The sequence below is a fragment of the Delphinapterus leucas genome, unplaced genomic scaffold, assembly GCF_059928025.1.
Source record: "Delphinapterus leucas isolate spDelLeu-1000000601 "Yukka" unplaced genomic scaffold, BTC_Dleu_Yukka2 spDelLeu_asBTCV2_sq40, whole genome shotgun sequence".
Taxonomy (NCBI): Eukaryota; Metazoa; Chordata; class Mammalia; order Artiodactyla; family Monodontidae; genus Delphinapterus; species Delphinapterus leucas.
In genome coordinates, this window is record NW_028322249.1 from 2983437 (window position 1) to 3271794 (window position 288358).

Here is a 288358-nt window from a genome sequence, read left to right on the forward strand (position 1 = left end):
GCCGAGTGCCTTAAGGCTTCAGGGTCTCAGTGTTCTCATCTGTAGCATGGGCTTAACAGGACCCAGCCTCCGTGGCGGTTACAAGGATGCACTGTGTTAATGCTTCTAGACTCTACAGAGTAGAACACTTAGCACAGTTTGGAGCATCGTTCATTGTTGCACAGATGTTACCTGGTCTGTTGAATGACTTTGCCTGGTACACACCAAAGCGATTAGGAAATGGATATATCCCAGCTTCATTTCCTTTCCATTCAAACAGGGCTCAGGAAAAAAAAAATTTTTTTCAATAGGTGTATCATATATAGTGGAAAGAGCACCGGTGTCAAGGCAGCTTAGGGTTTGAATTCCAGGGCTTATGCTCTCTGTGGCCTGGACAGGTTTCTTTTGCACTACAATCCCCACACTTGTAAAATGACATTAAAAACCACTCTTTCTGTGGGTTCTTAGAATTAATTAAGCAGGTTATGTGTGTAAAGTATCCTGGCACTTGAATGAGTTGTCAGAACCAAGGGCTGCTGGAGACGATGCTTCTGCCCTAGGTAATCTTCCCTTCTACTGGGCAGCAAGTAAACACAAGCACAGGAGTCAGTGGTCTGGAAGAAGTGAGTTCTGCTGCTACAGAGCACAGAATCTCTTTTTTCTTTAATTTAATTTTTAGTCTATATTGGAGGATAGTTGATTTACAATATTGTGTTAGTTTCAGGTGTACAGTAAAGTGATTCAGTTATACATATATCCATTCCTTTTCAGATTCTTTTCCCGTACAGTTTGTTACAGGATATGGAGTAGAGGTCCCTGTGCTATGCAGTAGGTCCTTGTTGATTATTTTATATATAGTCATGTGTATATGTTAATGCCAAACTCCTAATGTATCCCTCCCCGCCATCTTTCCCCTTTGCAGAGCACAGAAACTTGGAAGGGAAAGTTCAGGGTAGGATTCTTGGAGGAAGTGCCATCCTTTCTAAGGATATATAGAAGCTCCTGGGGTGGCAGGAGAAAGCAGTGTGTGTTGAAGTTTGAGAAATGTAAGAAAATATGGCAAAACTAATGTACAGGACTGGAACTCAGGGTTTGGGAAAGAAATGAGAGTTGATACTGAAAACTTAGTGGGGCCCAACAGAAAGGCGCCCTGTTTGTCCTGTCAGAAGTTTGGATGTTTATCCTGAAGGCTGCGGGAAACACCAAAGAACAGTGAAATGGAATTCTGGTTTAGAGGCTCACTTGGACCTCCATGTGGAAGGCAGTTGATTGGGTGCAGGGTGAATTGTAATCTAAGGGTCCCACTTAAGTTATAAAAGGTGGGACCGGGTTTTGCAGATCTGAGAGAGAATGGGTGAGGCCTGGTGACCAGTTAGAGGCTCACTTGGACCTCCATGTGGAAGGCAGTTGATTGGGTGCAGGGTGAATTGTAATCTAAGGGTCCCACTTAAGTTATAAAAGGTGGGACCGGGTTTTGCAGATCTGAGAGAGAATGGGTGAGGCCTGGTGACCAGTTAGAAAAGGGAGGGCAGCAAGCGTGGGTGACAGTTTACAGCTGCATCTTTTTGAGAGACACAGAGCACAGTAGAAAGGGATTCGGGGTGGCGAGAGGATCTTACTTCATCTTCAGTGCTTTAGAGGGGCCTGGTAGACAGGTCTGGGCCCAAGGTACAGATGTGGGCTTTTGGGAGGACAGGTGTTTGAAGGCATGGTAGAGACTTAGGTTATCCACAAGAATATCCAAAGAATCATAGGTCTGAGAGTTTTTTTAAGTGGGTATATTTGAGGATGTTTATAAGCTGCGAGAAAGTAGCCAACAGAGGAAGGGTGTAAAGATCTAGGAGAGGAAGTGATTGTTCATTTGTTTTTGAAAAGCTGAACACTTATCGTGTGCCTGGCCCGTTTCTAGGATCTGGGGTTCACACCATCTGTTATCTCTTCTGCAAGGACAGTTCAGTTCATCCCCTGGTGAACAGAAGTCAGATTATTCTTTGCATCCCATTCAGGTTTAAGAACTGTTTTGTACCTCTGAAGGGAAGCAAGCTCTATCCTTTGGTCACCTGCTGATGATAATAGCATTGGCTGAGACCTGACCATTTACAACGAAGGCACTTCTGTAGGTAATAAGTTCCAGGAGGGCCCGAACTGAGTATGTCTGTTTCAGCATTTAGCATGGTTTAGCATCTGAGAGGCCGGTACATTATTGGCATATAGTAGACTTAAAAATGAATATTTGTGGATTGTCTGAATGAGTGGATGTGTGTGATTCACATCCTATTTGCAGGTCCTATGCCCTACAATGGATTTTCAGTGTCAGGTTGTGAAAGTATTTATGACGGGGATTGGCATTGTTCCCTATCTAACGGATAAAGATTACACATGAAAGGACTTTACACTGACATCCTAAAAGCCTCATAGGAATTACTTAACAAAAAAATAAAATTGGATTCTGTATAATTTCTAATTTGTAAGCTGGCCAGAACACTGGTATTTCAGCCAGTCCTCTGGTAGTTCCGATGACGTCCCCACGATCACCCATGCATAATCAGAATGGCTTTAGGATCTGGGAGCCAAAATGTTCCTCAGTATTTACGGCTCTGCTAGTCCATTTAAAAAAATGGACTATTGAAAAAATAGCTTCAGACACAATATGGCATTTTATGATTTAGCATGAAATCTGAGAAATATAGAGGTTATCGGAAGCCTGCAATGGTAAAGTTCCCTCTGCTATTGAAGTTATTGTCTTTAAACAAAGATTCTCCATCACTAATGCTATATATATATTTTTTATGATATTCAGGTTAATTTCCAATTCTAAGGAAGTAATTGGTTGGTTGGTATGAGAGATGGTGTGGCTTCCAAAGGTGAAAATCATTATTTTGTTGTAATTTCCGGCTACCTAAGGATGGGAGAGGCCCAGGACACTGCAGTCAGTATATTATGTGGAGCAGGTTATATTGTGGTTTATTTATGAACTTTTACATGTTTATTTTCTTCTTTGCGGTATGCGGGCCTCTCACTGTTGCGGCCTCTCCCGTTGAGGAGCACAGGCTCCGGACGCGCAGGCTCAGCGGCCATGGCTCACGGGCCTAGCCACTCCGCGGCATGTGGGATCTTCCCGGACTGGGGCACGAACCCGTGTCCCCTGCATCGGCAGGCAGACTCTCAACCACTGCGCCACAAGGGAAGCCCACATGTTTATTTTCTATGCAAGTTTGTGTGCTCCTTTTTGAGTTTTGGTAGATAAGTGTTTTGTAACTTTGGAATACTTGGAGTTTTATATATATATATATATATATATATATATATATATATAAAACATATATATATATTTTTTAATGTAGTAGTTAAAGCCGTGGAGAGTGTACTAGTCTACCTCGGTTCAAATTCTGGCTTTACCCTATGACTTCCCTGTGGCTTCCTCTGCTCACCTATTAAAAAGGAGGTTAAGAAGACTGCTGTGGTGAGTTACATACTAAGTGCTGTTTAAGCATTTGCTATAATGATCATGTATACTCGAAGGCAAGGAACTTGCCCCTTGATCGTCTCTGTATTCCTAGTGCTTAAGAATTCCTAGTGCTTTCCTAGTGCATTGTCTTAGGATAGAGATAGCTCAGTATAGTTCTTCTCACTATGAAGGACTGTTACGTTGAAAGTCTTTGCTTGTGTACTAATAATCTATGACATATCTGCTGAGGACAAGGAAAGGAATAGTTTTAAACTGCAATGGATAACAAAAGATTGTATGATGTAATGCCTTTACTATGTAATTATAAAACTAACAAATGATCATGGTAAAAATTTGAAAAACGCCTAGACAAAAGAGAGATCAACAACATTTGGAGTAACTTTCAGAGTGTAGAGTTGTCCGTGAATATTAGTGCTTTCATATTTTCCAGGACTTTAAGTAGACTCTGCTTCTTAAGAGTCTATTCATGATATTTTACTTTAATGATGTTTTCATCATGGGGACACACACACACAGAAATCTGTTTAAAAAAAAAAAGAAAGGCATGTAAATCACTGATGTTTCAGATAGCCACATGAAATAAAGTGAGAAAGGTCAACAAGCTGAAAGAATGTGGAGTAGCATCTCCTTAATTGCTTACATAACTCTGATAATTACCTCTTTGTGGATAAAGTAATTAATGGGGAATCTAATTCAAGAAAAATGTATGAACTTCAAGCCTTCTCAAAGCCAAGTATTTCTTTCCACAAAAGGTTACTTTCCACGGCCATTCTTCCTTATTACCAGACAGGGAAAGAGTATTGTATGGCAAAGGATCTTCCTGAAGGAGGGTGCTTCCCACACTGATTGTCATAAATGACTTTGGAATTACTGTTGCTGTATTACCAGAACCTTAAACTAGGATATTTTTGACAAATGCGGTCCTTAGTTAATTTTTAGAGCTACAAACTGTCAGATGGCTCTGAAATAACAAGTGTCTGGCTGTTCTTCAGGGTGATCACAATATGGTAATGACCTTGAGGTATCACTAAAAAGCAGGAAGGTGTGAGTCTTCCTTTGGTGCCAGAGTGAAATGCGAGTTGGGGTTGGAGTTGGAAAAGAGGCCCACAACCAAGTGATAGAGAAGGAAATGTGAGGTCATTGGTAAAAAACCAGGTTGAAGTTAAGGTGAAGAGGCATGAGGAATTGGGCAACTGTTAACAGTATTACAAAGATCATCAAGAAGCATATCCATGAATGTAGTTTGTATTGCAATCTGCTGAAAAAGAGACAAATATCCTGGCCTGGCCTTCATGGAGATTATATTTTATTGATTCTGATAATAGATTATTGTTGAAAAGGGCCTCCTATAAATTATAACCATGCAAAGGCAGCAAGATAATTTTTTTTCTTTATGTATGTGTTTCTCATTCCTACTCACTTCTCTCTTAGGGGAAGAGAAAATCACACACACAAAAAATGTCAAGTCTCAGCTATTCCTTTTCAAAATAATTTTTTTCCAAATTCCAGTGGAGGCAATAGGTTAACTGTTAAGATTTGTAAGGCTCAAAAAGCTAGATTTTTACAAAGTGTAGCCAAATTTCATTCCATAAATAATAGCTCTGGAAAGAATATGTGGTGATGCAAAGTTGGAAAAAGCTGGTTTTCCTTCCGTGAATGGCTTCACTGTGTTGGGAGAAGAGGCAGAGAAGAAATCAAAGTAATTAAACATGGGGTGAGTTTTCCTGATAGGGGACTCTAGTGCTTTAAAATAGACTAGATAATCCTAGGGATAATCTGAGGGTAGAACAGACCAATGCCTCATTTCCAATCTGGTGCCCTGGAAGAAAACAGTGTATTTCCTTTGAGGTCTTGATAGGTTTTTCTTCTGCTTTGTTTTGGTTTTGGTTCATTTTGTAATCAACCTTATTAAGGTATCATTTACATACAATAAAATGCAGACATTTTTAGTCAACGGTTCAGTGACTTTTAATTAATGTATACATTTGTTTAACTACCACCCCCATAAAGATAGATAACAATTCTAAAACCCTAGAAAGTTTCCTCCTAGGCTTTTGCAAAAGAATCCCCATCTCCCACCCCAAGGCAACCACGGATCTGTTTTTTTATCTTTAGAGATGACTTTTGCCGAGTTTACAATTTCATGTAAGTTGAATAATACAGTAGGTGCCCTTTTGATCTGGCTTCACTTGCTCAGCATATGGTTTTTGAGATTCATTCATGTTGGGATGTTTTAAACCAGGACTTTAGCCTGGGTGGCTGATGTTGTCTGAAGGCACCTATAGGTACATCTGAGTCTCTGGCATTGTCACTGTCTGTTCTTGGCTCAGTATTTTCAACTTTACTAAGAAGCACAAGGTTGAAGTAAGGAAGATCATTGTCAGTATAATGGAGGTGAAGTGGGTTCTGTTATATAATATTCTCAGCAAAAATTGACCTGCTTGGAATCATTGTGTTGATAATCGACAAGGATTCTCTTCCTCCAAAAGCCTCGATACTATATAAAACTTCTAAAGGATGCTGTCCTAGGACCCTTCTTTTAGTTTTCATATTTTGGGAAACATTTCTGGAAAATTCAAATGCTCGCAACCTGAAAGAAGCAATTATTCACCTGAAGGCTAACTCTGCTAAAGTTGAGTTGTCCGACCTTTACATGCTGATAGAACCCAAATAGCCTTGCAAAACAATGCTCTCTTATTGGATATAAGCATATAGATTGTTTAAGATGGACGTGTATATGCAGTAAAGTGAAAAAACAAAGAATCTTTGAGTTTCCCTTGCTGGTTTTTTTTTATTTTTTCATTTAAGTTTCTATAGCGTATGCTAATAGCTCAGGGAAACCTCAGGTTAGTTTTAGGTCCACTCTTTACATAAATGTTGAAGTACTCCATACCCACCTTTTTTCTACCTTCCTTCTTTTCTTCCATCTTTCCTTTCTCACTTCTTATAATCCATTATACTTAATCCTGCATTTGCTGAGGTGGCAATTAGTGTAGGAAAATACTGTGAAATTTTGCTGTTCAGAATGCATGTTGACCAAATTCTATATTGAGAAAAGGTCTGAATTTACCCAGAGTAACCCTTTCTCAGAGACTTTGAATAAAGGCCATAGAAACTGGGCTATATATAATATCCTGACAGGTATGTAGAACTCATAGCAATTGCCCTAAAGAGCTTACCTAGCATAGATGCATATGAATGCATTTAATGATTGTTTTATTGGCAGCAGTGCCAACATACACAGTCTGTTTTGTTTTATATCATTCTCATTACCTGCTGTTTACCACTGTACACATTGCTAATGGCGTGGTTTCTATGGCTTGTGAATTTCACGGCCAAATAATATGTAATTTATTGCACACTTCAGTGTAGAAGATGGAGACTCCATAACTTTTCGTGTGCTCTTTGCCCCTTTGGAATGCATTACACTGAGATCAGGCAAAGTAATAAATTTATTTCAAATGTGCGTGATAGCTAAACATCAATTAGGACTGATGGGCAATATTTCGTCTTCCAGCAACATAACAGTTTTTAAAGACTAAGCCATTGAACGTGGAGCTACTGAACATGGGACTCAGTTCACTGGGATCCTTCTTAGAAAACTAAAGAACAACTTGAATTGGATTTGTGTGGCTTATTCAAGTAGTAACTAATCAGCTACATCTTGGTGAACTTAATTTGTCACAATCGTTTGGTATTTTATTAACTCTCTTCCCCTTCTTCCCCCGACTCTCACGAGAACGGATCATGAGTATCTTAAAACATACTAAGTCGTCTTCCATCCCTGTTAATCTAACTACAAAAGCACACTTTCCTTATCCAATGTAACTTACTGTCTTTTAGAGTAGCAGGGGTTTTAATTCTCTACAAAATTAAAACCAGCAAAGAGAAGCATTTTCAAGGAGCCACCACATTGTAGCGCTTTAGAAAGAAGACTTTAGAATTAAGGGCAACTATATCATTTTATAGCTAAAGCACCTGAGGCCTAAAGTAGGCAGGTCACCATCGAGGTCAGAGAAGGGGGTTGAAGATCAGGTTTCCAGCTGAGAAAGAGTCTAGAGGGACTCAATCTGAGCAGGTCAAAAACTGAAATGAGGCCACGAATGTTCTGGGAAGGCTGGCATCTGGCCTCAAGTGTGGGATTCAGACAGGGAGTGGACCCGGGGGAACTGAGCTTCTGCAGTAGGCAGAGAAGTCCACCTCATCTCCGGAAAGTGCCACTGACATCGGAGTTGAGGGGAAAGAGCAATGAATTCCAGTCCACCTGAGAAAGCAGGCCAGTCTGATTAACTCTGAATTTAGGCTTATTTCAGATACTTCTTGAGAAAGAACTTGGACAAGAGCAAGTCCCACGCAGCCTCTTTTAAATCCATGCCCAGTATTTTCTGGTGGAGCTGCTTAAACCCTCCAAGTGACTCCAGTGTTTTAATTTCACTCTGTATTTAATTCCGACAGTTCTATGATTGATTATTTAATGGGCAAATAAGTAGGGTCACAAAAGAGTGTGAATGTATTTTACAGGATGAGGATGGGTGGAGTGGAGCAGTCTGGAATAGGACACCAATAAAAAAGGATCTTGGTAAAGAAGAACGTCTATTAGAAATGGAGAGGAATTCGCAAGGAAATTAGTGCCTGACACCACGCCCTTCTCTCTGCATGTTTAGAAGCTAGTTTCTAATTTTATTTTCATAGGAGATGTGCCTGTGATGAATTGTCTTTTACCTCCACGCTATTTATCACATGGACATATTGTGAAGTTTGTGTGAGAGAAAGCAAGTATTAGAATTTGTTTTGCAAGGAGCTATAATCACTTCCTGGAACAATATGGGGTAGAAGGAAAAGGAAAGGAAGGTGGAAACAAAGGATAAAGACAGCTAATGACGCTGGAGTCTCTCGCTGGGATTTGTGGTATCTCTTTTTGAAACTAAGTACAGAAAGTCAGAACTTGACTGATTGTTTCTTGATCACGGTTTGTTTTCATTTTTGTTTTTTTTCTTGCTCTCTCATCAGTTACTCCAGCCAGTGCCATGTCATTTTCAGTTTGAGTAAGCATGCCTGCCTTGTTTCCATTTGCATTATTCATGCAAACGTTGATTGAACTGATGACCCCGAGTTATCACGGAAATAAGTGGATAAAACTAAATAAAATCTAACAGCACAAAAGAGTAATAATAAAATATATCAAAAATTAGAATGCATTAACACAAATGGAAGAAGAAAAAGTAGTAAAAGAAATTTAAGATCTCAGCATTGCTTGAGAAGCAGTAAAAGAGCTAATAAGTCATGGTACATGTGTAACTGCTACTTGTGTAAAAGTAACAAGCTAATATAAGGGAAAATGGAATTTGAAGAAATGTCAAAGGAAGAAATAAGAGCAAAAGGAACATAACAAGGTGGGACAAAGAGTAAACAAGGATAAACGGTCTGTAAGAAAATACATTAACTGTAAATACTGAAATTAAAGGACAAGGATTATTGAAACAAACCAAAAACCTAATTCTATGCCACCTACAAGAGACAAGAGTCAGATTGAAATGAAAGGATTCAAAAATTATGTCATAACAACAATAAGTAAAATTGAAGAAGATTTTTTAATGCTAACATAGATTTGAAAGCAAAAAGTATCACTGGCGATAAGGCAGGATAATAAAACCCACTGTTACTTTACAAGGAATATATTATAAGTCTAAACTTCAATGAAATATATGAAGGGAAATTCCAAAAATCTAAGTAGAAATAGAAAAATCTAAATTACCTAGATCAGTAACATAGAACCACAACAACAAATCAGCAGATTATAGAAGATCTGAATACCATCATTAAAAACTTTGGCCTAAATTTACATAAAACACTGCACCAACAATGATGGAATATATATATTATGCAGAAATTTTTAGGTGCACATGGCACATTTATAAAATTGACTATATTCTGGTTATAAAACAAGACTCCGAACAAGCAAGAAATTTAAAACTATATAACCAATATTTTACCAAATAGTTGGATATTAAAAACATACTTCTGATCATTATGTAGGTCAAAGATAAAGTCACAATGGGAATCAGAATTTTATTAATTCAATGATAATGAAAATATGCCATAACAAAACCTGTGGGTTGCAAATAAAGCTGTGGTCACAGAGAAGTTATGTATTCCAATTATACTCTCTAAATGTAAAACGGAAAGGAATAAAGCAACTAGAAGATAACCTATCACCCTGTGGTAGGCAGCTCCTGAACTGTACCTGGTGGGGAAGGCAGGGCAGAACTTCAGGAGGCCAGCTGAGAGCATGGTGAACACCATGTCAGGAGCAGTCTCCAAGAAAGAGAATTTAATGTACAAAGGGATGACTAAAATATATTTAAGAGCTAGCACCCTGACCCCTCTTAAGGATGACTTATGTTGCTGGGGAAAAAATAAGAAGTGCTCGATGTAGAAGGTGAATAGCTTTATAATTCCCAGGAGAATCTTGGTACCAGGACCACACAATGAAGAACTTGGAGTCCCCATGGCTAATCCAGCAGAAAGAAAAGGAGGAACAGAGATGCGAGAGAAAATAAAGGGAAATCTTGGTGCAATTTGGTGCTGCTGCAGGCCCAAGTCCAGGTATGTGCTCTCTATCTCCACATCTTAAATAAAAGCCACCATGCTCCTCAGTCTTTCAGGTACTTAGAATTTCTCTTTAGAACCTGAAAATGGGGTCAGGAGTACAAAATAGAGGCAGGATGTTTGAAATAGTTCTCCATCTGGCAGAGGAGGCCTTGAAGCTGTGAGCCACTCACTGCAAACCAGCAGGACATGAAGGATTCTTGAGCAGATCTGAAGCTACTGGGAGGCCTTTGAGGAGTTAAATCCCATAGTAAATACTGTACCTTCAATGGCCCCTTCTCCCTCTCTGTCCAGTCTTCCTCCACTCCCGTTGATAGTTGATTTTTTTCCCCATAAACACCCCCTCACTGAATACAGAGAAAAAGAAGCAAAGAAATAAAAGCATAAAGCACTCCCCCGTGGGGGCCCAAAGGGGTTAAATGAGCACTCTTTGACTTGTACTTGGTGGTCCCAGAACTTGACTTGGGCTTGGAGACTTCCATGAAAAGGCTGCCTTCCATCTACTGGCTTGGGTTTCTTGGGCTCTCTGCTCCAGGCTAATCCCTTCAACCTGCTTTTTCCATTTCTGCCAATAATACCCCTCTCCAGACCTTCCTAATGCCCTTCTGGGGCGGGAGGAGACTTACCTAGGGCAATGTTTATTTCTAGAGGGAGAGGTGACCACATGACTTCACAGTGGTCATCCCTTTGATTATTCAGTTTCTGTCTAGATTAGTCGTGGGTGTTTGTGCACCCCAGCCTCACCCCCAGGAGGCTTTAGAACACTGTCCTTATCTCAGCACTGAGCCTCTCTCTAGCCTCCTTCCCTCTCTCTCCTTACCCATCTTTACCCACAGACTCGCAGGCTTTCTGCACCTCTGAGGAAGATAAGCACTTCACAGAACCTCTGCTACAGAACCAAACATATTGAAATGACTCTTTACGAAGATACTGAAACAACAGAAAAAGAATACATGATGATTGTTTCTCCTGAGGGTTCAGTTACCTAGGGGGCCTTTAGCAAACTTTGATTGATAAATCTAACCTTTCCTTCCTTGGCAATAGTTGATCACACTGTGAGGAAAACAAGTTAGAGAATGGAAAAATAATATTTGGATTTCAATGAAATAATAAAGATACAGAGACTATCTTTGACTTTTACAAGGTGAGAAGAGAGTTTACATTTTGATTATTTGATGGCAGGAATCCCTTTTAAAACAGGGCCAGTCTGCATGATGCATTTAAAAATCAGCCTTTTCAAATATAGCCATAACCCCCACAAGATTTCTTGATTTCTCTGGGGTCAGATAAACCATCACATTTCACAGTGGTGCCCTGTATATGAAAGTGATAAACATAACCTGGAAGCACGGCAGTGGCTAAAAATATGGAGCTGGAAGCCATTCGTTGAAATTATTTTTTGCTTTTAATTCATAGCATAAAATGCTAATGTCCAAATTCAGGCAGGTTGATCTTACCAACCATCAAGAGCTTCAACCCTGCTAACAGCTAAGTATGCACTTTTAAACCCTACTTTGACTGCTCCAGAAACTTACTGGGTTTCTTTAATGCCTCTGTTACTATTTCCTTTGTGTCATTTTGTTTTTCTTTAAAAACACAGCTGTGTGATCTTGGGGAGGTTACATTATTTCCTTGAGACTTGGTTGCCTTCTCTGTGCATATCTGGGTATAATTTTAGTATTGCTCAATAGAATTTTTGTTGATAATGAAAATATTCTATATCTGTACTATGTAAAGCAGTATTCAATAGCTACATGAAGCTAATAAACATGTTTGAAATATGGCAAATGCAAATGAGGAACTGAATTTTTAATCTTATTTTTAAATTTGTTAAATTTGTTAAATATAAATAATGCCACGTGGCTAGCATCTGTTGACAGTACAGATCTACATAATATTTTAAGGATACTCTCCACTCAAAAACTCTACCATTCATTAACTCAACCTAAATATTTTTGCCCTCTGATAAACAAAAAATAATTTATGCTACCCTTGAAATTATCTGTCAAGGCCTTTATCAGTTTGGGGACATTATATTCTTAAAATTGACTTTGCTTTATGAAACTTTAATAATGTTGGAATTCCCTGCCCTTGGTACCACCTTTGTGATGATGGGAAATATTGCGGATAACCAAGGACCATTTCAAGAGATCATGGAGAGAAACCTCCTTCTGGATTTAATTTCATTATGAGGATGTCAAAATGCTGAATTACTTAAAATAAAACCCATACCGTTGTTATGCTAAGTTATATGCTACATGTAGCTGGAAAAATGTTAAAAAGATTTTTAAAGAACTGCGCATCTATTTTTGAAGCTGATTTGGCTGTTCAAGGCTTGCTAGCACTTTTTCCATCTCAGTACTATTTCACTTAGTAAACAAATGCAGTTGCCATAATTGCTGCATATGTGTCTGTGTTCCCTTCTAGGTTGTATGTTTTTGAAGTTAGAAACTATATTTGTATCACAGTCCCTATGTATAGCACAATATCCATTGCTAATTCAGATTGTGTTTTAAGATATGAGACAAAATATAAGACTTTTATTATAGTCATAAACATCTAGCAAACCAACCAGAAAATAAAAACTAATTTTCAATTGGTTGGCCAAGAACAAAAAAGAGAGGAATACCTAGTGCAAAATCATATCTCTAATATCTACTGTTGGATTTAGACCACACACATGCTAAACTTATTTTAAAATATCTTCTCTTCAAAGATTTGAGGTTGGACCATAAAATATTATATCAGAAGTGAAAATAATTATGTGCTCTGACCAGCGTGGATCACACAAAGTAAGTGTATACAATATATAAAGTAGATAAAATATGAGGTCCTACTGTATAGCACAGGCAACTATATTCAAGACTTTGTAATAACCTGTAAAGGAAAAGGATCTGAAAAAAGAAATATATGTATCTGAATCACTTGTCTGTACACCTGAAACACAACATTGTCAATCAACTATACTTCAAGTAAAACAAAACAAAACAAAGTAAGTGTAAAGGGAAGTATAGTTTTATAAATTCACCTCTGATATCCAATGGCCCAACTGAAAGACAACAGAAAGTACAACTTTCTAGGAGACATGACATGGCCAGCAAACCAGGCCGTTACCCTCGGTAACGGTCATACCTGCCAAAAAATATACAGACTAGCCTGCATTCATGAATACATAGGAATTCTTTATTTATCTGGCATTATTAGGCAATGAGGTATTGTACGTTAAGATAAGTTTTTTTTAAATGACAAATTGAAGAGGAGTTATTTTAACCTTCACTCGGTAATTTTTTTCTAAAATTAAGCAATGTATCCACTGGTGTATCTAATGTTTCCGTGATAACTCGGGGTCATCAGTTCAATCAACGTTTGCATGAATAATGCAAATGGAAACAAGGCAGGCATGCTTACTCAAACTGAAAATGACATGGCACTGGCTGGAGTAACTGATGAGAGAGCAAGAAAAAAAACAAAAATGAAAACAAACCGTGATCAAGAAACAATCAGTCAAGTTCTGACTTTCTGTACTTAGTTTCAAAAAGAGATACCACAAATCCCAGCGAGAGACTCCAGCGTCATTAGCTGTCTTTATCCTTTGTTTCCACCTTCCTTTCCTTTTCCTTCTACCCCATATTGTTCCAGGAAGTGATTATAGCTCCTTGCAAAACAAATTCTAATACTTGCTTTCTCTCACACAAACTTCACAATATGTCCATGTGATAAATAGCGTGGAGGTAAAAGACAATTCATCACAGGCACATATCCTATGAAAATAAAATTAGAAACTAGCTTCTAAACATGCAGAGAGAAGGGCGTGGTGTCAGGCACTAATTTCCTTGCGAATTCCTCTCCATTTCTAATAGACGTTCTTCTTTACCAAGATCCTTTTTTATTGGTGTCCTATTCCAGACTGCTCCACTCCACCCATCCTCATCCTGTAAAATACATTCACACTCTTTTGTGACCCTACTTATTTGCCCATTAAATAATCAATCATAGAACTGTCGGAATTAAATACAGAGTGAAATTAAAACACTGGAGTCACTTGGAGGGTTTAAGCAGCTCCACCAGAAAATACTGGGCATGGATTTAAAAGAGGCTGCGTGGGACTTGCTCTTGTCCAAGTTCTTTCTCAAGAAGTATCTGAAATAAGCCTAAATTCAGAGTTAATCAGACTGGCCTGCTTTCTCAGGTGGACTGGAATTCATTGCTCTTTCCCCTCAACTCCGATGTCAGTGGCACTTTCCGGAGATGAGGTGGACTTCTCTGCCTACTGCAGAAGCTCAGTTCCCCCGGGTCCACTCCCTGTCTGAATCCCACACTTGAGGCCAGATGCCAGCCTTCCCAGAACATTCGTGGCCTCATTTCAGTTTTTGACCTGCTCAGATTGAGTCCCTCTAGACTCTTTCTCAGCTGGAAACCTGATCTTCAACCCCCTTCTCTGACCTCGATGGTGACCTGCCTACTTTAGGCCTCAGGTGCTTTAGCTATAAAATGATATAGTTGCCCTTAATTCTAAAGTCTTCTTTCTAAAGCGCTACAATGTGGTGGCTCCTTGAAAATGCTTCTCTTTGCTGGTTTTAATTTTGTAGAGAATTAAAACCCCTGCTACTCTAAAAGACAGTAAGTTACATTGGATAAGGAAAGTGTGCTTTTGTAGTTAGATTAACAGGGATGGAAGACGACTTAGTATGTTTTAAGATACTCATGATCCGTTCTCGTGAGAGTCGGGGGAAGAAGGGGAAGAGAGTTAATAAAATACCAAACGATTGTGACAAATTAAGTTCACCAAGATGTAGCTGATTAGTTACTACTTGAATAAGCCACACAAATCCAATTCAAGTTGTTCTTTAGTTTTCTAAGAAGGATCCCAGTGAACTGAGTCCCATGTTCAGTAGCTCCACGTTCAATGGCTTAGTCTTTAAAAACTGTTATGTTGCTGGAAGACGAAATATTGCCCATCAGTCCTAATTGATGTTTAGCTATCACGCACATTTGAAATAAATTTATTACTTTGCCTGATCTCAGTGTAATGCATTCCAAAGGGGCAAAGAGCACACGAAAAGTTATGGAGTCTCCATCTTCTACACTGAAGTGTGCAATAAATTACATATTATTTGGCCGTGAAATTCACAAGCCATAGAAACCACGCCATTAGCAATGTGTACAGTGGTAAACAGCAGGTAATGAGAATGATATAAAACAAAACAGACTGTGTATGTTGGCACTGCTGCCAATAAAACAATCATTAAATGCATTCATATGCATCTATGCTAGGTAAGCTCTTTAGGGCAATTGCTATGAGTTCTACATACCTGTCAGGATATTATATATAGCCCAGTTTCTATGGCCTTTATTCAAAGTCTCTGAGAAAGGGTTACTCTGGGTAAATTCAGACCTTTTCTCAATATAGAATTTGGTCAACATGCATTCTGAACAGCAAAATTTCACAGTATTTTCCTACACTAATTGCCACCTCAGCAAATGCAGGATTAAGTATAATGGATTATAAGAAGTGAGAAAGGAAAGATGGAAGAAAAGAAGGAAGGTAGAAAAAAGGTGGGTATGGAGTACTTCAACATTTATGTAAAGAGTGGACCTAAAACTAACCTGAGGTTTCCCTGAGCTATTAGCATACGCTATAGAAACTTAAATGAAAAAATAAAAAAAAACCAGCAAGGGAAACTCAAAGATTCTTTGTTTTTTCACTTTACTGCATATACACGTCCATCTTAAACAATCTATATGCTTATATCCAATAAGAGAGCATTGTTTTGCAAGGCTATTTGGGTTCTATCAGCATGTAAAGGTCGGACAACTCAACTTTAGCAGAGTTAGCCTTCAGGTGAATAATTGCTTCTTTCAGGTTGCGAGCATTTGAATTTTCCAGAAATGTTTCCCAAAATATGAAAACTAAAAGAAGGGTCCTAGGACAGCATCCTTTAGAAGTTTTATATAGTATCGAGGCTTTTGGAGGAAGAGAATCCTTGTCGATTATCAACACAATGATTCCAAGCAGGTCAATTTTTGCTGAGAATATTATATAACAGAACCCACTTCACCTCCATTATACTGACAATGATCTTCCTTACTTCAACCTTGTGCTTCTTAGTAAAGTTGAAAATACTGAGCCAAGAACAGACAGTGACAATGCCAGAGACTCAGATGTACCTATAGGTGCCTTCAGACAACATCAGCCACCCAGGCTAAAGTCCTGGTTTAAAACATCCCAACATGAATGAATCTCAAAAACCATATGCTGAGCAAGTGAAGCCAGATCAAAAGGGCACCTACTGTATTATTCAACTTACATGAAATTGTAAACTCGGCAAAAGTCATCTCTAAAGATAAAAAAACAGATCCGTGGTTGCCTTGGGGTGGGAGATGGGGATTCTTTTGCAAAAGCCTAGGAGGAAACTTTCTAGGGTTTTAGAATTGTTATCTATCTTTATGGGGGTGGTAGTTAAACAAATGTATACATTAATTAAAAGTCACTGAACCGTTGACTAAAAATGTCTGCATTTTATTGTATGTAAATGATACCTTAATAAGGTTGATTACAAAATGAACCAAAACCAAAACAAAGCAGAAGAAAAACCTATCAAGACCTCAAAGGAAATACACTGTTTTCTTCCAGGGCACCAGATTGGAAATGAGGCATTGGTCTGTTCTACCCTCAGATTATCCCTAGGATTATCTAGTCTATTTTAAAGCACTAGAGTCCCCTATCAGGAAAACTCACCCCATGTTTAATTACTTTGATTTCTTCTCTGCCTCTTCTCCCAACACAGTGAAGCCATTCACGGAAGGAAAACCAGCTTTTTCCAACTTTGCATCACCACATATTCTTTCCAGAGCTATTATTTATGGAATGAAATTTGGCTACACTTTGTAAAAATCTAGCTTTTTGAGCCTTACAAATCTTAACAGTTAACCTATTGCCTCCACTGGAATTTGGAAAAAAATTATTTTGAAAAGGAATAGCTGAGACTTGACATTTTTTGTGTGTGTGATTTTCTCTTCCCCTAAGAGAGAAGTGAGTAGGAATGAGAAACACATACATAAAGAAAAAAAATTATCTTGCTGCCTTTGCATGGTTATAATTTATAGGAGGCCCTTTTCAACAATAATCTATTATCAGAATCAATAAAATATAATCTCCATGAAGGCCAGGCCAGGATATTTGTCTCTTTTTCAGCAGATTGCAATACAAACTACATTCATGGATATGCTTCTTGATGATCTTTGTAATACTGTTAACAGTTGCCCAATTCCTCATGCCTCTTCACCTTAACTTCAACCTGGTTTTTTACCAATGACCTCACATTTCCTTCTCTATCACTTGGTTGTGGGCCTCTTTTCCAACTCCAACCCCAACTCGCATTTCACTCTGGCACCAAAGGAAGACTCACACCTTCCTGCTTTTTAGTGATACCTCAAGGTCATTACCATATTGTGATCACCCTGAAGAACAGCCAGACACTTGTTATTTCAGAGCCATCTGACAGTTTGTAGCTCTAAAAATTAACTAAGGACCGCATTTGTCAAAAATATCCTAGTTTAAGGTTCTGGTAATACAGCAACAGTAATTCCAAAGTCATTTATGACAATCAGTGTGGGAAGCACCCTCCTTCAGGAAGATCCTTTGCCATACAATACTCTTTCCCTGTCTGGTAATAAGGAAGAATGGCCGTGGAAAGTAACCTTTTGTGGAAAGAAATACTTGGCTTTGAGAAGGCTTGAAGTTCATACATTTTTCTTGAATTAGATTCCCCATTAATTACTTTATCCACAAAGAGGTAATTATCAGAGTTATGTAAGCAATTAAGGAGATGCTACTCCACATTCTTTCAGCTTGTTGACCTTTCTCACTTTATTTCATGTGGCTATCTGAAACATCAGTGATTTACATGCCTTTCTTTTTTTTTTTTAAACAGATTTCTGTGTGTGTGTGTCCCCATGATGAAAACATCATTAAAGTAAAATATCATGAATAGACTCTTAAGAAGCAGAGTCTACTTAAAGTCCTGGAAAATATGAAAGCACTAATATTCACGGACAACTCTACACTCTGAAAGTTACTCCAAATGTTGTTGATCTCTCTTTTGTCTAGGCGTTTTTCAAATTTTTACCATGATCATTTGTTAGTTTTATAATTACATAGTAAAGGCATTACATCATACAATCTTTTGTTATCCATTGCAGTTTAAAACTATTCCTTTCCTTGTCCTCAGCAGATATGTCATAGATTATTAGTACACAAGCAAAGACTTTCAACGTTAACAGTCCTTCATAGTGAGAAGAACTATACTGAGCTATCTCTATCCTAAGACAATGCACTAGGAAAGCACTAGGAATTCTTAAGCACTAGGAATACAGAGACGATCAAGGGGCAAGTTCCTTGCCTTCGAGTATACATGATCATTATAGCAAATGCTTAAACAGCACTTAGTATGTAACTCACCACAGCAGTCTTCTTAACCTCCTTTTTAATAGGTGAGCAGAGGAAGCCACAGGGAAGTCATAGGGTAAAGCCAGAATTTGAACCGAGGTAGACTAGTACACTCTCCACGGCTTTAACTACTACATTAAAAAATATATATATATGTTTTATATATATATATATATATATATATATATATATATAAAACTCCAAGTATTCCAAAGTTACAAAACACTTATCTACCAAAACTCAAAAAGGAGCACACAAACTTGCATAGAAAATAAACATGTGGGCTTCCCTTGTGGCGCAGTGGTTGAGAGTCTGCCTGCCGATGCAGGGGACACGGGTTCGTGCCCCAGTCCGGGAAGATCCCACATGCCGCGGAGTGGCTAGGCCCGTGAGCCATGGCCGCTGAGCCTGCGCGTCCGGAGCCTGTGCTCCTCAACGGGAGAGGCCGCAACAGTGAGAGGCCCGCATACCGCAAAGAAGAAAATAAACATGTAAAAGTTCATAAATAAACCACAATATAACCTGCTCCACATAATATACTGACTGCAGTGTCCTGGGCCTCTCCCATCCTTAGGTAGCCGGAAATTACAACAAAATAATGATTTTCACCTTTGGAAGCCACACCATCTCTCATACCAACCAACCAATTACTTCCTTAGAATTGGAAATTAACCTGAATATCATAAAAAATATATATATAGCATTAGTGATGGAGAATCTTTGTTTAAAGACAATAACTTCAATAGCAGAGGGAACTTTACCATTGCAGGCTTCCGATAACCTCTATATTTCTCAGATTTCATGCTAAATCATAAAATGCCATATTGTGTCTGAAGCTATTTTTTCAATAGTCCATTTTTTTAAATGGACTAGCAGAGCCGTAAATACTGAGGAACATTTTGGCTCCCAGATCCTAAAGCCATTCTGATTATGCATGGGTGATCGTGGGGACGTCATCGGAACTACCAGAGGACTGGCTGAAATACCAGTGTTCTGGCCAGCTTACAAATTAGAAATTATACAGAATCCAATTTTATTTTTTTGTTAAGTAATTCCTATGAGGCTTTTAGGATGTCAGTGTAAAGTCCTTTCATGTGTAATCTTTATCCGTTAGATAGGGAACAATGCCAATCCCCGTCATAAATACTTTCACAACCTGACACTGAAAATCCATTGTAGGGCATAGGACCTGCAAATAGGATGTGAATCACACACATCCACTCATTCAGACAATCCACAAATATTCATTTTTAAGTCTACTATATGCCAATAATGTACCGGCCTCTCAGATGCTAAACCATGCTAAATGCTGAAACAGACATACTCAGTTCGGGCCCTCCTGGAACTTATTACCTACAGAAGTGCCTTCGTTGTAAATGGTCAGGTCTCAGCCAATGCTATTATCATCAGCAGGTGACCAAAGGATAGAGCTTGCTTCCCTTCAGAGGTACAAAACAGTTCTTAAACCTGAATGGGATGCAAAGAATAATCTGACTTCTGTTCACCAGGGGATGAACTGAACTGTCCTTGCAGAAGAGATAACAGATGGTGTGAACCCCAGATCCTAGAAACGGGCCAGGCACACGATAAGTGTTCAGCTTTTCAAAAACAAATGAACAATCACTTCCTCTCCTAGATCTTTACACCCTTCCTCTGTTGGCTACTTTCTCGCAGCTTATAAACATCCTCAAATATACCCACTTAAAAAAACTCTCAGACCTATGATTCTTTGGATATTCTTGTGGATAACCTAAGTCTCTACCATGCCTTCAAACACCTGTCCTCCCAAAAGCCCACATCTGTACCTTGGGCCCAGACCTGTCTACCAGGCCCCTCTAAAGCACTGAAGATGAAGTAAGATCCTCTCGCCACCCCGAATCCCTTTCTACTGTGCTCTGTGTCTCTCAAAAAGATGCAGCTGTAAACTGTCACCCACGCTTGCTGCCCTCCCTTTTCTAACTGGTCACCAGGCCTCACCCATTCTCTCTCAGATCTGCAAAACCCGGTCCCACCTTTTATAACTTAAGTGGGACCCTTAGATTACAATTCACCCTGCACCCAATCAACTGCCTTCCACATGGAGGTCCAAGTGAGCCTCTAACTGGTCACCAGGCCTCACCCATTCTCTCTCAGATCTGCAAAACCCGGTCCCACCTTTTATAACTTAAGTGGGACCCTTAGATTACAATTCACCCTGCACCCAATCAACTGCCTTCCACATGGAGGTCCAAGTGAGCCTCTAAACCAGAATTCCATTTCACTGTTCTTTGGTGTTTCCCGCAGCCTTCAGGATAAACATCCAAACTTCTGACAGGACAAACAGGGCGCCTTTCTGTTGGGCCCCACTAAGTTTTCAGTATCAACTCTCATTTCTTTCCCAAACCCTGAGTTCCAGTCCTGTACATTAGTTTTGCCATATTTTCTTACATTTCTCAAACTTCAACACACACTGCTTTCTCCTGCCACCCCAGGAGCTTCTACATATCCTTAGAAAGGATGGCACTTCCTCCAAGAATCCTACCCTGAACTTTCCCTTCCAAGTTTCTGTGCTCTGCAAAGGGGAAAGATGGCGGGGAGGGATACATTAGGAGTTTGGCATTAACATATACACATGACTATATATAAAATAATCAACAAGGACCTACTGCATAGCACAGGGACCTCTACTCCATATCCTGTAACAAACTGTACGGGAAAAGAATCTGAAAAGGAATGGATATATGTATAACTGAATCACTTTACTGTACACCTGAAACTAACACAATATTGTAAATCAACTATCCTCCAATATAGACTAAAAATTAAATTAAAGAAAAAAGAGATTCTGTGCTCTGTAGCAGCAGAACTCACTTCTTCCAGACCACTGACTCCTGTGCTTGTGTTTACTTGCTGCCCAGTAGAAGGGAAGATTACCTAGGGCAGAAGCATCGTCTCCAGCAGCCCTTGGTTCTGACAACTCATTCAAGTGCCAGGATACTTTACACACATAACCTGCTTAATTAATTCTAAGAACCCACAGAAAGAGTGGTTTTTAATGTCATTTTACAAGTGTGGGGATTGTAGTGCAAAAGAAACCTGTCCAGGCCACAGAGAGCATAAGCCCTGGAATTCAAACCCTAAGCTGCCTTGACACCGGTGCTCTTTCCACTATATATGATACACCTATTGAAAAAAATTTTTTTTTTCCTGAGCCCTGTTTGAATGGAAAGGAAATGAAGCTGGGATATATCCATTTCCTAATCGCTTTGGTGTGTACCAGGCAAAGTCATTCAACAGACCAGGTAACATCTGTGCAACAATGAACGATGCTCCAAACTGTGCTAAGTGTTCTACTCTGTAGAGTCTAGAAGCATTAACACAGTGCATCCTTGTAACCGCCACGGAGGCTGGGTCCTGTTAAGCCCATGCTACAGATGAGAACACTGAGACCCTGAAGCCTTAAGGCACTCGGCCGGGGTCACCGAGCTGGCAGGAGTCCTAGGCCGCACGCCCCGTCTAGTGCACGCACACCCGGGCACTGGGCACCGGTTCTAGTGCCCACCCTCCACCTTTAACCATTTAAAACCCCGCTTCTCAGCGCCCACACGAGGGCCCCTGGAAGCGGGAAGTACAAACCTGTCTCGACAAGCCGTGGCTGGAAGAAGCTCTGGATACAGATCAGGGGCAGAGGGTGCTCAGGAGCGGCGCCCAGTCTACCCCGCGGAGGCGGTCGGCGTTAAGTCCAGCAGGCCCTCCCTCAGGGAAGCCCGCACGGAGGGCAGAGGCACCGAGTCCTGCAGCGCTCACAGGTCCTCAGAGCGCGAGAAGGAGTCGGCCGCGCTGTCCGGGCGCAGCTTCACCGAGTGTTCATGGCCTGAGCGCGGCCTCGGGGACGCTGGCTGCAGACAGGATGCCCACACCCGCCTGTGGGTCCCGGCTCGCCTCCCGGCCCCTCGGGCGCCCACCGCCCGGCGGCTGCGGCCCGGCGGCTGCGGCCCCGCATCGTGCGCAGGACCGGCGTCGCAGCCAGAAGACATAGGGCCACGGGCCCCAGCTAGGCCGGGCCCTCCATGCCGCGCTCCGGAGCCCACGCGCGGCCTGGTGTTGGCGCGGGCATCAACGCCCTCCCGAGCCGCGGGATTGCGGTTTAAGCCTCCGGGCGGGCCCGTGGGGGCGGGGCTCGAGGACTTCTGCGCGCTCGCCGTGCGTCCGCACGCAGACCCGCCTCCCATGACGACGCGGCTTGAGGAGCAGCACGCAGACCCGCCTCCCATGACGACGCGGCCTGAGTAGCGGTGTCGGCACCTTCGAGGCTACGGCAGCGCGAAAGGTAGGAGGTGTGGAGAATTTGGGGTTTCCAAAAAGCGTTTGCTGACTGATCCAAGCAAAAGTGAGACATGTTTGTATCAGTGCATTTTAAAAGTAAACTCCCGCAAAGTGTCTGTGCTCGCCCCGCCCAGGAGAGAGTGTGAGCTCCGTGAGGGACGCAGGAAAGGCTGAGGGAACGTCTGCCTGTGGTCCCTTACCTGGTGCACGGGTGTGTGAATTTCTGCGGAGAGCTCTTAATTTCTGTCGTTTCTGCTGACTTGACACGGTGGTTGGCAAACGGTGACGTGTTCCGTGCATTCAGGACATGATCGTGGTTACTAATAATCACTTTGTTTTGTACTGACACCTCCACAGAGAATTTACTACTGAATATCCACTTTACAGAAGAGAAACTGAGGCGTAGGAAGTGAAGTGACTGAGTAAGAGGAAGGACTCAGACAATTGGTGTTAGTAAATTAAGCCTGCAAGGAGGCCGTTAGCCTGCGGTGGCTCTAGCGATGCGGCCGCCTACTTAAACCAACCAAAATCTAAGCCTGTCAACGCCTCAGGGTGACGAACAGCGCTGAGGACACCCAGTCACAAACCACCAACTAGGCGTTAAAGCCATAGCAAATCACTCGTTTCCTTGCTTTGCTTCTGCCCTTTTAAAATAAACATCTCTGCAGCTCCTGTGGCTGGAGTGCTCTTCACCTCTTCCGCTTTGTGGTGCGTGAATTGATTCTATTTTTGCGCACATAAAGTGTTAAAATTTTAAATATGCCTCAGTTTGTCTTCTAAGATTGGCCGTAGAGGTTGGATTTGTGTCCAGTTTCTAGAGCAGTGGTCGTCCTCTGGTCAGGCTTTAGGCGTTACGTGTACAACGTTCCTCTTCTACCACCACCTTCTGGATGCCTCCACCCACTACCAGCTCCCACGCATCAGTTCCCCTAGATGTGGTCAGCAATGGCTTTTACATGCAGCGTGCTCACATTATAACATCGCAGACACTCCTCCATCCTCCAGGCAGCGTGTGAAGTGAAACATTACCATTCCTGTTGAAGAGTCTCTGGTGTGACCACTTTCCCAAACACAGCCACTCCCCAGCTGACCCTGGGTAACCACTCCTCTGAACTTGGTCTCCATCACTGGCATGGATGTCTTTCTATGTAGGCTACATTTTTAAGTATTCTTAAACTGCATATCGTATTCTATTTTGTTTTCTCTTGTTACTTGCTTTATTTAGTGTTATCTTTGCTAGGTTCATCCATGCTGACATGTAAAGATCTGTCCAGTTCATGTACTTTCCTCGCTACGTAGGATTCCCACGTAGGGAAATACACTAATTTATATGTGCATTTTCCTGTTGATGGACATTTAAATTGTTTCGAATTTTAAGTATGATTTCTTTTTAAAAAAATTTTATATACTTTTTAAAGGTTACTTTACAGTTATTACAAAATATTGGCTATATTCCCTGTGTTGTACAATACATCCTTGAGCCTGTCGTACACCCAGTAGTTTACATCCCTCACTTCCCCACCCCTGTATTGCCCCCTCCTCCCCCTCCGCACTGGCAACCATTAGTTTGTTCTCTATATCGGTGACTCTCCTTCTTTTTTGTTATATTCATTCAATTGTTGTATGTTTTAGATTCCATATATAGGTGATATCCTACAGTGTTTCAGAGTTCAAAAGACTCTCACGACAGAAGCCAAAAGGTAAGAGCCATTTTACATTGATAAAAAGCATTTTAACTATGTAGAAGCAGGAAATGAAAAGAAAGAACTTTGCATTACATTTAATAAAAGCTTAGGGAGATCTTTGTGGTATATCAGTGAACTTATTTGTGGAAATTTAGCCATGTACATTGTGTTGGAGAGGCACCAAGAGTTCAAGAACTCTCACAATTTGAGTACACAGTTGCCTTACTTGTAGGCGTGGTGGCAGCCATTTACATAACAATGATTTGGAGGATGTTGTGTTAGTCAGCTCTTGCTGTGATAATGCTTTGGAACAAACCGACCCAAAACTCAGTTCCATAAACAAGAATTTACTTTTCTTGGACCTATTGGCTAGCTGCAGTGGCTCTCTTTTAGACCTCTAGATGGCTGGTTTTGCTCCGTGTTTTGGGTCAGTTTGAGGTCTGTAACACACATCTTCCTCTGGAGCCCAACTGTGAGGCCGCAGCTCCCAGGCCCTGTCTTCTCACAAAGTTCACTGAAACATAAGAGGTGAGCCCAACTGCACAAGCCCATTTAAGGCCTCTGCTGCTCATTGAAGGCCATCATGTCTGCTCACACTTCATTGGCCAAAACATGTCACAGATCTAAGCTGTGTTTAGAATATGTGTATTTGTTTAAAGTTGGGTGCCCTCACAGAAGAATATTGCATTTTGGACAGTGTTACCTTAGCATTTTCATTGGCATTTGCAAACGTGATAAACGCCGTGTGCACTTTTCCACCTTTGAGAACTTTCTGAAACTGTGGGACCATTTCTATTGGAAAAGAGGAAGGTACACTTTAGAACTCAACTCTAGTTATGGCATTGTTGGGAGAATTAATGAGATAAGGTCAATACAAGTGAAAGATTTGGGATCACATATTCATCATTAACATTAGCATTCTACAGAACATTCCTGGAGAATTGTGATGCTTGCTTTATGTGATTTCTATCATAAATCATTAGAATTTGACCAAGACACTTCAGTGAAACATACATCATACGGCACATCGCATTTTAGTTTTTCCTACCACTCCACAACTTATCATCAATACTTCACCATAACTCAGAAACAGAAAAAGAAACTGAGTGAGTTCATTGTTAGCAGACGGGCTTCACAAGCAATACTAGTGGAAGTTCTTCAAATGATAGCAGACAGTAACTCAAGCCATAAAAACAAAACAAAGAATGCTGACTAGAGCAGTTGTGTAGGGAATTATAAAAGATACTGTAATTTCAAATTTCTTCTCCTTTCTTCTCTTAACTAATTTAAAAAGTAAGTGCCTAAACAATATGACTATATTTGGATTGTCCTCTATATAACATAAAAAAATATCATATATTTGATGATACGGCACAACGAAGGCAGTGAGAACAAAGCTGTGTTAGATTAAAAATGACAGTAGATCATAAGCTGAATCCGCAGGAAGAAAGGAAGAGAACCAGAAATGGTAAATAGATTAACCCGACAAACTCAAAAATATTTATTTGCTCAACTTCCTTCTCTAAGCTCTTTGAAAAAATAAGCTTGTGAGAAGTAATTATTATAATATGTTAAGTATGTAACATATATAAATGTAATAAAAACAAAAAAGAGGGAAAGGCATACAGCTCTATAAAAGTACAGTTTCTGTTTCTATCTGGAATGAACCTAGTAAAAATCTGAAGAGATTCTGAGATGTATTACATAAGCCCTAGTGCAGCCATTACTCAAACAATGTGGTTAAAAATCATTAAAGGAATTACGTGTTACAGTAGAAAATATCTACTTACTATAAAAGGAAAATGGAGGAACAATAACAAAAAAACAAAAACATGAGACATGTAGAAAACCAAAGGTAAAATGATAGACATAAATAAATCCTACCATATCAATAATAAAAACTAAATGTAAATGAATTAAACAATACAATCAAAAGGCAGATATTGTCGAACTGGGTATTAAAAAATGTTTTCTATAGCAGGCACTGCTTGGATTCAAAAGTCTAATGTGTACAAAGTAAAAGGATGAAAAAATATACATCATGCAAATAGCAACCGTAAGCATTGCTGAAGTGGCTATACTAATACCAGAAAAAATAGACTTTAAAACAAACAAAAAAGTTACTAGATGTGAAAAGGGACCTTTTAGGATAAAGAAAGGGAAGATACAAAAATCTTTAACATATTTGCCCTGAATAAGGTAAAACCAAAGTACATGAAGAAGAAAATACCAAAATCCATGAAGAATTGAAGGAAGAAATAGATAATTGCACAACATTAGGTAGAGGCTTCAGTACTCCACAGTCAATAATGGATAGAACAGTTAGGCAGAAGGTCAACAACGATATAGAAGACTTGGACGAGACTGTGAATTAACAAGACCTAATAAATGTTTACAGAACACTCAGCCAAACAGTAAAATACTCATCCTGCTCAACTACATGTGAAACGTTTTCCAGCATAGATGACATGCTAGGCTGTAAGAGAAGAGATTGAAACCCACATACATTGCTGGTGGGAATGTAAAATGGTGCGGCCATTTTACAAAACAGCTTGAGAGTTCCTGCAAGTGTTAAACATAGAGTTACCCTGTGACCCAGCAGTTCCACTACTAAATATATACCTAAGAGAAATAAAAACTTATGTCTGCACAAAAGCTTGTACGTGAATGTTCATAGAAGCATATTTCTAAAAACAAAAGGTGGAAATAATTCGAATGACAACCGGATAAATGAATAAACAAAATGTGGAATATCCATGCAATAGAATAGCATTCAGCTATAGAAAGGAATGATCTATTGATCCATGTTACAACATGGATGAACCATGAAAGCATTATGTAAAGTAAAAGCAGCCACTCACAAAAGATCACATATTGTACGGTCCCATTTATATGAAATGCCCAGAATAGCAAATCTGTAGAGACAGGAAGTAGATGAGTGGTTGTCTAGGGCTGAGAGGGTTGAGGAGATTGAAGAAAGCTTGTTAATGTGTAATGGGTTTTTTGTGGGGGGGACAGAAATCTAAAATTGGATTGTTGTGATGCTTACACAAGTCTTTTAGTGGTTCCACTGAGAACCACTGAATTGTATACATTAATGTGTTGAAATTATGGTATGTAAATTACATCCCAATAAAGCTGTTAAAATTATGATAATTTTATATTTATAAATTTGAAAATTCATCGAAAATGACAAATTCATTAAAAATGCAAGCTAACAAGACTAACCCAAGAAAGAAAAAATATCTAAAAACCCTATATCTACTGCAAAAGTTGTTTGTATAATTAAGTACCTTTACAGAAAATGATTTCCAGGGATAAATGGCTTTCCAAGTAAATTCTTCCAAATATTTAGGGAAGAAATATTGGTAATCTTACATAAAAATCTTCCAGGAAACAGAAAAGTATATATTGCTCAAAATATTTATAAGGCCAACATAAGCTTCAGATCAAAACTAAAAGGAATATTACAAGAATAGAATCACAGGCCAATTTCTCTTTTGAACATGCATGCAAAATGTGTAAACAGAAGCACAAACTGTATCCATGGTATGTAAAACAATCATATATCACAATCAAAGTAGCTTTATTCTAGTAATGCAAGGTTGGTTTAATGTTCAAACATGAAACTGATCCCAGGAATGAATTAGAGTGGGAAAAAAAGTCATTTAAAACAGAAGTCTTGGGACTTCCCTGGTGGTCCAGTGGTTAGAACTTGGCGTTTTCACTGCTGGGGCCCTGGGGTCCAATTCCCGGTCAGGGAACTAAGATCCTGCAAGCCATGAGGCAGGGCCCCGCCCCAAAAAAAAAGGAAAAAAAGAAGACTTAACCAGGAGAAGCACAAGATCGAATAAACATAACAGATAACACCTTATGAAAAGTAGGTGAAGATTATGGAATATTCTAAAATTTTAAAACAAAAAGAAACATTTAACGATTCAAGAGGATGTGACAAATATTGTACATAGGCAAAAAATAAAATAAAATATACGGATGATGGGAGCCCAGAAATCCAGATGCCCATGTCCTGTCTCTGAAGATTCTCATTCAATGGGTTATGGATTTCCTCTATGTTTAAAAACCTACAGGTGTTATAAAGCAGAAACTAACACACCATTGTAAAGCAATTATACTCCAATAAATATGTTAAAACACAACAAAACAAACCTACAGGTGATTCTGATATGATTCACAGACAATGTAAAGCTTCTGCTTTACAGGAAATAATACCAGATTATTTTGTTATTTTATAGTTATAGTAACAGGTTGTACTATTGACCGGTAAGTCTGATGTCAAAATGCACTCCCCACTAGGGATATAAAAGGAACTAATAGTCTGTACGGCTACTTGGTGGCAGCATGCATGTATTGCAAGGGCAATTATTGTAGGAATCCAAATGAGTGGAACATTTTAGAATTGGAAGACTACATACAGATCATCTAGTCAAGCTTCCAACTATTATAGTTGTGAAAACTAAGGCCCATATAAAAGAAACGATTTCTCTCCAAAGAGCGTTAGTGAAAGAGTATGAAATTAAAGATATCTCTGAACTTTTAATTTAGTGCTGTTTTTATTAATCTCATGTATTAGCTTAAACTTCAGTGTGACAGATTTGGGATTGAATTCTTGCTCAAATTTACTGATTGCGTGCCTTTTAGTAAGTTACTAAAACACTTTTTTTTTAAAAATAGATTTATTTTTGGCTGCGTTGGCTCTTCCTTGCTATGCGCGGGCTTTCTCTAGTTGCGGTGAGCGGGGGCTACTCTTTGTTACGGTGTGCGGGCTTCTCAATGTGGTGGCTTCTCTTTGTTGCTGAGCGCGGGGTCTAGGTGTGTGGGCTTCAGTAGTTGTGGTTCACGGGCTCTAGAGTGCAGGCTCAGTAGTTGTGGCACATGCTCTTAGTTGCTCCGTGGCATGTGGGAGCTCCCCGGACCAGGGCTCAAACCCGCGTCCCCTGCACTGGCAGGCAGATTCTTAACCACTGCGCCACCAGGGAAGCCCTACTAAAACACTTTTAACTTCGCTTTTCACATATGTAAAATGGTGAGCCTTGGCTGATATAGAATATGAGATAACCTAGCACTGTTCTTAACACATACACGTAGTTAACATTTTTTGGCTCTCATCCCTCTTAAACAGCCTCTATCCTCTTAACAATGAAAGTGTGTTTCAGCTAGCAAAGCACCCCAGAGCTGACCACATTCTGGCAAGAGATACAGGATTCTTTTTCTTGCTGGTGGTTCTTTATACCTGATATTTGAACTGCACTGAAACATGAACATCTCTTGTTTATACTGTATTAATGGATTGATGAATTTGATAATTTGATAGATGAATTTTAAAAAGTAATATGCAGGAAAAAAAAAGTAATATGCAGGAATTGAGCTGCCTTACTCTCAAGAAATATAATTCGATAGTGGTGGCTAAAACGATAAACAGTGTTTGGACAGGGAGTCCATATTGGATGTGAACTACCTGTACTCCCATTCGTCTATTAAGAATAAATAGAATCCTTTCAAAATCTGTGTTAAAGGGCAGTTATTTCCTTCTGACTCATTTAAGTTACCTGCAAGAAAAAGACAATCTCCTGAATCCTTGCTTAAAAGGCTTTTAATATAAAGCAGATAATTTTTTGCAACATTTCCCAAACTTTTCATTATCAAATTGGCTGAGGCTTCTCAACGATTATCATTTCACAACAATATCTCCATTTTCACCTTTTTTAAAAGAATTGGCCTCGTAGATGTGCCCTTAAAACAGAGCTTCACTCTCAACTTATTTTAAATTTTGTATTCAAACAGTATGAAGAAAACAGGATCAGGGAATTCAGCCATAAAAGTGAATGGATTACTGATACATGCTACATCATGGATGCAACTAAGTGAAAGAAGTCAGGCACGAAAGGCTCTATATTGTATGGTTCCATATTTATGAAATGTCCAGCAGTGGCAAATCCATACACACGGAAAATATTATACATTAGTGGTTTCCAGGGGTTTGGAAGAGAGGGAAATAGGGAACGACTCCTCAAAATGGGTGTATGTTTCCTCTTGGGGTGATGAAAATGTTTTGTAGTTGGACAGTGGTGATAGTTGCACAACACTGTGACAGTAGTAAATTCCACGGAATGGTACAGTGAATTGTAAAATGATCAAAATGGTGGATTTTGTGTTATGTTCATTTTACTACAATAAAAAGGAGAAGGAATTAGGGAAAGACTTAGAGTTTGGGAAACTAAGGTGAACTGGTCAAGAAAAAGACAGCTCTACTGTTCAGTGTTCTCTCAGCTCTCCCCGTGCATTAATCCTCAGCAAAAAGTAGCCTGAACTTGTCGATGACAGTCATTCAACACAGTCCAGGGAGAAGTAAATAAAATAAAACCCAACTCTTCTTCTTCAGCACATCTGTGAAAGGTTAACTTGCTGCTCAGCCACGTGGACATTCATGAAGACGTTTCACTTTAGGTGTCCTCTACTTCAGTACTTCACTCACAGCTCACTCACACATGTAGGCAACAGCATTCCTTAATTGGATGGAATCTGCAGTGCTGGTTGTGATCGATCTCATGAAAAGAAAAGGGAAGGAGGAAAAAGCCTCCACATTGACTTGGTGGTCTTGACGAAATGGATGCAGAAGACAGCTTGAGTGTCAAACTGGAAACTGTTATTTTCCTTTTCCTTTTCTTTTTATCTTTCCTATCAGGTCTTCTGCCCACTTCCCACCCCCTTCTTTCAAACAGGAAAGACACTAATTAGCTGCTTTTTTGTGTGTTTGGTAAAACGCCTATTGTTTTGCGTTTCTTGCTGTTCGGTGAACATTATTGTTTTTACTGCCAAATGAGCTTCAGTGGTTGATGTAGGGGGTCTCTTGGGAACTTAACTTCTTCCAGTTTAAGTGGAAAAGCTTTTTTGTTTGAATTGGCTTTTACTGGGTGCTTCAAGGTTTGCTCTTGGCTCTTTGAAGGGGGACTGAATAGCACTGTGTTTCCTTTGAGGTTCCAATGAATAAAGGATCCTATGTCCTGGGCACTTTTTGTTGATTTTGCTGTGTGTCCTCTCTAGTAGCCAGATGCAGATTCCAGGAAAATGACATATAAATGAATATAAGTAATCTAATATTTTTACAATTTGCTTTGGCCATACTCCTGGTCTTATTCTACTTGTAGCAGATGGCTTTAAAGAGCATTAGCTCTGTATATATTAAAAATAATATAAATATACCAATATTAAATATTATATTGATGTATAAATGTAATATACTAATATTTATATTAGTGTATAACAATTATGTATTAATATATATTTTTGCCTAGCATATATTATATACAAAATATATGAGTAATGAAATGTATTTCTATGGTTAATATGTTCATAATATTAATATGATATATCCTGTAATATTGATTATAAAACAATTATATCATAATATATAAATATATATTATTATCTGATTTAATACACTATAGTTAATATATTCTATATAACACAATATATAATGTATTAGTATAATTGTATAATATAAATATAATACATATATAAAACTATATATCTTTTAGTTATACATTACACATACGAGTATGTATAGCTATTTATAATTTTATTTACATAGGAATCTGGTCATCATAACAATTGATGTAAAAATATGCAATATTTTCAATCAAATGGGCCTTAACCTCACTACCTACACATAACTACTTTTAAAATCTTGAACCCTGTCTAACTCATGCTTCCATATCTCTCAACCGGCTTTTCTACACATGCACGTAGACACACATTTATACACGGTATACATGTATACTACCAGTTTTCAGTTCAATGTATATAAATATATAATATATAATTATATTCCTGTGTATGTATACAAATATAAATCAAAGGTATGTGTATAGGTAGTATTTCATGTGTTTATATAAATATATCATACGTGTATATAAATACATGACTGTATACATACATACACAGAAATATACTTATTTAAACAAAAGGGACCTAAATAAACATAGCTCTCTAAGAATAAAAAGTTATGTCTCACTGTTTCAATAACAGTTTATAGTTTTCTACTGTATGTGCTTCTATAATTGTTATGAACATTTCCCATTTTTGTTGAATGTTAAGTTGTTTTAATTTTTTGCCTTTTTTTGTTTTTTGTTCGTTTTTTTTTTTTGGTACGTAGGCCTCTCACTGTTGCGGCCTCTCCCGTTGCGGAGCACAGGCTCCGGACGCACAGGCTCAGCGGCCATGGCTCACGGGCCCAGCCGCTCCGCGGCATGTGGGATCTTCCCGGACCGGGGCACGAACCCGTGTCCCCTGCATCGGCAGGCGGACTCTCAACCACTGCGCCACCAGGTAAGCCCAGTTTTTTGCCATTATTAATGAAGTTCTGAAGAATACGGTGGGCAAGATTACTTGAAAAACTCTCCTAAAAGAAATGGGTTAGGTATGCTAGGTTAAATGTACACAACTTATTTTTAAGTGCGTGGTTGATTTTGGAAGTGTGCAGTCGAAATTTCCAGGACCCATGAAGGAAGGGTGGTACATGTGTAAGAGGTATAGCTCTATTAAGAGTGGATTGAAGATCTTGATAGCTTAGAACAGAAGCTGGAAATCCTGTTTTTATGGAGCCAAATGGCAAATATTTTAGGCTTTGTAGACCAAAGAGGCAAAATTGAGGATATTATTTAGGTACTTAGGTAACCATTTAAAATGTTACCAGTTAAAACGTGAAAATTATTCATAGCTCATAGGCCATAAAAAATAGGCAGCTGTCTGGATTTGGAATACAGGCCGTAGTTGAATGACACACCTGGTATAGAGACTTGTTTTTAAATGGCCATGACCACATGGGAGGCAGGAGGTAAGACTCCATCCCTACTAGATGGGAAGTTAGAACTAAACCTATCTATCCCTAGCTTCACCTTTAATGAAAGGGTGTGCCAGGAGAAAAAAATATCTGCTGGCAAAGGGAGACTAAGACCAAATTCTCTTGGCCTCTGCTCTGGGTAGGAAACAGGTAGGAAATCTTGAGAATTCTGAACCGCCGATCTGTGTTCACAGTGTTTGGGTTGCAAATTTATTTGCGGTCTTGCAAACAGAAGCCAAGAAATTAACTTAAAATGCTCCCAAATCGGTGGTATTCCAAACACAAAACTAAACCCTTTCTGGAGAGGTAGACCCTCAACACAGGCCTATGGCGTTCCCACAGATAAAGTTTAGCTAAACGTGAGCTCATGATCTAAATTTACACAATAATGAAGAGATCAGCTACAAGTGGAGAGAATCAGCAAAAACAATCAATACCAGAATTAAATTCCCAAGGCCATCCATCAGATGTTGGAATAATCAGGTGCCAGGCAGAAAATATACATAAAACTAGAACTGAAACAAGGAGCAAGGATGTTTTAAAAGACTGGGTAGGATCTTTCAAACATTTTTAAAGTACATGTCATTGATAAAGCTAAAAACTCGAAGGTCGTGTAATACAGCAGATTAATCGTGGAGAAGAGTGAAATTATGCTGTTTTTTAAAATATGGCAGATCAGATTTCCTGCCTAATTATATAAGTTGATTTATCTTAAAAAATACACAGTATTTTAAAGACTTATTGGCTGTAAAATAAGTTAAGGGTATTTCAAAGGGCTTCTCTGCAAAGAAAGGTGAGAAGTAGCAAAACACAGAAAGTCGAGGGGAATAAATGTCAATATATACATTGCTATAGGGTGAACTAAGCCTTAGGCCAGCAACTATGAGGAGGAGCTGACCCTTAGATACGTACAACTAAGCTGGAACCTTCAAAAAGTTCAACTATTTATAAGTAAAAAGATTTATTAAAATTAATAACCAAGTGTTTTAATTGACATCAGAAGAGTAAAACAATAAACCCTGAGAACATAGAAAAATAGACAATAAAGATATGAGCAGAACTTAATAAAACAGAAAAAAGTATAAAATTGAGGTGATTTAGTAAGTCAAAAGAATATTCTTTGAAAAGATTTAAAAAAACAAACTTTGATTAAGCAAAACAAAAACGTAAGTAAATAATATACAGAAAGAATCAGGACAATGTTATAGCAGAGAGTACAAACAGAGAATATATGAAATGCCAGTAAATTTGAACATTTCTGTAAAGTGGACAATTTCCTAGCTCCTAAAGTTTACCAAAACTGACACAAGAGGAAATTTGTAGCTGGAGTTCTTGCACCAGTAAAGGAATTAAGTCAATAGTTTACAATCTTTCACCAAGAAAATACCAGACCCGGCCAGATCATTTGGGAGGTGAATTCTATCAAACTTCTGTTAAACAGATAACATCAATATTAACAAAGAAAAACTTCTAGAGAGTAGCAAAGGAAGAATGCTCCTTTATTCATCTTATGAAGTCTATATAATCCTAATACTGAAAACAGATTAGGACTGTAAGGAAAAAGAAATTTACAGGTCAAATTTACTTGTAACTATAAAAGGAAAAATTTTTAACTATGATATTAGCTACCCAAGTTCACTAGAGTAAGAAAAAGCATGAGCAAGTTAGGTCATCCAGTGGATGAAAAGGTAGTTTAATGTCAAGAATATATATCAATGGATTGAAATCACCACATTTTATTTCTTTCATCTGTCTCTTTAAAAAATTGGTAAGTACTTATATTGATCTCTCTTGTAGTAGGCACTGTGCCAAGTCACTTACATATTTACTCCTTTAAACCTTCTATCATCCCTGCGGGAAAGTTCTATTTTGCTTCCATTTCTTAGCTAAGACTCTAACCCCCAGGAAAGTAAAGCAACATTTGTAAGTTTTTGTGGATGGTCAGTGACGGGACCAGTACAGGAACATCCAAAGTCTGTGCTTGGAAACAGTGCCCCATGTTGACACTCACATTACAGATGAAAGGAAAGGAACCATGCACTTCCCATATAGATTAAATCTCACATTACAGGTTAAAGGAAAGGAACCATGCACTTACATTATAGATTAATACCCACATAACAGGTTAAAGGAAAAAGAAACATGTGCTTCTCTCAAAAGTTGTAAAGAAGGCATATCCATTTCTAAATATATTTCCCAGTTTCTTTGGCTTGTTTTCTGACCTTTGTAGTGCATTTTGCCATGAGGAAAATTTTAATTCTTTTTTTTTTTAATTCTTATATAATTAAATGTATCCTTTTTTCTTTGTATCTTAGAAAGGTATTCCTCATGAATAATTTATTTCAAGTCTCCCAGGTTTCTGATACTTTTACACTTTCATTATTTTTTAACTTTTAACTCGTTGCTGTATCTAGAATTTACTAATTCTATGATAGCTATATTTTCCCACTTTTGTTGAATAATTTTTGCTGATCCAAAACGTGAATTTTATTTTAATCTCAATTCCCTTACGCTCTTGCATCTAATTTTAAGATGCTTCCTATTCCACTGGTTGTTTTGTCTATCTAAAACAAAATGCTACCTTAAAAATAATGTAATTATAATATAATAAATGTCATTAGTAAACAGAATACAATATATAATAAATAACATAATATACAATAACAAAATACAATTTACCATATAACAAGGTCAAAGGAGAGCAAAACTATACAATCACTTGAAATATCCCCCAAAAGATATTTTATAAAATTCAATATTCATTTGTAATTTAAAAGAAAGAGTAAAATAGGGATTGATGAATGCTTCCAAAATAAGAAGAAATTATATGTCTAAAAGAGAAAGAGGTAAGTGGTAGACTTTAGTAACACTGGCAATAAATGCAGGACAAGATGAGGATGCCTGATATAATGTTAAAGAAAAAGTATTATGTAACATTGTTTTTGCAGCACTGATGAGTTCAGTGAAAAGAGAATCTCATAGAAAAGAGTATCTCGTTCTTCTTAATGTATGTACACTTGTCCATTGCATGAGCATAACAGCTTATTTAACCAATATGTTACTGATCTGCATCTGGAGTTCTAGGTTTTCATGGAATTTTATTATGCACAGTTGTTTCAAACACTAGGACTTCCTCTTATGTTTATATCTTTTGAAAGAAACAATATCTCCACAGATGATTTATCTGTGCTGGCTGCTAGCTGACTTTGGGTACTTCTCAGTTCTTCCCTTTACCTTCCTAGTCAATATGAAAAGGGAAGGCAAGAAGGTCTCCTGTTTAGAGACTGTAAAGATAGGTCTTGGTGATAAAGTCTTGGTGGTAAAGGCTAAAAGTATTAACCCAGAACAAATGTTTTTCCAGCTGTAACTGTGTGTGATTCCCTTGGCTCGATTCCGTAGAGGATGTAAGACAAGACTGTAGAATCTGCCCTCAAAGTGCTTCCAGTGGGATGAGCTAAGTCAAGTATGGTGGCATATCTAATTCAAGACAAAATATAATGTCTCCTTTTCTCTCCTGGCAAAACTTGGTGGAGTGAATGTAGAAGTCACTGTATGCTTTAAATTAAAGCAACACAATAAATCTTGTATTGGAAGGTGCTTATTCTGGTCTCTTTGTGGAGACGAATTGGAAATTGTCTAGAAGAAGGAAAATTAGGTTCACCAAAGTTAAACTCATAAATAATTGAGCATTAATTAAATATCTGTGGTCTGTGTTTCTCTTTGATCATAATTTCTCCCAATTTATAGACCTCTTTGATACCTGATTAATCCTTGTCAAAGATGCAGTTAACAATGATTATTACTGTGTATTAGGTTTTGCCTGGGCCCTGAAGAAACTATGCTAAATCACCAGCTATGCTTGTCACTTGATTTCCTCACAGAGAACAATCAGAACTCCTTGTCTTAAGTGGCTTGGGATGAGAAACTAGTTAGTCTCTTAGATACTGTTAGAGGACCCTACAGAGCCCATTGGTGAAAGTTTGGAAAACACTGGGCTTCTTAAAATTGCTTCTTGTAGTGCTTCAGGAAAGATCACTGAACCAAAAGGATAACGGTGTTTCTTGTTCTGTTGTTAGTGCTCTCCATGGAAACATTGCTGAAGCTTCTGGACTCAATTTCCTTCCCCATGTGTGAATGTCACTGAAAATATCCAACTCCATTCTATCCCCATATAACTTCAGAAACTAAGCAAAATGAAGACTCAAAATTCATTTCAAATAATGAAATGAATATATAACGTAGAATGGAACTGGGAAAATACCTGGTTTAAATTCTGGAAAGTACCAACTCTACAATTCTGGATAAGTTGCTTAATCTTGCTTAGTCTAATTTAATGCCCATCTCACAGGATGTTATGATGATTAATTTAATATCTTTGTATAACATACAGTGTTATGTAATTTCTTCTTGTCTTTCTTGAGTAAATTCATATCCTTAAGCAACTCACTGTAAACAACAGTTACTTGCTTAAATTACTCTTATCTTCTATTATCAGCTGAATTGTGTCCTGCTCAAGTTAATATGTGTAAGTCTTAACCCCCAATGCCTCGTAATATGACTGTATTTGGAGATAAGGCCCTTACATAGGTAATTGAGGTCAAATGAGGTCAAATGGGTGGGCTCTAATCCAATATGACTGGTGTCCTTATAAAAAGAAAATATTAGGACACAGACACGCACAGAGAGAAGACCATGTGAAGACAAAAGGAAAACATGGCATCTACAAACCAAGAAGAGATACTTGAGAAGAAATCAATCCTGCTGACACCTTATCTCAGATTTCTAGCCTCTAGACCTGTGAGTGAGTAAATTTCTGTTGTTTAACCTCCTCAGTCCCTGGTACTTTGTCATGGCAGCTCTAGGAAACTAATACAACTTTTTATGGCCTCCTTGTCTCAAGTTGAAAGTTCAATATTTGGCATCATAGCTAGGAAACAAAAATATCATCTACATTCCTTGTTGTAGTCTTTCTTCCCCATTCTCATTGCTAGTAATTTCCATATTTGGGTCTGTTTTCTGTGCCTTGTAAACAGAGCGTTACGCTCATTTCTGGTCTTACTGCTAATATACAGTAAATGTGCAGATACTGAATAGATTTTGGAGAAGTGCAACATATAGTTGGCACATGTGTGTATGTGTGTGTATTCATATAATTTATACTTTTTCTCTATTTTTTTCCTTTGGTGTGAGCTAAGATTCTCTGCTTTTGTGACGAGTACTCCTGAATACTAATCCCTGAATTTACCAAGGTATTGATCTCCAACTATTATTTTAGAACTATCTATTTCTTCCTTCAATTCTGTCAACGTCTGCTTCACATATTTGGGGGATGTTTGGTACATATATGTTTATAGTTGTTATATCTTCTTGATAGATTGAACTTGTTATCAACATATAGTGGCCTCCTCTTCCTCTTGTGATAGTTTTTGATTTAAAGTTTATTTTGTGTGATATTAACGTAGCCATCCCAGATCTATCTTCCTTCCTTCCTTCCTTCCTTCCTTCCTTTCTTTTTCTCTCTCTCTCTCTTTCTTTCTTTTTGTTACTATTTGCATGGGATATTTTATTCTATGCTTTAACTTTCAACCAACTTGTGTCTCTTGTAATCAAGTGAGTTTTTTGCGGACAGCATGTACTTGGATTATGGTTGTTTTTAAAGTCCATTGGCCAATATGTATATGTTTATTGGAGAGCTTAATCCACTTACTTTTTCAAAAATTACTGATGAGGAAGAACTTAATTCTGTCTGTTTCCTGGTTGTTTTCTGTATGTCTTATGCATTTTTTGCCGCTTATTTACTCCATTACTGACTTCTTCTGTGGTTTGCCGATTTTCTTGTAGTGAACTCTTGATCCCTTTTTCATTTATTTTTGCATATAGTCTATTGATATTTTCTTTGTGGTTATCACGAAGATTACATTTACCCTTCTAAAGTTCAACCAATATCATTTGAATTGAAACCAACTTCAATAGCACACAGAAACTCTGTTCCTCTACAGTTCCATTCCTCCTCTTTACATTATTGTTGTCACAAATTACACCTTTATACTTTGTGAGCCCAATAACATGGACTTATAATTATTTTATGCATTTGTTTTTTCAATCATGTAAGAAATAAAAAGTAGGGTTACAAGCCAGTAGCGCAATACTGGCTTTAGTATCTGCCCATGTATTTATCTTTACTGGAGATTTCTATTTCTTTATACAGCTTCGAGTTGCTGTCTAGTGTCCTTTCATTTCAACCTGAAGGTTCAATTTAGCATTTGTCGTAGGGCAGTGTTAGGAAGTTGTAAAACAAATGCCCTCAGCCTTTGTTCATCTGGGAATGTGTTAATTTCTCCCTAAGTTTTGAAACCATTTTGGCCAAATATAGAATTCTTGGTGGACAGTTTCTTTCTTTCAGCACTTTAAATATGTCTGGCCTCTTGCTTCCGTGGTTTCAGATAGAAAATTAGCTATGAATCTTTTTGAGGATCCCTGCTTTGTAACAAATTTGTGTTTTCTTTCTCCTTTGGGAGAAAAGATTCTTTCTCTGTCTTTTGGCATCTGAGAGTTTGATTATACTGTTTCTTGTTGTGGGGTTCCTTGAGTTTCTCTTAGTCCTGAAATCAGCCAAAGATTTACAGCAACCACACACATACTGAACCAGGGAAGAGGCAATTGGAAAATGGCAGGAAAGCTTTGTGGCATTTTTACTTGCCCTTGCCCCATCCACTGTTAGTGTAGAGATGGTCTTAAAGTGGTGGAGTCTTAATGCAGTGATAGTCTTAAAGTAGCAGCAGACCATTCGTAGTATGGGACCCTCAATCCTGCTTCAGGAGGGAGCAGAAGAGACCGTACTCTCAGATTATTATGTGCATCTGTTCTAACCTGTCTGGGAGCTACCTGAAGGACTGACACAAGATGCTTATCTCTGTCTTAGCTAACCTGGAACACAGTCTGGAAAAGCAGCGGTCATTGCTGAAAATAAAGTGCAAGGTGAGCTAACAAAGCACAGATGGCTGGGGCAGAAGACTGTGCATTGAAATACAATAGACCACATAAGATGCAGGAGCAAAAGTTGGGGGAGATTCTTTGGGAACTTAGAACATACCAAAAGTACACATGTGTCCAGAGAAATTAAGAAAGCCGCATGCATACTCAAGATAAGATGCATGTTCTGAAAACACCAGAGGAGTCTCTAAGCTTTTACCATGGGCTGAGCCCTGAACTCAGTGCAGGTCAGTTAAATGTTGAAGGAGTGATCCAGCAATCTGCACAATGGGGAGAGGTGTGTGGTTTTGAGTGTGCATGTGGATGTGCTTGTGTATATTTGTTTCTGTTTGTCTTAGGTGCAGGAATTCAAGGACATCTCTGTCAAAACATTAGCTAAACATGAACTAAAGGAACAGAGACTTCAGTGCCTACATACGATAAGGAGTCATTGCAAAGCTATTTTGGAAAGTCAAAGTCGTTACAGTCATTGCAAAGCTAGTTTGGAAACGTCCCTAAACAAACAGACTACTACAGCCTTCAACAATCAAAAGCCCAGAAAACCCTGGGAAAGTGGGAGAATCTGATTTCCATAGACACCACATTATAATATTTGAAAGCCAAATGTTCAACCAAAAAACTCACAAGGTATACAAAGACATGGAAAAGTATGGTCCATTTAAGAAAACAAATTAATTGATGAAACCATCCCTAAGGAAGCCCAGACTTTTCTCCATTGCATATTCTTGCCTCCTTTGTCATAGATTCATTGACCATAAGTGCATGGGTTTCTTTCTGGGCTCTCTATTCTGTTCCAGTGATGGATGTTTTTGTGCCGGTACCATACTGTTTTGATTACTGTAGGTTTGTAGCACAGTCTGAAGCCAGGGAGCATGATTCCTCCAGTTGTGTTCTTCTTTCTCAAGATTGTTTTAGCTATTCAGCATCTTTTGTGTTTCCATACAAACTTTAAAATTATTTGTTCTAGGTCTGTGGAAAATGCCCTTGATATGTTGAAACAGACTGCATTGAATCTGTAGATTTCCTTGGGTATGATGGTCATTTTAACAATATTAATTCTTCCAATCCATGACCATGGTATATCTTTCCAGCTGTTTGTGTCATCTTTCATTTCTTTTATGAGTGTCATATAGTTTCCTGGGTACAGGTCTTTTACCTCCTTAGGCAGGTTTATTCTTATGTATTTTATTCATTTTTGTGCGATTGTAAATGGGATTGTTTCCTTAATTTCTCTTTCTGATAGTTCACTGTGAGTGTATAGAAATACAAAATTTATATATAGAAATCTATTGTATCCTGCAAATTTACCAAGTTCATGTTTGAGCTCGAATAGGTTTTTGATGGTGTCTTTCAGATTTTCTATGTATCATGCCATCTGCAAACAGTGACAGTTTTACTTTTTCCTTTCCATTTTGGAGCCCTTTTATTTATTTTTTCTTGTCTGATTGCTGTGGCTAGGACTTCCAAAACTCTGTTCAATAAAAGTGGTGAGAGTGGGCATCCTTGTCTTGTTCCTGGTCTTAGGGGAAATGCTTTCAGCTTTTCACCATTGAGTATGTTAGCTATGGGCTTGTCATATATGGCCTTTATTATGTTGAGGTATGTTCCCTCTATGCCCACTTTCTGGAGAGTTTTTACCAGGAATGGATATTGAATTTTTTCAAAAGCTTTTTCTGCATCTATTGAGGTGATCGTACGGTTTTTAGTCTTCAACTTGTTACTGTGATGATAAGAGACCTAAGACAGCTACAGAGGCTAAGTGACCTTTCCTTCCCTGAATGGGTAGGTATCCTTGTTCTGCCTTCTAATTGAGTTAGCATCTGAGTAAAGAACTGCCAGGTGTCATTTAGTTCACAATACACTGCTGTGGCAATATAGAAATGAATTTGCCTAAGTCATTTGGCTTTTCTCAATTATAGTAAATGAATATACTGAATGAATACTTCAACTTAAGGAAATGTTCTTAAAAATATGTTAATGTAGGCAACTTCAGTGGAGAACTGAAAACAAAACAAAACATTCAGGTAAAGGGTTGAAATAAGAGTACACTCAGTTGTATCCAGTTTCCTCTTGTAAATCTCTCTTTTTAATTTGAGTGGACAGTCACTTGAGAATATCTGACTTGGGGCTAAGGAAATCTAAGCCTTCTTGGCCACACTGTATTCTCTTATGTCATTTAATAAAGACACCAGTTGGGTTGCTGAAAAAAGCGTGGGAAAAATCAATCCCTCACATCCAAAGGGCGGCTCTTGAAAATATGTGGGTTGTTGTAGTTATTTTGCTCTTCTGGCCTCAGAAGTTCTAATCTTAACCTTAACCCCTCATGGAGAGAGACTTTGTAAACCAATTGCCACATTACTCATTATGTGACTGTTGAAAAAGAGAAACCCAGCTCTTTTCCTGTGCTTTCAACCAGTTATCTTCTTCAAAAATCTGTTTGGATTGTTATACCTTAATCTTGCCTGGCAAGGGACTTACGGGAAGGTGCTTATTGTTTGAAAGTTTGGTGCCAGTATCTGCAAAGAAAGAAGAAAGGTGTGTTTATCAAACATCCCAATAGTGAAGGTGTGTGAAAGCAACTTTTGAAAAAGTTAATCTGTCAGAGTTTAGCCGTATTATTACATTTTATTTTATTCATTGAAAATGAATAGTTATCAATGAATCCTTTCTAGATTTTCTAGTTTCCCAAAGTTCCCTGTATTCACATTCTAAGAGGAAAAAATGGTATTTTAAGTCACTGCTCTCCACCTTATATTATTTATAATCACTCCTCGTGACCTCTTCCTTCCAAGAAACGTGATCCTGAGAAGTGTCCTTTGTTTGTCTTTGTGGAATAAGTGATGAGGATGCATCCTGGAGACCTGTGAGATGTTCAACTTGTGGCATAATGAAAGTAGGATGGGGAGTTCTGGAAAGATCTGGAAAGGTGGCTGGTAGAGTGTGGCCAGATGTGGGAGAAGAGAGACGTACAGAGAGAGGGAGAGGAAATTTTCAGAGGGAGAAAATGAAACAAATAATTAAATAAGTTTTGTTGTGTGGTGTGGGATGCAAGCCTCTCTCTCCCCCTTTCCTTCACAATGCCTTTGTTAAAGACTGTGTTTTTCATTAGTTTTACTAAGATAGGATTTGCCGTTTTGTTTGGATACTGAGAATGGACCCATGGAAACAGTTACATTTGGGTTATCTCTGACTGTCTTTAATGAAGAACATAAATATTGGCCACACTATCTATGCACATGCTATCACCATGCCTTTTTTGTTCTCTGTTCATATATCTAAGTCCTCTTCTTTCTTTAAGGTCAATCTCAAATCTCATCTGAAATGTACATTTATTGATAGATTCAACCCATAATGAACTGTCCCTTCTTTGTCCTCCTTAGGCTCTGATTATTTATAAAAACTCATTTTTGAACTTAGAAACTGTCCAATGTGATATATTAGTTATTTCACCAGCATGTGTTATATCCTCAACACAATTATATGCTTTTGTGGGGCTGGGATCATACATTCTGTAATTTTTCTCAGTACTTACACTTACTTTGATAAAAAGCACATTCATTCATCTAAACATCATTTATTGGGTGTTAATTAAATATCTCAACTCAGTAAATATTGTTTGAATGAATGCATGCATGAATGAGGGAGTGTGCAATAGGTAGCCTAATGTACCGCCCAATGTGAGAAAACCAAAACCATAAACACAAAAGCAAGCCAAAAAGTGGACCAGGACTTTCTGTAAAATATCCTGCTTTTTGTTGGATGATGCCATGAAAATCAAGATGCTCCTGAAAGGTCTTAATAGCTGACCAAGAATAGTAAACAATTGAAATTCTCTCAGGCTTCTTCAACCCTATCACTGGACACATTTATACCTCTCAGGAATGATATTAAAAGAAGAGATTAATAAAGCTTTTATAGATGAGTTGATAAATCTCTAAAGATTTAAGTCTTCATTGCCTCCTAGGTTTTCTCTATTTTGGGTTTCCAAAAGATTTCAATAAACCACAGGATAATTAAAAATTAGACATTCTCTTTCTTACCTTGATGTTTTTTGATGGTAAACACCTTTTTATTGTCTCCATAGTGCTGCCCAATTTCCACCAGTACAGTACTTAAGTGAATTTTGCTCTGGATGGTGGGATATATAAGATGTAAACGAATTGTTTGTATATGTTTTAGAATTCTTCAAAAGGGCCTGGCCATGGAAATGCATTGAATATTACTTAAATAACTAAAGTAACTTCCTCAGAATTATTATTCTGTTCTGGTTAGGATACTATCTGCTCTGGTTTGTTAAAATTTCCCTTTAGAGTGGTTTTAATTTTGTTTCTGATAGGGTCCTAGGATTTATTGCCACACCCATCCTGCATCTGTTTTTCTTTGAATTACTCTCCTTGCAGTTTCTGATTCATACAGGGCCTTACAGGTTAGTGACAACCTGGCCATCACAACGCTGGGAAGGACAGGCCTACTTTTCAGAGGTGTTGATGTTTTCTGTACCTGAAGGTTTTCAGGAGATATCAATCTTCCTCACCACCGCCCTTGGCCCTCTTAATGGACTAAGCAGTTCCTCATGAAATTTCTGTAGGATATCTGTACCAACTTCTCAGTATTGTTCCATCCTGAGTCTAAATTCCTGGCCTCAAGGTAATGTTAGATTTCTAGCTCCAGCCCCTATTTACATAAGGCCTATACTAAGGAACGGAACCCACAGACATCAGTCCGCTCTTCTTTCTCTGGATTTAATTTCTCTGTTACTTTCTGAAACATGCAGGTGTTCCTTTCTTTCTTTTAATCTCAGCTAGGTGCTTTTAACTTTTTCAAAATTGACCCAGAATTTACATGTGTCTCCAGTAAGAGTACATTAAATTGAGCTTAGTCTGCTATTCTACTGGCATGTTTGAGATCCAGATAATTTGCTACTTAACTGGATTCAATGACCTGTATATTTCAGGCATCTAAAACTCACCACGTTCCAAATTTCCCTCCTTATAGTTAGTAATTTTCTTGGGAATCTGGATGACATTAAATGGAATAAAGTTAGTGAGTGGCCCAGGAATGCCTGAAAGTTTGTTTGTCAGAGTGGCCAGGGAAAGTGAAGCAAGGAAGAAAAGCAAATGAAAAACAGAATCACATTATTATGGCTGAGTTTACTCCCAGGATTCCATGCAGAGCTCTCTGTAGACCTGGGTTGGGTTATAACTTATGCCAGAGCTCTACGTGGGGCTGACACCATCTCATGCCAAGCTCTCAGTTCTGGGCTCACGTCATCTCTGGTCCACTCTGTGGAGTGGAAACTTTGGAGGAATGGCCAGTGTGTTCCGCGGCATAGGAAAAGGGAAATTGTGAATGTGACTTTCTAAATTGTGGAGGAGCTAACCACTGTAAATGTGCCTTGAACTATGTTGTTTAATTTGACCAGTCAGATCAATGACTTTCCCCTTGAATGAAATGCTGCTACGTATATGAGCAGAAAAACAAAACTGGTATAAGGAAGAGATAGCTAGTGGGAAGCAGCCGCATAGCACAGGGAGATGCGCTCGGTGCTTTGTGACCACCCAGAGGGGTGGGATAGGGAGGGTGGGAGGGAGGGAGATGCAAGAGGGAGGAGATACGGGGACATATGTATAACTGATTTACTTTGTTATAAAGCAGAAACTAACACACCATTGTAAAGCAATTATACTCCAATAAAGATGTTAAAAAAAAAAACTGGTATAAGGAGATGGAGAGACTGGGAGTCTTATTTTCCCACCAATTAACTCTGCCTCTGACCATGACCTTCCCTTTGAGTCTCCTAGACCTTGGGGATGATCGCAGCCCCTTGGGTTGGGTGACGGCAACCCCATCTTCACTAGAACCTCTATAGTTAACTTTGATTTTTCCCACTCCGTCTATCCATCCCATGTATGCAGTCAGACATTTGATCTTGGACTTTTCCTGACAAAATATGCTTGAATATAACCATTTCTTTTCACTCCCACTGCTACTGCTATTGTCACTGCCTTAACTAGGGCTTTATCTTTAAGTTCTTTATATAAATATATAAATATCTATATATAAATATAACATACAAATAAATATTAATTCTGATGATTTTGAAGTCTTTTCTTGATAAAGACTTTTCCTGATAAAGATACACAATATCTTATATAAATATTTTTGTATTATCTGTTCTTTTCTTAGAATTTTAGCCATATGATTCTATCTCTTGGTTTGTCTAGAACTTTTTGATTGAATGCTGGCTATTTTATTTGGCTTTTTTTGTTTTTCTCAGTGGAAACGTTGTTTTGCTTCAAAATATTTTATTCTACCTGGGAGTAGCAAGTCTTCAAATTACAATTTTTTAAATGCTTTCAAATATCAATACTATAGGTGTCACAAAATCTAGAAAAATGACATTTAAAAATTAACTACTGCCAGATGTGTCTCTATAAAACTTTCCCCCACTCTTTTAGCTATATATTCTTTAACTGCCTCCTCATACGACAGTTTATGTATTTTCGAAATAAAATTTTAAGAAATAAACTTTGTAGTTTTTAGACATAGATTTCTTGTAACATGGTTGATTAGAATTTGCTTCTAGTTATTAATAGTTTAGAAAAGTTTATTTCAGCTTCACAATTTATTATTGATAATGTCACATTAATTTTCATTGTTAACTTTGAGAAAACCTCTATGGATTACTTCCTCATAAGTATTTACTATTATAAATGCATTACTGATTTCAGTACTGCTATAGGTTTGTGCATTACAGGGATTCTGATAAAATGCTCACTCACACCATTCCATTACACACATTGTTGATGGCGTATATTCATTTATTTATTTATTTATTTATTTATTTTTGGCTGTGTTGGGTCTTCGTTGCTGTGCGCAGGCTTTCTCTACTTGCAGGGACTGGGGGCCACTCTTCGTTGCGGTGCACAGGCTTCTCATTGCGGTGGCTTCTCTTGTTGCAGAGCACGGGCGCTAGGCACGGAGGCTTCAGTAGTTGTGGCTCGCAGGCTCAATAGTCGTGGCTCACGGGCTCTAGAGCACAGGTTCCGTAGTTGTGGCACACCGGCTTAGTTGCTCCGTGGCATGTGGGATCTTCCCGGACCAGGGCTCGAACCCTTGTCCCCTGCATTGGCAGGTGGCTTCTTAACCACTGCGCCATCAGGGAAGCCCCTGGAGTATATTCTTGACAGAAGAAAATTTCCGTTTTGACTAAGCATTGATGAGAACTGAATCTTTGACTTATCTTTCACATGCCTGATGATTGAAATAATTTTCCACAGAATAGCTTCTTGTTTTGTACTTTTCAGTTGTTTTTTTCTTCTTCAAACGCACATGCTTTGAGAGCTGTGAAGTGCAAGACATGGCTATATTGTAAGGTGGTTTTTGTCCTTATGCTTCTGTGTCTTGTGCTAGGTTAAGTCAGTAGAGTAGTCAGTATGAGTACTGGAAGTTATTCCTGTAATGGGATAGTATATAGTCAATTACATACGGCGGTGTCTGAAAATCACATAATAGCCTCACTTAAAACATCTCCTTAGGGCTTCCCTGGTGGCGCAGTGGTTGAGAGTCCACCTGCCGACGCAGGGGACACGGGTTCGTGTCCCGGTCCGGGAAGATCCCACATGCCGCGGAGCGGCTAGGCCCGTGAGCCATGGCCGCTGAGCCTGTGCGTCCAGAGCCTGTGCTCCACAACGGGAGAGGCCACAACAGTGAGAGGCCCGCGTACCACAGAAAAAAGAAAATCTCCTTAGCCAGATTTCAAAAAAGCCTGTGGCCATTCCAATATGATCCAACATAGCGGAATATGATAGAAGGAAAATTGGCAAAGAAAGAGACACTGGTCTTACCTGATGGAAGTTAAAACATCTCACTTTTGACAATTTTGCAAAAACTTAAAATTCCATGAACTAATTTCTAGGGTTCTTCATAGGACCTAAAAAGGAACCCATAGAGTTGTGGAACAACAATAGAAGCTGCTGTGATGAGAAGCCCGGGCACCGCAACAAGGAGTAGCCCCCGCTCGCCGCAACTAGAGAAAGTCTGCACGCAGCATTGAAGACCCAACGCAGCCAAAATAAAAATAAATAAAGATAAATAGATTTATTTTTTAAAAAGTAATACTCAGGTTTGAGGCATGAGAAATATGATGAGGAGAAATTAGCTAATCCTTTCAGAACTTTTAAAATATCAAACTCAGTCTCTAAGATTTTAGCATTATATACAACGTTGGTTACTTATTAGTGGTTTGGGAAGGCCAATTTAAAATTTTCTGATCTTACTGTATTGAAATACACGGCCCTAATGTTTTCCACATTGACTATATGAATGATGAAGTAAAGTCAATCATGTATTTCCTTTCCAACTGGACAGAAAACAAAAATTTTAAAAGTGTTTGGACTACTGACTTTTGATTTCTTCTAAGGCAAGTGTATAGGTAATTTTTATTCCCTGATTAGGAGAAAAATGGTGGAAGAGGGCAGGGTTAAGAATTAAGATTTCAAGAGCGTGAGAGGTAGATGGCCAACCAGAGTTCCTAAGGTTCGGTGCCTGTAACTGTTGCCGCCACTTAAGCCTGCCAAAGCAGTGGTACGGCTGCTGCCCTCGTATTTGCTACCTCTAGAAACATTCTTGCCAGTAGTGGCAGCAGCGGGACTCAATTACCCCCTTTTCTCACTCTCTCCAGAAGCTCCAGATGGCGTCTTCTGTGGGCAACGTGGCCGACAGCACAGAACCAACGAAACGTATGCTTTCCTTCCAAGGGTTAGCTGAGTTGGCACATCGAGAATATCAGGCAGGAGATTTTGAGGCAGCTGAGAGACACTGCATGCCGCTGTGGAGACAAGAGCCAGACAATACTGGAGTACTTTTATTACTTTCATCTCTACACTTCCAGTGTCGAAGGCTGGACAGATCTGCCCACTTTAGTACTCTGGCAATTAAACAGAACCCTCTTCTGGCAGAAGCCTATTCGAATTTGGGGAATGTGTACAGGGAAAGAGGGCAGTTGCAGGAAGCAATGGAGCATTACCGGCATGCATTGCATCTCAAACCAGATTTCATCGATGGCTATATTAACCTGGCAGCCGCTTTGGTAGCAGCAGGCGACATGCAAGGGGCAGTACAAGCTTACGTCTCTGCTCTTCAGTGCAATCCTGATTTGTACTGTGTTCGCAGTGACCTGGGGAACCTGCTCAAAGCCCTGGGTCGCTTGGAAGGAGCCAAGGCATGTTATTTGAAAGCAGTGGAGACGCAACCGAACTTTGCAGTAGCTTGGAGTAATCTTGGCTGTGTTTTCAATGCACAAGGGGAGATTTGGCTTGCAATTCATCACTTTGAAAAGGCTGTCACCCTTGACCCCAATTTTCTGGATGCTTATATCAATTTAGGAAATGTCTTGAAAGAGGCACGGATTTTTGACAGAGCTGTGGCAGCTTACCTTTGTGCCCTAAGCTTGAGCCCAAATCATGCAGTGGTACGTGCCAACCTGGCTTGTGTATACTATGAGCAAGGCCTGATGGATCTGGCAATAGACACCTACAGGCGAGCTATTGAATTGCAACCACATTTCCCTGATGCTTACTGCAACCTAGCCAACGCTCTGGAAGAGAAGGGCCGTGTTGCCGAAGCAGAAGATTGTTATAATACAGCTCTGCGGCTGTGCCCCACCCATGCAGACTCTCTGAATAACCTAGCCAATATCAAAGGAGACCAGGGAAACATTGAAGAGGCAGTTCGCTTGTATCGTAAAGCATTAGAAGTCTTCCCAGAGTTTGCTGTTGCCCATTCAAATTTAGCAAGTGTATTGGAGCAGCAGGGAAAACTGCAGGAAGCTCTGATGCATTATAAGGAGGCTGTTCGAATCAGTCCTACCTTTGCTGATGCCTACTGTAACATGGGAAACACTCTAAAGAAGATGCAGGATGTTCAGGGAGCCTTGCAGTGTTATACTCGTGCCATTCAGATTAACCCTGCACTTGCGGATGCCCACAGCAATCTGGCTTCCATTCACAAGTATTCAGGGAATATTCCAGAAGCAATTGCTTCTTATCGCACTGCTCTGAAGCTTGAACCTGACTTTCCTGACGCTTATTGTGATTTGGCTCATTGCCTGCAGATTGTGTGTGATTGGACAGACTATGATGAGCGAATGAAGAAGTTGGTCAGCATTGTGGCTGACCAGCTGGAGAAGAATAGGTTGCCTTCTGTGCAGCCTCATCATAGTATGCTCTATCCTCTTTCTCATGGCTTCAGGAAGGCTATTGCTGAGAGCCATGGGAACCTCTGCTTGGATGAGATCAGTGTCCTTCATAAACCACCGTACGAACATCCAAAAGACTTGAAGCTCAGTGATGGTCGACTGCGTGTAGGATACGTGAGTTCTGACTTTGGGAATCATCCTACTTCTCATCTTATGCAGTCTATTCCAGGCACGCACAATCCTGATACATTTGAGGTATTCTGTTATGCCCTGAGCCCAGATGATGGCACAAACTTCCGAGCGAAGGTGATGGCAGAAGCCCATCATTTCATTGATCTTTCTCAGATTCCATGCAACGGGAAAGCAGCTGATCGCATCCATCAAGATGGTATACACATCCTTGTAAATATGAATGGTTATACCAGGGGTGCTCGAAATGAACTCTTTGCTCTCAGGCCAGCTCCTATTCAGGCAATGTGGCTGGGCTACCCTGGGACCAGTGGCGTGCTTTTCATGGATTATATCATCACTGATCAGGAAACTTCACCTGCTGAAGTTGCTGAGCAGTATTCTGAGAAACTGGCTTATATGCCCCATACTTTCTTTATTGGTGATCATGCTAATATGTTCCCTCACCTGAAGAAGAAAGCGGTCATCGATTTTAAGTCCAATGGGCACATTTATGACAATCGGATTGTGCTGAATGGCATCGACCTCAAAGCATTTCTTGATAGTCTCCCAGATGTGCAAATTGTCAAGATGAAATGTCCTGAGGGAGGAGACACCGCAGACAGCAGTAATACAGCTCTTAATATGCCTGTCATTCCTATGAATACTATTGCAGAGGCAGTTATTGAAATGATTAACAGAGGACAAATTCAGATAACAGTTAATGGATTCAGTCTTAGCAATGGACTGGCAACTACCCAGATCAACATTAAGGCTGCCACTGGAGAGGAGGTTCCCCGTACCATTATTGTAACCACACGTTCTCAGTACGGGTTACCGGAAGATGCCATTGTGTACTGTAACTTCAATCAGTTATATAAAATTGACCCATCTACTTTGCAGATGTGGGCAAACATTCTGAAGCGTGTTCCCAATAGTGTACTGTGGCTGTTGCGTTTTCCAGCAGTAGGAGAGCCTAATATTCAACAGTACGCACAAAATATGGGCCTTCCCCAGAACCGTATCATTTTTTCACCTGTTGCTCCTAAAGAGGAACATGTTCGGAGAGGCCAGCTGGCTGATGTCTGCTTGGACACTCCACTCTGTAATGGACACACCACAGGGATGGATGTCCTTTGGTCAGGGACACCCATGGTGACTATGCCAGGAGAGACTCTTGCTTCCCGAGTTGCAGCTTCCCAGCTCACTTGTTTAGGCTGTCTTGAGCTTATTGCTAAAAATAGTCAAGAATATGAAGACATAGCTGTGAAACTGGGAACTGATCTAGAATACCTGAAGAAAATTCGTGGCAAAGTCTGGAAGCAGAGAACATCTAGCCCTCTGTTCAATACCAAACAATACACAGTGGACCTAGAGCGGCTCTATCTACAGATGTGGGAGCATTACGCAGCTGGCAACAAACCTGATCACATGATTAAGCCTGTTGAAGTCACTGAGTCGGCCTAAATAATGACTGTGTGCACAGGAGAATTACCCTGTACCTGAGCCTCAACCTTCTGGGGGAAAGGGAACTACTTTCTCCTTATCCGTACAATACCATGTTGCAGATGGGTGACAGACAATGATAAGAAATAGCACAGCTAGACTTGCTTCCTGCATGATCATGATCGTGATAGGGAGAGACACAAGAGATGGGAAACTGCTGTTCCACAAGGAGTCTCCATAGAATTTTGCAGCATCCAGGTGTCTGGAAGGTCTGGAAGGTAAGTCTGGAAGGTCTGATCTCCCTTGGTCTTCCATGGGATGGATGGTTAGTGTGGAAGGGAGATAGAGATTGCCCAGCCATTTTGTGATTATCGTGGATTGATTGAGTCTTCTGGATTAATATTTTTCTTTATATTTTGGGTATTGGAGCTTTTAAAAATGTTTGGTTTCGTGTATTTTTATTCATGTGAAGTGTATGATTCTCTTGAGATAAGGTTTTAAGCTAAAGTATTCCTTGTTTTAGTTTCTGAACTCTACAGATAAATGGGGACTTTGCTGGTGTAGTCTTTTTATAGGTTTTATAAACCACTTGAGCCTATATCAGTCATTTTAGTTTGTGACATAATGTTTGGAACTATCAGTGCTTTGTTGGTTTATAGATGATGGCTTAAATTCTTTTCCTGGTCCGTTTCCTTCTTCCCTTCCCCCCACTTTAAAAATTCTCCTGTAACTTGGCGAACAAAAAACCAAGACTGATTCAAAACCTCCCAGAGTGTTTCTCTTAAACACATCATCTGATGCCAAATAAAGTTTCTTAGGAGCGATTATTAATTCTGAAGGGCACAGTTGTGGTACTGTCACTGATGATAATAATAATGGGTTTTTGGCCTAGAGTTTTGACCTATTTCACCAGTGTTTTACCGTTGACTGCCCCTCTATGCTGCTTCCAAAAGTGATAGTGTGTGTTAAGATTTTTACTTTCACTTCTAAAGTTTGGTTTTTTTTTTTAGTGAGTCCTGTTCTTCCTTTTTCTTTCAGCAGAAATGAAATCCCAGGTAAGTATAAGTATTCAAATATTTGATCAGTAAGTCACAGTTATCTCCAGTACATTAAATAAGTTTCATCAAAAAACATGTTATAGGTAAAAAGCTCTGAAGGACCAGCTATGTATATGATAATTATGTTTCAGACCTTCTAGGGTATTATATATAATAACTTGTCTTCTGGACATGGTCTTGAAGTCTTTATGGATTCAGCCTCAGTAGTAGCGAACTGCACTGCTACTTGGTTTGGAGTACAAATTAGACTTTAGCCCTCCTGGAGGTTGAGTTGTTGGTATTGAAAACCATAGGAATGAAATTATTGTATTTCAACAAAGGATCGAGGGCTTGAGGCTTAAACAAGGCAACATATGTGCGGGAAGCAGTCAGCCTTGAGAGCAGGTAAGGACATGCCAGGCGTGCGGCCGCTGCTCGAAGGAACTGTCCCTACTTGTTCCCCTCCTTGTTCCATTCCATGGGAGATAAATCACCAGGGCCCAGAGATCAGAAAGAATGTAAAATGAGACAAGCAAAGCTGTCTGCCCCCTGCACATGCAGGTTATTTTTGATGCTTCTGGGTTTATGGGTTTTCTCCCAGGGAAGTTAACCTTGAGCCGAGACAGTTTGTAGATAATATAAACCACCATCTGGCAACCTTCCGATTTCTAGTCTATATAATCTGCAACTGTAGCATAATAAAATTTGCCTTGCAACCATCAGTTGTCTTGGTCCTTCTGACCCCATCCGTCGGTGCTACTTCAGTTCCTTACCCCTTCCCTTCTGACCCTGGGCGGTGAGATCCTCTTTCTCCGGCTGGTCCGCGACAAGTGGCACTCGAACAGGGACCTGAAGCGTGAAGGCAATTAAAAGAAAAAGAAAGTGCAGGTAAGAGAACACTTATGCAAAATATGTGTGGCCACCAGTAAAAGTGAGACTAATAGAGGCATAAGACAATAATCAGAAGTAAAATAAGATGGGGCAAAAGGGCTCAAAGGAGTGTGAATTATTTGCTCAGGTTTTACTTTCGATGCTTAAAGCTCGGGGTGATAAAGTTTCTACCTCACAGTTGACTGAATTCTTACAGCATATCCATGGTGTATCTCCCTGGTTTCCTGATGGCGGCTCTGTTGACATAGAAATCTGGCAGAAATTTGGAGAAGATTTAAAAAATTATTATGAGTCTCGAGGGCCTACTCATACTCCTGTTGTTACATATAGTTTGTGGACTCTGATAAAAATATGTTTAGATTCTTCTCATGATAGTGTTGATTTGAATGTAAAGTCAGAAAAACATAAGCCTCTGACAGAAGGAGAGGCTGTATTATCAGCTACTGTGTCGCCACTTCCTAAACCGAAAGAGCTAATTAATTTAAATATTTTAGATGAAGAGGAACATTTTGACTTAACAGATGAGGCTTGTAAACATAAAAGAGAGAAATATCCTGAGGATGATTTTCTAATGGCTATGATAGATAAGTCAGCGAAAAAGCTGCAGGTTAATAAGGACTGTCTTCCTCAAAAATCTACATCTGTAAAAATGCTCAGTCCCTTGCAGCGCACTGTACAAGGAGCAATAAAACGAGGAGAAGATCCTATTTTCTGTTGTCCCGTCATAGAAAGACCTGATCCTAGTAATCCTCAACAAGCTACTAGGGAGCATCAGGCTCTCCCTTTTAAAGTTTTGAAAGATTGAAAATCTGCCTGTGCTCAGTATGGGCCCACTGCTCCTTTTACTACTGTATGGTTGACAGGAGAAGCTATTGCAGGAGAAGCTCTTCCCCCCACCGATTGGAAGTCTATTGCACGAGCTTGTTTAAATGGTGGAGATTATTTAATATGGAAGTTTGATTTTTATGAACGGGCTGCTGAACAAGCAGAAAAGAATGCTGCCCATAATGTTCCAGTTGATTATCATATGCTGATTGGGGAAGGACAATAGCTTTCTTTACAAGATCAATTAACTTATCCCTTTGTTGCTTATCCTCAAATAAATCATTTGGCATTACAAGCCTGGAGGAAATGACCTTCTACACACAAAACTGAGGATCTTTCAACAATTAGACAGGGACCTGATGAACCATATGCTGATTTGGTAGATAGATTGTCACAGGCGGTGGGGAGACTCATTGTGGACGGACTCACTGGTACAATTGTAGTAGAGCAGCTTGCTTTTGAGAATGCTAATAATGCATGTCAGGCTGCGATTCGACCTTGGAGAAAACGGGGAACACTGGAGGATTATATTCGCCTTTGTGCAGACATTGGGCCTACTTACATACAGGGTGCTGCTGTGGCTGCAGCATTAACTAAAGTGGGGTTTAAAAACAATCAAAAGAAAACAAAGACTTGTTTTAAATGCGGAAAGGCAGGTCATTTTGCTAGAGAATGTAGATCTTTTAATTCTAACCCTAGTCCTTCCTTCCTTACTCAGAAACCTCCAGATGGTCAGAAAATCCCTGGTTTATGCCCTAAATGCAATAGGGGAAAACATTGGGCACAAGATGGTTGCTCAGTGGCCCACAAGGATGGGCCACCATTGTCGGGGAACTCCTCCCGGGGCCTTCCCCGGCCCCAACAAATAATAAGGGCAATGTCTGTGTATCCTCCTCAAATTATCAATCAGACATTAACCAAAAACAAAAATATACAATATCCTCGCTCTCCAGAGCAACACCGGGAAGCGCAGGACTGGAGCTCAGTACCTCCACCCGATATGTATTAACTCCTGAAATGGGTCCTCAGGCCCTCTCTACGGGCATCTGTGGACCTTTACCCAAGGGTTTGATGGGACTATTATTGGGAAGAAGTAGTGTCACCATGAAAGGTTTAACTGTTATGCCAGGAGTCACAGATTCTGACTACGAAGGAGAAATAAAAGTCATGGCACAAACTATTAAAAATATAATAACTATTTCTCCTGGTGATAAAATTGCACAATTGCTACTTTTGCCCTTTGTACCTCATGGACAAATTTGACAACATCAAAAGAGAGAAACAAAGGCTTTTGGATCGTCTAATGCTGCCTACTGGATTCAGAATATAGGGAAAGAACGTCCAGAAATGAAATGAACCATTAATGGAAGGGTTTTTTCAGGTTTGTTAGACACTGGAGCTGATGTCTCTGTTATGACGCAGATACACTGGCCTAAACATTGGCCCATTAGTCCTACTATTACAGAACTTCACGTAATAGGACAAAGTTCTTCTCCTATGCAAAGTAGTCAGTTTTTATTATGGCAAGATAGTGAGGGCCATTCAGGATACTTCCAGCCTTATGTTTTGCCTGGGCTACCTTTAAACCTCTGGGGCCAAGATATATTAAAAGAAATGGGAGTATTACTTTATAGTCCAAACTCTCAAGTCTCTAATATGATGTTGGATCAAGGATTTCTTCCCACAAAAGGGCTGGGAACAAATCAACAAGGAACTGTCTATCCTATTGATGTGAAAATAAAAAAATGATAGACTAGGTTTGGGTTTTTCTTAGGGGCCTTGGATTCTCCTCCACTCACTGCTGATCCAATTACTTGGCTGACTGATGACCCTGTATGGGTGGACCAACGGCCCCTCACAAAGGAGAAATTAGAAGCTGCAGAACAATTAGTACTGAAACAATTAGGGCATTTAGAAATTTCCAGTAGTCCTTGGAATACTCCTATTTTTATTATCAAGAAAAAATCTGGAAAATATAGGTTATTACAGGATCTAAGAGCTGTTAATAAAACTATGCTAATAATGGGAACTCTTCAACCAGGCCTACCCTCTCCAACAGCCATACCACACAATTATCATCTTTTAGTTATAGATTTAAAAGATTGTTTTTTCACTATTCCTTTGTTTCCTGAAGATAGAAAACATTTTGCTTTTAGCTTGCCTTCCTTAAATTTTAAGGAAGCCACGAGGAGATTTCAATGGAAAGTATTGCCTCAGGGCATGGCAAATAGTCCTACATTATGCCAAAAGTATGTGGCTCAGGCCTTGACTCCTGTGAGAAAAAGGTTTCCATCGTTATATCTCATACATTATATGGATGATATACTTTTAGCCACTGATAATATTTCTTTATTAGAGACTGCTTTTCAATTTTTACAACAGTCCTTACAATCTCTGGCTTGGTCGTTGCCTCAAAAAAAATTCAAAGACAATCTCCATTTTTATATTTGGGAAAATACATTGATAACACTACTATTAGGCCTCAAAGACTGCAAATTCGAGTTGATAATTTAAAAACATTAAATGGTTTTCAAAAATTAGTTGGAGATGTTAATTGGCTAAGGCCTTCCTTAAAACTTACTACTGCTCAATTACAGCCTTTGTTTGATATTCTTAAAGGTGACTCAGATCCTTCTTCTTCACGCTCTATGACTCCAGAAGGATTTCAAGCTTTACAAATAGTCAATCAGTTCTACACAATTAACTAGAATTCATACTCACCTTCCAATTTTCTTAATAATTTGTCCCACTCCTCGTGTGCCTACTGCCGTCGTATGGCAAACTGTTGGAATTATTGAATAGATTCATATGAAAACTACACCCTCTAAAGTTATTAACCCTTATTATGAACTTATTAGTAATTTAATAATGCAAGGTAGAACTAGATGCTTACAACCTATAAGTATAGAACCTTCTCAAATTATTATCCCTTATTCAGTTAGTCAACAAAATTGGCTTTTTCAACATAGTAATGAATGGGGTCTTGCTCTTGCAGGATTTTCAGGTACCTTGGAATGCCATTACCCTGCTGATAAATTGATCCAATTCAGCAAACTTAACTCATATCTTTCCTTCTATAATTAGGCAACAGCCTGTTCCTCATGTACCTTTGGTTTTTACGGACGGTTCTTCTTCAGGAGTGGCTACTGTAATCATTGACGACGGAACAAACCTCATTAACGAAACTTCCTTGACTTCAGCTCAACGTGTTGAACTGTATGCTGTCATTATGGCTTTTAAACATTTGCCTTCTATATCTTTTAATTTGTTTTCTGATAGTAAATATCTTATTAGCTTATGCTTTCTTCTGGAGACTGCGACCATAGGACATACTAATAACCCTGAATTATCATCCTCTTTTCGTTTGCTTCAACAGCTTATTCGTTCCCACGATGGTCCTGTTGCAGGTCTGTATATCCGTGCTCATTCTAACTTGCCTGGTCCATTGACTAAACTTAATGCGACTGCAGATGTTTTAACTCGATCTAAACGTGATCTTTATCCTGTACATTTTCCTCCCAAGAATAGAGTTGAAGTTACTCCTCCTCCTCAATCTCTTTTCCCTAAAGCAGGACATGTCCCAATTTACTGTACTCCTCCTTTCCGTTCGTCATGCTGTCAAGAATGGCTAATGTACTGCATTCATTATCTTCATACTGTTGATACTCATGGTCCATGTCCTGGACACCCTCATATTACGGTAAGTTATGATCAAACTGCTTCACAAGCAGCACAGCCGTTACACGCTCTACACCGTCAGTCGACGGCTACATTACACACACAATTTTCCCTTACTCGTGAAGCCGCCCGACAAATTGTTAAGCAATGCCCACAATGCTTACCTCACCTTCCTGTTCCACATTATGTTGTTAATCCTCGTGGATTATTACCTAGACATTTATGGCAAATGGATGTTACTCATATCCCGTCTTTTGGGAAATTACAGTTTGTTCATGTCACTATCAATACTTACTCTGATTTCCTCTGTGCTACAGCACAGACCGGAGGAGCTACTAAACATGTTATCACTCATTTATTACACTGTTTTGCTTTCATGAACCTTCCCAAAATTATTAAAACAGATAACGGGCCCGCTGCCTTTGCAACATTTTGTAATTCATTACAAAATTACCCATATTACAGGCATTCCATATAACCCTCAAGGACAAGGTATTATAGAACGTGCAAATAGATCTTTAAAGCTAACTATTGAAAAAATAAAAAGGGGGGAATTGTATAGAACAACACCACATAACCTTATAGATCATGCTCTGTTTATTTTAAATGTTCTCACTGTTGACAAATTTGGCTGCTCTGCAGGGGGAAGGTTTGTGGCTGAGCCAAGATTGGCCTCTTAATCTCCGGAGGTCCTCTGGAAAGATCCGTTAACCAGCACTTGGCGTGGTCCTGATCCTGTGTTGATTTGGGGACGTGGTCACGTGTGTGTCTTATCCCAGATCAGCGCCTGGACCTTGCTGGCTTCCTGAGCGCTTAGTCAAGCAAATAGATGGCTCGCCACAGCTCACGTAGTTCAGAAGATGAAGAAGCTCTGCACCTCTCCGGAAAATTTGACAGTCTTGATTCAGAAAAAGAAGAAGAAGAGGAGACCACTTGCCAGGACGACTCAAAGGAGTGATGTTCCAACTTGGGGACAAATTAAACAACTGGTTTCACGAGCTCAAGAGTCAGTGAAACAACAGAATAATCCTGTTACACCTGTAACTTTATTTTTGGTTATGTTGGCAACCATTTCATGTGTTCCCTCTGTTAATGCAGCAACTTACTAGGCCTATGTACCTGATCCTCCACTATTACAACCCATATCTTGGTCTGAAGCACAGTTTCCTGTATTTTACAATGATAACTGTTTATGGGCCTCTTATTGGGAATATAAAACAAATCAATATGTAAATTATACTAACTGGTTTAGTACCTATCCTGTCTGTCTTAGCCCATTGCATCTGGAAACTGGATGTGTAAAGGCTATTAGTTATGAGCATACAGATGTTTATGAGGGAACGGATCAATCAATGAGTGTGTCAGGCTCTCCAGGCATCCTTCGTTTTACAGGAACCAACATTACTCTTACATGCCCGGCTACCAGCCGACGAGAGGATCTTAAGGATACCATCATTTGGTATAAAATGGGCAAGCTATTAATATTAGAGGTCAAATCTCATACGCCTCACCACTTAGGGATTCCGCTATTACTATAGCCAAGGTTACAGGTGAAGATTCAGGAAATTATTTCTGTATGAAGCGTTTACTTGGAGGACAAGGGATACTTATAGCTGGACATAAGGTTACTATGCTTAACAGAAAATCAAAAATTCAATTGCCTCCTTTTATGACTGTTAACTTTCCTGGATCCAGTTTTGAACGTTGCAATGCATCTTGGAATAATAACCAAATATGGTGTACTATAGATTATACCAAGGTGTCAATTCTTATCCCTTCTTTTCCCATCATAGATAGGTTTATCACATTTCAAAAGAACAGGGATATATGGAAACTAGCTCTAACTTATTCCAGTACACCTGTTATAACTTGTGTTGCTCCTCCATATACACGTTTGTGTGGTTCTATTAACATTGGTAATTCTTCCAAAGGAGAATATAATATTAGCTGTGTTAATTGTATTTTTAGCAGTTGTATGTTCCCTTCTGCAGGAACGCAATCTGTGCTTATACTAAAGCAACCCATGTATGTTATGGTGCCTGTACATCTGAGAGAACCTTGGTGTGAAGATACTGGAGTACAGGCATGGGTGGAACTCTCTAAAGCCTTGCAGAGAAGGAGACGCTTTCTTGGGCGGCTAATAGTAAGTTTACTTGCCTCGGCTGCTCTGTCTGCTACCGTGGCTACTGCCGGTCTTGCTCTTTCACAGAGTATTCATCATGCTCACTTTGCTAATCAGTTATCTCAACATACCAGTCTTGCTTTATCTTTACAAAGTCACATAGATTTACAGATTAATAACAAGTTAGATGAATTTAAAAACGCAATTTTGGGGATTGGAGATCAGATGGCAGCATTAAAATTGAGGATGCGTTTAGCTTGTCATGCAAAGTATACATGGATGTGTGTTACTCCTTAAAAGTTCAGTGACTGTATTTGGGAATGGGAAAAAGTAAAAATGCATCTGCTGAGTGTTTGGTCAGATAATAATATTAGTCTTGATCTTAAGAAATTAAATGCTGAAATTCAGGATATACAAAGTACACATCTTGATGATGTTTCGCCAGAAGATGTAATTCAAACTTTACTGGATCATTTAAAGTGGTTAAACCCTCAGTCTTGGATTACTGGAAGGTTGTCAGGATTTATTACCCTGGCCATAATCTGCCTATTATTGATAGTAATCTTCTCATGTCTGTTTCGTATCCTCATGCAACAGTATACTACTCTCGGCACTAAACTTCATGGCATTATTTTGCAGCAAAAGTTAAAAAATAAAAAAGGGGGACCTGTGGGAAGCAGTCAGCCTTGAGAGCAGGTAAGGACATGCCAGGCATGCCGCCGCTGCTCGAAGGGACTGTCCCACTTGTTCCCCTCCTTCTTCCATTCCATGGGAGATAAATCACCAGGGCCCAGAGATCAGAAAGAATGTAAAATGAGACAAGCAAAGCTGTCTCCCCCCTGCACATGCAGGTTATTTTTGATGCTTCTGGGTTTATGGATTTTCTCCCAGGGAAGTTAACCTTGAGCCGAGACAGTCTGTAGATAATGTAAACCACCATCTGGCAGCCTTCCTTTTTCTAGTCTATATAATCTGCAACTGTAGCATAATAAAATTTGCCTTGCAACCATCAGTTGTCTCGGTCCTTCTGACCCCATTCGTCGGTGCTACTTCAGTTCCTTACGCCTTCCCTTCTGAACCTGGGCGGTGAAATCCTCTCTCTCTGGCTGGTCCGCGGCACACATGAATATATGTTTTTGTCTTGCTGTACTGCACCTGTGCTGTCTAGTAACAGATATTTTGTCTGCTAGTAGCGTTCTGGATTATGTCTCTCCACAGCGCTGAGGCAGTGCACCTATTCTGTAGTTGCAGCTGATGCCCAATGTATCCTAGCTGACAAATTATTGATTAATAAGAACTTGAATTTCTGAAAGATTGGTACTGTTAACCAAAATCTGAGCAAGGAGTCTCAAATGTAATTCTTAGCCAGAATTACATGTTGATGAACCATTTAACAGTGTAAATCAAGGAACATCAGTGTAAGGATTTCTTTTATTTCTTACCTGCTTGAAATATCAGTTAAAGTTTCCAGCTTGGTTGCAGATGAACGGACGTTTGAAGTTCACCAAACTACTTAATGTGGGATAGGATAATAGACTTCCAGTGCCCTCAAGGCTGTGACCTTGCAGCCATTTTACATAGCACATCCTCCTCCTATAGGGATGAACCTTTCCCTGGCCCGAAAAGTAGCAGCTCTGTTGAAGCTTTGCTTATTGTAACAGGCTTTTGTTTCCAGGTTACATGTCTGTGGAAGACTTAATTCTGAATAGAGATATAGATATTACTGGAAACTAAATGTATTTTCTATTATACTCTGCTTTATCAAAAAAGTAAAATATTTAAATTGTGCTACAGAAATTCAGAAGTTGTCTTGCAATCTTTAAACAATAAATGAATGAGTTGCCCTTAAAAAAAAAAAAGAATTAAGCAGTTAGGCTTTGTGGACCATATACGGTTTCTGTAACTTCTCCTACCCTTTTTTCTTCGACAACCTTTCTAAACGTGAGACATTATTAGCTCACAGTCCCACAGATCCAGGCTGAGAGCCTGATTTGATTTGTGGCCATTATTTGCCGATTCCTGCTCTGCGTCCTTACTGAGGAGGGGGACCATGTTTGAGGAATCACTTCTTTGAATCAACTATTGGTCTTCTGGGGCTTGTCCTTACTCTCCTACAGTCTCTAATCAACATGGCGTCCAGAGAGATCTTGTTAAAACGTAAGTGAGATCATGTCACTTAAGTCTCTTCAATGGCTCCTTCACAGGAAAAGCAAAGTCCTCAAAGTGCGTCCACAGCCCTAGAAATGTGGGCCCCTGTTTCCTGTCTGACTGTTTCCTCCTCCTCTCCACTTTGCTCCCTCTGTTTTCCACACACTGACATCCTTTCTGCTCCTTGGATACTCCAAGCCCACTCTTGCCTCATTGCCTTTCCATCTGACTGTTCCCTCTGCTTGTACTATTCACTTCCCAGATATGCACCTTGCTCCCTCTCACAACCTTAAGTTCCCTCTTATATTTTATCTTCCCCAGAAAGCCCTCATCGATCACTTAGTTTCAGATCGCAGCCTCCTCCTACCAGCTAACAATCTCCATCTCCCTTCCCTGCTTGCTGTTTTTCTCCAACACTTACCTGATATACTATTCTATCCATTTATTTAGCTTTTATTTACATATTTATACTTTTTTTTTTGCGGTATGCAGGCCTCTCACGGTTGTGACCTCTCCCATTGTGGAGCACACCCGGACGCAGAGGCTCAGCGGCCATGGCTCACGGGGCTAGCCGCTCCGCGGCATGTGGGATCTACCCGGACCGGGGCACGAACCCGTGTCCCCTGCATTGGCAGGGGGACTTTCAACCACTGCACTACCAGGGAAGCCCTATACTTATGATTTTATATTTGCTTATTTACTTTTGTCTCCCCCCTCAGCTCAAGAGAGACTATATTCATCTGTGTTAATCACTGCTGTGTTTCCTGAACATGTCTATAAATCATACTGAAGAATGGTGCCTGAACTTTGGTAAGGGATCAATCAATTTCCTTGGCTGGATGAAGAAATGTGTTCATAAATTAATGAACAGATCTTCGGGGCTTCTGACTTGAGGACTAATGGGAAGAGGATGGCAAATGGTTGGGACAGGGTACAGCAAGAAGTAGTATTTGGAGTACTCTGATAGCTATCCTAACAGATAAGACTGTGTTCATTTAAGTAGTTTTAATGAGAGAGCTGGGAACTAGGGACGCACAGCATTAAGGTTTTTATAATGCATTCTGTAGAGTTCTTTTTAAGTCTGTACAAATATCATTGAAAATATATGCATACATATACACCGCTGTTACTTTACTTAGTGCTTTACAAGAGCCCCTCAAGGAAGGGGTAGTAGCAACTCTCAGTATCCTTCCTTTATGATGAGCTTAATTTATTCAAAGTTACATCATAATTTATTTGTAACTGTGAAACTAGACTTAGTTATTGAATAGACCCTCCCTAGAAACGTATGACATTAATAAAACCAACAAAACTTTGTTCAGTTTCCAATGATAGACACACTACAGACTCAATTATGGGCCATCCAGTTTAATGAAGAGAAGAAGTGATTGAACAAATATAGAGCAAACAGAATATGAAGTTTTATCCTCCATTAATATTAGTAACGGATAGTGTGGGCTCCAGTGCCTTCAAGATAGCTTGAGACCATCATCTCTGTGTCATGGGCAGGGGGATGTTCAGCCAGGATGTCTTTCACTGTCACTGAGAAAAATTTCCATAATATATAATGATACCTACTGAAACTGATATGGGGTATTTGGGTAATAAGGAATCAATTAGCATATTTTTCCGGAAGCCCTGACTACAAAATGAAGACAGTAGATTTGGACACTTTCAGCCATGAAGAAGTTGTTTGGATATTCATCTTTATGCCTAATGAAATAAGCTTATTTCATCTCTGCAGCTTCCCATATACCATTTTCCCACCTCTGTTTTATGTTTGGAAAGACTTTTAGAAATTGAAAGTCAAGTTAAAAAGTGAGTGACAACTTAAATGATATATGGAATATTTTGCTGACTTACAAGAGCATGCAGAATTAAATATGACCCAGTTCAAATGTTTATTTTAGCGTGTATGTTGAGGTGGAGTTTTCAAGGTGCCAGAAAACGAGAATTCACCTTCCAGTGTGTGCTACCAGTTCTGTTCATTGCACAGAATCATCTTCATAAAACATACTGTTTTCTATGTACCTGGTATATATCTCAATTAGTTTGAAGAATTTCTCAGATACCTCTTAATATGTAGTGCTCCAATTCCAATCTCGCCATGTCCTGTACCAGTGACACAGCACACAGGAGTTTTATTTCTCTTTATTTCTCTGGGTTGTTCAGAACCCAATGAAAGAACGATGGAATGGGATCAAAGAGATCAGGGTTCTTGTCCCAGATTTACCATAAAATAATTGTGTCCTCTTGGGAAAATTATAGTCATTCTAGGTCCCTTTTCTTTACTTTGACAGAGCTGCACTAGATGACCCCAAATAATATAGCACTCTTTCAGTAGTAGCTTAGATGTCATTGGTATTCTGAAACAAATGAAGACAATGACACATGGAGCTGTGCAACATCTCTGTAACTCTGTTGTCTTAGAGTTGCCTCCATTTTACAGATGATAAGATGACTGTGCATAGAAGTAGATGTTCGGAACCAGCGGTTCCAAAGTAAGTGGAGGTAAACCACAAATTTCCTTCCTTCCTGAAGCTCACTTAGCCAAAACATAGGCTTCTGAATAGTAAGCTGTAAAGCATATTATCAGTACATTTAAAAAGAAGCTATTCTTCTAGGATTTCCAGTTAATAGCAGGAGGTTTTGAAATTCTTAAAAGATCATCTAATTTTGTGAGATTTACAGCTCTATTTTCCTGTCAAGCAAGTTGTATTAGTGCCAGACAGTCATCTGAGCTTCTGGATGCTTCTCTGAACCTCTTGAAGTTTTCTTCTTGCTATCTGAAATTCATGCCAGATAAGCCTTTTTCTAGAGCGTATGTACAGACTTGTGTATTTTTATATAGGAAAGCGATGCAGTGAGTCAAGTCGGGGGTTAAGCCCTCATTCTCAGAGTGGTACTGAGCTCCTGGTGAAATATAATCATCATTTCCTCAGAATCGAAAAGCAGTTATCTCAGGTGTATAATCCCATTAACTATTTATACATTTACGTATGATACATGTATTCATTGTACCTACGAGGTGTGTTCTCTTTGGGAAGTACAAAGCTCTTAGAGACATAGGTTGTTCATTTTTTTGTTTTCCCACAAATACTGTGACCCTTTGAGCAGGAAGGTCTATATTTTACTAACATCTAGAACCAGCAGTTAACACGGTGTCTAAGATGTAGTCAATAAATATGAATTAGATAAATGAACACATTTTTATGTAAGGGCCAGGACATGGACAAATAGAAATTTTTCATTTTCAGTCACAAAGCAACAACAGACATAATAATGATACAGACAACAAGTGCTACGGTCATTCAAAGAAGGCATAGAATAGATAGAAGGATCTCCTCTGTGGCACAGGGAACTATACTCAATATTTTGTAATAACATCTGTATGGGGCACCTGCTCCACACCAGGCCCTATGACAGGTGCTTACATACTTTCCCTCTCCCCCATCCTATGGGGAAAGTACCTCTGCTATAGATTTAATATTTGCCTCCCCCATTAATAACTTTTTTAAACCTTATTCACATTGCATCAAAGGGATGCTTTGATGCAATGCTGAGGTCTTCTCAGCAAAGCTCATGGGAATTTGGTATATGAGGATCCATAATAGCGATCCATTTCATCGGTGTCAATCTTTCTGGATAGTTTGGGTGGAAAGGACAATTCCTGAAGGTGCGATACCTTCACCGCATGTACTAGCATTGGGTCTTGCTTGTGTGTGTGTCACCGACTTCAGTCTTGCTGTAGCAATAATAGCTAAGATACTGTAGAGCTGAGAGGCTATTTAAGTATTTATAGATATATACATAAGATAAAAGCACCTAACTTTTTTCTACCTATTGCTTACTTTCCACAGCAGTGTACACACCACACTTTAGGAAACAGTGATGTTGTCCAATTTGTCTTCTCATTTGAAGATGAGAAATGAAGGTCTGGAGACCTTTCATTGCTCAAGGTCATTCGAGTGTTTAAGGGCGGGGTGCTGGGGTTCCTGACTTCCAGGGAACCTAACTTTTCTCTGAAATTATACTGCCCCTTAATCTCTTAGCAGTACATAAAACAAATATTGGTGACCTCGTGACATGCCAGCCCTTGGGTGAAATGGATATCTGTGACTGGTTCTCAAACTTTGAAGAAATGGGAGTCTAGAAAAATAAACCCAAAACAGTCATGCAAAGACTCATTGGGCTGGAAGGGGAGCCCGTGGTCGTCTAGCTCAGTGCTGGGCTGAACCCTGGATCGTCCAAGGAGGGTCTTGGAGGCCTCTCTGCAGGCCAAGTAGTCAAGGCATAAGGGGGAATCAGGCAGGTTTGCTTCTGTTTCTTCATGTTATTTTCATGTAGGATAGCACTGAAAACTTCAGAAGTAACACTGGAAATGTGCTGTGCTTGTCCATTTTCATCTTATAGGTAATGACATGAAGGCTCAAAGGGGGATCATGTTTTTCTAGTTGATAACAGACAACATTCCTCATCCAGCATTCCTATAGCTTAAAAAAGCAATAGAGGCAAGTGGGTCCATGAACGTGGGTTTTGTGGTCACGCAGATTTGAACTTGCATCCCAGCAGGGCTTGAATGGAGTTTTTCTCTCCAAATTAGGCAAATTGCTTCTCCAAGGCTCATGGGGTGGTCAGTGTTGTTATAGGGGAGTGAGGTAAAAGCATTTTCTTCACCATATCCTGCCCCAGACATGTTATCTGAAAGGAAGGAAGGAAAAATGGGAGGGATATATGGAGAAAGAGGGAGGAAACAAAGGTGGCAGAGAACATTCCTAAAAGTCCTCCATGTTACTTCTGCTGTGCTTCCACACGCTCCTTGGGACCTCGCTTGCCAACAGAAATGTTGATTAAGCACTCTGGTTCTTATGTACTTTCTGCATTGGGAACACTTATAGTTAGGTTTCAGGGCTCTGAACTCCCCAAACTGGGGAACTTGTCATTAAAAGGTCCTTTTAAAAAGCACAAGTGCCCCAAAGTTTAATGGCATTAGATTTTGGCAATGATTTCTTGAATATGACACTGAAGGCACAGGCAACAAAAGGAAAATAGAGAAATTGGACTTCATGAAAATTTTTAAAACTCTGCGCATCAAGACCCTATCAACAGAGGAAAAGGGCAATCACAGAATGAGAGGAGATGTTTGGAAATCATATATCTGATAAGGGATTAATATCTAGAGTGTACAGAGAACTCCTAAAACTCAGCCACAAAGCAAACAACCTGGCTAAAAAATGGGCAAAGGACTTGATTAGACATTTCTGCTAAGAAGATACATAAATGGCCCATAAACACCTCAAAAGATGCTCAGCATCACTGATCATTAGGAAAATGCAAGTCAAGACTACAGTGAGACACCACCTTACACACTTTAGGGTGGCTACTATGAAAACAAAAAATAAGGGTTGATGAGGATGTAGGAAATTGGAACCCTGTGCACTACTGGTGAGAATGTAAAATGGTACAGCCATTGTGCAAAATATCATGGTGGTTCCTCAAAATTAAAAGTAGGATTACCATATGGTCCAGTTCCACTTCTGGGTATATACCCAACATAACTGAAAGCAGGTTTTCCAAGATACTTTGTATACCTCTGTTCATAGCAGCATTGTTCACAATAACTAAACTGTGGAAGCAACCCAACTGCCCACTGACAGATGAATAGATAAGCAAAACGGGGTGTATACACAACAGAATATTATTCAGCCTTAAAGAGGAAGTTCTGACACAGGCTACAACATGGATGAATCTTGAGGACATGATGCTAACCTACCAGTCACAGAAAGACAAATGCTCTCGATTCCACTTGTATGAGGCACCTAGAGTGGTCAAGTTCATACAGACAGAAAGTCGAATGGTGGGTGCCAGGGGCTGGGGGTAGCGGTTGCTGGAGGGCAGAGAGTTCCAGTTTTTCCAGAAGAAAAGAGTTCTGGAGTTTGGCTGCCGCACAACGTGAATCTCCTGAACGTGTCTAAACTCTACACTCATAAGTAATACGATGATACAATTTTATGTGCATTTCACTACAATTGAAAACCAAACATGGACTTTCCTGGTGGCGCAATGGTTAAGAATCCACCTGCCAATGCAGGAGACACGGGTTCGAGCTCTGGTCCGGGAAGATCCCACATGCCGCGGAACAACTAAGCCCGTGCACCACAACTACTGAGCCTGCACTCTAGAGCCTGCGAGCCACAGCTACTGAAGCCCATGTGCCACAACTACTGAACTGCATGCACCTAGAGCCCGTGCTCCGCAACAAGAGAAGCCACCACTGTGAGAAGCCCACACACCGCAACAAGGAGTAGCCCCCGCTCGTCGCAACTAGAGAAAGTCCGCGCACAGCAACGAAGACCCAACGCAGCCAAAAATAAATAATTAATTTTAAAATTAATTTTAAAAACTATTAAAAAAAATAAAACACCAAACACAAGTGGCCGTCGGTGACACAGTAAATATTTTTGTCATTCACAGTTTAGAGCTGCCTCATTGTGAGGGTGTTAGTCTTCAGTCAACTAGCTGAGAACTGGTATGGAGGGGATGGGAACTTCCGTGAAAGAGCTTCTGAAGCTAAGTAGCCTGGTCCATTTCCTAACTTCTTCAACGAATATCTGAGTGCTTGCTGGAGCCAGTCACTGTACTTGGCCCTCGAGATAGACAGCTGTGAAAACATTATACAGAGAGCCTTGCAATCTGGGAGTGAGAGGTGGGGTAGGGAAGGATCCGCAAATGAAAGCATGGAAGTTTTTAGCATGTTACCAGATGATGCAGGTTACGGGAACAATAAAGCATCAAAGGGAAAGAGGGCTACCCTAATTAGAAGGGGACATGTGGACAGACCAGAGAGAGCAGCCCCTGTAGATACGGAGAGAAAGAACCTTCTAGGCAGAGAGAATAGTAAGTGCAGGAGGCTATGGGGAGGGAGCTGCTAGGAACAGCCAGGGACAGCATGCCAGTGTGTCTGGAAGGGCTTGAGGGAAGGGGAGGGACGGTGTGTGTGTGTGTGTGTGTGCGCGCGTGCGTGTGTGTGTGTGTGTGTGTGTGAGAGAGAGACAGAGACAGAGAGCGGGGATGGGGAGGGGGAGAGAGGGAGAAGACTGCTTTTATTCGAATCCAGATGGGAGCCTCTGAAGGGTTTTGAGCTCCGAGCAACACGATCTGACTTGGGACTTACCAGGATCACCGTGACCACTGTACCTAGAACGGATTGAATGGGAGGGGGCAAAGCAGAAAAACGCATTTGAAAGGGGTGCACAGAAGGGGGGAGCAGGGCTGGTGGGACCTGAGGGGAGAGGTTTTCTGTCTCTTGCAGGGTGCCGGCTAGGGTTTAGTCTGGGAGTGGTCGCCCCGCTCCCCATCTGCAGCACTCTGCCCTCCTCACCTCCTGTAAACGGAGGCCAAGTGCATCCTTGAGGCTCTCCCAGAGAGTTGATGGCCTGCCTGGGACAGTCCTGAGTCACAGCCCCTTGGCTGTCACCAGCTCCGGGGATGCTCCTGTCCTGAGCATTAACCTCCCTCAGGGGGAGTCCTCATTCTCCAGGGAGGAAATGGATATCTCACTGCTGCGGGCTCTTAACTCCTGTAAAGCTGCAGGACAAATGACTTCGCTGAACATGCTTCATGCAGGGAAGAATGGGTAATCTCAGAGAAGGGAATAAAACTTCTCAAAACTCCGAACCAGGGGATTGCAGAGAAGCTCGCTGTCTTCCCTCTTGGGTGCGTGTGTGTGAATCCGGGAAGGAGAGGGCGGGCACCGACTTGGGTCTCTGTTCGCCCCCGCGGACCATTCTTCCAGGGCAAGTTTTTCTTAGCGTCACTCGATTTCCTGAAGTGGGAGAATGAATACCCAGTGTAGAAAAGGGGGAAGAAAAGCGTGTTAGTTAGCATGAAATATGGTCATCTGATGACTTGTCCATTATGTATTTGAGGAAGTGGAGATTCTGAAGACCTTCACCTACTCAAGGAGAGGAAATTGCCTCTGTCTACACCAGGACCTCTTACTTTTGCCACTGGTGACATTTTGTGTCCGATAATTCTTTGCTGTGGGCTGTCCTGGGCATTGTGGGATGCTCCTACAGTATCCCTGGCCTCTGCCCAGCGGACGCCAGCAGTCCTTCCCCAGCTGTGACAGCAGAAATGCCTCCTGAACTTGTCAATTGTCCGGGGGACGGGGAGCTGGGGGCAGGGGGGCAAGTTGCTCTGGGTTGAGAGCCCCTGACCCAGGCTCAGCAAGCACATGGGTGAAGTCAGGACTGTGTATGTCATGTCCTCTCTGGCTAACAATAATCGATGGAGTTAAAACTAATAGTGGCTTCTGCTTGGTCACTGGGACAGCAGAGCATTCACTGTTCTGCCTTGAGAGAACAATTTTCCTGTGTTTTAACTAATAAGGCCCTTGTGATGGCTGGATTCTGGGCACTCCAACTAATAAGCGTGCCTATAAGGCAAAGAAACCAAAACCAACGTCCTCCCTGATTGCCAGGGAGGGGGCATGTTGTCTTTCCCCTCCCTCTCCTGGATCCATGCAGTAATTAGCCAAAGTAAAATGAATATTAGCTCATGCTTACTTGCCTTTACAGTGTACTCGCCAGCACTGATGCAGTAGTGCTAAAGCAATGTATTTTAATAAATTTTTTAAAATTTATTTTTATTTTTGGCTACCTTAGGTCTTTGTTGCTGTGCGTGGGCTTTCTCTAGTTGTGGTGAGCAGGGGTTACTCTTCGTTGCGTTTCACGGGCTTCTCACTGGGTGACTTCTCTTGTTGCAGAGCACGGGCTTTAGGCGCGTGGGCTTCAGTAGTTGTGGCACGCAGGCTCCGTAGTTGTGGCACACGGGCTTAGTTGCTCCACGGCATGTGGGATCTTCCCGGACCAGGGCTCGAACCCGTGTTCCCTGCACTGGCAGGCAGATTCTTAACCACTGCACCACCAGGGGAGTCCCTAAAGCAATTATTTTTTTAACTTTATGGCTTTAAATAATCCTTGGCTCTGAAATTCCCTGTACCCCTCAGCTACGTAACCACAAGCCCCTCTGCCCTAAATCCTTTTCTTACACTTTGTAGCTTTTTAAGCAACGCCCCTCTTTAGGACGACATAATTCCTTCTCTGTAGAAAACATGAAAGACCTGAACAAATCAAGATTTCTCCATGGAGAATTCAGCTAGTCCTGTGCTTAGCTCCGAACAAGGAAATCCATCTCTACACCAAGCACGCCATTACCCGGACTAATGCCTGACTTGAATAACAAGCAAATTATTGTGCTTTTAATTGTACCCTGCTCGGTCACAAAGCACGTGTGAGAGAGGAATGTGCCCAGCTTCTTCAGGAGAAACAGGTCAGGCCTCTAATCCTCCTTTTCTGTCACCTTCCCCTTCCCCTTTCCAATCCTTTCTCTTCTCAGCAGAGCAGAGGCAAAAAAAAGAGACAGCTAAATTATGTTTAAAATGGAAGAGTCTAAAAGAAGAAAAACGGTGGTCAGTACTGACTTGGGAGAGGATGCATTATCTATCCACAGCCTCTGCAGTGTGGGCCATTTGAGGACAATCAGTGTTCTAACCGGCTTGCTGGAGGGCGATATCTGCGAGCCTAAACCAGGCTTTCTCAGCCTCAGCATGACTGCTGGGTGGGGTTGGATGCTTCTTTGCTGTGGGCCTGTCCTGTGATGGAAGGACTTTTAGCCTCCCCTAAGCTGTGACCATCCAAAGTGTCCCAAGACACTTTCAAATGTCTCCTGGGTGCAAAATTGCCCCTGGTTGAGAACCACGGCCCCAAGCCCTTCCATATTGGGATGTACTTGCTCTCTCTCCCATTCTCTCCCCCCCCATACACAAAACCCAAGAAAATCATGGTTCCTGTGTTAAAACTGGGGAGATCAACGTGCTCTTCATGTAGGTAGAATGAGCGGAAAGGAAAAAAACACTGACTTGTGTGTAGTCAGGGGACAGAGTGGGAACCCCCTCAACGCCAAGACTGAAAAGAGTCTTAGGATGTGGGTGTGTTTCTGGCTCCCTCTGGGAAGTGGCAATGCCCCTGGTTGAACAAGCCAACTTTCGAACACCTCTACCCTGTGCACTTTGGAATCGGGCTTGCTGTGGGCGAGATGAGGAGTGATGGCGAGGCTGCAGAGATGAAGGCGCCTCTGAAGGTGCTGACTGTCTCCTCCCACACTACTTGGGACAGGGGAGAACTATCCAGCTTCACAGAGATACCCATTGCTCAGACAATGACGATCCTGTCTTGGACGTAAACATCGGGATGAAAGAGGGCTACTGACAAGACAGACGTTGTGCAAGCATGGGGTTGCACTTTCATTCCAGACATTGAGGCAAACATTTCACTCCTGGTGATATAAGACCTCCCCTATTTTTAGGAACTTACAAGAAGCGTTATTGCTTGTTCTTACCGGCCAGAAGGAAAGGCGGGAGAACGAGCACACTGCAGTGAGCCCCCATCTCCACTAGATGGCGGTGTACACCTTACTCAGAAGCCAGGCGGGCGGCGCTCCGGGCAGCTTGTTGGCCTAAGCAAGACAAGGGCCGCTCTTCTTTTGGGAGACAGGCGTCTCCTGTCATTGTCGGCACAAACAGCCCCAAACAATTGCACTGACCGCACAGCTCTAAGCCACGTTCCAGGGCACTGCCGTCTGTTCAGGAGTGAATGCTGGGAAAATGAACCACGCTGCTAATTTGCTTGATTGGGGGGAAAATAAGATCTCAAGTGACAGTGGGTGTAATTTATTTTTCCAACAAGAATAGGGGCAAAGCCATTTCATCCCCCCCCCCCCCCCCCCCGCCAAGTGCTACCATAAATGAAAGCAATCACCTAGTTAGTCCTGAATTACTAACTGGCAGGGTAAAGATCTGCTGGAAGTCAAGCTGAAGTGGGGAGTCTGGAGAAAGGGATGTGATTTCTGCAGGGGAGGAGGGGAGGGGTAGGGCGGGGTGGGAGGGGCGGGAGGAGAGGGGAAGGCCTGAAGCCCATTGTGAGGTCCTGCGCCCCTGTGGTCTGGGAGCCGTGCTGGCCCTGACCCTGGGAGAAAAAGAGGCTCAGTGATGTCTTCAGGCCGTTTATTTTGTGCAGGAGAATGACTTTATAAAGTGAAGGAAAAAGAACCTGTTGGAGAAAACCTATCCGAGAGTTTCTCTGAAAATGCTACAGATGGAGATGAACTGGCTTGGGAAGGAGAGCACAGCCCTGTGGCGCCTGGCCACCCCGCTGCTGGTGGACCCCCCAGGAAGGTTCTGTCACGGAAACGACAGGCAGATCTGAAACCAAGTTGGGCTTTACGTCATTAAGAAATCCCCCAAAGGAATGGAATAAAGGCCTCCTTTCACACTTTGGGTTTTGCATGTGTCCTGAGGAAGCGCCTCTTCCCCAGCTGAGACAGCGCGCTGTCCCCGCGACCCAGTGAGCGGCCCTCGTCCTGCGGGGAAAGCAAAACAGCAGCGGGGTGGGTGCGCGCCCAGAGCTGCCCCTCTCCCAATTGATCTGTTCAGGGATGACTTCTTGCGTTCTAGTTAGATGTGACTTTAATCGAAGTGCTTTCCTAAGGAGATTTATCACAACTGTGAACCGTCAGTTTGCACAGCTGCTGCTCTTTTAGGGAAACGCACAGGCTCGGGAGACGGAGGGGCCGGCGCGGGCTCCCCTCTTTCCCACGGACCGGCCCGCGTGCCCCTCGCCCACCAGAAATATGTGCGCCGCGTCCTCAGAGGCCGCCGCTTCTGTGCTCGGGCTCCTCTGCTGTTTCTGGCTGCTGAACAGCCATCTCCTCTCTCCTGGGAGGGACAGCTGGTTTCCTTTTGGGGCGCTCCCCTTCTCCCCGTCTCAGCTCCTGCAGCGGAGACGAGGCTGCCTCTCTCTCCCTGCACGCTGTGGGCTGGGTGTGCAACCCGGCTCGGGCCACAGTCCCCCACCGTCCCCGCCGACCCCGCTCGGCACCCACCACAGCCGGCAAAGCCCACACGGGGCGCCCAGTTAAAGGTGAACCGCAGATGAAAACCACGACTTTTTAGGGTGTCTTCAACATTGCATGCAACATACTTCTACTAAAAAAATTACTGTTTATCTGAAGTTCAGCTTTAACGAGGCGGGCATCCTGTATTTTGTCTGGCAGCCTTCTTGGTTCTAAAGAAAATGTTTGTCCAGAGCAGGTCAAATTGCAATCAGCCTAGGACTTTTAACTGGAGCTTTGGGGAAAAAATACTTAAAAGGTATCTGTTGGGACTGCTAGGCTGGTAGGATTCATGCTTGCAACTGCTGGGAGCCAGCTTTGCTATCATGTGGGGAGAGCTGCTTGAACTAGAAGCCAACACCACAGAGAGCAGACCTGTTTCATTTGAACAGGTGGATCCAGCTGTTCTTGAAGCTGGCCCGGTGGGTGGTAGAGGTCAGGGTGCTGATGGCCAGGAGGGATAATAACTTCCTACCCCTCAAATCTGGGAAGTGAAAACAGCAGGGCTGAATGTGCCCACGGGGCATGGCTTCTGTTCAACTGGAAGAGTGGTGAATGGCTATTGGGTGACAAAAACAGTCGGTCTACTATATTCTTACTTTGTTTGCTAATTGTTTTGCTGCATGTAAACTCTTTGTTGCATTAGCTCTTGTTCATGACATCATGTCTGGAGACAGGGTCTGATAGACTTACATGTGGAATTGGAGACTTAAATTTCAAATCTGCCTCTGCCTGGTTGAGTGGTTTTAGGGTCCTCGTAACCTCTACAAAGTTGAGTTTCTGGGTCTGAAACCTAAGGACAGAGGTTATCGTAATCCATTTGGGCTGCTATAACAAAATACCAGAGCCTGGGTAGCTTATGAACAACAGAAATTTATTTCTCATAGTTCTGGAGGTTGGAAGTCTAAGGTCAGGGTGCAAGCAAATTCACAGTCCGGTGAGTATGCTCTACCTGGGTCACAGCTGGCGTGTTTTCTCTGTAACCTCCCATGGCAGAAAAGTCGAGGGACCTCTGTGGGGTCTCGTTTATGAGGGCACTAATTTTGTTCATGAGGGCTCTACCCTCATGACCTTATCACCTCCCAAATGCCACACCTCCTGATACCATCACTTTGGGGGTTAGGATTTCAACATATGAATTTTGGGGAAGGCAAATGTTAAATCTATAGCAGAGTACTTTCCCCATAGGATGGGGGAGAGGGAAAGTATGTAAGCACCTGTCATAGGGCCTGGTGTGGAGCAGGTGCCCCATACAGATGTTATTACAAAATATTGAGTATAGTTCCCTGTGCCACAGAGGAGATCCTTCTATCTATTCTATGCCTTCTTTGAATGACCGTAGCACTTGTTGTCTGTATCATTATTATGTCTGTTGTTGCTTTGTGACTGAAAATGAAAAATTTCTATTTGTCCATGTCCTGGCCCTTACATAAAAATGTGTTCATTTATCTAATTCATATTTATTGACTACATCTTAGACACCGTGTTAACTGCTGGTTCTAGATGTTAGTAAAATATAGACCTTCCTGCTCAAAGGGTCACAGTATTTGTGGGAAAACAAAAAAATGAACAACCTATGTCTCTAAGAGCTTTGTACTTCCCAAAGAGAACACACCTCGTAGGTACAATGAATACATGTATCATACGTAAATGTATAAATAGTTAATGGGATTATACACCTGAGATAACTGCTTTTCGATTCTGAGGAAATGATAATTATATTTCACCAGGAGCTCAATACCACTCTGAGAATGAGGGCTTAACCCCCGACTTGACTCACTGCATCGCTTTCCTATATAAAAATACACAAGTCTGTACATACGCTCTAGAAAAAGGCTTATCTGGCATGAATTTCAGATAGCAAGAAGAAAACTTCAAGAGGTTCAGAGAAGCATCCAGAAGCTCAGATGACTGTCTGGCACTAATACAACTTGCTTGACAGGAAAATAGAGCTGTAAATCTCACAAAATTAGATGATCTTTTAAGAATTTCAAAACCTCCTGCTATTAATTGGAAATCCTAGAAGAATAGCTTCTTTTTAAATGTACTGATAATATGCTTTACAGCTTACTATTCAGAAGCCTATGTTTTGGCTAAGTGAGCTTCAGGAAGGAAGGAAATTTGTGGTTTACCTCCACTTACTTTGGAACCGCTGGTTCCGAACATCTACTTCTATGCACAGTCATCTTATCATCTGTAAAATGGAGGCAACTCTAAGACAACAGAGTTACAGAGATGTTGCACAGCTCCATGTGTCATTGTCTTCATTTGTTTCAGAATACCAATGACATCTAAGCTACTACTGAAAGAGTGCTATATTATTTGGGGTCATCTAGTGCAGCTCTGTCAAAGTAAAGAAAAGGGACCTAGAATGACTATAATTTTCCCAAGAGGACACAATTATTTTATGGTAAATCTGGGACAAGAACCCTGATCTCTTTGATCCCATTCCATCGTTCTTTCATTGGGTTCTGAACAACCCAGAGAAATAAAGAGAAATAAAACTCCTGTGTGCTGTGTCACTGGTACAGGACATGGCGAGATTGGAATTGGAGCACTACATATTAAGAGGTATCTGAGAAATTCTTCAAACTAATTGAGATATATACCAGGTACATAGCAAACCGTATGTTTTATGAAGATGATTCTGTGCAATGAACAGAACTGGTAACACACACTGGAAGGTGAATTCTCATTTTCTGGCACCTTGAAAACTCCACCTCAACAGACACGTTAAAATAAACATTTGAACTGGGTCATATTTAATTCTGCATGCTCTTGTAAGTCAGCAGAATATTCCATATATCATTTAAGTTGTCACTCACTTTTTAACTTGACTTTCAATTTCTAAAAGTCTTTCCAAACATAAAACAGAGGTAGGAAAATGGTATATGGGAAGCTGCAGAGATGAAATAAGCTTATTTCATTAGGCATAAAGATGAATATCCAAACAACTTCTTCATGGCTGAAAGTGTCCAAATCTACTATCTTCACTTTGTAGTCAAGGCTTCCGGAAAAATATGCTAATGGATTCCTAATTACCCAAATGCCCCATATCAGTTTCAGTAGGTATCATTATATATTATGGAAATTTTTCTCAGTGACAGTGAAAGACATCCTGGCTGAACATCCCCCTGCCCATGACACAGAGATGATGGTCTCAAGCTATCTTGAAGGCACTGGAGCCCACACTATCCGTTACTAATATTAATGGAGGATAAAACTTCATATTCTGTTTGCTCTATATTTGTTCAATCACTTCTTCCCTTCATTAAACTGGATGGCCCATAATTGAGTCTGTAGTGTGTCTATCATTGGAAACTGAACAAAGTTTTGTTGGTTTTATTAATGTCATACGTTTCTAGGGAGGGTCTATTCAATAACTAAGTCTAGTTTCACAGTTACAAATAAATTATGATGTAACTTTGAATAAATTAAGCTCATCATAAAGGAAGGATACTGATAGTTGCTACTATCCCTTCCTTGAGGGGCTCTTGTAAAGCACTAAGTAAAGTAACAGAGGTGTATATGTATGCATATATTTTCAATGATATTTGTACAGACTTAAAAAGAACTCTACAGAATGCATTATAAAAACCTTAATGCTGTGTGTCCCTAGTTCCCAGCTCTCTCATTAAAACTACTTAAATGAACACAATCTTATCTGTTAGGATAGCTATCAGAGTACTCCACATACTACTTCTTGCAGTACCCTGTCCCAACCACTTGCCATCCTCTTCCCATTAGTCCTCAAGTCAGAAGCCCCGAAGATCTGTTCATTAATTTATGAACACATTTCTTCATCCAGCCAAGAAAATTGATGGATCCCTTACCAAATTTCAGGCACCATTCTTCAGTATGATTTATAGGCATGTTCAGGAAACACAGCAGTGATTAACACAGATGAATATAGTCTCTCTTGAGCTGAGGGGGGAGACAAAAGTAAATAAGCAAATATAAAATCATAAGTATAGTGCTTCCGTGGTGGCGCAGTGGTTGAAAGTCCCCCTGCCAATGCAGGGGACACGGGTTTGTGCCCCGGTCCGGGTAGATCCCACATGCCGCGGAGCGGCTGGGCCCGTGAGCCATGGCCGCTGAGCCTGCGCGTCCGGAGCCTGTGCTCCGCGTCGGGAGAGGCCACAACAGTGAGAGGCCCGCGTACCGCCAAAAAAAAAAAAAGCTATGAAAACAAAACCTATGGATGGAGACCTACATGAAAGATGGAAGCGTATAATAATGGCCAGAGTACATTACTGTGGCAGAAGCAGCAGCCCTTAAGGAGGACAACTTTATAAATTACAAATTGGATTTAAATAGACAGGGAATTGAAAGTGGAGACATTATTTTCTGCAGAAGATGATGGACAGGGGAGAATAAAGAAAATAAAACTGAGATTGTTAACAAAATACAATGCTAAGCATATAAGTTAGGACTGAGTCCTTAACTTTCAGTTTTATTAATGAGTGGCTGAGTACAGATTACTGACTACACAGAACCAAGCCTGGGAACACATTTTATATTTATGATCTTTGTGCCTAAAACTAGATTCTCCTGCAATTTAATATGACACTAGGACAATGACTGGCCAAGTTTTAGATTAATCACTCTTACACAAAGATTTTTCATTCATATAATCTCAAACAAATACTGCGTCACCGATTAAGTTCCAGATCCTATGCACTCTGGCTGAAGATATAAATATCTTGCAAGCCCAGCGTCACTTTCCTCTTTCTCTGGTAATAAATCACACTTTCTATTATGACAATGGCCCCAGTTATCGGCCCAGGAATAAACACTTGACTCAGGAAGAGCCAATTAAAGCCTTCCTTTAGAGTTGATCGAGAGCTTTAAGGTTAGAGTATTTCAATCTTATGAAATTTTTGTAAAACAAAATTATTTCAAAATCTACTAATTATTCTTTAAGTTCTAGAAACTGCATTCTGTGACTAAGAGGACAATTTATTTGCCGTCGTTTCTGCTCTGCCCACTTTATGTTTCTGTTATTGTGAGATAAAGGCAGTGGGGAATGGCAAACCATTTCTGATTCATTCAACACATGAGTGCTTCTTAGGTACAAAACACCATTCTGAACATTGTCCGAGGTAAAAAGATAAATAATACCTAGCCGCTTACCCTCAAGGATCTTCCAGCTTAGCAAGGGAAATAAAATATGCACACAGATGACTGCAACAAAAAGAAGATAACGATTGCTGCCAGATGTTTGGGGAGAATGAGTAGAGCAAAGAGAGAACACAGAATAAGGCAACATTCAACAGTCAGCAAAGAACTATTTGTTGAGCAATTGCAAGCTGTGACCTGGAAATGGAAGAGGAGAACATAGATCTTCACGTGGGCAGGTGAAAAATCAAGTGTTATTACTTGTAACACAGCTCTTCAAATATATTTTTTGGCACCAAGTGCCTACTAAACAGCCTTAAATTAAAAACTAAATAAGGATACAGTCTCTATCAAATATAGCCTGAGGTACTGATGCCTAAATACTAGGATCACAGTATTTGTGTTCCCAAGGATGCCTTTCTATTGCTTTGCTTCTTTCCCCCTTTCCAAATTAGCTAATGCTGCCTTAACAGGATATCTATTTCACTTGTTCCAGCCTTTTTGATCCAATGTATTGAATAGCAGAATAGGTGAGTTACAAGAGGATATTTTGACTTCAAACAACAGAAATAAAATACTATATAATTGAAAAAAAAGAGGCAATCTTTCAGGCACATGTGGATCCAGGAGTTCACATGTTTTAACCAGGTCCCTTTCTCTCTTCCCCACCCCTTCTTCTCTCTGCCTTTTCTCCTCTCTGGTATCTCTCATTATGGGATTCAAATATTTCCCTGTTTATGTGGGAGCTTCTGGCACAGCTGCGGGCTTATACGCTCGCAGCTCCAGGGCTGGCTGGAAGGGGCGGGCGCATCATAGCATAAGGTTGCACGAGGTGTGCACTTATATAGCAGGGCATCACATCTATGAGTGATGGATGATCACATTGTATACAGGGGTAGCTTCGCATAGCTTTTACATCACTTTTCTTGAAGATGGCAGTAAAATGGTATGTGTTTACAAAATCAAATAGTGTAACATTGTCCAAAAGATATACATAAAGCATTTAGAGGAAGGAGGCTCCTTTTTCTTTTAACTCCGGCACGGATTGTCTATTGGACAGTGGTAAGCCTATGTCATCAACCTCGTTACTCCAGCAGAAGTCCAGGGATTAGCCCTGCCTAGCTCTTGTTAGCCTCTATTCCCTTCCTTGAACACTGTAGCCAGAAGGTTTTTTTCCTCCTCAAACCTTAAGTATTGAAACCTGGAGGAGGGGCATGTCTGAAAAGAAAATGATGGACTGGACTCTCCCTAGAAGGAAGATAAATGGGTGGTCAACAAGAAAAAAAAAAAATCCTCTGTACCAGGAAATGTTTGAAGTGTTGTTTGGGTATCAAAAAACGGGTGCCCTACACATAAAGCAACAAAGGATATTGGTCTAAAAAGAACACCATGGCCAAAGGTGCATGGCCTATTTCAACAGAGGATTTGAAAGTTAAAAGTTAACCTGTAAAACATTCAATTCAATTTCATCATTTTACAGATGGGCAAAGTAAAACTCAGGCACAGGAACAGAAGTGCCAAGGTCATACAGGTGGTTGGTGGAAGAGACAACCAACTTCCCAACTTCTGACGTTTTAGGTGTGTGTGTGTGTGTGTTGTTTTGTTTATGTGCAAGGACATTTTTCTTTAGTACACTAACATTACAACAGAAAGTGTAGTCTTGTTTTGGTTTTCTCTGCGCCCTCAATTCTGTATAAGACAGTTTCGCTGCACTCCAACAGAAAGGCTCAGCAAGAGTAGAGACCACCATAAGCAGTACACGTGGGCACCAAGGGCAGATACATTGCCCTTCCTTGTGTAGGAACTAGGGCCACTTGTTGCTTTAATGGGCCAAGTTTGGGCTGGACCTGCAGGAGGGGACACCTTTGAAAAACAGCTTCCTAACTGCACTACAACCTGCTCTGGCATCCTGATTCCACTCCCCAACCCCCCCCAAATCTTCAGCCAGAAAAAAAAAAAAAAGAATGGATCACTGGATCGATGGGGAGATTTCTGTCTGCTCCTCCTACTGTCACCTCTTTCTTGCTATTTCCTGCCCGAGGAAACCTGACATGAGCCCAAAAGCATCTCTGGAAATGGGTAGGAGGGAGCCTTACACCTGTCAGCGCCAGAGAAGAAAGTGCGCTCTGCAGAGTTCTCAGTTGTTCCATCTCTTGCGATGAAAGGAAGAAAAGGAGCGAATCCGCCACAGATTTACTGGAGACCAGGGTTACTTCATCCGGCTCCGGCCACAGTAACCCCTGAAGACCAAAGATGCATTTCCATTCCCAGCATTTCTTGTTGGCGTCTTTCCCTACAGGCTAGCCCTGTGCCTGGCCCCGGAGAAGTCTCTGCGTAAAGGTTCTTTAGGTCATAGATCAGGCTCCTGTGTGTCTGTGTGTTTTTCTTAGGAAAAACTGGCACAGACGAATTAGCAGTAGAGACTGGGGTCTCCCTACTACCCTTCATGCTTGGCGGCATCACCTTCGACTACCTCGCATTCTCCCGGCGCTGACAGCCCCGGCTCCGGACCTCAGGGTTGGAAGCAGTCAGCCCCAGCTAGAACCGCCCTGTCCGGGGCTGATGCCACCCTGTGCCTAGAATGTGCGTGTGGGTGCAGGCGGGCGAGCGAGCGGCTTCTACAGTGAGACCGAAGCAGGAGCTCAGCCTTCGACTGCGACCTGCAATCCCCAGATTCCCTGGGGACCTCGAAACTCCCAATCGGAGTTACTACCCCCCTACACAGCCGCCCACCCTTTCCCTCCCCCTTTACCTCAGCACGCAGCCCCTCCCTGCGTGATGATGCAAAACCGTGGGAAGGGTGGGCGCTGGGAAGGGTGGGGAGAGCCTGAGAGCGAGCGAGGGTGGGAGGGAGTGGGCAGAGGAGGAGGGGGGGCCGAACGCGCATTTAAAGCGATAGCCATCCTCGCTCTCTCCCCAGTGCTGGGCTGTTGGAGAGCTCGAGCTGCAAGCCACCGAGCGCGAGCTTGAGCGCGGCGCGCTGGCCGGGGAACCCAAGAGCGCACGGCGCCCTAAGCTGGCAGGCGCCGCGGGGCCCCCCACCCTCGCCGGCTGCCCTTCCCCGGGTGCCCCACCCTCCTCGCCCGCAGGAGACCCTGGGCTTCCCCGGAGGAGCTCACCCCAAGGGGCCAGGACTCCGGCGAGCCCGCCACCGTCCCCTCGAGTGCCGCCGCCACCACCGCAGCCGCGGGAGCAGCATGGTCCAGCTGGGGAAGCTGCTCCGCGCCCTGACTTTGATGAACTTTCCCTGCTGCGCGCTGGAGGTGCTTCTGTGCGCGCTGGCGGCGGCGGCGCGCGGCCAGGAGATGTACGCCCCGCACTCCATTCGGATCGAGGGGGACGTCACCCTCGGGGGGCTGTTCACGGTGCACGCGAAGGGTCCCAGCGGAGTGCCCTGTGGCGACATCAAGAGGGAGAACGGGATCCACAGGCTGGAAGCGATGCTCTACGCCCTGGACCAGATCAACAGCGATCCCAACCTGCTGCCCAACGTGACGCTGGGAGCGCGGATCCTGGACACTTGTTCCAGGGACACTTATGCGCTCGAACAGTCGCTCACTTTCGTCCAGGCGCTCATCCAGAAGGACACCTCCGAAGTGCGCTGCACCAACGGCGAGCCTCCGGTTTTCGTCAAGCCCGAGAAAGTAGTTGGAGTGATTGGGGCTTCGGGGAGTTCGGTCTCCATCATGGTAGCCAACATCCTGAGGCTTTTCCAGGTAGGGGGGCCCTCCCTCCGGGGCAGAGCGCGCCGTAGCTCCCCGCGCTCTTTATCCTGAAGGCTGGCTTGGACTCCAGGGGTGCGGGGTCTGGTCAGCCTTCGCTCATTTCCACCCTGGAGATCCTGCCGAATCCCTCCCACCTCACCCGAGGAGGTACTTTCCCTGTTTGATTCATTTCCCTTCCACCTCTCCCCTGTCCGCGCTCCACTCCATCCGGCTTGACTTTCTGGATTTATGGCCCCATTGACAAGAAACAGTCTCCGAAAAACAAGGGGATGATTTAAATGGGTTTGCATTAGAGCGAAATATGGTTCCAAAACAGGCTGGTAAAAGTGCCGGACTCCTATGAGAGCCACTTAGGCGCAAGGAATATGAAAGATGAGAAGACGCCTAGCAACTAGGCATTTCTCAACTCCCCAGCTTCCCTGCCCCAAGCCGCCCGACAAGCTGCAGCTCCCTTGGAAAATTTCGAGAAGAGCTTAGGGAGGCAGTTCTTAAACCGAAGGCTAGTTCTTCACCTACATTTGGACGTGAATTGCCCATTTCGCTCGGGTTGGATTTCCCGACCTGTAACCTGTCTCTGCGAGGGCATGGGGCGGAAGGCGTGGGGACTGTCCTCAAGCGGGGAGAAGCCACCCGCAGACGTGCCCCCAGGTGATTTGCTCTGGGCAGTTGTTTGCACCGTCTAAACTGCCTTTGCGATCCGGCCACTGGCAGGAGCCGGGCGATCAGCTTTCTACTCCTGCCAGCTCAGAGCCCGGAGGTGAGCTCATGCTAACTGCGAAACACAGTCGCTTTTTCTGCACCCACCCTGTGCCCATCCTTTCCCACGACCTCCCTAACGCAGCCCCCAACCCCAGTCCTGGGTTTTGAGGGCGATTTTCAGAGCCAGACAAGAAGGCGCCTGGAGGGAGGCAGTAGGGTGCGCTGAGCAAGGCCGGGCGGTCCTCTAGCTCCGGGTGCAGGCGGGCAACGGCGGAAGATGCGAGGTCGGCGGATCGAGCCAGCTGAGCCGTGGGCGGTGCTGCAGTGCTCTCTCACCGCCTGCTCCCGCAGCCTCGGCCCCACGGCTCCTGTGCCGCCCTGGGTATAGATGGATGGCTTCTGGATGAAGAAATTGAGTTTCAGGGTATGCGTGACTATGGGTTCTCTTGTTTCTCTGTCTTTCTTCCTGTGTGTCTCTCTCCTTGTGTCTCTTTCTCCCTGCTTTTTTTTTTTTTTTGTCTCTCTGTTTTTATGTTCTCCCTTTCAATTTCTGCCTCTCTTTTCCTTCTCTACCCCTATCTCCAAGTTTTTCGTTCATCTCTGTCTTGAAGTGATCCTTTCCTAATGCACAGCTCTCTCCCTGCCTGGTAGGACCCAAGCTCAGTTAGTCCCTTCTCCAGATGTTCTGGCTGACCCTTATGCTCCCCGTAGCTAAAAAGTTGGCTCCCTCTCAAGTGCCTTTCCTGAAGCATGTTGGGTTTCTGGAGGGGACTCCTTGTGAGATTCAAGCTGTCACTACATCAGCACCCAGGGGTATGAAGTTTGTGTTTGTGCCAGAAGGAGGGGTGTCTGTCTAAAGCTGCAGCCTGGTATGGCCCCTCTGAGCCTCTGAGCATCCCTAGCACCTGTTGAGTATGCCACCTCTAGATGTTTGCAAGGCCAAAAGTGCTTCTGGGCAGCCTTCACTTTGAGGTAATGCTTTCAGGAAGAGCCTGGGTTGTTGTAAGCAAAACCCAGAAGCACTTCCTTTACCTCTGAGCTTAACCTAGAGAACCTGAGGAGGCAGCGCTGCAGGGAGGATGAGGCCAGAAGTCACCTGAGAACCACAGGCGCAACTCACCGTGTTTTTACTGGAGCTCTGGGGGTTGAAGGCACATTTGCTGTTTGACATTTTAAAAATTATTTTGGTGCCTTCACTTGGAGCTTGGGAGCTTGCAGATGGGCCTGCCTGTCGAAAAAAGAGTGAAATCTTAAAGTCAAGAGAGAGCTTGCAGACTAGGCTGAAGGATTGTGTTTGCTGAAAAAGATTCCAGGGGGAGCTGATTCCTTCTCTGGTGTGTGGATCTGAGGCACTTGCAAGAAAAGAGAACGCTTGCCTTATGCTTAGTTCCCCCGTTCCCTGGGCTGGGAAGGAAAGGAACTGAATGCCAGCATTAGCAGTGTGGGTTGGGACCAAAACCATTCAGAGAAAACTCTGTCATTTTCCTCTAATTTGCAAATTGCAGCTATTCATGTTGGATTGAACAGCTGAGGGAAAAGAGCCCCCAGTTTTCACCTGCATTTATTGAGAAGAGGCTGGTAGTAGGAGGGATGCACCAACTTGTAGCTTGTGCTGCAAGCTGGATATAAGCTTGGTGTGAGCATCCTGGTTAACCACTGCCCATGTTCAAATATACAGAGATAGATTCCAACAATCTCTTCCCGCAGCCTTATTTTTGCGTGTGATCTTAGAAGCTCCTGGCATGTAAGTCCAGTCCCCAGTTTCCCAGCCTCTGTAAACCTGCAAAATGAATAGAGAGAATAGTGGAACACAGACCCATTGTTCAAAGACACAGTCACTTTAGGGAAAGAGGAAAAGAACGGGTAGGTGAATCTTCTCTGGGATTGCAGGGTTCAGCTCAATGAAGACGGTCCTGTATAAAAGAAACTTCTCTAAATGGTTGAATTCTTAGCTCTCCAGAGATCTGAGTTTTCTTTTCCCCAGTCCCTGTGGGTTGCTGTGGGGAATGTGCCAAACCTATCATTTGAGATAAAAAGTTATGGTGAGGTAAGCTTCTAGGCTGGGGGAAGGAAGACTTAGTGACTGAAATGGGGGATGCTAAGCACTGGGGGGCAGGAAGGAAGAAGGGGCTAGTAATGGATGTAACAAATGCTGCAGCTGCCGGCAAAGCCTGGATTGAAGTTCCTTCCTGAAAATGAGGACCCGGGCAAGAATGACCACTCAGATGTAAACAGTGTCTCTGACTGGGAATTCTCATCTGCCTGCCGGTGGGCCAGAGCTGAGCAAGTCCTTTCTCTCCTCTGTATGCACACTGAATTGGTTAGTAAGTGACGTGTCAGAGGACAGGAATCATATTCAGTGGATCTTTCAAATCCAGGAGTTTGAGGCTAATGAAATTAGTGTGTGGCCAGGGCTCTGCCAACTAGAATTAAGTCACTGCAGCCACACTGCAATGCATTTTCAGCCTGAAGGGAGCATCAGGGAGGAATTTCGGGAGATTTGTTTCTGAGCCTGTACAAAATAATACTCATAATGCTAAGAAAGATTAAATGTAAATTAATATTGACTACGAGTAACATATTTAAAAAATAATCGCCGAGTGGGGGATGGCTTAAAGTGGAGAGATTATATAATATGGTGTCCAAAGAATAAATCTCCCCTGACCACTGTTTCATGGGCTATAAGTAAGATATATTACAATGGAAAGTAATGGGAACGTTTTTAGTCAAGGCTTCTCTGCTATTGACTTGAGAGCAAATACTCTGAGAGTATAAATTACTCTTGCTATGTGCTGACTCTGAATGAACAATATTTCATGTGCAGTGACATGGTCTAAGCTATAGACTTGGAATTGAATGGCATCTGTTTCAATTGTTTTGTTCTCTCAAGAGCAACTAGATAGAAAAAAGTGGTCAATTTGACCCTTGTGGGAGCGTGTTGCAAATCTAAACCTGTGTCCCTCATACCATAAATGAAATACATTTGTAAATTTGTAAGTGTTTTCTTTCTGTTCATTGATGCTTGAGTATAATCTCAAACTTTCGGAGCAACATTTTATACATAAGTAGTTGGTTTTCTTCCTTTCTTCTTTCTCTTTCTCCTCTCTCTCTCTCTCTCTCTGTTTCTATCTCTCTCTCTTTCTCCATCTTATGTAATTGGATAGAACTGGGCACCTAGGATGATGTGGTGTTACTATAGTGGGATTTTTTTTTTTTAAAAAAACAACTCTAACTTACCCTTTTAAAAATTTCATAAATACAGGTGTCAGTGCCATTTGGAATAGTCTCTATAACAATTTCTGTCTCCACATTTACTGTGTTTCAGCAAATTTACCTAATAGATGGTGAGTGAGCAATTTTTAAAGGGGCATTTTTTAGAAGAGCGGAGAGGGAAGGAATAGAGACAGGCACATACTGTATTTGAAGTTACCTCCACGTGTATTTTATGTATGTATACCCATACAATTAAGAAGTCTTTGGATGTTTTATCTTCAAGAATAATTCAGATAATGGATTACTTGAATATCATAAACATTTAGGGTTTAACAGATTTGTTACATATAGACGTTGTATCATGGATTTAAAAGACCATAGCCAGCGGGCAGCGGCGGGCGGAGCGACCGAGGGGCGGCGCGGGCTGGGCGGCGAGTGCGGGGGTCCGTGCTTCCTCGCGGTGGAGGGCTGGGGTTCGCCGAAGACGCCGGGTTGCGCCGCGTTGCCAGGTTACCGAGCGCGTGCCCCGCGCCCGCTCTTCCGCCCGGGCCGCCCTCGGCGCCGCCTTAGCCGCGGTGCGGGCTGCGCGGGGCGCCGGTTCCGCGGAAGCCTGGGTCGGGCGCTGCGTGCGGGACTCTCGTCGCTCGTGGACGGGGCGCGAGCGCGCGGGGGACGTAGGGCGCCGACCTGGGCCTCCCCGGCGCTCCGGCTCCGCTCAGGGCGCCCGCTCAGGGGCCTCCGGCGCGAGGCCCCCTTTGTGGTCAAGATGGCGGCGCCCAGGCGGGCGGCGCCGAGGTGAGCTGGAGTCGGGCCCGGAGAGGGGCGAGTCTGCCACGCCCAGGACTTGGACCCCGGGCAGGTCTCCCGTCTCCCGCGGAGCGGCAGGTGAGTGGGCGCGGCCGCGCGTAGGTCCCTCTCGTGGGGTGGTCAGCTCTCCGTGCGTCCGCAGACTTCTGTCGTCTGATAGTCAGATCTGGGGTGGCCCAGGTTGGAGGCGAGGGTGCTTGATTGGGGAAACCTGAGGGGTTTAAGGCCTCTATTGGGATCGTTTCAGACCCCAGCAAGAAGCTGAGCAAGTTTCCTCCTGACTCTCTTCCCGGCTAAGTTTTCTCCCTTCTCTGAAGGCGCCAGCTTTTCTGAATCACCTTGTTACCCGGGGGGATACAGTTGGTGGTTCTGACCGTGGAACGGAGGACCTGGCGCGGGGAAGCCTGAGCTGGTTCTAGTTACTTTGTTTGCAAAGCACTTGTCTTGTCTTTGGAATCTTTGTGTATGTAACCAACGTTGGGAAGAGCCAGCGTTTTCTCCTCCAAAACACTGTGAGGGGTAACTTTTTATACGTAAGAAACAAGATGGCGTTCACATCCGTCTCTTTTCCAACCACTGAGTTTTGGTTGTGTTTCCTTTCTTTAAGTTTGTCTCGTTCTGAAGTGATAACAAACAAACAAACAAAAAGACCATAGCCAATTACACAAAGTATACTCTAGTCTCAGTCCTGCCATTAATTAGCTTAAGTCATTTAATTTTTCTAGGCCTCATTTTTCTCGTGTGATGTTTTTTCTTTGAAAAAGTATAGTTTCTAGAAGTCTCTAATCTCTGTGTCATAGTTCAGCTTGGAGAAAACCTGTTCTTATCCAAACTCCATGACATTGTATTTCCAGCTCCAACTTTGGACTTTGAGTGAGTTGGGGGCAACTTTTTCAGGATATTTTCACACAGCTTTTTTAGTTAATACCAGTCTAGCTGACTTGTCATACTCAGACTTTCTTCCATATTCTTTTACCAGTGTGTTCCTTAGTCATATATATAAAGACTGTTGTGGGCAAAATGACCTCCTGGGTCAGCTTACTGCATGGTCATCGACACAGGGCAGGGAGTAAGATTCTGTGGATTTTACAGAAGCAGATACAGGTTTCATTATCCATGTCCTCTCCCCTTTCATCTTACAAAAACAGCAGGCTTTTCTTGGAGAACTGCCAGATAATGCCATCCTGCCTCCTCACGGGCCCCGGGGATGAGTCGCCCAGGGACTGAACTCCAGTAAAGCAGGTGATTGGCTCATGGGTAGGCATCTGACCTCGGCTGAGTCTATCAGACTCCTCCCCAGGACTTTTCTCTCAGAGAAAAATGGAAGAATTGTCTTTTCTCTCTGGAATTTCTAAGCTGGGGAGATATGACTCTGGGACTCCCAGTGACCATCCAGCACAAGAAGAGACTTTCTGTAAAATAAAGTCTTGCAGAGGTAAGCAGGGCTGAGCGATGGAGAGAGAGCTGGAACCCTGCTGATACTCTGGAACTTGCAGATCCAACTGTATCTGAATATGGCTGCATCCCTGAATTTCTAGTACTTGTTTGTTGAGGTGGTTGTTGTTGTTTGGTTTTTGTTTTTAAATTTCCTTTGACTATTTTGAATTTGTTTTCAGTAATGTGCATTTGAAAGCATCATAGCTAAAAGAGCTAATTTCCTACATTAATGTCAGGTTTGCTGAGTGGCATTCCTTAAGTGAAAAATAATATCCGCTATTTTCTTTAAATAAAATCCTTCTAGCTCAGGTTTGAGATACTCAAAACTCTGCCTCCTACGCCCCTCTTTTCCAACATTTACTGTATCACCTTGAAGCATTTGTGACCACATCTTTCCCATCTAGACGCAGTTGAGAGAGAGAGCAAAGACTTGTGATATAAACTGCAACCTATATGCCTCCTACCTGGAAGCTTTAGAACATACTTGATTCTTGTCATTAAAGCAAATCTTTTGTTGTTGTCTCCAGGGCACAGAAGCATTTTCATGGCATAATGGAGTACAAAGTACATTAAACCTAACTCTACTTCTCACCCTCTTTTACTTTAAATAGGCAGAAAAGAACAATCTCAAACACATTTTCCCAACAAATAAAATACATATACGATTATGTTTAGAAGACGTTTATGCAACACATAGTTAGACTGATTAATTAATGGACCTTTCGCCAATTGGCACAGTAAATATATATGTTCAATGTGCTTAATTAAAAAGAAGACAATAACATATTTTTACAGGTTAATTATCTGAGAAGAGTATTGTGCCAGCACACTTGATGCTACAGTATTTCATGTTTGACAGGTAATCTTCTTTCAATTATATTTACTGCTAAATGTTTCTTGGATCAAGCTATTAAATTATAAGGTCAAAAGTAAAATGATACGAAATTACAATGATAAAGGGACACATATCCCACTTTATGAGAATAGAAGTTCTAATTTCTTTTCAATACTACTAGTAGTGACCACAGTACTAATTTGAGCCCTTACTATGAGCCACTGTGCCCATATGCATTTAGTTCTTACAGTAGTTCTGCAAAGGGCATATAATAATCCACACTGCAAAGCTGAAGAAAGTGATTCTCATAGCTGAAAGTCACATAGCTGGTGAGTGGCAAAGTCTAGATTCAAACTTAGAGTCGTCTGACAATGCCCAGGTTGTTGACCACTATGTACACTGCTCAATTGTTGCACCAATAAAGAAGTGCTTGAAATAATTATAGATTTGCCTACCCTGAAACTGCAGTGATTTAAAGACATCAAAGTTGCCAGTTGCTTAACCACATCTACTTACAGTAAGAAATTACATTTTATTTCATTTCTAAAACAAGATTAATTCTGCAGGCCCATAGAAACTTGAGCACACAAATCCTACCTCCAAATGAAAGATGCTTGTTTTCCACTATTCAACAGATGGCCCTGTACAGAGGCAATAAATATATAGTAGAATTTTCATTCAAATAAATGAGAAGAGAGGTTTCTTCTTGTCCTGATTCAGTGCCCATCATTATGGATTATGATGGCTCTTCCCAAACTTTACTTCATTCACTCCACTCTTTCTACAAAACTCCAGTAATGGAATCCATCATTCAGATATATGTGCAAAGCGAAAGGACTGTATTAATACAGTTGCTGAAAGTCAAGTTGATAGAGCACAGGAAATACATCCTAATAAATGCAACATTAATGTTTGTGTGGGCCTTGGAGTTAGCGGTAGAAAAATTTTCAGTTTAATGGAATATTTTGCCTCTTGCTATGGAAGTGTGGCTTAATAGTCTTGTAATTGGTCATTTACAGAATCCTCCATCTCTGGGTTTCATGCTTTCTTTACTCTGCAGCTGTTGATTCCTTCTCTTGTTCTGGATGGAAGATAGCAACGAAGCCACTTCAAAGGGCTCAGCTTGCCTTTTTGTGTTATTGTTTAGATGAAGATATTTCCATTTATTAAAGCACACTATTTAAACATTTTTATCATGTTTCAAAGTTGACTGTGTTCTGAAGGTATGAGCACAGGCAGACATAATGGGGGATGTTTTCCAGGAGAGAACATACCCTTATCAAAGGAATTATCAGAATTTTCATGTATGGATTGAGAATCAAATTCTGGAGTTAGACCTGAATTTAAATTCATACTCACAACTTATTACCAGTCTCATCTTGATCAAACGGTTACCACACTTCTCATCAATTTCCTTATCTTTGAAAGCGGAATAAGAGAAGTATGCCTGGTGGAGTTACACGTAAAGCTCATCTGATAGAATATTCATAAGGATTTTGCACAAAATATACATGGATATATTTTAGCACCGAGTTTAGCATGCGATTCGTCTTCAATACATTTAAGAGCTATTATTTTATTATTATTATGCTATCGTTAAATATCACTATTACTTAAATGTCATTATTGCTAAAATTGCTGTAAAACTACCGCAATAACCCATGATGAATTCCCCTCTTCTGTTTCCTTTGTTTAAATGGAAAATATATATATAAATCTAGACAGAGAACACTTTAGTGATCCTATTCAGTGGAGTGAGAATTTCCATGGCACTGATTAAAACAAATCCTGAATTGCATGGACTTAAGATAGCAGAGAGGGGCTTCCCTGGTGGCGCAGTGGTTGAGAGTTTGTGACCCGATCCGGGAAGATCCCACATGCTGCGGAGCGGCTGGGCCTGTGAGCCATGGCTGCTGAGCCTGCGCGTCCGGAGCCTGTGCTCCGCAACGGGAGAGGCTGCAACAGTGAGAGGCCCGCGTACCGCAAAGAAGAAAAAAAAAAAAGATAGCAGAGAGGCTAAGAGATTTGAAGTTAGACATCCCCAGGTGTGAATTCTACTGTGACCCTCTTCTAGCTCTAGAACCTTGAGGAAGTTACTTAAACTTTCTGAGCTTCACTACTAGTTTCCTCATCTGTATCTTTTTCAGGACTATTTATCAAGCATCTTCCTGTTCTCTATGCTTGGACGTATCAATGAATAAATCAGACAAGAGCCTTTGCCTGCGTGCTCCTTCTTGCATGCTTTCTCCCTCCTTACACTCTCGTGTGGAAACGGATGTTATAAATAAATTCTGTGCTTTGTCACAAGTTGACGGGCGCTACGGGGTAAGGAAAAGGATGTGAAGCTCACTGAAGAGGCTTGGGTTGGGAGTGCTGGAGGAGTGTACAGGTAGGTTCCGATTTTAAATAGGGTAGTCAGGGTGGATTTTATAAGTTGACATTTGAGCAAAGACTTGAAGTGAGGGAGTTGTCAGAATGTATGATGGGGAGACCACTCCCTGGGAGCAAGAATAACCAGTCCCCAAACTCTAAGGCAGAAATATGCCGGGCAGCTTGGAGGAATATCAAGGAGGCCACCCTGGCTGACTTAGTCAGTGGGGAGGAAGAGACAGCAGGAGGGCTGGAGGTCGGATATGTGATGGGTTGGATTGGGTAAGTCCTGGGAGGCCATCACATGCATTGTGTCTTTTACTCTAAATGTAGGCAGCCAGGGGCAGGATTTTAGCCGAGGTGTGGTATGAACTGTCTCTTGTTTGAAAAGCATAACTCTATCTGTGGCCTTGAGGATGTGGGGAGAGAGTGGAGTCAGGGAGAATCTCGGGAGGCAACTACAGGATCCTCGAGGTCTATGCTGGTGGCCTGCACCAGGCTGCTAGCGGCTGGTAATTCTCAGAAGTGGCACATTGGGAAGGTTGTGACAGCATTTCGTGGTAGATTGAATGCAAGAATGGAAAGGAAGAGGGAGTCAAGGGTGAATTCGAGATTTAGGGCCTGGGAAACTGGAAAGGTGTGGTTACTGTCACCCAAGATGGAAAAAGTTTGGGGTAGAGCATGTTTGGGGGATTAAAGACCAGTTTTGGAGGTATAAGATTTGAGATGTTTTCGTGACGTCCAAGCAGAGATGCTGAGTACACAGTTGGATACACAAGTCTGCAGTTCTGAAGAAAGGTCTGAACTAGAGATACACTTTAATACAATGGAGATATTAAGAGTAATTACATGGAAGCGCTATTTTAAAGATAAAATGAAGTCATGCAGTTAGCACTCTGTCTTCTCAAAACATTGAATAACTGTTAGCTAAAATAATGACCTGAAATGAAAAAATACCTATAGTTTGTTTTGTTGTTTGCAGTAAAAGTGAATAAAATGTCACAATTATTTTAATAGTATTTGTGACACAGTAGTTTTAGTTAAGACACCATGACTACAAACATTTACAAGAAACCTTTCCGTCTCCTACTTTTCACTCTGATAGGGTACTTGGAACCATATTTTGTAAGGTTTAAGTTAGTTGCCATAGGGTACCTCTTTAATTAGAAGTAATTCTGAACTGTCTAGTTCCATGCAGTTTTGTATACATATATGTATAATTATTATTTTATGATTTATCAAACTCAGTTGAAAATTTGCATCACTGATATACATTAGAATTTAAGCATTTACCCAGGTATTCAAGGGAAAAAATGTACTTGTCTTGTAATTTCCATAGGGGAAATTACACATCTTCCCTTCACTTTGCAATTGAAAACATGGCAGGGGAAATACTTGTAATTTCCTTAGGGGAAATTACACATCTTCCCTTCACTTTGCAATTGAATTTGCAATTGAATGCAGGGGAAATACTATCTTACTGGTCTTTGAGTTCCCCTTAGCTATCTGCAAGTCCTTAAACAGCCTTTGTGGCTTAACCAAAATTCTCTTCCATCTTCATTCCGCTAACAGATATTGGTCTAAGCATGTACTTATACTAAAAAATGCATGACCACGTTGTCTCTACACATCTATAATTTTATGTTAACACTATCATTATGTAAGCTATACTTGAATTGTAATTATAACAGATTTTATGTCAACACACATCCATTTCTAGTGTTCATCTGGTGTTCAAGGGGAGAGCAGCATGTCGTAAATTTTATCAAAATATAACATCTGAAGAATAGAACAGAGGGTAATTGTGTAATTCTGTATTCACTCTAATTAAGTTCAGTGGAGTTGGCATAATAGAATTAAGATTAAAAAAAAAAAGACATTGAGGTACCATGGCTCCCTCTCCTAACACACCCTTTTTGTATCCGAGAGCAGAGACTCAGCACCTTTCTGTACAGAAATGGAGACAGGAAGAGGCCAGAGGATGAATGACAGGCACGAATGAGGTGGAACTTTGAAGAGCAACATGGAAATGAAATAATTCTTTTGTATTTGGTAGGTGGGGAAAATGTACCAGCGTGTATGCCTACTGGGACCACGTTTTCCAGAACAGTTAAGCCCAGTGTCAACTATGCTGTCCCACCTTCCTCGTAAGTAGGAACATACTGTTACTTGAATCTTTGCTTCCTGTTTCTTGATACCTGGTTGAGAAGATTATCACAAGAACTGCATCTTGTTAGCAAATACACTGTTTTGAAATGATTGACACTCACTGAAGAGTGGCAGCTCCAAGCTTGCTCTCTCTTGATCTTGGAGTATTTAAGTCTGGAGTGCAGGAGTGGGTTATGGGGAAAGACCATTGGAATTCTTATGTCTTCAGCATAATGGTTATAGCATAATGGTTAGGAGTGTAGGTGCTGGTTCCAATCTCTGCTTTCCACTTGCTAACCATATGAGCTTGGGCAATTTACCTGATTACCTGAACCTCAATACTCCTGCCTATAAAATGATGTTAATAATATTTCATCCCCATAGACTTGTTTTCAATGTTAAAATGAAGTCACTTACACCAAGCACTTAATACAATGCCTAGAGCATAGTAAAGTCTATTATTATTACTATTACTACTACTACTATTATTATTATTACTATCACGATGCCAGGTGCTATTTTTCCTATGCCTTATTCCATTATCTTCTGCCCTGTTCCCCCATTTCTGTCTTGTTTCTGTACAAGGGTAGGTTTGTCACAGAGCATTTTCTTTCCCTAGTGTCTGACTCTTAGTCATCAAGGTGACTGGTCCATGACCCCGGCATTCATTGCTGCTCGTTGAAGCAACCCATTTTGAGAAGGGGAGTTGGATATTGATGCCAAGTTGGGTCAAGGAGAGAGAATTTTCTCTCTTCTGCACTCAGAGAGCTAAGTGAAATATTCAGGCCTCAGAAGGAGAATCAGGCAAAGGGCAACATGCTTAATTTCATACCTTAGTGATTAAGAACAAGTCAGACAGGCTGGATTTGAACTCATTTCCATCATGTACTGACAACGGGATCTTAGGTGCTTTTGTAACCCGTCTGAGGCTCATTCAACATCTGAAAGAGACGAATAACATTATCAGAACCTAGTGTATAGCCTCGTTGTAATAAGTGAGTAAATCCTTTTAAAACGTTCAGCACGTTGTTTGGCATATAAACACGTAATAAAATTTAGCTTCTTTGACTACTACCGCTGCTAATATTATTAAGTAGCTGAGCAGATCCGAGGCCCATTTTTTTCTTAGATTGCACATAATCATTTGGACAACCAGCTCACATTGATCAACCGTTGCTTATATATAAACCCCCATGAACCCAAAGGTGCTTTAACTCTCTCCCAGTCAGAGCCTGTTCTGGGGGCAGAAGCAACACCGGCACTACCCCCGTCATCTTTGCCTTTATTGTCACTACACTCGCCTGCCGTACTGAGCACTTTCTGTTTGCCAGGCACCAAATTTAGCCCTGTGTATGCACTATATCATGTAGTTCTCACACTCCACTCAGGTGGGAGACATTATCATCATCCCCAGTTTTCAGGTAAAGACGCTGAGGTGTTGGAAAGGTAAGAAACTTGACCCACAGCAAGAGATGGAGCCGGAGTATTCAAACCCTTCTCTCTGACCTCAAGAACCCTTAAATATTAGCATACTACTACATCCTGGTAAGAAAATCTGCTTCCAGCCACTCTGGTGAGAGTAGAAATGATTCTCAGTCCCCACATTCCTCTATTGCCCATGCCACCCTAGCCTCAGGACTAGGGGGGAAAGGAAGTGATCTCTTCAAAGAGCAGCCAAAGGGAACCTACTCCCTTCTGCCTTTTCGTAATCAACTAACCAATATTTTATTTCCTTCTTAAGAGTCCCCACATGTTCCTTTTGGTACTTAGCTTGGCCTTTTAGAATTCTGACATTCTGTACGTGACTCATCCACTGTATTTCATGTTAATTTATTGAGGTCAAGTATAGGGTCTTACTCATCCTGAAGTCCAGTTATCCCCTGTCACATCTAACTCTGTTCTCTTCTTCTTGTAGGACATCTGCAGGTATTTATTTGAATTTTGTTGAATTGTTCTCATCAATAGTACATTAAAAGTTATACAGAAAGTGCTTTCTTATAAGGAAAACCATCTAAATAGATTTCTAGCTCTTTACTTTTTATAGCACTATTGTAGAGATTATAGATCTCCAGGTAATACTTTTTAGATTGAGTTCTTCATATCATCTTATTTTTACATATAATGATAAATCTGAGTTTTCTCTATCAAACCTCCGAGACTTCACTGGCTTGTAACTTAGCTTGTTGATTATGTGTTGTTGACTTTTCCATTTACAATGATATTTGATCCTGGTAAGGATGGGGCTGGGTGGGAAGGTACATCTTAGGGCCATAAATTGGTTTTGTAGAGAACTAACATAAAGATCTAAAGCCTCATCATATTTCTGCAGAACTCATGAATCATTTTATTATAATTCCATTCATTCAGGGAGTATAAAACCATTTTCCAATTGTTATTCCTAATTTGTTCATCTTCTCTTCCTTAGTCTTAGTGAGAAGAGAGCAGGCTGAATGGAAGAAAGTCATTATGACCACTGGGGCCCCTAGGGTAGGCATCAGTCCCAGAGTTTTGTTTTCATCTCTCCGCTATTAATATTGGCTAATGTCTTGAGTGCTTACTTGGTGCAAATTACTTAGCCGACCATGGCAAATGGATTGTGTCATTTCATCCCCTGATAGTCATACAATTAATGTATGTATTATTATGATATCCCATAATGCATACATGGAACAGAGCCTCAGAAGTAGTTATTTGCTCACCAAAATATGGTAGATGTGGAATTTGGACTCAGGTCTGATAGACTCCTAAATCACTCCTAGTGATTTTTACCACTAAATTAAAGTTGTATATCTCTGGAGAGTAGATAGTTTCTAAAATTTCCTCAGCTCTAACGTTTTATAATTAAATTTTTGTCTGATGGCAAGCTTAACAGTTAAGATGGGTAGGAAGGAATGCCAGCCTGTTGAATGGAATTTCCCTGAAATAAGTCTGTTTTATGACACCAGTTCACTCATTCATTCACTCAGCATGTATTGAATGTTTGCTCTGTGCAAAGGCATTTTAGGCATCACAGTGGAGTGAGCGCCCCTTCCATAGACTCTCCTGCAGCACTCAGAGAAGTCTTGGACTGGTTTGCCTGTTATGGAATGGGGCTTGGTGATAGAAGCCTGGTTTGTCCTCCACTGATATAACTAAGACATACTCATATGAGTTTATAGGCATCTTGAAGCCGTGGGATAGTAACACACATGAATCTTACCATTTTTGCCTGGGATTAATGATATAAAGGCTTTGGATTTGGGTATGGAAAATGGGTGCAATTATGGGCGTGTTGGTTCTACATATATATGGACATCACGTGTCATCAGCCTGCAGCTACCTGCCATTCCTCACTACTTCTTTTCACAAACCAAACAAGTACCTTCTTATCTCTCCTGTGGATAAGCTCTTGACAGTGGCACTAGGGCCTCCCTCAATAAGTACATCATTGGCTAAACCAGTGCTTTCTCAGATATGCTCATTGAACAGCCCTTAAGGTGGATTGACATTCCACTGCCTAGAATAGAATATGGTGTTCTTTAGAAATCGGGGGGAAAAAATAGGCCACCAGATGTACTTTCTTTACTTTAAATTGTTTATATATATATAGATATATATATAGATATATATATATATGAACAATTGTTATATATGTGTATGTATACTTGTTCATATATATGAATGATTTAAAATTGAAGATATATATATATATATACACACATATATATATGTATATTTAAATTTTGGCTTCTGTTAGCAAGTAGTAAATTAAATTATTAGCAGATCCATACTGCAGGGAAATAACCAATCAGATTTCATTCAATAGCTTGCTTTTTTGTAGATTTATGGTTGTGATTTTATATCTGCAGGTATGTTTGCTGAAGAAAATATTTCTAACACTTTACGCAAAATTAAATTCATTTAATACCAATGCGGCATGTCTCAAATGTCTTAATACAGTTTTAATCTTTAATCGCATCAGAAGTATGGAATTAGAAACATACCCCAAAATCATTTGAAGATATAATTACTTTCATTTCCCTTATACTTTTGAGACTTTTGAAAAATAAGTATTTAGTTGTACTTATCTGTTTCTGCCTCTCTAAGGATAGCAAACACTGAAACACAATTATTTTTAAAAGTCAATATTAAAAGTATATTGTCCAAAATGATCAAAACTAAGGAAGTGGCAAAGAAATTCAAAAATTTTAACTTTCAAAGGGTGCTTTTTTTGTGAATGTGTAGTACTTGTTCTTCTGAAGGAATTAATCTTTTTAAAAATTTAATTAACTTATTTTTTATTGAAGTATACTTGGTTTACAGCATTGTGTTAATTACTGCTGTCCAGCAAAGTGACTCTGTTATACATATGTATATACATTCTTTTTCATATTCTTTTCCATTATGGTTTATCACAGGATATTGAATATAGTTCCCTGTGCTGTATAGTAGGACCTTGTTGTTTAGCCAATCTATATATACCAGTTTGCATCTGCTAATCCCAAACTCCCAGTTCATCCCTCTCCCACCTGCTTCCCCCTTGGCAGCCACCAGTCTATTCTCTATGTCTCTGATTCTGTTTCTGTTTCATAGATAGGTTCATTTGTGTCATATTTTAGATTCCACATATAAGTGGTATCATGGCATTTGTCTTTCTCTTTCTGACTTACTTTGCTTAGTATGATAATCTCTAGTTGCATCCATGTTGCTGCTGCAAACGGCGTTATTTCATTCTTTTTTTTATGGCTGAGTAGTATTTCATTGTATATATGTACCACATCGTCTTTATCCATTCATCTGTTGATGGACATTTAGGTTGTTTCCATGTCTTGGCTATTGTGAATATTGCTGCTGTGAAGATCAGGGTGAATGTGTCTTTTTGAATTATAGTTTGGTCTGGATATACGCCCAGGAGTGGGATTGCTGGATCATGTGGTAGGTCTATTTTTAGTTTTCTGAGGAACCTCCATACTGTTTTCCACAGTGGCTGCACCAACTTACATTCCCACCAACAGTGTTGTAGGAGGGTTCCCTTTTCTCCACACCCTCTCCAGCATATGTTATTTGTAGACTTTTTAATGATGGCCATTCTGAGTGGTGTGAGGTGGTACCTCATGGTAGTTTTGATTTGCATTTCTTTAATAATTGGCAGTGTTGAGCATCTTTTCATGTGCCTATTGGCCATCTGTATTTCTTCTTTGGAGAAATGTCTCTTTAAGTCTTCTGCCTATTTTTTTGATTGGGTTGTTTGCTTTTGTTGTCATCAAGTTGTATGAGCTGTTTGTGTATTTTGGAAATTAAGCCCTTGCTGGTCGCATCATTTGCAAATATTTTCTCCCATTCTGTAGGTAGTCTTTTCATTTTGTTTATGGTTTCCTTTGCTGTGCAAAAGCTTGTAAGTTTGATTCTGTCCCCTTTGTTTATTTTCATTTTTATTTCTATTGTCTTGGGAGACTGACCTAAGAACACATCGGTATGATTTATGTCAGAATATTTTGCCTGTGTTCTCTTCTAGAAGTTTTATGGTGTCATGTCTTATGTTTAAGTCTTTAGACATTTTGAGTTTATTTTCGTGTGTAGATAGGTTCATTTGTGAAAGGATGTGTTCTAACTTCACTGGTTTATATAAGGCTGTCCAACTTTACCAACACCACTTGCGGAAGAGACTGTCTCTTTCCCATTATATATTCTTGCCTCCTTTGTCAAAGATTAATTGTCAAAGATTAAGTGAGGTGTGTGGGTTTATTTCTGGGCTCTGTATTCTGTTCCATTGATCCATATGTCTGTTTTTGTGCCAATACCACGCTGTTTTGATTACTGTGACTTTGGAGTACTGTCTGAGTCTGGGGTGGCTATGCCTCCAACGTTGTTCTTTTTCTTCAGGATTGCTTTGGCAATTCTGGGTCTTTTATGGTTCTGTATGAATTTTAGGATTATTTGTTCTAATTGTGTGAAAAATGTCATGGGTAATTTGATAGGGATCGCATTAAATCTGTAGATTGCTTTGGGTAGTATGAGCATTTTAACAATATTAGTTCCTCCAACCCAAGAACATGAGATGTCTTTCCATTTCTTTGAATCATCTTCACTTTCCTTTATTAATGTCTTACAGTTCTCAGCGTATAAGTCTTTTGCCTTCTTGGTGAGGTTTATTCCTAAGTATTTATTTTGGGGGTTGTGATTTTAAAAGGCATTGTTTTTTTACGTTCCCTTTCCGATATTTCATTGTTGCCATAAAGAAATGCCACCAATTTCTGTATGTTAATCTTGTATTCTGCTACCTTGCTGAATTCGTTTATCAGTTGTAGTAGTTTTCATGTAGAGTCTTTAGGGTTCTCTATATATAGAATCATATCATCTGCATCTAATGACAATTTTACCTCTTCCTGAAGGAATTAATCTTGAAGTTCTACTAAGACTTTTGGGACACCTGTTTTAATGAGCCATTACTTCCTGCCAGAGATTGCACTATGCCCCAGAGATTCTAGAATTAGCATAATAAAACTAATAATGCAAACAACAGCAACAAATCTTCACAAACCTTCCTTGCAAGGAGGTAAAGTCCACTGGAAAAACAGACAAGTGAAACACACATTCAAAATGGCAGTGATTCTCAAACATTTATGTGCTGAAAAATCATGACAAGCATGATAACCAGGGCAATTACTAGACCCCTTCTCCAGCTGGTCAGGTGTAAGGTCCTGTAACTCTATTTTTGGTGAATGCCTCCAGGAGAGTCTGAGACAGATGTTCTCAGTTGTCGTCAACCTTTAGTGTGCATCAGTGTGCATATCTAACTTTTCTTGGTTGACACTGGGGTCACCCTTCTCCCTGCCAGCCTGTAGCTCTCACTTCAAGGAGCTCAGCTGGTGGTCCACTCTATTGCAGGCTATTCTACAAGTTCCGGACGCCGAGGGAGATTGTCCTCTTGCTGACCCTTCCTCATGGCCCTCCAACCCAGACTTACTTACCCAAGAGCCATATTTAACTCCTTTCAACAGCCACTCTTCCAAGAAAAGGAGCAGCAAAGGTCCACAGTTCCCAGGCAGAGACCTGTGAGGAGAAGACTTGAAGGTAGGGGAGGGGCAGAGGGGTGAAGAAAGAGGATATTCCCCTTGAACTCCTGCAAGTCATGACTAAAGTAGCTCTTTGTGGCATTGGATTTGCTTTAAACAATTAAAAATCAGACTATTGACTAGCACACAAATATTTATAAAATATACAAATAAAACTATTGATATCTTTGAAGCCCATTTTTAAACAAAAGGAACATTTTTAAATGTGCCAGGATATAAATTATGGGTACCTCAGGATTATTATAACTTTTCTATAACATTTTATTAGATCTTTATGGTGTTTTTAAAAATGTTGGCCACTGATATTTGAAATTTGATAGGTATTTATAAAGTTTCCTCAAAGGATTCTTATGACAGCTAAATTTTTTGACTATTTAGACAGACACTTTTGGCTGGCTACTCGGTAAAGTACCACGTGCTGTGATTATTACTTTTTGTGCTTTCCAAGTCAACACCCAGATGCCTGTGAACCTGACCTGCACAGAGTAGTTATTTTGGTTCTTTAAACTGCCTGCCAGACGGTTGCAGTAGCTTTTTCATATGGGCAGATGGCCACTCCAGAACAAATCAAAATATAATATTTGGTCTCTGAACTTACTTTTGAATTCAAATCTTTGAATATGAATGCTAACTCAGATTGAATTTTGGGTTTGACTAATTGTTTTGATGTTCTTAGGCAGTTTTCATGAAACATATTTGATCAAATAACTTAATATGGACTTCACTTCTTATTAGTTGTATAATGTCCCTTCTGGTGTGTTAAATGCAATAAAAATTTGAGCATATATACTAATATGTAGCTCCTACCCAGCATATGATGAACAAAATATGTGTTAACAAGAGACATCAATCCATTTCTGAGGTTATGCACGTAGTTTACTGCTGAAATGCGGTAAAACTTTAAAATTTGTAATTTCTGGTCAGAGTTTATGAGAAACATGAATATGAGCAAAATAGGTAAATTTAGTGTTTTTTTAACAAGGTAGGTATGGCACAGACTTCAAACTATAACACAGATTTCAAGCAAACAAGGGTAATTACATTGATTTAAGCAGTTCTTTCCCATTTATTCATATATTTTTTTGTCTTAATTCAGACCTAGCTTAATTCACCCCTCCCTCCCTCCCTCCCTCCTTTCCTCCCTCTCTCCCTTCCTTCCTTCCTTCCTTCCTTCCTTCCTTCCTTCCATCTTTCCTTCCCTTTCTTCTGTTCTGCCTTTCTTTCTCCTATCTCTTTAAACTGCAGTCCTGAGTAAAATGGATGGTTTCAGATTAACCTAATTAATTACAACTAAATAGCCACTTATGTCATTAACCCAGGATACTTCCCTGGGCTACTCAGATCGAAATGTAGGTTTCATATTTTCAATGGAACAATGTTTGTTAGAAAATAATCTTTATAATGAGAAAAATGCTAATTAAAACCAAAACCATTAGTCACCTGTAAGATTTGAAATATATGAAAAGTTTGATAACACTCTGTTGGTGAGGCTAAGGAGGAAAAAGCAGTCTAATATTTTGTTTTCAAAATGTAAAATGGGACAACATCCATGGAGAAGATTTTATCAATATCTAACAAAATCATAGCTGTATTTGGCCTTTGATCTATCAATCCCTCTTCCAGGAATCTGTTCCAAAGATCCAAAAAATGACATGTATCAAATGTTCTTCAATGTAACATTATTGGTACTAGTAACAAAATAGAAATCACCCTCAAAATCCAAAATTCTAACACCAAAATCCAACAGTTATATAAACTGCAATATATCTACACAGTGGATTACTATGTACTTGCGCAAAGCAGTTGGGAAGATCTCTACAAAATGGATTAAATGGATTATATATTGTATATTTTGGAGTATAAATTGTTAAGTGATAAAAGGAAGTTGCAGAAAACTGTGTATAGTATGTCACCTTTTGTGTAAGATACCCTCCCTTCCTTCCTTCCTTCTTTCCATCCTTCCTTCCACCCCTTTCTCTCTCTTTCATCTCTGTTTCTTTTCTTTATTATTTCACAGTTTGTGCTTTTTTTTTATATTTGCAAAAATAAATAAGGGAAGGAGAGAAGAAAAACTCATAAAAATTGTTCCCTATAAGGTAACTGTCTCTCCATTCTTAAAAGTGAGACGTTGAAATCGTCTACTATTATTGCACTTCTGTCTATTTTTCTAGTCAATTCTGTCAGTGTTTGTTTTATATATTTAGGTGCTCTGATGTTGCATGAATATATATTTGTAATTGTTATATCTTCCTGGTGATTTGACCTTTTATCATTATATAATGTCCTACTTTGTTTTTGTGATAGTTTTTTGTTCAAATTGACAGTAAATTTTAAGCATAATTAACTGTCATTAGCACAAATTCATGAACTGTACCTTCGCTTTTCTCATTTTTTGAAACCTTATATTTATAATCATAGTTATTTATATTTGATAAATAAAATTATTTATAAAGAATTCAAGTTATAAGTAAATGGAAATGTATCATTCAATTTTTGTTTTCTTGCTAGTGGAGGACATTAAGCAAAACTAAGATTTTTAATTCATAAATATGGTAATAAAATTGAACATGTATTTAAAGTATTGAAATAGTATAACTGAAGAATAAAAGAAACATTATAATAAATGCTTTATTATCATTAATGTTAAATTCTTTTGATTACTGATTTTAATTGAAGATTTAAAAAATACACTATAAAAAATAAAAATACATTATAAATATATTTGCATTATAAATCTATATTTAAAACTTGTAAATGTTGATAGAGCTAATTGTCCTGTTGAATAATGGAACAGAGTTCCTCATCTAATTATTTAATTTTTATGATCCTTGTGAAATAACAGTTAACTATTTGAAACGTGCTATTCATTTTTGTATGTGTTTTACAGAAAGAAATTGTATTCTGTCATAGCTTACATTTCTAAATTCAAAAAGGCAAATATTTCAAGACCTTTATTATCTTGATCATTTTGACACATTTAAAAATCATCCAATTTTAACAAAGATGTCCTTACCAGGAAATGGTAAGTTCTACTGACAAGTTAAAACAAATGATCAATTATTATTTTTAATTATATTTGTTGCTGGGAAAAAGAAATTGTAGAAAACTAGTCAGAGAAGAAGGATTATATCCTTTAATTTGTAATAAATTGATTTGTAAAGACGGGTGATGTGATGCCTAGCTGTGAAAATAAGTAACATGACAAGTAAATATTAAAGCCATGGAAGTGATCTAAAAATACCTGGATAATTATTGCAGATTATATAAATGTGGGTTTCTGGGGTAGGATTGGAGGTACCAGCCACTTTCCACTGGAAACAAAGCTTCAGTGACTTATATTCTATTGCCAGAAGAACTGGGGAATTTAAACATAGAAATAGAGTAATTGGATGATTTATTTCACAAGCATACATTTTTAAATGTTGCTGATGACTTTTCTTGAAAGTAAAGCCAGAAGGATTTTAAGATTCTTAACTGTAAATATTAGAAATGATTATTATAATACTTTCCATGATAAAATTATTTGAAACTTACTCTTGTATATTCCCAATGAAAGGTGATTCTTATTTTTTATTGTGGCTAATTTAATGAAATAATATTTTATACAAAACACAATTTTCCTAACTTGGAAATTATAATTAAGAACACATTTGAGTTTTGAGTGTTGTCATTTAGACTGTGGGCATTATCAGGGCACAATAATCCACTTGGTGAAAATTTAGTCTAGTTGAAGGCCAATTATTTTACTTCCTTGTAATTCACATGATATGTCCTTGCAAATAGAAGCAGCCGCTAGCCAAGTAACTAGGGAGAAACGAAGAGCCTTGGGTGGGTGATATTTCAAATTCAACAGTATAAAGCAAAGAAAAATAACACATTTTAACACATAAAAAATGCTAGAAAAAATGTTTACATGCATGATTCTAGTTTGGTAATTGCTTCTATTCTAAATTTTTTCATATCAATTCAACAATAAGCACCTTCGTATCATATAAATCACTATCACTTATAAGTAAGTAGGGTTGTAGTTTTAAAGTATTTGGTTTTATCAAGTAATATATGCTCATTAAAAAAATCACATGTTAAAGAATGTTTTATATTAAATATCAACAGAGTCAGATCACTTCTTCACTTCTAAGTCTACTCTCCAGACAAGTTCTTCACAATTGTTTATATTTTGGTTATTTCCCTTCTCAAACAATATATATTTTCTGAATTTATTAATATCAGATAACACTTATTATTCCCCCAATATCAAATATAAATATTTAACTCACTCAGGTCCTCTTCTCCAACTGTTTTAGTCAATTATGTTATTCTTTTGGTTTTTCTGTCAATTATCTTTAGTATAAACAATGTAATTAAACTCATTTTTCTATAGTCCTTTAATTCAGTTTTCATACTTTATATGACAATTTTAATGCCCTTGTTTCTCTACCCAATATTCTTCACAATCTGCTTTGTGTAAGTTACATTTTTATCATAGCTCTTGGATTTTCATTCCATCCTTAAACATAGCATCTTCTTTCCGTGGCCTGAAGATTGACTCAAAATTGAAAGTAAATAAACAATATTTTCATCATTATGGTTGCAAACATATTGAGCAATAAAATACCAATTATCTTCCCATCTTTAGGAGTTCAAATCCAAATGCCCTTTGAGGGAGAATGTTAAGCTGAAAGGATTTCCTCAGTTGGTAAAAAATCATTTAAAATTATATTTGGAAAATAATTTCCATCCTCAGTTTCTGTCATTTTTGGAGGTTATATTGGCCATTTAAAAATTGCATGTACTGCTTTTATTCTCAACATTTTTCAGTTCTAAATCATGCTTATCATTATGTTCTACTACCTTTATTTCTAAAAAGTACCTGTAATGATCTCCACTGGAATTTTATTACCTTCTCTGTTGGGTTTTCTCTTTGTTTTTCTTTTATCATAACTTTCTTTTGCTTAATTTACATATTAGTTTCTTTTCTTCCCTTAAGCTCATAATGAAAGATCTTCATAAACTCTGAAGTTAGCAAATAACATTCTGAGTCCTAAGCACTATAGTTTTGATTTTATAGCTTAGGAATTTCTTTAATCTCCTAAAAATGAAATATATACATATATATAGACAGTATGTGTTCCCGCAGCTGATTGGTAAATAGGACTCTCTTCTATTTAGGTCTGAACTCAAGTGGGGTATTATAGGATGAGAGGCTACACACAGTAATCTCTTTTTTTCACCTGATCATAGCAGTCTGCCTTGCTGTTGATAGCACAAGCACCAAACTGACAAAGGCTTTACTATGAATCAACATTCAGACTATTGATCTTATTTAGGATTTAAATGTTTTATTTAAATTTTTTAAAAAGTTTCATTTTGAAGTAATTGTAGGTTCATTAGCAGTAATAAGAAATAATGCAGAGGGGTCTCATGTACTCATTTCCCAGTTTCTTTCAATGGTGACATCTTAGATTATAGTACAATATCACAACCAGAATACTAATTTTTATGTAAGATGTGTGACAAGTCAAGGCCCAGTTTTTTTTAACCTATCAGATTACTCTAGTACCATTGGTTTAAAAGGCTATCTTTTCTCCATTGAATTGTTCCTTTCACTTTTGTCAAAACTCATTTGGGCATATTTGTGAGTTTATTTCTGGATTTTCTGTTCTCTTCTATTGGCCTATGTGTCTATTCCTCCACTCACACCACACAGTCTTGATTACTAAAGATAGTATAAGGATGAATTGGGAGATTGGGATTGACATATATACACTATTGATACTACGTATAAAATGGATAACTAATGAGAACCTACTGTATAGCACAGGGAACTCTACTCAGTGCTCTGTGGTGACCTAAATGGGAAGGAAATCCAAAAAAGAGAGGATATATGTATACGTATAGCTGATTCACTTTGCTGTACAGTAGAAACTAACAAAATATTGTAAAGTGACTATACTCCAAAATAAATAAAGCAGTAATAAAAAAAGATAAAGATAAAAAATAAGGCTTAAAATTGGGTAGACTGGCTTCTTCTACTATATTCTTCATTTTCCAAATTCTTTTTGTTCTTCTAGTTCCTTTGTTCTTTTCCATATATATTTTTAAATAATCTGGTCTATACAAAAATTCTTGCTGATGTTTTGATGAGAATAGTTTTAAAGTTATATATCAATTTTGGCATAATTGAAATCCTTACTGTTATGAGCTAAATTGACTCTCCCCAAAATTTATGTGTAGAAGTCTTAACCCCCCAGACTTAACAGTATGATAATGTGACTATATTTGGGATATGGTCTTTAAAGAGGTATTTAAATTAAAATGAGGTAATTAAGATGGGCTCTAATCCAACCTGATTTGCAATTAGGACAGACACACATAGAGGAAGACTCTGAAGGCACAGAGAAGAGATGGCCATTTAGGAGAAAAGAAGAGAAGCCTTAGGCAAAATAAAACCCTGCTGACATCTTGATCATGGACTTTAATAAGCCTCCAGAATTGTGAGAAAATATATTTATTTTATTTATGCTACCCAGCCTTTGATATTTTGTTATGATGGCCCTTGCAAAACTAACAGTTACCAAGCTGAAGCTTCCAATCTATAAACACTGAATGTCTTCCATTTATTTAGAACCTCTTTGATTTTTTTCATGAGCATTTTATAGTTTTTGATGACAAGTCTTGTAAATATTTGATTATTTGGATATATTTCTATATTTCATTTTTGAGTGATTATAAAAATCTCACTGCCCATAGTTAATTCCTAGCAAATAGGTTTACAATTAATATTTTATGTTTGTTCTATATCCTGTATCCTTGCTTAACTTATTAATTCTAAAAGGGTATTTTTTGAGTATATGTGTATTCCTAGACTTCAGTTTGTATATAATCATATCATCTGCGAATAGAGACAATTTTATTTCTTTCTTACCTACATATCTGTCTTTTAATTGTTTTTCTTGCCTTACTGAACTTGCTAGAACACCTCATACTATGTGAAATGAGTGCGGTGAGAGTGAATATCCTTGCCTTGTTCCTGATCTTGAGGAGGGAAATAATTCAGTCTTTCATCATTAAGTATAAGTTAACTTTGGGAATTTTGGTTTTGGTTTTCTTTTTGTTTTTGATTTCCATAGATGCTGTTTATCAAGTGGAAGAAGTTATTCTCTATTCCTATTTTTCTGAGAGCTTTTTGTTCGTTTGTTGTTTTTACAACATGAATGGTTGTGAAATTTGTCAAACCCTTTTTCTGCATTGAATTATATGACCATGCAATTTTTTTTTTCTTTAGGATTGGGTAAATTACATTGATAATTCTTGAATATTGAACTGGCTTTACATGCTGAGAATGAATATCAATTGGTAATGGTGTATAATTATTTTTATATATTGCTAATTCTATTTATTAATATTTTGCTAAGGATTTCTACATTTATTTTATGATGGAAATTGGTGTGTAGTTTTCTTTTTGTGTATTGTGTTTTTCTTGTTTTGGTATTACTATAATAATACCGTCATAGCAATAGAAATAAAAATCCAGTATTTTACTTCAAAAACTGTGATCCTCATGAACAAGATCTGTGATTTCTGTCATTAAAGATGGGGGGATAGGAAACTAACAAGCCATTATTTTTAAGTTTAACACTTGTAATTTATTCTCTGGAATCATATGATCATTTATCATATGTGATTGCCAATAGGTGAATTTTACAACTACAGTAAGGGGTGGTGGGGAAGTACAAAGAGATTCTTCGAATACCAGTCACAAAACTGAATTTCTGTGTAATTTAGAACAAATTGATTTAACCTAATGGAATTGAAATTTCTATGCTGTAAAATGGGAATTATGATGCCAACTATTAACAGTATTGGGGAAATCAAATGAAATAATATAAGTAACATCTTGTAAGAACATAGATTTTTAATAAGCTCGGTGAGAAATTAACTGTATCTCTATTCTCTATCTATCATCTATAGAAATAGAAAAAAATAGAAAGATAGATGTGGGCTGGGGATAAACAGGATTTCCACTTCCAACATCCATCATGTCCTTAAAAGAGAATGTAGACTAGGCTTTGGTGGGTTTGACAGGAAAGTCAGAATCCAAGTTGCTCATAAATATTTCACAGGAAGGACATAGATGCTGCTTAAAGTTCTTTCTGAATGGTGTTAGGTGACTTGATTCTGAAAAAGCTTTGAGCTTAGAAAAAATGAGCTTTGCGTATTGACAAGAGTCCTCACATGAGAACAGAGTCAAAATTAACAGACTCTGCAACCCAAAGGAGGCTGGCTGAATATTCCCGCTACCTTTGCTCTGATCATGTGACCATCTCACGCTTCTGTCACTTTCATTAAATAAAAATTAATCTTAACGTATTTGGGCAGGAGTGGGGGTGGGTTGGCATGGGTGTCTACTCTGTCAATTTAAAAAATATCCTTTAGTTCTCATCACCTAATCAGTTGATTTCAGCTCCATTTTCTCCCTTTTCTTTCTTTATCACTGCCTAACCTTGTCCCCTAGGAGTTTCAGACCTTGTTATTCATAAATGGCATAACTTCATGCACCCTTTTCCTTTTTACTCAAAAGTTTTCTTTAAAATCAAAGGATTACCTGGCTGATTATAAAATTCTTGCATCACATATTCTTCCTCTCAGTATATTTTAGATACTGATCAAACTGTCTCCTTGCATGAATATTACTGTGAAGATGTCGAATCCATCTTGATATCTCACACTAGTAGGGGGCATGATTTTTTCCCCTCCTACTCCTAGGATTCTTTCTTTGTACCTGAATTTTAACATCCTTACCAGAATATGCTTTGATTTGGAATGGTAGGTATGAATGTTAGGTTTCATTATTTCTTGGAAATCTATGAGCCCCTTCAGTCTACACATTCAACTTGTTTTTATTTCAGAAAAATGTTGAAAAAATTATACTTTAGACTCTTTATATATTTTCATTTGCTTAGTTCTTCTTAAAAATATCAATAATGCATGTTAGATATACCTTTTTAAAGTCTAACATTCCTTCTGTGATCATGTTTACATTCCCCTTTCTCTCTCCCTGCTCCACCTCCCTCCCTCCCTCTCTTTCTTTCTCTCTGAGTCACCCTCATAACTACTTACAAACATCTAACTTTTTCCACCTATAATGGGCATTATTCTCTACACTGGCTTTTCATTTTTTGTCATATTGTGACATTTTGCAACTCAATTCTATATTCTTTGGACATCCTATAAAGTCTCTTTGGAATACTTTTTTCTCATTGTTCAAATTTCACTTATTACTTATAAAGATGATATTATCTATAAATTCTGTGAGAATAATGAGAAGCATTTCTTTCATTCCTTTGTTTTACTGTAACCATCTTTTTATCAGAAATGACCGTTTACTGATTTAAAGAAAAATGTTTTGCGCATAGAGCACATATCATTTCCTTTCTAAGTATGATCCATCTTTGAATTATTTTTGCTGCTTGCCAGAGATGTTGACAACTATGGTAACTGGGACTATCTGGGGCGTGGATTCAGAGGTGTTGACTCCAAACTTTTCCTCAACAAATTGCTTGGGTGACAGAAAAATCTTCTTTGGTATTCAGCGTACATTTGGCAGATGTGAAAACCATTCAGTATTTAAGGATGGGGAAATTTATAGCTGATCACGGGTGACTAGAGTGATGGAATGGCTAAAGGCGTTAGGGGAAGAGGAGGATTGTTCTTCATAGATCAAGAAACTGTCACTGCCTTAGGCTACAGCTCATGTGACCATTTTCGCCCCAGAGCTGCTGACAGTATGAGGGGTAAGCTCTCTGTGTCTGCTATGTTAGAAATGTATTTTGCTATTAAGCAAAAACCAGGAGCCCACTCTACCATTGCTGCTAAATTACTCTCAAAGTTGCTGACATTCACTGCTGCCTAAAATCACCTTTAAAAAAACGGCTTTATAAAATATAGGTTAAATATTATAAAATTCACCCATTTCGCGAGCATTTAATTCAATAAATTTTTGTATATTGTAGAGCTGGTCTGCCTTTCTTTGCCTCCACCCCTGCATGCTCTTCTCCTAGAATGGAGGTTCCATGCCAAGAAGACCATGAGCAAGATGCCTTCTTTTGTCGTTATGGTCCTGCTACTGTCACAGCCCCTAGGTGCTGAAAGAAACTGAAATAGCAAAGTAATATTCTGTTTCTTCTTTCTTCCTTCTAAATTCCATCTAGTGCCTCCAATTGGCAGAAACCAAGAGAAATTCAGAAAGCTAGGTTGTCTGAAATATGTGGCTTGCATGTTTATCCCTCAAAAGTACAGAAGAAAGTGCAGAAAGGAAAGTGTAATATTGAGAGCCCATCATATTGAAAGCTAGAGTATCCAGAGCACCCCTCAACTTATAAAATCATGGATTGCCTCCTCTATTCCTGTCTTAGCCCATTCAGGCTGCTATAACAAATTACCGTAGACTGGGTGACTTATAAACAACAGAAACTTATTTCTCACACTTCCGGTGGCTGGGAAATTCAAGATCAGGTGCCAGCAGGTTTGGTGTCATTCATTCATGAGGGATCTGCCCTTATGACCTGATCACCAACCAAAGGCCCCACCTCCAAATGACATCCCACTGTAAATTAAGTTTTAACATATGAATGGGGGCACTAACATTTAGTCTATGGCAATGCTTTTCCTTCTCTCCTCTATTCAGCTCTCAGTGAAGTAACTTTCAGGCTAGGAAAGAAAGTGTACAGATGGTTTTATTTATTTTTATTATTTATTTGTTTTTTATTTGCCAGGTATCTGCTTTTCTGTCGCAAATATCTGGGTCCCAACAGGATATATTCCACAGTACCCAGAGCCTTCCTATAACTCTTGATGTCTTAACTGTCATTTTGTAGAGATTATGCAGAATAAGATACTTAATTTTTTTTTGGAAATGTACAAATATCTTGGAGACTGAGGAAGTTTGTGAAAATAAATATCATGCACTCTTGTTTAGGTTAATATTTCACATTTTTTGGCTAGTATAATTCTATTTGTATATTGAAGGGTTTTTTTTCTATTATATTAAATCTTGAATTTTCTACTATTCTTTTGTTCTTTTAGGCATTTGACAGGGGTCGAAAAGATGAGATTGAAATAAAATGCTTTTATTCCACTGATTTTTAAGAGAAAATTTGCATTCTCTACTTCCAGCCTGTCTGAAACCAGTTTCTAATTGTCTCTCAGGAGAAACAATACTGTTCTTTCACCCAGTACTTTTTGTTTGTTGTTGTTGTTCCAAAGTTCATATCATGGGTCTGTCACAGAAGCAAAATTATAAATTGCAAGTCATTAAGGTATGGTGAATGCCCATCTGTGTAAGAACATGTCAAAGAAATGTTTACCCAGTTGGAATATCACTGGCCAATCTACTATCTACTACTGTATATAGTATGTGTATTAACATCCTAGCGCTGCTATAGCAAAATACTACAAGTATATGACTTAAAGCAACAGAAATTTATTTTCTCACAGTTCTGGTGGCTAGAAGTCTGGAATTGATGTGTCAGCAGTGCCAGGCTCCCTCTGGAGACTCTTGGGAAGAATCCTTCATTGCATCTCCCTAACTTCTGATGATCATTGGCAAATACTTGGCGTGCCTTGACTCGAAGTTTCATCCCTCCAACCTCTGTCTCCACCATCATATGGCCCTTTACCCTGCGTGTCTACCTCTCTGTGTCTCTTTCTCCTTATAAGGACACTAGTCATTGGACTTAGGGCCCACCTCAATCCAATATGACCTTACCTTAAGTTGGTTAAATCGCAGAGACCCCGTTTCCAAATAAGGTCACATTCACAGGTGCCTGGGTTCGGGACTTCAATATATCTTTTGGGGGGACACAATTCAGCTCACAACAGTACTAGATATTGTTAGTAGCATGGAGCTGGAAGATCTGGTAGATTTTTAGACCAATGGCAGCCAACATATAGTATATTGATATTTATATCAAACTGACTAAAATTACCTTAAAATTTCCAAAAATGAATAAATCTTCAACTTTGAAACTACTCACCTGCTTATTCCATTTTCTATTCAAAATAAATATACAAAGTATGATGTGTGTGTGTGTGTGCACATGCTATATGTATCTACATGGATTTATGTGTAGGACTTTTCAGAATCCTCATTTCTAATTTACAATTGTAAAACTGAATTCTGAAGCTTAGACTAGACAGAAATCAGGGCTTCACGTTGAGGTGGTAAAGTTACACATACATCAATTCTGATAACTAAATTATTCAACCAATTACTTTTTTTTCTTTTTTAAATTGAGATACTATTGACATATAACACTGTGTAATTTTAAGGTGTACAATGTGTTGATTTGATGCATTTATATATTGCAATATGATTACCACCATAGTGTTACCTAATACCTTTAATGTGTCATGTAATTATCACTTCTTTCTTTGTGATGAGAAGAATGAAGATCTAGTCTCTTGGTAAATTTGAAGTTCATAATACAGTATTGGTGACTATAATTACTATGCTCTACATTAGAACTTCAGGATTTATTTATCTACTAGTTTTAAGTTTGTATCCTTAAATAACATCTCCCCAATCCCCCAACCTTCAGCCCCTGGTAATCACCATTCTACTCTCTGTTTTTACAAGTTTATCTTTGTTAGAATCCACAAATAAGTAATATCATACAGCATTTAATCTTCCTCTGTCTGACTTAGCTCATTTAGCATAATAAATCAGGGTCCATCCATGTTGTTGTAAATGGCAGAATTTCATTTTTTTTCATGGCTGAATTATATATATATATTATAATATTAATCATAATATAATATAAATATATATATACATACATATATATTTTACATCTTATTTATTCATCCATTGATGGACACTTAAGTTTTTTCATATCTTGGTTATTCTGAGTAAAGTTGCAATAATGACAGAAGTGCTGATACCTCTTTGATACCTTCTTTTGCTGGGAAAAGAATACCCTCTTCGACAAATGGTGTCTGGAAAACTGGATAACCACATGGAGAAAAATGAAATTGTACCTCTATCTTATACTCCTCATAAAAATTAACTCAAAATGGATTAAACACTTCAACATATGACCTGACTATAAAACGTCTGGAAGAAAACATGTAGGGAAAGCTCCTTAACATTGATCTTGGCAATGATTTTTTGGATTTGACACCAAAAACACAAGCAACAAAAGCAGAAATCAACAAGTGGGACTATATCAAACTAAAAAGCTTCTTCACAGCTAAAGAAACAATCAACAAAATGAAAAGGCTACCTACAGAATGGGAGAACATTTTTTGCAAACCATATACAGAGTAAAGGGTTAATGTCCAGAATATCTAAGGAACTCATACAACTCAATACAAAATACTCCAACTAAAAAATGGGTAGAAGAACTAAGTAGACATTTTCCTAAGAAGACACCCAAGTGGCCAACAGGTACATGAAAAGATGCTCAACATTCAATCTGGAACAATTCTTGAGTGTACAAATCCTTCACCTCCTTGAACAAACCTATTACCAAGTATTTTATTCTTTTTAATGCAATTGTAAATGAGATCGTTTTCTTAATTTCTCTTTCTGATAGGTATTATTAGTGTATAGAAACACAACTGACCTTTGTATATTGATTTTGTATCTTGCAACTTTACTGAAACTGTTTATTAGTTATAACAGTCTTTTGGTGAAGTCTATTATAAATATTATATCATATCATCTGCAAGCAGAGACAATTTAAATTATTATTTTCTGATTTGAATGCTTTTTATTTCTTTTTCTTGACTAATTGCTCTGACCAGGACTGCCAGTACTGTGTTAAATAATAGTGAGAACAGGCATTCTTGTCATGTTCCTGATCTTAGAGCAATAGCTTTCGGCTTTTCATCACTGATTGTGATGTTAGCTGTGGGCTTGTTATATAGGGCCTTTGTTATGTTGAGATAAATTTCTTCTATATCCACTTTGTTAAGAGTTTTTTATTAGGAAAAGATGTTGAATTTGTCAAATGCTTTTTCTGCATCTATTAAGATAATCACAGGATTTTATCCTTTATTTTGTAATGTGGTGAATCACATTGATTAATTTGCAAGTGTTGACCCGTCCTTGCATCCCAGAAGCAAAGCCCACTTGATCATGGTGTATGATCCTTTTAATGTACTGTTGAATTTGATTTACTAATATTTTATTGGGTAATTTTGCATTTATGTTCATCACATATATTGACCTGTAATTTAATTTTTTTGTATATCCTTGTCTGGCTTTGGTATCAGGTAATGATGGCCTTGTAAGATGAATTTCAAAGTGTTCTTTCCTCATCTATGTTTTGGAGAAGTTTGAGAGGGAATGGTATGACTTCTTATAATATCTGGTAGAATTCACCAGTGAAACCATCTGGTCCTATAACCAAAGATAGGAAATCTGAGAGGAATGAAATATTATGATAAAACATCATAGCCTAATTGAAGTTGGGGGACAAAGTCTTGGTTGCTGTGACAGTAAATTACTCTTAGTTTGAGTAAGAGCTTCTCACATACCACTATGTTCTATTTAAACATGACTAGGATTTCGGGTGATCCTATGACCAGAGCTACTCATCATCAACTGGGCATAATCATATCATTAAGCCATAAAGTCACAGCAGAAGTTGACTATATAATGAAAATGATACATTCAGGATTAGGCCAAACAGTTTGAATTTGACTTCCTATCCTCTAACTGTATTTTTTTTTTCTTTTCTGTCATTATCCAAGATAATTTTCTTTCTCATGAGTAGTCCTAAATGGTTTCTTTACAAATCTATCATGGTAGTTTTGATATTAATTTGGGGGATGGAAATAGCAATAATAATAAATGTATGTAGGGCATTCCAGTGACTTCTGGAGAGACATGTTCTCCTGATCTGAAAGGCAACAGGAAAAGGAGAGAGAGGGCACAGCCTCTGAATGTTTTTATGCTTTTGCAGAAATGCGGTTACCATAGAAATTCAATGCAGAGTCATGTTAAGGGGTTAAAATATACAAGCAACCCATCTTAAACATACTACATAAGGAAAAATCTGAATTTTGTTATATCTAGTGTAACACATTTAAATTAACATTACTATCAAACACTCAGTAATTTGGCATTGTAAATCTCTTAAAAACAAAATTATCATCAACTTCAAACAAATAAGTCTCTCACAGCTTAAAAACAAACAAACAAACAAAAAATGGGGCCTCACGTTAAGATTCAATGTGACTTTTTTCAATTTTGAAAAACTTATGAGTTTAATAGGAGTTAAGAAGAGGAAGGACAGGGGAGAGATTGCTAAAGGATTTCTTCCTGGGGTGATGCAAATATTCCAAAATGAGATAGTGGCGATGCTTGCAGAACTCTGTGAATATACCAAACAATGAACACTTAAGCACTAATGCTAAACATTGCACACTTTAAAGTGGTAAAATGTATGGTAAGTAAACTATATTTCCATAAAGCTGTTACTTTGAGAAAAAACAACTTATAATAGGCAGTCTCTTCCTGGGTGCTGGCATTGTATATAAAGATCGTATATTACCTAGTTCCTGAAATGTGACCACTTTTCTCTCTAATCAAACTCAGGAGTATATTTTTTCTCTTTGAGTAAAATTAAAACAAAATTTTAAAAAGTAAATGATTCAAAACACAATTTAATTTATACCAGAACATGAATTTTATTAATTTGTAATTAATTTAAAAAACTGATTAAGACTGTAACTCTTAAATTTTTACCTATATTTACTTATTCTGTTTCCTTATCCATAAAATGGGGGCATTTATCATATAATAAAAAAAATGGAAAGCAATTAGAACTTTTCCTAGTGCCTAGAAGGTGCTTTGTAAATATTTATTATTATTAATAAGTAATGCACAGGCCATATTCACTTCTCCAATAGAATATTTTTATACTTTACCAAATAAATGTCTTATTTTCCAGTAAGTATTATTTTTTCCTCAATTTTTTTCACAAGCTGTCCACTCGAGAACACAAGAATTTTAAACACCAATCTTCAGCTCAATTAGTTTATAAAGTAGGTGTGAAGTCACAAAACTTCAAGATATTGTTTATTTTTTTCAGAAGTCACAGGTGTTTTCAAGAATTAGGAGGTTCCCATCACATATGAAAACAAAGTAACATTGTTAAAAGAATACCATTCAACTGGCATAAACATTGAAACATTCTTCAGTTTTATAATTTAGTGAATTCTAAGCTCCTATTTACCATTTCCACACCTAAAATCTTGATATTAATCCAATTCCTCATGCTCAGTTCAGTAATGATTATGCATTCTCATTATGAAATTTGGAACTTACCCAGTTGCACCTGTGAGTGGATGGATGCAGCAACCCCAGCCAGACAGAGGGGTGATTACCAAGGTCTCAGTCCCTTTAGAAATTTAAGTTTGGGCCACAACAGGGCCAGATTCATGGGCATTTGACCTGGGCAGTCCCACAGGTCAAATGAAGGGCCCCATACTTAAAAGAACCTCTGCTTGGTCTATTGCTCTGCTGTCACTGTTTTGAAATTCTTAGTAATTTTTGAACAAGGAGTCCTACATTTCATTTTGCACTGAACACAGAAAATTATATAGCTAATCCTGGGTCATAAAGCCAGGTAAGCTACCAAATCCTGTGGTAATAATTAAGGGTAGGAGGAAGTTAGTATAGGTGTTTGAGGAGGGAGAGGATGAGTATTAATGGTACCCTGAACCTACCTGCAGCAATGGTGTCTGTACCTCTTCTCACTAACCTCTCATAAGTTTCTCCTCAGAAACACGGACAAGAACTACGGAGGAGGGACTTCCCTGGTGGCACAGTGGTTAAGAATCTGCCAGCCAATGCAGGGTAAACGGGTTTGAGCCCTGGTCCGGAAAGATCCCACGTGCCGCGGAGCAACTAAGCCCGTGTGCCACAACTACTGAGCCTGCACTCTAGAGCCCGTGAGCGACAGCTACTGAGCCCTCATGCCTCAACTACTGAAGTCCGTGTGCCTAGAGTCTGTGCTCCACAACAAGAGAAGCCACTGCAATGAGAAGCCCGCTCATCACAATGAAGAGCAGCCCCCACTCGCCGCATCTAGAGAAAGCCTGCACACAGCAAAAAAGACTGGACACGGCCAAAAATTTAAAAAAAATTAAAAAAATGATTCTGGTTCAAAAGAAAAATGCATATACAAAGCTTAAAAAGAAAATGATGAAGGAGCTGTTTTCCAAACCTCATGCACAGAGAAGAGAATCTGTATGAAGCAAGGGATGGATGGGAGGTGTCTTGCTTACATCTCTATTCAAGGAAGACTTCTGCAGGAAGGATAGCTGGTTGACAGCCTCCAGCTGCCCCAAGATTGGCCAATGTGTTCTTGCCAGACTGCTTCCCCAGTGACTAAGCACTATGACGTACTAGAATCACTATATTCCTGCCCACGCCTAGATTCCTAGAATCCCTGTAATGGTAGACTTTGCTTAGGGAGTCTGATTACCTAGTCAGTTAGCTAGCATCCTCTCTCTCTCTCTTTCAAATATATATATAATCGCTATTGGGATCATGGGTAAATTTTTGTTTCTTTCACCCTGCTTTGCTTATGTGTATATTTTTTTTCTGCAAATACATGTGCTACTTCAAGGACTTATAATATTGTTGGAAATCATCAAGAATAACACATTTTGTGATCTGTTTGAAAGGAATAAATGATTTCACCCACCTACATTTACTGACTACTCATGAAATGTAAAGCTTCACCTTACTTTACCCTATCATCAGAAAAATGATTCCAGTTTTGGTACAAAAGGATACTTCCAAGTATCCTTTCTGCAAGATTGTAGAAAAGCAGCCTCATGTATATTACATGATAGCTTTTACATGAATTACTGCTGCTGCAAATCAATGGGCAATGTATGTGGACAAATACTCAATGTTTTAATGTTTTTTTAAGTATAGGTTGCACTTTTGCATTTCATGGTGCCTTTTAGAATTAACTATATCTTTTTTATTTTTTCTTTAATGTCACAAACTATGTTTTGAAATATTCAAACACATGAGAAAAAGGCTTATTGAAGTAAATATTCTGCAATTAGTATTTCTCATGCCACTTATACCATGATTACATGAAATGTAAAATCACTGCTTTTGAGTATTAGGAAAAAAATAGAAGGAATCATAATTATAGGCAAGTTTTATTAGGAAATGTTTAGGTTAACTCTGAAATTCAAGTATAAATAAGATTTTTTTAAATCTCAGTTTATAGTTATCACAAGTATGTGTGATAAGTTAAGTTTTGCTAACCAGTAAATTGGGGTGGTCCTTGAATCTTCCTTTGGCAGTTCCTCCCCTTCATTTCAAATCAATCAGAAAGTCTTACAGACTCTACGTCCTAAACCTATCTTGAAGCCCTCTCCTCCACCCTATTTCTGCTGGCATTGGGCTCATGCTCATTTTTTCTTCATTTGAGTGCTCACATTCTGGCCTCCCTTCTGACTCTCCACATTGTTGCCAGTGTGATTGTTCTGAAATGGAAATATGGTCATTCCTCTGCAATTCACATCTGTCATTGAGTTCCCAGAGCCTAGCTTGAAGTCAAATAATTGTTGGCAATATATTTGAGAACTTTTTTGATCTTACTCCTGCTTGCTTCTCAGACTCATCCCTGTCTGCCTACAAGACCTCTCTGCTCTGGCTCTGAATTCCCTGTCATCATTCAAAAGTTCCATGAGTTTTCACAGCCCTGCAAGTTGCATCTTCCGTTGCCACTGCCTGGAATATATTCCCCTCAGCCCAATCCTGAAAAATATAACTCATTTCTCTTTTTTCACCTATATTTTTTCTTAAGTTCATGATTAACATTGCCATTTTACAAAACCTCAATGCAAAGAATTTAATTTGCACACCATAAAATAATTTAATATTTCTGTATAAAATATTCTTTTATTTCCCATTTCAGAATAACTAAACCATAATATCACATGACAGTTTTTCTCAGCTATTTCACTGATTTTCCCCCAGCAGATAAACAACTTACCTTGAGTTAAACACTTTCTCCTCTGCCCTTTGCTGCATGCCGAATAAAGCTCTAATAAACATCTTCAGGTATTGCATGTGGCAAACATTCTAACATGTCCAGGAAATTCTTAAAGCCAGAGACTCTCTTTGCTCGTTTCCATTCCCTAAATGTCTTGGATACTTGCTACATGGCAAGTACTCATGTAATATTTGTTTAGAGAATGAAAGATAGCAAATAATTGAGAATAAAACTTGATTTTTTAGTGTTATTTTGAAATTTTTTATCAAAATGACAGAACATAGCTATTCAGTTATACATTTATCCTTGGTCATGTTCTTGCTTAAATAGTGTAACTATTAACATACAGTTCACTCCAACAGCATTTTTATTTTCCTACGTATTAGGTATTTTGTTGTTTGCTTGGGAAACTCAGATAAATACAACGCTGACTCTCTATTCAATGTTTTCTTATTATAAGTGAGTGATGAAATAATAGTTGGTACTATTCACTGTACTCTGTGCCACCTACTATTTAATCACCTAATAAGATACTTCGAGGTGAAATTTAATCATCAGCAGTCTTATTTTGTGTACGTGTGTAAAATAATTTAAATGCATTCAAAATATGCATTGTGTTGTGGCAATGTAGGTAAATTTATGTATAAAAATCATTGGATATAATGGTTATTCAATTAATATTTTGGATTGATTGAATATATCACTAACATGAATGAGTAATTCATATTACTATAATCCTTTCATTTCAGTTGAGCTCTCTATATTTTTTTCTTTTCTGAAGAGAATGGCACTTCAGTATAATCACAAAAAGAGTGAATAGATGGGATTGCATAGTCTCAATCAACCTACTTTTTACATGCAAAAAATTTAAAAACATAATTATAAATTTCCTATATTTCACAGTAAACATTATTGTTCAAATCTTAGAGTTACAACAATATAAAATGTTAGTAAAATCAATGTTTTGTTGAAATTATAGTAATTCATGTAAGATTTTTTAGAAACTGACACTAGTGAAAACTCTGAAGTAGTGTAGTTTTTTGGCATTCATTTTTCAAACTTCCAATTGGAAGCTCAATCACAAAGGACCATCCACAGAGCCACACACTATCTACCCTGATTGCATCTCATGATCCTTACTTCCCTGCCTCCACTAAAACACTGAGTTCTTAGTAGTAATTTTTCAGGGTTTTGATCTCTGATCTGTGCCTTATAATTTGATGAAAGTAATTTTTGAAAGGTTAATATGTCAAGACATTTTTTGCAAATGTTCTAAACAGGTTCTCTTGTATTACTATGATTATTAGTTTCATAATGTTGCCATAACAAATTGCCACAAATTCAGAGACTTAACACAGGCATTATCTCACAGTGCCTTCACAGTCTGAAGTCTAGCTTCCTTGGGTCTCAGAAGGCTAAAATCAAGGTGTCTACATGGCTGTGTTCCTTTCTTGATGCTTTAAGGCAGAATCCACATCCTGGCTTGTGTGAGTGATTGGCAGGATTCACTTCCTTGTGGTTGTAGGGCTAAGGTCCCTGTTTTCTTGCTGGTATTGCCGGTTGGCTAGACATCAGGGATCTTTCTCAGCTTCTAGAGGCTGCTAGCCTTCCTTGGCTCCTGGCCCCATTCCTCCATCTTCAAACCAACAAGAGTGGGTCAAGTCCCTTTCATGCCTCAAGTCACTCAAGCTTCATCTCTTTGACTGATGATTCTGTCTTCCTCTTTAGCTTTTAAGGGCTCATATGATTACATTAGGTCCACTCAGGTAATCCAGGATAACCTTCCTAATAGAAAGCAACTGATTAGTAACCTTAATTCCACGTGAAAGACTCTTCTCAGCAGTATCTGTATCAGTGCTTTACTGAACAGCTAGGAAACAAAAAATCTTGGGGAGATATTTTTACAGTTCTGTCAACCACTTCATGTAATGATTTTTTTTTTCCTTCTGGAAAGCATATTGAATAAGTTAACTAAGTAAATATTGAGCATTTTTTTAGCACTTTATCCTATGATGGTTTTCTTTTTCAAAGAAAGAGTACAAACAAGGGAGAAAAACATAAAAGAACATTCTTCATTCTAAGTCTCTCTCTCTCTCTCTCTCTCTCATTCTCTCTCATCCTCCTCTTCTCTCTTAGTTGTTTTGTTGCTGTTATAAGTTTTTCTTAAACATGCAGCTTCTGACCAATGCCATTGAAGGCCCAGGTACATTCTATCTTCCTGCTTCGCCATTTTTAGCATGTGGATTCCATTCTCCCATTCATAGTATGGTTGATAATCTTCTAACAACCTGCCATTATTCCAAGCATAAAGAAGAAGAAAGGGTGGAAAAAACATAAAGTGCCTAAGGGCAAAAACATAACTGCCTGCCTATGGAGCCTCACCATTCTTCAAAACATTCCCAAAAGCTCAACTCAGTGACTTGTTTCCATCTAATTGTTGGAACCATGCTACATTGCTTTCCTTAGATGAAAGAAGACTAGGAAAACAGTGGGGCTGAATAGACTGGGTTGATGAACACCATTGTATCTGACACACTATCATCAGACAGAAGATAGCATGGTTTATATTTGAATATTTCTTGTCTAACATTGAACAGAGAAAATAAGGAAATTTGTGCTCATCTGACTGAACTGTGCCTTGGTGTCCTGAAATTAATTTTATGTGGATTGAAGAAATCAATAATCACTAAATTTCAGAATGGAATTTCAATTTTCATTTAGTAAATCCTAAACCATATGTAATATTTGTTTAAATTGTTAATCTTTCTCAAAAACTATTGAAGTTTTTAATGTTAACTTTATGGGATTAAGCCAAAGATATCAAGAGTGTTAGAAATTCCATGCCCTATATATTGTGAAGTGTGGAATGGTATGAATATATGATCTTTTGTCTTATCACAAATTATAATAAATAAGCTTTTAACTTGACTATCTGTTAAGTTCTGTAGCTTTTCTAAAATTAGGATTAAGTTAAATTTGAGCTAATATATTCTAATCCATGTAAAATTTACATATCTGGCTTTGTGACTTTTTGTGACTATCCTTCAAATCAGCATTTCTATAGCAGAGCCTATCTACCAGAAACAACAAAATTTAAGGCATGTTATTTTGTACTTTCAGTGATCTTAGTCCTTGCACTTAAAAAAACTCCATATCAATATACGTTAATGGGAAGACTTTGTAATGTAACAAAATAATCAACAATGTTTTTTTACTTCACTGTTCTCTTGTCTGGGTGGCATAGTGTAGATGATGGGTAATAAAAAAAAAATGAGATTCAAAGCAATTATTTTCCAAACTGCTGGCATTGAAAAAATTGTAGTCATTTGGAAACATTTAGGGCTCTGAGCCAAATGAACTTACTATTATATAAAATGCAAGAGTCAAAATACATAACAGTAATCCCTGAATGTCAAGGGCAAATCACTTAGCTATAATAATTTTAAGTCCTTGAGCATTTATTATAAAGCATACTGACAATGTGAATATACACCTGGCTATATATCTCCCAATAACACATTGATTTTCAGCTATTTCAATAATGGAATAGATCTCAGCATAGGACTGTTCTATGATAGAAGCAATCATTCTAAGTAAGGTATGTATTTAAGGTTATGTCAAGTTGTGAGAAACTTACTAAGTACTTCTGTTTAAAAAGTTCCCTGTTTAATATGTTAAAACTTTGTTTACAATATTCCAAGGGTATTTTATTCCAAAGGTCTTTCATCATAAAATATTTTCAGTGTAACATTTACTATTATGTGACAATTCAAGCAGGTAATAAATACATACTTAAGAATTTACAGTTTGTCAGAGTCAGATGTGAAGTTGTCTTTCTTAGAAAGTGACATCTAAGAGAAGACTAATGTTCCAAATAATACAATAGTACTGCTATATACAGAAAAAAACACGTTCTTAAAACAACACAAAACAAAACAGAATTGGTAGGATGCTAGAAGAGCAGACACTTGAAGAAGGATGATTGCAGGCTGGCAATGCCATGTGAAACAACACTGCACTGAAGAAACTGGAGGAGTCTGCATGCCCTGAAGGACTCTTTCATGAACCCCATTGGCCTCTCACAGCAAAGGGTCTGAAAAATCTACTAAGAAGTGCCTATGGTGATACAGACTGGAGAGGGGAACACAGTCATGTGGGTGGGACAAGTATATGCATCCTGATGCTTCCTCCTTATTTCCACCACAAGACAAAAGCTTTAATCAGAAAGAACAGTGACACTACTGGCCTTAGGGTATATTAAGGCCAGTTTTAACGAGCTTATATGATAGGTGAAACAATCATTTGAGGGTACAACCTGATTAATTAAAGGTATATTCATTAAAAATATAACAATGTATATTTTAAATTAGCAGGAAATTACTACAAACTTTATAAGAGATGTATAAGTAATAAGTCAATAGTGGAGGTAAAATGATATACTATATAATGTTTATTTAATGCAAAAGAAGGCAAAGCAAGAGTATATAATAAATTAAATAAATACAAAACAGCTAGCAATTTAGTAAAGTTTTTATCCAACGATATCCATAATCACGTTACTTATGAATGGCTTAAATATAACTTTCTTAAGAATGCAATTGTCAGATTGGATCAGACAGCAAGATCCAATTCTACTGTGTCTATTAGAAATGCAGTTAATATATACTGATAAAGATAAGTTAAAAGTAAAAAGATGGAGAAAGATATGCCATGAAAATATCCCCCAAAACCTTGAATAGCTATGTTAATATCAGAAAAAGCCAGCTTCGGAACAAGGAATACTATCCAGAATAAAATGGGACAGTATATCATCATTAAGGGTCAATTCTCCAATAAGACATAATGACCATAAATATATATATATATTACTGATAACAGAGCATCAAAATAAATGAGACAAAAATGGAAGTTAGTAAAACAAGTTGGCAGTTCTAAAATTATAATTGAGACATCAAAAATCCTTTCCCAGTAATTGATAGAACAAATAGGCAGAAAGACAGTAAGAGTATAGAAGATTTGAACACTATCAACCAAATAGTCCTAATTGACATTTATAGAATTCACCCAACAGTAGAATACACATTATTTTCAAAGACATATGAATATTCAACAAGATAGACCATATAATAAGCCAATAAAAATATCTCAAACAATTTAAAAGAGTAGAAATCATAGCTACATTTTAATAGCATAATAGAATTTAGCTATAAGTCAAACAGGAATAAATCTAAAAAATTCTCAAATCTTTAGATATTAAACATCCCATTTCTAAATAACCCAGGGTTAAAGGGGAAGTCTAAAACCAATGAAAAAATAGTCTGTATGAAATACAGATAAAAATACAACACATCAAAATATGAGGGATACAGCTATAGCAGTGCTTTCAGGGTCATTTATAGTATTGAATACTTATATTAGGAAATAAGAAATGACTCAGATCAATAATTTAATTTTTCATCTTAAGAAATTTTTTGTGTGTGTGTCTGTGTTACGTGGGCCTCTCACTGTTGTGGCCTCTCGCGTTGCGGAGCACAGGCTCTGGACGCGCAGGCTCAGTGGCCATGGCTCACGGGCCCAGCCGCTCCACGGCATGTGGGATCTTCCCGGACCGGGGCACGAACCCGTGTCCCCTGCATCGGCAGGCAGACTCTCAACCACTGCGCCACCAGGGAAGCCCCATCTTAAGAAATTTTTAAAGAAAAATAGAGAAAACTAAACCCAAAGCAAGTAGAAAGAAGTAATAAAGAATGGAGAAGAAATTAATGAAATTGAAAATAGAAAAATTAAAAAAAATCAATGCAAATAAAAGCATATTCTTTGAAAAGTTCAATAAAATCGACAAACTTCTAGTTACAGTGACCAAGAAAAAAGGGAGAAGAGCTTCCTATAAGAATGAAAAATTTCAATATCAAGAATGGAAAATAAAGGGACATTGTTACTGGCAACATCGGCTCTAAGAGGAGTCCGGTAGATAGCCTGTGACCTCAGTGTTATCACAGAGTTGGATTTCAGAGTGGTGGATTTGGAGCCCTTAGTCAAGTTCATTCCTGGTATTTGGAAGTAAGTGAAGAAAATTCTCAGTCACAACTGTGAAAACGTCGTTATAAAAATAAAAGGAATATGGGTTGTTCTAGATGACCAGAAAATTCAATATGTGATCTTTTATTAGATCTTGGATCAGAACTAAGAAATAAAAACAACTAGAAAAATATTCAGTGGCATATTTGGAGAAAATTGTTATATTGAACACGTGACATAAATATTAAAGAACATTTTGTATATCAGGCTTAAATTTTCTGGATGTGATAATTACATTACAATTAGATAAAATATCTCAAAAAAAATGAAATACAAGCTAAAATATTTGTGTGAAGTATCAGAAACTTAGTTTTAAATAATTGATAAATATGTAATCAAAATGTGTATTGTTGTGAGTGTATGTTTAGGTAGACCGAGGGTGAGAGATAAAGGATATATAGCAAATAATGAAACCTGGAAACTCTAGGTAAGGGATATAGGAATGCAAACTTCTAATTTTTGAAGGTCACATATTTTTATACTAAAATTTGGGTTAAAAATAACAACGGTTTACAGTACATTCTTATGGTTAGCAGTTTATAAAAAGCCAACCCACTTCACAGTTCTTATAATTATTTTTTGCTGTCATACTGCTCAAGTGCCTTAGCCATTATAAATCTGAACTCTTCACCTTCCACCTATATCTCATCCAAATGACACATAAAATCTTTAGTGATTGTGCTGTTACATGGTGTTCTTATTGCTTTCAGTTGAGGGTAAAATTCAGTTCCGAAATTCCACCTTGAAGATTAGCATTCTAAGTACACACTGGTAGCTTAGTCTTCCCAGAAAGCTGAGCCTGAGGCAGAGGAGTTATGTTCATTTCTAGGGAGCAGAAGTGAAAGACAAAGTGGCAAGGAGGAAGCGAGAGATGATACAAGTATAGATTATTGAACTGCCTACCACTAAGTAAGACAAATTGCAGAGTACCATGATTACTCTCAAAAATCCATACTAGCTTCATTTTGGGTCCTTCTATTGGAAGGGATAAATAGGACTGAATTTACCCACAAATTACTGAATCCTACTGTTCAAAGTTTATCCCTTGGGACATTAACTCCCACATACTTTCAGGTTGTGCAAAGGAATGTGCCAAAAGAGGTCCTGTAACGGCTCAAAGAAGTCGTCAGACAGGGAGTAAGAGGGGCACAGTATGGGCGTTTTGCAAAGCACTGTCAGCTTGTGCGTGCGTGAAGATTTTTATGGTTCAGCCACAGCTTATGGTCACCCTGGGAACATAGACAGTGAGATGGAGAAGATCGGAAGGATGGAGTGTGCATGTGTGTGTGTGGTGGTGTGGGTCGCGGAGGGAGGGGCTGTGGGTGGTGGAGGCTGGACTTATGGAGTCCTTTGTAACATAGAATAGCAGAAGGGGTGACTTGTCATTTCCAAGATTAGGCTGTAAAAAGACTGGCTTCCATCTTGGCTGCTTTCTCTCATGCTTTCTTGGATTTGATCACCATGTTAGGCCACCTTGTCGAGCAGCCCTGTAGGAGGCTCATGTGTCGAGGGACAGAGACTTGCCAACAACCACATGAATGGACTTGTAACTGGATTTATCCCTCCTCACTTTGAGTCTATAGGTGTGACCAGAGCCCCAGGTGGCCTATGGACTATAATTTCAGTATTGATGTTAGACAAAGGCACTTAACTAAGTCACACTCTGATCCCTGACTCCCAAAAACTGTTAGAAAATACATTTTTATTGTTAGAAACCATTAAAATTAGGTAATTTCTTACACAGCAGTAGATAATACACTCTCCTATCTCATTCCCCTTTGTGGTCTCTGCCTCAGTCACCAGGCCTTAGGCTCTCCACTGTGCCCTGTTTTCCCTCATGCCTGGAGCTTTCAAATAGTGCCACCCATGTAAAACAATATTCCGTAACACTTCTCGTTAACTGCAGCATTTCTCTAAAATCTGAACTGCTAATCACATGCCCCGTGGCATACATTAAAAGCTTTCTGTATTTTCTTGGGCTTCCCTGGTGGCGCAGTGGTTAAGAGTCTGCCTGCCAATACAGGGGACACGGGTTTGAGCCCTGGTTCGGGAAGATCCCACATGCGGAGCAAATAAACCTGTGGACCACAACTACTGAGCCTGCGTTCTAGAGCCCGCAAGCCACAACTACTGAAGCCCGTGTTCCTAGAGCCTGTGCTCCACAACAAGAGAAGCCACTGCAATGAGAAGCCCTCGCACCGCAACAAAGAGTAGTCCCCGCTCGCCACAACTACAGAAAGCCTGCGTGCAACTAGAGAAAGCCTGTGTGCAGCAACGAATAGCCAATGCAGCCAAAAATAAATAAATAAAATAATAAATTTATTGAAAAAAAATCTTTCTGTATTTTCTTAATGGAACCTATCCAATTTGGAATTATATTTCTGTATGATTATTTGGCAAATGCCTGAGATTACCAGTAAATTGTAAGTTTAATGAAGCAAGGTTTTGCTTTTTGTTTTTTTCACTCCAACACTCAATGCAGTGCTTGACACAGCTCTTGATTAATATACATTTTTTCAATTATCATATGATTATATGAGAGGCATAAGTGGTATAAAATTTTAACAATTTACAGATACATTACCTAGAAAATTTTAGTAATGTAACAAAAAATTAAAATAAGCAATGTGTTAAATTGGTGATCTAATCATATACCAAAATTACTTCTCCTAATAAAAATTGATAAGAAACATCATAGAAAGAAAAAAAAAACTCTGTTGCAATAGAACAAAAATTTACATATTTAGAAATAACTCATTCAATACATTTTAGAAATTCAATAGATAAAATAGTGAAGCATTATGGAGAGTCTTCAAAAAAGATATGACTAATGGAAGTAAATACCTTGTTCTTGTATGGGAAGAATCAACATCAGAAAGGTGTCTTTCTATTAGTCATGTGATACATTAACATGGTACATAGTAATTATATAAATATATGTTGTTTTCAACTTGCACTATTAAAATTATGATTTTAAATAGAAGTGTCTAGCAGGGAGGATTATGGGAGAAGTCTCTGCTGTCAGAGAGTGCTGATGCTTGCTACTTACAGGACATAGACAAATAGCTTCTCTTTTCTTAGACTAAATTCTTTATCAGAAGTATAAACTTAATTTGTAGGAACTCAGGTTTTTATAAGGATTAGTGGAAACCATTAAAAGAAAGTTCATAGCAGACTGACACCTATAAAGCTATTAATTTGTTTGCTCTTGTAATTGTTATTATTACTATTACTCTCATAGTTAGCATTGCTGCAGCATTATCAAATCTGATTAACTATTTCTGTTGAGCTCTTTTATTGAGTGGTAAAATGAGTACATACTCTCTTGGAACAGTGTCTCTCATTAGAATTACCTGGGGATTCTTGTTAGGAATTTAGTTTCTTGTGAATCTCATTAGGATATTTGGAAATGAGGACCAGGAATGCACACTTTAAAAAGGATCCGAGGGCTTCCCTGGTGGCGCAGTGGTTGAGAGCCCGCCTGCCAATGCAGGGGACACAGGTTCGTGCCCCGGTCCGGGAAGATCCCACATGCCGCGGAGCGGCTGGGCCCGTGAGCCATGGCCGCTGAGCCTGCACGTCCAGAGCCTGTGCTCCACAACGGGAGAGGCCACAACAGTGAGAGGCCCGTGTACCGCAAAAAAAGAACAAAAACAAAAAAAGAAACTGAGGTGATTTTCCACCCACACTCAAGTTATGATTTGTAAAACTCACTGTATTACCTTTTGAATTAAAGTTACATTCTCTGTGGAATTTCTATTCTACACCCAATCTAAATCTAGGATATGTCTATTTCTAATTATTTCAAACCAATTAACTTTCCTTATTTACTAATAAAATTCACATTTACTTTATTAGTGTATTTTTTTCTTGCTTAATTTTTAAAAACACTTTTAATGTGGATGTATTAATCATACCTTTCATTTTAATTAATGATAAACTGGATTCCAGAAAACTGTATGTAATTTTATTAAAATTAATCATAATGAAGTTAAAATAATCACATTTAAGAATGTGCATTTCCTTCTAATAGGGATTAGATTTCAACTGCTGTTTATATGTCCATGTATAACTCATAGAACCGTACTCTGTATTAAACTCTGATTGTTAACTGTTTTTTCTGTTCCCTCACTGTGATAATATTACCTAAAAAAAAAGAGAGACTTGGGGTTTCAAAATGGCTGACTAAGGCCATGTTTTAATCTCTTCTTCCTTCAAAAATCCCATTGAGATTATAGAAATCACAAAATATAGTAAATAAACAGTTAAAGACTTGGAGGTCCTGAAAAACCAAGAGAAGTCCCTAGTAAGAATCAATTATTCAGTTATTTCTGAAGGATACAGAGCCAATAAGATCAGATTGCCTTGAGAGGATAAACCTAATCTGAAACTTCCACAACCCAATATAAGCAAAATTAAGACACTTCAAAATAATGTGATTTCAAACGTCCTTAAATGCATCAGGTCAAGAAATATATGGGAAACTAGAGAAGACTGTCTTGTAGCCAAGTATGAAAGCTGTTAATTCTGTGCCAGTTACCTCTTAACATTTGCTGTATCTAGAGGATTTGTCCCAGAATACCTCTCCAAAGAGATCAAGTATGGCAGGTTCCCAGAGTGTTGAAGCTGGAAGGAGAAGCTGAGAGGTGTGCTGAGGAAAACTTCTGGTCATCACCATAGAAAAGGCTATTTCTTCCTGTTCAACAGAAAAACCAGACCAGACTCAAGTTCATAATTACAACCACAGCTAGAAATCACATAAAGTAAAAGTGCATCTGCTGTTTGGAAAAGAAAAATATTTAGTGTTGTGCTGAGTGAATAAAAAGAAGCCACTTAAACAACTACTATTGATCAATGCTAACTACTGTTATAAATTTACACAGAAAAATCCATAATGACCAAATATCTGAGGGGAACATAGAAGAGGAACACTGGCTGGAGCTAATGAAAGAACTATCTATTAAGGAAAGAAATTAATGGAAAAATAAACACAAATAACTTAATAAATATGCTTAGTAATGTTTGAGAAGGTAGCATTCCTGCAAAATATGAAACTTTTCTTTAAGGGAGCTTAGGAATTTAAAATAAATGCGTATGCAACCTCAGTAACATATATCCTACTAAGGGATAGAGAGAATATAAGAGCAAAAGGTATTTAGATAAATAAATAGTACAACGTATCACTGAATTAAAAACAACCCCAAAAACCCTGTTAAGATTGATGGTGCTTTCATCTGAAACATTCAGACAAAATTAATGAACAAACAAAATAATAATAAATTGCTACAAACTCCTAGGGAAAAGGAATATTTACACTTTAAAACAGTCACATTTTCTTTATTATCTGATGAGGTAATAAAACATGTATTGAGAGATGAGCCCATTCTCCAAAACAATATAGCGACGTGTGCAAGTGTGGTCAAAAAAAAGATATTGCAAAAACAACTCTGTAACTAATTATGCAAGTATAAAAAAACAAATATATTGAAGAAATATAAAAATTTAAAAATAAAGTACATACTTTTTTTTCAGAAAAAGAAAATTAATCACATAGATAAGGTCAGTAAAACTGATAATAAATTTATATATAAAAAAACTATATATGTATGTACATATATATGTAAATAGCAAAACACAGCTTATGCTAAATTGTGATAGATAATTTTATGTGTCAACTTGCTTGACTGGGCTGAGGGATGCCCAGATACCTTGTGAAACATTATTTCTGGGTATGTCTGTGAGGGTGTTTCTGGAAGAGATTAGCATCTGAATCAGTAGACTGAGTCAAGAAGATGGCCCTCACCAATGGAGGGGGGCATCACGCAATCCACTGAGGGCCTGAATAGAACAAGAAGGCAGAGGAAGGGTGAATTTACTCTCTGTTGGAGCCAGGAGGTCCCTCTTCTGCCCTTAGATATCAATGATTTCGGTTCTCAGGCCTTCAGACTCAGACTGGGACCTACGCCATTGGCTCCCCTCCACTTAGCCTTTAGGTTTGAAGAGGAACTACGTCACCAGTGTTCTGGGCCTCCAGCAAGCCAACTGCAGATCGCGGAACTTCTCAGCCTCCATAATCACGTCACCTTCATAAAAAAATTCTCTCTGCATATCTTTATATCTGCTGCAGGCTCTGTTTTTCTGGAGAAAACTGACTAAAACATAAATACTTTTTGACAACACTACTTTGGAATGTAATGCAATTTAAGTACTAAATATTTGTATTGCAAAATAATACAAGTTCAATGCAATCACAGAAATAAAACATTTTCTAGCTCCTTCAAGCAATGAGTTTTTTTTTATATATATATATATAACTTATTACATCTTTCCTCATGAATTTAAAAAGATACTGAAACCCAGCAGGACCCTATGGGGCTCCTGGGCACAAAAGCCTTTCTGTATCCCCTTCTCTGAGTTCCAAAGGCCAGGTTCAAACAGTTGCTAATCAGGAGAGGGGGTGGGGGATGCAGAGACAAGGGAGGAGCAGTCTAGAAACAATAGTACAGCCTTGAGGGCAGGGTCCTGGTCCCCCCCCACCCCCACCCCACCCCCGCAAAGGATATTCATAACAATACCTTTGAGCTCTTCTGCAGAACTAAAACCCTCACCAAATGGAAGATGTTAACTACTTGACGAAGCACTCTTCATTCCAGAGAAGGTAACAGTTTGCCCATCACCACCTGACGCCAGATGATATTTGGATTGAAGGAATGCACAGCCCGATCCTTATCAGCAACCCTGCCCCCTTGACTATAAGACTCTTCACAACCCCCCCTCCCTTTTTGGACACACAGTTTTGAGGACATTATACCGCTGTGTCCCCCTTTGCCTGGCAAAGTAATAAAGCTATTCTTTTCTACTTCACCCAAAACTCTGTCTCTGAGATTCAATTCGGTGTCAGGGTACAGAGGCTGGATTCGGCTTCAATACCATGCACCCATACGAAAACATACATACACACAGACACATATGTAGATGTGTTTGCTGTTTACTTCTATAAAGAACGGAAGCAAACTATGCACAGTACTCTGAAACCCGCATTTCCCACTTAAACATCAATCAAGATATCATGTGAGGACGGACATACAAGTCACATATAAAAACGGTAATATTTCTGTATTTATATGTACTATCATTTATTCAGCATTTTTACCATTTAAGAACGTTCATGTTGTTTGCTGTTTTTGTTTGTATATATAAAAACTTATAAACAAGAAGAGATATTTTAGATGGTAGGACCAACCCTTGGGTTTAGAGGTAGGGAGGGGAGAAGGATCAAGAAATTCCATGCAAAATGTATTGCTATGTTATAGAAGAAGTTATGCATAGTGATATTTTTGTTATTTGTTTGTTTTACCAGGGATATATACATAGTTGTTTATGCTGCAGTTAAAGTTGTTTTACATTTAGATACGGTCATTTCAGTTACCTGTGATGTCGAAAGCTCAGCTTCTCTGTACACCAGTGCCGAATCGAACCTCGGAGACAGAGCTTTGGATGAGATAGAAGAGGATAGCTTTATAACTTTGCCAGGCAAAGGGGGACACAGGGGGCTTCTGCCTCAAAAAACTGTGTGTCCCCACCCAGGAGGATTTGATAAGGAGTTTTATAACAATGCTTCGCAAGGGTGGGGTTGCTGACAAGATTAGGGTGTGTGCAGGGTCTCAGTGGCGGGTCTCCTAATCTAGATGAGCTTCTCTGCTCCCTTTAATCTTGCCTCAAGTGGTTTTTTGCCTCCTCCTTCCTTGATTAGCAACTGTTTGAATCTGCCCTTTGGAACTCAGGGAAGGTCAAGGAGGCTGGAATCTCGCCGACAAGAAACAGGGGACAAAAAAGAGACCTCCGTGCCCGGGAGCCTCAAAAGGGCCCTGCTCGGTTTCACATGTACCATTTATAAAGAGAGGATAGACATTTTTAAGTGTTAGAGAAAAATAAGAACCACAAATATAAAATACAAACTATTTCTAGAAAAGTTTTTAAATTGGAATACAAGAAAATGCAGAAACAAGGGAAAAAGCAAAAGAATTTCAATGAAAACCAGATATAAGAGGAAGTATATTATGGATCATAATAATTGTGAATTGATAGAAAGCTTGCATTAAAAGACAAATTTTCCTAGACTGACTACTTAAAATTCTATCACTATATTATTTATAGTAGACAAATCAAAACCAAAATTTAAGACATTTAAAAGTATCTCCATTTATAGACCTGGAAACTTTAAGCAAGATTAAAACAAGATTTTCAATGTAAATCTCAGTCAAAATAGAATTTACGGTAAAAATGCTTTAAAAATCAAGGGGGTTGCTTTATATCAGTAAAAATTATGATAAACAAGAACAGAGAAACATCACAAGTGTGTAAAACTTGCACAATATAACACACATGTGAATGAGGGAAATACTCTAAAAAGTGGAATAAGAAATAGAAAATTCTAGCAGTTAAGACATACTTAAGAATTTACAATTTGTTAGAGTCAGATGTGATGCTGTCTTTCTTAGAAAATGACATCTAAGAGGTAACTAATGTTCCAAATAATGCAATAGTGTTACCGAGTCCAAGCTCACTCTGCTCGCCGCACGACAGGCCAATAAATCGGGACAGCAAGTGGTGAGGCAAGGGTTCCCAAAAAAACATCTTATCGGGGTCTGGATGCCAGTTTCTTTTACAGAACAGAGAGGGAGAGAAGGTGAAGAAGTAAAGTAAACAAGGCCATTTATCTTGCAAAATAGGAGGAGATGTGTTAATTTCTTCTTAACTGCAGCCATTCACAAGTGGGCAGGGTCAGATCGGCTCCCTGTGAGCTGAACCAAGGCAGTTTAGTTTAACATTCAGGCAGAGGGGCAGTGTTCCTTGAGGCAGGCCATTATGTATGATATAATAATAAAAGCAATGAAAAGCAAAGGTTAAATTCAAAGAAACAGATCTAACCTGCAGTCCAATTTAGCTCTTCACTGTTACAATAGTACTGTTACATACAGATAAAACAAGTTCTTAAAACAGCACAAAAGTAAACAAAATTGGTAGACACAGCAGGAAGCTGGTAAGAAGAATTTAGTTAGAAGGACAGACATTTGAGGAAGGTTAATTGCAGGCTGGGAATGCCATGTGAAACAACCCTGCACTGAAGAAACTGGGGGAGTCTGCATGTCCTGGAGGACTCTTTCTTCATTAAATCCATTGGTCTCTCACAGTAAAGGTCTGAAAGATCAACTAGAAATGCTTATTAGTGATGCAGATTGGAGAGGGGAACACAGCCATGGGGGTGGGACAAGTATATGCATCCTGATGCTTCCCCTTTATTTCCACCACAAGAGAAAAGTCTTTAGCTAAAAAAACAGTGACAATGTTGGCCTTAGGGCATTTTAAGGCCAGTTTTAAAGACCTTATATGACAGGTGAAACAACATATCACCTATAGGTACTGGTTAACTAAAGGTCTACTAATTAAAGATATAACAATGTATATTTTAAATTCACAGGAAGTCATTACAAACTGCATGACATGTGTAAGTAATAAGTCAATAGGAAACAGTTTTGTTCAAATATAGCAAAGCAAGCAAAAAACTAAGAGGAAAAAACAAAGAAGGGATTATATCATAATAAAACTTGTTTTACTTGATATTATAAAGTATCTATCCATACCCCTCTATATATTAACCTATAATATATGTGTCTACGATATGAATAACATTCAATCTATTCAAACATCGATAATGTTTTACAGACATAGAATATGGGCACTAAGAAAAATCTCACTAAATTTGCTTAAATGGCAACCATATGGACTATGGGCTGATGAATATATAATATGATAAAAATAGTTCTCAGAAAGACATTGATGTTTCAAGAATTAACTAAAAACCAAGAAATAAATTAGCTAAGCCCTCAATCAAGAAGATAACATAAGAATAATTTTTCCAAGTCATAAAAAGTTTCTGTAACAATTCAGCAGATACTTGGCTTAAAACAAGCAAAATGTGTTCCATTTATTCTCTCACAGTTCTGTCAGTATTACTTAATCTGAGTCATAGTGGCGGCAGGGCCATGGCCCCCCCAGAGGCTCTTAGGAGAATTTTTTCCTTGACTTTTCCAGTTTCTGGTGGCTGCAGGCATCCCGTCAAATGTGGCCCCATCATTCCAGTGTCTTTAAGTATCTCTCTGCTCCATCTTCACGTTGCCTTCTCCCCCATCTGTGTAAAATCTGAGTCCCTTTTATAGGGATACATGTGATGGCATTTAGGATAATCCAACATAATTTTCTGTCTTAAGATCTCAATTTAATCACATCTGCAAATACCCCTGTTTTTTTGCAATATAAGGTAACATTCATAGGTTCCAGGGATTAGGTTGTGAATATTTTGGGGGGAGACATATTTCAGCTTACTACGATGCAATTACAATATTAATAGATACACAGAGATATAATACTTTAATTTTAACTGGTATTGAAAATATTTAATATTTACTTTCAAAATATTTTTAATGACCATAGGAAAGGATTAGAAAAATGTTTCCTTCAACTGAGAATGTGTATTTATAGAAACCATCACCATCATTCTTCACTCAGGCACTGTGATAAGACAGATGATGCAAATGAATGAACTCTAAATCTCTGAACAAATAATAAATGTTGCTAAAAATCTACTGATTCTACTAGAGAGTCAAGGATGTCAAAATATCATCAGGATAGTATTGGTCATATTTTAAAGTCTACATGTTACCCTGAATCAGGCCTGAGGAACTAGAATTCACTGGTTATGGAGCAGAATTCCATGAGTAGTGGTCATAAATAAGTAAACAAATAAGTTTTTCAAATATCAAACTAAGCTTTCATACTGTTCATTAATCTCACTGAACTAGCATCTGATCCTCAGAGAAATGGTCTCAATCTCATTAAGTTGAGGCAGCTGCCATTCCAAAGAAAATAAACAGAGAGGAAGAATATATTCTATCTATAGGAGTATTTTAAAAGAATGCCCATCAGAAGCTCTGTGGTTTGAACAAGTACAAAAATACATCTATTACATTTAACTGGAATAGGGCAGAGTGAATCAGTTTCCCAGTTCTGAAATGTTAAAGGGCAGACATTTCATTTTATTTCTTCCTGGCTTCTCTACATTAAAAAAATGATTCCATTCTTGACAGACGGCAGCAGTAGAAGGCCTTGTTACAATGCACCGTCATTCTGGTGAATGACTTTGATTACCCCGGGTCCTGGTGCTGTGAAAATCCGGTAAAACATATAAGAATAGTTTCTTTTTAGTAAAAAAAGGAAAATGCCAGGAAATTCTCTCTTGAAAGAAGAAATATCCCTTCCTATGGAAGTGAGAGAAAAAGCTGAAGCATCCTTATTTTACACAAGGTAAATGCTTTAATGAGAAATGGATAATTTTGTTTTTGAAATTTGAAAGATATACTTTCTCTCTCTTGTTTTTTTTTTCTTAACTTAAATCAACCTGAAATTTTATATGAGTATATAATTTATCTTTAATTCTTTGAATTGAGTCTGTTTTAGAAACAACAACAAAAGTTCTTTACAAAAGACTTTTTAATATAATTAAGATTTATAAGACTGAGCTCCATGAGTTTAGGACTGATGTCTTTTGGAAACTTACAGAAATTCCATAGCTTGGAGAAGGACCTGCCCCTAAATCAGTGCTCCATAAATATTGTTGAATGAATTAATGATAATTTATATTTAGTTTGGACTAAATGACCCTTAAGTAAATGAAAATTAATAAAATAGGTTGTTTTATTGCTAGCTCAAGTCTGTTTCACAGTGAGCCCAGTGAATATTAGATAATATATATTCTGCAACTATTGTGATGCATTTCTAAGTGGTATCCTATTTCTCAATAAAGGATGTCCTTGTGGTTAAGTGGCTTTCGTTGCTTTAAACAACAAAATCCAGTATGTAAAAATGATCGGTGTTGAATTAGTTCATGGTACACCATTATTAGAAACATTTGGGCTTCCCTCGTGGCGCAGTGGTTAAGAATCTTCCTGCCAATGCAGGAGACACGGGTTCATGCCCTGGTCCGGGAAGATCCCACATGCCGTGGAGCAACTAAGCCCGTGGCCACAACTACTGAGCCTGTGCTGTAGAGACCACGAGCCACGACTACTGAAGCTCGCGTGCCTAGAGCCCGTGCTCCGCAACAAGAGAAGCCACCACAGTGAGAAGCCCGCGCACCACAAGGAAGAGTAGTCCCCGCTCCTCAAAACTGGAGAAAGCCCACGCACGGTAACGAAGACCCAATGCAGCCAAAAATAAATAAATTAAATAAATAAAATTTAAAAAAAAAAAGAAAGAAACATTCAAAAATATGCTGAAGTTCATAGGCTAAAAACCTAACTTGGAAAATAAAAAGTTAGATTGTTTCAGGAAATATACCAGGACTAACATTTATTTGGTGAAGGGAAATTCTTCTTTCAAAACTGCAATACTGGCAGTACTTTGAGCTATCGGCTATTCACTTAAAAGTGAATGCATTTTGTATTTTGTTTATTAACAAAATGCACATAAAATATTGCCCCCCACACCTAATCACTTATTAATAAGATTTTATTATGATCGTATCTAAAATATTAATTTTATTGATTGTAGTTTTTGAATATGTCTGTTACCCAGTGGAATAATTTTCAAGTCACTGCTAATGTGAAAATGGGCCCAGTCTCACGGTTATCCAAAAATAAGCCCCCAAACCCTTAAAGTATAACACCAGTGACCTTAATTCTTGCATTCAAACTGAAGTATACAAAAGTCTGAAAAACGAGACCCATATTAGAGAGACACATCACGCCATTTTAATTATTTCCAAATAAAAATCTAAAACTTTTTCAAATACACACACATATACAGATGGAGGTGGGGATAAGGTGGTACCAGAGAACCTCTTTAAAGGGATAGATCATGAGATTGAAATCATTTCATTGAAATTTTTCTATAAATAAAGAAGACTCACATTGAACTCGCTGCTGCTTTTACATTTTTACTATATATAATATTGCCAACTTTTTCCATAAAATGAGGCATATGATTATATGTATGTTGAAAATGGTATATAGTAAATATATAAGATTTTTTGATAGTTGCTGATTTTAAGAATTTCTTTTTCTCTTTCATTTCATGTATACCTATTTCTTACATCTTATAGTTGCAGTTATTTTAACTTTCTCTTGAGATTAACTTAGAAATAAATAACTATATTTCAAATTTTTAAAAATCCTATAAGATTTTTTAAGATAAAATCATTAAAAAACATTTGTGTATGAGAGTCTCTTCCACTGAATATCAGAATGTATGAAAAACCCACTCTGGTACAATTATTTGGAAAAACAGAAAGTAACTTCTTAAAAATAAAATAAAGAGAAAAGGCATAAAAGGCAAAATTTTTCAGCCCCAAAGTAACATATTTGTTAACAAAATTATTGCACAAAACAAAAAAGTATAAGGAGAAATAATCACATGTAATAGCACTAGAAATAGTCAGTGTTAAGCTTTTGTTTGCCGTCAAATAGATGCATTAGTAAAGTTCTTAAATTGTGTGATAAATAGTAGGAACTATAGGAATGTTTGTCTTTGCTATTGTTTTTGTTATTATGTATTTTATCTAAATTATAAGGTTTTTTAGATTTATCTTGTGTTTAAGACCCAAAGGTTTAGAATATATCATATAGTTATATAATTAGAGAGGTCTTACTAGTTTGTATGACATTTTTATTATTCACTATTATCCATTTTCAGAAGGTTTGTAAATTATTCAAATAGAAAACTAATTGGACAGTATACTTCTTGAAATATATTCTTGTTAACAAACTAAGTTACAGCAACTTAGTCATATTAATGCAATACCCAATGTTTGTAATATTATGGATGAGCACTATGTGAGAAAAATACATTTTAAAATATTGTAAAACCACTAGTAAATACAGAGGAAAAGTACTACCTTTTCTTAAAGTTAAAATTAGAAAACAGAGCAAAGGCAAATGTTTATATAGATACCCACAAATAAAAGCATTTGGAAAATAATTGAATCTTAATTCTAACTATACATTACATAAGGTATTACATATACATATAAAGTATTAAGTTACATTGAATATTCTAAAGTCATTACTTTTATAACTTAAAAATTACCTATGAAATAACAACGAAAAAGCTCAAGTTATACATGTGATGGAGAATGATTCAACTCAAAGCTCATAGATAAGTTATTTAAGATCTGGATGAGGATGAAAAAACGTCAAAGCAGAATACAATCTTTGCTACAACCGAGGTGATAATTATTATGGGACTTAAGATGGAGAGATGATCATTTATATCAGGGGATTTAGTTGGGCTTTAGGATGAAGGAGGGAATGTCTGAAATGAAATTTGAGAGGACAATATCATCAGGGAGAAATTTCGGTAAAGTAGGTTAAACAACTATAGAATGTAGATCAATCAAGGGGGAAACACATACATACGGAAAGCATGTTGCGGAAGTGAAAATAATTGTGTTGAGAACTTTTTTGTTTTTATTGTGGTTTCTAGTTGTTATAAAATGCCCCTAGGAAATTAAATGTGAAATGAAAATTTTTATCACTGGATAGGAAAATAGACTAAATATAATCACTAACACACAGTACTTTAATGTAGATAAGGCTGCATTTGAAGTGTTTCTCGTGTATTTATTTATTCTTGACAACAGATATGAATATATTATCTCCATTTTACAGATGAAGAACAAAGACCCAGAGACATTAAATAGCTTGCTCAAGTAAACACAGCCAATAAAAGGCAGATGTATTTATTTTACCCAAATAGTCTGACCTCAAATCTGTGCTCTTAACAATTACACTAAATACTGTTTCTCAAATTTTTAAGAGTAATGTCCTTGAACAAATATAACAACACTTCAAATTCTCATTGTTCTTCCACTTATGAATTCAAGCTATGCCATTTGGTATAAAAATTTATTTTTCCAAGAGTATCAAACTTACTAGAAATCTTATAAATATTCTTAAATATTTATTCTCAGTACCCTCTCTGTTGTGTTCTTAAACCTGAATACGTAACATGAGTGGAAAAATGACAAACTCCTTTCTTTGAAGAGTAGGGAACTTGCAGATAAATAAGATTATATTTAGAAATTCATCATTCCTTCTCCTATTAAATGGAAAATAATTATTGATAAAGAGCAGAGTGGTTGTTGCAAGAATTCAGTGAAATAAAATAAAACAAAATATATGAGTAAGAATAAACAATCTGAACTATATATACTATACATGCCAGGTACTAAAGAATATATGGATTTGATTCAAATCATGCTTTATTCTTTCTATTTTTATCTTGGACTATTTTTGTTCATTTACATTGAAAATAAATAATTTTCCAATTATTTATTGAAAAAGTACATGAGTGTACTCAGCAGACAAATTCAGAAAACTTGACAAAATCTGTAAACATTGATTTAAATAAAAATATCACCCAAGAGTTCTTTGAAGAGAGTCACAACAAATGTTTGGGCTCTGAGTCAGCCTTTGGTATTTGTTTTCTTTGACCACCCTGAGATCACTGATTTTAACTATCTTCTGAGGTCTGGAGAGTGAATATTTCTCAGCTGCCCAATTTGTTCTGAAAAAGTTAGCTCTCAGGAGAAAGCTTCATCTTTCAGACCTCTTTTTCACATTACCCTCTAGCTGCCAATGCCACGGTATATATACTCCTAAGAGATGACCCAAAGTTTCTAAGATGTCTTCTAAGTAGCTAGAAGGGAATATCAGAGATAGTCTCTCTCTCTCTCAATCACACACACACACACACACACACACACACACACACACACACACGCTTCCACAAACACAGAGCTTGTAGTCAGTAAATTGTAGATTGGTGTGGTATTTGCAACACTGCTTATCTGATTTCTTCCTAAAGATGTTAACGTTTACAGAGTATCAATCCTATGCAAAGTTGTGAAATAATCAAACCATGCCTTTAGTGCCTTTGGTCTGACACAGAGTACTGTTCCTTTTTGAAAGGCAGCTTATTCTAACTCTTCTGTTACTCCATGTCCTTCATGTGCTTCTCCTCCTACGAATCCCTCCAGCCTGCCGCATTGACACCTACATAAAGGTCTGAAAAGCTCACTCCCGAAAATGTATGTTAATATCTTACCAGCTTCAAAGTAGTTCCTATTTTATGTGTGTTTTGCATTTTCCTATCTTCCATCATCACATGTGCTAGAGCATCATCTTTTGCTCCCTGAACAATCTCAGCATTTTTGACCATATATGTATGAGTTTATATCTAGACTCCCTATTCTGTTTGTTTATCCTTATGCTAATACTACACTATTTTAATTATAGTAGCTTTATAATAAATCTTGAAATTATGTAGGGTATGTTCTTTTCCAAAATGGTTTTAGCTAACTTAGATCTTTTGTATTTATATATAAATTTTAGAATCAGTTTGATTATTTCTTTGTAAAAAGACTACATTAAGTCTATAGAGCAACTTGGAGATAACTTCATAATATTGTTTCTCCATTTATTTTAGTTTTCTCTAGTTTATCTCAGCAATGTTTTATAATTTCTAGTCCTCAGCACTTACATATATTTTATCAAATGTATCACAAAGTATTCATGTTTGTTGATGCTACTCTAAATGGTATTTTTAAAATGTTCAATCTCTAATTTTTCCTTGCTAGTATATAGAAAAACAATTGACTTTTGTATATTAATATTGTACTCTGTTTCCTTGCTAAACAAATTTGCAAGCTCTAGTAGCTTTTTAAATCGATTCCTTAAGGTATTCAATGTACACAAACAGGTCAGCTGTGAATGAAGAGTTGTATTTCTTTCTATCCAATCTACACAGTCTTTATTTCTTTCCCTTGCCTAATTCCACCAACTAGTATTTCTAGTTTATTTTTGAATAGAATTAGTGAGAGTGGAAAAACCTTCCTGTGCCCAAACATAAGAGTAAATTTTATAATTTCACCATTACATAAAATATTAGCAGTAGCTTATCCAGTTTAGAAAGTTACTTGTTATTCCTAGTGTTTACTGTTTAGGTCTATGATCCATTCTGAACTAATTTTCTGTTTGATTAAGGTAAAAGTTGAGGTTATTTACCTATTGTTTCATATGGATATCTACTTGTTCCAAAAGGATTTGTTCTAAAAGCATCCCTTTCTCCACTGGCATTTTTGTTGAAATTAATTAACCATGTATGAGTGTATCTATTTCTTGATATTCTGTTACATTAATCTATGTTTCTATACTTACACCAATACCATACCAATGTGATAAAGTATGTTTAGAGTAAATCTCTGAATCAGGTAGTACATGTGTTCCAACTTTTTTTTTCTCTTTGAAAGTCATTTGGGCTTTTCCAGGTCCTCTGCATTTTCATAAAATATATAAAATCACTTGTCAATTGCTACAAAAATAATAAATATTTTTCTGCAGTATTAATTTAGATTGTGTTAAATCTAGATTGATTTATTAATGATGACATTTGGAAAAGTCCATTTAATAAAAAAATTATCATGCCTTCTTATAATCATTATCATACTTCACATAATGTATATAACAAATAAAACATATACAACAAAACAGCCTATAGTCATTGGTATAAAATATTATGATCCATCAAATGACAGTGAGGTGTTTCTAGAATTTGGATCAGATGATGACTCAAGGGTTTGTTTGCTGGCCTTAGAAATTATGTGGATAATTGAGGACATACACACACACACACACACACAATTTGGAAATGTAACATGAAATATCGTCTTTTAGAGCAATCTAATAAGGAAAGATACATTCATATCAAATTAAACAAACTAAAAGATTAGGCCAGCAGAAGAAGTCATCACTTTCATAGGGAAAAAATAAGCATGTATAGATGACAAGGGATAAGTAAGAGGAATATTGCAATTGTAGTTCTCATTATAATGTGGGAGCTGTAGGCAAGAAGTATTTCATAGAAACAATGAGCTTCCTGGATTACATACTATGAGTTAACTTTGTCATAGCACAATAGTTTAAAAATCCTAATTCAAACTCATAGTCTTTTGATAGTGCTGAAAATTCATTTGGTGGGAGTATGGATAAATTGACTTTCAATTAATGAAATTACTATAACAATTCCTTTATAAATACTTAAGAGATTTAAGTGTATCCTAGCATTTTTGCTTATTTGGTACTGCTTATAATTTTGCACTTATCCATTATTAATACATGGAACGCATGAGTCAGAAAACACCCATACTCATTAAAGTTAGAGGTAACGTACATAGGCAAGGTTCCAAATTTTATTCTACTGGTAAGTTTGAAACTTTGCTTTTGCCATTTTTCTTTTCTTTTGTAATTGTAATTGGACTTACCTCAGTAGGAAAATGTTTTAAACTTGACTGCAGTTTCCATATTCTCTTAATTTTTCTTTGCATTTTATTTGATATATTTTTCTCAAAAAACATAGTAATGGTTTAAATGTAAATAATTAAATATACCATTCATTCTTGTTAAACATGTTTGGGAATTAAAAATGACTGTGCCCATTGGCTCCTCTTTTCTGTTAGTGGCTGGTGTAGGAATCAGGCTCTGCATGACTATGCAGATTGAGACTGGGAAATGTGAAAGGCCAACAGAAGAAATAGGAGTTAGCAAAGAACATTAATTGTTTTTAATGACGTGCTCTGTTTAGGTTAGAGTGGGCCTAAATTACAGTTTGTCATTTTTATAAGAGTAAAGCAGTTCACTGATATCACATTAGATTATTTTATTTATATTACAGGGCTCCTTACTAGTTGGTAACCCCTGAATGTCGTCTGGCTCATCTATTTCCGTATCACACTCTAACATGGCCAAGAGTTCAAACTGAGTTGCCCCTACCTACCTTTCCATCCAGAAAAGACTTAACACCACATATCTCATTGATTCCAGGTCTTTTACCCCAAAGTCTATAAGGCTATTTCTTAAAAATTCCCTGACTCATTGGTTAAAATATCTATGAATTGAGTCAACTATGCTAGAGACAGGACTGTGGGTTGGAACAAGGCTTTAATTCTGAAATTGGGGACTTCCCTGGTTGTCTAGTGGTTGAGACTCCACACTTCTACTACAGGGGGCACAAGTTTGATCCCTGGTTGGGGAAGATCCCATATGCTATGCGGTGTGGCAAAAAAAAAAAAAAAAAAAAAATTCTGAAGTTTAAGAGGCTGGGAGCAGAAAGGTATAAGCACCCTTTACATCGTTGCACAATTCCTTTACCTTCCAGAAGTAACTGGCTACTTGATCAAGAGCCTTGAACCTGGTGCGACATAAAGGAGGTTTAGTAGCTCAAACAGGTGGCTTTGGAGCCTCTAACCTTGTCAGAGAACTTGAGGGAAACATGTCTGGAGCTTTAGCATAGATATACAGGTATCCAGTTGCTGACTATGTGTAATGCAGGTATTCTCTTGAAAGAGAGATCATTTTGGTGATCCTCTGCTAAAGCATTAACAAGAAAGAGTCTCTGATATACATCTACTCTTTAATTTAGCATAAAAGAACCTCTTTTATTGCCCCTTTTCATTAGTACTGGTACATAAACTTCAATGTAATATAAGGTTGCCTTTAAGTAGGCATGAACTTTTCACTGTTTCATATATTTTTCATTTTAACACTGTCTTCTTCGCATTCATTCTAACAGTAGTACAGGCCTCTTGAACTTAGGTCTGCATGTTGCCGAACATTGTGTAAAAACCTAGTTTATATACAGACGAGAGCAGCAAGATTCTCACACACATGTTTCTTTTCTGGATGTGAAAAATAACTAATTGTCCATTAAACACTCTCAGTGTCCATTACTCCTGGCATGTGATTGTACTGAACAACTCTGTATTTTTCTGCTTATTGTTTTATCAATTCTCACGGGTGGGTAGGGTTGAAATACAATTTATGTGCAGCTATACTTTATCACTTTTTCACCATTATGAGATTAAAAGGTCAATACCATTCTAAAGGTCATAACTGACAGGTTATTTGCAATATTTTTATAGATTTACAAGAAGAAAAATTAATTTGTTGCATCTGTTCACACTAGAAAAGCTGTTTTTGGAAAAGTCTTTCCTGTAGTAAAGATTCATAGTTCTGCTGTTTTAGGTATGGCCTATAGTTTCAATAATATTGTGGGGCTTGGAATGTAAGTGTAACTAAAGGCACAAATTCTGTGCCTCAGATAATCATAGGATTATAAAATAGTTTCTACTTTGCCCTCAATTTTATCTTACCTACCTGTCTGATAAGCATCATGTTTTAGCCTTGGTTTCCTAGAAATCAGGACATGAGGAAAATCTTACATATTCAATTATTGTTGGAGGAGTGGTAATCAACTGAAAGCAAAAGTGTAGAAAAAGAGGGATAGGAAATAAAATGTCATGTTTTATCAAACTGAACATAGTTTCAAAAAAAAGTACGATTGCTCAGTTATGGAACATCTCCATGAGATTACACAGCACCACATAGAGCAGTTCCTTGAAGGAAGAAAGGAAAGACATTTCTGTTAGTTGCTTTCCACCTCCTGTCTCTTGTAATCAAAATCTTTGTGAGGCATTAATTCACCTAAACTGGGCCACTAGGAAGGCAGGAATTTTCAGTTGGACATGAGTCCAGCTCAGGTGGACTGGATGCTGGAGCTGCTGGAGCTCATGCCTTGGAGGGCACACAGGTGGTCATGTCTAATATCCATCCCTGGTCCTTTGGCACCCTGGGACAACTTACGGTGTTCAGAGATGAGAGGCAGTCACTGGAGCCAGGATTTAAAAATCATTGCCTTCACTCTGGAAGTGAGGGAAATGAATGAGACCCAAGTAACTATGAGTGGTGTATTGACTCGGTCTCTAACAGTTTACCCTTCATGCCAATTAAATAGCATACACTCTTATGATATACAAATCTGTTACTAGTAAAAGAGGCCCTGAATTCTATCTCAAGAAAGAAGGAGCAACTACAATCCCTCAGAGTAGAGGTCAATGTCAATATCCTTCAATATAGTCCTTGATGTTACAGGTGATCCTAGAATCAAAGTTGATATTTATCTTATACTTCCTTTACCATTCATTCTAGATTTCAGTCACCTTTGGACAACATTTTTATTCTCACTCATTTGTCTGATGGAGTGATGAGAATTTCATCTCTTGAGGCATAAGACTGTTGATAAGAATTTTCCTACTTCTACCACTCAGTTTTCAAACCTTTAACTTTCACCAGACCCTGTTAAATCTCTTGCTCTGTAGTTCACTAGGACCTAGACCATTTTGATGTTCCAGAAAACAACATGCTGATTCACTATATTAATGATATACTCATTAGACCAGGGAAGCAGTAAGTGGCATGTGGTCTTATCTACTAAGACACAGGCAAACCAGAGGGTGAGAGATAAAGTTTCAAAGATTCATCCATCTGCAGTTATTTGTGACGTTTTTGTGAGTCTAGGGCTCTGTGACATTAGAGGAAATTCTCCTAATTTATAATACTTGTTACACTTTGAACTTCCAGCCTATAAAAAATGAGGTGTGGTTTTTAGTGGACCACTTGAATTTTAGAGGGCTTGTGGTTACTGTTCTGGTGTTTTTATGTGGTATTTTAGAAGATAACTTGATTTGAGTGAAGCATAGAGAGGGTGCTACATGATATTGCAGCCTACCACTTAGGTATATAATCCAGCAGATCTGATGGTAATAAATATATCTGAGGTAGGTAAGGATGCTAGGCAGAGTTTTAAGGGATTCTCTACAACCAGAAGTTGTATAGATAGAGAGAGGTGGAAAAGACAAAGGCCTGGTTGAAAGTTTGGCATGGTGTAGCGCCACTATGGAAAATTAACTACTATCTCATTGCAGTGCCCCCTCTCTCCCTGGGATGACCAGGGTTTTGGTGATGGGAAATATTCCGAATAGGCAAAGATACAAGCAATACACTTAGTTATCCAATATGTATGTCTGATGTGTGGAAATACTCTAAATTCTGTGCTGTGGTAGAGAACTCTGCCATGAGGTCGATGGCCTGAAAAGAATAATGCAAGAAGCTTAGGGCTAAGGAGTTCTAGGGAAAATACATATGGATTATTTAGAACACTTTAGTAAGGGCTGGGTTGGAGACTACAGAAAAAGTAAATCATGATTATTCTCCCTACCATGGGAAAGGGGAAGCCATGGAGATGGATGGTTATTCTTACTGATTCAAGCAGCCAGCATTATAGTAGAGAAAGATAGAATCTTCCATTCTAAGCAATTCTGAATATTAAATTTGCTCTGGATATAGATTTGGGCTCTCCTGTTCTCAATTCACACTTTTTTCCAAGAACTAAGTAAACTATACCACCTATACACTGAAGACCCCCAAATTCAGTATTTGGGATCATTGGAAAGGCGGCCGTATTTTCATAGAAGATAGTGATGGAGCAGACAAGGATGTAGGAGGACTGTGAAAAAAATGTACAAACTTGGAGGCCAGTCAAGAAATGTGAGTATTTTAAAAAGGAAAAAGAGTTCAACTGTATTGAATGTTGTTGCTAGATCAAATAAATTTAGATATCAGATCTTAACAAAGCAAAGTCATTTGAAGTGTTAGGTGCAAAGCACACATAGAGGTTGGTTAAAAAGTGAGTAGGTATGTAGGTGAAGGCATCCTGAATCCACTAAGAATTTTACAAATAATTTTCCATTTTCTAGCAATTTTTTTTTTACATTTTACACATTGACATCAAGCATAATTTTGCCATATCTTAAATGATGACTGCTAATCTACTTCTTTTTTGTTTTACTAAAACCATTTACCCTTTTATCTCCTTCACTCCTTACTTCACTGACTTTTGATCTAAAAAAATAAAAGTGAATATATCATGAGGCTTGACCTATTGCCATTTTCCTACTCTATTAATCTCTCTACTTTCTTATCCTGTCACTATAGATCCACTGACTAACCAAAAAAAAAAAAAAATGCAAGTAACTAATTAAGATAGTGTGTCTATCATTTTACCTCTTATTATTTCTTTGTATCTTCATAGTAATCCTATAGGAATATCATTTCTTTTACTCTCATTTTACAGATGAATAACCTGACACTCAAAGTCACAAAATACGGAAGTGGTAGAAGTGGGTTTGAAACCCATTCATTCTGATTCGATACTTGTTTTTTGATCACAGCTCTCTATTAAACCCTCACCAATCATTTGAACTACCCTTCTGTTCAAATTCCTCATACCTTAAAGCTTCCCATGAATTAGCTATTGAAAGATGTCATTAATATAGAGTAACCTCTATGTCACTTCTATCCTCTTTCTCAGCTCTTGACCTTGCCTTGTACTTCACTAGAATTATTAGGGTCAGAAGACACAAGATAGGTATTTTCTTTGTCAATCACATAGTATTTTTTATTCAGAAACTCAACTACATGCTTCCTTTTCCTCAGTTCCAAAGGCTGGGTGCTCATTTCTTTTGCAAGGTTATATCAACTGTCTCTGCATTGGATTCTATCTTCTTCCATCTGTTTCAGTACTGAAATATTGCCCTATATTTAGGACTTTCTCTCTTCTACATTTTTAGTTCTCTTATCAGTTGCTCTTTTCTCTGTATGTATAAAAATACTTAAGTATTTCCCATAGTGGTTAAAAAATAAATCAACAACAACAACAAAAATATTCTCAAACCTGTGTACTCCTATAACTATTTATTGAAATAAAGAAATATCTAAAGCTGCCTAGTAAATGTAGTCATAATCAATGCCAAGATATATCCAAAGTGAAATTATTAGACCTTTTGAATAAAGAAAGAGTCTTAGCATACTCAAGACAAAATAATAATAATAATTTATTGAACTACTATGTGTGTGTACCCAGTTTATTCCTTATCATTCCATTGTGTGACTGTAGCAAAATCTGTGTATTCATTCTATTACTGATGGACATTAGGGTTGTTTCCATTTTTTGGCTACATTATATGTAGCGTTGATACCAATAGTTTTGTTCAAAGTTTTAGGTAAATATGTATAGTAATTTCTATAAATAGGTTGCTTATCTAACAGTGGAATTGTTGGGTAATATGGAATAATATTGTTCGGTTTTAGTACAATACTGACAGTTTTCCAAAATAGTTGGGTCAATGAACACTAGATGTTCAGTTGTTCCATAAAATTGCCAACACTTGATATTGTTTTTCTTTTCATTTTACCTGTTCTGTTGAGTGTGAAAGATTTCTTAAATTCAGAAACCAGTAAGCATAGAGGAAAAAAATATACAAGTTTACCTACATAAAATAAAGATGTTCTACTTATCAAGAGACACCTTTAAGAGTCTAAAAAGGCAAGCTTCAGCATGGGAAAATATATTTGCAATTCATATATTTGTAAGATACACATAAATATTTACTAAGAAATTGAATAAATTTGAATTTATTCAAATAAATTTCTATGAATAAATCATAGAAAAAAATGAACAAAACACTTGAACAGGGCTTTTACAAACAAAGGTATCCAAATAACCAATACATATATGAAAAGGTGCTTAACTTCCCTAGATGCTGGGGAAAAGGCAAAATAACACTTTATACCAATCAGAATGGCTAATCTGGAATATATTTTCTTTTGTTTCTACTAAGTTTCTGGAGTGATACCAATTAGTCATATCTTTAACTTTTTGAGTTTGTATTTCCTTGACTCTATGAGTAACGTAAATTTAAAACCCAAATCCTACAAAAGAGCAGAATTACCGTATATGATTTTTCACGAGAGCTTGCCTTGCATTCTCCATCTAGCATTCAGGCCATTTTGGAAGATTTCTGTCATGTAAACACATGTACTTTTTATTTCCTGCTGATTTTTCCATAAAGGTATAACCCTTTCAAAGTCCCAGTTTCATCCAAAATATCGATTCCAGCTGACCATCTTGTGTCAGTACAAAATATTGTCTCCTATTCCCTCTAAGGCTATCCAACCTTGGGATCTGGGATAAATATACCATCATAGGCCTTCAGGGAAGCCTTGGTTTCAGGGGCAGTTTACTTGTCTGACTTTCCACTTATTTTCACTGTCAGCCTCCTACCTCCTGGTTTGGAACTAAAAATGTTAGCAGTTGGATTTGAGCCTGAGCTGAACGTTTCTGCATATCATACAGACTGAAAACATGTCTGAAGATCAAATTGCTGCATGAGAATATGTAGAATGAGGAGAGACTATAAGCTAGAAAAAAAAATCTACTGGAATGTTCACATTTAAGAGGCAAATGGAGAAAAATTAACAAAGGTGAAAAAGAAAGAGTAGAAGAAATTTAAAGTAGGAAGTTTTCCCAAGATGTTTGTTAATGAAGAAAAGGAGAGAAACAGTATGATAATTCATGTGAGGTTTGCTAATAAGCAGGATTTTGGTTAATTTGATAAGACAAACATGAGCAACTGCTGACGAGGAGGATTCTTTTTGAAGGAGAAATATGGAGGAATTTCTGAAATATGGAGGAATAAATATTCCAAGATTGAGTCATTGTAAAATGTCTCTCTTTAAGGAATGATGTCGGATCTATATGATTGATATCTGACTGACATTTTACAACATTTCCATGTATGGAACAGTATGGATCATTGACCAAGTAAGTTGTTCCAACTTTAAACAGAAAGTTTTCTTAGTCCTACCAGTTCATAGAGATCATATTACTCATCTCTACTCCACTGAAGAAAGCCATTGCCAATATTTGCATATCTAAAGGATTATTTGACCATATGCCTCTCTTATAACCCTAAGCTTGCTCTCCTCCAAAAAATGGCAAGATTATTTCTCCAATTAATTAATTGATAAATTTGTCAGCTTCTCTCTTTTTCTTCTCCTTTTGTTCTCTTCAATTCCCAAAACTGTGCCATCTGCTATGCACAAAAAATTTTGCTAATATTAGCTATCTACTACTGGTGGCTACTTATGCATAGCTACTCTCCAAAAATTTCATGCTAAGCCATGCCAAGGATACATTTATATATTTTTTTAATTTGCTTTGCAAGTGTATTCAATATGTCCTTATTGTTAAATAAAGTGGACATTTTTCAACCCTCATTTTCTTTGGACTCTGAAAATTTTTCATATCTATCGCATAACATTTTCATAGTTATATATGTACTTCCAATGCTGCCCATATTACTCAGTTTTGTGTTCTGGATTCTCCTTCCCTAACTGTATTCCAATGCTGAGGTTGCTCATCTAACCTTGAGACATCTCTTCTTAAGAAAGTCATACATTCCCAGATGTTTAAATGGTGATGATAGTGACGGCAATAATAGCTAACATTCGTGAATATGTATAAAACTCTAGACGTATGACAAGTGTCTTGCATATAATATCTCATTGAATTTCCACAATAATCCTCTAAGATCAATGTCAAGAGGTGCCACTGCAATCCCGCTTTTGCAGGTGAAGAAACTGAGGTATAATCCTTTGATTAGGAAAATTGTTTGTAAATGGTCAAGCTTTTAAACCCAATTTATCTAGTACCTCTGCTTGTCTATAAGCCCATTGTACTCAGATACTTTCTTTATAGCCCAGAAATCTTATTTTTTCTACTTGGTAATATCTTGCAGACAATTGGACAGCTCCACTCAAATCTTACTTGTCCCAAACTTAACTTGTGATATTATTCCATCAAAATCTCTCCTATTCCTGAATCTCTTTCTTAGTAAATGGATTGACATTCCATTAATACAGTTATCGCACAAGACACCTTTGCCCACCTGTCACAAAGCACCAAAAATTCTTTATTCTCCCTCCTACATTATTTATTTTCTCCATTTCTACTGTCACCTCTTTCCAGCTGCCACTGTCTTTCTGTTAACTGCTGAAATGACCCTTAACTTGTTGATCTGAATTCCTTTTTTTTTTCTTGCTTTCCAATCCAGTATTCAGACTGCAAAGGAAACAGTTTACAGAAACACGAACTCATCCTACTGTTATCACATGTAAGGTATTTCCACAATTTCTCTTTTCTACTTAATAAAACTGCAAACTAAGAATAATTTCAGGTTTTTTTTTTTTCTTGATATGATCCCTTCCTACTCTTTTAAGCTCATTCCATAGCAGTCTCTTCCTCTCTTTATATTCATGTTGAACTTTCTTTTTCAGGAGGCCTGGGCTCTAGAAAGTTTTTCATCTGTTAGGAGAGTCTTTGCTTGCTTCCAAATGCACCTTACCCTGTGTTGTGTTATACCTCCATGTGGTATATTTTCTTGGCATATTTTGACTTTGCTTAGAAGAGAGTAGGAAATTTGCCACGTGTTCAAGACACAACTTGTTTCAGCCCAATCCTAGAAAATGTGCAATTTCCATGCGTATGTAAAGTAGGGAGGAAATACATGGCTAGCCTAAGGTAAATTGGACAAAACAATTACAAAGTAAACTGACAGAAAGAGGGCCGAACACTGATCTCCCCAGTTCTTTTTAGGGGGAGTGTATTTTTCTCTTGACCATATGTTTTCATAGATGTTAATGATGTGCTTTCCCTTGTTCTTCTTCTCTTCATCCTTCACCTCCTCTGTCTTCTCTTTCTTCTCCATTTCTTCTTATTTTCCATTTGAACTAATTTCTTTAAAAAATTCACGACATTTCTCTTCAATATATGTAGAGGAAATCTGAAATTCATTGAGAAAGAATTTAGGGACATTGAAATAGCTCCCACCACTCACACTGGAGGTCTCAATACAAAGAACTTATCTGATATCAATGGATTTTTAATGTTTTGTATGAAAATTAAAAACTGATTCTCTCCATGCCCTTTTCCCTTTATCTGTCTTCAATTTCTACAGAAGAGTGAATCTATGAAGATTTCTCTTTAGTCTCTGATATTAGTTTCATTTCACTCACATTTGTGTTTGGCTATGCTCATCACTTTACAAATTATTGTCATTAATTAAATTTTATTTCATGTAAAATAATATACAATGATATTTTTATTTCTTTTACTTTAACTTTCCCACCTCCTCTTGCCGTACACTGTAAGATACTCTCTCATTCTACCCATTATGCCAACAATATATTCTTCCAAAGTCTTAATGGAAAAATGTATCATTAAAACACTTTATTACCGTTATGCAAAAAACATTGTAGGACCTTAAGCAACAAGCCACTATACATAGTCTTCATACTGAATTAAGCTGCATTTTGACAGGAAAAAATAAAAGAAAAAGAATTTCCTTAAGATAGCGAGAGATGTCGTTCCCTTCAGACCTGCTCTACAGTTTTCAGTGGGGAAGGATTTTATTCTCCAGCATGGACTTTGACATTCTTTCTACACCAGCTTTTCAGTTGAGATGATAGTACTAGATGTTTGGGGAAGTAAGTTTACTGATGGGAAATACATTTATATGCAAACCTATGCCTCCCCCCAGCCCCGCCTCTTTACATTAAAGAAAATCTCACTAAAAGGGGCTTTTTGGCAAAGAGTAAGGAAAATTCTGGTTTTTGATCATCAAACTTGATATATTGATCAATATTTGAAAAGACAGCTTAAATGATTCAAAATTTGCATATGTTTATACAGGATACGTACCTCACCTTTGGCACTCAAAGTGACAGTTAAGGAGATTAGCAAAGAATAAGTGCTTGGAATGCAGTTAAATGCAGCATAAATGGATCCTTTTCTATAACAGTTTTAATGGTTACTTAACCTACATATGACTCCATTTCTCCTACAGAAAAATAGGGATAATATTGATCATTCATAAAACTTTTTAATATGTTACCCCATTAATCTCCTATTGTTTTGTATAACCCAGAGAGAGAAGAGCTCTAGACAAAATACAGAGGCTGTGATGCTGGCACTCAATTTTAGATACAGAAACTGATATACCCAAAGGCTTGAGCTACTGCAATTTAAAGCTGTTACAGGAGTTGCAATCTTTCACAACAAGCTGAAACTAAATAACCTGGACTTTTGCCTCACTAAGTTACTTAAAAATATAATACACTAGTATATAAGGACACACCAAAGCAATCAATATTTTATGAAATTGCTGGACTGTAATATGGATTTTGAACAGTATTAATGTTAAATGCATTAACTTTAATGAGGAACTTAGAAATGGTCTCTTAATAACCTTATTGGGATATGACTACTTTTAAATGGCTTTTACTTTGTCCTTGGAATTCATATGATGCATGTGACAGTGGCTTGTTTAGTGTTAACAGAGGATTAGATGAAGGAAATTAATTAAAGCTTCCTAGCAACGTTTTCCCCTTGAGCTATTCAGTATGCTAAAGTGGTGTGACAGGGTACCATCCTTTCTCTAAATCTACTCATTAAATAACTCAATTGAGTTTAAACACACATCCTTTTTTAAAAAAATTAGACCATAATTTTTCTCCTTGTCTTTCTAACCTGACCCCTTCGAGCCGCTGCCACCTCTGTGATTTGTAATTACCTTTTAGCTTCTAATAATAGGATGGTCACAAAGTGTGTCCATGTGTTTCAGAGTCCACCAATTCACTTCTTGAGACCTGTCTTCAATTGAGATGACAAATTTAAATAGGTTAGGGACATTTGTTTAACTAATCCCCTGGACAAATAAGTATCTAGAATGATTTCCTATATTAGATGAAATACAAGTCTATAAATCTTTTTAAACACTGCTCATGCCGCACTTGAATACTTGGAATAATAATCATTTTTCAATTTTATGTTTTAGAAATAAATAGATCTATTTCGGCTTTAAATTCTCACAAATTGTGATTTTCTCTGTTTTTAAGACATTGTTATAAATGTATTAATTCTTAGCTATTAAAAACTATTACTTATAATACAAAATAAAAATAATATTTACCAGTATTTATTGTTTGTGGATTTTTTTTTTTTTGTGGATTTTTTGATTATAGCTATTTTGACTGGTGTGAGGTAATATCTCATTATATCGATAGTTTTGATCTGCATTTCTCTAATAATTAGCAATGTTGAATATCTTTTCATGTGCCTCTTGGCCATCTGTATATCTTCTTTGGGGAAATATCTATTTAGGTCTTCTGCGCATTTTTTGTTTGGGTTGTTTGTTTTGATGATATTAAACCACATGAGTTGCTTGTAAATTTTGCAGACTAATCCCTTGTTGGTCACATCATTTGCAAATATTTTCTCCCATTCTGTGGGTTGTCTTTTCATTTTGTTTATGGTTTCCTTTGCTGTGCAAAAACTTTTGAATTTAATTAGGTCCCATTTCTTTATTTTTGTTTTTATTTCCATTACTCTGGGAGACGGATCAAAAAAGATATTGCTGCAATTTATGTCAGAGAGTGTTCTGCCTATGTTTTCCTTTAAGAGTTTTATAGTTTATGGTCTCACATTTAGGTCTTTAATCTATTTTGACCTTATTTTTGTGTATGGCATTAAAGAATGTTCTAATTTCATTTTTTTACATGTAGCTGTCCAGTTTTCCTAGCACCATTTATTGAAGACACTGTCTTTCCCCCATTGTATAGTCTTGCCTCCTTTGTCGTAGATTAATTGACCATAGGTGTGTGGGTTTATTTCTGGGCTTTCTATCCTATTCCATTGTCCTATATTTCTATTTTTGTGCCAGTACCATACTGTTTTGATGACTATAGATTTGTAGTATAATCTGAAGTCAGGGAGCCTGATTCCTCCAGCACCGTTTTTCTTTCTCTAGATTGCTTTGGCTATTCAGGGTCTTTTGTGTCTCCATACAAATTTTAAAATCCACAAACAATAAATGCTGGAGAGGGTGTGGAGAGAAGGGAACCCTCCTACACTTTTGGTGGGAATGTGAATTGGTACAGCCACTATGGAAAACAGTATGAAGTTTCCTTAAAAAACTAAAAATAGAGCTACCATATGATCTTGCAATCTCACTCCTGGGCATACATCCAGAGAAGAACATGGTCTGAAAGGATATATGCACCCTAATGTTCATTGCAGCACTGTTTGCAATAGCCAAGACATGGAAACAACCTAAATGTCCATCGACAGAGGAATGGATAAAGAAGATGTTGTACGTATATACAATGGAATATTACTCAGCCATTAAAAAGAATGAAATCATGCCATTTGCAACAACATGGATGGACCTAGAGATTGTCATACTGAGTGAAGTAAGTCAGACAGAGAAAGAGAAATATTGTATTATATACCTTATATGCGAAATCTAAAAACAAATGAGACAAATGAACTTATTTACAAAATAGAAACAGACTCACAGACTTAGAGAACAAACTTATGGCTACCGGGGGGAAGGGTGGGGGGAAGGAATGGTTAGGGAGTGTGGGATTGACATGTACACACTGCTGTATTTAAAATGGATAACCAACAAGGACCTACTGTATAGCACAGGGAAATCTGCTCAATATTATGTAACAACCTAAAAGGGAAAAGAATTTGAAAAAGAATAGATACATGTATATGTATAACTGAACCACTTTGCTGTACACCTGAAACTAACACAACATTGTTAATCAACTATACTCCAGGGAATTCTCTCATGGCCCAGTGGTTAGGGCTCTGCACTTTCACTGACTAGGGCCTGGGTTCAATCCCTTGTCAGGGAACTAAAATCCCACAAGCCGCATGGTGTGGCAAAAAAACAAAACAAAACAAAAAACTATACTCCAATATTAAATGAAAAGTTAAAAAAAAATATTCACAAAGGAAAACTTTATCTTCTTGGAAAAAAGGGAACATTTGACTATAACAATGACATATGAAAAGTAAAGTAGAATATAATATATCTTTTGAGTTGTATTAAATTTGATGTTTTCAGGTAAACAAGTACAAAATCCAGAGTTCCTTATTTTCTAATCTCGGTCATATAAAAAGCTCAAGCTTTAAAATGTTATGATACCTCCTCTTTTGATGTCAGGGATGAAGATAAAAAGCTATCCCTCTAAAATTAGGGTTAGACTGTGCAGTCTTTCTTCTTTTTCTCATCAAGATATTATTCTTCTACACACAATTTCGATGAGGAAAACCAACCTGGATAAAGGAACATGACTTCTGTTTAAAATAATTATTTAGGAAATCAGAAATAGATGGTCAATAGCATGGTTGAATTAATAACACTCTGTTCAAAATAGAAATAAAATGTGTTCACACAGATAAATATAACTGTATTTTAAATATCAATATTATAATTAAACATGTACTCTATGTGCACACAGGCATATGTGCACTTTCATACACACACACACACACACACACACACACACACACACAAGGACTGTTTATCCAAATTGTTAACGTACTTTGCTGATTGCATTGTGGTAATAACTCTGAGAAAGCCAGTGTTATTATTCCTCATTAAATTGGACTATATCATCTGAAAGTAAAAAACATAAAGCTGATCACATTGACAAATTTTACTAATTTAAAACACTGATACACCAATATAAAAAGCCACTGTTTATATGGTTAGCACATTTGTTAATCCATTATTTTAATCATTATAGGATTGACAGTTTCATTCTTCTGCAAGCCAGACACATTCGATTTTTGAATCAACCCTTCTAATTACTCAGATGTCTAAGATTAAACATTTAAAATAAGTTACAATGCAAATTTGACCAAGTGAAATGCATTTGGTGTGTTTCAGGATCATAACAATTAAGAGATGATAGCTATTGTTCTAAAATAAAATTCTATGAATGTAATATTTAATGAGATTCAGAAATATTATAACACATTCACGTAAAATTTTACTCCATCATTAGTGAGAAGCATAGTAATTCAACTGTCTTAAAGCATGTACATAACATTTTATTGCTGAAAGGATCAGAAACTTTTAAATTCTCACTGTGCATTGTAATGAAAGTTGTATTTACCTAACTAAAAATGTGAACTGCAAAATTGCAAGATTTCCTGTAGGAAAATATAATACCAGTTTCTTTGTGGAGTTTTTGATACATTGGTAAAGAGTATAATTACAATTGCAAACAATTATTTTGCTTGGACATTAAAAATAAAATAGTTTACCTAAATAGCAAATAATAGGAGTTTTGTCTTAATTAAATCACCTAGAAGTTCTGTCCTTGTAGTGTCTTTTTTTTTTTTTTTTTTTTTGTGGTACGCGGGCCTCTCACCGTTGTGGCCTCTCCCGTTGCGGAGCACAGGCTCCGGACGCGCAGGCTCAGCGGCCACGGCTCACGGGCCTAGCCGCCCCGCGGCATGTGAGATCTTCCCGCACCGGGGCACGAGCTCGTGTCCCCTGCATTGGCAAGCGGACTCTCAACCACTGCGCCACCAGGGAAGCCCTCCTTGTAGTGTCTTTTAAATAGAATGAATCTCAAAATAATTCCAATGAATAAAGATAATGTCTTATGACATTCAAGTGCACCATTTCTAGTAAAATTCAGGTAATACGTTGGCAGCTGGTAGGAAGCTCCAAACACAGAAGTATTTCCACAGGGTTTGTTTAGATTTAGGTGGATTTCCTACAGTCACTGTGATTTTAATTCATCAGTCCTCTACAGTGGGATTTCTGAATATATAATCTGTACAGCATTTTCATCAGAATCAGCAGGAGTGCTTATTTCAAATGTGAATTCCTAGGTCCCATCAGAGACCAAATGAATCAAAATCTAGGTGACAGAGCATGCATTTGCATTTTAATGATTTGTCCAAGTGATCCTCATGCACATTAAGTTTGAGAACGCATGTGCACCCTTAAATCCAAGTAAAGAATGTATGAAATATATATCAAGTAGTTCACAGAGTTGTTCGGTGAGCAAATGCTGTAAAATAAAACAAATAGTTTATATAATCTGACAATTATAACCTATTTCACAAACTTTAAGTACAAATGAGGAAGATTAAAAGGCTCAGAGTGTGCCAAGGTCACAGACCTCTTAGCCTTGGTGATTTTCAAGCTTGCCTGAAGAGTCCCCAGGAGGACTACAGGTACACTATAGATAACAATGTCACAATACAATCTACTGAATGAGAATCTCTTGGGGCAGAGGTCTGATAATCATTACGTTTAGCTATCTAGTCTGGTGACATTTATCATTAAGGAAGTTTGGAATATACTTCCTTGAGCATTCCCAGGCTGACACTACAAAACACTCATAATAATCTGAATTGCTAGTGTGGCATTATAGCCTTAGTTAGCCCAATCACTTTAATTTATGTCTCTAATATCTATTAACACCCTATATGCCATTACTTTTTACTTCAAAGGATTGGCTTAATACCGACATCTTATTACTGTTTTTACCTAGGATTGTTTTTAATGAATTATCATTAATGTACTCAATATTTGTACAATCTAATCTGTGAGCTGTCTGATATAATTTTCCTACATGAATTTTCAAAAGTTTCACTGCATGTACAAATGCATTAATAGCATTTGTATTGAGAGTAGTTAGGGGAAATTGTCATATCTTATAATTTGACGAGGTGTGATCAGTAGTGATTTTTTCTCTAAATATTCACTTCCATATATTTTTCTATATATTTTCTATAAATTCAATATCTTGAAATATGTGTATATATTATGGCGTGAGACAAACAAGCTTAGAAATGACTACTCTTATCAACACTCACATAAGTATATTGATTCAAGGCTTATAATTTTAAAAACGTCATAATGAATACAAGTGAAAACAGAAAAAGTAAAATCAGTCATCTCTCAGTTAAGAAAACATTTATACAACTGTTTAAAAATAACTGTAAAATTCAGTTGTATATATTCATTACTATACATGTAAAACCAAAAACTCAGTTCCTTAAAAGATTCTCCTTCAAGAATAATCTGTAGTTTAGAGTGGCTTAAATGTCCAGCTTCCTTGCCTGTTCTTTGCCAGTGTTTTCTGTGCTGGGAAGCAGAGAATGCAAAGGGCAGCACCGTATTCTGGTCCTGCAAGAGAAACAGAATGGTAAGATTTGGGAGATACAAGCTGCACTAATTATGTCACAGAGACTAGAACAGCAGTGATTTTTCCCCCATTATTAGTATTTTATATCAGTAGAATCTATTTAATATATTCAATAATTCTATTATTTCTAAGACCTTCCACAAAAGGGCATTACAATCCTTTTAGTTTATTGCAAACATATATATTTTTTAAAGTGGATTCACTTTATTTATTTTTTGGCTGCGCTGCAGGATTTGTCAGAAGACAAACAGTAAGTTGTGAGCTCCATTTTGCCCAACTACTTTTTTCTTCACACCCTGGAGAATCTGGTGTCTGGAACTGTAGAGACATCATCATGTTACCACCCCTTCTCCTCTCAGGTTGAATCCACTGTGACAGAACACTCATGTCCTTAAGAGGCAAGGCCTAGCAAATAGCCTCTCACAAATCCACTGAACATCACAATGTCCTGTTTGATAAATTCTGTTGCTGCTTCAATTATATTGCTGATTTCAGGTGCTGCTTTATTTGCTCATTTCTGAATCAGGTCTTCCTGCTTTCTTTATATCTTTTATCAACTCTGTCTCAGTTGATTTGCACATAGTTACTTTGACTGGTAAATCTGAAGAAGATGGCCAGCAGCCTACTGTTGCTGTAAGTTTTCCAACTTTCTGGAACAAAAATCCTGCACAATGGCCAGTGCAATCTGGATGGCTACTGAGTATTGTTCTACCGGAAGTGCCAAACTATGGCCAAACATAGATTCTACCAGCGGTGTCTTCATGTATACTGAGTTAGGTCCAATATGAATCATCATCACTTTCATATTCAGGTGAGAGAGATCCCATCTAGACTGGCCTGGCCTTGGAATCCAGAACCAAGTGAAGAGGACTCAGCTGTCAAAGGGGGGCAAAGAGGGCCTGGGGTTGGAAGAAAGGGTCATAGATGCAGAAGTAAGCACTTCATGAAAACTAAGCAAATGGTATTTCTAGGTAAATCAGTCTTTCTGTGCTGGACTAATTAAAAGAACTTCACAGCTCTCTATCCCCAAGCTTTCTCACCCTCTGGAATTGAGGGCTTTTACTGCTTCCCCCATTATTTTTTTAATTAAGTAATGAATAGTATTTTATTATTATTATTATTATTGGCTGCATGGCATGGCATACATGATCTTTCCTCCCTGACCAGGGATTGAACCTGTGCTCCCTGAAGTAGAAGCATGGAGTCTTCACCACTGGACCCCCAAGTAAGTCCCTGAAGAGTATTTTATAGATAAGAAAACTTTAGCCTCAGCAGGATAAATTTGAGGACAGTTCCAACAGCTAGTTTCCCAGAGATGCCCTTGAAGTGGTCCTTACAGTTTTTGCAAACTAGAATACCTGATAGTGTTTATCAGCGCAACACGTCAGGTGCAGTGTAAAGGTATGGGTACTGAAAAAGTAATATTGACCCTAACTATGCATTCACACACAGGCATTTACAGATTTTTACCCAGTCTTTGAATTAAAAGATAGATTCTCTGAGTCTGATCAATGTCAGCCTCTTGAGATGCACTAAAATGAAATTCAGAAAAAGTTGAATAACTTAAACTACTCTGGAGTTACAGATAACTGAAGTAGAAAGCCTCTTAAGCAATGTGAGAGAAGAAAAAAAGGGGCAAAAATCTACCTACTAGCTTGGTTTGTAGAACTCATGTTTTTAGGAGTTGGGAGAAAAGAAACTTTGGAGCAGGTGTTTCATGTGACAGATCATTAGATCTGTTATCTAGGTCTGTATTAGATCTGTATAGTATCTATTGAGATACTACAGATGAGGAAAGATGTTAAGTGTATTTGCTTTGTATCATCAATGGAGATTTTTTGCTGCCTCTGAAAGCTTGCTGTCAAGATTTAATTTAATATTTAATTAATTTCCTCTCTGCCGATCTGTGATTTCCCTTAATGCCATTTCCCTTAATGCCATTTCCTTTTCTAGAGAGATCACAGATTACTGTAAATTATTTGTGTTCAGTGAGGATGGGCATAACGGTAGTAATAATGAGAACAAGAATAGTGACTGGCCATTTATACATAAAATGAATTCTGTTAGAAACACCTATAAATATTGTACCAGCGTTATTAATTGGCTTAATAAGATCAATTGGCATAATAAGATCTAAGTTGTTTATTATAAATAAAATGAATAAAAATTCACTAGTCAGCAATAGATATTAGTATTTTTCTTTTTTAAAAATCTCTTCTTTGCTAGCCCTAAATGCTTTATTTCTTAGGAGTCTAATGTTGACTTCACTAGTCTTAGTGGAGTTACCAGCTTGTGGCTGAATCACGCTCACTCTAGTATTCAGACATGGTTTGACACATCTAAATTAGGGTGAGGAAGATTATTCCAGAATATCGAGGCTCTCTTTTGTCAGGAATTGGGGGATGGGGACTTATTCTGAATAAAGAGGAAGTGAAGACTGGAAAGGTTACTTGGTCAACAGAGAGAAAAGATTAGCCTGAAAATAGAAACTGTCATTCCCAACATTCTCAAGCTCAGACTGCATCAACATATGAATACTTGGCACTAAGTAAATGGTTATAAAAAAAACACATCTAATTCCCAGTCTGTAATCTACCAGTGACATTAAAAAATAAGATACCACCACTGGTGATGATGTAAGTGTTGTTTTCGAGAAGGGCTGCTAGTACAGCTTATGATAGCATCTTAATAAACAAAATATTAGTTTTGAGTTGTAATGAGGATTAAAACTTAGATTGAGAATCAAGCTTCTCTGCATATATGTATGTATAAGGAAAATCTATTTTTCCTTAAAACACCTGCATTGTATCACTTTAGAGGTAAAGGATGGTTTTCTCCCTTCTTAAATCTCCTCTTGATAAATATATTTTCATTGGAAGATGTTTTAAGTAGTCCCTCATCTAAGTGGAAAGATTACAGGTACCATAACAGGGAATCTTCAAGAATATAAGGAAAATATTTTAGTCCGAATCAGTTCTTACATGAGATGATATCAAGTCACTAGTTAATTTCTAGAAAGAATAAATGCCATGGGCATAGAAAAATAGGAACTGATGAATAAGAAAGGCAATCTTCATCAAGGTTTGTTTCTTGGAATATGTATAGCTAGAGCCTGTATGACACTTTTCGTTTTATTTTAATTGCTAATACAATTTTTCTATATTTTAAAAATTGATATTGTTCATATTAAGAACATTTATTTGAAATGTCTTACAAAGCATTCTAACACATCCTGAAACAGTGTAGTTTTTCTTTAGCTGCTGTACTACCTCTCTACCCTCCCTCAATAAAACACACAAAACACCTTACTACAACCTTAATACTTTAAAATTTTTTTAAAAACTCTAAAATTACAGCTCAAATAATTATTTAACCAATAAAAATAACATTATTTTATGAGACTCATTTTAGGGAGTATTAGTTATTATCTTGTAATTCTACATTTTTTCTCATTCTTCCCTTCCATTTTATTTCCGCTCCTCTTTTAGCATACCTTCATACGTCTGTCATCATTTTGCTCACGAGAAAAAAAGGTGGCATTTTTAAATATCAAGTAATATGTGTTATAGCTTTGCTAAACATTTCACCACCAGTTTGTTGCAAGAGATTTATAAATCAGATTTTCATTAAAAAGGAGAAAGAATCAACACCGTATGTTGTGCTAAATCCTATGCAGCTGCTGCTACAGCAGCTTAATAATGTGTGAACTAGAAGGCATTCAGTACTCTGTATGATATACAGGACTGTAACTTCTTTCAAATGTTGTGATTTTTTTTTAATATTAAGATTAAAATCTAAGAAAACATGGTAAAATGGAATAACTTAGAAGTGTTAACATTTATTTTATAGAAAAGAGAGTTGCTAAATGGGTATCTATAACTGAAATTAAAATACCCAAGTACTCTTGAAATTGAAATAGAAAAGCAGGCTCAAACAAAAATGTTGTATATTAATGCAGCTCCTCTTGTAATCTGAACTTCATTGCAATGTACTTTTGCCTAAATATCCATCTAGTTGGCATTTTTATTACAATTCTGCAAATGGAAAGAGAGCAAATGAACCATTTACTGCCTTTATTTTCTAAGTATAATCATGTTTCTGTTTTCCATTCAATGATAGCCAACTCTTTTCCACTCCAACATAAAACATTCTTGAGTGTTAATGATCAGTTATGGTAAGAGGTTGATATCGTACCCCATGCTCATTTATATTACAATGTACAGAATGTCAGAATCAGTTATTTATAAACTTTAGTTGAGAGGTCAGGAAATAATACCCTAATATAAAACTGTGCATATTTTAAATAATATTTATGGGCCAACCACATATGAGATATAAACACTACCCTACATATACATCTTAAATTTATTAGATTTGAAGTAACAACACTGAAGGAGGAAAATCATTTTTAAAAGCACCATAAAGCAAGACAGTAATTTTCTTCTTAAGTGTGCTTTTTTTAGATTTGTTTTTTATTGAGGTAATGTCAGTTTATGACATTATGTAAGTTCCATGTGTACAACATGGTATTATCTACTTCTGCATACTTTTCAACATGTTCACCACCAAAAATGTAGTTTCTGTCCATCACCATACAGCTGATCCCATTAAATGTGCATCTGCACATGGAAATTACATGCTTCTCTTTCATTGAAAAGAAACACCTCATGATAATGATGATTAATTTTCCTATGTTAATATAAATTTGCATTATTTCTGCATGTATCATGATAGAACAGAATGAGTTCATGAATTAGTGTGAAAAAATGTTTCCTTGCTATAGAAATAAGACAGGTGGCTATTTTCCATCTAGTATAAGGACATTATAAGAGCAATCTATAGACCAATATTCTTAATGAATATAGACAAAGAATGTTCAAAAAATACTCGGAAAAAATGCATCCAACAATATATAAAAAATGAATATATATATTCATTTATATATATAAAATGAATCCAAAAAATGAATATATATATTCATTTATATATATAAAATGAATCCAAATATATAAAAAATGAATCCAACAATATATAAAAATAAGTATATACGGCTAAATGGGCTTCATCCAGAGAATGCATTGGCAGTTTTATACGTAAAAACTATCGATATAATATACTCTATTTAAATGACACACAGCACATGATCATCTCTGATACTGATATAGTCGGATATTCACAGTATATTCTCTATTTAATGCCTACTAGGATGACTAAAGTCAAAAGGACAGATCATAAAACTAGCTGGCCAGGATGTTGAGAAATTGGTGGTAGGAATGTAAAATGATATAGACTCCATGGGAAATAGTTCAGCTGTTTCTCAAAATGTTAAAAATAGAGTTACCATATAATCCAGAAATTCCCCTCCTCGGTATTTTCATATGTATATACCTATGAATAATAAAAACATATATCTACCATAACTTCTCTTCACTTTTTCACAGCAGCATGGTTTATTAATAGACAAAAAGTAGAAATAATCTAAATGTCCATCAACTGATAAATGAGCAAATAAAATGTGTTATATCCATACAATGAAATATTATTCAATTAAAGCAATTATACCCCAATAAAGATGTTTTAAAAAAAATAATAAAAATAAAAAAAATAAAAAAAAAAAATATTATTCATTGTAAGAATTAAGTAATGATACATGCTACAATATAGAAAAACCTTGTAAATTTTATTCCAGATATAAAAAGACATCCACAAATACGACATATTGTATGAGTCCATTTATACAGCATAATTAAATTAGTAATTCACAAAAAGGGGCATATTAAAATATTCAAGTGTACAGTAACTAAACAATTCACTTACAAATAACACTTGGGACAAAAAAATACTCAGGAAAATAGAAAATATTTTAATGAGTAAATATGGAAACACAGTAGATCAAAATTTGTTCAATAGAGCTAAAACAGTCTTGAGATATGTGTCTTTAAGTATTTATATTAGAAAAAAAAGAATTATGAATACAATGACTTAAATTATTCCCTTAAGATGCTGGAAAAAGAAAATCAAATTAAACCCAAAGAAAGTAGAAGAGAGAAAATTAGAAAGGTAAGAGTTGAAATTAATAAAATAAGATAATTGTACCTATAATAATTAACAATAATAATTAGATTAAAATTTTAAAGAGAAAATGCAATAAAATAAAAATCTATGAACTCAAAATAAATTTCATTAATTGATTTCTATGATAGACTATTGATGGAGTTCTCATCTTCATTTGTGTTCTTCCATCTCTGATGTTTCACCTTCTTTTAAAAGCTTACATAATTAGGTCAGCCACACAAGAATAATCTCCCTTCTGCATAACACACAGTTAGCTTATTAGTAAACTAATCACAGAAGTGATATCCCATTATATTCCAGACTACACCCACAGTCAAGAGAAGGAGATTATATAAGTCATTTACACTACAGTGCAGGGATCTTAGGGGAATATCTTAGAATCTTCTCTATCACATGATTAGAATATACAGACATGAGGGAATTCCCTGGTGGTCCAGTGGTTAGGACTCTGGGCTTCCACTGCAGGGGGCCTGGGTTCAATCCCTGGTCAGGGAACTAAAATCCTGACAGTCGCATGGCACAGCCAAAAAAAAAACAAAAACAACAACAACAACAAAACAGGTATGAATTACCATGATTAGTTGTGTACTTATTTGTGTGCTATTTCCATAGTTTACATTAGTCATTTAAAAATTATTTTTAAGTATTCTTGAAGCATTAAAAATGAGCTACTGGGCTTCCCTGGTGGTGCAGTTGTTGAGAGTCCGCCTGCTGATGCAGGGGACGCGGGTTTGTGCCCCGGTCCGGGAAGATCCCACATGTCATGGAGCGGCTGGGCCCGTGAGCCATGGCCGCTGAGCCTGCGCGTCTGGAGCCTGTGCTCCACAACGGGAGAGGCCCCAGCAGTGAGAGGCCCGTGTACTGAAAAAAAAAAAAAAAATGAGCTACTGTTCTAGGGGGTACACTAATTTTGTTAAACATTTTAGTCTAGAAGCCTCCTTCATCTTTGCTTCTAGTAGCAACTCCCAAAGGAAATCACTATCCTGATTTCTGACAATATAGATTATTTCTCTCAGGCAATTTTGAAAATCAGTTCTGGAATTAGTCTTTCCAGTTTTTATCTTTACATCTTTCCTTCTTTTCCATTGCTTCAAAATTGACATCTCATCCTCCTCCCACAAACAATAACAACAACAACAAAATATATATATTTCCTTAGAGAAACCGAATGATTCTTAGAATTAGGAGGGGAGCAATGTTATTTACCAGCAGAGTGTTACAACGATCTGCCCCAGCGCCCTTCCTTACCCCAGCATGCATTTCATTAAGAGTTTGCTATGTCAAATAAGTACAAAAATATTGAGAGTGCAGATAGCATGTGGAAGGTCATCGTTGTTGCTTGTTTTTCTGCACTTGTTGCCTTTTCTACTGATATAGAGAAACTGACAGAAAAATCTTGTCTCTAACACCATTTACATGTTTACAAATTTGATGATAAGCTTAATTTTATAATAAATATTATTTTTTCTTGAGTTTCCATCTACATGCCACTCAACAGCATTTGGCCTTTACTTCATATTTTCAGAGGAGTCATTATTACTAAATTTTGTGGGTTTTAATATGTTCCTTTGACATCCATAAATCTAGCTTCAATAATAAACATTAGAAAGAGGCAGATGGAAAAAAACAAAAGAATAAATTTTAAAAATTGAAAAAGAGCAAAAAGTTGCAAAATAGGGAAAATAAGAAAGGTCTATACTGCCTGAAAAATATCAGTTGTATTTGAGTGTTATTAATGTCATAGTAGATATTTTACGTATTGATTAATTTAATTCATGACTAAAATTAATAATTTTTTATCTTCTCAAATATCCTGGTGTTCCACTGGGCTTACCAAAACCCAGTATTTATTTTACTATTCCTAAATCCAGGCATTAAAAATTACAAGTTAATTCTGTTAAAAATGTGTCCTTATATCTTGTTAATGGTTCTTTAGGAGGCTTTACAACATGAAATTTTATGTTAATACTAAAATAGATTTCTACTATGTGAAGATACCCAAATTTAGTGCAGTGCACAAAGTTTTATGAGATATTTCCTGTTATGCTCTGCCAATATATACAGTTTATGATTTTTAATTTATTTTTCATGATATTTATGATTTTTTATTCATTTAAAACATTTTTCCTTTTCAATTTGATTAGTTTTACAGCTATTCACTAGTCTCTTCTCAATCTTTCTCCCTTTCATTCATTCTTTCTTTCTTTCCTCTTTTTAATTTTCTGACTATGTCATTATTGCAATTTTTCATTTTGATCTTGTAGTCTATTTGGCCATACAAACTCTAGAGCTTCTCATAGGAGTGAATGAAACCTCTATTTCAACTACATCAAGGTTCAAACTCTCATTGTTTCCTTTCCTTTATGGCAATTGTGACTAAGAGCACCGTCTGATACATCTCATGCAAATAAATGTCTCCAATTTGGTTTCCAGAGGACCTCAATCCAGCATCGTTTTTAATACATCAACTCCTTTCTTCCTATCTAACCTCTATCTTCCTATCTAACCTTCCTATCTAGCACAGATCATTGCTGTTCCTGACAACCAAACTTGCACTCTCTACTTCACGCTTCACCAGTTCTCACTGACAATCATTATGAAATTGAAAATGGGTACAAGGACATCATGTCTTTGCAGAAAGAATGCACATACCTCCAGCAGATGTTCCACTTGGAGCAGAGAGAAGGCAGGAAAGTCACTGTGAAACCATCCTCCCTAGTTCATTTTCTACAAATGAACACGTAAGAGGCTTCCAACTGTTAAATGCTTAAATCTAGTGGTATGAAGCCAAAATGGTGCAAGAAGTAATGCCTGCATCCCACCCACGTCTTTAAAAAACACTAAAAAGCTGGAATGGATAATAAATTCACAAATTTAAATGATAAAAAACTTAAAGAGGTTCACTTTATATCACGCTTGTGTCATTTGGAAGCAGAGTGAAAATCTACAATGACATATTTGAACTCAGAGAATTTCTACAGAATCTGCTTTCATATATCCTCTTCTGAATTACATTTTGCATTTGGTTCCCATAGAAATCCTGAAATCTATAGTTTTATTACAATTGGTTTTTATGACCTTTACTATTCTATCTAACTGATTTATAAATAAGGAAACATTTTTAAACAAGTGCTATTGTGTTAAAATAATGTCAATGTATTTAATTAAAATTTAAATGAAAGAAAACATCCACCCTCTAGAAAATCCTTCTAGAATTTTTCCTTAAATTCCAGGTCACCATGCCTCACACAGTGGATGAGGTAGTAAAAAGAGAATATCAAGAATTGAAATATTTAAGCATAAGCAATTCAGAATTTGCAAGAAAATTCTTAAGCAACCTTTAGAGTAAAATATATGATTTGAATTAGTTGAGCATATTAGAAACGGTTACCCATGTGAGGCATAAAATGAGGAAAGGAATAGTTGCCGATATGAATAAAGTGTGTGTGTGTGTGTGTGTGTGTGTAGAAGGAGATACAAGGGGAGGAGTAGTATTGATAAAGATGACTTAACTAAAGGTGTTGGTTTGCATAGTTATAAGAAATAAGCATGACTCTGAAAAGAGCTCATTCTGCTAGTTACGGAAAAGTCTTAGATGCCTAAGGGATTTAGTTTGATGACAGAGGTACTACAAAATAAAGGCATTTTGTGAAACAAATTAAAGCAGGAACACAAGCCCAGAGTAGAGCAATGGAAGGTACTGGATGTAAGTGGACACTGAAGTAGAAATTGAAGACTTCAAGTCTGGGCAGAGGGCAGACTGGGCATGATCTACAGATGCAAAAGAAAAGTCTAGGGTAAGAAGAGGCACAAGAGCAATAGAAAGACAGCTTTTTGTTTATGACTATTAAATTTGTGTGGTTGGGAGAAAATGAAAGTGGAGATACCTTGAAGGTAGCTTTGAATAGATAATTAGAGAAACAAAAAATTAGAGCACTGGTTGTTAATATGAGGTTTGTGGCCACAAACGTGATAGTTAAAGCATAAAAGTAGATGAGCAACTTGGGAGAAGTATTCATTGAGGAGGATGGAGCTGTGAGCTTAGACTATCCTTTGGACAATAAACTCAGAAAAAAATGTCATATACACTACTGAACAGAAACTTGCTTACTAGTGAAAAATCTGTGCCATAGCAAACCTCCCCAAGTCTGCACTAAAGAAAATAAATGGTTTAAACACTTTTACTACTTGCCTGCCGTATGTTATTAATTGCACTGACTGAGTGAGTGACTACTTGTGCAACTGCTATAAAGTGAACTAAATTTCAGGAATAAAAAATATATGGCATTCATTGAGTCAAAAGTAAAGTTGACTATTAAATGAAATATGTTGAAAAGCATTCATTTTAAAATGCACTTTAACTTCTGGGGTTGAAAGTATTTTTCATATTTACAGCAAAATTCATTCAACTATATTTATCTTACAAGAGAATAAAACAAGAGGGATATAATTCAAAACTTGCAGAGGCTGGAAACTTTCTATTTGATAAATTTCTAGAATTTATTGATTAAAGATATCTGTCATAGATGTGATAATATTTTTATTTTATTTTTGTTCTTATTTAACACATAGTTTTCACACCCTTTTAAGTGAAAACTTTAGAGGATTTACTAATTATTATAAAAACATTATAAAAAGTATTTAATGACCTCCAACTATTAAAACTATAATCATGGCTAATTCAGGTTATGAAATAAATCTATTAACAGACTTAGCTTTGCAGGATAAATCATATACAAGATAAATAAATTATTTCTGATAGAAATACACCAGTAACTTATCTTAATATTAATGAAAAAATGAGTATTTTTGTATCATTGTAGAAAGACTTTGAAAACACTTTCATAAGCGCACATGGAAATTCACTCTGACGCTACTTCAAATAGGCAAATAGGAAAATGGTGAAGAATCATTTACATAATGGACAAATGTAAATTCATTCGAGTTGTAGAGAGAAGCTCCCTGCTGTCTTGATTATATTATGCTTTCCTGTCACTACATAAGCTCACACAAAACTGAAAAAAAATTAACATTGTGCAGTTATAAGTCTGAAGCAAAGGAACACCAGTGCAACTTTTCATTGGTTTCTTCACCCTTAAAATCTCAGCTCATGAATTATCCTTGCTACAGATATTTGACACACAAAATCATTTTCTTGGAAGATATGGAATGGCATATATGAGAATCCAGCTTTAACTGCTAACTTTAAAGAATTTAAGGTAAAGGAAATTACATTTTATTGTGGTTGCTCATGATTGTTTGTTCAATGAGTTGTCACAGAATCCAATTTCCACATTACCCATTTTCTGTGTAATAAATTGATTCTTTTGTTTCATTTATGGGGAAGTGATATTTCTACAGTCTTCTTAACTTATTACAAAATGTATTTCATAAATCACCAGTCTTATGGAGGATGAAACATCTGTTTACATAATAGTACTTGCTCAGTTTTAAACAGTTATAAGTACGTGACTTGGCAACCAGTTGACAGTATGAGAAATATATTTCTAGTGATATTTATTTCATGACACAATTCTGTCGCACATAAATAAAATGAAAAATAATCTTAAAAGGTAGGAAATACATACAAAATAAACACAAATATAGCATTCATAACCCACAGAAGCTCAGTGTTCTAGAATTACTCTATCAATTAATATAAATCAAAGGCTAAATTCCCTCTCCCCTCATTTCTGTGAATGGAGAGTATACTAGTGTAGGGTGATTAGCTAAGTCTACCAACTCTGACTCTCTGCGACTTTCATTTGTAAGAAGTTTGATCTTTGGCAAGTTTCTTAAATTTTTGGTGACTCAAATTCTTCACTGAAAACAGAGGGAACAACAGTTTTACCTCATACATTATAGTGATAATTAAGTGATAATCCAGGTAAAGCACTTCAACAATACCTGAGTCAGATAGCGTGCATTAATGTTGGCAGTCATTATCATTGTTTATATTATTACAACTACCACTATTGTTGTTGGTTTTATTATTATAAATATACTTTAAAATTTTCCAAGGGAGTTCTATTCCAGCTCAATCTGAAATCACCAAAATTGAGGCTTATTTTTTGCAACTGCTGACATCCTACCACTAATGTGTCCTTTGCATTACTCTCCAAATTGTCAATAACAACTTTGATTGTATTCAGTAAACAAAATATGGGCATTAAGGAGGTGTTGGGTTGCACCCCACTGGCCTTCAAGGCCTGTAGTTGCCCAGCTTCAAGACAAAGAAAGAGCCCGGAGTCAGTGACAGAGACATCAATGGTTTAATGGATAGCGGGATCTTATACTTCTGAAGCAACACCCCACCATGTGCAGCAGATGGTGGGCAGCACATGGTGCCAGTCTTTGCTCCTGGGGGGAAGAGGAGATTGCCACTTATAGGGGGAATTGAAGTCAGGTTAGCTCATTGGTTACCAGGGAAACTAGCAGCGGGCATGCCCCTCACCTCCTCTTTGATAAGAACAATCTCTAGCTGGGGCCTGGGGACAGTATGTAGGAAGGTCAGTCATGTGAGTAGGGTGTAGCTAGACCCCAGGCACTGGTCTAGCTGGGGATGTACAGAGAGCAAGAGAACAGCAACTTCCAGTGACCTGACCACACAGGAGAGAACTCATAACCAAACACAAAACAGCAAATGACTTAACTGTGGAATCTTTGGCATCCTTATCTTCCTCAGTTTATCCATAGAACCCAATCATCCCCTTGTAGTTCATTACAGCCTTTTGCGTTCAAATCTTTCTTTTTTTCTTATTCCAAGTTACCACACATTCTAGGCTTATCATAAACTAAAGAAAATGTAAAAATCCCTTTAGAAGAAAGCTAATTTAATATTTATTATTTCAATTCAGACTTGCAGGAGATAAAGTGGAGTGCGAGAAGATGGTCACGTCCCAGGTCTCAGGCGAGTCCCTGGGACGGCTGCCAAGTGTGGATTCTTGGCTTCGCACAGGAAGGAGTTCAAGAGAGAGCTATAGTAAAGTGAAAGAAGGTTTATTCAGGGAGATACATACTCCACAGAGTGTGGGCCATCTCTGAAGGTAAGAGGCCCCAGGGTACAGGGTTGTCAGTTTTTATAGGGGTGAGTAATTTCATAGACTAATGAGTCGGAGGATTATTCCAACTATTTGGGGGAAGGGATGGGGATTTCCAGGAATTGGACCACCGCCCACTTTTTGGTCTTTTATAGTCAGCCTCGTAACTGTCATGGTGCTGGTGGGTGTGTCATTTAGCATGCTAATGTATTACAATGAGCATATAATGAAGCCCAAGGTCCACGGGGAGTCAAATCTTCCGCCATCTTGGACCAGGTTGGTTCTAAACAGTTTTTGTCATGTCCTATGGCTATATCATTCTTTTAAAGGTTGTGCCCTGCCCCCTTCCCTCCTTATTCAAGACCATTTGTCGTTTATTGATTTACTTAAACAAAACAAATAAACCAATTTTTTTTTTTTTTCTGCACAGGGTCTGGTGCTGTCAGGCAGCAGGCTTTGTTGGGAAAGAACACAGCTCAGGAGCAGGGTATCTGGGAGGCAGAGCCTGCCTTGATTACAGCGGCTCCGAATTCTTTTTTTTTTTTTTTTTTTCTGTACGCGGGCCTCTCACTGTTGTGGCCTCTCCCGTTGCGGAGCACAGGCTCCGGACGCGCAGGCTCAGCGGCCATGGCTCACGGGCCCCAGGCGCTCCGCGGCATGTGGGATCTTCCCGGACCAGGGCACGAACCCGCGTCCCCTGCATCGGCAGTTGGACTGTCAACCACTGCGCCACCAGGGAAGCCCCCAATTCTTTAATCTTTGCTTCTCCTCTTTGAGGTGCTTGTCTTGCTCCCAAAATCATTTTTACTCCAACAGTAAATTCTGTAAGTTGCTTAAGACTTATATGCATTTGAATATAAAAATTATTTTCCTTTAACCAAAAAAAAAATTAAAGTATTGCAAAAGTCAGCCTCCATCCTGTATAGAACTTTGTAAATTTGAAGTTTTGTATCCATGTACTTTCTTAGCAGCAATTGATTTCCTTGAGATAAACCCAGTTCATGATGGGCGTCTCAGGCTTTATGATAACTGGCTGCCCTGTGTTAAATAAAGCACTTCATCTTTGCTAAGGCAAGGTATCAAAAAGAAGTGATGTCTCAGAAGGAAAGTTATATGTAGGAACTATTATAGCTTTCTCCAAAATTCCAAAACTCCATTCTGTGAATCATTTATACCAGCCTGCAAAAGGTTCAATACATTTGTTTTCTGCCATAAACACTTAAAACAAAATTGGATCCGTTGAGTCATATGGTCCAAGCAGAACAGCTTTCTTGGCAGATGGACATGTTGCAGAAACTTAGTCTCACTCAAAACTGGCAGCTTTTCAGGATACTAAATAAATGAGTAAGAATAATACAGCAAAGTGAGATATATGTGGCATTCCAAATCTAAAGAGACCCATAGACTGTTAAAACTTTTCTCAATAGTAGAGGGACAAGATGCAGCAATTTATCTCTCATCTTGGAAGGGATATTTCAACATTCCTATGAGATGGAGCCCCTAGAAATGTCACCAAGGTGGCAAGTCCCTGAATTTTGTGGGATGCATTCCCAAATTCTAACATGCATGTCAAAGTCTCTAGAGTTGCTGATACTTCCTCTTCATCAGATGCAAAATCACCGCATCATAAATGTAATGTATAAACATGACATAAACATGAAGCAACACCCCACCATGTCATGCATGTCAAAGTCTCTAGAGTTGCTGATACTTCCTCTTCATCAGATGCAAAATCACCGCATCATAAATGTAATGTATAAACATGACATCCTTTTGAATTGAGAGGTGTTTCAGGTCATTACAGACTAACTTCTAACATGCATGTCAAAGTCTCTAACGTGCATGTCAAAGTCTCTAGAGTTGCTGATACTTCCTAACATTCTAACATGCATGTCAAAGTCTCTAGAGTTGCTGATACTTCCTCTTCATCAGATGCAAAATCACCGCATCATAAATGTAATGTATAAACATGACATCCTTTTGAATTGAGAGGTGTTTCAGGTCATTACAGACTAGACTATGACAGAACGCTTAACAGTTAATATACCCCTGAGCTAGAATAGTACAATTGTGTTTCTGGCTCTACCTGCTGAAAGCAAACTACCTCTTTGCTCAAAAGTTTAGAGAAGAAAAGCATTGTCCACATCTATCATTGCCTATCAGTTGACAGGAGATGTAATGATTTGCTCCAGCAATGAAACTACATCTAGATTAGCAGATGCAATTGGAATCACTGCACGATTATATTTTCAATAATCTCATTTCATAATGGTTATTTACATCTGTCCTCTGCACAAGCAAAATAGGTAAGTTGAATTAGCTGTGGTAGGAATAAACTCCAGCATTTTTAGGGGCTTGATAGTGACGTTAATCTCTGAAATCCCTCTTGGGATGTGATGTTGTTTCCGGTTTTATATTTTATGTGTAAAGGAAGATCTAGGGGTTTTCACTAGGCTTTCCCTACCATAACAAAGCCCTTTCCACGGGTTAAAGAACCAAGTCCGCTGATGAGCATGTGCTATCTGATTATGTATTTTGGAACTCAGAAGATAGTCACGGTGTGGGTTTAGGTGTCCACTGGGTCTACTATGAAATGGACACACTCCATTGATTATGTGACCTTCATAAGCCTCTCTTCTGACTAGTACATTACAGTTCTATTTTTATCTCCAGGCATCAGTGGGAGGTCAGAGTCAATGTCAAATGCCCTTGAAAAGTCTGATAATTTCACCTTCACCAGTTCATAGTAACCATGGTAAATATTTGCAGGTCTTTAGGGAAAAGCTAGGAGAAATATTAACAATATCCATTTTGGGCTATATAGCTAGGTCTTTCCTCAAGTGGACTCAGTCTTCTTTTCATTAAAATGACTCTGGTTACTGTAAACTGGTTGAGGGATGTCTGTGACTGTATTGTGTTCTAAAACAGATCACGGTTAACACATTTGGGAATTTTTACTTTTACAAATTTAACAGACTACTCATTTATTTTAGTTCTAGGTACATAATGATGAACTATTCAACACCAAAATCTTTGCAGCATAGACATTCTGATTCCTGCTTCAGCTCTGCTCTGCAGTGGAGTTACCATTACTATTTTATCTCTGGAGATTAAGTGCCTCTATTTGCCATCTGCCACCCTGGAATTCCATTATCCCCATTGATTTCTGGGAGCCCAGATCCATGACAGTAGTTTCTGCTTATATTTCTGAACAATAGAAAGTAATCACAGGGACTTCCCTGGTGGTCCAGTGGTTAAGAATGCAGGGGACGCGAGTTCCATCCCTGGTTGGAGAACTAAGATCCCACATGCCACAGGGCAGCTGAGCCGGTGTGTCGCAACTACTGAGCCCGTGCACTCCGGAGCCCGTGCACCACAACTAGATAGCCCACGTGCTGCAAACTACAGAGCCTGTGCACTGTGGAGCCCATGAGCCACAACTAGAGAGAAGCCTGCACATCGCATCTACTGAGCCTGTGTGCTCTGGAGCCTGTGCACCACAACTAGAGAGAAGCCTGCTCGTCGTAATGAGGAGCTCATGCACCACAATGAAAGATCCCTCAGGTTGCAGCGAAGGTCCCACTTGCCCCACCCAAGACCCGATGTAGCTAAATAAGTAAATATATATTTAAAAAGAAAAAAATATGTAATCACAAAGGAGCTCATTAAGGACACTGTGGACTCCCCATGAATATATTTCTTCCAGACTTAATGAAGAGAGTGTATTCTGATCCACCTGAGGGGTGCATTAGGAGATAAATAAACAAATATGACATCATAAATACATTCTACTGTTCCGATCTCACTAAGACTTTGGTTATATCCCTCAGTAATATGACAGGGAATTTCTAGCATTTAATTTAATTAAATGTAAGCACTTTTTGGTCCCAGATTTTAGTCATTTGCAAAGGAAAATGTTAAAGCTACTCCTATCTTCTTGATTTAACATATTGAATCCAGAATCTTGGCTAAGTGAGACCTTATTGCTCTCCTCAGCCTGAGCCAAATTTGTATTTCTTCTACCTTAATCTAAAAACCTTAGGATTAATTCTCACTTGTTTACCTAGGTTTTGGTAAATGTAGAATGTTAAAATCATATGTGAAAAATTTTTGGTATGTGTAATACTTTCCATGTCACACTTTGTACATTACCTTCTGGGCCCTGATGGAACTTGACTCTGGTTATAGATGTAGGAGCATTAAGAATTGTTGGAGATAGGATATGGAGAGGATTAGCAGTCTCTTCTTGCAAGAGAACTGTCTCAGTGGGGAGGAAATTATAGTTTCTTCAAACAAGAGGAAACTAACGTCTTTAAAACAAGAGGTTGAAGAGATAATTCTAAAAGAAAGGCAGTTTAGCAGAGTTTAAAAGTTCAACTTTCCAATCTTATTTGGAATTTTTCCATATGCCTCTATCCTAATATTTAGGACCCCAATCCTTCCCAATCAATACCCTAAATTTGTCATAAAAAGCCTTGCAAGCTTGAGAATCCAATTCTGTAATCTTATAATTTAGGTATGATTTTTTATAGCTCTTTATTGGAGTATAATTGCTTCACAATACTGTGTTAGTTTCTGTTGTACAACAAAGTGAATCAGCCATATACATACATATATCCCCATATCTCCTCCCTCTTGAGCCTCCCTCCCATCCTCTCTATTCCACCCCTCTAGGTCATCACAAAGTACCGAGCTGATCTCCCTGTGCTATGCTGCTGCTTCCCACTAGCTAAATATTTACCATTTGGTAGTGTATATATGTCAATGCTACTCTTACTTCACCCCAGCTTGCCCCTCCACCCCGTGTCTTCAACTCCATTCCCTATATCTACATTCCTGCCCTGCCACTATGTTCATCAGTACCACATTCATATGGGAATACAAAAGACCCTGAATAGCCAAAATAATACTGCAAAGAAAAGTGGAGCTGGAGGAATCAGGCTCCCCAACTTCAAACGATACTACAAAGCTACAGTAATCAAGACAATATGGTGCTGGCACAAAAACAGAAATATAGATCAATGGAACAAGATAGAAAGACCAGAGATAGACCCACACACATATGGTTGCCTAATTTATGACAAAGGAGGCAAGAACATACAATGGAGAAAAGACAGCCTCTTCAATAAGTGGTGCTGGGAAAACTGGACAGCTACATGTAAAAGAATGAAATGAGAACACTCCCTAACACCATACACAAAAATACACTCCAAATGGATTAAAGACCTAAATGTAAGACCAGACACTATAAAACTCATAGAGGAAAACATAGGAAAAACACTCTTTGACACAGGTATGACTTTTATAAATATGAGCACTATGTCTATAGAAGATGAGGTTTTATTTTATGGTAGTCAGCTCCCTTATAAGAGATTTGGGCAGGAAAATTAGTGTTGTGAACTCATCATTTTTTTTGCTCCAAATTTCACAGCCCATTTGGAAGCCATAAAAGCAAAGAAACGGAAACAAACAAAAAACCTTCCTAATGTAAAATTAATGTGTCTGCTACATAGTTCTCCCTTCCAAATTTCTTGCAAAGTGCTTCATTTGGTCATGCTAACCTGTAATTATGTAGGAAAGAGAATTCTGTTAAAAGGCAGTATCAGTCTAGCTGTGTTGGCACAGTAGAAATCCTCTATGCAGTGGTCCATCTAGAAATATTATTTTGGGGGGGAGAATTTTTGTGGATGAGGATAGTGGCTTCAGTACTATTTAATTTGTTACTATGAGTAAAGGATTGTTTAAGTTTTCATTTTCTTCTTGTGTCAATTTTTGTAGGTTATGTATTTCCAGAAATTAAAAAACATTTTTTTTAACCTCAATTTTATTTACTGACCTAGAGCATTGGTTCTTAAATGAGGGCTAATTTGCCCTCAATGGGATTTTTTTTTTTTTTTTTTTGGTCACAACAGGATTTTTTCTATTGACATTTAGTAGGTAGAAACTAGGATGCTGTGAACTATCCTGCAATATAGAGGACAACCTTCCCATCAACCAAACCTTATTTGATCCAAAATGTTAATAGTGCCAAGGTTGAGGAACCTTGGTCTAAAGTGTTTTGTGATATGTCTCAATATAATTTTAAAACTCTACTGCATATTTTGTATGTTATCTTTTTGTATGTTACCTCTGTGGCTTTCTTATTTTACTCAAATCTTGACCTGACAATTTTTGCTATTTTGACAATTTTTCAAATGTATATAACATTTTTGTTCTTGTTAGCAGCAGAACCTATCCTAAAACCTATCCAGCATTTTCTTCTAAATTGTATCATTTCTTTGTAGTAGTATCTCCATAATATGTCATATCTGGTTAAGAGAGAAGGTGAATGATAAGTTAATGGTAAGCTGAGGAGGAATGTAATCAAAAGAACAGCAATCTTTATCAAAATGTGAGATTCATAGGTAACATCTTGATTTTGCTTAATTAATATGTCATTCTTATTTGGACAGTAGTCGTGGACAGGTAAAAAAGAGAAGGAAAAACATTGATATCTCCTTGTAAAATGTAAATTTCCCCACATGTTTATTAGGAGGAATTTGCAATTAATAAATCTTTATTTTTTCTCCCTAATGAGAAGACAAATCTTGTTCTTAAATAATCTTTAATTGTTAGTTGAAAGAAATGAAGATGACTCCAAGTGAAAAAACAGGATATGGAAGAGAAACTCTGACAAACAATTCTGAAAGATTCAAGTGATAAATGCGTTAATTTTAGATTCTAAAATTTTATATGTAGAATGCATAAATTTTGAAATTTATGTATAAAATTACATAAAATTATATATATTTGATAAATAGTCCTGAATAAAAAACACCTATACATTGCATATACATTTTAATTTTCTTTGCTTTTCATGGCAAGTAACTAAAATTATTTCTGACATATTGTATTTTTATGTTTATGAATGGTTAAAAGATTTAGGTATCATCGCATTTAACAACAGTTCTACAACTTCGGTGTGCATTATACTTATCTGAGTAAGGTTGATGAATATGCAAATATCTGGTCCCTCTTTCAGAGATTTTGATTCAATTTTCAAATTAGACTGCTCTATCTATCTATGCATCCACACACTCCTTAGGGATATAATAAGGTTTGAGAGATGTGAGTAACTGTGTTTTAACCTAAATACCAAAATAGAGAAAAACAATATATCTAAATATTCTATGGCAAGTTTATACTTAATACATGACAGCAAAATTCAGTCATAGGAAAAATAATTATTAAGCACCTAAAATTTGAAAAATAACATTGCTCTTTTTTGGAACAATATATATACAAAACAAACAAATAAACAAAAAATTGTGTACTCACATTGGTCAGCCTTAGCTAAGTTATGCTTAAGTTATAAACCACAAAGTTTCAGGGACACATACAAAAAAGGAAATAAAAATGATGCATTTCCTATTATTGTGACATGTTCATGATGGTTTGTCTGTGGATGTGCTTCTCATTTTTATTAAAGGAACTGAGCTAGATGACCAGTCCCAGTTAAATATATTTCTGTTTTCATGGGAAATGGAAAAGATAAAATGATGGAACCATCAAAGGTTCTTAAAGATTTTCCTTGGAAGTGCCTCATCCCTCTTCTGTTCATATTTTATTGGTCAAATTCATTGTAAGTACAATAGTCAAGCCTGGAGTTAATGAGATAGGAATGTAAGTCCTCTCATAGTGAAGAGACAACAAATATTTTGTAAACTAATACAATCCTAAAATTGTAGGATTTTACAATCATAAATTTGTACAATACTGACTTGAAGAAATTTTAAATATGATGTTTGTGAAATATGCTATCTAAAATTTATTTCCAAGTATTCTAGCAGAAATGCAATTAAAATTATAGATAAATCTCTTAGTGAATTTTAATCAACATGCAAGATGTATTACTTTTAAGTGTCCTATTCAAGAATGAAAGCTGGATGTGAGTGTGGGGTGAGGGGCAGAGAGGAAGAGAGGAAAAGTGTCAGTTGTATCTATGCTTTAGAAATTCTAGATTTCCTAGATGAATATTAGAGATTTATTAATCAGAATAAAATTTTACAAGAAATACCTTTTTTACTTGTTTTAATAAGTGTTGTTCAAGATATATTGATTTCTTAGAAATATTATAACAACATCTCTGACTTTGAATTTACAGAAAAACCTAATATAATACACACTTTTGAGTGGTGTTATTGTTCTAGGGCTTAGATTCAGAGGATTTTTCCACTTGAAATTAATTTCATCTTACACTAAAATAATTTTACTTCTGTCAGAAACAAACCCTACATAAGTTGTATGAAGGTGGATAAAGGCTAGAAAGCTAGGAATTTACTGGATCTTTAAGAAAAGATTGTACAAGTTTTTGTGCCTTTTTACTCATAAATATAGGTGTGTGTGGTGGTGGATTTTTTTCTCGTACTTGCTTTAATTTTAGCATCCACCTGGTAATGTTTAGGGGAGAGAGGAAACCTACAGCTTTCATCCAACTGTATCAGTGGTAACATCTACCACAAAGAACCTTGTTATTTGACCTGGTTCAGATCAGTGTGCACCAGGAAGGAAGGTGAGGTTTAGAAAAACATGCCAAAGATGATTACAGTATGAGGTAAAATGGTATAAATATATTTAAGGAAAGAGGGTATATTAATTTATAGTTGTCTACTATGAAAGCAATGGAACTAAATGATTACTACATGGGAGATGCATTTTAAACTGGGCCTCAAAAATTGTATCATGGTTGGAGACAGCCAGGTAGAACAGAACAGCGTGAAGGAGCAGATAATGAAAATTTATGAAAGCATCAGAGTATTCTCTTTGTGGGAGATTTCACAAACCCAAGCCTCCAATTATTTTTTTTTAGTAGAGTTATAGTCAGTTTAAAGCACACATATTCAGCAGTAAAACTTCAGATAGTGATATCATAGACAAATATCTACATTGTAACTTATGAGCTTACATCCTAATTTTAGTTAAAGTTCTGGTGAAACTCACTCTTACTCTATTTACTGTTGTTCTTTTTAATTAGCATGAATTGGCGTTAGTATTAGTATATGAATAGAAGTGAGGTGAAACCTTTCAAGAACTTACAGAAAAGTAAAAAATTCAAATATTTAGTCCAAAACCTTATACTTCCAGGTAATTGCACTGTTCTTATCTTAGGATAAATCTTAAATACATACTTTAAAGTTTTCCTTTAATCAGGAAGACTAATTCTTGAAGAAAAATACTGTGCCCATTTTCTCTTTATTTAATTTTCTTTTTTTAACTTCCGCCTTCCCTTCCTTCCTTCCTTCCCTCCTTCCTCCTTCCCATCCCTTCCCATTCTTACCCTTCCCCTTCACCTTTCTTTCTTTCTTTCTTTCTTTCTCTCTCCCCTCTTCTCTCTCTCTCTTCACAATTTACTATGAACAGGAAGCACAAAACATGACAGAAGGAATGTACCCTTCTATCTTGGGAGCGATTTTCAAATCTCTTAGTTCAGCCTTGAGATTATTCTCCATCATTTGCATCTACAGCTCTACAGTTGGCTTCCAAAGTGTTATTCTGCTATTTAGCCCCTGACTCTCAACTCAAGTCGTTTCTCAAATTCTTTCTTCTATTTTCTTAGTTAGGTTTACGTCATTTCGAACAATTGACTATGTGCCATTTATCTCTGAGGGAATCTTAGAAAAAATTATATTAATGATTCATGGGTTTTTTTTAATGGTCTGGAAAGCAGCTCTGAACTCAGATATTTTTTGTTTTATCTAGAAACTTTATTGGAGCTTGGGTTAGATGTGAGGAATTATTCACAATTACTTTGACAATAACTAAATGCCCTTAATAGAGTGACAGACTTTATTTAGGAATTCAATGTCACCATCCAGGAATAAGATGATCAACCAAGGACACCATCCAAGACAGAAAAGACATAATTAATTGAACCCCATTTATAGAGCATCCTTGAAAATTTCTGGCTGGTGAAATCTATAAAGACCCATGAAGTAATCAATCACATGTCCATGTACAACTTTTTTCCTCTAGAATTTTTCTTCATTTTTTTTGAGAATATTTTTGTAGTTTTAATATATGTATTAGGTAACATCATTCTCATTTTCAAACACTACAGTGAACTCCCATTGGAATTAGAACCCTATTAGAATTCTCGAAGAGATTAAATTTTAAACACGTCTTCCAAGGCCCAGTCCGACCTGTTTTACTTCTCTGTTCTCACTTTCATTTCCCCTTTTCCTATAGTCACTTGTCTTTTTATTATTCCACTTTAAAGATATATTTTCCCTTTCCTTCTTATGGAATATTCTGCCACCAGATCTTCTGAAGGCTGACTCCCTCATTTATGTATCTGTTCCTTTTCACCTTTCCAACACATCTTTTCTTTTCTTTCTTTTTTTTTTTTTTGCGGTACGCGGGCCTCTCACTGTTGTGGCCTCTCCCGTTGCAGAGCACAGGCTCCAGACGCACAGGCTCAGCAGCCAGGGCTCACGGGCCCAGCCGCTTCGCGGCATGTGGGATCTTCCCGGACCGGGACACGAATCTGTGTCCCCTGCATCGGCAGGCGGACTCTCAACCACTGCGCCACCAGGGGAGCCCTTTTTTTTTTTTTTTTAAGTGTGGTAAGGACACTTAACGTGAGATCTACCCACTTAACAAATTTTTAAGTGCACAAGAGAGTATTGCGAACTATAGGCAACTTGTTGTACAACACATCTCTAGAACTTATTCATCTTGCATGAATCAAACTATTCAGGCTTAAAAAAGAAGGAAATTCTGCCATATGTGACAGCATGAATGAACCTGGAGGACATTATGGTAAGTGAGGTACGCTGGTCACAGAAGGACAAATACTGCATGATTCTACTTATATAAGGTACCTAAAATAGTCAAACTTATAAAAGTAGAGAGTAGAATTGTGGTTACCAAAGGCCAGGGGAAGGAGAAAATAGAGAATTGTTGTTCAGTTTTTCTTGACCATCGAACTCCTGATCCTTTATCACTCTCAGGAATATGTGCTATTTTGTTGCTTTCTTAGCATTTATGCCTTTCTAAAATAATTCTGTTCATTTTATTTTTTGCACATGTTTTTCATAGTCTGTTTCCATGAGCCACATACTACAAAATTTAAAAATGCTTTTGAATTCCAGATATTTGAGAATTAGTATTTTTATAATTGTTATTGTAAATAGAATTTGTACCAGATATTTTAAGTTATAAGGCCAAAATCAATTTATAATGAAAGCAATAATCCCCTACTTCACCATTCCCTGAAAGTAGCCCAATTTCCTAGAGACAAATACTTTTAATAGTTTCTATTTTTACTTCTTCCTTCTTTTGGTGATTACTTAAATAATGTTCTGTATTTTGAAAAGTGAAAACTTGATAGTACTAAATTGAACCATGTGATTTTTGAGAAACTTAGTGAGGAGGGTAATTAAATTTTTAAAATATGAAGGGAATGGAAAATATATTAGGTACTTACTATGTATCTTTTCCTTACTCACTCAGTATAAAATTTGTATATAATGTTTTTTTCCAAAGTAATAAAGGAAAATTTAATATCATGTAGCAAATATTTAAGCAAGTGATGAAATATTATTAGACTTTATCTCTAATATCCAGGTAAATCATGTTATGTGTCAAGAAAAGTAGCACTTAGATGGAGATAAATTGGATTTAAAGAGATAAATCCAGTCAACAAAGGATTCTTGTAATAGATTGAAATGTCAGAACCTAATATGATGCATTAAAGAGAATAGTTTTGCAACTATAACAAAATTATCTCCTTCTAAAGTGTTTAGGATTTTTTGACATTTTACTCCAGCATCTAATTTAATACCTTATTGATGATTAAGAATAAGGAAATGAAAAAATGAAACCCTATATTTTAAGAATGTTGTAAAACAATGTCATTATAAATATAGCATATTAATGTCAAATGATATATACTATAGTATTGATAAAATAAAATGTAACTTAAGAATACGTATATTCATAGCTACTATAGTATCTTTCCATTTTTTATTTTTAGGGAGGAGAACTTTTTTTGTTTATTTCTGTTACAGATTTGTGAATAAATTGTGGGAATTTATAGCTGGAATTAAGGTGTCCCAATTGGTAGTTTAATACTCCAGTCACTCTAATTTAGTATTAGAAGGAGCATAAAACATTGGGAATGCAGAAGTAAAACATTAATCCTTGTTATAAGTCTCAATTCAGTGAATTTTCAATCTAGATACTTTTCTATTCTTTGTCTAAGAAGAATGGAATTTTTATTGACATAATAAATTTGCATGTGATTTTACTCACAATTATTATTTACAAACATAAGTAATGAAACAATAGAAATTTAATTTAAATAATTTTATTTTAATAAAGATTATTGGTTATTTCCAGTAGCATGATTCATTTCAAATTAGAGCAAAACACAGAAAGCTCTTTAAATTAACTTCAGCAAGTTTAAGAATATGTAAATGATAGATCCATATTTATTTCAGAATATCAATTCAGATTTGTAATGACAAAAAAAAAAAAGATAGGTCTTTCAAATTCTAAATTTTCAATGTTACTCAAGACAATTTTCAAAAGAGAGTTCCTTAGTTTCTATAGATTATATTTTAGTAGGAATTCCAGTTCTAATTTTAGGTTTATTTGTGTGTTTACTTATTATCCAACAAATAATTATTAGCTATTTCCTGTTATCTGGTCAATGATTTCCAAAGTGCCTACTATTTGTCAATCACTGTTCTAGATAATGGAATTATGGTGATTAAAAAGCCAAAAAAAAAATTCCTGCTCTCATTGAGCTCACAATTCTGGGAGAAAATAGGAAAAACAATATTAAAGGTAAGTAAATACAAATCATAATAAGTGCTTAGCAGAAGATTAAACAGCTATTACAAAGATCCAGTTATTAACAAAATAAGCAGATCCCTTTAGAGAAAGTTCTTATATTTTCCCATTTTTGAGTTCTTAAAATTCGTTTTACATTTTAAAATTTGCTTCATGAAAATTAAGGTTAAGCTTATGAAAGCACATGCCAATAAAATGATCTTATTAAGATTTTTTTTTTAATATACAAAAGGTACAACTAGGTTTGTTGATCAAATTTAGTTTATGTGTGAATGGAAGGGAAGATTAAGAATTTTATGTGTTATATGTGCAAAAGAGAATGAAAGAGAGAGAGTTGAGAGAGAGATTGATTTAGAAGGGCTGGGATATAAAAGCTCCCAGCAGTAGTGCAGGAATGATATCTATCACCCAAGTAAGTTGACAGATGTTTGTACCCTGTTCATGTCACTTTAATAGACTTTATTGCGTAGAATTAGTGAATAATGTATAAGGTTAAATATAAATGTGTAATGAAAAAATATAAAGCATTTCCAGTTTTGACTTGTTCCCAATATTCTTCAAGATAAATGAGATAGATGTAAAACAATTGGAGAAAAAATTCAAGCACTGTGAAAATACGTTTTTAAAAATAAACCCCTTTAAGAAAATAATACAGCTAAATCCATGAAGTATAATTTTTTGCAAAAGCTCATTCAGACAGACATGAATATATATTTAAGTAATTTATGATGTTCCTAACTTTCAATTCAAGTTATAAATAATTCAATATATTCATATATATTTATGATTACATTCAATTAAAATATTTTCTTAATTTAATTTTTGGCTTTTTGGAAATAAAAAAATCATATAAATAAAGTCAAATCAATTAATGTCTTAATACTAAGTTCTAATAGTATACACGGTTTTAAATTTCCATGTCTTAGCTTTTGTTCCTTAAGTCCAAAATACCAATTTTTGTCTTGCGTTAAATATTAAATGTTTATTTCATGTTCAGGTAATAAGATATAGAAACATGGAGAATAGAACATACATTAGTAGTTGAGCATGATTTTAAATGAATAATATTGTGTTTTATTTGACATTGAAATAATATTAAGATCATTATTATTACTATTATTATTTTAGTATTTTGTCACTATCAATATCTTTGAAAATCTTTAATTTGGTGAAAGAAAACTTTGTTAATGTTGGTATTTAAGTACTTATCACAATTTCACTGTTATGGAACAGTAAAAAATCATTAATTCTTTCCATTTGATTTTTTCTTAACACCTCTATCACCTTACTAAAAATAACACTGTATTTCTTCTTTTTACATTCAGTATTTAATTGTCATCATTAGACTGTGATTTTTTTTTATTAATCGGTGTACTAGATAGTAAATTCTTTTTATTTCAGAATTAACCTCAATATAGTTAAGTCAAGTGCTCCAAAAAAAATGTGGATTGGTAAATTTCATTAGCCTCCCTCTGTGTGATTTATAGTCTTGTCTCTTAAATAATGTAATTTGAGACAATAAGTAAGATCCTTCACAGTGAAGGTGCCTTTCTTCTCTTGCTACATATCACTTATTCCTTCTATGAATATTAAAACACTGCTTAAATTATAACAGCACCTTTCAGGGGTTATCGTTAGTACTTCAAGAACAAATTTAATATCTTTCATGGTAGATGATCACAATAAATGAGACAGTAACTAAAGAACTCAAATGAAAAATATAGGTCACATCCAATCTGTGACTTTTGACCCTAAATCAATTCTTTTGCTCAGCATGGTGAGAACTGATTCATAGGCTTATGGTGGATAATTGATATATAAGACTGTCTTTTAACATTCCATAATGATTTGAGAAAATTTAGCAACAATATCTTCTCATTCCCATAAAACTTAGCTTCTGGAAACATAATCTAAACGATTTCAAGCCTTACTGCCACTTCCTATTAACTGTAATCCTGAACTTTTGACCTCTGTGACCCTCAGTTTCCCTATTTTAAAAAATTATAAGTAAAATAATTATCCTTTGGGTTTCTTTAATATTACATAAAGAATGAAACAATTAAATGTAGAGGACAATATATGTATTAATTATGAATTTCTAAAAGGATAGGGTAAATACTACTAATGTGCTGGCAGGTTCTCATTATGGGGAAGAGTTCCTTCCATAAAGTCTGAAACTTTGTAGAAAGACAGACCATTAGTGAGGAAATATTAACCAAAACATCCCTAATGACTAATTAGAAGACACACTTTGGAACTATGTCTGCCATGTGCTTTTTAAATTTCCACATCAAAGTTTGTAATTATGATACTCTTTTTATCAGGAAAAGAATCTCACAATGGATTAAAGCTTTTTGAGAAGACTCTATTAATGACTGAAATTTTCAAAAGGTGAAACAGAAATGTGTGAAACTACATGCTATGTCTGAACAGACAGGCCGTTTTCTGATAATGAACTTGACTTGCTTAACTGTGTATTTCTCTTTGAACATAACTTTGAATTGGCATAACTACTTAAAGTTCTAGATCATCTGGCTACTCTTTAGTGTTCAAATATCGTTGTGGAAATACTCTTGATTATTTTCTTCATATTTTTAACATACTTAAGTCCACCCTTCTGCCAGCATTCATATAGCAAATTCTCTAGGAGACTATACACGATACCATTTCTATTATATAATATTATCTCCAAATTGATTATTAGCAACAAGATGAACAAATTTTATATCAATTGTTAGGGACAAGAATAAGGATTTATTGTTTTGATAATGAAGAAATCAGACTATTTCTTCGTTTTGAAAATTACATTTCTTCGGGGAAAAAATGAGTTTGTTTATAACAGTAGTTGCCTGAGATACATTTTCCACATATGTAAGTATTTACTTGTCTTATGAAAATCAAGGGGCAAAATACATATGGTAAAATGAATGAAGTGAACTAAATCTACAAATACAGCATGATGATGTTTACATGTGTATTCTCCCATGTAATCACAACCCAGAACAAGATACAGAACTGTTTCAGCACCCATGAAGGCACTTCCCTGCCCTTTCTCAGTCTAAACTAGCCCCTAGATTTAACTACTATTCTGAATTCTCTCCTCATCAATTAGATTTGATTATCCTAGAACTTGCCATAAATGGAATCATATAGCAGTTACTACTTTTGTCTTGAGTTGATTTCACTCAGTACTATGTCTGTTAGGTTTATTCATGTTGTATATATTCGAAGTGTATTCTTTTGTACTTCTCTGTAATATTCCTTCATAAGATTTACCACAATTTACCCATTCTCTATTGTTAAGCATATGGGTTTTTCCCAGATGCTTATTATTATGAATAAATATGTTATCAATATTTTTGTCTTTGTGTGGACTCACTTCTCTTGTGTATACATTTAGGAGTGGAAATAATGGAAATGGCCAGCTATCCTGAAGCAGTTTTATAATTTTACATCCCTACCAGCCATGTATTCAATTTTTCCACCTATTCCACACATTTGGTAGTTTCTTTCTTAGTTAATTATAGTTGTCCTAGTAGCTGTATTTATTTGTACTTTTAATTTGTATTTATGTAACAGTATTTCTTTGTATTTTTAATTTGTGTTTTCCTGATGAATAGTGATGTTGACTATATTTATTACGCTTATTAGCTATTTAAATATAATTTATATGAAAATTCTTTTCAAGGGACATTTCCCATTATTTTTATTTTTTTCCTTATTGATTTGGAGAAGTCTTTTCTATATTCTGAATATGAGTCCTACAGCACATACATATAACAAATATATATTTTCTTCTACTATTTCTTTGGTGTTTTCACTTTCTTCATGAGGTTTATTGGCAAAGGAAAAAATCTTTATTATAAAGCCAATTTTTAATTTTTTGTTTTAGGACTAGTTCTTCAGTGTTTTTGATTCCTATATTAGAGATCTTTACCTATTGCAGGGTCATATAGATATCCCTCTGCGTTTTCTTATAGAGACTTTAGATTTCTTTTCACAGTTATGCCTATGAACTAAGTTTTGTCAATTTCATTGAATGGTATAAGATAGTTGTCAAGTTTTATTTATTTTTTACCATTATAGAGATAAAATTACTTGATTCAATTATCTTTCATTAATTTATTGCTTCAACATAATTTCACCTCTTTAATCTTCGATATAAGTCAAGTGCCCAAATATATGGATGTATTTTAGTACTATTGATATTGTTTGTCTATTCTTATGCCAGTACACTATGATGCTAATAACTAGCTTTTTCAGTAATTTGTCAAATCTGGGATGTATGTCCTCCAATTTTATTCTTCCTCAAGAATATATTGACTACAGTAGGTTCTTTGCATTTCAAACTAAATCTTAGAATCACCTTCTCACTTTCTACAAAAGTTAAAAAAATCTTAGACATTTTCATTGAGATTTTAGTGACTATATAAGAATATGAGGAAAATTGATACTTTTACAATATTTTCACAAATTTGGTATCTGTTCAATTATTTAGAACTTCTTTAATGTTTTTACAACAATGTTTGTACCCTTTATTGTAGGTTTTAGAAATCTTCTGAAATGTATTCTGCTGATTTTATATTTTTGATGTTATTAATGGTATTTAAAATTTTACTTCTAAATTGTTTTATGCTACTATTCAGAAATATACTTTTTTTTTTTTTTTTTTTTTTTTTTTTTTTGCGGTACGCAGGCCTCTCACTGTTGCAGCCTCCCCCGTTGCGGAGCACAGGCTCCGGACACACAGGCTCAGCGGCCATGGCTAACGGGCCCAGCCGCTCCACGGCATGTGGGATCCTCCCAGACCAGGGCACGAACCCGTGTCCCCTGCATTGGCAGGCGGACCCTCAACCACTGCGCCACCAGGGAAGCCCAGAAATATACTTAATTTAATCATATTGACTGTGCATCTGGCAACTTTTAAAGTTTACTTATTACCTGAAATACTTTGTTTAGTATTCAAAACCATGATTAGGTATTAATAACTTGATATAATATTAAGCTAAATACAAACTTATGGAAATTAATTGAACAATGATTCTTTTAAATAAAAGGCTCAAGATGGGTTGACCCCCAGACATCGATAATTAAAACAAAAAAACAAAAAAACACATATCAGATAGTAAGAAAGTAACAGAAAAGAATAAGTTAGTGCAAGTAAGGTTATTCACTGTGTAAGTCCTCTAAAGTTTACAGAAATCTAGTGGAGGTTATTACATTCTGGAGTTTGATTTGGTATAGATATCATTGTACCTATATTTAATAGGCAGGTCCTGGCTGGAAAAAAACTCTCTGTCTATAAGTTCACCTGTTTATATGTCTGTATATATATATAATTAGCATTTAGCAGTGGTTTATAGTTTTGAATTCCAATAATTGCTCCTATTATAAGGAATTCAGAAGTAGAAATAAGGAGGCCAATGATAGAATGACAAGAAAAGCTAAAATTTAAGAGGAAAGAAGTAAAAAAACTAATTTTATGTCCATTGTTTCTTTGTTGGAAACCTACTCATTATTCATAATTCACTTTAAATGTGTCTTCTTTGTGAAACAGTTAAAAAATAAATTCCTATCTTCGCTAAAATATTACCATGCATTCTTCTATCATAACATATAAAACAATTTATCTATACATATAATTATCCCAAACTGGACTGTAAGTTTTTTGAGAGAAGGCAAAGAATTGTATTTGTCACTAAGTGCCTGGCAGAAAACAGAATTCATCTGGGGATGAACTGAAGAGCCTCCTGGAAGATGGAGATGAACAGAGGTACCACAGCCAACAGTCAGTCTCAACTGCCAGACCTGTGAATCAGGCCATCTGAGACACTCCAATCCTAGTGAAGTCATCATGCGACTATGGCCATATGAGCAACATCAGGCATGACCCACAGAAGACCTATCCATACTGACAACCCACAGCATTATGAGAAATAGTAAATTGTTGTTCTAAGTCACTTCAGGCTGTGGAGATTTGTGATGCAGTAATAGGTAAAGGAAGCAATTGTCATTTTGTGTAAACTATTTTTGATAATAGCAGATGGAAAATGATTTATTTTGTGAAGTAGTATTTATCATAAAAATAAAACCAAAAATTATAAAAATGAAAACACCTATAAATACAGATGATGACATGTTGAGTGAAATATTAAATGAAATTCAGTGAATAGTTAAATTTATATCTATAACTACTAAGAAAATAGGCAATCTAGAATAAAACCTCATATTACATGAATGAAAAGTCATTCGATAAAAATTCAGCTCTTGTTTCTGATTTTAAAAATAATGCAAAGGGGGCTTCCCTGGTGGCGCAGTGGTTGAGAGTCTGCCTGCCGAGGCAGGGGACACGGGTTCGTGCCCCGGTGCGGGAAGATCCCACATGCCGCGGAGCGGCTGGGCCCGTGAGCCATGGCTGCTGAGCCTGCACGTCTGGAGCCTGTGCTCCACAATGGGAGAGGCCACAACAGTGAGAGGCCCGCGTACCGCAAAAAAAAAAAAAAAAAAAAAAAAAGCAAAGGACATGGACATGTATACACACACATACCCACCTTGGCAAAACAGAAAACATTATAACCAAACTGTGTAAAATAATATCATTCTTATATTCCTATACATCTTTCCCATTTTATATGGATTATCACTCCCTAACTTTCCGAGTTCATTACTGTCCTTCTTTGTCCATTTCTTTATAATGTATTGTTATGATCTGAATTATGTCCCCCCCCCAAATTCATATGTTGAAACCCTAATCCCTAGTACCGTAGAATGTGAGACTATTTGGAATAGTGTCTTTAAAGAGGTAATTAAGGTTAAAAGAGATCATAAGGGTGGGGCCCTAATCTAATAAGACTATGTCCTTATTAGAAGAGGAAGAGACTCCAGGGGTACAGGCATACAAAGAAAAGGCTATGTGAGGACACAGCAAGGAGGTGGCTGTCTTCACGCCAAGGAGAGACACCAATGCTGTCAGCACCTTGACTGTGGTCTTTCAGCTTTCTGAACTCTGAGAAAATAAATTCCTGTTGTTTAAGCTACCATTCTGTGGTATTTTGTTATGGCAGCCCTAGCTGATGTAGGGGAGGAAAGACTTTCTTTCTACCCTCCTAGGTTCAACAGCTGTCTCTATGAAATAAACTGATAAGAGGCAGACTAACAGGAGAAAAGATACATAAGTTTATTAATTTTTAATATCACATGCACGAGGGCATTACAGAAGAAAAGTGAATACCCCAAAAAAGCAGAAACATGGGAGAGCTTACGTTCAAGAAGAAAACAAATATGTGGTATGTCGGTGGAATTATCTAAAGTTGACTCTGTCTTGAATAAAAGCAAGACTAGACTAGGAACAGTCTAAAATAGACATTGTGAAGAAAACAGGGAAAAGAATTATTTATTTTACATTCCTTTATTCTAATATTTTAATCTACTCTATACTATACTAAATTTTATAAGGTGTGAAAATAAATAAAAGACAACTTCATTTAAAACATTATCAGGAAGTTTAGAAGGGAAAGCTCTCATGCACATACCAGCCTGAATAATCAGAAGGAAGAAGGAAGAGAAGCAATTTTTAAAGGGTCTTTTTTTTTTTTTTTTTTTTTTTTTTTTGCAGTACGCGGGCCTCTCACTGTTGTGGCCTCTCCCGCTGCGGAGCACAGGCTCCGGACGCGCAGGCTCAGCGGCCATGGCTCACGGGCCCAGCCACTCCGCAGCATGTGGGATCTTCCCGGACTGGGGCACGAACCCGTGTCCCCTGCATCGGCAGGCAGACTCTCAACCACTGCGCCACCAGGGAAGCCCTAAAGGGTCTTTTTGTATAGAATTCTTTGTGTAACATTCTCTGGGTTTCAACTTTTTATCCATGATGTTAAGAACGTTGTTTTTCTTCTGGTATGAGGGAGGACATTTTTTACATGGGAATTTCATCTCCTGCTTTTAAGAAAAGAAAGGAATGTCTATTTAGGTCTTCTGGCCATTTTTTAACTGGATTGATTGTTTTTATGATATTGAGCTCCATGAGCTGTTTGTATATATTGGAGATTAATCCTTTGTCCATTGTTTCATTTGCAAATATTTTCTCCCATCCTGAAGGTTGTCTTTTCATCTTGTTTACGGTTTCCTTTGCTGTGCAAAAGCTTTCAAGTTTCATTAAGTCCCATTTGTTTATTTTTATTTTCATTACTCTAGGAGGTGGGTCAAAAAAGATCTTGCTGTAGTTTATGTCAAAGAGTGTTTTTCCTGTGTTTTCCTCTAAGAGTTTTATAGTATCTGGTCTTACATTTAGGTCTTTAATCCATTTGGAGTTTATTTTTGTGTATGGTGTTAGGGAGTGTTCTCATTTCATTCTTTTACATGTAGTTCTCCAGTTTCCCCAGCACCACTTATTGAAGAGGCTATCTTTTCTCCACTGTATGTTCTTGCCTCCTTTGTCATAAATTATGTGACCATATGTGCATGGGTTGATCTCTGGGCTTTCTATCCTGTACCATTGATCTATATTTCTGTTTTTGTGCCAGTACCATACTGTCTTGATTATTGTAGATTTGTAGTAGAGTTTGAAGTTGGGAAGCCTTATTCCTCTGGCCTGCTTTTCTTTCTCAAGATTACTTTGACTATTCAGTGTCTTTTGTGTTTCCATACGAATTGTAAAATTTTTTGTTCTAATTCTGTGAAGAATGCCAGTGGTAGTTTGATAGGGATTGCATTGAATCTGTAGCTTGCTTTGGGTAATATAGTCATTTTCACAATATTGATTCTTCCAATCCAAGAACATGGTATATTTCTCCATCTGTTTATGTCATCTTTGATTTCTTTCATCAATGTTTTATTGTTTGAGTACAAGTCTTTTGCCTCCTTAGGTAGGTTTATTCCTAGGTATTTTATTCTTTTTGTTGTGATGGTAAATGGGATTGTTTCCTTAATTTCTCTTTCTGAGTTTTTGTTGTTAATGTATAGGAATGCCAGAGATTTCTGTGCATTAATTTTGTATCCTGCAAGCAGAAGACCTAAATAGATATTTCACAAAAGAAGACATACAAATGGCCAAGAGACACATGAAAAGATGCTAAAAATCACTAATTATTACAGAAATGCAAGTCAAAACTACAATGAGGTATTACCTCACACCAGTCAGAATGGCTATTATCAAAAACTCTAGAAACAATAAATGCTGGAAAGGGTGTGGTGAAAAGGGTACACTCCTGCATTGTTGGTGGGAATGGAAATTGATACAGCCACTATGGAGAACAGTATGGAGGTTCCTTAAAAAACTAAAAATAGAACTACCATATGACCAGCAATCCCACTACTGGGCATATACCCTGAGAAAACCATAATTCAAAAAGAGACATGTACCACAATGTTCATTGCAGCTCTATTTACAATAGCCAGGACATGGAAGCAACCTAAATGTCCACCAACAGATGAATGGATAAAGAAGATGTGGCACATATATACGAGGAATATTACTCAGCCATAAAAAGAAACGAAATTGAGTTATTTATAGTGAGGTGGATGGACCTAGAGTCTGTCATACAGAGTGAAGTAAGTCAGAAAGAGAAAAACAAACACCGTATGCTAACGCATATATATGGAATCTAAAAAAAAAAATGGTACTGATGAATCTAGTGGCAGGGCAGGAATAAAGATGTAGACATAAAGAATGGACTTGAGGACACAGGGTGAGTGGGGAAGCTGGGGCAAAGTGAGAGTAGCATTGATATATATACACTACCAAATGTAAAATAGCTAGTGGGAAGCAGCTGCATAGCACAGGGAGATTGTGCTTTGCGACCTAGAGGGGTGGGATAGGGAGGGTGGGAGGGAGGCTCAAGAGGGAGGGGATATGGGGATATATGTATGCATATGGCTGATTCACTTTGTTGTCCAACAGAAGCTAACACACTATTGTGAATCAATTATATTCTAATAAAGATCTATTAAAAAAAGAAGCAGAAAAGGAAGATCCCTCCCTGCCCCAGCAACAATGCGCTAACCACCAGTAAGAAACTGCCACAACCTCGAACTCCTGTTCTTCTCCAGTGAAATTTTATTCAAAACAACCTTCCCCAATTTCCTCCTAAAACCTAGTAGAAATTGACCTTCCTTTTATCTCTTCACACTTGCCAATGATTCACTATAGCTTGCCTGCCCCAGAACTGCAGTTCCCTGCTTTCCAGATTACACCCATTTTGCTTGTAAAGTAACTGGCTATGTTACTTTTTGAGGTTGACATTAGTCACTTTCAAAGCCCTGCTACTTTCTGTGAGAAATAAAAACTTTTCATTTTACTGGGAAGTTATCTTATAGTATAAGATTGCAAATGATGATAAAGAGTAAATAGATCCAATATTCTCTCAGATATATGTGAAATAAGCAAGAAATAAAACAGAAAGGTAGATATGTTTACTCCTTGATAGTTTATATCTTAAAAATCTATTACCATAAGGTAGATGGACATAGAATCTACGGTGATTAAAAACATATATGAATAAATTGCTTATCACAGCATTCTGATTTCAGATAAATAGAAATCAGGTGATAATTTCATATCAATCATTCTATTGTCTTTGATATTTTTAAAAAGAACAAATTGTTTGCCTTAATTTCACAGCATTTATGTTACCTATCATTTTAATTGGTTAGGTACTAGGTGATTTTTAAAGTTGTATATATGTGATATGTAGCACTAAAAATAAGTTTACTGTCCATCAGTAAGGGAATGCACTATTACATTTTGATGCAGTCATACGCTAGAAACAATGAGAGTTACTTAAATGAAAATGAACAAAAGTAAAAATGAATGTTGAGTTAACAAAGAAAAGATAAATATCAAAATTAGAACAATAGTTTTTCACTGGTTATATAAAGAAAGGAAGGGCTTGTCGTATGAGCCTGTTACACCTTCCACATTTATTTCTAAACAAAAACGACACTTGCAGCAACGATTGTGAAGTATTTATACCTGATAAATCTAGATAAATGGTGCTTTATATTTTATGTACTTTTATGCATGTTTGAAATATTATATGATTAAATTCTTTTAAAAATGACAATTTTGTATTTCAAAGTTTTCTTTGAAAAGTTCCCGCTCAAATTGAATTTTAAAGAATCTAGTAATGATTTTTCAGTGTGAAAATGATTTTATACCAACTCCATTAGTTAAACAATAGATATTCCTCGATACATCTGCACCAAGCCTTTCCTTTTATGTGTGCAGAGATTCTTGGCTAGCTTTATCTTTGTCTCTAGGGGATGTATAATATCATTCTAAATTAGAAAAACATGTACCCATGTACAATGTATACGTCTTCCATATAGCACTATCTTAAAATGTGTTAATCGAAATACAATGTATATACAAAAATGGACAAAGTATAAGTATATAGTTCAATTAATTTGCACATAGTGAGAACACTTAAGTAACACCCACACGGGTCATAGAACAGCACTTCGAAAATGTTCTCCCGCCTCTCCTTCCAAATAACCATTACCTTTATTTCTAATAGCTTAGATAGTTTTGTCTGGTTGTGTGTGTGTGTATGCATTGTGCATGGTGGGGGTTGTTGTGTATGTTTGTGTGTGCGTGCAAGTATGTGAGGGTCTCCTTTAGCCCACTTATGGGTTGATGAGATTCATCAGGGATGTTGCTTATAGCAATAGTTCATTAATTTACTTTGATTTATAATTTCATGTTACAGGAATATATTACAATTGATTTATTCATTACATTGTTGATAGATATTTGATTTGCTTCCAGTTTAGAACAAGTACAGATAAAGCTCCCATGTGTATTTTTGTTTTGTCTCTTAATGAACATATTGATATTCTGCATTTCTATTTGGTACATATAATTGGATAAAATTGTTGGTGCATGGGTGTCAACAATAGATAGTGCCAGTTTTCCATTTTTACCTGCCACATTGTAGCTCCATCAGTGATATATTTTATTGTCAATCCTATTAATTGTAGCGACCTGGTGGGTGTGTAGTGTTATCTTGTTTATTTATTTTTCCTCATGGTAACTATGTCTTGTATTGCCCTTGTGATTAATGGGAATATTTTCATACAGTAATTGGCCATTCGGATGTCCTTTTTATTTAAGTGCCTCATCAACCATCCTGTCGATTGCTTATGAGATTCTCTGTATTTTCTTATTGATTTGTGGGACTTTATATATTTTTCTAGAAATGAGTTTTTGTCAGTTATATGTTTTGCAAATATTGTTTCTCAGCTTGTGACTTGAATATTTACTCTAATATATATAGTATTATATTAACTAGTACATTATTATATATGTGTGTGTGTGTATGTTTAACAAATTGACAAAACACTATTTATTGAACAGACCATCCTTTCCCTATTGTCATATATCAAGTATCCATATATGTGTGAGTGTGTTTCTGGACTCCCAAATCTGTACCATTGATTTTTTTGCTTATCCTTAATCCAAAACATAGCTTCCTAATTTATTTTCCAATAAATGTGATCGTCATTAGAATAATCACCAACTCTTTAATTCTTTTTAATTAAATTGCTTTTGCATTACTTATACTTCATATTTTAATATGTATTTTACAATATCCACAAAAAAACCCGATTGTAATTTTGTTTGTGATTGTGTTGCATGTTTAGAATGATCTGAGCAGATTAACATTTAACAATACTGAATCATTGATTGCAGGAATAGGATATCATCCTGCATTTATTTGGTTCTTTTCAAATGTACATAAATAAGTTTTAAAGTCTTTAATGCAAAGGACTTGTACATTTAATATGGATATATTTCATGCTTTTTGATTTCGCTGTCGATGCTACCATTTTCTTTCCATATGGCTTATATCTGGTATATAGATATTCAATCAATTGTTGCACATTTGTCTTATATTCAGAAAACTTGATACATTTATTTTATAAATATAATGGTGTATCAGCAACTTACTGAATTATTCATCAATATTATACTTCTCAATAATAATAGCTTTATGCTTTCTTCTAATGTTTGCCTTATTCCAAGAGTTCTAAAAAATAAGTCTACTAGAGATAACAACAGGCTTCCTTGCCTTCTTCCTTTGTTCAGAGAGAAAACTTTAAAAACTTTTTTTCAATTTTATTGTAATTTTTTTGCTGGAGTTCGTAAATATACTTTATCAGGTTATGGAAATTCTTTTCTATTACTAGTTTATTAAGATTGGTAACTAATTTTACCTGATGCTTTCATTGGTATTTAATGTTACAATCACGTATGTTTTCTCCTGATTCAGTCATAATGGAATTATACTAACAGAGTTTTGAATTGCAAAGGACTCCTCATTCTTGGACAAAACTCAATGTGTTCATGATGAATTGTTGTTCATGTATATTGTTCAAAATATTTTATTTAGGATTTAGGCATACTCATTTAAGTGAGAGATTGACCTGACTTTAGCAAGTATTTCTTCTTTTTCTGATCTTGGCAGAGTTTGTGTAAGATTTATGTTCTATTTTTCACTGTAAGTTTCAAAGAATTCATCAGAGAAATTCATTGGTCTTCCTGTGGAAATTTAATCAGATATTCAATTTATTCATTGGTTATAGGACTATATAAAACCTCTGTTCTTTTTTTTAATGACTTTTAATGAGTTGTATGTTGCTTTTTTTTTTTTTTTGCTTTTTTTTAAGGCTTTTCAATTTACTGAGATACCCTACTCAAAAGCTGCTTATCTTCTTTAGATCTGAATGTGACAAAATTGAAAGAGCAATAAAGTAGAGCTATATCCAGCGTTAATCCTAAGAAATCCTTTTTTATCCAATTCCTTTAAAATTCTCCACAATTCGTTTTTTCTGTGTTGTTGTATTCATGCCTCATCATTTAAGTATGATTTAATGTGTGTAAAAATGCCTGTATAAATGATGATCATTATTTCTAGGTTATCAAGGCAAATTGCTAGTAATTTACAGGTATTGGACCTATGGTTTTGACTCCTGCTTTTACCTAAACTGATTAACACTTTGACAGAAAAAAAGTAAAATAATGATATATTTATTGCAAAAATAAGAAATAATATTTAAAATTAATTTTTCAATTAGTTGAAGTGATAATGCAGCTGTTTGCTTGCATATCACAGAAAACATGAGACGAAGGATGTCATCTGTACATTTTAGGTTAACATCAAAGAGGAATCCTATGAAATATTAACAGGAACAGAATTAAAGTATGTATAGGTAATTTTTAAAGATTGTAATGTTCCCTGTAAAACTAATAATTGGATAGACATCAGCATTATTACTTCCCCAACATTAAAAGTTTTTAAATGATTCAAAATTTAAATACAGTAACTTATGAAGTAACCAGGTCCCATTATGACTGACCACTGAAGGGTAGATGGCATGAGGCACAATTACATGAGCCCAAGTGCCAGCTTATCCCCACTACTTCCCTCAAAGCAATTTTTACAGGGAATACTAGTTACACGTATAAGCTATTGATACATATTTTTCTTTTGACCGATCATTTAATTGTAGAGAAGGACACCATTAATCATCATTCTGATTATAATACAAAATAAAAGCAGAGTGAAAATCTAATATCTTTATTCAGAATATGGAAACAGCAATATTCCTTGAAATATTAAGGAAAATATAAAGTACACCTAGGTTTCACCACAATTACAAGTTGCATCAGTAAATGTAATTGCTCTGTATTACAGCAATTACTTTAAACTGTTTAGCCTTCTGTCCATAGGAGGGTTTTGTTTTTCTAATAGTATCAGGCCATTAAATGTGCTGACCAGTGTTATCATTGAATTTTCCTTTCCTCCTAAATCTCATGACAATGAAAGCATTTCTGCAGAGTCTATACAAAGTCACTAGGCTGGAGCTTGTCACCCAGTAATAGACTCTGTCATTTATGAGTTCCCACTTTATGTCACTCCTGAATGCTTTCACCTGAACCATTACTGAGCAACCTGAAATGTGGGGATAAATCTGCCACTGTGTTCTGCGTACAATGACAGATCATCTGAGGGTGAAAGAGTCTCAGTGAGAAGAGAGCCATTTCTATCACACCTCCCCTCTGCCTATGTATATGCATGCCTGAGCAGGACGAAACTCTGCTTTCTTACAGTGTTATTTATTGGAAGCTGTTACTCCATTGCATTTTTCACTCACAATTTGACACTTCCTCCTACAATGTAGTTGCTGCAGCGAACACATCTTTTCTGTTGTAACTGCTGTCAGTAAAGGAGAGTTAATTTCCTTCTTGCTGATTCTCAATTTGAGCATCGATGTGCCAGGCATTCTGCCTGCAGTTTGCATTCATTTCATTTAGTGCTCATGGCAGCCCTATGGAATGGATATTATTGCCTCCCTTTTAAAAAATGTCCAGGTCACAAACATAGTAAGTGGTGCAATAACTATTCAACCTTGATTTCCTCTGATTCCGAACTCTCTGCCTTTTGAATGGGCTGCGTCTCTAGTGTTTGTGCACATAATGTATTATTAGCATTGCATTTAAAAAATGTTTTTAAGTCATTAAATATACATACAACTGCTGCATATAACTTAGATGTACAATTAAATCATCATGATAAACCAAACAATATATTCAGAAGTCAGGGTAATACCTTAAAAGCCCCTGTTTGTTCCCTGTCAACTTCATTCCCTCGGGAGTAATAACCACTTATTCCAAGTTATGTGTTATTAAATCTCTCTTTTACTTTAGAGTTTTACTATCCATGTAAGATATATAATACGTATGTATATATATTTAGTTAGTTCGTTCATTCATTTCTAGTGCATTTGTCAATTTATATAAATGAAATTAGTATATATTCTTTTGCAGCTTGCTATTCTCAGTTAATGTTATGCTTTTGAGATTCACCCAATTTGATTCATGCAGCTGCAGTCTATTCCATGGTTGATGGACATCTGGGTAGTTTTCAGTGTTTTACTCTTATGAACAGGGCTGCAAGGAAAATTCTGGTTTCATGTCTGCAGAAGCATATGTGTAGGATTGTCTCTAGGATGTATACCGAGTAGTGGGATTGCTGGGTCATAAAACATGCACTTGTCAACTGTATTAAATAACGCCAAATTATTTTCCAAAGTGGCTGCAGCAATTTGCTGTAAGACGAGCAGTTGCTAGGTAGTTAATGAATGTGCCCATTGCTCATATCTTTGCCAATAATTGGTTTTGTCCAACTTTGGAATGTTTTCCAAATTGGTCACTGTGGTTTTGATTCACATTTCTCTGCTCTCTAATGTCCCTTTATTATTCATGTTATATCTGTGAAATCTTTGTTCATATATTTTTACCATTTTAAAATTTTGTTAGTGGTCTTTCTCTTACACACACACACACACACACAATTTACTCACTCACTTATACATCATAAATATTCTCTTAGAACACTAATTCTTTGTGAGTTATATTTGTGGAAAGTATTTTCCACTTTGGCTTACCATTTCTTTTCTCTAGACCAACAGAAGTTCTTAAATTTATAATGTTCTTCTTTTTAATAACTTGTGAATATTAAGAAATTATTCCCTACCCAAAGCCATAAAGTTATTCTCTTATATCATCTTCAAAAACTATATATAAATTTCACTTATGCATTTAAGCCAATGACATATCTGGAATCAACTGTTGTTTGTGTTGTAAGATAAGCATTCATCTCCTTTTTACATAATGATAATTATTTTTGTATACCCATTTATTTATTAGTCCCCCAAGAATGTATAAGCTCTGTGATAAATTTGATTACCACATATAAATGACCATATTTCTATTTGGGTTGAGATTTCAATTATATAAATACATAGATCAGTTTGGAAAGTATAATTGAAGAAACACACAAAAAATGTTAAGCTCCTAAAAATGAAAAGTAGTAAAGCAAAAATACAAAGACAGGGCTTCCCTGGTGGTGCAGTGGTTGGGTGTCTGCCTGTCGATGCGGGGGGCGCGGGTTCATTTCCTGGTCCGGGAGGATCCCGCGTGCCGCGGAGCGGCTGGGCCCGTGGGCCATAGCCGCTGGGCCTGCGCGTCCAGAGCCTGTGCTCCGCAACGGCAGAGGCCGCGGCGGTGAGAGGCCCGCTTACCGCAAAAAAAAAAAAAATATATATATATATATATATACAAAGACAATGCAAGAATATATATTAAAAGGTAATATATAATGAACCATTTGTTTTTTCCCCAGAAATTTGCAACCTTTAGCCAGTCTATAAAAATAATATTTCTATCAATTTTATAGGTCTTCTCTAAGGTTTAAAGTTTTATTTTTCCAGTAAAGACCATTTTGTGATATTTGATAAAATGTACTTTATATATTACTTCTGGTATATGTCATTAAATTTTTTTGCACAGTCTCAATATTAAGCTAAAAGTTTACTTTCCTAATTTACTAAGACTTTCTAATCATAAGATGATATATAATTGTATTGCCCCTTTTTCTGCAGGTATTGTCACAACCATATAGCTTCCTTTCTTTAATTTGTTAATGTTTAAAAGCATATTGATCAGTTTTCTGTTGTTAACTTAATCTAGGGGCTACCCTGGTGGCACAGAGATTGAGAGCCCACCTGCCAATGCAGGGGATACCGGTTTGGGCCCTGCTCAGGGAAGATCCCACATGCCACAGAGCAGCTAAGCCCGTGCGCCACAACTGCTGAGTCTGTGCTCTGGAGCCCGGGAGCCACAACTGCTGAAGCCCACCAGCCACAACTACTGAAGCCCATGTGCCTAGAGCCCGTGCTCTGAAACAAGAGGCCACCCAGTTAGAAGCCCGGGCACTGCAACGGAGAGTAGCCCCTGCTCACTGTAACTAGAGAACGCCCATGCGCAGCAACGAAGACTCAACACAGGCAAAAATAAAGAAAGAAAGAAAAATAAATTTAAAAAAAAATTAATCTAGAATTTCTGGGAAACAAACAAATGGTTCATTATGTATTATCTTTTAAGATATATTATTTTATTGTCTTTATATTTTTGCTTTTACTACTTTTCATTTTTAGGAGCTTAACACTTTTTTTGTTTCTTCAACTCTCTGCAAGTATATGTGTGAGACACGATTTATCTCTAAATGAATGTTTAGAGAAAAAAATCTATTCTAGGGGCTTCCCTGGTGGCGCAGTGGTTGAGAGTCCACCTGCTGATGCAGGGGACACGGGTTCGTGCCCCGGTCTGGGAAGATCCCACATGCCGCGGAGCGGCTGGGCCCGTGAGCCATGGCCGCTGAGCCTGCGCGTCCAGAGCCTGGCTCCGGGAGAGGCCACAGCAGTGAGAGTCCCGCGTACCGCAAAAAAAAAAAAAAAAAAAAAAAAAAAAATCTATTCTAAAGCTATTTGACTATTGTGTGGAAAATTCAGAATTTATTACTGATTCAGATTCTCTGAATCTGTTAAATTTCCATTTAAATTTTCTATTTCTTTACATCTTAGTCAAATTAAATTATTCAGGGAATTTATCCACTTAATAAGTTTTCAAAACTACTAGCACACAAATATTCAATTTTGGCACCTAATATTGAAGTTTTAATATCCTACTTTTGTACTTTTATTTACATCTTTATTCCTGTTACAGTTCATTTGTATATTCTCTTTATCTTTATTTATCTTGCCAAAGTTTGTCTATTTGTCTCAAACATAACCCAAGCACTCCTAAGTCAATATATCATTTTAAAATAATTAAAAAGCCACAGGTATTTAAAATTACTCAAACCAATAGATATAAAAAGAAAAAAGGCTGGAAAATAAATATTTAAATGATCACAGTTTCACATTTAAACAAAATAAACCAAAAATATTAAGTAATTATAGACTATGTCTCCTGTTATGATGTAATTTCATAAACAAAAAGTTCATCCTTCTAAAAATTGAGATATAAATAGATAGTAAAAATTAAAGATTTAGTTTAAAACAGTGAACACTCTTTTGCTATGGAAGGTGAAAATATTTTTACACGGTTTTGTTTTAGAGTGGTACCTCCATCTCAAGACCTACCCTTATTTTTCTAAGATATTATGATAAAAGGGAAATATTTATTAATCAGTATTCTTTTAAGCAGTAGAAACTCATCATGGTGGTGGAAAGTGTAACGTTTACTAACGGAAAATGTTATGCTTATTATAAAGCAAGTCATTTCCTCTCAAATTTAAGAGTAATAAATATTATACCAGTACATATAACCTTTTTATAACAATGTTTTTATATTATGCACCTTGGAGTAAAATTTTCAATCCCTTTTGAAGAAGGAAGAGGCATATCATTTCCATTTCTCTGAATTAGGATTTTATAAGTATACTTGCAGGAAGTAGTTACTGAATGATAATAAGTAATATGCTGTGGTGTATTAATGAATTCAGGAAATCATTTACTTCTTCAGGAAAGTACGAATGTCTTGAAATTTTTAAAAATATTAGTAGAATAGTGATGAGAGAGTAAAGATTGAATTGCTTTGAAATGGTAGAGAGAGCTAGTTACTTGACATTCATATGCAATAGGGTGAATATTTTAGTGTATTAAATAAATATTTTATCATCTGCAATCCTTATTTTAAAAATGTACATTGACCCCCAGTAAAAATTATACCATGGAGAAACTGAGATTATAGAGTTTTGTACATAAGGCAGAATTTTTCAATACCCCTTACATAATGTTTCCAATAACTCTTTAATATGTTTGCCACCTTAAGATGGAGGATATAGCGAGGAGAAAAGTGAGAAATTGAAGGAGAAAGAGAGTAAAGTATGAGAGCCCATTACTCATATTTCTGCTTCCTCACAATGAAACCATAAGGTGGGGTTTGGAGTTCTATGAGAGGCCTCAAACAAATGGAGAAACCTGAAGCTACACAATCAAGAGCCTGAAAAACAGTGTCCAGGAGGATAGATTCGGTGCAGAGAGATGTTAGGTTTGGCAAAGGGAAAGAATAGCCAGTTGACCTTGAAACAGCACTATTACATCCATGTGATCTGTACATTATTTAGTGGATCTAGCATTTTCTTTAATTCCTGTTTGTGGACAAAGTACCAGTGCACCATTGAAAGGCAAAGGCTAAAATCTCAGGACAAAACTGTCACTAGCAATGAAGTCTTTAATCTAACACAGTGAGCTAGATTAAAGTGGTTTTGGTGATAGCACGGCACAGTTTAAAAAGATGGGATTAATTATACCAGAAAGCTCTCCAATCAAGGGAAGACAAAGCACAGATTTGCATCAGAAAGCAGAGAGAATTTAGCGGGTACAGCTGGGATCTCAGGCGTCCTGCCCTCCACCCACAAAATGTAAATTTACATAAGCCACAGAGCCGCAATCCCACTTATATTGGAACATTGTTAGAAATGATATTTATCTAATCAGAAAGAAAAAATAATTTCATTGAGCTAGATTTATCAATGTCAAAAGCAAACTAATAGCCCCCCCAAAGATATCCATGTCCCAATTCCCAGTACAGGTGGAAATGTTACATTACATGGCAAAGAGGAATTTAATTTGTAGCTGGAATTAGGGAGAATGGCTTGAATGAGCCAGGTGTGCCTAATGTAATTACAAGTGTTTTAAAAGTGGACGTGGGCGGCAGAAGAAAGACCAGAGTGATGTGAGGTGGGGACTCCACCAACCCTAAAAGTTCTCTCCCCTAGAATCTCCAGAAAGGAGCACAGTCCCGCTAGTACCTTGGATTTAGCCCAGGAAAAGTCCAAGCTACAGAAAGGTAAGAAAGTTTGTGTTCTTTTAATCCACTAAATATGTGGTAATTTGTTACAGCAGCCCTAGAAAACTAGAACAGTGAGATTAAACCAAAATTTTGCTTTATGCTTTTATTTCTTTGCTTCTTTTTCTCTGTATTCAGTGAGGGGGTGTTTATGGGGGAAAAAAATCAACTCAATTATAGAGTACTAGAAAGAAATGTGTGAGTGTACTTGCAGCTCTGCCAAACAGTTCTCAAAGATGGAGAGATGACCAAATTTATGTTTCCTGATAAATCTTTTCAAGTGCCTAATGTAATTTCAGTTTTTTCTTATAACTTTAAAAAAATGATATATTTCATTTGTCCCCTTCAAAATCTACCCACTTTATAAGTTCTACTCCTGTTATCTTTTATCTCCAGGCTTTTTTTAAATTTTAAATCTGAAAAGCAATTTCTTACTGATCTTGGATATCTAACTGGTTTCTGAAACTAATTATCTCTGATACTGAGCAAATTGCATTCCCTTCCAACCTGTTTTGGCACCAATCCTTGTTAATAATGTCTTTGTTATTTACACAGCCGTTGAATTTAAAACTTTGAGGTTATCCTTTACTAATAACTTTCTTCTTCTATGTCCATCTGGTGTACAAGTCTCTTGAATCTGGCTTTATTCTTTCCTTTACCTTTGCCACAATCTTATTCTCATCATTTCTCACCTGGACTATTGCAGTAACATTATAGTTGCTCTCTCTGTTACCATTCTATTTCCCATCCAGACATCTTCATGCTCTTGTGAAGCTTCCCTTACAAAATCCTGTTTTTGATATTAATTTGTTGGCAGTCATCACTTTATTTCTGCTCCCTATTGACCCTAAGCCACAGCCACTCCTCCTCTACAAGTCACATAGTCATGATCTACTCATGTTCTAGTCATGTTCTTACTGTAATGTCTAATAAAGAGCTTGGAAAACATGTGTCAAATAATATGTGTAAATAAATAAAGGTCAAAATAGTTGAAGCCAGCCCATGCGATAGTAATGGATCAGAGAGATTATATCATCTTTGCTGGTAGTCCACTGACAGAGGAGGAAAAGGAATCTTTTCCTCCTGCAGCTGAAATTGCTTTAATCACCATCACCTGCTTGGTTACTACATCCAAGGCATTTTGACAAACTCAAATTTGATCTATGTATTAAAAGACTGATAATTATTTTAAGAGGCTGTTGTTAATTAACCTAGGACAAAGGAGATTGAAATTAGTACATAAAAAATACACTTACTGTGCAACAACTTCCCTATATCTTTAGTCCAATAGATAATTTTTAGTATTTTTACTGAAAGCAATAGGTTCACCCAATCTATGAATGCAGATACTGATATGATCTACTAATCAGAACATTATCAAAATTCTTAAGCTGACGTTAACTCACCTTTAAAAGAGTGTTCCCTGGGGTGAAAAAGTAGGAAAAGTACAACAAAGCAGTTCACCATTTGTTTCTGTCCCAAAACATTGTTCCACACCTGATTATTCCAACAGGCCATTATTTTTTCTTGTCTAAGTTTAATTTTATTTTGTTTTCATTTGCATGGAACCTGGTCAAACTGGCACTCACCCGGACATTAAATGGATCCTTGTTTATTTTCCCTCAGCTCTTTGTGAGGGCTAGAAAAGCACAATGGTGTTATAAAATTGTTGCCTTCTTGTTATAAAACCTCTGCTCTTATAAACTATAGTGTCCCAAGAAGTATTATACTATCTTTCATATTACTTTACTAAGCACCAACATTAATATAAAGTAGTATTAAAAAGGCACATGCTGATGGTAAAAAAGCTGAGGTTTATAATGGAAATGTAAGTTTTCTAAGCCACTCTGCGTATGCTCCCTTTAAAAAAAGGGAAAGAGAAAAAAAGTGTTTCTACTTAAGGAATTTGGAGATTCCATCCTCTGTGAGGTGGTTGTGAAGATGACAGAAGACATCTACATCTATACTGAGGTTGGGATGGTGTTACATATCAGTGAAATAAGCTAGTTTGGAGTGAAAATATATAGGCACTTTTAAGGTTCTGTACTTTGGGTAAAACTTAACACAATATGGTTTCCATGGAAAATGCTAATAAGTAGTAAATTCAGAAGTGAAGGGTTTGAAATTCCAGATTTTTCTCTCCTCGTAAGATAAACTGCTGCTGAGTGCTTAGTTCTGGTTGCGTGTTTTTGTTTGTTTTTAAGAAACTTTTTGCTATTGCTATCTTAACTTTAGAAATTCTTTTGATTGAGAAATAAGGTTTTTTATTTTATTTTACTTATCCCTAATATGAGCCAACCCCTCTCAAAATGTTAGGTCATTCAGTTGCCTGTGAAGATGTGGAAACTTAGAAACTTTATTGATTTACCCCAGCCCCCAAACCTAGGAAGCAGCAGAGTTGGTCTCCAAGACTAGCTTTCTCGGCTACAAATCGGTAATCTTGTCACTGCATGATATGATGTATTAGTTTCCCAGGGCTGCCGAAACAATATACTACCAACTGTGTGGCTTAAGCAAAAGAAATGTTTTCTTTCACAGTTCTGGAGGCTAGAAGCCCAAGATCAAGCTATAAACAGGGTTGGTTCCTTCTGAAGGCTGTGAGGGGAAATCTATTCCATTCCTCTCTCATAACTTGGTATGAGTAGTATGCTAGGAATTCTTCACATTCCTTGGCTTCTGAATCATTCAGATCTCTACCTTCATCTTCATGTGACATTCTCTTGGTGAGCATGTCTGCCTCCGTGCCCAACTTTCCCCCTTTTTAAAGATTCTAATTAAATTGGATTAGAGCTGTTAAATTAAAACTGCACCAGACAAGATGAACAGCCAAAGAAAATTTTATTCAAGGATATTGCAAGAGATGTCTAGACTATTATAATAAAGAGATTGAACTCAACTCTGCTGAGACAAATGACAAGAGAATTTTTAAGCTCTAGGGTGAGCTAGTGGAAAAGTACTGAAGGGGATGTTAGTGGAGTAGACCGGCTACCTGTGTTTGCTAATTGAGGCTTATTGAAGTCAGGTTCCTGCCCTCCCAACAGACTAGGAGATAGGGCCTCTGTCTTTCTTAATGATTACATTTCAAGGGGATGGCTCCCAGGTCTTTGAGAAAGACATTCTTGGTTATAAAGCAAGGTTATATCAAGGTTAAAAAGCCCGGCTAGTGGCTGAGAGAGGATTTACATCTTAATGAGGCAGAGAAAGAACTTACAATTGCAAGCTTTTTTAATGTCTAAAAAGAGAGAGGTCAGGGGCCAAATGTCAGGAAGAAACCTGTCTGAAGTTTAGTCAAGCTAAGCAGAACTGTTATGTCCCTCTTAAGTGAAAGCCCACCCTAGAGACAACATTTTAAATTTAGTCCCCACATTAAAGATCCTCTTTCCAAATACCCTCACATTCTGAGTTACTAAAGTTAGAACTTCCACATATTTGGGGGTAACACAGTTCAGCTCAAAACACATGGATGTGTAACTCACTAATAACTGAAAAGGGAGACAAATATTTCTAAAATATTTTTGATAATTGAAATATGATTAATAGGTCAAACTGAAGAAGTTTTATAATAGAAGAGTATAAATTCCACTGTAAAACTGAAAGCTATTTTTGATGCCTTATAATGTATATAAGTGGAATTTTATGAAAGGAGTAATAACTGTAAGGTAAGGGCAAGTGAGTAAAGTGTTTTACCCATTATAACTTAGATGACAAAAAACTATAAAAACAATTTATGAAAATCATAAAATGTTGGGTTTTATTAAAGTAATATAAAAATATCCTTCTACAATAAACTTAGCCAAACTTTTCAAGATGAACAAATATAAGCAAAACAAACATAAATTGTATTTCATATATTTGTATAATTGTAAAAGAAAATCAACTAAATTATTTTTTAAAAGGTCAGGTTTTGCCCCTTAGAAATTCCAATTCAGAAGTTATGTGTAGAAGATATGTAATTTGTATGTAATCATATCTCATGAGACTATTATTAGGGAATTTTGAACAAAAGAAAATCCATAGTCCTTTAAAAAAAAACAAATGAAAAAGGAATATTCTATTTTTAAATGGTAAGAAAATGGGTCAACTTTGGGAGAAGTTTATTTATGCAAAACACATCATGAACTTGTTCATGTCAAATATTGCTAAAGCTAACTGGGAAATTTGAAAAATGTCTATTTCATGCAATAGGAAATTAGGAGATTTTCTAAAGAATGATGGTCTTTGGGACTGAATAGTGTAACTTCTGAATAATCCTTTCCATCCAACACATGTATAATATTAAGTACTTAAAATATGTTAAACACTAAAGCCGAAATACTGTCACCTCTTCCTATAAATGGTCTTCTGCATTGCTTGGTAGATAATTTAGAAACTGGCAGCTTTTCCATATATAGAAGCAGAAGGTATGAGTAATAACTTATGTCATATGTCTGTGCATAATTCTAGTTTAATGGCTGTTATAATTGTGTGACATATATTTGTGGACTTATTTTGGAGCATATGTAGAAGATAAAAAAATCCTCTGAAGTTGATCATTCCATGGGTCAAACCCAAGGGGTGGTCCATATCTCTCAGCTCAGAAAATGAACTTGAGTTGGTGGTCCCTAACTTGGAAACAATATGAGATAATCTCTTGAAATGGGTGGTTTTATTTCTTGGAGGCTAGTTCCACTGTGGAGGTAAAAAGATGGAGATGGACATATAGAGATGTATTGAAAACTAGGAAATAAGCAAAACAAGAAGCTTGCAAAATTGTACCACTCTTAAGGCCTCAGGAGGTTAATCATATTTTTTCCTGGACTTTCAAAGCATAAAATAGCATTGCAGACACAATCCAAGTTATAAGCATACCATTTTCTATAATAAAGGCATGTTACCATAAATTGAGCATTACCTAGTGCAATCCATGAAACGATAAAAAAAAAATACAAAGGATATTGAGGGAAAATTACTGTAATATCAGTGAAAGCCTAATGAAATCATGTAATATTTAAAGTAAATACATAAGCCTCATTTTCATTACCTCCACACTTAAATTTTTGCTTAACATACTGAACTCTTAAACATCTAATAATATTTATAATGCCTTTGTCATGTCTTTCCCTCATTTTTATTCTAAAAATTATGTTAGAAATTTCATCAAATGTTGTGATCTTACTTAACTTATTCTCAATAATAACAGCAAATTTTATTGAATGTTTATTGTGTAAAAGCATCACTCTAAAGATTTTCCCTGTATTACCTTGTTTAATTCTTACCATTTTATATAGATCCTCACAAACGAAGAAAATGACACATGGAGAATCTGAATGTCTTTCTCAAGGTCAAATATGTAGTGAAATGTCATAAGATTCACAGCCAGGTGATCTATGTTTTGTTATGTCAGAGATCCTTAAACTCATGATGTTTTAATGTTCACAAGTATAACACACATATATATTATATACATGTATATACTTATTTTGAAAAACACCCCAAATTTCAGGCAGGTAGATCAGTAGTACAAAATTTTTTAATCTTGACCATTCTTAATAGTATATCAGCTCATTACTGGCTGTGACAAAACAGCCTCTAAAGCTGCCCTAATGTAATTATGAGTTTACTAGTTGCCACTCTGTCTTTCCTTCAATAAGAAGTAGTATATATAAAGTATAATAGTAGTATACTAGAAGTACATGAGGGAGGCAGTATTATAGAGATAACTATACATCACCTGAAAGTTATATTGAAATAGAAATTATTTGCCATACTGTACAGGATATATTTAGTGCCCCTAAAAACAATTCCCCATCCTATATGGAATTCATCAGTGAGACTGGCTCTGTTATCCTATGGCAGTTTTTCTAGGTTTGACCAATGGGAAGCAGCAGATGCCTATAGGAGGGAACAAGAATGGTAAGTCTGGTTATTTATCTACTTGACTTACTACCTATGGAGTTACCACAGGCTGATTACTGCCTGGATCCAAGAGCACAGCTTCTGTCAGTCAGTTGTTTTGATACAGTTCGTGACTGTGTTCCAGTCATGGCCCCCCTACTTGTCTCTTGAGAACCAGGGGTGTTAACAGAGCCCTGCTTTTGCCAGCTCCAAACTACTGCACTATTTCTGTGGGTTTTCTACACCCTGGCTTTATCTTGTAAATTTTTCCTTTATTAAACTCTTCTAAATTACAAAATTTCCCCATGCCATCTGTTTCCTGTAGGAACCCTACCTGATACCCACACTGTAATTGAAAATAACTTAATTATGGAATCACTTTGACTTTCCTTCAGAAAAACATTTAAAGCTATTCCATATTCTAGTCCAGTATTATCCATCACTATATACTTTCATGCATTCCAGTGTATAATGGATTATTACTCAGTAAATAGTCACTCTCCTTCCCCACAGCAATAATACCTCTTTGGACAATGTATACCTCCATGCATAGTGTATAGCCCACTATCTGGGTTTAATCACACAGCAAGATAGAGCAAAAGAAGGGTCAGCACCTGTGATGAAACCAGAGCTTTTAAATATCCTAGTGTGTTTACTTATTCTCTTGTGCTTCTGTTATCTATGGACGCTAAGACAATGTCTTGGGTAGATGCTGCTCCCAGGGGAATGAGGAGACACAGGGAGCATACCTGGACCCAATTCACAGGGTCTTAAGGGAGGTATATGCAGTAAGACTGTATGGGATTAGCATAGTGACTTTAAAGACTCAGTAATTGCTAGTTGTAATTATTACCACCTGATTCGAACATGCACTTCTATAAATGTTTTCACTTAATTTTTTCCATTTGTTTGTGATAAAAGCCAACTGCAAAGTCACACTTGAATCTAAGTTTCTACAAGGATAACCTGTGATTTTTTTACTTGGGGGGTGGGGGGAAGTCAGCATACCTCACAAATTTAATATTAAGATTCTTGCCTATGCCTCAAGGATGTCACTAGGAAATATTAACTACCTAAAGAACTTAATGCATTCCACTCTTCAAGCTGAAGGGAATAACTAATTAGAAAACTGAAAATGGCATACTCGTATCTTACCTTAAATGTTTGTCAACAGCCTCTAATAATCATGGCATACCTGACACCTTCCCCCTTTTCCCACTCCTCTACCTGCCCTTGAGTCTCTGCCAAAACACAAGTGATCATGGCTGACTCCCTGGCTATAGCAAGCTCTGAATAAAGTCTTCGCATTTCTCAAAAAAAAAAAGTTTAAGGTAATTTGAATACTACCTAGTACTTATCAAATTGGTTTAGTAACATAAAATGTTTATTATGTGAGCATTTCCTAAGAGTGTTTATTACTATGGTTTTTGATCTATAAAGAAGACTAGTCTATAAAGAAGACTAGAAAATGGTCTCTGCTTTGGAGGGAAATCCAATCCATTCTGGAAGACAGTTACATGAGTAGATTGTTATTATGCAGTGTAACAGATTTAGTAAATGAATGTGAATTATAAAAGCAGAGAACAATGCTCTAATCCCTTAATATTGGCACAGTATTAGTTAATCCGATTTCAAAGGCATGTATTCTTGTTGGACTCAACTTTGCATTGCTTATATCTGCTTTAAAAATTAAATTACATTACCTTTGCAACTTCTCAACCTTCCTCAACAGGTTTATGTATTCTAAGTTACAGTGAAAACAGTGCAGTCAGCTTTGAAATGCCTAACATATAAGAAGACCAATCACAATCCCTAATTATCCGAACTCTCCCCATCCTGGTCTTGACTTTAGTGAAAGAAGTGTATTAATATCCATTTATTTTATGGTCCTTAGCCCTTTGTTTATATTTCTTTACAAAGCTTACATAAATTTCTTCAAGTATTTATTGCCACTACCATGTTAGACAACAAGTATATAAAAGTTTACAAGATAGATATAATGCAGTCTATATTCTAGTAGGGGAAACCAACATTAAAATACAATCTTTTGACTACATTTGTGAAAATTGCCATAGAAACACACAGGATATTTTCTACCAGTTTACTTTTCACATTTCTTTATTTGATCTTCATTGTATACATGGTTCCATTTCTTCACTATACAAATATGTCATAAGGAAACCATTCATTTACCTCAAAGGAAAAGAAATGACTCTTTAGTTACTTCCCGATCTCCCTGCTTCCCTTCAAACCACCATCAGATTTGCTGATTCTCTGAACACCTTCAATGCCTAATTCATTGGACCTCTTTTTTTTCTCCAGCACTCCCTGGAAGTCACTCTTACTAAAGCAACAATGCCCTATGATTTTCTCAGTCAGTGAGCACTGATCTTTAGGATTTAGGTTACATATAAATTCCCATGTATTAAATACAATTCAATCTTTTTGTTTATAACTCAAATCTCAGTAGATTCAAAGTACATGAGAGAAGGTCATAACAGCTCCAATCAGCTCTAGATTATACATGAAGATGAAGTTACTTGCAAAAGTACAGTAGAAAAGCAATGACTTAAGGGGGAAAATGTATTACCCTTTGCCAAATATTCAGAACACTTTGTGAAATAATATAATCTCCCTTTTGAATTCTACTTTATTGTTAAAACATCTGACCAGGGCTTCCCTGGTGGCGCAGTGGTTGAGAGTCCGCCTGCCGATGCAGGGGACGCGGGTTCCTGCCCCGGTCTGGGAAGATCCCACATGCCGCGGAGTGGCTAGGCCCGTGAGACATGGCCGTTGAGCCTGCGCGTCCCAAGCCTGTGCTCCGAAATGGGAGAGGCCACAGCAGTGAGAGGCCCGCGTACTGCAAAAAAAAAAAAAAAAATCTGACCATTAACTTCTGGAAAATGGTTCTTGCCCTTGGGGTGGGTGCGTGTGTGTTGTGTACCACGGTAGCTTTCATCTTTAATAGTGAATAGGTGCATAAACTTTGATTGTATATTCCATAATAGCATAGCTACAAATTTACTAAGAATGTTTAAGAGTTAATGTTTTACCTGAGAATGGAAATTAAAGTTTATGTAAATCCCTCTATTAGAGTGTGGCTAAGAATAAGCTCTCAAAAAATGGTGATTTGTATTTCATACAATGGTTAGGTTTTTTTTAAATAAGAATATTTTGAAATACCTCTAAACTGATGTTTTTCTCTGGGAATATTTTGTTTTTATTTCTCTGAGAGCTTTGCCCTCATTTAGAACTTTTATCTTAGTGTTCCAGGGAAAATTATGCCAGTTGCACCTCAAATAAAAGGAAGAAAATTAACCTTTTTTTTTTTTTTTAAGTAGGGAATGAAATTGAGAACTGAGGAGAAGGTAAATCTTATTTCCCTTGAGGAAACTAATGCCCACCTACTAAGGATAAGCCCCAGGGAGAAGGAAGTGGTCAAATACAGATACAGTCAACCCTTCATATCTGTGGGCTCTGCACCCATGAATTCAAGCAACCACTGATTGAAAATATTTTTTAAAATTCTAGAAAGTTCCAAAAAGCAAAATTTGAATTTGCTGCACACTGGACCATTTACCTAGCATTTACATTGTATTAGGTATTATAAATAACCTAGAGAAACCATTTTATACAAGGGACTAGAGCATCTGTGGATTTTGATATCTGGTGTGGGGGGTCCTAGAACAAATCCCTCCTGGATATCGAGGGATCATAGTACATGATATAGACTAAGGTAAAATTTCAAAAGAGTGAATGCTTCCCCTACTAGACCTTTAAAACTCTTCAGGGAAATGATGAACCAATATATGTATGTTATGTTGATAATAAAAACTAAAAATGATGGCAAAGCATGTGTAGAAGTAAATCACTTGAACTGGCTGTATGTCATGTTTAGAAAGTGACCTAGTATGTTTAGGGAGATAAGCAATCAGAAATAAGAACCTTCTACCCTCCCCAAACTCACCCTATTTTTTTAATATTTTAATATTTTAAATTTCAAATTGAGTTATAAATGACATAACATTACATTTTATGTGTACAATATAATGATTCAATATTTGTATACACTTTGATATGATCACTAAGGGCAGGTAACATCACCTTACACAGTTACACTTTTTTTCTTGTGATGAGAACTTTAAGATCAACTTTCTTAGCAACTTTCAAATATGCACTATGGTATTATTAACTGTAGTCACCATATTGTACGTTATATTCCCATGACATTTTATGACTGGAAGTTTGTACCTTTTGACCCCCTTCACCCATTTCTTCTACCCCCATCCCTTTCCAATCACCAAGCTGTTCTCAGTATCTATGAGCTTGGTTGTTTTGTTTTTGTTTTATATTCTACATATAACTGAGATCATTTGGTATTTGTCTTTCTGACTTATTTTACATAGCATAATACCTTTGCGGTCCATCCGTGTTGTCACAAATGGCAAGATTTCGTTCTTTTTTTATGACTGAATGTATTCCATTGCATATATATATCCATTCATCTGTAGATGAACACAGGTTGCTTCCATAACTTGACTATTGTAAATAAAGCCACAATAAACATTTGCATGTGCATATCTTTTTGAATTAATGTTTTTGTCTTCTTGGGGTAAATACCCATAAGTGAAATTGCTAGATTATATGTTAGGTCTATTTTTAGTTTTTTTGAGGAAACACCTTACTGTTTTTTATAGTGGCTGCACCAATTTACAATACCACAAACAGTATGTGATGGTACCTTTTTCTATACCTCCTTGCCAACACTTGTTGGACGTGCAGGCTCAGCGGCCATTGCTCACGGGCCCAGCTGCTCTGTGGCATGTGGGATCTTCCCGGACCGGGGCACGAACCCGTGTCCCCTGCATCGGCAGGCAGACTCTCAACCACTGTGCCACCAGGGAAGCCCTCTCATTGTGGTTTTGATTTACATTTCCTTGATAATTAGTGATGTTGAGCATGTTTTTCATGTTGCTGTTGGACATCCGTATGTTATCTTTAGAAAACTGTTCACGTCTCCTGCCATTTTTTTTAATCCTTTTATTTGTATAAGTTCTTTGTATATTTTGGGTATTAACCCCTTATAGAATATATTGTTCACAAATATCTTCTATTCAGTAGGGGGCCTTTTAATTTTGTTCAGTTTCCTTTACTGTACAAAAGCTTCCTAGTTTGACATGGCCCATGTCTTTATTTTTGCTTTTGTCCCTTGGCAGAGGAGACAAATCCAAAAAAAATTATTGCTAAGATCAGTGTCAAAGAGCATACTGCCTAGGTTTTCTACAGGAGTTTTATGGTTTCAGGTCTTACATTTATCTTTTTAATCTATTTTGAGTTTATTTTTGTAAACGCTGTGAGAAACTAGCTTGATTATTTTGCATGTAGCTGTTCATTTTCCCAGCACCATTAATTGAAATGTCTGTCTTTTCCCCATTGTATAATCTTGCCTCCTTTGTTGTAAATTAATTGACCATAAAAGTATGGGCTTATTTCTAAACCCTCTATTCTGTTCCTTTTTTGTCACTACCCTACTGTTTTGATTACTGGAGATTTTTAATATAGTTTGAAATTGGGGAGCAGATTTGTTCTTAAGATTGCTTTGGCTTTTTGGGGTCTCCTGTGTTTGTATATAAATCTTAGAATTCTAGTTCTGTGAGAAATGCCTTTGGTATTTTGATAGGCATTGCACTGAATTTGTAGATTGCCTTGAGGAGTATGGTCATCTTACCCGTATTCTTTTAATCCATGAGTACAGTATATCTTTACATTTGTTTGTGTCATCTCTAATTTCTTTCACCAGTATCAGTTTTCCAAGTACAAGTATTTTACCTCTTTGGTTAGATTTATTCCTAGGTATTTTATTCTTCTTGATGCAATTGTAAATGGGATTGTTTTCTCAATTTCTCTGATAGTTTGTTGTTAGTATATAAAATGCAACAGATTTTTGCATTATTAACTTTGTACTCTGCAACTTTACTGAATTTGAGTTCTAGCAGTTTTGGGATGGAGACTTTAGGGTTTTCTATATATATAAAATCATGTTGTTCACAGATTACAGTTTTACTTCCCTTTTCCAATTTTTATTTCTTTCTCCTAGGATGCATTTTATGTCTTTTCCTTGCCGAGTTGCTCTGGCTAAGACTTCCAATACTATGTTGAATAAAAGTGGCAAGAATGGCCGTCCTTGTCTTGTTCCTGACCTTAGAGAAAATGCTTTCAGGTTTTCACTGTTGAATGTGATGTGAGCTGTGAGAATGACATATGTGGCTTTTGTTATGCTGAGGTGTGTTTCCTCTACACCCACCTTGTTGAGAGTTCTTACCATAAATGAAGTATTTTTTCAAACTTTTTCTGCATCTATTGAGATGATCATATAAATTTTATTCAGTTTGTGAATGTGGTATATCAGGTTGATTTGCACATATTGAACCTTCCTTGTCTCTCTGGGATAAATTCTACTTGAACACGGTGTGGATGATCCTTTTAATGTATTGTTGAATTCAGTTTACTAATATTTTGTTGAAGATTTTTGCATCTCTGTTCATCAGAGATATTGGCGTGTAATTTGTGTGGGTGGGTGGTTCTGGTTTTGGGATGAGCATTATGCTGTCCTAGTAGAATGAGTTTGGAAGGATTCCTTCTTAGATTATTTTGGAATAGTTTGAGAGAGACAGGTATTAACGTTTCCTTAAATGTTTTGTAGAATTCACCTGGGAAGTCATCTGGTCCTGGACTTTGGTTTGGGAGTTTTTTTGTTTGTTTCTTTTAACTGGTTCAATTTCATTACTGGTAAATTTGTTTAGATTTACTATTTCTTCCTGATTCACTTTTGGGAGATTTTATGTTTCTAGGAATGTATCTATTTCTTCTAGGTTGTTCATTTAATTAGCATATAATTGTTCTTAGTAATCTCTTATCATTTGTTTTTCTGTAGTGTTGTAACTTATTTCTGATTTTAGTTAAACCTCTTTTTTCTTAATGGGTTTTGATAAAGCTTTATTAATTTTCCCAAAGTAACAGTTCTTAGTTTTAATTTTTTCTCTATTTTATTAAGTCTCTTATTTCCACTCTGATATTTCTTTCCTTCTTCTAACATTGGGTTTTATTTGTCTTTTTTCTAGTTTCTTTAGAGGTAAAATAGTTTCAGATTTTTGTTTCCTGAGGTATGCTTGTATCACTATAAACCTCCCTCTTAGAACTGCTTTTGCTGTGTCCCATAGGTTTTGGATTGTTGTGGTTTTTTCTTCATTTGTCTCCAGGTATTTATTAATTTTTGTTTCTTCAGTGACCCATTGGTTCTTTGGTAGCATGTTGTTTAGATACCATATGTTTGTGTTCTTTGCAGTTTTTATCCATGTAGTTAATATGTAATCTAATACTGTTGTGGTTAGAAGATATGCTTGACATTTCAATCTTCTTAAATTTATTGAGACATATTTTGTAGCCTAACATATGATCTATCCTGAATAATGTTCCATGTGCACTTGAACATAATGTGTATTCTCCTGTCTTTGGTGAAATATATGTATTAATTTTACCTATTAATTGTATATTTATATCTGACCTACTACCTCATTTAAGGCCAATGTTTCCTCACTGATTTCTTTTTTGTCTGCATGATCTGTCCATTGATGTAAGTAAGATGTTAAAACCCCTTACTATCACTGTATTGTCAATTTCTCCCTTTATGTTCATATTTGCTTTATGTATGTAGATGTTCCTATGTGGGTGCATTACATATTTATAATTGTCATATCTTCTTGTTGTATTGATCCTTTATCATTATGTAATATCCTTTGTCCTTTATGAGCCTTTGTTTTAAAGAATATTTTTATAGAAGTTTTGCTACCCAGTTTTCATTTCCTTTGGCATGCAATACCTCTTTTTATCCACTCTCTTTCAGTCTGTGCGTCTTTAGATCTGAAGTGATTCTCTTAAGGCAGCATATATATGGGTCTTTTTTATTCAGCCAGTCACTATCCTTTGATTAGACTTAATCCATTTATGTTTATTTATTGAGAGTATATACTTATTGCCATTTTGTTCATTATTTTCTGAGGGGTTTTTGTAGGTTTTGTTTCTTCTTTTGTTCTTGTGATTTAATGGCTACCTTTAGTGTTACATTTGGATTCCTTTCTCTTGTTGTGTGTACGTATCTATTACAGGTTTTGGATGGTGGTTATCATGAGGTATGTGTACAAAAAAATAGATATGATTATTTTAAGTTAATGATTTCAAGTTTGAACACATTCTAACCACCTTACATTTTTACTCCTCCCAAGTCTGTTTTTTGATGTCGTATTTTACATCTTTTTGTGTATGTGCATTCCTTATGTACTCAGTGGAAATATAGATAATTGTAATACTTTTGTCCTTTAACCTTCCTATTAGTTTTATAATTAGTTGGTCTTCCACCTTTACTGCATGTTTGTCTTTACCAGTGAGATTGCTTTTTATAACTTTCATATTTCTAGATGTAAATTTTTTCCACTTAGAGAAATCCTTTTATCATTTCTTGTAAGGCCATTTTAGTAGTGCTAAACTCTTTTAGCCTTTGCTTATCCATAAAACTGTTTATCTCTACTTCAAATCTGAATAGTAACCTTGGTGGGTAGAATATTCTTGGTTGTAGCATTTTCCCTTTCATCACTTTGAATATATTGTGCCACCCCTTTCTGACCTGCAAAGTTTCTGCTGAAAAGTCAGCTAGTAGCCTTATGGGAGTTCCCTTATATTTAACTGATTATTTTACTCTTGCTTTTAAGATTCTAATTTTTGGCATTTTAATTACAATGTGTCTTGGTGTGGCCTAATTTGGATTCGTGTTGTTTGGGACTCTCTGCTTCTTGGACTTGGATGTCTTTTTCTTCAGGTTTGGGAATTTTTCAGCTATTATTTCTTCAGATAAGTTCTCTGCCCCTTTCTCTCTCTCTTCTCTTTCCTCCTATAATACAAATGCTATTAGGCTTGATGTTGTCCCAGATGTCTCTTAAACTATCTTCATTTTTTAAAGTTCTTTTCTGTTCTGCTTGAGTGAACAGATTGTGTCTTCCAGATCACTAACCAGTTTCTCTGTATCATCTAATCTACCACTGATTCCTCTTAGTGTATTTTTTATTTCAGTTCTTCAGCTCTGTTTGGCAGTTCTTTATATTTTCTAACTCTGTTAAAAATTCTCACTGTTTTCACCCATTCTTCTCCTGAGTTCAGTGAGCATCTTTGTGATGATTACCCTGAACTCTTTATCAGATAGATTGCTTTCCTCCACTTAATTCGTTACCTGAGGTTTTATCTTTTCCTTAATTTGGAACATTGTTTGCTCATTTTGCCTAATTCTCTGTATTTATTTGTATATGTTAAGTAGATTGGTTACATTTCCCAATCTTGGAGAATTGGCCTTATGTAGGAGATGTCCAAAGGGCCCAGCAGCACACTCCCCTCTGGTCACCAGAGCCGTTTGCTCTAGGGATGCCCCATATGTGGGCTTGTGCACCCCTCAGTTGTGGTGGACTGACTACTGTGGGTGAACTGGTAGGCAGAACTGGTTCCAAGCCCAGATGGCTGTAAGTCTGTGCCTTGTGTGGTGGCAGAGAGCCCTCTGGGAGTGCAGGGTAGGCTTCTCACATGGCTGGCTGTACATTACAGGGAGTCCCGGGGTGGCTGCTGGCCCACTGGAGGGCAGAGCCAGATCCCTGTTTAGCTGGCTACACAGCCCAGGTGGCTCAAGGCTGGTGCCAGCCTGCTGATGTCAGGTCCTTGTGTGGCTGTCTGCATGGCTCAGGAGTTTTAGGGCTGATACCAACACTAGTGATGAATGAGCCTCCAGAGCTAAGAAAGTAGAGGGAGGATTCCAGAATGGCACTTACCAGAACCACTGTTATAGTAGTAGAATGAGTTTCTCAAAATGGCTGCCACTAGTATCTCTGTTCCCAGAGGGATTCCCAGTTGCCTCCTGCCTCTCCAGGAGGCCCTCCAAGATGAAATGAATCTAACCTAGGCTCATTTTAAACTACTCCATCTCTGCCAGGACACAGAGTGTATGAGATTTTGTGCATATCCTTTAAAAGCAGTCTCTCTGTTTCCTATTGCCTGCCTGCTCTCCCAAACATAAGCTCCACTGGTTTTCAAAGCCAGATTTTCTGAGAGCACATCTTCCCAGAACAGGGCGAGCCTGATGTGGAACTCGGACACCTCACTCTTTGAGGAGGACCTCTACAATTGTGATATTCCTCCTCTCTGTGGGTTGCTTACCCTGGGGTTGTAGGACCTGACTATATTGTGTCTCTGCCCCTTACCCATATCACTGTGGTTCCTTCTTCAAGTATGATTGTGAAAGGTCTTTTCTGTTAGTCTTCAGGTTATTATCATAGATAATTGCTTTGTAAGTAGTTGTAATTTTGATGTGTCTGTGGGAGGAGATGAGTTCAGTGTCTTTCTCCACCATTTTGGCTACCACCTGTCTTTACTGAATTATTTTATTAGTTATGAGTCTTTTGATGGAGTCTTTAGAGTTTTCTATATATAATATCATCTGCAAATAGTGAGTTTTACTTCTTCCTTTCCAATTTGGATGCCTTTTACTTGCCTAGTTGCACTGCCTAACACTTCTTAATACTATGTTGAATAGAAGTGATGAAACTCACTCTTTGTCGTATGGTTTAGAAAGAATTCAGAAAACTTGCATAAACCCAGTGTATGTTGTAGCAGGTATCTGGATTGGAGGTCAGCTAACCTGGTTGCACAAATGTGAGAAAGAGTAACATACTCTACTAGTATAAATGGCAAGTGAAAGCCTAAGCCAAGGGCCAGAATAGAGACTCAAATTATTAGTAGTGCTAATGGGATCTAAGTTCAGATAAAGTTCAGATCCTAGTGGTTTCTTTTTTAATGACTAAGATACCTTTTCATGAGGTGCACCAACTCTGGATACTTCAGAAATCAGTGTATTGGATACAGGGGCTGATGTTTAAAGTTAATATCTCAAAAGGTTTTTCAATTAAAAGATAGCATAAAGAGGCAATATATACAAGAGGAACCCAGGACCAGTGCAATGAGAATATGTAATTTTATCCTTGTATCCTTGGCATAAGAAATGGCCTGAACACCATTCAGTGTTGATGAACAGTCTTTTTATAGAGACAGATTAGATTTTAAATTGATTAAAGTGGTATTTATTTATAAATATACGGTGTTATTTTAGTTGGATGATAGTGAATTAACTTTAAGCCTATTTTCCCCCACCAGCAGTGGGAATGAACTTTGGGGAAAAATTGCTTAGTTTTAAATAAATACGTTACCCAAGGTTATATGTATTTTCTCAATCTACTTTAGAGACCTCTTCTCTGGTCTTTACTTCTCCTCATACTATATACCCATCTGGTTAAGATTTACCCCTACTCTATGTACTACCAGCATTGAGATAGTCATCTGCCCTACATTCCTTCACTGAATCTTATACCACTATCATAAAACTTTTAAAATGTTACATAGTTAAGCTGATTTATATAATGAAGTAGTGAGAGATTCAACAAATTCTCTGCTTACCAAGTAAATAAGGCAAATGAAGCAAATGCCAAAATCAGGAATTGAGGGGTGGGGGGTATCAGTACTAATGTTACATAAATTGGAGGATTTTTGTCAATAACATTTTGCCAAAAAATTAGATGAAAGAAAGTAGATGAAAGAAATATAGAACAATGCAAATTACAAAACTGATGAAAGAACTTAAATAGACCTATTAAAAGTAAAAAGAATCAATTTTTTGTTTTTGTTTATTTTTTGTTTTTTTTTTTACAGAAGGCTGAAAGCAGATGGTCTTTCTGTTGAGTTCTACCAAAAGCACAAACAGAATCCTTCACATATTCTTTAGAAAATAGAGGAGGAAAATGTTTTCCAATTCATTCCTCAAAGCCAGTATTAATCTGATACCAAAAACTAGACAAAGATATTACACAAATTATTAATCAGTATCTCATGAGCATGGACACAAGTATTCTCAAAGTAAGAACAAATAATTCAGTAATATATAAAAGGTTAAACAGCATGATCAAACAGTTTAGTCCAGGAATGCAAATTAACATCTGAAAATTAATGCAATACTTTACATTAATAGGATAAACATAAAAACCACACAATCATTTCAATAGATGCAACAAAAGAAATTGACAAAATCCACATCCATTAATGATAAACATTCTCACCAAATGAAGACTAGAAATCAACTCCCTAAACCCAATAAAGAAAAAAACCTACCATAAACATACAGTTTACATGAAACTTAATGGTAAAAACTTGAATGCGTTTTCTTGAAGACTTTTCACTACTTCTGAGAAACTCTACAGTGTCCTAGAAATTTGATCAAATGAAATAAGGAAGGAAATCAAAAAGAGAGAAATTAAGAAAGAAATTAATGTTACCTGCTTGAGAAAATAAGTAATCCTGTCTTTATTGTCAAACTGCATGATTCTTGATGTAGGAAATCCAAAGGAATTCACAACAAAACTAAGAACTGAAACAATTTGAGGAATGTTTCATGGTGAAAATCAATACAAAATTGTTTCTACATGCTAGCAATAAACAACCTGAAAAGAAAATTAAAACAGTTTCATTCACCATAGCATTGAGAGAATAAATGAACTTCCTATAGATATGTTGTAAGGTTCAGTCTCATCAATTCCATAACTCCTTTACATAAAGCAAATAGTGTCTGGTACCTATACTAGCAATAATGGTTGAATCTGTAAAAATACCTTCTCATGAACATGATCAACCTAAATATTACGAGCTTGAGGTTCTGTGAGTGAGGGTTATAGGATTTTTCTTCATCTGGAATCTGATGTGTGGGCAGCCTGTCTGAACGTTATGAGGAAGCCTTCAAGCTTATACTCCTTCCCATTCATCCAGGATAGAGTTCAATTATAGTAAAAAAAAGAAAAAAAAAAGAGAGATGCTATCGATTATAATTGACTAATCTGATGTAGAAATATTTAGGGTTACCAGAACAAAGGAAGAATGAAGACAATACAAACATACACACACAAAATGATCCTAAAGGAACCAATTAATTTATAGAGAAAAGGTAATAAAAAACTATGATTATATATTCTAGTTTTTTTACACTTTAGTAGAAGCTGTATCTGTGAGAATTTCACCTGTGTTATGAACTTGCTCTGCTTACTCAATTTAGGGATCTGGAGCCGATGGTTCTGGAAGTAATTTAATTTAGTTTTTTCCCCAAGGTTCCACTGTCCATATCCCATTTTCACTGAGTATGCATAGATAAGTGTTCACACACACATGCTAGCACACATACATAACTTAAACTCATACTGTTGTAAGACAGCAAAAGAGAATTACAATTATTTACTTTCCTTTCCAAAATTGGGAATATTGTAGAAATTCACAATTGTTTTCCATGTGCATGTTTAGATATGTAAATTAGTTATTCTTGGAAATAGTGCAACAATAACCAGGAACGAAAACCCTGTTTTTTTCTTTGCTCACTAAATTTGAAGCTTAACATGATTTTTTTTTTTTTTTCCTCTGCGGTACGTGGGCCTCCCACCGTTGTGGCCTCTCCTGTCGCGGAGCACAGGCTCCGGACGTGCAGGCTCAGCGGCCATGGCTCACGGGCCTAGCTGCTCCGCGGCATGTGGGATCCTTCCCGACCGGGACACGAACCCGTGTCCCCCGCATCGGCAGGCGGACTCTCAACCACTGCGCCACCAGGGAAACCCTTAACATGATATTTATTGATTGACCACTGGTGTACACTTTGTCCAATGATGACCCTACTGACTTTTTAATACCTAATTTTAGAAGGATATGCTGTAACCTAATTCACTCTGAACTATGTACTTGCAACACATTTCCAGAAGTGCTACCCAGGACATCTTAATAAAAATTACAAAGAATTCAGAATAAAATAACAATTTAAATAAGACAGCTAGCAAAGACAGAAAATACCAATACAGTATAAGGATTTGGGGTACTGACAAATTGTAGAAGTAATATATTAGGAATCAGGAAGGATTAAACCCTAAGCTGCTAGAAGTATTTGCCTCTAATGAAGAAACATTTTCATTTACAGTGGGAAATAGCACTTTCTATAACAAAAAAAATTAATTGAGGTCTAAAAACTCTGACATATAGAGCTAATTTTTTGACCTTTAAAGAAAAAGAAATTGTAGAGACATCCCAGCTGGAGGAAAAAAAAAATCTCAAACACTAGATTTGGGCTTCTCATATATACCATTCAAAGCACAGAGAAAATGAACCCAGTTTTACAGCTGTTGAAAGAATAAATGTGTTGCCTACAAAAAACAAGTCATTTTTGCTCAAATACTGACACAACGTTTAGAAATTCTAAAACTGCAGAAACTAAGTACAGCAGCATTTTTTGTTCTCCTTAGCAGAATGCAGACAATCTAAGATAAAGTCAGGAATGCATGAACTTTGAAACAGTGGTGTAAATACCATATTCATTTAATTATAGAAAAATCAAAGTTATATTTTAAAAATATAAACATTATAGGCATAATAATACAAAATATGAAACAACACTAACAGATTTGCAGATAAGTGGTAGTGAATTATTATATTTCTAATTGTCCCATTTTTCATATTAAACAATTAAGTATCTGATTAAATTTTAAATATAATTCAAAACCATAATAAAAGAGAACTCTATTTTTCATATTTTGATATTTTAGAAGAGACTAATGATGCCAAGAAAAAAATGTTACTTAATTTTACTCTTTTTTTAGTTGATTTTGTTTGGTAGTTAAATTCTCCTTTTGATTTTTATCAAATCTGGATATATATGTTGGGAAATCTATTGACCTACACATACTTTAAGAAATATTTAACATTACTATTCTGTCTTCTAGGCCCCTGTGGAATTTCCTCTATGAAAGAAGTAATCCTGCTTTTGTCTACTCTATTAATTATGCTAGTTTATATTATAGGACAGCCACTTTCTACACTGGAATGTTTCAGACACATTGGCCCTGGAGTAAAAAGATGAGCTATAGGCTTCCTTCTCCCTTCTGGGAAAGGCATCTGTCATCGATAAAATTTAAGTACTTTCTTCAAAGGCTATAAATTTAAGCTTTTACTGAGGTCTGCTGATAAAATAATTTTCTCTGTTTAAAAAAAAACTGCTCATAAGATTTTAAATTTTATTTTAAGACATTTTTCTTTTCAGTTGAGGTTTTTGGTCTAGGCCTCAGAAGACATGTTGTTCTTGGCATGTTTTTACTACTTACTAACTTTATAATAATGGATATGTCTAACCTTTCTGAATCTCAAGTATTTACCCAATAGGTAAAAATAAAATAGTTATCTATTCTCTCATCCAGAGTGGCTGTAAGGGTGAAATGAATATTGAAACACTGGGATACAAAATGCTTTTGATTTTTCTCATATCTCACTGAGATTTTATTCTCATCCTTCCCTGATAAGCCCTTCCCATCTTTAAGACACCCCCCACCTATTAAGTTCAGCATCTCCCAGGATTCAGTCCGCACCTCCTTTCTCTTCTCTCCTTTCTCCATTTAAGGCCCTTGTTGCAATATCTCCTCAGTCTACCCCAGATATGTTGCTATCCCTCAAACATCTAATGTGGAAGTCTCCTCCCTGCACTCCCTGCAATCATACATCTAACTGTCTTGGATGTTGAAGAGACATCATGAACTTAACCTGTATGTACTTTCCCAGTGTTTCCTAACTCAGTAAATGGCACTGTCATTTTTCAAGCTGCTCACACCTCAAAACTTGGAGTTATTGTCATCTTTTTCTCATGTCTTAGCATAGCCTATTAGCAAATCTTGTTTCATTAAATTTTACAATAAATTTTAAATCTAATTCTTTCTCCACATGTCATATCCTACCAACCTAGCCACCCAAAGCATCTCATGCAGGCTTGAGCAATAACCTTTTAATTGATCTCCATGCTCCCACTTCAGTTCTTTACAATCAATCAGTTTTTCACACAACCAGAATGCATCTTTTCAAATGTCAATTAGATCATGTTATTCTCCTCCTTAGTCCTGCCTCCCAAACTTCCAGCACACTGGGAATAAAAAGTCCTTCCTATTGACTACTGCACCCTACGTAATCTAGTTTCTCATCCTTTAACTCTCCCACTGGGTTACTTTTCTCCAGACTAACCAGCCATCTTGCAGCTCCGTAAACAGACAAGGCATGCCCTGTCATTAGAGTCGTTGCATTTGTTCTTCAGAGTGCTGAAAATAGTCTACTCTAGGACACTCCCATAGTATTCCTCCTTAGTTACATGTCTCTTAACCTCTCACCTCTTCAGAGAGATCTTCCCTTTATCACCTCACCTAAAAATATACCCTTCTGTATAACCTTATCCTGCTTAGTAGATAAAACTTTAATAACTAGTGTTCACTCTTCCATGTTTGCAATATCTTTATCTTGAGAGAGATTATGGATGGGAAGAGAGGGAGAGGAACTAAAAGAAAATGTGGGAATAAAACCGGGATATTGGGACTGCATCTTGTACAGAGGACAAATCAACCAGGAGTCGGATCAGAGGATTTTCATAGTTTCCTTGCATAAATTCTGTTTAAAGCTACAGTTATATAACCTTTTGCATTGATGAAAGAGTTGACAATGTTTACTGGCATACATACAATGTTTCAAAAGACAGTGATAATGCTAAACAGTTACTTTATTAGACACATAGGCTGCTGAATTGGTATAACTTCTATGGTTATATTACAAAGTACAAGTTATATTTATTGAAAATACGTATTATATTTCATTTGCAGTTTGTTTTTGGTCTTGGTCATAAACTCTTTAGTTTCTGGGGAAAAACATGAATAAAAAAATTTTTTACATTATACTATGCCAACAGACCCAATTTTCAAAAAACAGGATTATCATAGTATCTAATCACAAATCAAAGCAATTAGTATAGTATATATAGTGGTATAATAGTATACTATATAATATATAGTATATATATGTAATATAGTATATTACAGGATACATAAATTAGAATCATTAAGATATTGAAATAGCATGTGCAATTACTGTTATGATAAGTACATGAAAAATCATTCTCAGATAAAATAGCTTACTGCATACTCATGGCATAGTCCATGAGTTGACTAATTGACTTAAATAGCCATGTGCCTAAACACGCAAAATCACAATGACCACAATCTAACATGGTCAAAAGCATTAGTTTATTTTTGTTTTCAGATTTTTTTGGTTTATAACATTATATAAGTTTCATGTGCACGATATTATATTTTAACCTCTGTATAAATTACAATGTGCTCACCACCAACGATTTAGTCTCCATCCCTTCCCATACAGTTGACCCCCTTTACCCATTCACCTTCCCCCTACCACCTTTTCCTCTGGTAACCACTACTTTGTTCTCGGTATCTGTTTTTGTTTTGGTTTGTTTTTTTTTTTTAAGAACAAATTTCACTTATGAGTGAAATCATGTGGTATTTATCTTTCTTCATCTGACTTACTTCATTTAGCCTGAGGCCTATCCATGTTGTCACAAATGGCAAGATTTCATCTTTCTTATGGCTGAGTAGTGTTACATTGTGTATATATACCACATCTATTTTATCCATTCATCTGTCACCCACTTAGGTTGTTTTCACATCTTGGCTATTGTAAATAGTGCTGCAATGAACGTAAGAGTGCATATTTTTTTTGAATTTGTGTTCTTGTGTTATTTGGATAAATAACCAGAAGTGAAAGAGCTGGGTAACATGGTGGCTCTAAATTTTGTGAGGAAACTCCACAGTGTTTTTTATAGCGGCTGCACCAATTTACATTCCCACCAGCAGTGTATGAGGATTAACTTTTCTCCACATCTTCTCCAACACTGTTATTTCTGGCCTTTTTGATAATAGTCATTCTAAAGGGGGTAAGGGGATATTTCATTGTGGTTTTTTTTGTTTTTTTTTTTTTTTTTTTTTTTTTTTTGCGGTACGCGGGCCTCTCACTGCCGTGGCCCCTCCCGTTGCGGAGCACAGGCTCCGGACGCACAGGCTCAGCGGCCATGGCTCACGGGCCCAGCCGCTCCGCGGCATGTAGGATCTTCCCAGACCGGGACACGAACCCGCGTCCCCTGCATCGGCAGGCGGACTCTCAACCACTGCGCCACCAGGGAAGCCCTCATTGTGGTTTTGATTTGAGTTTCCCTAAAAATTTGTGATGTCCAGCATCTGTAGGGTTGGCCACCTGTATGTCTTCTTTGGAAAAATATCTATGCAGTTTCTCTACCCATTAAAAAAAATGTTTTTGGTATGTGTTATTTATATATTTAGGCTATCAAGTCCCTTTCAGATATGATTTGCAAATATCTTTTCCCAAATATCTTTTAATTAGGTTGTCGATTCATTTTGTTGATGGTTTTCTTTGCTGTGCACAAGCTTTTCAGTTTGTAGTCCCATTTATTTATTTTTGCTTTTGTTTTACTTGCCAGAGAAGACATACCCAGAATGATATTGCTAGATCAATGTCATAGTGTACTGCCTAAGTTTTCTTCTAGGAGCTTTATGGTTACAGGTCTTACATTCAAGTCTTTGATTCACTTTGAGTTAAATTTTTTGTGTAGTATGGGATAGTGGTCCATTTCCATTCTTTTGAACATGGCTGTCCAGCTTTCCCAATCATTTATTAAAGAGACTATCGTTTCTCCTTGTGTGTATTTTGCTCCTTTGTTATAAGTTGTTCATATATATATCTAGGTTTATTTCTGGGCCCTCAATTCTGTTTCACTGATCTATGTGTCTGCCAATACCATGCTCTTTTGATTAGTATAACTCTGTAATATAATTTGAAATCAGGGTGTGTTATGCCTCTGGCTTTTTTTCCCTCAGGATTGCTTTGACTATTTGGGTTCTCTTGTGGTTCCACATAAATTTTAAGTTTTTTTGTTCTGGTTCTGTGAAAGTTGTCTTTGAAATTTGATAGGGATTGTATTGAATCTATATATTGCTTTAGGTAATATGAACATTTTAACAATATTCTTCTAATCCATGAGCATGATATATCTTTACATTTCTTTGTGTCATCTTCAGTTTCTTTCAGCAATGTCTTATAGTTTTCTGTGTACAGGTCTTTTACCTCCTTGGTTATATTTACTCCAAGGTATTCTTTTTGTTGCAATTGTAAATGGGATTGTTAACTTCCTTCTGCTGGTTTATTAGTGTATAGAAATGAAACAGGTATTAGTATATTGGTTTCTTTACCCTGAAACTTTACTGTATTTGTTTATTATTTCTGATAGTATTTTTGGTGGAGTCTTTAAAGTTTTCTATATATAAAATCATGTCACTTGCAAATAGTGACAGTTCAACTTTCTGACTGAAATGCCCTTTATTTTTCTTGCCTAATTGCTCTGGTTAGGACTTCCAATACTATGTTTAATGAAAGTGGCAAGAGTGGGCATTCTTGTCTTGTTCCTGATCTTGGATGGATAGCTTTCAGTTTTGCACTAAGTGTGATGTTGGCTGTGTGTTTTTCATATATGACCTTTATTATGTTAAGTTCCTTTTATACCCATTTTATTGAGTATCATAAATGGGCATTTGAATCTGGTCAAATGCTTTTTCTGCATCGGTTGAAGTGATATTGTTTTTATCCTTAATTTTGTTAACGTGGTGTAACATGTTGATTGACTTTGCAGATGTTGAACTATCCTTGCATCCCTGGGATAAATCCCATTTGATCATGGTGTATGATCCTTTTAATGTATTGCTGAATTCTGTTTTCCTATACTTTACTGAGGATGTTTATACCTATGTCATACAAGCTATTGGCCTGCAATGTGTGTGCGTGTGTGTGTGTTCAATTGCACTCTGATCTCTATTATTTCCTTCCTTCTACTGACTTTGGGCTTCATTTGTTCTTCTCTTTCTAGTTCCTTTAGGTGTAAGGTAAGATTGTTTGAGATTTTTCTTATTTCTTGAGGTTGGTCTGTATTACAATAAACTTCCATCTTAGTACTGCTGTTGATGCATCCTATAGATTTTGATGTCATATTTTCATTTGTCTTCAGGTATTTTTTTATTTCTCCTTTGATTTTTTTCTTAACCCAATAGTTGTTCAGTCTCCACCTATTTGTGACTTTTCCAGTTTTCTTCCTGTAGGTGATTTTTAGTTTCATTTCATTATGATCTGAAAACATGCTTTATATAATTTGTCTTCTTTGTTTTGTGTTCCAGCATATGATCTATCCTTGATAATGTTCCATGTGCACTTGAGAAGAATGTGTATTCTATTACATTTGGATGAAATTTTCTGTATAAATCTCTTAAAACTATCTGATCTAATCTTTCATTTAAGGCCACTGTTTTCTGTGGACCTTCCATCTGGATGATCCGTCCATTGATGTAAGTGGGTTGCAAAAAGTCCCCTACAATTAGTGTGTCACTGTCAATTTCTCCCTTTATTTCTGTTAATAATTGCTTTATATATTTTAGTGCTTTTGTGTTTGGTGCATATATATTAACTGTTATATCTTCTTGATGAATTGTCTCCTTTCTTATTATATAATGTTCATCTTTGTCTCTTGTTACCTTGTTTGGCTTGAAGTCTATTTTGTCTAATGAGTATGGCTACACTCACTTTATTTTGACTGCCATTTGCTTGGAGTGCTATCTTTCATCCATTAAATGTGAGCCTATGTTTTTCTTTAGAGCTGGTGTGAGTCTCTTGGAAGCAACATATAATTGGGTCTTTTTTTAATCCATTCAGTCACTCTGTGTCTTTTGATTGGCTAATTCACTCCCTTTACATTTCGGGTGATTATTGATAGATGAGGTCGTAGTACTTCATTTTATCTTCTGGTTGCTCTATATCTGCATTGTCCATTTTTCCTTGTGTTTGTCTGCCATTTAGTTTGATGGTTTTCTATGATTTTTCTCAGTTTTTTTCAACTGATTTTTCTGTTTCCTCTTATGTTTCATGTCTCTTCTCTAGATTTATGTTTTGTGGTTACCATGAGATTTGTATAAAACCTCTCATAGACAAGATGGTATCAGCAGAAAATAACTATTTTATCTTCATTTGCCATAACAATTCCCATGTTTTTCCTCTTCCTTTATAGTTTTATCAAATTATCAAACTATTAAACTATTTCTTTAAATATACTGTTACTTTCTCCCTCTCTTTTCCTTCTGGCTATCCATTATTCTAATATTGCTCTTCCTAACAGAGTAGGATAGTTTTCATAGAGCTCACAAATTTTCTCTTCTATATGGTCTGCTTTATTTCCAGTGCTTTTTAATGCATTCTTCCATCTCATTGAGTTCTCCAGCTCCAGAATTTATTTGGTTATTTTTAGAGTTTCAATATCTTTAGTAAAGTATTTCTTCTGTTCATTAATTTTATTCCTGAGCTCATTGAACTGCCTTTCTGAGTTTTCTTGTAGCTCTTTGAGTTTCCATATGACAGCTATTTTGAATTCTTGGTTAGTTAGATCATCATATTCCATGACTTTGTTTGGTTTCTGGAGAATTGTCATTTTCCTTTTGTAATACCATGTTATTGTGGCTCTTCCTGCTTGATGAGTTGTTCCTCTGCTGGCACATTTGAAGTAGCAATCACCTTTCTTCTTAGGGTAAACCTTTTTTTTTTTTTTTTTTTTGGTGCGGTACGCGGGCCTCTCACTGTTGTGGTCTCTCCCGTTGTGGAGCACAGGCTCCGGACATGCAGGCTCAGTGGCCATGGCTCACGGGCCTAGCCGCTCCACAGCATGTGGGATCTTCCTGGACCAGGGCACGAACCTGTATCCCCTGCATCAGCAGGCAGACTCTCAACCACTGTGCCACCAGGGAAGCCCTTTTTTTTTTTTTAATTCTAAGAATTTATCATGCTAGTAATTAGAGGTCTTTCTTTTGTTTTTCAGTAGGCAGCAGTATAGCACAAATTAAGTTTGTCTTACCTGAGTTGCCTCTGGCCATATTTCAGAATGGGTACTTTCCACCACCTACCATCTTTGTCAGAGGTGTTGTCTGGAACCCTTGTCACTGCTTATACCTCTGAAATCGTATTGTCTTGCTGCTGCTAGTGTTACTGGTGTTGCCACCTGGGGCACCGGGATGGTGGACGCCTTCACTCCATCTTGGGTCTCCTGGGTAACAGGTTCCACCACTGCAAGAAAAGGGAGAATGTGGAGGGAAAGCCAGGGTAGGGGTGTCTCTGCTTTGACCAAGGTTGTCAGGTTTGTGGGCGCCACCACTGCAGATGGGGGAGGTTGGATTTGCAGGTGCCTCAAGGGATGAGACTGCAGATCCCACTGCCATCTGGTTCCCTGTGACCACAAATACCCCTGCAGCCAGGAGGCCAGTGTTGTGTATGCTCCCTCCCCTGATGCTTCCTGGTTCTCTGGAGCTGTAGGTTCAGCTGCTGCAAATGGGGGTCCAAGATTACAGGCACTGCATCTGTTGTTTCCCTGGTTTTGCCTCCTATCTTCTAGTCCACCCACATTTTAGGTGTACAGATATATGGAATTCTCTGCTGCCCATGCATGTTGGACAAAGACACATTTGAGTTATGGCTGTTTTACCATTTGTAGATGGAAGGGAAAAGACAAAGGGAACATCTCACATTGTCTTGATGCTGATGTCACCCTTGAAAAGCATTTATTAAAGAGTCTTATACACAGCATTTTCTAAATCAAAAAATTTTTGCCTTTAGTAGTTTAACTCCAGATAGTCACTTACTCTTTTTGTTATTGTCTTCTTATCCCTCTTTTTGAGGTAACTGCATTGAAATAGGCTTTGGACTGAAGAACATATTCATGGGAAATAAAATATATTTAATATATTCCCTTTATGAATATTTAAAAATATGCCTTTTAATATTACAACTAACAGTGCAGGGATGATGATCAGGGTTGGGATGTTTCAGAGGTAGAATACAGTGATGGATTTCAGGGAAAGAAATTTTCAGTTACACTGTACCAACCCCCCACCATCCATCATTCCATCTTCATAGGTCAGAGATGGTATGTAGACTATGATGGGATAACATTCATAATGTCCCTTGTGGACTTTATTTCATAATTTAAAAAATCATAATGAAAATAACAAGTTCAAAACAATTATTCCAAAAGATTCTGCCTTGTCTCATTCAGACTGCCCTCCTCTCTTTATTCTACCGCTAAATAATTTTGTGATTACCTGCTCTCATTGCATCTTCTCTCTCTTTTCTCTTAAGCCTAAACATCACTCTTACTTCTAACCATGCCACCCCTCTATTTAAAAGCCACCAGTGACTGTTCATTTCCTACAGAGTGAATTCTAAACCACTTAGATTTTCAAAACCATTTGCATTCTGACCCCAGGCTGCTTATATAGTTGATTCCCTATTAGGAGTTCTCTTCCTCAACAGCACTGAACAAATAGCTATTCTTTTAGCCCAGTCTGCTTTTCTGGGTCTATGGTTCTATTTCTATTTTCCTTCCTAATGGCATGCAGTGCCTTCACTAAATCTGTAAAAGTAAGTGCTATTTACTATGCTACATCCATATCATATGCAATGGCTTGTCTGTGAACTTTTTAAAGTCACCCTAACATTCAATTTCTTCAATTTCATATAGTCTGTTTTTATATCGTTTTTGTTATGGACCTACACATCAAATGCTTACAGTGATGGGTAGGTCATTTGTTCCCTTTCACTGGAAATATGTAGGAATAGAACAGATATTTGATGGAACAGCTGTAGGAGGAATTACAACATTGCCTCTTGCCTAGGGATTTAGATTAAAAGAATAACAATGTGTCTTTTGATTCATTCAGCCCTCTCTTAGGTGATTTCACATATTCTCTGACAGAGTTACCAGCTATTAATCCAGTATCTGACCACTTCCCTCCTGGATTTAATCGTGCTTTCTGGAATGTTGACTTAAAATAAAGCAAATAAAAAATATGTAAAAAAATAAATCTAGACAAGTAATCACATAAAAATGTTCTTTCTCCAAAATCTGCTCTTCATTAATTCTGCCTGACAAAGCTGCCTCTGATTGCTAAGCATAAACCTGGTGCTCTCTGATGGATACTGCTTCCCCAGCAGTCTTATAGAGTTTCATAGCTGACATTGTTACATTAAAAGTAACTGGGGTTGTGGAGGCAAAGCCTGTATTTCTATCAATTCTCTAATGTTATTTGTAGAGCTATATAATACTGATGTCACATATACTCGAAGCCCCAAAGTATCTATTTTTCTGTGTGATTTGGAGGGTGATAATAACCTTCTCTTTGTAGTATTCCTCCCATTACTCCTGTCCCTTTATTCACATCATAGCATCTAGTCACATGATCTCTTCTTACCCTGATTTTCTAATTCTTTCTGGCCTTCATTTCCTTTTATGATACAAATTAGTCAATTATTTTATTGCTAGCAAACCCTAAACCTGATCAGTCTGTGTGCTATCCTGGTACAAATTTCTAGATTCTCTGGTAGTAGTACAAACTGTCGGTATCGGGTCCATGCTTTACAGGAGGAAGGCAGCCTATTGAAAAATACCTGTAATCCTTTTCTAAAGGTGTTTGTTTTTTTTTTCCCCTGGGCTGAGAAGTACACTGGTCCAAATTCAAGGCAAACCAGAGTGATAGAGCATAAGTCCCCCAGAAGAGACCCTCATCCAACGACATTAGTAATTTGGTGGATAAATACCACATAATTCTTGTTCCTTAGTTGGGAGAACTGAGGCATATATTTGATTGTCCCTAGACTACCACAGAGAAACTGACCTTTCAGTGCACACAGTGGTAACTGGTTCGATAATGCATACTTTATTTCTCCATTTTTTTCCCTTCCCATTGTTATTTCCTGCTACCCTACCAATATTTTATTGTATCACTTTCTAAAGAAACAACACTCAGATCCTTGTTGTCTCGGGTCTGCTTGCAGGAGAACCCAAATCAAGTAAGTTGGAAACAGAAGAGGTCTTAGGAAGTAAACTCTGAGGATAGGGTTGGGGGAAATCTTATCACTTGCTGGCCAGATGAAAGTAAACACTGCATTATTGATAGTAAAATGAGGTATTGAAAACCCCTGGCTTACTGAAGTACTCCACTTTCTAAGACTTTATAAACAGTGTGATTTATGATATTGGTGGAAAGGTATCAACTAGCTTCATAAATAATGTAAGCACTTAAGAGATGTAAGGAATGCTCTTAGATGGATCATGGAGTTGTCTGGCTACCATAAGAGTAATCAAACCTTAGTCACAAGATTTGCTTTCTGCTGCAGGTAGTGTGATTAACTAGAAAAATTCAGTGCAACTTCTAGCACATGGCATGTTGCTATTGATTTGCAAATACATTCCTTCCAATCCCTATTGAGAAGGAGAAGCAGGGGTATTTTGCATTCATCTGACATCGGTAGTTTAGGTTTATGATAGTGCCCCCATGGACATATTTACTCTGTATAGTACAAATGGACCTTCATTGTAGACATCCCACAGATGAACACATTAATCCACTCTATTGATGATATGATATGAATTGGACCTGGTAAGCAAGAAGTGACAAATTGTCTGGATGTCCTCATACAATACCTGTACATGAGAAGATGGGAAATAAATCTTACAAAGATTCAGAGGGCTATCATTTTGGGTAATTTGGGGGAGAGGGTTTATTTGGGGCATGCTGAAACATCCAAGGTAAAGATATTGTGCTTTGTACCTTCTACAAACAAAGAACAACACTTAAGCCTACTAAGTTTTGGAGAGAGCTCATAGTAAATTTTGGAATATAGATTGGACCCATTCAGCAAGTGATTTGGTTACTTCTCAGTTTTAAATGGAACCAGAACAAAAGAGGGGTATGCAGCACATTAATGCCTCAGTATACATGACCCTCACCGTTTGATTACTTAAGTCACTATAGTCAGTGGTGCTGGAAGTATCTAAGACAGATAAAAATGTAGTGTAGAGTCTCTCATAGCCTTAATAAAGCTACCTAGGGTTCTGGAGTGAGATCCTGCCATCTGCAGTGATAATTACTCCCTGTAAAGCAGCTTTAAGCCTGCCACAAGGCCCAAGTAAAAACTAAAGACTTGATAATATGACTGAAAATTATTATACGACCAGAGGTTCCATTATGAACTGTATAGTCAGACCCAAGTCATGAGATTGATTAAAAATAGTACCAATCCATTATAAAATGGAAATGGTACATTTGGGATAGGCCTGAAAAAGGTCCAGGGGATATCAGTAAGTTGTTCCAAAGAGCATTAACTAGAGTCAGATGGGCTATTGAAGAAAACAAGCATATAGACTGTCTATATCACTACTGCAGTATATTGGACCTGATAGCATCAGAGAGAGCCTTAGCCAGTACTTCCAGCTTAGGACTCAGAAAGCATCCAACTAACATCATGACATCCTGCATAATATTACCTCAGACTAAGGGTGCATGAGACATGACACTGACACATGTCCATGGGATACTCTGGTCCTGCTGTATACTTTATTGCCTAGAAGCTGACAGATTAATAGAACACTGGAATTACCCTAAGACACAACCAAGGTATTATGAAGACACCCTGAAAGTTTTGACTGCTGTTCTCAAGATGAGGAATAAACTTTTAACTGTTGGCCGTCACATGGTCCTGTGACCACAGTACCTTTAAAAAAAAAAGTTTAGGAACTAAAGGCTACAGTAGGAGTAGCTGATCCCACCATCACACCATTGAGTAACATGGGAAATTTGTACTTCCATCCTTGTTACTGTGCTGGTGGACTAGAGATTCTGATTCCCAAGAGTAGATGTTTCTAGTAGGAAATAGTTACTTCTAACCTTCTAGTTACCTCCTACTTTCTGGTCATATTTTAAGTACTCATACCAGTAGATGAGCTGTTATCCTTATGAGAAAATACACTCTTATTATCATGAAAAAATATATTTGCTGCTACTAATTTGCACTAGAAAGGGAGAATTATATGAAAATTCAAAGATTTTACCAGAGTGTCTCATGGTGCTTCATGCCCAGTAATAACATAAAAGGACAGTTGCAACCATGATCTGACAAGAACAAGATAACTCAAATTTACCACAGAGATAATGATTATATTGTTAATTATAATGTAAGAAAATAGTAAAATACTCTTTCAAACAAAATTAAGTCAACTCAATGGAATGTATATAATTTAATGCTTTTCTCCCCAACTTTACCCTTTGTGGATTATTTTCCAACTTATAGAGATAATGCATGTAAACATTTTTATAAAAGAGTGACATGGAAGCACAGTATGAAAGATAACTTTTCTCCTGTACCCTTTACACCATTGGTGAGAAATAGCTGCCTTCAGCTCCCCTCCTAGTGCTTCTAGAAAGTATCATTTTAATTTTATAAAGTCTATCTGCATAAAAAAATTGTTTAAAATCTTATTTAGATTAGATCCATCATTTACCATTATAAATTATGAAGAATTCTCATAATTCAGTACCAGTCACTGTATTTTTAAAATATTTAATGAAATAAAAGAATCTATTTCTTAGAGCTTGATGCATGCATGGCTAAAGGGTAGATAGGGAGTGGATGAGTGGATAGGTGAGTGGGTAGATGGGCAGATTCTTTTGACTTCTTAAGAAACCTTTTATTTCAAAAGGGAGACATGTCAGGTATATTATCGGGCCCTCACTTGGAATTAGATTCAGGATTGAATCTAAATACTGCTTTAAGACTTCCCCATCTTATTTAAGTTTCTCAAAAATCAGTCCACTTCAAATCCTATCAAATCTATATTCTTGACCTCCTAATGTTCAGCTTCTGAATTTCATTATGTCTATTACTCAGCTATCACTGGAATAATTAATGACCAAATCCAGCATTTGCTTGTGAATTCTTATTTAATCTTTTTTCAGCATTTGACATAGGAAATTGATCTAACCTTTAAAAAATGCTCTCCACCTTAGCTTCCAGGAGGAAAATAAACATGCCCTCCTTGATCAACTATCTTTATTTAGACTCTGTTAACTCTGTTGCTATACCTGCAATTAGTGTTCCTTGGGCTGGCACAATTCTATCTCTTTTGACCATCTGAATAGTCATCTTGTACAAATTTATTTACTCCAAAAATTTATATCACTGACTAAAAGCTGATGAATCTTAACTCTGTGTATACTTGTGCGTATAATTGTATCTTATAGGCATAGTTTAATAAATGGCCCCCACCACTTCCAAGATTCCTATCCCTTGGTTATTCAGTTAAACACTAATCTAGGTACTGCTGTGACGGTATTTTACAGGTATAATTAAATTCCAAAGTCAATCTTAAAATACAGATTAACTGGTTTGGTCTGGTCTAATAACATGAGCCCATAAAAGCAGAGGCTTTTCTCTGGCTTGTAGCAGAAAAGGAAGTTAGATGCAGTAGCAACCGCAGAACTTAAGGAGATTTGAAACACGAGATGGACTTGGTACATATTGCTGCCTTTGAATATGCGGATGACACATGAAAAGGAGTACAGGCAGCATCTGAGCATAGAGAAGCTCTCACCCAATAGCAATGAGACAGGTACCTAAGAACTACAGTCACAAGAAACAGAATTAAATCAGCAGGAGGAATGAGCTTGTAATCTGATTCTTCCTCAGATCCTTCAGGTAAGAGCTCAGCTGGGTACACCTTAATTTGGGGACATATAAGACCCAATCCAGCCACTTGGGCCTAGACTTCTAAACCACTTAACAATGCACTTGAACAATGCAGGAGTTAGTGAGGTGCAAAGAGGGTCCACTCTAAATTAAATCCATGTTTAACTTAGTGTGGACCCCTCCATATGTGTGATTCCTCCGTAGCTACAGTTCTGTATTAGCAGATTTAATCAACCAGGGATTGTGTAGTACTGCAGTATTTACTATTGAAAAACATCAGCATAGAAGTGGACCAGCTCCATTCAAACCCCTGTTGTTCATGGGTTAGCTGTGAGGTAATAGATTTGTTTAAGCCACTGTTTAAGTTAATTTGCTGTGCAGCAATAGAAAACTAATACACTTGGCATTTCCATGTCCTTCTATCAATATATTATCCCCCCTTTCTCTGACAAAAGGAGATCATTTTTAAAAGTAAATAAGATAATGGTTAACAACCTGCATTTCAGATTTATAAAGACTGAAGCTCGAACATTTATAGCCTCTGAAACTTGACATCAGTAAATTACCATTAATATTAGTAGGAATACTCAGTTAATTATAATATCATATGCTCACTCATTCAAATTAGAAACTAGTCTCTCCAGATAAAGTTGAATTTACCAATTTAACTTAATAAAAATATGTACACATACATATATAGTTTTATTCATTTCTCACTGTCTTTATCCTTATTCTGAATTCAGGTAATATTGTCTCTTATTTATAGTATTATAAAAATCCCAAGTGAGGTACTAACTTACCAAATGCAGCCACAACATCTACGAGAAAGTTCAGCCTAATAACTCTGCCATTCTTTTAACGGAAATCCTTATATTCCTTTCTGGTGTCTACAGTAAAAGCCTGGCCTCTAAATATTTAAAACAAATTCCTCTTGCTCTTCTTTCTCAGCTTCATCTCTGGGAACTCTCCACTTTCCTCCACCACCATGATGCTGCAATACTTATATTGTAAAGTTTCATGTTTGTATTTTTTTCTTCACACTATTCCCCACATCTGGTTAGAAATTCTTATTTCCTTCAACTGGCTAAATTTTATTTCTCACCCAAGCTATACTTCCAAATGATCTGAGATGAGGTGCTTCTAAAAATACTCATGCATGTGACACACCCCAAAATAAATAACCAAATTGTTTAGAGATGAAGCACTGGTTTTGGGGTTTTCATTTCTACTTCTCTCTAGGTGATTCTCATATGTGCAGGGTTGGAAAATACTAGTATAACTAAACTGAAATAGACCTAGGCATTACTCAGCTCCATAGGGGTCACTCATTGCTTTCAGTCTGTATACTAGATTCACTGGATTTGCTTTTTCCCACCAAATTACAGAAAACCTAGGAGCAGGGATAAAAAAAAAATCACTTCTTGTTTTTGAAATATGAATCATCTCATCAGTATATTCTGTAATTTCATCTGTCCACTTCACTGATCCTCTGACTTTATTGCTTCTTGTATAGGTGGAACCTCATACTACAGTCATTTATTTATACATTAAGTTTTAAATGCCTGCTATGTGCCCAGAGGGTTCTAGGCATTGGGCCTGGAACTGGCAATATACTATGGGGAAAAATAGAAATATGTACTTAATTGTGCTTTAGCGGACCATGATAAGTATATTTATTTGATCCTTTTTATATGCAGTTAGCCTCAGAAGTTCTAGTGATTTTGACATCTTGATATTACTCATTATTATGTGATTAACTTAGCCCTGGTAACAAGTAATGAGCATGACTTTGATATTTAAGGATTAACTAAATTGAAACGTTCTAATTAGGGACACAGGTGGTGTTAACATTGTTATAACTCAGTAAACCATATGTTTCCCAGAAGAATTTTGTCAATAATCTTACAATGACATGGGCAGAATATTTATAGACCAAATTGCAATAGGACATATTTTCCTTATTATGGTCATATTACTTACATGAAGCTTGAATTCAGTCTACATGATCTTCTACACAGTTAAGGTGTCAAAATTGTTTTCTTAAAGCTCTTTCCATAGTTTCTTTATTGGGGCATGCTTAAATAAGGGTAACATTAATTTTCTTCTTTTGATTTAAAGATTTTTGTAATCTCTTCCAAATTCAACTTTTTTCTAGTTTACATCTTCCTTTTTTCTATTCTTGGTTATTAGCATGATCACAAAAAAATTGGGTAAAGAGGGAAATGACTCTCAAAACCTTAAGGTAGCTAATTTTATTTATTTTGACTTATTTATAATTATTCCTGGAAATAAAGATTGGCCAGTAACAGAATTAAATAATGCTTTCAAAGAATATAGTAAAGGCTATATTTTCTTTTCCTTGCTCTTACAAGGATGAGATTTTCCACAAAGTTCAAGAGAGACTATATTTGTCATGACCTGTGGATTGTAAGTTGGGTCACCGCAACCAGATGAATAGTGTTTATTCTACAGAGTAGATATAATAATTTTATTTTCCCCATCTAATCAAGATATTGAGAAAATAAAGTTCAGTAACTGATAATACATTTTCTCTCTATCTCTACCACCCAAATTGATAGATAGCTATCTCTCTCCAGAGATACAGATATACAGATATCTCTCTATACATCTACATAGATAATCTCTATGTCTTGATCTCTCTATATATACATTTATGTATGGATATATTGATCTCTGTCTTTATATATGTAGGTGGATATAGATAGATAGGTACTGACATTGGTGGGTAAATAGGGAGATAAAATTATATAGATACTATTTGTAAACCTATTATCAATAATTAAGAGCCTATAAATACTTATATATCCATAGTGTCCAGAAGAGAACCTTGTTGCTAAAATATAAAGGTGTATTTTCAAAGCTTCCACCTGCTGCTGCTTTAAGTGGGTAGTATTACTAGATGTGTTTTCTGTTGATAGCATGTAGATCTAATTGAATACCACTGTTTGTCATGGAAAATATTAGCCTTAATATTATCAAAGAATATCCACTTTCTTAAAATATGTATCAGCTATATTTTCATATTTGGTATAGAAAGTTTTTTCTTAATACCATCTTTAAAAAATACTTGCCTCTATCTAACTTTATCTGTATGACTTGTATTAAACTTATGCAATATTAATCATTACATTTATAAAGCTACTGATCATTCCATTAGGCAACACTTGGGATCTTAATGTGTAGCTGCCATTTAAAAAGATATATATTTACATGGACGAACTCATTCAATTACCTCAACAAGCCAAATTTATAGACCAGGGATCTAAGTACAAATAAATGAGGTCATACACATAGAAAGTGGTAAGAGTTGGAACTGATTACTCCCAGCAAATTACTTTCCAAGGCAGGATTGTTGCTATCAATTTAGAGTACCCATAAAGGCTAGACCATTTTTCTTGATTAAAATATTGTAACAGTTTACTACTATCAAGAAAATCTTAATTAAGCAAGAAAAAAGTTGAATATGAACATGTTTTTACTATAGAATTTTCAAAATATGTACATCTCTACATTTTATTAGTTTAGAAATCTGACATAGGCCAAATAGATTCAACAAATCTGAAGTGTTTTACACACATTATAAAGCAACATTTTATAGAACAATGTATGCATCTTTTCTCAATTTTAACATGAAAATCCCTAAATATCTATGTGACAAAAGTGTTTCAACATTTTTGAAAGCAAAATTGGCAGAATTAAGAGGTAAAACAGATCAAGACGATGGTTTAAGGTTTTAAAAGTACTTCTTACAGTAACTGATAAAACTGATAAATGAATATCAGTAACAATATAGACAATGTGAGCAGAACTGTCAACCAAACTGGCCAAATTGACATTCATGGAACAGTATAAGCAACTGTCAAAGAGTATATTTTTTGTTTCTACAGACTGATATTCACCAAGGTAGACTAGCTGCTGGGCCAAATAATAATCAAATAACAAATCAATAACTCCATTAAACTTTAAATGATTGAAATATAACAGTCCATGCTCTGATTACTATCTAGTTAAATTGCATATCAATAGTGATAATATATTAGCATATCATTGAATTTTTCAATTAATCAACACACATATACGAACAGTGAATCAAAAAATAAAACACCAGAGAAATTTTAAAACATTTCAAGTTGAGTAATGAAAATACAGACTATCTGAATTTGTGAGACCAGATTAAGCATTGCTTAGATGAAAATTTTTACTACAAAATCCCCATATTGGAAAAAGAAAATGTTTAAAAGCAATGATAGATGTTTCTACATTAAGAAAGTTTTTAAAAGAGCAACTTACCCCATAGTAAATGCAAGGAAAGAAATAATAATGATGAAAGCAGTCATAAAGAGAATAGAAGGAAGAATCTTTTTAAGTGAAAACAAAGGCAAATGGTTGTTATTTGGAAAGGGAAATAAAGTTGGTAAATTCTTTACAAGACTACTAGGTAAACAAGTGATAACACACACAAGTTATCAATAGCAGGAATAAATGAGAGAACATCATTAGACAGATGTACAGACATTAAAACAGATCCTTCAGACATTAAAAGGAGAATAATGGGGATTTCTGAACAGCATTAAATCAATAAAATAGATAACATATTTAATGGATGAATTTATAAAATTTGAGAAATAATTTCAAAAGCTTTAGAAAAACAATGTCCCAAAACTGATTCAAAAAACTAGAATTTCTGATTAAACTTATACCTATTAGACATTTAATTTTTATCCATAAACCTTTCTACAAAGAGTATATTAAAATGACTTTACAGATTTAATTCTAAATGAGAGAATACTTAACTCATTTTTGAGGACAGCACATCTCTGACACCCAAGTCTGACATAGATGTTGCAAGAAAATTACAGACCAATATCGCATTTGAAGACAAATACAAAGATCCTCCACAAAACAGCATCATATACGGCAATGTATCATTGTTCAGTTAAATGTATACCCAGGAATACAATATTTCTTCAGTATTTGAGAAGCAGCATGATTCACCACAGTAACAGAATAAAGGAAAAGTAACTCACAAAGCCATCTCAATAGGTGCAAAGAAAGCATTTGCAATACTAAAAACATATTCATGAGTTTCTGAAAACATATTCATGAGTTTTAAAAATCAGTCAACTATGAATAGAACAACTACTTTTTAAAAAAATTTTATTGAAGTATAGTTGATTTACAATGTTGTGTTTAATTTCTGCTGTATAGCAAAGTGACTCAGTTATACATATATATATTCTTTTTTATATTCTTTTCCATTATGTTTTATCACAGGATATTGAATATAGTTTCCTGTGCTATACAATAGGACCTTGTTGTTTCTCCATCCTATATATAATAATTTGCATCTGCTAATTCCAAACTCCCAGTTCTTCCCTCCCTTACCCCCACCTTGGCAACCACAAGTCTGTTGTCTATATCTATGAGTCTGTTTTTGTTTCGTAGATATGTTCATTTGTGTCATATTTTAGATTCCACATATAAGGGATATGATATGGCATTTGTCTTTCTTTTTCTGACTGACTTTGCTTAGTATGATAAACTCTAGGTCCATCCATGTTGCTGAAAGTGGCATTATTTCATTCTTTATAATGGCTGAGTAATATTCCTTTGTAAGTATATAACGCATCATCTTTATCCATTCATCTGTTGATGGATATTTAGCTTGTTTCCATGTCTTGGCTATCGTAAATAGTGCTGCAATGAACATAGGGGTGCATGTATCTTTTCAAACTATACTTTTGTCTGGGTATATGCCCAGGAGTGGAATTTCTGGATCATGTGGCAACTCTATTTTTACTTTTTTGAGGAACCTCCATACCGTTCTCCATAGAGGATGCACCAATTTACATTCCTACCAACACTCTAGGAGGTTTACCTTTTCTCCACACCCTCTCCAGCATTTATTATTTGTAGACTTTTTAGTAATGGCCATTCTGATTGATGTGAAGTGGTGCCTCGTTGTAGTTTTGATTTGCATTTCTATAATAATTAGCAATGATGAACATCTTTTCATGTGCCTATAAGCCATCTGTATGCCTTCTTTGGAGAAATGTCTATTTAGGTCTTCTGCCCATTTTTCGACTGGGCTGTTTGGGTTTTTTTGTTACTGAATTGTAGGAGCTGTTTGAACATTTTGGAAATTAAACCCTTGTTGGTCACATCATTTGCAAATATTTTCTCCCAGTCCATAGGTTGTATTTTCATTTTGTTTATGGTTTTCTTCACTGTGCAAAAGCTTGTAAGTTTGATTAGGTCCCCTTTCTTTATGTATGATTTTATTTCTATTGCCTTGGAAGACTGACCTAAGAAAACATTGGTATGATTTATTTCAGAGAATGTTTTGCCTGTGATGTCTTCTAGGAGATTTATGGTGTCATGTCTTATATTTAAGTCTTTAAGCCATGTTGAGTTTATCTTTGTGTATGGTGTGAGGGAGTGTTCTAGCTTCATTGATGTACATGCAGCTGTCTGACATTCTCCACACCACTTGCTGAAGAGACTGTCTTTTCTCCTTTGTATATTCTTGCCTTCTTTGTTGAAGATTAATTGTCCATAGGTGTATGGGTTTATCTCTGGACTCTATTCTATTGCATTGATGCATATGTCTGTTTTTGTGCCAGGACCATGCTGTTTTGATTACTATAGTTTTGTAGTATTGTCTGAAGTCTGGGAGGGTTATGCCTTCTGCTTTCTTTTTCCTCAGGATTGCTTTGACAATTCTGGGTCTTTTATGGTTCCATATAAATATTAAGATTATTCTAGTTCTGTGAAAAATGTCATGAGTATTTTGATAGGTATTGCATTAAATCTGTAGATTTCTTTGGGTAGTATGGCCATTTTAACAATACTAATTCTTCCAATTCAAGAGCATGGGATATCTTTCCATTTCTTTGTGGCATCTTCAATTTCCTTTATTAATGTTTTGTAGTTCTCAGCATATAAGTCTTTCACCTCCTTGGTGAGATTTACTCCTAAATAATCTTTTTTTGTGTGATTTTATGTTCCCTTTCTGATATTTCATTGTTAGTGTAAAGAAATGCAACTTACTTCTGTATGTTAATCTTGTATCCTGCTACCTTGCTGAATTCATTTATCAATTCTAGTAGTTTGTGTTGAGTTTTTGGGGTTTTCTATATAGAGTATCAGGTCATCTGCATATAATGACAAGTTTACCTCTTCCCTGCCAATTTGAATACAGTTTATTTCTTCTTCTTGTCTGATTGCTGTGCTTAGGACTTCCAATACTATGTTGAAGAGAAGTGGTGAGAGTGGGCATCCTTGTCTTGTTCCAGATGTTAGCAAGAAGGTTTTCAGCTTTTCAGCATTGAGTATTATATTGGCTGTGGGTTTATCATAAATAGCTTTTATTATGTTGAGATATGTTCCCTCTATATCTACTTTCATAAGGGTTTTTATCATGAACTGATGTTGAATTTTATCAAATGATTTTTCTGCATCTATTGAGATGATCATATGGTTTTTATCTTTTCATGATGTGGTGTATCACATTGTTTGATTTGCATATGTTGAACCATCCTTGTGACCCTGGGGTAAATCCAGCTTGGTTGCAGTATATGATCATTTTTATGTGTTGTTGGATTTGGTTTGCTAATATTCAGTTGAAAATATTTGCATCTATATTCATCAAAGTTATTGGCCTGTAATTTTGTTTTTTGGTAGTGTCTTTGGTTTTGGTATCAGGGTGATGATGGCTTCAAAGAATGTCTTTGGGAGTGTTCCTTCCTCTTTAATATTTTGGAAGCGTTTCAGAAGGATCAGCATAAGTTCTTCTTTGTATGTTTCGTAGAATTTACCTATGACTCCATCTGGCCCTGGACTTTTATTTGTAGGGATTTTTTTTTTTTTTTTTTTTTTTTTTTTTTACCGTACACGGGCCTCTCACTGTTGTGGCCTCTCCTGTTGCAGAGCACAGGCTCCGGATGCACAGGCTCAGCGGCCATGGCTCACGGGCCCAGCCACTCCGCGGCATGTGGGATCTTCCCGGACCAGGGCACGAACCCGTGTCCCCTGCATCGGCAGGTGGACTCTCAACCACTGCGCCACCAGGGAAGCCCGGGATTTTTTTTTTTTAAATCACAGATTCTATTTCACTTCTAGTGATCTGTCTGTTCAAATTATCTATTTCTTCTTGATTCTGTTTTGGTGGGCTCTATATTTCTCAAAAGTTGTCCATTTCTTCTAGGTTGTCAAATATGTTGGCATACAATTGTTCATAGTGTTCTCTTATGGCTTTTGGTATTTCTGTGATATCAGTTGTGATTTCTCCTCTTTCATTTCTTATTTTGTTTATTTGGGACTTCTCTCTTCTTGGTGAGACTGACCAGAGGTTTGTCAATTTTGTTTACCCTTTCAAAGAACCAGCTCTTGCTTTCATTGATTTTTTCTATTTTTTAATCTTTATTTTATTTTTTCCTCTCTTATTATCTCCTTCCTTCTGTTGACTTTAGGTTTTGTTTGTTCTACTTTTTCTACTGCTTTTAAGTGGTAGGTTAGATTGTTTGAGATTTTTCTTGTTTCTTAAAGAAGGTCTGTATTGCTATGAACGTCCCTCTATGCAGTGCTTTTGCTGCATCCTATAGATTTTGCATGATTATGTTTTCATTGTCATTTGCCTCAAGGTGGTTTTTTTTACTTTTTTCTTTGATTTCATTGTTGACCCACTGTTTTTTTAGTAGCATGTTGTTTAGTGGTTTAATTTCCATATAATTGGTTTTTTTCTCATTTCTTTTTCTGTGGTTGACTTCTAGTTTCATGCCATTTTGGTCAGAAAAGGTGGTTGAAATGATTTCTATACTCTTAAATTTGTTGAGGCTTGTTTCTCTGCCCTAGTATGTGGTCAATCCTAGACAATGTTCCATGTGCACTTGAAAAGAATGTATATTCTTTTTTTGGATGTAATGTCCTGAAATTTCAATTACATTACTGTTCTATTGTATCATTTATGTTCTCTGTTGCCTTACTGATTTTCTGTCTCAAAAATCTGTCCATTGATGTGAGTGGGGTGTTAAAGTATCCTACTATTATTGTATTCCTGTCAGTTTCTCCCTTTATGTCTGTTAGTATTTGTTTTATGTATTTTGGTGCTCCTATATTGGGTGTATATATGTTGATGAGTGTAATATCCTCTCCTTGTATTGATCCTTTGGGCATTATAGTGTCCTTTATCTTTCTTTATAGCCTTTGTTTTAATGCCTGTTTTGTTTGATATGAGTATTATGACTCCCACTTTCTTTTCATTTCTGTTTGCATGAAATATCTTTCTCCATTCCCTCACTTTCAGTCTATGTGTGTCCTTTGCCCTAAAGTGGGTCTCTTGTAGGGAGTATATTGTAGGCTCTTGTTTTTTTATCCACTCTGCCACTCTGTGTCTTTTGATTGGAGCATTGATTCTATTGGCATTTAAGGTAATTATTGATAGATATATATTTATTTCCCCTTTAATCTTGTTTTTCCATTGATTTTATATTTCTTCTTTGCCCCTTCTTGTTTTTCCTTTTGTGCTTCAATTTGTATTATAATTATGTTCTCTTCTTTTTGGTTTCTGTAAATCTATTGTATGTTTTTGATTTGTGCTTACCCTATTTTTCAAGTATAGTATTCCCTTCCTACATCTACTTGCCTTAGACTGGTAGTCATATAGACTCAAACATATTCTAGAAAAAAAATCTATATTTTATTACTCTTCTCCCCCACACTTTATAATTTTGATGTCTTCTTTTACATCTTCTTGTATATCCTTTTGCTGTTCATTGTGGTTATCATTGCTTTCACAGAATTTTTTTGATATTTTTTAATCTGTGTACTGGCTTATTTAAGTTACTTACTTTTCAATTGTGATTTTCTCTTTCCTATAGATTCCTACTTCTTTTCTATTTAGAGAAGACCTTTCAATATTTCCTTTAGGATAGGTTTAATATTGCTGTATTCTTTTACTTTTTGCTTGTCTGAAAAATTCTTTATCTCTCCTTCTATTCTAAATGATAATCTTGCTGGGTAGAACATCCTAGGTTGCAGATTTTTCCCTTTCAGTACTTTGAATATATCTTGCCACTCCCTTCTGGCCTGCAACATTTCTGTAGAGAAATCAGCTGATAGCTTTATGGTTCTCTTGTAATTAACTCTTTTTCTCTTGCTGCCTTAGAATCCTCTTTAAATTTTGCCATTTTTATTATAATATGTCTTGGTGTAGGTCTGTTTGGGTTTACCTTGTATGGGACCCTCTGTGCTTCCTGTACTTGGATAGCTGTTTCCTTCTTTAGGTTTGGGAAGTTTTCAGCCATAATTTCTTCAAATACATTTTCAATCCCCTTTTCTCTTTCTTCTCCTTCTGGGATCCCTATTATCAGTAGAGTGTCCTGCTTTATATTATCCCAAAAGTCTCTTATATTGCTTTCATTTTTTATCATTTGGCTTTCTGTCTGCTGTTCTGATTGGGTGATTTCCATTATTCTATCTTCCAGGTCACTTATTCCTTCTTCTGCATTATTCATTCTGCATTCATTGCCTTTAGTTCAGCTTTCATCTCTGGAAATAAATTTTCTAACTTTTCTTGACTCGTCCTTATAGTTTATAGTTCCTTTTTACAGTAATTTGCATTTCTGTTAATAGCCTTTCTAAATTCCTTCAGTATTTTTATTATCTCCTTTTTGAAATCAATGTCTATTAGACTGAAGAGGTCTGTTTCATTGTTTATTTTTTCAAGAGAATTCTCTTGATGTTTTAATTGAGAATCGTTCCTCTGATTCTTCATTTTACTTTTTTTCTCTTGCTCTATGAGTTTAGGAGAAACAGTTATCTACTGTGATCTTGGGGGACTATTTTTATGTGGGAACATCCCTGTGTCACCTGCATGGGTTTAATATATTTGGTGTGAAGGCCGTTTTTAATATAGATGCCTTGCCACCTCTTTCCTCAGTATATGCTGGCCATTATCCCCTTGATAGGAGGTGTGACTGGTGTTGTGGTGACCAGGTCCTGCACTGGAGGTTGAGCAGGTCCTCCCCTTAGCTCTGTGGTTGTCACTGCCTTGTCAGGCGCAGGATCTGTTCCCAAGGTGTTGGAGTAGAAACCCCAGATCTGTTTCTGAGCTGTGTTTGTGAGCTGCAGTGTGAGGTAGGCAGGATTGGATCACACAATGCCTCATGTCTCTCAGGCACTGTTTCCACAAGGCCACCAGTGCAATGCGCTGAAGTCAGGTCCATGGACTGCAGTAGTTACGAACCTGGACCCACTCTGGGAGCTATGGAGGCAACTCAGACCCAGGCCCAGGCCAGCCCCCCGTGTGCATGCACCCACAAAGCCCACAGCTGCTAAGGCCAGCTCTGTCCCAGCTGCAGGAGCACCCATTGTCTATTTGGTTGTCCCACAGGTGATGAATTTACAAAGCCAGAGGCAGAGGTGTAAATCCATAGTGCACGCAGCCATGTTGAGAGATTTCAGCCCTGCTTCCTGAGTCACACAGCCCCTGGGGCTCAGCTGTGGTTTCAACCCCACCTCTGTGAGTGGGCAACCCACTGATGCCTGCTCCCAGGGCCCGCTGAGGTGGTGGTTGGAACAGGAACCCTCCTAGGAGGCAGCTGGGGTGCACAGGGCAGTGACACGTGCATCCACGTAGGTCTCTCTCTTTTCTGCCTGCCATAGATAGTGGGCTGCATTCTGCAGAAGGAGCAAAAGGAGCCTCTGAAGCTCCTTTTCTGTCCTGGCTGATCTCCCTGCCAGTGAGGGGGCTTCCCAGAGTGTGGTAACCTTCCCTCTTTTTCAGCTCCCTCCCAAGTGTGCAGGTCCCGTCCTGCTTCCTCTTTTTTTTCCTGTCATCCTACCTGGTTACGTAGAGATCTTTCTTGTCCTTTCAGGTATTTGAGGTCTTCTGCTGGTGTTCAGTAGGTGTTCTGTGAGAATTGTTCCATTTGTAGGTGTATTTTTGATGTATCTGTGGGAGGAAGTGAGTTCCACGTCCTACGACTCCACTGTCTTGAGTGGAGCACTACCTTTCAATTTGATAAGTCATTTATGAAAAACCTAGAACTAGTATATATTTAATGTTGAAGGACTGAACAATTTCATTCTAAGTTTTGCAACAGGGCAAAGATGCCCCACTCTAAAACTGTCTTCAAACCATATGATAATCTTTGTAAAAAAAAAAAAAACCAAAATCAAACTGAAAGAAATCTAAATATATACAATAAAGTAAAGTGATCATGGCAAGATTCAAAATAAAAGAGCAATAGATATTTTTTAATCGCAGTTTTAGACACCATGGACAAAATATTTCAATATAAAATTAACATAATGACATCATTTACAGTAGTATCAAAATCAAAATACTTAGGAATGAATTTGACAAAATAACTAAACTATAAATTACAGCTAGCTATGAACTACTTACTACTCAATAGACGAGTAACCTTGAAAAATTAAAATTTAAATAAACAGATTATTGAACTACATACATAGCTTGGAAGACTTTATAGCTTCGTTTCAATCCCAGTCATAATCTCAGCAAGAAATTTTGTAAACTTGACAAACTTTACAATTTATTGGAAATGCCATTTACCTAGAATAGCCAGAAGTATTTTGAAAAATAATTTAAAGGTGGTCAGACACTTACCTTTTCACTTTCAAGACTTACTATAAAACTGTAGTAATCATGGCATTGGCATGAGAGCATTTTATTGTATTTGACTTATATTAAAATATTTAATTAAAAATCTAAAGAATATGGGCTTCCCTGGTGGTGCAGTGGTTGAGAGTCCACCGGCCAATGCAGGGGACACGGGTTCGTGCCCCGGTCCGGGAAGATCCCACATGCCGCGGAGCAGCTGGGCCCGTGAGCCATGGCCGCTGAGCCTGTGCGTCCGGAGCCCGTGCTCCACAACGGGAGAGGCCACAACAGTGAGAGGCCCGCGTACCTCAAAAAAAAAAAAATCTAAAGAATAGTGATGTGTAATTACGGTGACAGCTTCTCTCTCCTATAATCTAGCAAAGTATCATTCCTTACATTTAAAACATGTCAGAAATATTATGTTTCATCTGAAAGGCATATTCTTGCTGGGATGGGTAAATTTTGATGTTTCCCTTTAATAACTATTTTCCCACCATTGTATTGTGCTTCTCGAATAACACTAAAAATGAGGCTGACAGAGACTCTTGCCTTCCTGTCCTCCAAACATTCATTTGCAGTTCATACTTCCTTGTGTCCTCATCCACCAATGATATACCGGTTGGACAAAGAATTAATGATCCTCAGCACTACAAGCTGTAAGCAGCATATGGAGACTGAAGAGAGCAAAAGATTTTGATAACAGGGCGACTTAAAGAACGTGCTGAAACTGTGGCCAGAGCAATAACCAACTCTTTTCTCTGTAGCCCGAGGGGGGGAAAAATTCACTTTTTAAAGTAAAATTTTAAATTTTACTGTAACTTGTATGTTATATCAAGATGAAGTAGAAACAGCCAACCTCTCAGGCCATAGAAGATGATTTAATCAGGAAAAGACTGAATTGTGAAATGAGTCTACTTTCAGTTCTTATCTAACTCATGTACTTTGTGAAGTTTTTCTCCCATACCCTTAGACCCGGTCTCTCAGGTTTCCAAATGTTGCTGCTACCAGATTGCTACAGAGACTGTTTTTTTGCCCCAGGTCCCTTCATACTGTCCTCATTCCACAGCTGCAGGTTCTGACCATCTGGCAGGCTCCTTCTAAATAGTATCAGTGTGTCATCTGTCACATCTCACATCCCCTGAGGATATCTTGAACAATTGCTCATCCTAAGCAATAATCACACCTCTTAAGGCCAAGAACAAGTTGTTTATATATCTGCACTGCCCCCAGCATTATCTATGCATTTAAATTGAAAACTTAAATAAGCATTCTACAGCTAGCTATTAACTGCTACTCAATAGACCAGTAACCCCTAGGTGTGTCGGCCAGATAATATTAATGCAAACTACAAGAAACCATCCCAGGTTATTTTGTTCTGGTGGGCATTAATCAAGAAAAGTGATATATCGCTTCGGGTACAGAGATGAATTATGTGGAAATGTTAGGACATCTTTGTATAACAGGCTTCCCCTTCAAGTGACGTCTTCTTTTGAGCAATGAAAGTGTTGAGTAATGAGCACAGATTTCATGGAATTTTAAGAGAGAAAATTAAACTTAGAAGCCAATCGTGTCCAAATGTCCTCACCTAGTTCTCTCCTGTATAATCGAGCAAACCATTAAATCTGACCTCGTGTGACCTTCTAAGAACTTTATAAATATAATATTGTATTGAGAATGAAAAGGTGTTCTAGCAAATCTATGAATAAAGAGAATAAGTTCTTAAACACCCCCAGATAATACTGATGACATTTTGCACAGGGTTGATATGGAAGCAGAGGTGTGAGGTTTGAGAAACCACTGGTGATAGCAGTAAAGCATCTAACCTAAAAGCTCTGACCCCCTTGGTAGAATGAATGTCGTATCAGAACAGAAAAAGTAAATATGTGTGTACATATATGATTACATATGTCTACATGTTGTGCTTTAACAGAAATGGTACTTTTCAACAATGGATTCTTTTCCACCAGAATTACTCATATTTGATTTTAAAACTAAATGCCAACAATTTGCTACTTGGTTTGCATCCCCTTGCCAAATTCATTGCCTATAAAATGAGTTGCAGGCTGCACAGAGGGGGCGCTTTCCAGTTGTGTCTTCCTTTGCCACAGCCACAGCCATCACACACATACACACAGGCCCACACCAATGTATCTTCCATCTCCCTAGCCGACAAAACCTTCTTCAGGGTAGATTCTCCAATTGCTGAGTCTGAATTGAGCACGGTAGAGACAGTGGTGCAGGCGGTGGAAATGTCTTCATCATGAGATGACAGGAGTAAAAATATTTTCTGTGTATAAAACGCTTTTTTAAACAGAAGGCAGAATATCTATAATTGTAATCCATTTACTCATTATAAAATATTTTGTAATTAGGAATTGAGTAACAAAATATTTTTAATTTTGCCAATGAATGTAGGTATCATTAGCCGGATTATGGGAAAGGAGAATTACATGTCGAAGCTATTTTGCAGCATTAAAATCCTCCCTTTGGAGGTCAATCCTTAATTTCATGAATATTATACTTGATTTTATAACTCCCCATCAGTGATATGATCCGAGGTCTTGGTGATAGCATTAGGCAATATGGCTTTGTGTGTAGCCACATTACCACAATTATGCAAAGACTACATTGTCTAATCTTCCAGTTTCCTAAGTCAGTTCATCTTGAGTGATCTTTTATGTAGCTATGAGTGTGGTCACTTTAGTCACTGAAAGATGTCTCCTATTTTCAGGAACTTTGTTGAAATATTATTTGCAATATTATTCAGACTTGATGATATAAAACACAAGTAAATTATTCGTAAAAAATAACAAAAACAAAAAAGCAACACTATCCATATGCATATGTCTGCAATCAGTTTGACCTATGAAAGTAGAGGTCAGAAAACTGAAAGTAGAGTTGGCTGTCATTCACATAAAGTGTTGTACTATTTGGACTCTTGGAGCCACTCTTTTATTTATTAGATAGAATCCATAGATAGAAGAAAGAAATGGTGGAATACAGTTCTAGTAAAGAATATGTGTATTTACTGGAAGATAGAATAGAAATAAAAAAAATAAAGAAATGAGGGAAATAGTTTTCAGAAGAAATAGAAGAGGGGTCAATCATAAACCTAGGCAGGTAAGCATTTAAAAAAAAAAACCAAAAATATATGGTTCATGGGGTGGAATACCAGGTTGAAAGTGAAGTGATAGGACTTGAAAAATGTCATTATCGTTGGTGTCTGTTTTCAGTTGTCCTTCATAAACCATAGAATAAATTCACCACTGAATGTTAATAACACCTTACCATCTACCTTCTGGTAACACCAAACACAAATCTAGGTAATCGCATTTCCTTAACGGTGCACTTATTGGTTTTTCAATGTCATGTTCTTAAGTGCTATACTATGTTGGAATTTCCTGTTGAACAGAGCTATAGCCTTTTGAAACAAATTGTTTCATGAGAGCAGAGACGTAGACTGGAACCAAAATAACAGTTTACTGATGGTGATAAAAATTGAAAACAGGTTGCAAGAAATAAATTTGGACACCTAAAGATATATTTCTATACTCTTACCCAAATCCTCATAATGAAACTGGAAAACATGGGGCAAATACACATTATTTCCTATGGAGAATAAAGAATTATTTTACATACATACCTGTGTACATACACAAATATGAAAATATATATACATAGTATAAATTGAAAATGTCATAAATATATTAATTTTATAAACATAATGAGGGATCTTAAGGACAAGGCAAATGGAAAAAGCTATTCACTAATTCATAATAAAATATTATTAAATATTGTATCCTTCTGCAATATTAATTACATAATCCCTCAATTGTAAGATGCACATTTTCCCATATCTTTATGTATCTGTAGGTAGGACACATCTTAAGTTCAATGGCATATTAAAATTGTCATTGGCAGGTGATAGTCACAATGACACCAGTGTCACAGCCTGCATATGGGGGAAACCTTACTATTTTTGTTAGTGTGACTAGACACCCTCAGCCATTTGAAATTTCAATCAACAATAATTTAAGGATTATTTGAAGAGAAACCATGAGTCTTGCCTACTGTCCTGCAAACATTTCATTGTCACATTTAGAGGAGGTAAAAAATCAGGATCTCAAAAATTGGGGGACAGATATAAATGTATTGGGGAGAAAAAATCTCAGCTATTATAAAACATTTTTTTTAATGCCATACCACTAACAGTACTGACAGCACAGAGGAGGATATGGAATGGAAAACAGACGTTAAAAACTTTAGGAGAAAAATTATTTGGAAGAGTTGGATTCTATAAGTGAAAAAATATATGAGTTGATTATATTATAGAAATCTATGTCTAAATATAAATGAGTTATTTTGTAAATAAGTCATAAGAAAGCACCATGTTATAGATAATTGTCATTTTTGTCCCTTTTTTCAATAATCTTAGCCCTACATAAAATAATTGTGTATTTTAAAATGATGGTATCTAAGATTTGATAAAACGTGTCTAACAGCCTAGAATTTTTCACTCAGGACAAAATGGTGTTTTAAACTCATAAGTACAAATGTAGTAGTCAAAAAGCAAGAAGAAGAGTATCAACTGAAGAGAAAACACAACCTAAAAGTTGCATATTAAGTTTTATTTGGATGTCTTACTGAATACTATAGCCTGGGAGACAGGCCTCTCAGGTATCTCTTTGGAGCAGTTCCTTAGAGTTAAGGGAGGAGTCAGGAGTTTTTTGCTGGGGGGAAAAAAACATGTAGTTGAAGATCAAAAGATTACTGCTAATCACAAAGAACAGACATCTCAAGTTAATAATTTTAGTGCTTTTCTATGTAGAGGAAGATGCAAGATTCTGGATTCATTGGAACTATTCCTTAGATATGAAGCTTAACTATCTAGGGCCAGTATCCAAAGTCCAGAATGCTTCCTGTTTGTCTCCATCCTGAATTCCTTTCAGGGCATACCATGGGTGGAAGGGAGCAGCTGTAGTGGCTGATGGCTTGATCCTTGTAGAAGAAAGATAGGCAACATTCTTTCTTTACTGGAATGGCAGGTAACAATCCCTGTCTGCAAGAGAAGTCAGAAAACTATTATCCTGCACTAAAATGTTTCCAGTTTTTAACTAAAGTTAAAAGTTGTGAAGTTTGAAATGGATAACATTTTATGTTGTATTTTAAACAGTTATATTGTAATATGGGTATGAGAATTTCTTGTACTAATTATATTGAATTATGGTTATTTTCATCAATTACCTATTTTTCAGGGGCATTGGGAGACTACCTGTTAAAAAATTTAATTTTTGTTACACCACCTGAAGTTTAATTACAGCTAGCCGCTCAATAACCTGTTGTTTTATTACAATGTTTGCAAATTTCATTTTAAGAAATTAATACATCCAAGTCTCAGAATCAGCAAATAGTATTGCAATACAATTCACATGTTAATGTAATATTTATATAGTAATATAAGAACAGATTTAACATAATTTATAGATATAACTCCAAGAAGCTAATGATATTTGAATCATCTAAAATAATTATATATGCACATGTATGTCTTCAGGTGGAACTTCTTTTTCTTTTGTCATTTTTAACTAATATTTTTAAAGTTTTTTACTGGTTCATATTTAATCCCAGTTAATTAATGTTTATTTTTAAATCACTGTAAGAAGAAACACTGCTTTTTGCATATAGTTTAAGTCTAACACCTGCCAATTATTTATATATATACACTTAATTTTAGCTCCAATTATGCCAACTTCTTGAGAAAATTGCTTGTAAAAGGTATCACTGGCACTTGAAAATCAAGGGAAGACTGAACCCTAAAATATTCATTAACCCACTGGTTAAATTTCAGAGAATAGTTTGAAAACTTTTACTAGATCAATTTGTTATTTTCAGAATAACCTAGGTAATTACTATAGCGGAGAAAATTTGGCACCCCAAAATGTCTGTTTGGCATGTGAATTATTTTGAGCTGAAAACAAGGCCAAACAGACTCAGGAAGAGACTTTGACCTTTCCCCTAACTGCCTAAAGAATGTAGATAGAGGACTTGTTCCAGGAAGGGAGCTAACACCGTACATAAGTATAGGATGAGCTAGGTGTTTAGACAGGGAAGAGTCTATCAAAATTTATTTAAAATTCCTATGTCCCATTGTCTTTGTATGGCCCACCAAACGCTTATTTACGGAACACTTGCTTATGAAATATTTGCTTTTCCATCTCCTTGTGAATTCCCTTCCTTCCCAAACCACTGCCCCCAACATCTTTTGTCTTTAGCTCAAGATGGTATTTAAGGTATTTCAGTCATTTTGGTGAGTTACTCTGGAATTTTTCTGGGTCTCTCCAAAGTATGTATGTTATTAAGCTTTTGTTTGACTTTCTCCTGTTAAACTCTGTCACATCAATTTAAGTCTTAGACCTGCCAGAAGAATCCAGAAGGGTAAAAGAAAATTTCTTTCTCCCCAACATTACCTTTCTAGAAATTTTTGAAGGATTTTGAAGGGCAAGACTAACGGCAGGTCAAGCTGAAAGTAATCGGAGTTCCCTGTCTGTGTTTCTGTTACCGAACTCAGGTTCAGCTGCTCACTGCTTGAAAGCCAATATTCGGAAAGACAAGTGTTGGTTGGAAACAAAAGTTTGCTTTCTTCAGGAGGCTGGCAACCTGGAGAGAAGGCAGACTCATGTCCAAAAATCAACTCCATGAGCTGTTTGTAAATTTTGGAGACTAATCCCTTGTCAGATCATTTGCAAATATTTTCTCCCAATCTGTGGGTTGTCTTTTCATTTTGTTCATGGTCTCCTTTTGGCCATGCAAAAGCTTTTGAGTTTAATTAGGTCCCATTTGTTTATTTTTGCTTTTATTTCTATTATTCTGGGAAATGGATCAAAAAAGATATTGTTGCGATTCATGTCAGAGAGTGTTCTGCCTATGTTTTCCTCTAGGAGTTTTATAGTGTCCAATCTCACATTTAGGTCTTTAAACCATTTTGAGCTTATTTTTGTGTATGGTGTTAAAGGATGATCTAATTTCATTTTTTTAGATGTAGCTGTCCAGTTTTCCCAAAACAATTTGTTGAAGAGACTTTCCTTCTACCACTGTGTAGTCTTGTCTCCTTTGTTGTAGATTAATTGACCATAGGTGCATGGGTTTATTTCTGGGCTTTCTATCCTGTTCCAGTGATCTATATTTCTATTTTTGTGCCAGCACCATACTGTTTTTATGACTATAGCTTTGTAGTATACTCTGAAGTCAGGGAGCCTGATTCCTCCAGCTCCATTTTTCTTAAGATTGCTTTAGCTCTTTGGAGTTTTTTGTGTCTCCATACAAATTTTAAGATATTTTTGTTCTAGTTCTATGAAAAATGCCATTGGTAAGAGGCTTAATATCATCAAAACAAACAACCCAATCAACAACTGGGCAGAAGACCTAAATAGACATTTCTCCAAAGAAGACATGCAGATGGCCAAGAGACACATGAAAAGATGTTCAACGTCACTAATTATTAGAGATGTGCAAATCAAAACTACAATGAGGTATCACCTTAACCAGTCAAAATGGCTATCATCAAAAAATTCACAAACAATAAATGCTGGAGAGTGTGTAGACAGAAGGGAACCCTCCTACACTGTTGGTGGGAATGTACATTGGTACAGCCACTATGGAGAACAGTATGGGGGTTCCTTAAGAAACTAAAAAGAGAGCTACCATATGACACTGCAATCCCACTCCTGGGCATATACCTGGAGAAAAACATGGTCTGAAAGGATATATGCACCCCAGTGTTCATTGCAGCACTTTTTACAAATAGCCAAGACATGGAAGCAACCTAAATGTCCATCAACAGAGGAATGGATAAAGAAGATGAAGATGTGGTACATACATATAATGGACTATTACTCAGCCATTAAAAAGAATGAAATGCCATTTGCAGCTACATGGATGGACCTAGAGACTGTTATACTGACTGAAGTAAGTCAGAGAAAGAGAAATATTGTATGATATCCCTTATATGTGGAATCTAAAAAGAAATGATACTAAGGAATTTACTTACAAACAGAAACAGACTCACAGACTTAGAGAACAAACTTATGGTTACTGGGGGGATGGAGTGGGGGAAAGCATAGTTAGGGAGTTTGGGATCGACTGCTGTGTTTAAAGTGGATAGCCAACAAGGACCTACTGTATAGCACAGGGAATTCTGCTCGATGTTATGTGGCAGCCTGGATGGGAGCCGAGTTTGGAGGAGAATGGATACATGTATATGTATGGCTGAGTCGCTTTGCTGTGCACCTGAAACTATCACAACTTTATTAATAGGCTGTACTCCAACATAAAATAAAAGGTTAAAAACAAACTAAAAAACAAAAATCAACTCCAAAGATTCTGCTGAACCATGAATGTTTTTACAGGGAGAATCATTTGCGGAGGGGATCAGAGTCTTCCTTATCTTCCACTGTTTGCAGACTTTCTTTTGATTGGTTTGTGGTGAGGTAAGAGGGCAGTGCTCCAGGAATCTTGTGCTCAGTCTGAAGTTATCATCCTCCACCTGGGCTGGGACCTTTGTTCCCACAGAAGAACTTAAAGATATTGTTATGTATATTCCTTGAAGAGGAACCAGGACCCTGCCCCATGACTGAACTATTGTTTCTTTACTGCTGCTACTTTGTTTCTGCATTCCTGCCCTTCCCTGATAAGCAACTATTTGAATATTCCCTTTGGAACTCAAGGAAGGTCAAGGAGGGTGAAGCCTTTTCTCTACAGACAAGAAAATGGGGGACCTGGAAAGGATTTGTACCCAGGAGGGCCCCATATGGTCCTGCTCCATTTCATTTCTTCAACAACTTCAGAGCTTTTCTTTCTCTCTTTTAGAGTATTCACGGATTGGATAGGACTAAATTTTAGGAGACCACACACCTAGTGATTTATCTTTTGTTTGCAACATGTGTATTCCCAGCCCTGGTGAGGAAGAAAGTAAAGCCAGGTATTTGTCAAATTGACTTGATTCACCTGATTGTTTTTTCCTACTTTTCCTAGGTGTTGACCATTCTTAAAGTTAGGTAGGTAATATAGTATAGGTAACCAGTAAGTAAAAGCTTTCCAGAAGCTAATTTTTCAATGTCAATTCAAATTCCTCTGTTGGAAGATTTAGGCAGTGATTGTATATCCCACATCTGCTATTATTTCTTCGCTTCCCTGTCTTTTATTTTCCACTTTGTACCTTTCTCCGCTAATGAATCATGTAAACAAAATGAAAGCAACAAGAATTTGTTTTGTTCCAGTTTCCCAGGTTGGCCATTCATTTCAATTCAGTGAATGAGTAGGTCAAGTCAGTAAAAAATACCTAATTTTACTAAAAGACTGTCTTAGAAATCACCGTATAAAAACACACTTCAGGGCTTCCCTGGTGGCGCAGTGGTTGAGAATCCGCCTGCTGATGCAGGGGACACGGGCTCGTGCCCGGTCCGGGAAGATACCACATGCCGCGGAGCGGCTAGGCCCGTGAGCCATGGCCGTTGAGCCTGCGCTGCGGAGCCTGTGCTCCGCAACAGGAGAGTCCACAACAGTGAGAGGCCCACATACCGAAAAAAACAAGCAAGAAAAACCACTTCAAGAAGAATAATGGATGCTTAATCCACTAGTTTGAGTGTCAGAGCTATTGGACCATAGTGTACAAGAAAGTTTATATTAGGGTATTTCTGTTACAGCATCACTGGAGAGAAAATATTTACATAAAGAAACACTTAAGTGAATATGGACTTATGCATTCTGTAATTCTGTTTAAAGGTGTTCAAATTCTTTGAATCCATATAAATTGGCATGTCTACTGTTTAAATTTTACTACCAGAACATGCAAAGCCCTTTACAAACTCCTGTTTTTTCCAAGCTGACCCCACCTTATACTTTATGAAATATTACTTATCTTTCAAGACATAGCTCAGGTATCACATCCTCCAGCACATCTTCTGCAAGCTAGAATGGATTGTCAATCTTTACATTTAATCTGTGACCCATTTGAATTCATCTCCCTTCTCTTATACTCTTTAAATGCTTTATAAATATGTCTTTTCCTACTATACAGCCTTTAAGGTATTGCATCCTAACCTTTATCTAGTCATGGGTTTATTTGAGATAGCCATCCTTGAAGTGGATGCCTCTTTGAAGTGGATGCCTTAGCAATCAAAGCATAAGTCAGGCACTTGCATTACCCCAAAAAACCCCCCAAAACAACCTGCCAAGGCGTACACTACAACCATGCACTACTCCTTTAAAAACACTGAATGAGGGCTTCCCTGGTGGTGCAGTGGTTGAGAGTCCGCCTGCCAATGCAGGGGATACGGGTTCGTGTCCCAGTACGGGAAGATCCCACATGCCGTGGAGCGGCTGGGCCCGTGAGCCATGGCCGCTGAGCCTGCGGATCCGGAGCCTGTGCTCCGCAACGGGAGAGGCCACAGCAGTGAGAGGCCCGCGTACCACAAAAAAAAAAACAAACAAACACACTGAATGATAAAGAATCCCAGGGGCAACACACATTATTTCTCTAAATATTGGAAAAAGAAGTTTTGATTTCCAATAACTGACATTTCAAGAACACTATGGTCAGTACATAAGCAAGATGATCTGAAAAGTTAATATAGACTATTTGATTGCTTCAGTTTTACCTTTTATGTAAAAAGCTTTTTCAGGAAATGCAACAAACCGAGAGGAACTGGTAATCTACTCTTTATAGCCTGGCTAATACCTTCTTCATAATCTCAGTTTTAGAGTTCAGCAAGGCAGAGTAAATATCGCTATAAAATGGAAATCAGTATACATTTACTCTTTTGCCACAAAATTATTTGAATTTGCCAACATTCAGCCATGATTTAGTGATGTATGCTTTGAACTTACTAGTTATTAAGCAGACTTATGAGAACAATGAGAATCTCATCCTTTTGAAGGTGAAAGAACCCAGAAGAAAAATTGTTCACATTCTAACAGTGAGAAACAGTCAGTTAATCTACAGAATCATGTTTCCTTGAACCTGTAGAGAACTGATATTTCAAGGCACACAAGTAAAATAAATTCCAGAGGGTGTTGAGTCTCCTCAAAGATAAGGCACATAAGCTTTTTCACTTTGGTAGATAATGAGCCTGCCTAAGGCTGGAGAAAGAAAACCAAGAAACTACTCCTGTCTCACCATGAGCCTTCAGTTAATAAGAAGAAACCATTATCTACTGTTGGCTCAGGTAGAAGAATGCAAGAGAATCACTTTCTGGTGCATGTGTGTTAGACCTGCTGAAAGCTGAGGGTAGGAAAGGAAAAGTGAGAAAAATGCTCTGGATCTCTAAAACTCCACAAAATGCAATATAAAGTGGAATTTTTAAATAGCAGTAATCTCAAAGCAATTGTAGCTCATGCCATCTCCCCCCAAATAAGAAGCTTAATTGACTATATTGACCTTGCACTTCACGAAAAAGTTCCATCAAAGGAGAGATGGGTGTGCACATTACCAAGTATAATATTTTTCTCAGCCTCTCTAATTTGATACACATTTTTGGCATTTATTCAAAAATTGAAACACTGAAAAAGAAAACAGCATCAAAACTGACTTATTAAGACATAAAGCCATTAATAGCTCTAGAGCCATAGAAGAAAAAGATTTTGGAAGTGACAGACAAGAAAATTAAAATAACTCTGAACTATGTTAAAGTGCCAAGTGGGAATGATAGGAGAAAAAAGAGATGAGGAATTTTAAGACAAATGGAAATTGTAGATAAAGAATAAAATGAAAACACAATTTTTTAAAAGCACTATTTCAGAGGTGAATTCCTACCATGGACTACTTTGGATACCTCAGAGAAAATCTGTATACTTGAAAACAGGACAACAGAAATTACAAAAACAAACACAAAGCAAAAGAGAGGGAAAAGACAAAAAAATAAATAAAGAGCATCCAAGAGCTGTGGAACAATATCAAATAATCTAACATATAGTTGAAGTCCAGGAAGATGATGGTTAGGAATCCAAGCTGACTAAGACAGTTTGCAAATATTTATTTTTGTAGAAACTACCCAACTATCTTCAAAATTGGCTGTGCCATTTTGCATTTCCACTAGCAGTGAATGAGAGAGAATTCCTGGTGCTCCAAATCCTTGCCAGCATTTGATGTCAGTGTTCTGGATTTGGGCCATCTAATAGGTGTGTAGTGGTATCTCATTGTTTTAATTTGCATTTCTGTAATGACGTATGATGTGGAGTATCTTTCAATGTGCTTATTTTCCATCTGTATATCTTCTTTGGTGAGGTGCCTGTTAAAGTATTGGGCCCATTTTTAAATGCGGCAGTTTGTTTTCCTATCGTTGGTTTTAAGAGTTCTTTGTATATTTGGAATAAGAGTCCATAAGATGTGCTGCACATATTTTTGCCCAGTCTGTGGCTTGTCTTGACATTTTCTTTACATTGTATTTTATAGAACAGAAGCTTTTAATCATAATGAAGTTTAGTTTATCCTTTCTTTCATAGATTGTACTTCTGGTGTCATATCTAAAAAGTCATCTCCATACCCAAGGTTCTCTAGATTTTCTAAGTTACCTTCAGGAGTTTTATAGTTGTGCATTTTACTTTGAGGTCCATGACCCATTTTGAGTTAATTTTTGGGACAGTCTTAAGTTCTGTATCTAGATCCATTTTTTGGATGTCGATGTCATGTTGTTTCAGCACCATTGTTGGAAAATTCTTTGAACCATTGTGTTGCCTTTTTTTCCTTTGTCAAAGATAAGTTAACTATATTAATAGGGGTTTATTTCTGGGCTCTCTATTTTGTTCAGTTGATCTGTTTGTATATTCTTTTGCCAACACCACACTTGTCTTGGTGAGTCTTGAATATGGGTACTATCGGCCTTCTAACTTTGTTGTTTTCCTTAGTCTATTCTGGGTCTCTTGCTTTTCCATATAAACTTTAGTATCAATTTATGAATATTAACAAAATAACTTGATGGCATTTTGATTGAGATATATTGAAGCTATAGGTCAACTTCAGAAGAGCTGACATCTTGGCAGTATTGAGTCATCATATTCATAAACATAGAGTATCTCTCCATTTATTTAGTTCTTTTCATTTATTTCAGTAGTTTTGCAGTTTTCCTCAAATAGATCTTGTATCTATATTGTTAGATTTTTATATAAGTATTTCATTTGAGAGGGCTGCTAATACAACTGGTATCATGTTTTTAACTTCAAACTCCACTTGTTTATGTCTCATATATAGGTAGGTCATTGAGTTTTATAAATTAACCTTGTGTCTTGCAACCTTGCTATAATTGCTTATTAGTTCCAGAAGTTGTTTGTTGATTCTTTCAAATTTTCTACATAGCTAATCAAGTCATTTGTGAACAAAGACAACTTCATTTCGTCCCAATATGTATAACTTTTATTTCCTTTTCTTGTCTTTCTGCATTAGCTAGTTATTCCAGTATGATGTTGAAGGACAGTAATGAGAGGGGATATCCTTGTCTTGTTCCTGATATTAGTGGGAAAGCTTGAAATTTTTCATCACTAAGTAGGATTTTAGCTGTAAGTTTTGGCAGATGTTTTGTCAAGTTAAGGATGTTTACTAAGAGTTTTTGTGAATGAGTGTTGGATTTTCTCAAATTCTGTTTCTCCATCTGTTGATATGATCATGTGATTTTTCTTCTTTAGTGTGTTGATATGATGGATTACATTAATTCATTTTCAAACATTAAACCAGTCTTGCATACCTGGAATAAACCCCACTTGTTTGTAGTGTATAATTCTTTTTACATATTGTTGGATTTAATTTGCTAAAATTTTGTTGAGGATTTTTTGCATCTGTGTTAATTTCATTATCATATCTTTGTCTAGTTTAAGTATTAGTGTAATGCTGACCTCATCAAATGAGTCAGTATTTTTTCTGCTTCTATCTTTTTAAAGAGGTAAGAGAACTGGTATCATTTCTTCCTTAAGTGTTTGGTGGAATTCATCAGTGAATCCATCTGGACCTGGTGCTTTCTGTTTTGGAAGTTTATTAATTATTGACTCAATTTCTTTAATGTTATAGGCCTATTCATATTGTCTAATTTTATGTGAGTTTGTCAGATTATCTTTCAAGAAATTAATCCACTTCATCAAGGTTATTAAATTTTTTCACTGAATTGTTCATAATATTACTTTATTATCCTTTAATGTCCATGGAATCTGTAGTGATGTCCCCTTTCATTTCTGATATTAATAAGTTGTGTCCTCTCCCTTTTTTTCTTAGTTACTTGGCTGGAGGCTTATTGATTTTCTTCATCTTTTCAGAGAACCAGCTTTTGGTTTCATTGATATTTCTCAACTGGTTTCCTGTTTTTAATTTTATTCATTTCTGCTCTAATTTTACTAATTCTTCTGCTTACTTTGGAGTTAATTGCTCTTCATTTTTCAGTTGCCTTAGGTAGAAGCTTAGATTATTAATTTCATTTCTTTCTTCTTCTCCAATATGTGTATTCAATGCTTTAAATTCCCAATTAAGTACTGACTTTGCCACATCTCATGTTTCTTTGATTTTTAACAAATGATTTGTCATTCTTCGTGACATAATTCTAAATTCTAAATTTTTTTTTCAGTTTATATACTTGAAAATAAATTTGTTTTTCAGAAATAGCCATTCCTTTTTCTCAGTTATGTTGTTTTTTTTTTTTTTTTTTTTTTTTGCGGTACGTGGGCCTCTCACTGTTGTGGCCTCTACCGTTGCGGAGCACAGGCTCCAGACGCTCAGGCTTAGCGACCATGGCTCACGGGCCTAGCCATTCCGTGGCATGTGGGATCTCCCTGGACTGGGGCACGAACCTGTGTCCCCTGCATCGGCAGGCAGACTCTCAACCACTGCGTCACCAGGGAAGCCCTCAGTTATGTTTTTATTTGAAATTTGGAAATACATTTTTTTTTTTTAGTTCTGGGTGTTTGCTTTTGTTTTTGCTCTAATTGTATTTTCTTGATAATTCTTTATTTCATTTTTCTGTCTCTTTAATTATTTCATTTTGGCCTTTCTCCATTAGGTTACAATAGATAAGATTTTTCTCTACTTACTCAGGATGACATGGTTTCCTAATACCTGTAGAACTCAATTTGTTGACATTATGGAGCAATAGCCAAGCAGCAGGAGTAAGAGGAATAGAAGCTTCTGCTCTTATAGGCTGGGAAAAAATTAACCAGTGTATTGTATTCCTCCAGCATGTTCTCTTTTCTCAGGTTCATCCAGATGCAAAAGACAGTTCATTCAAAACTTAAACGTTTGTGAAGAATTTACATTACCAATGCAAGTTTTGGTTTATCCATGTTAGGCAGATTGAGTGCTTTCCCTTTCCCCACCCCCAACAAATCCTGTACACTTGATTAGAAAAAGGTTTCTTAAACCACCATGCATTCTATTACCTATCATGTCACCAAAATTTTGGTCCTGTGTCAGCTTTCTTACCCTTGAGTTCCTGGATATGTTGATTCTTGATGCCTTAGAAAGCCCACTCAATTTTCTGCCACTGTCCCCTTATTTATGGTATTACATCCATAAAGGTAATTGGCAGAAAAAGGGTGTCTTGACTGCACATTTAATCTCTTTTTCCAGAATGTTTTAAAAAATAAGTCCATTTGGTGTATTAGCTTATCTGCTGTCTTAATAAATTTTCACAAACTTAGTGTCTTAAAAAACACGAATTTATTATCTTACTGTTCCATAGGTAATAAGTCTGATATGAGTCTCACTGGGCTATAAACAAGGTGTCTGCGGGGCTGCATTCCTTCCTAGAGTTTCTGGGGACAAATCTGTTTCCCTGTCTTTTCTAGCTCCTAGAACCCCCTTCTTCCATTTCTGAAACCAGAAATATTGCATCATTCTCTGCCTTTCTTCCATAGTCACTCTTCTGTTTCCCTCTTCCACTTTTAAACAACCTTGTAATTATATTATGTTTATCTGAATAATCTGCAAAAATCTCCCTATTTCAAGGTCAATTGATTATCGACCTTAATTTCATTTGAAGCCTGAATTATTTTGTAATGTAGCCTAAAGTATTCACAATTATAAGATTTAATATATAGGCCGTTTCAGGAGGCCATTATTTTCACTATCACATTTTAATTTTAAAATATATTTAATTTGTACACACACACATATATGTATATGACTTATATAATCATAACTTTGTGTTACGTAATTATAGTGAATTTAAATTGGTTAAAAAGATAGATTTAAAAATTGAGAATATAACAATCTATAAATTGATAACTAGTCAGTATTAATTTATGGGTTGGAAAATCATATTGTTATAAAAATATAACCAATAAAAAGAGTTCAAAAGCCTTTCTCTAATATCATAAAATTTCTCTATAGTTGAAATTAATCACTCATAATTTTAGTTTTGTATTTCTTTTCTGTTTTCAAATACAGTAAATTGATAAAATAATATTAAATAGAAATTATTGATAGTCAACTTAGCCTTAATGTAAATATAAGGTAATAGTTCATGGTATTTTAAATTTTCTAGGCATGTATTGCTAAAAGGCTTTCTTTACTCAAAGCTGATAATTTATAAAATAAAACACTGTGTACTCATTTTTATTGCTTGACACTTCCTAATTTATGGTAAGTGATAAGTCACAAGCCATGTTAAAACATAGCATCAACATTGCAGTCTATAACAAGATGACAAAGATATAAAGATAACATTATTTGGCATTGATGTTGTGCTTTCAGCATTTGTTTAGAAAATGTAATCTAAAAGCCCATTAATTACATTGTTAACAAAAGAGCAGGCTTAAAAAAAAAGTTTTTTTTAGGAGTGGCAAATGCAGATAATATATTGGAGAAAAGAATAGCATATATTGAAGAATAATTATGTTATCTTCATTAGCTCTTTGGAGTTACACTAATTATATCGACTAATTTTGTTGACTTTAAAAAAATAGACACATCAGTACTAATTAGATATTTTAAAGAATTCTAAGCCTAAAGGAGGTAAAGGCTATTACCTCCTCTACATTGCTATTTTCCTAAACACTTGACTTTCCTATGTTAACACTATATGATCACATGGAGAATTATAAGTTTGGTGAATAAAAAGGAAAATTCAATGTAACACCTCTCATATTATTTCAAAATATAAATCACAGTTTCAGGTTATTTATAGCTCTCATTTGATCTATAGGATTTGACATCATTTTGGCAGTAAGGAACTAAACTTCTCTCCCATCATGAATGGCCCTTCCAGGGAATTTCTGTGAACATCATTTTATGTCAGATGTACTAAAGTTATAAATGGGCATCCTGAAAGAAAGTGGCAGAGAGTAAATGTAATTATGTACCATAAAATATGAGAGAATAGACAGGGAATTTTTTATTACTCATCCAAATATTTATATATAATGTGGAATTATTATTTGAAAGTTTAACTTAAGCAAATGTTAGTTTGTAAATAATAATAAGGAATCATTTAACTAATGGGGTATATTTTATATTGTGTTATTATTTATTGACCTAAAGTTTGATTAGGGAAAATGGTTCTAAAAAATAAATCTGGATTGCATGCAGAGGCACATTTTTAGTTGACTGTTATTATTTGGTATGTTGGAAGTTGAAGTAGCCATGAATGTTGTAGAATGTAATAATATATATATATATTTATAATATAATAATGTATGTAATAATATTACATGTATATGATAATATATATATATAATTGACATATACATGTTCCTGGTGTACAACATAATGATTCAATATTTGATATATTGTGTGAAGGATTATCACAATAAGTCTAGTTTATATCCATCACCATACATAGTTACAAAAGTCTTTTTCTTGAGATGAGGACATTTAAGATTTACAGTTAAGTCCCCTACATATGAACCTTCAAGTTGCGAACCTTCAAAGATGCAGACGTGTGTTCACATGTCCAATCATGTGAGTTCTATTTGTGGAGGCACCGTTAGTTTTTGAGGCACAGGACCTAAATGTAGAATGGTACACGAAGGCTGAAGCCACTGTTTGGAATGTAATACAGTGCTACCGTGTCATCTATGATGGGAAAAAAAGAGCCTAGTATTCAGACATCACTGGATTGTTTTTTCAAGAGGGTAGATAGAATTGAATCCAGCAAGGAACCAGAACCTGTGCCATCAACGTCAGGCGTGAGTGAAATTGCAGCTTGCCCTCTGTCTCCTATTGCTGACGATCCTTCAGCTCTACCATCTCCCACCTCCTCTCCTTCCTCCAGTCAGTAACTCTTCTTGCCTGTTCACTCAATGCCAGCCCCTGTATGCCAGCTGTTGTACTGTACTACTGTACTTTCCAAGGTACTGTACTGTAAGATTAAAAGTGTTTATATTTTGTGTTTGTTTTTTATGTATTATTTGTGTGAAAAGTATTATAAACCTATTACGGTACAGTACTGTATAGCCAATTGTGTTGTGTACCTAGGCTAACTTGGTGGACTTATGAACAAAATGGACTTATGAATGTGCTCTCGGAATGGAACTTGTTCGTATGTAGGGGACTTACTGTATGCTCTTAGCAATTTTCCAATATGCAATACAGTATTATTAACTATAGTCACCAGGTTGTACATCCCCATGACTTATTTATTTTATAACTGGAAGTTTGTACCTTTGATCCCCTTCACTCATTTCACATATCTCCCACCCACTGTCTCTGGCAACCACCAATCTGTTCTCTGTATCTATGAGCTTGTTTTAGTTGTTGTTTATTCATTCATTCGTTTTAAATTCCAGATATAACTGAGGTCACTTGGCATTGGTCTTTCTCTGTCATTTAGCATAATACCCTCAAAGACCATGTGTGTTATTGCAGATGGCAAGATTTCATTCTTTTTAATGGCTGAGTAGTATCTCGTGTGTGTGTGTGTGTGTGTGTATATATGTATGTATGTATACCACTTCTTCTTTAACCATTCATCCATTGATGGACATCTAGGTTGTTTCCATACCTTGGCTATTGTAAATAATGCTGCAATGAATACTGGGCTTGTATATCTTTCTGAGTTAATGTTTTCATTTTCACTGGATAGATACCCAGAAGTAGAATTGCTGACTCTATTTTCAGTTTTTCAAGGAACTGTTTTCCATATTGGCTGTACCAATTTATATTCCCACCAACAGTGCATGAGGGTTCCCTTTTTCCACATCCTGGCCAACACTTATTTCTTGTCATTTTGATAATAGCCATTCTAACAGGTGTGAGGTGACATCTCATAGTTTTGATTTGCATTTCCATGAAGATTAATATTTTGAGCATCTTTTCTTGTATATATTGGCACATCTGTGTTTCATCTTTGAAAAGTCTGTTTAGATCTGCCCAGTTTTTAAACAAATTGTTTGGGATTATTTCTATTGAGTTGTATGAGTTGTTTATATATTGTAGATATTAGCCCCTTACCAGATATAGGATTAGCAAATATTTTCTTCCTTTTAGTAGGTTGGCTTTTCATTTTGTTCATGGTTCCCTTTGCCTTGCAAAAGATTTTTAGTATGATATAGTCCATTTGTTTGTTTTTCCTTTTGGTTGTCAGATTGAAAAATCTTTACCAAGGCTTATGTCAAGTAGCTTACCATCTATGTTTTCTTCTACAAGTTCTATGGTTTCAGGTCTTACATTCAAATCTTTAATCCATTTTGAGTTAATCTCCATGTATAGTGTAAAGTAGTGGTCAAGTTTCATTCTTTTTCATGTTGTTTATCAATTTTCTCAACACCATTTATTGAAGAGATTGTCCTTTGCACATTGTATAATCTTGGCTCCTTTGTCATAAATTAATTGATCACATATGCATGGGTTTATTTCTGGGCTGTCCATTCTGTTCCATCTATCTATGTGTCTGTTTTTATGCCAATACCATACTGTTTTAATTACTATAGCTTTGTAATATAGTTTGAAATCAGGGAGCAAGATGCCTTCATCTTTGTGCCTCTTTCTCAAGATTTCTTTATCTCTTTGAGGTCTTTTGTGGTTTCTTACAAGTTTTAGGAATATATGTTCTGTTTCTCTGAAAAATGCCATTTGAGTTTTGATAGAAATTGCATTGAATCTGTAGATTGCTTTGGAGTACACATATTTTATCAATATTGATTCTTTCAATCCAAGAGCACAGAATATCTTTCCATTTATTTGTATCTTTTTCAATTTATTTCATTAAGGACTTGTTTTCAATATGCAAGTCTATTATCTCCTTGGTTAAATTTATTCCTAGGTATTTCATTCTTTTTGATGCAGTTGTAAATGGGATCATTTTCTTCATTTCTCTTTGATAGTTTGTTTTTAGTGTATAAAAATACAACAGATTTTTGGATATTGATTTTGTTCCCTGTGGCGTTAGTGAATTTGTTTATTCTAATAGTTTTTTTTGGTGAAGTCTTTATTATTTTGCTGTATATAAAATTATATTGTCTGCAGATAGTGACAGTATTACTCCCTTCTTTCTGATTTGGATGACTTTTATTTCTTTTTCTTGTCTAATTGCTCTGTCTTAGGACTTCTGATACTAAGTTGAATAAAAGTGGCAAGAGTGGACATTTTTGTTGGTTTCTGATCTTAGAGGAAAAGCATTCAGCGTTTCTTTGTTGAGTATGATGTTAGCTGTGTACTTGGCATATATTGCCTTTATTATTGTTGAGTTATGTTTCTTCTATACCCACTTTGTTTAGAGGTTTTTTATCATAAATGAATGTCAAAGGCTTTTTCTTCATCTATTGAGATGATCATATGATTTTTACCTTTCATTTTGTTAATGTGGACTATCATCTTGATTTGTGGCTGTTGAACCATCCTTGTATCCCTGGAATAAATCCCACTTGATTTTGGTGTATGATCTTTTTAATGTATTGTTTTGGTTGCTAATATTTTTATTGAGGATTTTTACATCTATATTCATCAGCAGTATTTTCCTATAATCTTTTTTGTGTGTGGTGTCCTTGTCAAGTTTTGGTATTGTGGTAATGCTGGACCCATAAAATGAGTTTGGGAGCATTCCCACTACAATTTTTTGGGATTGTTTGTGAGGGATAGTTATTAACTCTTCTTTGAATATTTGGTAGAATTCACCTGTGAAACTGTTTGATCCTGGACTTTGTTTGATGGGGGTCTTTTTCTTACTGATTCAATCTCCTTACTAGTAACTGGTCTATTTAGATTTTCTGTTTCTTCAAAATTCAGTCTTGGAAGATTGTATGTTTTGGGAATTTATCTATTTCTTCTGCATTGTCCAATCTGTTGGTGTGTAATTATTCATGTTAGTCTCCTATGAGTCTTTGAATATTTTGGTTTTCAGTTATAATTTTTCCTTTTTCATTTCTAATTTTATCCTCTTTTTTTGTTTGTTTTAGTGAGTCTAGTTAAAGGTTTGTCAATTTTATCTTTCAGAGAATCAGCTCTTAATTTTAAAATTTTTTTCTACTCTTTAAGACTCTATTTCATTTATTTTCTCTTTTTATTATCTTCTTACCTTTATTATTTCCTTTCTTCTACTAACTCTGGCTTCATTTTTTCTTCCTTTTCTAGTTTCTTGGGTTGTAATGTTCAATTGTTTTTTTGAGACTTTTCTGGTCATTTGAGGTAGTCTGTATCACTATGAATGTCCCTCTTAGAATTGCTTTTGCTGCATCACATAGATTTTGGCATATGGTATTTTCATTTTTATTTCTCTCGAGTTATAGTTTGACTTCTCTTTGATTTCTTTGACTCATTGCTTTTTCAGTAGCATGTTGTTTAACCACATATTTATTATTTTTTTCAAGTTTTTTCTTGTTATTGATTTCTAGTTTATTACCTTTATGGATGGAAAAATGCTTGATATGATTTCAGTCATCTTAAATTTGCTGAGACTTTTTTTGTGGTCTAACATGTGATCTATCCTAAAGAATGTTCCATGTGTACGTGAAAAGAATGTGTATTCTGCTTTGGGATGGAATATTCTGTATATATCTATTAAGTCTCTCTAGTCTAATTTGTCATTTAAGGCCTGTGTTTCCTTGTTGACTTTTCAGTCTGGGTGTCCTATTTGCAGTCTGGGTGTCCTAAGATTTGCTGTCAATTTCTCCCTTTGTCTGTTAATATTAGCTTTATATATACGTACATCAATACTGGGTGCATGAAAATTTACAAATGTTATATTTCTCGTTGGATTGACCCCTTTATTATTATGTAATGCAAATCTTTGTTTTTAATGACAGTCTTTGTTTTAAAGTGAATTTTGTCTCTGATATAAATACAGCTATCCCAGATTTCTTTTAGTTTCAATTTGCATGAAACATCTTTTTCCATCTTTTCACTTTAAGTCTGTGTGTCCTTATATCTGAAGTAAGTCCCTTGTAGGCAGCTACAGATGGCTCTTTTTAAAATTCATTTAGCCACTGTATCTTTTGATTCAAGAATTATTCCATTTTTATTTAAAGTAGTTATTGTTAGTTATGTACTTATTGCCATTTTGTTAATTATTTTCTGGCTGTTTCATAATTCTTGTTTCTTTCTTCTCTTGCTCTCTTCCTTTTTGTTTGATGCCTTTTTTTAGTGTTGTGCTTAGATTTCTTTCTCATTATCTTTTTTGTTTCTACTATAGGTTTTTGCTTTGTGGATACCCTAAGGCTCACATAACAGCTTTCATTTAACAATCTATTTTAAATTGATAGCAAGTTAAGTATGAACACATTCTAAAACTTTACATTTTTACTCCCTATCCCTGTGTTTTATGTTTTTGATGTCATTTTTATATCTTTGTATTTTGTGTATCCCTTAACTAATTATTTAGTTACAGTTTTTTTTTTACTTTTGTCTTTGAACCTTCCTACTAGCTTTATAGTTAATCCACTATCTTTACTATAAATTTACCTTTACCAGTGAGATTTTTACTTTTCTTGTTGTTGTTACTAATTAGTGCTCTTTTTTTCCAGCTTAAAGAAGTCACTTTAACATTTCTTATTAAAGTCTTGTTTAGTGGTGATGAACTCCTTTAGCCTTTCCTTTATGGAAAACTCTTTTCTCTCCAATTCTGAATAAGAAGTTTGCTGAGTAGAATATTCTTGGTTGGAAGGTTTTTCTTTCAGCATTTTGAATATATTGTGCCACTTCCTCTGATATACAAAGTTCTGCTGAAAAAATCTGCTCATAGGCTTATGGGAGTTTCCTTGTACATAACAAGAAGTTTTTCTCCTGTTGTTTTTAATATTCTCTCTTGTCTTTACCTTTTGACACTTTAATTATAATATGTCTTGGCTTGTGTCTCTTTGGGTTTATCTTATTTGGAACTTTCCAGTTCCTGGATATGAATGTTTGTCTTCTTTCCCCAGTTAGGGTAGTTTTCAGTCATTATTTCTCCAAATAATATTTCTACTCCTTTCCCTCTCTCTTCTCCTTCTGGGAGCCCTATGATGTGAATGGTAGTCTGTTTTAAGTGGTGCGATATGTCCTTTGAGCTATCTTTACTTTTTTAAAAAAATTCTTTTCTCTTTTTCTGCTCTGACAGGGTGAGTTCTACTGCCTTGTCTTGAGATGACTGGTGCTTTCTCCAGTTTCATCTAGTCTGCTCTTGAACCCTTTTAGTGTGTTTTTCAGTTTAGTTATTACATTTTTCAGCTCTGTGACTTCTGTTTGATACTTTCTTATATTTTCCATCTCTTTGTTCATGCTCTTACTATGTTCATCTATTCTGTCCATTCAGTGAGCATCTTTATGTCTATAACTTTGAATTCTTTATCAGATGAATTACTTATCTCTGTTTCATTAAGGTTTTTTTCTAGAGTTTTATCTGGTTCTTTCATCTGGAACATATTGCTTTGTTTCTTCATTTTGCTTTACTTTCTGTGTTTGTTTCTGTGTATTAGGTGGAAGAGCTACCTTTCCCAGACTTGAAGGAGTGGCTTTGTGTAGGAGATGAAACTTGTCATTCAACCTTGTTCTTACTCTTGGTTGTCTCTGAAATCTATGTGATTGTCCAAGCTTCCTGATTTATTCTTCATAGATTCCAGTAGTTAAGGATGTGCAACACCTGTCAGTGTTCAAAAAAAATTTTTTTTTTAGTCTGTACTTAATTTCAGTCTGTTTGGGAGCCAGTTTCTCAGGCAGCAGCTTCTAAATTATGCAAATATATACAGTCCTCTGGGACCTCAATTTTAAACCCTGCTGACCTCCAGACCAGTTGATCCAGAAGTGTTTCCTTGACAGTGGTTGCAAAAATCAGGGTTTTAGACAAGTGTAAAAGCTCGTTTCTGGGAGGTACCAGTGAGCTGTAGCAAGGCCAAGGGAGAGTGCGAAGATCATGTTCCCTGGGCTATGTTTCCTGAGACCTCTTCTGTAGCCTCTAGATGTGTGGTAAACCTGAAGCCTGCCCCTCAGGTTGAAGCTCCAGGACAAGTAAATAAATTCCTTTTTCATAGGAAGACTGGGATTATGTCTCATTTTGCTTTCTGTGGTATGCCCTGTGGGGTGGTAGCCTGCCAAGAACTCTCTCTCCAATTGTTTCAGTCCTGTAGGGCTCAGAAACACTAACTCTGCTGGCTACTAGTGCCAGATGCTCAAGGGACATTCCCTGTGTGGACTGTGTGTGCCTGCCAGCTTTAGCAGTGACACAGGAGAATGTGGAGGTACAGCCTGCCTGCTGGTTTTGGCAAGGCTGCAAAAGAGTATGGGGGGAGGGCATGCCCCCTGGCTTAACAGGGCTGCAGGAGAGTATGGAGGCAGGGTGTGCCTGCTGCTGTTAACAAGGTAGAAGGAGAGTGCAAAACTGGTACCCACCACCACCTCCATCCCTAGAGAGAACCCCAACAGGCCCTTGCCCCTTCAGCACACACTTTAAGATTAGCAAATGAATCTCCTTTGCATATAGTCTAGGTGCTTTTCAAATTGTTGTTTTTGTGCTGGGTCCTGGGGTGAGTAAGCCTGCACACAAGCCCTTTAAGAGAGCAGGATCTCAATTCCATATAGCTCTTTGGGTCTCCTGGACATAAGCCCCACTGGTTTTCAAAGCCAGACAATTTGGGGGCTTATCTTTCCAGTGCAGGTCCCAAGGTTTGGAGTGCCTGACATGGGGAAAAAGTCCCTCACTCCTCAGGGAAAAGCTCTTTACTTGTGAGATTCCTCCTGATTGTAGGTCACTGTGCTGGGCGTGAGGTTTTGGCAATCTACCTCTCTTACCTGTCTCAATGTGGCTCTTTTTTCCTTTGTTCTGGAAAAACTATTCAGCTAGTTTTCAGGTCTTTTCAAAGGGAATTTTTCCATATGTAACTAGATTTGGTGTGTCCATGGGAGGAGTTCAGGATCTTCCTACACCCCTGTCTTGAACAGCTGCCTCTGAGTAAAAGTTTTAGAGGACAATGCATCGTTCACTCAGACATTATGGAGTATGTGTGCAGGTAGATCACAGTTCATTCTGGGTCTCTGGGTCCTCCAACCATTGCTGACCTTATATAGCATAAGTAAAGTGTAACTTTTTTGTGTTGCCACTGAGATTTGGGGGTGTTTATTATACTTCAGCCTACACTAGCCCATTCTGAGTGCTACAGTTGGTGATACAGGTTTGAAATAGTAAAGTTAAAATGTCTCCATATTTCAGAAGATAGAAGAATTTCATAGTGACAGACATCTGTTAGTAAGAGCTAACTCCTAGTGATAAAGTGAATGTAGATACCAAAGAGCCAGTAGAGTCACAGTAGTCTGAACCAGAAATATTTTGTTGGTCTTAATTGTGGAGTTTCCAGAATCAAAAGTTATGAATGGCCACTTAAGTTTCAACTTAGCTTATATAACCTCAAATTTCCATGTTTGTAAGGTATATCCTAAGCCACCACAACAGACCCTTGACCCCTAAGCCAATTTCTAGCTCTAGATAAGTTAATAGACCTAAAATCAATTGAGAAATGGAAGTTTAGACACACCTGAAGGAGACCACACAGTAACACTATAAATATATACTAAGGTTATTTCTCTTAATTATTACCAAGGGACTCTAGACAACTGTCAAAGTCATTGGATATGGAAAAAAAATTCAGCACTTTGAGGAAATATTAGACCTGAATCTGAGCTATTATAAATTCTTGTGAACTAAAGAAAATTTGTAGTTTATAACTAAGTTTGAGAGCATATGGGACTTAGGTGATAATTACAATTTTGAGAGAAATGCCTCAGTATGTTGTAAATCAACTATACTCTAATAAAAATTCAAAAAAAAAACCTGTAGCCATACCCATACACAACTATTCAGATTTTCCATTTTTATGATAATATTTCATCTGATTTAAGTGGAAACTATCAACTCTTTAGATTTTTCTATATACACTCAATTGTGTACTGAAATTTAAGAGCTAATTTTTTTTTTTTTTTTTTGCGGTACACGGGCCTTTCACTGTTGTGGCCTCTCCCGTTGCAGAGCACAGGCTCCGGACGCACAGGCTCAGCGGGCATGGCTCATGGGCCTAGCTGCTCTGTGGCATGTGAGATCTTCCTGGACCGGGGCACAAACCCGTGTCCCCTGCATCGGCAGGTGGACTCTCAACCACTGCACCACCAGGGAAGCCCCAAGAGCTAATTTTTTTTTTTTTTAAGAGCTAATTTTTGATGCTTTAAAAACAAAAAAAAAAGAAGAAATGCCTCAGTATGTCCAAATATATCACCACATATATTCTCACTGTAATTTCTGGGACTTTGTAATTGTAAACATATATAAATATATAAATATAAATATATATAGCTTATTTTGGAATCTGTATTTTGGAAGAAGAGTCAGATGGAAATCCCTAGAGTTTACAGTCCATTTAAAAAAACAACAAACCAAAACAAACAACACACATACAACCCTCTACAAATGGATCATTCTTGGTGGAACTGCAGAGATCTGTCCATATTAAAACCTTGAAATACATGAAAATGATGATTGCTAACACAGTCTCATTAAATTATCCACTTCAATTGGCTCAATAGACAGATGGGAATTAGAGAATGACAGATAATCATCAGTTTAATTGGGTGATGAATCTGCTTACAGATGCTGTCCAGATGTAGTCTCCCTACTTGAGCAAATTAATAAAGCTACTTTTATCTTGTATTATATATCTATTGATGAGATTAGTTTTTTTCCCACCCTTGTGATAAGAATTAAGAGGAGGAAATGTTCTCAAAAGACAGTGACAAAAGTACATATTTCATTCTACTCTTAGGGAATGAATTACCCCTCTAGTTTTGTACCAAAATTGAGTCTCTAGGAAGGATAATTGCTCATCATCACAGATATTCTGTTCAACATGTTGATGACATCATCCCTCACGACCTGAAGGGCAAGTATCCGACCTTCTAAGAGAGCTATGATTAAGTCAATTGTCACAAAAGAGAGAGATGCTTTAGGGATAATTCAGTGGTCTGACACTTCTTTAAAGTTTCTTGTCCAACCAGTGGTGTAGACAGGGTAAAATATTACCTTATAATTGAAGGAAAAAGTTATACTCTATCCCTTCCAGCACTAAGAGGACTAAGTTTTAGTTGGACTGCCTTTGAGGAAAAATATATTCTATTTAGATATGCTATTTTTACCTATTTAGTAAGTAACTAAAGAAGTTTCCAGCTCTGAATGCATTCAGAAGGGTTTCCAGCTTTTCACACAGTGGTAGAAGCATTTGACTACGTGGACTATATGGACTAGTTGTGGAGACATGATTAATTCAGTGTCTAAGGCAAATTCTGTTGCAGCATGGGACCCATAGCAATCATACAACTGTGCTTTACTGTTTTTGGTCAATAAATCTTCTCATTTATTTTTAAATCTTCTCATTTATATTAGGGCCAGTGGTTTTCCACTGGCCCTAATATAACATGAAGCCCAAGTGAACATGAAATCCAGGCTGCCTCTCCCAAACTTACTCTGACCCACCTAGCCGTTACATTAGGTAAATCTAATTAACAATGCCAATTAAAGTGTACAAAAGAGATTGGGCACAAGAATGTCCTGAAGCCATATGTATACTGTGTAAGCAGATTCTTCACCTTCCCACAGTGACTTTTCCTGCTGAAATATCCTATACGTGTGCTGCAATGGGGGTTATTTTTAACTAGTTGCCTGCTGAGGGTAAAAAACAATTGGAGTTTGGTAAACGGAGAGTTATTTAATTTATTCCCATCAGCCAGAGTGACCTGCTACAAATTTATATCCCGGCTCATTAGAATCTCTGAAGCACCACAAAGCTGTCAAATACAAAGATTTATCTTTAAACAGTACATCTCTACTCTGCTTAGAGTGTGAGCTCCTGTATATAAAGAACAAATGAATTCATAGGAAGGTGGAGTTTGGGGACATCTCAGAATAAGTTAAGGGTTTGCCCCTTAGGACTTCTATAGTGAAGATACCTTGAATAGAAAGGTTAGCAAAATGACTTACTGCCTGAATGTTAGTAAGCTTTTATCCCAGTTCTAGATAGTCTTGTCCAATGAGCTCATGATCAAATTGTCATGATGGTAAAAATGAAAACTGAATAATATGCATGGGTTAAGTACATTTAACTTGTACTTAATTTTACTGCTAAATGTTTCATTTGCTGGCAGAAGGACAATTCATTGGTTTCTATACTTAATCATACTTTGGAAATGCCAGCCATTTACCTACCAGCAAATCGACAGTACCAAACTCCTCCCATCGTGAAATGGAGTATTATTTACTCTTACTGAAAGAGACACTTACTCTAAACTAAGGTGTGATTTCCATCTGTGCATTAATCTACCATCTGTGAGCATACTAAATATCACTAATACAAAATATATTTTCCTATATAACGTTTCCCTGACCAAAGATATGTAAAGCGTCCAATTAAAAAATTCCATTAATTGGTATCTTGGAGACAGTATTTCGTGAAGTTGAGATATACAAATGTATGCTATGCTCTGACCCAACACACAAGATTTCTTTTCTTCCATTATCAGAATATTTAGGTATGGAACAAAGAAACATAAATAGGGGGGAAAATCTCTTAAGATTACATCTAATGACCCACTTACAAAAAGTGCTTTCGTTTTCAGATACTCTGGGCTCTGATAGTTACAATATTTTATGTTTTAATAAATGCTTAATATTTTATTAAATAAATGCAAGCATTCAAGGAGACAAATATTGCCAAGAGTCAAAGAACAGAGATGTGTGAAAATGTTTGCCCAGTTTAAAAATTTTAAAGTAGTTCAATATTGATAGATAATTTATAACCATTCAAAATATATATTGAATACATACTGAATGATAAACATTATTAGATGCTTAAAAATGACTACTGAACAAAAAAATTCGAAGATCCACATCTGTTAGAATAATAAAATTGTTTTATACCAGAGTTTTGGGGTGGTTTATTATGTAGCATTAGATAATGAAGGTTTTTTTTTAAAGTTAATGAAAAGCCATCATTTTTCAAGACACATATTTTGTGTATAGGATAATAGTCAAATTGAATATGGCTGTGGTAGAAATCACTACTCTTGCATCTTTCAAGTCCTTCAAGGCAGCATTACTCTTTGGAGTCCCTCTATATTTGCCTTTAACTTACTACTTGTGTAGATAAAGGCATTTGGCCTTCCCTACAGTATAAATCATCATTCCATGGATCATAAAAACCAATGAGAAATTGCTGCCAGTTGTTTAGTATGTCTGTTGAAACAATACATTCTGGAACTGGGGAAATAACCACAGAGAGGTTTGAGGAAGACCTGGGCCAACTGTAAAATGAACCCCAGTTGAAACTCTATTGATTACCAGATATTCGTAAAGCTGTTCTCTGACTGGTTGAATACAATGACAGTTTTGGTCTCCAGATAGTAGTTTCAGTTTAAAGCCAGCATTTCATAAACTCTGTTTATTTCCCCTTCGCTAATGTACAATTACCCTTGTAAATTGTCCTCAGGTGCCTCTTTTGTAACTGTGGTAAGAACATGGGGTATGAAATCTATCCTATTAAAAAAAAATTTAAGTGTATGATACAGTATTGTTAACTATAGGCACAATGTTGCACAGCAGATCTCTAAAACATTCACCTTGCATAGGAATTTTATATGTGTTGAATAGCAACTCTGTATTTTTACTTCCCTTAGCCCCTAACAACAACCATTCTACACTGTTTCTATTATTTTGATTACTTTAGATACCTCGTATAAATGAATTATGCAGTACTTTTCCTTCTGTGACTGGCTAATTTCTCTTAGCATAATGTCCTCAGGGTTCATCTGTGTTGCTATCTATGGCTGGATTTTCTTTTAAGGTCTACTAAAGGGAAAATTACAGGGTAACACATGGTTAAGTAGCAGGATACTTCTGTAAGAGGATATAACTTCACCTTTATTTAAAGTTCTTTGACTCTGTTAGCTGGCTCAAGTCTTGGAATTAAGTACTATAATTGTAACCAGTATGGTGATTCTAGTCAATTCTGTTGAACAGATATGGATATTTCCTGCATATGCAAAACAAATATAACTTCTGTAGGCTGCCCATCTGTTTCCATTGTTGGGATCTTGGTCAACCAGCCACATCAAAAATCTCTGTGACCCAAACGATTCTAATTCTTTGACTCTGCTGCCCATTATGGTAACCATGCCATTTGGCCACAGCCACCACAGATTCTGTCATCTCCATTCATTTCAGTGAGCTCAGTTTCATGGCATCACTTCCACTGGCATTCTCTGCCTGCAGATAGTAGCCCCGTGTTGTTTGAAAATGCTGAGAAATCTCAATCACAGTCTTTATAAAGAACTCTTTTTTCCTTCTAGAGAAAATGGGTAGAGAATGATTAAACAAGTTTTGTATGACAGATCCACTTTAAATTTCTGATTTCTCTCACTCCCTCTTTTTCTCTTGACATCTTTTTCTACAGAATAACAAGGAAGTTCAGGAGTTTCAACTATATTTTGTTAAATCACCTTTGGGTTTATGATTACATCAGCCAACCAAGAAAAACGCTAATCATTCCCAGGCACTTGAGTCAACACATGGAAACCAGAATTTCTCCTTGTTCTGCATAAATCAGCACATTTCAAGCTGATCCAACACTACATTCCTTAGATCCTGATACAACTCCTTTAAGACCTGTTCCTATATTTTTTCCACAGGCTTAGTATTAAAAACATATTCAGAAAAAGGTAAAATTTGAAATAAATTGTTAATTATAATTTTATGAATTTGGATGATATAAGCAAATGATAAGCAAATCCCAGGGAAGTAGAAAATCGAAAATAATTATATGACTAAAAATTAAAGAATTTGAAAAGAAGAATTAATAGAAAAAACAATCAAAAACATTAGAAATTCTTTAAAAATACCAATAAATTTGAAATAGGAATTAAAAATTAAACTAAAAAGGATTGTCAAAATACCAAACTCAGGAATGCAGGTTTTATTCCTCCAGATTCTACTGATACTAAAAAGATAAAAAATAATAATAAACGTGTGTAAGTAAATCAATTTAAAAATTAAATAAAATTACAAATCCAGAAAAAAAGAGAACTTAAAACCAACAAAATAATAAATTTAACACACACATGTGCATGTGTGCACACCCACACACATATATAATTCCAGACCAAAATTATTTAAATGATTTAAGGGTGAATTGTGTCAAACATTTAATAAGCAAATAACACAAAACAATGAAATATGGAAAATGAAGCATTTTCCAACAAATTTTATGAAAACCCAATAACTTTGCTAAAACTAAACAAATAAAATAAACAAAAGACAAACCTGAAAAAGGTAGATCATTTTGGTTAATAGCTCAATTTCTGTCATGAACATGATATAAAAATCCTAAGCAAAATATTAACATATCAAACTTATTGATACATAGGACACTATGCCATGGCAACTCTAGTTTCCAAGAACTTAAGGAACCTAAAAGAACCTCAGGAACCTAAATAAGACATTAGGAATAGCTAAGTAAATGGAATATATGAAGTTCATAAAGCTGAAGCTTTTAAATGGAAACAACTTTAATCTTCTTCAAACATGAATAATTACTTTAGTCCCAGTAAAAGTCTTAGCAGGTGTGTGTATTCACAATCCAAATTACATATCAAATTGCGAGCATCCCATGATAACCTAAACATGTTTGAAAGAACAAATTTGAGGGCTTAGGGTAGCTTTTTGAAAATTGTTAATATCTATTTAAGATAGTGTGGTTATTGTCACAGGAATAGCTAATTAGATCAAAGACACCAAATATAGAGATCAGTACACATAAGGTGGCACTACAATACATTGTGAAAGGGATGGTACTGATACATTCGATTTCCATATGGAAACAGTGAATGGTGTATCAAAGATTCTAGAAAGCAATAGTATAGCCTCTTCAAGTTCAGATGGACAAGTATTTCTTTAAAAGGACTCAAATTTCTTGCTGTAA

The 288358-nt window shown here is 36.9% G+C and overlaps 1 protein-coding gene, 1 long non-coding RNA gene and 1 pseudogene across 2 annotated transcripts; 2 read left to right on the forward strand and 1 right to left on the reverse strand.

Moving 5' to 3' along the window:
- The first annotated feature begins 86505 nt into the window (after positions 1-86505).
- Positions 86506-205948, forward strand: LOC149743962 (uncharacterized). Its single transcript, XM_089905928.1, has 4 exons — positions 86506-86583; positions 87944-88454; positions 95075-95165; positions 205681-205948. Exons 1-4 carry the CDS (start codon positions 86506-86508, stop codon positions 205781-205783), a joined length of 783 nt encoding a protein of 260 aa, XP_089762054.1. The 3' UTR covers positions 205784-205948.
- On the forward strand, positions 110140-124183 carry LOC149743963 (uncharacterized). The gene is made up of 2 exons (XR_016391632.1): positions 110140-112389; positions 113718-124183. It is a non-coding gene; the product is annotated as an uncharacterized LOC149743963 (long non-coding RNA).
- LOC149743964 (FUN14 domain-containing protein 1 pseudogene) lies at positions 161514-164444 on the reverse strand (annotated as a pseudogene).
- Positions 205949-288358: the final 82410 nt, after the last annotated feature.

Bases quoted from the DNA above. Each gene is read 5' to 3' on its own strand.
- LOC149743962 (XM_089905928.1), top strand. From the start codon at position 86,506: ATGCTGCAGCTGCCGGCAAAGCCTGGATTGAAGTTCCTTCCTGAAAAT. The intron at 86,584-87,943 runs GTAAACAGTGTC...TGGATTTAAAAG, and splicing joins GCAAGAATGACCACTCAGAT to ACCATAGCCAGCGGGCAGCG. The intron at 95,166-205,680 runs GTAAGTAGGAAC...AACTTAATCTAG, and splicing joins TATGCTGTCCCACCTTCCTC to GGGCTACCCTGGTGGCACAG.